This window comes from Panthera pardus, unplaced genomic scaffold (genome assembly GCF_024362965.1).
Source record: "Panthera pardus isolate Hobbes unplaced genomic scaffold, ASM2436296v1 HiC_scaffold_12, whole genome shotgun sequence".
Taxonomy (NCBI): domain Eukaryota; kingdom Metazoa; phylum Chordata; class Mammalia; order Carnivora; family Felidae; genus Panthera; species Panthera pardus.
Window position 1 is genome coordinate 114,231,769 of NW_026526677.1, and position 288,358 is coordinate 114,520,126.

A 288,358-nucleotide genomic window follows, 5' to 3' on the forward strand; every position below is an offset into this window, starting at 1 on the left:
ATAAGAATCCCACTGCTTAATTAGCATTTGAGGGCCATAATCTAAGCCTCACAGTTTAAATAATAAAATTTCACATCTCAGGCAGATACGCAGTTTGGAAAACCTCTCCAAAAACTTTGATCGGAGCCTGTGTTTAATATTGACAGCAGAAAAGACAGATGCTTCCATCAGTAACTACAGAATTATTTCTGCATAGACATCTTTCAAATGTAATGAAACTGGTCATATTTACTCTCTAATGAACCGGCTCTGAAGTATTACCTATATTATTTAAAAGAACCATAATCCTTGAAAAGAAGGCACTTTCCAGAACGTTTCAAAAGGGTATTTTATGGGACTTGTAATAATGGATGAGGGAAAACATATCTTCAGAATGTTTTCACCCTTTGGTTTGAGCCAGAGACCACTAAAATCAAGCTCTGTGACGTGCCTCCAACACGGACACACATAAGGGACGCACGTCTTTTCTGGAGCAGATTAGTGATGACGTTTCTCTGCAAGGGCAGGTCAGATAATGTAAAGCAGCTACTGCGTGTACAATTAGAAAGATAGCAGACGTTCTCCTAAAAAATGTGTAAACGCCCAAAATTCAAGTCACGGGACAGGAAGAAACAATATCCTTGCCGGTTAACTTGGCTTGTACAAGTGACTTGTCTGGATATGTGGCTCAGGATGACAAGTTACCGACAACTGCTGGAGGTCCACGGGTGCTTCCCCCACACGTGCATTCCTCCCGAGAAGCTACACCGATCCACCCTGCACCCTCACCTTGACCAGATGCCACCGCCTCTGACCCAAATCAGCACGACCAGCTAGAAAAGCCAGAGGCGGTGCGAGTGATAAGCAAACCGGCACGGCTCTGAAGGGACTCTGTGATCATTTAGCCCATTCGGTCGCTTTGCACTGGCACTTAAGCCATCTTAAGCGAACATTTACTCTAATCATAATTTTCCTCTAAAGTTGTTTTGGGAAGACAATTTCACATCTCCTCCGCACTTAGCAGAGGAATTCATCAGCATGCTTCAACTTGGATCATCATGAGAAATAGTTAATGGTTCTCAAATAAGAGTAATGCTGTAACTGGGCTGGTTCCTTCTCAGCGTCCCCTGGAACGGCAGACTAGTGACGTGCGTGTCTCCCCTGGACAGGGGACGGGCTGCCCTCTCTGCTGGCTCTTGGGGACCCCATTCCATCAAGACTTCCCTAACACAGCCACCCTAATAATGTCCTCTTTTCAACTTCTGGGGTATTTATTACAGTATCAGGAGCTGCAAACGTTTGCCTACAAAAAATCGAACATTTGATTTCATAACAATTTTTCCTTATAAAACCTTCCAAACTGTTACTTAATATGTTAGTTTCTTATCATTTCCTTAAGGTCAAGGGCTGTCTGATGCTCCTCTGGTAGTCTCTTCGGAGCCTGGCGGAGTTCTGTGCACAATATTAACACTTGTCGGTTGCCTGCCTAAGGGATTCTGAGGGTGTGATTCTCTTCTTTCTGTTGGGTGCCGTGAGTCTTGACTACTCATTTTACCAGCGGCCGTGAACCCTGGAGCCATAGTTTCACTTAGCACCCAAGCAGTGTGGAAGAGAGTCACAGGTGAGAATCCAGGACAGGGGAGGTCAGGGAAAACAGTCTCTTCAGTGTTTAGGTTCTAAAGGTACTTCTGTTTCAAACACCTCCGGCAGAATCTCCTCTTGCATAGCACACGATGGTGACGAATTCCACACGTTCACGTGGCCAGTGAAGTACAACACAATGTCGTGGCAGCAGCGTGCGCGCGCGCGCGCGCGTGTGCGTGTGTGTGTGTGTGAGACTAGGTGTACCACAGAGTATCTGCAGGGAGTGCTGGAAGCAGGCCTACGGGTTTTCACGAGCTGAATATAAGGACAGAATGTTTTGGATGTGAGTATGTATATGTTTTTCTCAAATTGTGTTTCTAACATTTTTTTGGACAATCTTTATGTATTGGCAGAGTAACTTTTCCACAAAAATCAGAGGCAAATTAAAGAAATAATTTTTGTTTTTAAAACCGTATCAGAGGGGCCCCGGGGTGGCTCAAGCAGTGAAGCGTCTGACTCTGGGTTTTGGCTCAGGTTATGATCTCGCGGTTCACGGGTTCCAGCCTTGCATCCGGCTCTGAGCTGACGGCGAGGAGCCTGCTTGGGAGTCTCTCTCTCCTCTCTCTCTCCTCCTCCCCCACTCTCTCGCTCTCTCTTTCTCAAAATAAATCAACTTAAAAAAAACTATATAAGAAAAAGAATGAAGTGAAATAACTACATCACGTAGCTGTCACACAGCTGACACACAGAGCAGAAGTGAGATTTGAGATGCTGAGTGCAAGTAACGATCGAGACTTTTACAACAAGCTAATTCTGGTTTTTTCCGATCAAAGCAACATTTTGTAAGTAAACTCTGCTTTCACTTGTTCCTATCCCTTTTGCCTACAGACATGATCCAATATCTTCATCGCTGAAAAGCCCAACCCAATCAAAGTATAAATAAATGATTATAAAGTTTTTATACCAATTAGATCTTCAACGAGAAAAACACAGAAGCAGTGGATCACCTAAGCAAACCTGGAATTTAGAATTAAGTTAAAAATGTAAAGTTTATGCCTAGATAAAAATCTTTCCACCTCTTTACAAAAAAGGTAATTGTTCTACTATTAGTCGAGCAAATTTACACAACCTGAGGAATCTTGGGTTCTCCTGAAATGTGAAAAGAGACCTGGGGTAAATGTCACAGGAGACCTGGGTTGGGTGTGACAGGAAATCTAGGACAAGTGTGAAAAGAGACCTGGGGCCAACATGACAGGAGACCTGAGGTGAGTGTGACAAGAGACCTGGGGTGAGTGTGACAGGAGACCTGGGGTAAAGGTGACAGGAGACTGGTGGTAAATGTGAAATGAGACCTGTGCTAAATGTGACATGAGACTTGGGTGAGTGGACAGGAGACCGAGGTATCTGTGACAGGAACCTGGGGTAAGTGTGACAGGAGATCTGGGGTAAATGTGAGAGGACGCCTGGGATAAGTGTGACAGGAGGCCTGGGGTAAGTGTGACCCAAGACCGGGGATAAGTGTGAAAGGAGACCTAGGGTAAGTGTGACAGGAGCCTGGGGTAAGTAAGTGTGATAGGAGACCTGAGGTAAACCGACATCAGACCTGGGATGAATGTGAAAGGAGACCTGAGGTAAAAGTGACATCAGACCTGGGGAGAATGTGACAGGAGACCTGGGGTAAATATGACAGGAGACCTGTAGTAAGTGTGAGAGGAACCTGGGGTAAGTGTGACAGGAGACCTGAGGTAAATTTGAGAGGACACTTGGGGTAAATATGACAGGAAATCTGGGGTAAATGTGAAAGGAGACCTGGGGTAAAGGTGACAGGAGACTTGTGGTAAATGTGAAATGACATCTGTGCTAAATGTGACATGAGACCTGGGTGAGTGGACAGGAGACCTAGGTATCTGTGACAGGAACCTGGGGTAAGTGTGACAGGAGATCTGAGGTAAATGTGAGAGGACACCTGGCATAAATGTGACAGGAGGCCTGGGTTAAGTGTGGCAGGAGACCTGGGTAAGTGTGACAGGAGGCCTTAAGTGTGACAGAAGACCTGGGGTAAGTGTGACCCAAGACCTGGGATAAGTGTGAAAGGAGACCTAGGGTAAGTGTGACAGGAACCTGGGGTAAGTGTGATAGGAGACCTGAGGTAAAAGCGACATCAGACCTGGGGTGAATGTGACAGGAGACCTGGGGTAAATACGACAAGAGACCTGTGGTAAACGGGACAGGAGCCCTGGGTAGGTGTGATAGGAGACCTGAGGTAAAAGTGACATCAAGCCTATGGTGAATGTGACAGGAGATCTGCGATAAGTGTGACAGGAGACATGGGGTAATATGACAGGAGACCTGAGGTAAAAGTGACATCACACCTGGGGTGAATGTGACAGGAGACCTGCGGTAAGTATGAGAGGAACCTTGGGTAAGTGTGAAGGAGCCCTGAGGTAAAAGGGTAGTACACCTGGGATGTGGTGACAGGAGACCTGAAATAAATTTGAGAGGACACCTGGGGTAAATATGACAGGAAATCTGGGGTAAATGTGAAAGGAGACCTGGGGTAATTGTGACAGGAGACCTGGGGTAAAGGTGACATGAGACTGGTGGTAAATGTGAAATGAGACCTGTGCTAAATGTGACATGAGACGTGGGTAAGTGGACAGGAGACCGAGGTATCTGTGACAGGAACCTGGGGTAAGTGTGACAGGAGATCTGAGGTAAATGTGAGAGGACGCCTGGGATAAGTGTGACAGGAGGCCTGGGTTAAGTGTGATAGGAAACTGATGTGATAGGCGGCTTGGGGAAAGTGTGACAGCAGACCTGGGGTGAGGTGACAGGGGACTTAAGGCAAGTGTGACAGGAGATCTGAGGTAAATGTGACAGGAGGCCTGGGGTAAGTGTGACAGGAGATCTGAGGTAAATGTGAGAGGACGCCTGGGATAAGTGTGACAGGAGACCTGGGGTAAGTGTGACAGGAGACCTGGGGTAAGCACGACGGGAACCTGGGGAGAACGTGGCAGAAGATCGGGGATAAGTCAGCCGCTAAGCAGGCGTGGAGCGAGTAATCCGCTGGATGGGGAAGGAAGCACAGTCAGATGAGAACCGGGAACTGGGTGCTAAAGAGAGTCAGGGAGATGTAACCACGTCCCAACCTGGAGGAGAAGGGAGAGGCCGGAAAAGGGGTTCGAAGCGGTGCTGTTCTCACACACTTTGGTGGCTGGCGTCAACAGGACCCAGCAGACGCCAGGCGAGCCCAGCACCGTTAAACAATGCACGCTGGTAACCAGAGATCTACCTACTGTAATCTAGCAACATTACCTCACTAGATCTTTATAGATAAGCTTTGTTGTTTCCAGATATGGATTAAGCACATCTTCATACTGACAAAGGGCTCCACCAAGGCAAAGATGTTTGAAAAGACAAAACAGGAACTCTTCTCTATCAGCTTGGCTAAATATTTCATATTTTTCTGAGTCTTCCACTAGTAAAACCTATGGAAAATGATAAAATTCATCTTAATCTAACATGATTTAAGGCTCTAATTTTTGTTTTCAAAAGTTTCCATTTATGAACTTACAAATAATCCTAGGCCTGTGTTAACAACCAATCCTGAACAACCAGAAAGAGTCATCGGTGAGACCTGCACTCATTTTCCCTCCACGTTACCATTAGGCACTGATGCTCAGTTAAAGGAATAAATCTAAATCTTCTCCTCTTCCCCTTTATACCTTTGTTCTAATTTATATCTTTAGTAATGGTTTTAGCACTACTGCAATTTTAGTGCTGAGTCACCTTAAATCTTATTTGGAAACAAGGAACCATAGATAAATGGAGAAACTTCTCCATCCCAGAAGGTCTGCAGCCTTTGCTTCAGTCCGGAAGCTGGCCCTCATTTTCTAAGCCCTACCCCTGCACTTCTGGATGACCACTTTCCTTACCACCCCTGCCCCGGCCCACCCCCATTACTCCATTTTGAACATTCCAGGTAAGTGGACCATCATAACCACCTCTTTTCCTGCTGTCCCCTAATAATATCATCCTACACACCACCCGTCTATACTGACTCTTGCTCTCTGGAGACTTCACCACCTCTTTCAGAAAACAGCACAACAGGGTCGGACGCGGGAGGGTTTCTTATACCATTGGCCACTCCACACAACTGATCAACTCGACTGCGGTAGATACGAACAAGGTGACGAATGTAAACCATAACACACGTTTCTTTTATTGAGTTGTTTATACTCCACCTGCTTGTAAAAAGAATGTGAAGTAGCTAACAGTAAAATACCGACACAGTACAAAAAGTTAAAAGGCAAAAACCTGTAACCAAGAAACAAAGTGGGAAAGAAAATACATACAACAAGGAGTTGGAATGCTGTAAAAATTGTACATAACACTAACACTACCAAACAGGTAAAGGAGGGAAATAGGAGTTATACAAAATCACCGTCTAGGAGCAAGAAGTGCACTTAAATTAGGAAACCGGATCAAGCTTCACATTTGATTTACCCCAATCTCAAATGAATATTCATCACAAGGTCAGCATAAAAGAGGCACTTAAAATAAACTCTGTGGTGTTGCCAGTGTGCAGGTTACTTACAACGAGTTTATGAAAGCCAAAGTCACACGCAGTAAAAGGTGAGGGGAAGTGGTTTACAGTTTATTACTCCCTGGGTGTGCCACACATACGGCTTGGCCCATCTCCCCTCCTTGCCTGCTTCTCTCCTTCTCTCTCTCTCTCTCTCTCTCTCTCTCTAAGGAAATGATGTGATATTGAAGCCTGAGTTTGTAGCTACCTAAAGATCTGGCCTAACACAAGAGCGACTAAAGCTCTCAGGAATGACGAATGAACGCATTCCTCGCATGAGCACTCTGGTTACTGAACTGATTAGGCTGCGCAGTGTAAAAATGACAGAAATGAAAATATTTGGGGAATAAATGTGGAAGCGGGACCCACCTGCGGCTGATCTCCCCGTGTGCTTCCACATGGGGCCCTCAGGGAGGAGGTGTGCAATGTGGTTAAGGAGCCAGACTTGTGAGCCGCCTGCGGAAGGTGGTTATCGGCAGGCCTCGGTGAGGCGGTGTGACGGGCTCGGTGCTGCTGCATGGCGGAGGGCCCTTTTCAGTTCAGGCTAAGGCTGGAGGTTATTTATTGATTTATTTTTTCAGCCAGAAAGCAACCAAGTTAACACCTTGCTTGTCGCCACAGGGCGGCAAAGAACACGAGAGCGAAACGCAGAGGCAACTGGAAGAAAAACAGTGTGGGTACTTCCTGAATTCAAGGGCTACGCACGGAAGTAAAGAAGACCAGCAGCAGAGGGGAGCCCGGGGGGCTCAGGCGGTCGAGTGTCCGACTTCCTTCCGTCCGACGGTCATGATCTCACGGTCCGTGAGTTTGAGCCCCGCGTTGGGCTCTGAGCTGTCAGCACACAGCTCAGAGCCTGGAACCTGCTTCAGATTCTGCGTCTCCCACTCTCTCTGCCCCTCTGCCACTCATGCTCCCTCTCTCTCTCTCTCAAAAATGAATAAATTCTAAAAAAAAATTAAAAAAAGAAAACCAGACGACAAGCAGCAGAGCAGAGAAGGCGCATCCGTCTCTCGAAAAGTCCGTTGCCAATGCTCTCAGTAGAAGTGAGGGTGAGCTCTCTGAAATTAGGGGACAGGGCCTTGTGATAGAGAGGTACATGTGCCAGCAGAGATCGGGGACAGATAAGAAGAGATGACATAGTGCCCCAAAAGGAAGAAGACCCAGACTAGACGAGATACTTTGTAGCGGTTAATTTCCAGTCCTTGGTAAGGAAGAGTAGAAATTATCAGATCCCCAAGGTACAGTGCTTATCTTGTGTTATACATACCACCTAACTACAGAGCAACTATATATAGTCTCCTCAGTTGTGTGTTTGGACATCTTCAATGAGTAATTTGATTGTCTTCTTCAACTAAGGGTTCTTTCAGGTGTTTTGTTGGTGTAGAAGAACGCAGAGACTGGCTGGATGCCTCCCGGTCTCCTACAGACAAGATGTCTATGTCCAGAATGGTGTGTCAGGGGCTTCCCTAGGTCATTCCCATCTGGATTTACAATAAATTCAACTTATACATCTCCTTATTCAACTTACACATAGCGACATCTCCTAAATGTAGAATAATAGTAATTAGTGGCTAGTCATTACTATTACTGAAAGCTTACTAAATACTAGGCATTGGGCTAAACACTTTAAGTGCATTATCTCACATATTTTTTTTTTTTTTTTGAGAGAGAGAGATACAGTCGAGTGGGAGAGGGGCAGACAGATGGAGACAGAGAATCTCAAGCAGGCTCCGAGCTGTCAGCACAGAGCTCGAATCCATGAACTGTGAGATCATGACCTTAACCGACTGAGCAACACGGGGCCCCTCACATGATTCTTGCATCATTCTTATTTTATAGATGAACAAATGAGGCTAAGTACCCTAGTTATTAAGTGGCTGAGCCTGTATTTGAATCTATGTCTATTTGATACCAAAGCTTTATTTTTTTTTTAATAATCTCTACACCCAATGTGGGGCTTGAACTCATAATCCTGAGATCAAGAGTTGCCCGCTCCATCGACTGGGCCAGCCAGGAGCCCCTGAAGGCCCTAATTTTTTTTTTAATGTTTATTTATTTTTGAGAGAGAGAAAGACAGAGTGCAAGCAGGGGAGGGGCAGAGAGAGAGGGAGACACAGAATCTGAGCTGTCAGCACAGACACTGGCGCGGGGCTCGAACTCCCGGACCACGAGATCAAGACCTGAGCTGAAGTCAGCAGCTTAACCGACTGAGCCACCCAGGCGCCCCTGAAAGCCCTAATTTTTGTCCATTTGGTAAATAGTTTATCTCCATAATTTAATGATAATAAGGGGCGCCTGGGTGGCTCAGTCAATTGAGTGTCCGATTCTTGATTTCGGCCCAGGTCATGATCTTGATTTTGGATTAGGTCATGAGATGGGGCCCTGTGTTGGATTCTGTGCTGAACATGGAGCCTGCTTGAGATGCTCTCTCTCTCCCTCTGCCTCTCTCCCAGTTGCTTGTGCTCTCTCTATAAATAAAATAATGATGATAATAATGCATTTCGTTTTAACATGTCACACTTTTTAAAAGTGTATTTAAATGCTCTCTCAACTCATATCTCAACAGTTTCAACAAGATAGAATGGGAATTTTAATCTCTATGTTGTACAGATAAGATCTTGGGGCTCAAGATATTGAATGATTTGCTTAGTTACTTATAAATAATAACTCAGGAATTAGCTAAATAATCTATGTCTTCTGATTCAATACACCTCTTGCTAAAAAAAAAATTAGGTAATCGAATGGTTTTTTAAGAAGTTTATTTATTTTGAGAGAGAGAGAGAGAGAGAGAGAGAGAGAGCGTGAGTAGGGGAGGGATGGGGGCAGGTGGGAGAGAGAGAACCCCAAGTAGGTTCCAGACTGTCAGTGTGGAGCTCGACGTGGGGCTCGAACCCACAAACCACAAGATCATGACCTGAGTCGAAACCAAGAGTTGGACGCTTAACTGACTGAGCCACCCAGGCACCCCTAAAATGGCTTTTTTGATCTCAGCTGTGAGACAGAACGATTCTTTTACAACAGGGATATTTTTAAATAGTCATTTGATATGTTAAGAGCCCCATATCGAAGAAAAATAGCCATGAGTTAAGCAGGTCAGGGCTTCTCGGCCTTAGCACTATTGAAATTTTGGGGCAGAGAACTCTGTTGTGGGGGGCTGTCCTGCCCACAGCATGATGTTTAGCAACATCTCTGGCCTCTATGCATGACTGTTAGTAGCATCTGGTTGAGAACTACTGAAATACACAGATAATTCAGTTGATAGTAAAAGTCCCATCCAAGAAAAAAATCTACCAATGTAACTGATATTACTGATCATTAATAATTGATAAAAGGTGTTTTAGGTATTTTACATAGGTAAAAGTTTTTGACATTAAGCATTTCCTGAAATAAAATTCTATTATGAAATTTTAAAAATCTATACTTACTTTTCGTAATTCATCAGATATAGGAAAGGGATCGCAAAAAGAATCTAAACACTTAATGATGTGTCCATCATCGCGTACAATATCTTCATCATATAACCGATGAAAAAATGACATTGAAAGCTGTGTACAAGGAACATTTGTGGCTTCAATTTTTTTCACTTCAGATCCTGAAAAAAATTTTATAGAATATAAACATTAACTTATTATTCTCAATTATTTCCAAAACAAATATTACAATGCAGGGATTCTAAGTAGTCAAATAGGGCATATATTTTGGTATATTTAAAGGACACATTAGGGATCTTATTAAATTCTTAGTTTGCCGTTTGTTCATTTTTATTAATCACTAAAAGTCTGTAACAAAATTTCACCATTTCAGCCCTAGAGTATGTAAATTAGAAAATGTCTGAAAATGAAATCATTTTTCGTGTAGTAGGGGATTCTTACATCAGTTTTAATCCACGTATCAGAATCGCCTATAAAAGCATTGGAACTGCTTTGTGTGACTTTGGATTTATATTGTGCTCAATGCTTTATAATTTGTATTACAAAAACTTTAATTAATGTTAAGTAATGGCTGTTTGTAAAGTCCTGAGGATGTCTTGAAATTTCTTCTCTCCAATAAGCAATTTCTCCCTTGTGATCTCATTTACAGTGTTTATGACCCAAAACCAGCTTTTCCAAGTCAAGGTAAGTTTCAAACCAGGCCCTAATCAAGTTATGACAAGTTTGGAATTAGAGAAATTTGTGACCATGATGTTTTGTCTATTTTCGTCTTGTAGCTCGAGTTTTTCCCCCGCATACCTTCCCCACCCCAAACTTACTTCCTAAATGTGTCCTTTAGGAATGGATTTTCCGTTACTAAAGGTTCTTCTCAATTACAGAAAGACACAAAGACTAAAATGAATATTTATTATTGCCTCAGTTTCTTTCCATTTCTCTCTCATGCACTCATATCCACACACACACTCAGATATAAAGAGGTGGTGGTCTTCTTTGTTCAAAGTTCTCCCTAGAACAGCACACCGAGGTGTGGGGGCCCTTGGTGTGACCTCTCCCTGATACGCTTGTTCGGTATTTACGCCGGAAGCAGCTCGAGCTTGAGAAGAGTGAGGCTGGTGATGATCTGCGCTTTTCCTTCTGGTTGCCCACCTGGAGTCCTGAGAGCACCTGCTACTTGTTCTGGGCTCGAGCTGGCCTTGTGTGGACGCGCAATGGGCGTCTGGAGACAGGAACTGTGTATGCTTCAGTAATTTCAAAAACTACACTTCTAGGAAAAGCTCCTTTTGTTTCAGGGGAAAAAATCCTGTGGGGGATTAAAGGGACAAGAAGACCACAGAAAGTGACAGAAGAGTTGTGAACACTACAAGAACAAAGAACTAGAGCAGTATGGAGCCAGAGGGTCTTCAAAGACGGGTTGGTGGCCACAGGATGAGGGACTGACACTGGGCAATGTGCCATTCTTTAAAAAAATTTTTTTCTTAATGTTTCTTCATTTTTGAAAGACAGAGACCGAGCACAAGCAGGGGTGGGGCAGGGAAAGAGGGGGACACAGAATCTGAAGCAGGTTCCAGGCTCCGAGCTGTCAGCACAGAGCCCGATGCGGGGCTCGAACCCACAAACCATGAGATCATGACCTGAACCAAAGTCAGATGCTCTACTGACTGAGCCACCCAGGCCCCCCGGCAACATGCCATCCTAATAAATGACTCTAGCTCTGATTTAGGGAGTGGCAGGAGGGTTGGGTTGGTAAGATAAGGTAATTAAATTCAAACCACGTACTCCGAGGCATAGAAATAGCATTTGCGAGGGACTGAACTGTGTCCCTCCAAAATTAATATATTGAAATACCACAATGTAATGGTATTTCGAGATGGGGCCTTTGAGAAGTAATTAGGGTTAGATGAGGTCATGGGTGGGGTTAGGACTTCTGTCAAATCAATTCTGAAAGGACACAATTCAGTCCAAAGCATTCTGCCCCTGGTACCCACACCCCCAATTCATGTCCTTCTCACATGCAAAACGTGTTTATTCTATCCTAACAGCCCCAAAAGTCTTAGCTCATTCCTGCATCAATGCTAAAATCTAAAGTCCAAAATCTCACCTACATATCACCTAAATCAGATATGGGTAAGAGGGAGGTACACCTCATCCTGGGGCAAAATTCCTCTCCATCTATGACCCTGTGAATCCAGACAAGTGACATGCTTCCAAATACAATGGTGAGACAGGCAGAGGAGAGACATCTTCATTCCAAAAGGGAGAAACAGAAAACAAGGGGTGATGGTCCCAAGCAAGCCTAAACTTGGCAAGGCAAATTTCATTAGACTTTAAGCCTCAAGAATAATCATCTTTGGTTCAATGTTCTGTCTTCCAGACCCGCTGGGGCGGTGGCCCAGCCTCTGAGGTTCTCCCCCAAAAGGCACAGTGTGTTCCTGAAACCGAGGGTGGCCCCGATTATCTCTGAACTGCCTTTTAGTCCTTCTCTTCTCCTGCGGAACGGCCATGTGTCAGCCAAATGGCTCTATCGTCTGGTCCTGTGGGATCTAAGAGGTCTGACAGCCTTCATTTTGTCTCGTTTCTGTCCCCTTTAGTTCAAACCAGCAGTGTCTTTGCCAACACAATCCCCACTGTAACTCTGGCTTCTGTTGAAATGGCTGATTAAGTCCATGAATTACACACATGCTCTCTTTATCAAATGGTTGCCCAGCCATATTTGTTCTCTTCAAAAGAATCTCATTTTTTACAATATGAAAAGGCTGAGAATTTGCCAAATCTTCAAGCTCTGGTTCCTTAACGAATCCTTCTTCAATCTGTCTTTTTCCTTTCCTACTTTATTACAAACGTTCGGGAAGAACCAAGCTGCTCCTACAATAGTTTGTTTAGACACGTCCCAGCTAAATATATAATTTCATCACTTGCAAATTCTACCTTCCCCAAAACACCAGAACATAGTTCAGCCAAGTTCTCAGGCATTTTATGGATTGTCTTTCCTCCACTTTCTGATAACAAGGTCCTCATTTCTGTGTGAGACCTCACTAGAATCAAGCTTAACATCCGTGTATCTGGGCTAGCATGCACCTCAAAACTCTTCCACCAACACCCGTGATGCAGTTTCACAGCCACTTCTAACCTTTTTAGGTATGTTACAGAAACATTCCACTTCTCGGGACCAAAATCTGTCAGTCTGCTTAGGCGGCTATCACAGAATACCAGACTGGGTGGTTTAAACAACAGACATTTATGTCTCACAGCTCTGCAGGCTGGGAAGCCCAAAAACCAAGGCACCAGCTGATTTGGCTCCCGGTAAAGGCTCTCTTCCTGACTTGCAGACGGCTGCCTTCTTGGCTGTCAGCACATGGCAGAGAGCTCTGGGATCTCTTTCTCTTGATGTAAGGGCATTCATCCCATCAGAAGGGCTGCTTGAGATGTAGTCTAAACCTAATTAGCTCCCAAAGGCCTCATCTTTAAAAAAAAATTTTTTTTTTAATATGTATTTAGTTTTGAGAGGGAGAGACACAGAGTGCAAGCAGGGGAGGGGTAGAGAGAGAGGGAGACACAGAATCTGGAGCAGGCTGCAGGCTCCGAGCTGTGAGCACAGAGCCCGACATGGGGCTCAAACCCACGAACCGTGAGATCATGACTTGAGCCGAAGTTGGACGCTCAAGCGACTGAGTCACCCAGGCGCCCCAGGCCTCATCTTCAAATACAATAACATTGGGGGTTAAAGCATCAACATAAGAACTTGGCGGGGGGCGGGGGGCCACAATTGAGTCCATAGCACATGCTATCTGTTAGGCAGAAATATGGTAAAATCATGTCTCCACCATTTATAAGACATGTGATGCACTGCTATGATCACATACAAAGTTAAGAATGTATTTTTTCCCCTCGATATTAGCATAATACACAGGTGTCTATTTATTTGGTGTCCAAATTGGTGTTTTCTGACAGCTTCATTAATGCTGAAATGGCAGAGACAGGATAGTGTAGTGGTCAAGACCTTGAATTCTGGAGTCCGGCCAGCTGTGCAAAACTGCAAATTATTTAGCTCATGAATCTGACTCTTCATTTGGGACATAGGGACATATAATAATACCTCTCTGAGTTGGTCTGAGAATTAAAGGAGGTAATGGGGGCATGTGGGTGGCTCAGTCAAGCATACCGCTTTGGCTCAGGTCATGATTTCGTGGCTTGTGAGTTCAAGCCCCACATCAGGCTTGCTGCTGTCAGCGCAGAGCCCCTTCGGATCCTCTGTTCCTCTCTCTTTGCCGTCTTTCTTGTGCTCTCTCAAAAATGAATTGAAAAAAAAAAAAGCCATTTAAAGGATGTAATGAATATAATGCCCTTAACTAAGCACATAGGAAGCATCCATTATATGTCACCCCAAAAAGGGCACAGTGTGTCTGTATGAGGAGGGCTGCAGCATCTGGGAGACAGGGTCCGCGGCAGAAAGCCCTGGCAGTCCAGGCCCAGGCGAGGGCAGCAGTGAGGGGGATCCTTCACCACACTCTTCACCACTGGTTCACTTGCTACAAGAATGTCTTTTCTCTCATTTTCAAAAGCTGTTTATTTTAACAGCTGGCCCTCAGAGGAAAATTGGAGAGAAGACGGCTGATACATCAGAAACAGAAAAGCTGGTAGGAGATACAAAACAAGCTAACGGAAGAGTACAGCAATCCTCTAGAAACTTCTACTTCTGAAGGAGAGTGCTACCAATTTTTCAGAGTACTTCTAATTGATTCTGCCAGGCACATGTGGAATTTTAGAACCTCTCTTTTTGCAATGTGTTTTTTAAAAATCAGAAAAAAGTCAGTACTGTTTCTCAGTACGGGGGAAGATTGAACTTTTTTCAACGAACCTTATTTTTGTAAAAGAATTGACTGAAGTTACTGTAAAAGTTTCATAAACTCTTTGCTACGTGCCTGTGATTATTTCCTTCTGAAGATTTTGAACCTGTAAGTACATTTGCTCGGAGAGTCAGTCTAACTCTGAAAGTATTCTGAAGATCACCCTGTACCAGCTTTTTGCTCTATAAATTTTACAGTGGTTTTTAGCCAAAAGCAATAAAACGTGACCTACTAATTCTAACGTCACAAATCTCGTTCTTGAGTAATACTTTCGGCAGTCATTTTTGTGTAAGAGTACTAGAATTCCATGAACATGCAATGTAGGAATTTACCAAAACAACCCCATCTAATTTAAAATCCACTTACATTTTTCTTAAGCACAAACCCACATTACTAACCGGATTTTCCTCCTAAGTGGAAGAATGACTGGTTCTATTGTTAAGACACTTCAAACTAACATTTAAAATATAGTGGTCATGTTTTTGTTTTCAAACCACTCTTCTATTAACTCTCTGGTTTACTCCTTAACCTGAGAGTTATTTAAGAGATTTGAGTGCTGTTGTTTGGGTAATTTTGCTTAAAGATTCCTACCTATGTTTCAAGGTACTATGAAATTATTACATAGATAAAATTTTCTTTTTGAGATTTTAAGACTCTCTTCCATGACTTTATATGTTATTTTACGAACATTCCATGAATGGCCACTTCCTTGGTCAGAAATCCGCTGCCCCGCCCTGAATGCTTTTGCTCAAACACCCTCACATCAGCAGAACTCTACCTGACACTCTCCTCCTTTTGTTCCTACTGCTATGGTAGCACATTATTGCACTATTTTTTTTTTAATGTTTTTATTTTTGAGAGAGACAGAGAGAGAACACGTGTGTGAGCGGCAGAGGGGTAGAGAGAGAGGGAGACAGAATCTGAAGCAGACTCCGTGCTGTCAGCGCAAAGCCAGATGTGGGGCTCGAACCCACATCCTGTGAGATCATGACCTGAGCTGAAGTCGAACGCTCACCCGACTCAGCCTCCCCAGGCACCCCTTGCACTATTTTTTTTTTTTTTTTTACATATCAACCAGTTTCTTGAGCATCATTTTCTTGTGTTCACCTCACTGTTCCCTGCATCGAGCAGAGTCCATGGGAGACACACAATAAATACTTTCCCAATGAATGAAAAGAGAACTGGTGCTCCTGTGCCGTGCCAGGACAGGAGCAGTGGGCCCCCAGGAGAAAGACGCAGGGCAGGCCTGGCAGAGCTCATCATGTTTGACCTTGATGTTATCAAACAGGTGAGTCATTATTCACAATGTGTATTTTAATAATGAAAATTCCAAAGGCAAAATTTTGTTATAATAATAAAATCATCATCTGAAAAGATAAAAATATGTTTTATTTACCTAATGTAATCCATTGTCCAGAAGAATCTGAAAGTAACTTCAAATTAGGAATAACATTTGGGTCTTTGAAAAAAGCCTAAAATACAAATTTGAGGGGAATAAGTTAGAAACTGTATTACAAACAATATCAAGAATTAGTTTCTAAAACAACTGTAGTAAACTCTTACTTGATCGGGGAAGGACAATTTTATTTTATTTTTATTATTTTTTTAATGTCTATTTTTGAGAGAGAGAGAGAGAGAGAGAGAGAGAGCGAGAGAGCATGAGCAGGGGAGGGGCAGAGAGAGGGAGACACAGAATCTGAAGCTGGTTCCAGGTTCCGAGATGTCAGCACAGAGACTGACGTGGGGCTCGAACTCATGAACCGTGAGATCATGACCTGAACCAAAGTTGGACGCTCAATGCACTGAGCCACCCAGGCGCCCCTCATGAGTATTTGTGATCTAAGGGTAGTAAGAACACACTGAACAGATGTAAGCAAAGAAAGAGCTTAAATCAGTCCTATTTTTTACCATGCATTCTGGCAGCAGCGTGGAAAATGAGCTGAAGGGTTATTAAGAGAACAGGTCGAAGGGAAGGTACTGTTGTAATCCAGGAAGATCTGATGTTCACATCAGTCAAGATGATAGCAAGGGGGAGGTAGAGAAGTGAATGGACTCAATGACTGTTTAGGAGGACAAAGGACAAAGGGCGAGGGAGGAACCATAGATGATGCATGAGAAACTGGACAGAATGAATGTCATTTCATGAGAAAGGGAACAGTGAAGAGGACCAGGTGTGCAGGGTGAAGATTAATATGTTCCGCAAGTATTTCTGAATACCTACAGTATGACACACACAAGTTCCTGTGCCACGGAGTTTACATTCTAGTGGTGGAAGATAAACACCTCACAGGTATCATCTATGCCCAATCACAAAAAAGAAAAAAATAAGTTTTCCCCAAAACTACTACTCAGGAAAAAAAAAAAGGCAAGTTGATAACTTTATAAATTCAAGCTAAAGAGTGTTTGTGCAATTATCTTTATTTAATATTTTACTTTCTTTTAAAGTTTATTTCATCTATTTTGAGAGAAAGAGAGAGCATGGGAGGGGCAGAGGAAGGACAGAGAGAATCCCAAGCACGTTCTGCACCGTGTGCATGGAGCCCGAAGTGGGGCTCGAACCTACGAACAGTGAGATCATGACCCAATCTGAAATCAAGAGTCAGGAGCTTAACTGAGTGGCCCAAGTGCCCCACAATTATCTTAATTTATATAATATACACTTTGAAAAGAAATACAAGCTGGAATTAACCTCAGTTAATACTGATTTTGAATGCCTTTTAGATGTCTTCTGCAAAAATCAGTACAAGGAGAAATTTAATTCAGATTTAGTAATTATCCCTGGGGGGAGGGAGTATCAACTTACATTTTATATGCCATTATGAATGGAAGCAGGCTAAGTGACCTGCAGTGAAGTGACCTAGAGCCAGTGGAAATAAGTCTTCATAAAGGCCCCTCACGTAAAGCAACACGAGAATCATTATGCTGTTGGGGTTAATTATGCACCGAAAGAATAATAATAGTAATTTCAAAAAAGCCCTGTCCTAATATACGCACATGGTATTTTGGGCATGTTATAGAATTTCCAGTGGGGCATTAGAAGGACTTCTCTGTATCTCAACTTTAGGAAAGCTGATGTGCTTTGGGAAAATATTACATGATTCCCAAACAAGTTACAGGATAACAAAGATACGAATATCAAAATGCATGTAAAGATTAAACTTCCTTGTTTCAGAAACTGTGAGCGTTAAAAAAGTATTTCTAAATTGATATATTATTTTATATAACATAGAATGTTAAATGTATGTCTATTCTATGCCACACATGAAATCTAGCAGATTGCTGGTTTCTGCTCCAGTATCCATTCTCTTCTTCTTCCTTAAGGAATCCAATTTTATTTGGGATGGCAATGTGCTCAGCTAAAAGTCTGCACCGCCTAGTCTCTGTGTTATGAGGTCATGAGGTGTGAGCAGAGATGTTGGCAGGCCTTTAGAAAGCTCTATAAATTGCTTCTTTCCCCCCTATCCTCAGTCCCATGGTGAGGATGCCAACACTGTATACTGAGCCCAGAGCTCTCTCCTGACAAAGCAAGATCTCAGATTCAACAATCTAGGATCCCACTACTTGCAAGCACTTCAAGTTCAACATGCCTAAAGATGAACTCATTCTCCTTCTTCTTTTGCATTTTCCAGGGCTTTAACGGCATCATCTACCACTCCAGTCAACCAACTCAGACCTTCGCTCATCCTACACTCCCCTTCTGCCTTATTCTCAGTATCTTATTAGTCCTGGAGTACTGCCTTTCTCTGAAACGTCCGTCCAGGCCTCCTGGTGCTGCTGCCCTAATTCAGGGTGTCCTATGACAGCGGTTTTGTCTGGTGTCACCGATTCCAGACTCAGTCCTAACAATCTATGCTCCACATTTCTGCCAGGGTGACCTCGGTAGTTTAAAGTTTACGATCTTCTTGAAAAACTTTCAGTGACTCTTCACTAGCTAGATAAAGCCCAAACTCTTCTGGGAGGCACACAAGGTGCAAAATATGGTCCCACCCATCTAACACTATCCCCCGACTTTGTCTACCTGACAAACTCCTGCTCACGTTTCAGTGCCCATCTCAAGTGGCTGGCCTTTTGTAAACCTCCTCTGACCCCTCAGCCAAAAAAAAAAAAAAAAAAAAAAAAAAAAAAAGCCAAACAAAAAAAAAAGGCGGGAAGTTCCCTGCATCAAGCCAGGCGGGCGCGTGCAGTTCTGTGCGAAGCCCCGGCCCAGTCCCCCGCCTGGCCGGCCGCAGGCAGGTACCAGGAGGACCCTCACCCGCGCAGCGGCCCTCCATCAGCGGCCGCGGGGCCGCAGGACGCACAGCGTCACAGACCGCAGACGTCAACGCCGTCCAGCTAGCGAGGGAAAAACCGGATTTCAAATAACGTGACTGAATTTTAAGGAATGCACCAGAACTTGTTCTCTTATGTGTCCCCCTCTTTCCAAGCTGCCCCTTCCAGCAGGTCACTGCGGAGAGCCGGCCGGCTGAGTGCTCCCCCCGGAACCCCCTGTGAGCACGTGCCGGGGAGCAGTCACAGGAGCGCTCTGACTCCGGGAGCCCACAGAAGTACCCAGAAGTCCTCTGAAGCCAAGTCAGGGTACACGGAGGACCCTGCGGCGGCGGGGGGGCGGGGGGGGGGGTGTGGGCGGCCGGGGCCCTGGGAGACCGCAGGGACACGGGGGGGCGGGGCACCGGGGGGGGGGCCAGGGCACGGGGACGGGGCCGGGACACCGGGGGGTGTGGGTCCGGGGCACTGGGGGACCGCAGGGACACGGGGGGCGGGGCACCGGGGGAGGCCAGGGCACGGGGACGGGGCCGGGACACCGGGGGGGGGGGGGGTGGGGGGGGGGCCGGGGCACTGGGGGACCGCAGGGACACGGGGGGCGGGGCACTGGGGGATGCCGGGGGGGGGGGGGCCGGGACACCCGGGGGTGGGCCGGAACGCCGGGGACCGTAGGGACAAGTCCCGGCTGGCGCGCGTCCCCACGCCGCCGCGCACGCAGACCCCAGCCCGGGCGGGGCCGCAGCTCAGTCGGCGGACACCCGGGCGCCTCCCCCTCCCGCGCACCAACCATGACGAAGTCGTCCTTGCGATAGGCCTGGAACGTCTGGTCGAAGCCGAACGCCTGAGCCGCGACTCTGCCCAGCATGGACCTGCGGCGGGGGCGGGAGGAAGGTCAGCGCGGGCCCGGCGGCAGGGCGCGCTCGCGGCCGGCCCGCCCCGCCCTCGCCCTCTCACCACTGGCGGAGCCGGCTGGTGGTCTCCTGGGTGCTCAGACACTGGAAGGTTCTCTGAGGCAGGAATCTGAAGTAGTAGCTGCCCGAATCCCTCGGCTCCCCGGCCGCCATCGCGCTCCTCGCTCGGCTTTAGTGCGTACCGTTTCTATGGAGACGCGGAGGCGGCGGGGGCGGGGGGTCAGCCCGGCGCTGCGGGGGCGCGGCGACGCTGTTCTTCCGGGGACGGAAGCCAGGCTCGTGGCGGGGGCGGGGCGAAGTGAGGCGTTGGTTGGGGAGGAGCCACGCGAGTAGTCAAGTCTGTGATTGGGTCGGGGCTCTGCGGTTGGTGGGAGCGGGGCGAGGTGGGGCGGGGAAGGGGCCACGCGGAGGAGGCCCGGGACCAGGCACTGCGGCGAGGCCCGTCTCGCGGCGGGGGCGGGGCGAAGCGGGGCGGGAGCGCGGCGAAGTGGGACAGCGGCGGAGCTGAGCGGAGGAGTACAGGCTCTGTTTGGCGGCGGGACTATACGGTTGCTGGGGGCCAACAGTCCAGGCTCACGGCGGGTGCGGGGCGGGTGCGGGGTCAAGCGAAGGGGGCAGAGGGCGGGGCTAAGTGGGGTGGGGGCGGGGCCACTCGGAGGGGGCGGGATGGAGCGGAGTCGCGTGGGGGAGGCTGGGGACCGGGCTAGGTGGGGTGGAGGCGGAGCCGCGCGCAGGGGTAGGGGACGGGCTGCCGGCTGGAGGGACAGGGAAGGGGACCCGTCTCCGCCGTCCGCATCCCTGGGGAAAGGGGTGGCGCCCAGAGGAAGTGCAGGTGCGTGCGTACGGCAATTGACCCCTAATCCTGATTCCTCAGCACACGTTAATTTCCTAATCTCAAACTTGCTAGCTTGGATTTATGGTTATCTAAGTTTCATGACTCAAACATTTATGAAGACATTATTTTCAATTAATTAGGCTTCTTTTGGAAGACACATGTCTATATGACTACTTGGAAAACTATTCTCTCTTACCATCTGCTTTTTATTTTTACATCTGAAGGCTAAAAGATTTTCTTTATAGAAACATAGACTTTTAAATTTTTATTATATTTTTAATATCTTTTTAAAAATTTTATTTATTTTGAGAGAGCGAGTTAGCAGGGGAGGGGCAGATGGAGAGAGGGACAGAGGATCCGAAGCAGGCTCTGTGCTGATGGCAAGCTGGATGTGGTGTTCGAACTCACAAACCAGGGGATCATGACCTGAGCTGAAGTCAGATGCTCAACTGACGGAGCCACCCAGGCACCCTGAAAGACTCAGATTTAACATGATAAATGTCTAATGAAGAAAGTAGAATAATAAAAACCAAAAGATTAAACTAAAATATGCTAAAAATAGAATTTAAAAGATAAGTATTTTGTGTACAGTTTTCCTGAAAAGTACTTTATTGAGTAACATTAAGTATTAGGAGTGGGAACATGACACTCCTAATTTAAAGTTTCCTTAGTTTTTACGTTTGGCAACATAGGCGATCAATTTTCTTTGAATAAATATACTGACATTTCGTTGCACTCACAAAACATCAAGTTTGAATTGGCGTGCCAGAATTTATTTTTATTTATTTTTAATGTTTATTTATTTTGAGAGAGAGAGAGGGAGAGTGCGAGTAGGGGAGGGGCAGAGAGAGGGAGAGAGAGATCCCAAGCAGGCTCCACAGTATCAGTGCAGAGCCCAGTATGAAGCTTGAACTCATGAAGCGTGAGATCATGACCTGAGCCGAAATCAAGAGTTGGACCCTTAACCGACTGAGGCATACGGGTGCCCCTTTTCATTATTAAAAAAAAAATTTTTTTAAGACGTACTTTTAAGTAATCTCTACATCCTACAAGGGGCTCAAACTTACAACCCCAAGATCTAGAGTCTTAACGCTTTACCATCTGAGCCAGCCAGGTGCCCCAGAGCACATACTTCCTATATTCTGGTGAAAACTAACTTTTGTGTCTATAGTTTTCATTGTTTTGTTTCATCTAATAGCAGTGAACCTGGATTTGCAATGGCTCAACCTAATGGTTTTTCAACTTTAGGAGGATGTGGAAGCAATATGCATTTAGTAGGAACTGTACTTGGAATTTTGATTTTTGATCTTTTCCTGGGCTAGCAGTGTGTGCTCTGATCCTCTTATGCTGCTGGGCAGAGGCTGCACCCGCAGCTATATCAGCCCCATAATCATGAGGGCAAAACACCCATGGACTCACAACCATTCTGTGCACATGCAACCACTCCGTTTTTCACTTTCAGTACGGTGTTCAATGAGTTGTATGAGATATTCAACAGTTTATTATAAAGTAGGCTTTGTGTTGGATGCTTTTGCCCAAATGTAGGCTAATGTGTGTTCTGAGCATTGTTTAGATATGCTAGCCTAAGCTATGATATTCGGTAGGTTACATGGTTGTTTGTTTGTTTGTTTGTTTGTTTGTTGAGGCAGAGAGAGCTGGGGAGGGGCAGAGGGAAGAGAAGAGAGAATCTCAAGCAGGCTGCACACCCAGCAAGGAATCCAAATTAGGGCTTAATCACAGGAACCTGAGGTCGTGACCTGAGCCAAAATCAAGAGTCAGATGTTCAACCGACCAAGCCACCCAGGCACCCCGGGGTTAAGAGCATTAAATGTATTTTTGACTCATGGTATTTTCAATTTACCATGGGTCTAATGGGATGTAATCCTGTTGTGAGTAGAGAAGATATGCTCTATTTTTCATTGTTGATTAGTTTTCTATCGCATCACTATGCCACAGCTGATCCTTTTGGGTTGTGTATAGTTTGAGGCTGTGCTGAAAGCAGCTTTGGACATTTTGGAGCATGGCTTTTGATCAATTCACAGTTATTTCTTTTGGAAATATACACAGCATGGGAAGTGCTTGGGTATCAGTCATTGGGTATTAGTAGGTCTTGTTTTACTAGATACTGCCAAATCTTGTGAAGTATATGGGGCGCCTGGGTGGCTCAGTCGGTTGAGCCTCCGACTTCGGCTCAGGTCATGATCTCACGGTTCGTGAGTTCGAGCCCCGCATCGGGCTCTGTGCCAACAGCTCAGCGCCTGGAGCCTGCTTCGGATTCTGTGTTTCCCTCTCTCTCTGACCCTCCCCTGTTCATGCTCTGTCTGTCTCTGTCTCAAAAATAAATAAACATTAAAAATAAAAAACAAAAAAAGTATATCAATTTATACTCCAACCAGCTTACATGAAATTTCCAGTTGTTCCACATTCTTGCCAATACATGGTATCATCAGTTTTGTTTTTTTTTAATTTTAGGCTTTCTGATGAAGTTATATTTCTCATTGTGATTTTTAATTTGCATTTCTCATTGTGATTTTTAATTTGCATTTCCTTGATAGTTGTCAAGCAATTTTTATATGTGTTTTGGCCATTCGGGTATCTTCTTTAGTGAAGTGCCACTTTAAGTGTTTGTCCCTGAAGAGTTGTGTATTTAGTTTTGGAAAATGGTTATTTACCCTGGATATAAGTCCATGCTAAATACATGCATTGCAAATATTTTCCTTTTTTTTTTAAATTTATTGATTTGTTTTGAGAGAGAGAGGACTGGAGTAGGGGAGGGGCAGAGAGGGAGAGAGAGGATCCCAAGCAGGCTCCACGCTGTCAGCACAAAGCCTACCATGGGGCTCAAATCCACGAATACTGAGATCATGACCTGAGCCAAGATCAAGAGTCAGACGCTCAATCAAGTGAGTCATGCAGGTGCCCCACAATTATTTTCCTTTTTGTGTATAGATTGCTTGTAGCTTTGATACTCACAAATTCTTAATTTTAATAAAGTCCAATTTTTCTTTTTTGTACCATTTTTTTCAAAAAATTTTTTTAATGTTTATCTTTGAGAGGGAGAGTGTGTGTGTGAGAGAGAGAGAGACAGAACTTGAGCAGGGGAGGAGCAGAGAGAGAGGGAGATACAGAATCTGAAGCAGGTTCCAGGCTCTGAGCTGTCAGCACAGAGCCTGATGAGGGGCTCAAACCGATGAACGGTGAGATCATGACCTAAACTGAAGTTGGATGCTTAACTGACTGAATCACCCAGGTGCCCCTCAAAAAATTTTTTTAAGTAGGCTCCACACCCAGCATGGAGCCCAACACAAAGCTTGAACTCATGACTCTGAGATCATGACCTAAGCTGAGATCAAGAGTCAGATGCTTAACTGACTTAGCCACCCACGTGCCCCTCAATATATTTTTTTAAAGCTCATTTAATTTTTTCCATATGGTTTCCCAATCTTACATATATTTTTGTAAGTTTTTATTTAAATTCCAGCTAGTTAGCCTACAGTGTGATATTAGTTTCAGGTGTACAATATAGTGATTCGACACTTACGTATAGCACCCCAGTGATCATCACAAGTACATGCTGTAATCCCCGTCACCTGTTTCCCTCTGATGACCATCAGTGTGTCCTCTATAGTTAAGAGTCAGGTTCTTGGTTTGCCTCTCTCTCTCCCTCTTTTTTCCCCCAATGATCATTTGTTTTGTTTCTTAAATTCCACATATGAGTGAAATCATATGTGGCATTTGTCTTTCTTTGACTTATTTCACTTAGAATAATACTCTCTAGCTCCATCCATGTCATGGCAAATGTCAAGATTTCCTTCTGTTTATTTTTTTAAATTAATTAATTTATTTTGAAAGCGTGCATGCTAGCAGGGTAGGGGCAGAGAAAGGGACAGAGAGACAATCTCATGCAGGATCCATGCTGTCAGCGCAGAGCCCAATTCGAGTCTTGATCCCATGAACTGTGAGATCATGACCTGAGCCAAAATCAAGAGTCAGATGCTTAACTGACTGAGCCACCCAGGCCCCCCTTCTTACGTTTTTATACTCCATCATATACAGGTCCCAAATCTGTTGTTTCCCCAGACCCAGGATTAGGGTTTGGTTTTACAGCTAGAGGGTTTTACATACCATCCAGGTCTCATCTGAATACAGCTCAAAAATGAGTAGGAAAAACACAGCGTCCATGAAATCGGGCAGAAAAAAAAAAAAAAAAATAGAGTCAGGCCACTGAACGGTTTGAAGGCCGGGACAGGAAATATGGACATTGTTTGGAGGTGAGGTTAGAAGGGTAGGGAGAATACTTGATGGTAATTGAAGGACTAACATGATCAAAACTGCATTGAGGCAAATGGCTAAACATGTTGGGGGAAAAATCAAATCTCTACCTCATACTGTACAACGATTTCCAGGTGGATTAAAGATATATCTATATATGTATAATGAAACCATAAAATTACTATAAAAATATATAAATATTTATAAAATCTTGGGGTTTTCCTTTAAAGCAGGATACCAGAGGAGTAACCTGGAGGCATTCTTTTTAAACATGGTAAGAAAGAAAGAGAAAGACTGACAGATTTAGATGAAAAGGTTAGAAACATATGCACATGTAAAACACCATAACCAAAAAAGAAACTCAAATGATAGTTGGAAAAAAATCTATTTGTAAATAAATCAAATAGATAAGGATTGCTATCCTGAATATATAAATGGCTCATAAAGGTGAGTTTGAAAATAGAAAATTGGGTAAAGTATTTGAATAACCAATGCCTGAAAGAAAAAATATTAAGTAACCAAGCAAATGGGAAAAAAAAAACCCCAATATTTCTAATAATAATAGAAAAGTGTAAGTTAAAACAAGATGTCCTGCTTCTTCACTTACCAGCCTGGCGACGTATGCTAGGCACTGTGGTTGCCGACCCCAAGCCTGCCCAGCCTCCTCCCTGCTAACAGGTTCATAGTGACATTTTCAGATTGGGTAGAGGTCCAATGTCCTCAGCCCCACTCCCTCATTTAGGGGTAAACATGAGGCCGGTTTCCGCTGTCAAAACAGAAGGTTAAGTCAGCTGGAAGCCTGCTGGGGAAGACTGTCCTCCCTGGACTCAGCGTTGCTGGCCATCCCATGAGATTTCTCTAGTATGTTCACGTCTAATATGTTCCACTTGATGAAAACTCTTCACCACGACTTTGTCCATCAGCTCTAAACTCTACAGTCTACCTGCCTCATATCTGAACAAGCAAAATCGAAGCAATCAGGATCCCGTCATTTTCACACCATCAGCCTCTGTGACCAGCCTCTGTGACTCGCCCCCGTCCCGCACCCTGTCAAACGCCAAACCTTCGCCTGGATTCTGTCCCCTCTACTTCCTCAAGGACTTCCATCCTGCATTTCTTTCTTTCTCTCTACTTGATTCTACATGATCTTCTCCAGCTGATCATTCACACACATATCCACTGTTATCTCCCACCCAAAAAGCAAAGCAAGCAAAAACCCATAAAATCTTTTTTGGAGATTCCTGTCCCCTTCTGGCTGACCCCGGCGCTTGGCTTCCCTTCAGAGCAGAGCACCTGCTGGACTGGCCTGTAGTCACTGTCCTCGTTCAGACTTCTGTCTGCTAAGACTGCTTCTGTCAAGGTCATTCGTGACCGCCAAAGTTTTTAAATCTTATGGTTTCTTCTTCATCCTCCTCTTTGTCACTCTTTTAGGAATTGTGTAAAAGTTCCTCTCCTTATAAGGACATCAGTTCTTTTGGCTTAGAGCCTCACCCGTATGACTTCATTTAACTTGAATTACTTGCTTAAAGGCTTTATCTCCAAAAACAATCACGTTGGGGGTTGGGCTTTGACAAATGAATTTTGGAGGGGGACACACAATTTCAAACAAAACGGTTATCTTAGTTTTAAATACCCTCTACATGCCAGTTTTGTTTTTTTTTTAAGATTTTATTTTTAAGGAATCTGTACACCCAACGTGGGGCTCGAACTTACAATCCTGAGGTCAAGAGCTGTCTGCTCTGCTGACTGAGCTAGCTGGAGGCTCCCCTCGCCAATTGTTTTTTAATCCCTGGCTCTGACCTGTGTCTGAAATCTCCAAATGCCCCCTTAACATCCCCCAGTGGATCTGAGGAACACCCCGTGTAACACGGCCCAACCAGGCGCCTCCCACTGCTGCCCTACCACTTTCTAGTGTTTCCGAGCCTAATCAACAGCCTCTCCCTCTGTTTTGTAATTTCAGTCCCAAATATCAGAATTACCTTAGATTCTCACCTTTCCCTTATCTTCCACAGCGATCTACCAACGACTTTATCAACTCTATTTGTAAGACATATTCCCAACCTGTCCACTGCTCTCTCACACCCCAGTGCAGCCCTTCATTCTCTCACCTGAACCGTAAATCTTCTCCTGATTGACCTGATTCTACTTTGGCTTCATTATAATCCATTCTGACTTCGGCTGCGTGCCCTTGTTAAAGGATCTTGTCACCCCTCTGCTTAAACAGAGGCCCAGAACTAAATGTGAAACCGAGGTAGACCCATGGTTTGAACTTCCCCAGGGATGATGCACGGAGGGAGAATGAACACATGAGAAGTGCTCAGCACCACCGGTCACTGGGAAGCTCCACCTAAAACCTAGGGAGATCTTGTTCCTCTGCCCCAAACCAGCAAGCTCCCATCACGGCTCACGGGCACTAACCGGTGCTAACCAGTTCTCCGCCTGCTCTTCGTGATGGGCCATTCTCATAGCAGCTGCATGACCTTGTTGGATGACCCGGTCACTTCCCTGGCTAAAGCCCTTCCCTAAAGCCCTAACGTAAGGGTGCGGGGTTCCGTGGAGAAAGGGCGGCCCTTCAACAGGTGCAGCCGGGACACGACACAATCCGAACAAAGGGATTCAGCCACACCTTGCCCCACACACAGAACTACCTCACAGTGGGGCTTGGCCCTAAATGTGAACCCACAATCACAAACTCCTGAAGGAAAACATGGGAGGAAATCTTGTTGCCTCGGGGTAGGTAAAGATTTCTTAGATAAGACACAAAAAGTGTGAACCTTAAAAAAATGGAGAAGTTGGACAGAACAAAAAACTTCTTGGTCTCAAAAGACATCACACAAAGACTTGTACTTGAGTGTTCATGGCATTTTTATCCATAACGGCTCCCAACAGGAAAGGCCATCCGTGTCCACCCGCTGGTAGACGCATCAGTTGTGGCCCGTCCCACAGCGAGTGGCCCTCGGCAGCAGCCATGCACCCCTAGGCAAGTGAAAGATGTGCCCAGCAAGGAAACCACATACTGAGTAGAGGGCTGGCTCCCTGGCCCTGTGCTCCGAAGGCCCCCCCCCCCGGTGCTCAGCTTAACACTCTGCTGTGAAGCCTTAAAACTCTTCTTTTTAAAGTTTATTTTTACTAGTCTCTACACCCAGCGTGGGGCTCAAACTCATGACCCTGAGATCAAGAGCCACGTGCTCCACTGACTGGGCCGGTCAGGTGCCTGAAGCCTTAAAATTCATAATAATTGCTAAACTATGGGCCCCACATTTTTATTCTGCACTGGCCGGGCCCTGCAAATTAAGTAGTTGTCTTCACTGTGTGACTCCACTGATCTGACCTTCTCCAGAAGTTAAAATTCTAGTGACAGCAGGTTGGAGGGGATTGGCTAGAGGGGCAGGAGGAAACTTTTTTGAGTGTTGAGAGTTTTACATCATAGATCATGGTGTTGATTATAGAAGTGTGCATGTTTTTAAAAATTAAATTATGGACTTAAAGTTGGAGGGTTTTACAGTGTATGAATGCTACTTTAGTAAAGATGACACATATGCATTTCATATAAAATAAAGTCCAGTGGGTTTGGAGGAGAACTCCAGACCCCTCTGCCCTCTGCTGGGGGCACCCAGGCCATCCTAATCTCTTGGCCTCGTCTGCCTTCTGGGCTCAGTACTCGGTGGCTCCAGCCTTCTCTCTGTTTCTTACATGGGGCGAGCTTATTTCTGCCTTAGGCTTTTGCGCTGACTTTCTATTTGCAATATTCTCACCATCATTGCGTGGCTGCCACTGGTAGTTCGATCTCAACCCAAGACTCTCTTCGACCATCTAACTGAGGGTTGTCTCAGACATGCAATCACATCACCTTATTTTATTTATGAATTTTTTAAAGTAGCCTCTAGCCCAACGTGGGGCTTGAACTCACAACCCCTGGGATCAAGAGTGGGATGCTCTACCCACTGAGCCAGCCAGGCGCCCCGCATATCACCTTATTTTAATTATTTGCACGGCACCTGTTAGCCCTGTGGTCTCATTCTCTGCTCATTTTTTGCTTACTTTCTCCTGCAGCAGCCTGCCGTCTCCTTGAGACTGTGAGCCCACTCTGCGATACTCAGCACCTGATCCTCGGTGCCTCAGACAACACCTGACACGGGGTACCTGCCCTGTGACTATTTGCTGGACGAATGAACGTCTGGTTAAACAGTATTTACTGATCTGGAAAGAGCTTCTGGATATATTGTTAGGCAAAAAAGAGGAGCTAAGAAAAGTTATGTAATGATGATCCCGTTATTTGTAAAACTCATAATAAGGAAAAAGACTAGAATATACTGCAAGTTGTGGTTCAGCTGCTCATTAAATGCAAATCTTCTCTGGAAGAGGTAGCCTTTTCTGGTGGACTGTTTCTTCTGGGGGCCGTGGTGGGGGCCAAGGGGGGGGGGGTCGGCCGAGGGGGTCTACTGGAGGCCTGGGGTCTGCCAAGGGCCACGGGGTCTGCTGAGGGTCCAAGGGGGTCTGCGGAGGGCTGAGGGGGTCTGCAGAACTGTCCCCACAAGTGATATTTGGGATTGGATTCTGAGGGTGGCAGTTTCCTCATTTGTTGCCTGTGTTTCTAGCTTTTAATCTCAGTTGCTTGGAAACCTCCACCCTCCACTTCCTTTCCCTCTGACTTCTGCCAATAGCATTACCTATGGCTCCCACAAACTGCCATACAACCCACCCTCCATCCCAGCTTCCCAACCCACATGGGCCTTCAATCCTAAACAAAGTTCACCTACCAGAGGATCTTTTCAAACCCTGCCTAAAAGAGTGAAAGAGATCCCCTAAATTGGGGTCATTTTGAAACAGAACTGGTGGCCAGGGTGTGAGTTGCATGGTCCCTTTCCAAGTCCAAGATGAAGTGTCTCCGCACTCAGGTGGTTGCAAACTTGTAGAGATTTCATCGGACACTCTCTCTCCCTAGTGTTCTTGTTGTACCACGATTATGGAGACGTTAGTTTAATGAGCACCCTGGATCGTAACCTGTGCTTACGTATTCCCATCTCCAATCTAGACAGACTCCCCAGAGCCTAGGCCTACAGAAAGCGTCGCCGCTCATTTGGTCCAGAGAGGGCAGCTAACAGAAGACGCACCGCACCCGTTGAGATCAAGGTTTAAGAGGGCACTCACATACTTTCTAGACCTGACCTTGCCCTTATTCCAGGTCTGGGCTGAAACACTCCCAGTTCATGGCTCCGTGATCTCTCAACACCTGCACCCAGGAGCTGGCCGGTACCTGCAAGATTTGCAGGCTGCTGAAGAGGATGTGCAGGTGGCAGGACGATGCCAGGATGAAATGGTGATCACGTGATGAGAGAATGATAATAAAATACAACTGGCCCTTGAACAACGTGGCACTTAGGGGTGCCAGTGCCCCGCGCACTCAAAAATCCCCTTATAACGTTTGACTCCCCCACAACTTAACTACTAACAGTGTACTGTTGACTGGAAGCCTTACCAGTAACATAAACAGCCGATTAACGCATACTTTGTATATTATATCTGTTCTATTCCTTATTCTTAGGGTAAAGTCAGCTGCAGAGAAGAAAACGTTATTCAGAAAATCAAAAGGAACAGAAAATACATTCACAGCACTTACTGTACTGGCCGTAATCACGTAGAAGCGGACCCACACCGTTCACATCTGTGTTGTTCAAGGGCCGACCGCGACAGCTACTATTGTTGCACATGTGCTGTTTTACCAGGCAGCGTCCCAAACATTTTCCGTGGTTTGTCGCTTAATTCTCTTAGGTGAGTTAATACCCATAAGTTGGTACCACTAACAGTGCAAGGTGTTGCTATCTCGGCTTCTCCTTCCAACGCATACACACTGCCTTCCCGTAAAACGAAGACACTGTGTCAGCCAGTCCTTCACAGCAGCCCAGTCCCGGTCTCACCACTTCCTGGCTGCACTCGGCCAGCTGAACTTGCCCTTGCCTCACACGCTGTTAATCTGAGATGGGTAAACACATCAGCTGGGAAAAACATTAGATTGTCTTTTAATAATTTTTTTTTTTTAGAGAGAGAGAGAGAGAGAGCACAGAGCCATGCACACACTATTGGGGAGGAGCAGAGGGAGAGAGAGAATCCCAACCAGGCTCCACGCCCAGCGCAGAGCCTGACATGCGGCTCTAGCCCACAACCCTGGTATCATGACCCGAGCCAAAATCAAGAGTCAGATCTCAACCGACTGAGCCACCTGGGCGCCCCCTAGATGCTTTAGACATCAACTCAGTTCAAGTACTTAGTGTATTTGTAAGAGTGCTTAGAAGCTGAAAGAGGTCATGTGAAAACTCATTCACCTCCAGAATGGCCTGGAACTTTTCACAACTGCGCAATGGGTTAACCAGGAAAATACTGATTCTACCCTACCTGGGAGAGAATTGGGTCCATTTCCACTCTGGACCTTAAACTTGGCTGTCAGCCCATGCCCCACACCCTGGCCAGCTTATGTCAGCAAAACAAAGGACAGATCTGTCCCAGACCTCTGCTTGTGATCCATGGATCAGTTAACACCTGTCTCCCAGGTTTTATATTCTTGGTGCCTTACACTGGTTTTTGCATATGTTTCTAGGCTATTCAATTTGTAGTTCACCCTGGCTTCTTGAAGGTTAGTTTCCTGTTCTTTTAATTTGGGCTTTGTGACCCTGTGGTGTTGTGAGCGATCCATTTCTGCAGCCTGGGTAGCAGGGTAGGAATTCATACAATTGGAAAATTAACTCTGTGCTAGGAGAGAGGTGGGTTATCTATGGGGTTTCTTAAATTTAAGATGAAATTTTGAATGCTTCAAAAAAGATTGCTATGGAAAAGAGTCGGCATTTTAAAAGCATGTTCCCGAACCGCTTGTACCTAATGCTTTCTTTGATTATGTCTGGTGGTAATTTGCAGCTGTTTTCTGTTCTGTTTCCTAAGTAAACCTTCCATGACTTTGTCCGAGCTACTCATGAAAAATGTTGAATGCAACAGGCCCAGATACAAAGTCCTTCCATTAGAGATGGGAAAATGAATGTATGGTTACTTAACCGCATTATACTTTATGAGAACATCATAAAATACTTTGTCCACTGAGTTTTGGAAAGTGAGATCTGGGGGCGCCTTGGTGGCTCAGTCGGTTAAGCGTCCGACTTCGGCTCAGGTCATGATCTCGCGGTCCATGAGTTCGAGCCCCGTGTCGGGCTCTGTGCTGACAGCTCGGAGCCTGGAGCCTGTTTTGGATTCTGTGTCTCCCTCTCTCTCTGGCCCTCCCCCGTTCATGCTCTGTCTTTCTGTGTCTCAAAAATAAAATAAACGTTAAAAAAAAGAAAAGGAAAGGAAAGTGAGATCTGCTGGGTCTCTGGCAATCTCTGGGTGCCTCAGTGATTTCAGGGTGTCTTCCATGAACCCTGAACCTTGGGGAAGTGTGTGGGGCTGCTGGGGATGGGGGAGGAGGAGTGTGGCTTTCCTTTCCTACCGTAGTTAGACCAGCACCACTCTGATCTGTTTGAGAAATTCAAGTGCTGGAGAAGATTCTACTTGTAAAGAGGATTCTTTGGCTTTGAAATATTTGAAATCCCTCTTTTTTCCCCTCAAAGTAATGACTAATTCCTTTATGCCACCAGTTCCTTCTGGGTCTGTGTTGGCTCATCTCTCATTACAATCCAGGTATGGGTGTCTGGTCTATTGTCTAGACACATTTCTAGGCTTTTAAGGACTAATGGCGGTGACAATATGGGTCAAAGGAAAATTTATTCCAAATTTTAAGATGTAGTAAAGTAGTTAAGAGTGTAGGTTCTGGGGTCAGATCTCCTGGTTAGAATTCCAGCTTATCATACCCTCTGTGTGGCTTTGGGTGACTTTCTTGAATTCTCTGTGCTTCACTGTTCCCATCTGTTAAAAGGGGGAGGAATTATCATACCTACATTATACGCTTTTGAGGGCCTTAGATGAGATCATCATGTGCTGTGTCTGTCAGAATGCCTGGAGTGTGACAAGTGCTCAATAACTTGTCATTAAATTATCATCAACGTCAACTGACATCACTTATAAAGGTCAAGGAACTGTCATTACAGCACCTTGTTCAAAAGCTGCTGTGACTGCACAACACTGTTTACTCCTGAAAAGTTATCTAGAGTTCCTTAGCTGAGCACGGCTTGACAGAGCACAGTCCTCCATACAAGATCAGGGATCTTTGCTAGGTGCTCTCCTGCCTCTCTATCGATGCGTACGTGCATCTGCTGCCGGATCATAGGTGTTAACCCAACGATCACTTAAATTATTTTTGTTTGACTGCTTTAATCTTAAAAGAGTCTTATCAAGGGGCGCCTGGATGGCTCAGTCGGTTGGTTAGGCGTCTGACTTCAGCTCAGGTCATGATCTCACAGTTCGTGAGTTCGGGCCTTTGCGCTGATGGTGCAGAGCCTGCTTGGGATTCTCTCTCCCTCTCTCTCTCTGCCCCTCCCCAACTTGTGCATGTGCTCTCTCTCTAAGTGAATAAAAAAAAGTTGTATCAAAATATGTCATTAATAGAAAATTTGAATTTTACCTTTAAATATATTCTGGAAATTGTGGGACAGGAAAATGATCACTCTTTTTGAAAGTAGGAAATTCTTGAGGCACCTGGGTGGTTCAGTTGGTTGAGCATCTGACTCTCGGTTTCGGCCCAGGTCATGATCTCACAGTTCATGAGATAGAGCCCCGTGTCTGGCTTGTGCTAACAGCCAGAGCCTGCTTGGGATTCTCTCTCTTTCCCTCTCTCCCTCTCTCTCTCTCTCTGCCCCACCTCCCCGCCATGTTCTCTTTCTCTCTCTCTCAAAAATAAATTAAAAAATTTTTAAAAAGTGGGAAATTCTCAAAGTAGTATACCCTAATAGAAACATTAAAAAGTATGCTAAGTTTATCTTAGCAAGAGTGTGGACACAATATGTAGATTTTAACATTGTGTTAGCATTTCAAATTCATAATAAAATAGACTCTAGAGAGTCTAGCTGGACATAGCACACTGCTGCCTTCCAAACATCCGAAATGAGGTGTTTGAATGCTCTATTCCTTATAATGATTCTTGTTTTTGTTTTTATCTTCTTTAGAAATTTCTAAAAAGTGTTTATGTTTTATCTGATGTTTATTTAGGAACCAAAGCTGAAAGATGAAGGTCCATGAGCCCTTGGACAATCAGTCCGTGTCAGTGAAAGCTCCCCATAGGAGAGGAACACCAAGCAGACGTTTCTGGGAAGAGGTTACCTTCTGTTTATAGCTGACTTACAAACATGACTCAAATGATTAAAAAACCTGCCAATTAAATCCCATGTAATTTCTAGCTTGTTTGTCATGGAAATAAACTGGAAAGTGAGGAGATAGTTTTATTTAAGAAGCTGCTTTCGTTTTCTCCCATTTAATGTGATGCTTCTGGCTCATGATTCACTTGGACGAAAGGTCCCCTTGACTTCGCAGCCAGGCGCACCTTCCAAGTCCCTTCATGTAATGTCCCGATAGCATCTCGGCAGCTTTGATGATATTTTTGCCTTCTCAATCCATTTGGTAAAAAGCCATGTGAAAACCTTACTTACTTCAGGTAATACTCACATTTGGAAAACAGGCTAAATAAATGGAGTATTTTGCACTGGGGTAGATCAACTAGATTCTCTTAGAAATGCAGTATCTACTTGCTAAGCCTGTGGCTTTAATAGTTTTGTTTTGTGTGTGTGTGTGTGTGTGTGTGTGTTTCCCTCGAGCCAAGGAGAAAACAATTCTACTTCTCTATGTTGATAAAATAGATTCTGTGGTAGTTTTTTTTTAAGATTATTTATTTTGAGAGAGAGCGAGAGAGAGACAGAGCGCACACACTAGTGGGGAAAGAGCAGAGATGAAGAGAGAGAGGCCCAAGCAGGCTCCACGCTGTCAGCACAGAGCCTAATGCAGGGCTCGATCCCACAAAGCCTCAAGATCATGACCTGAGCTGAAATCAAGAGTCAGATGCTTAAGCTACTGAGCCACCCAAGTGCCCCACAATTCAGTGGTTTTTAATACATTCACAGAATTGTTCATCCACCACCACTGTTTAATTTTAGAATATTTTAATAATTCCATAAAATAACTCCACACCTAGCCGCAGAAACTATTTTTCCCTCCAGCAGGCTTCAGCGACTCATACTAACTGCACTAAGTTATTTTCTGCTCCTGTGGATTTGCCTATTGTGGACATTTCTTATGGATGAATTCATATGATATGTGGCCTTTTGTGACTGGCTCCTTATACTCAGCATATGTTTTCTGTCTTTCTTTTAAAAAAAAAAAAATTTTAATGTTTACTTGTGGGAGAGAGACAGAGAGAGAGAGAGAGCAAGCAAGAAGCAGAGAGACGGAGACACAGAATCTGAAGCAGGCTCCAGGCACTGAGCTGGCAGCACAGAGTCTGACCTGGGGCTCGAACTCACAAACTGCGAGATCATGACCTGAGCCCAAGTCAGAACTTAACCAACTGAGACACCCAGGCGCCCAGTATCATGTTTTCAAGATTCATCTATGTTGTAGCTTTTATCAAAACTCCATTCTTTCTTATTGCTAAATAATATTCCATTACGTAGATATACCACATTTTATTTATCCATTCTTCAGTTGATGGACTCAGTTGATGGACATTTGAGTCCATCAACTCTTTTTAGCTATTATGAAAAATGCTGATATGAACATTGTATGCAAGTTTTGGCGTGGACATATTTTCAATTTTCTTGGGTATATATCTAGAAGTGGTATCACTGCTTTTTCTTTTTTAACTTTCATTTAATTAGGTCTTTTTTTTTTTTGAATGGGAATTTTATTTTTTTAACTTCTTTTTTTAATCTTTATTTATTTTTGAGAAAGAGGGAGAGACAGAGTGCAAGTGGGGGAGGAGCAGAGAGAGCGGGAGACACAGAATCCTAAGCGGGCCCCAGGCTTCAAGCTGTCTGTACAGAGCCCAATTTAGGGCTTGAACTCACGAACCGTGAGATCATGACCTGAGCCGAAGTCAGAGGCTTAACCGACTGACCCACCCAGGTGCCCCTCATTTAATTAACTCTGAAATGTAATGTCTTCATTTTTGTTCACATTTTTAGTTCCTTTATTAATCACCTATTTATTTACATCATTTATTTACAAATTATGATTTCCAAATATAATTGTCATTTATGTAATCTAATTTTTCACAATTACTTTTCATTTAAACTCTACCAAAATTATATATAAAAATCTACAACTTATTGTAGAAAAATCTACAATTTATTATGAGATAGTGGTGCCAATCTCCACTCCTTCTCACCAGAGATGACCACTTTTTATGCTTTCAACTTTCCCTTTCATATTTAATTCCATATTTCCAAACAAAATGCCTATACTCTCATTCTTGACAGTTCATTTTAATATGTGGTGTGTTAAACTCCTCTGTGACGTTCCTCATAGCACTCATCACCCTTCTCCCCACATTTCCCTTCCTTTCAGCCTCCTAAAATACTCATCAATATATTGTAATTTTTTTTTAAGTTTATTTATTTTGAGAGTAGGGAGGGGCAGAGGAGGGAGACAGAGAATCCCAAGCAGGCTCTGCACTGTCAGCACAGAGTCCAACATGGGGCTCGAACTCACGAACTGTGAAATCATGACCTGAGCTAAAATCAAGAGTCGGACGCTTAACTGACTGAGCCACCCAGGTGCCCTCAATATATTTTATTTTTTGTTATGTTAATATTTACTGTGTGTATTATTATGGCTATATAAATATATGTTTGCTGTTGTCATTTAGTATACTATGAATATACTTTCTTTCTTGTTCAACTTTTTATTTTGGTAGTTATTAAAAATTACGAATTTGTTTAGATTTTAATGTACTTTATTGCTAGTTCTTACTCTGCCAGAGTGCTAAGAAATAGCACTCAAACACAGTAGGTTTTCTGTCATTTTCATCTTTTTTGTGGCCATCCCTTCTGCACTGGTCTGACCAGTTGCTTCCTAGGCCTGGTGCATAGCTGGAATCTTCCTTTACCATCGTCCCGGGGATTTTTTTTTAGCTTTTTCCTGTGTTGACACTGGGTCCTCTAAGAGCCAGATGCCAAGATAGGGTTCAATGAATGAAAATTCTATTGGGAAATTCTTGTGAGCAAAAAACGGAGAGGGAACTGGGAGAGAGTGGCTGAGCGACCCATCAGAGCACGAGGCAAGTGTGACCCTGAGGGGAGGATGGTGGGGTGGAGGTGTCTAAGACCTTGTGGGCTCTAAGGAAAGTTAAGCGTGTCTTCCTGTGGCCCATCGGTAGAGTCGCGCGTATCCCAGGAATCGGCTTGCCTTAGGAGCACAGTCATTTGCTGGGACCAGCGCACAGGAAGTGTGGGCTGTGCTGGAGGACGGAGCACAGCTCTAAGGGCCTGTGGTCAGTCACGCTCCTATAGCTGTAGGCGCACACTCGTGGCACCACAGCTGCCTTGTTTCTTAGATTTCGTATCTTTGTTTTCTCAGTTTACTCCTTTCCTTTGGAAGATCACGTCTCCTGGTTAATCTTCAGATCACTATGTCCTATGCTCCTTCAATATTTGGTTATTCCCCTTTCGGGGTGCATTCACTGACATGGCACTGAGGGACTGAGGGAATCTTTACAGCATGTATTTGTCGAGGATGCTGTCGGCTCTTTCTTCCCGGGGACCCGGTCATCTCATCATTCGGTGGGTTCCGGATCTGAAGAGTGGCTCAGGTCTGGGAACTGAGCCAGGCATTGTGACCTTTTATTGGGACCCCTGCCTTCAGCCTCCTGCTCTTCCATTCCTACCCTCGGATTGTAGATGTTCAGTAGTACTCTGAAGGGTGCCTGGCTACTTTGTCCCCGGGAACACCAGAGTTTTTTAATCATCTTGCTGCCGGTCAGGCTCTCCTGGCCGCATCTTTAACCTTTCTGGTTGTCATGGTAATCGTGGTCCTTGGCTTCTGGCAGTCAAGTGCTGCTGCCTGGTCCCTCTTATTCTGAGGGCCCATCATCGTGTGCATCTCCCATGAAGCAGGACCAGCGCTGAAGTTCTCGGTGACACCACTCCTCTGCATTAAGAGCTGGCACTTGCCCCGTGTGAGAAGACCCTACCGGGCCTCTCCGCCATGAGGCCCTAGGCAACCCCAGTGCTGCTTCCGTGTCCTCTCCCACTGGGCAGGCGGAGGACTATGGTCAAACCCCAGCTCAATGCAGCCAGGGCAGTGCTGGTCCTGAAAGATGGGCAGGAACCACCTGTATGGTCACAGAGGCCCTGGGGCACTGAGGTGAGTGGTGGCTCCCTTCTGCAGCCCAGGGCTGATGGCAGGAGGCTGGCACTGAGCAGGGAATCTGTTGAACCCTAGTTCTTGAGGATGTCTACGCAGGTGTCCCTGTGCCATGTGTCTGAGCTCTGACCACTCCTACCCGAGCATCTAATTGTCTCTGCAGCTACTCTGTGTGATAAGCTCTGTGACTGTCCCTCGGCTGTGTTGTCTCTTCCATTGCAGGGAGATGAGGGTCTCTTTATAACCACCACAGGCATATACTGGCTCTTGGTTCGCTTTTGCTACTTGTCAACTTCCCTCAGTTTCCCATTATTCTTTGCAAAGGCAATTCACTTCACAATGACCAGCCATGACCTTGCAGGCATGGACGCTCCTGTTTTTGAAAGGTCTGAATGACTGGATTGGCCTGTTCTTCTTTTTCCTTAGAAAAGGCTTGCATATCTTCTTTTTTTTTAAGTTTTATTTCTTTATTAAACATTTTTTTTTTTAAGTTTATTTGTTTTTGAGAGAGACAGAGACAGAATGCGAGTGGGTCAGGGGCAGAGAGAGAGGGACACACAGAATCTGAAGCAGGCTCCAGACTGCAAGCCATCAGCACAGAGCCCAATGTGGGGCTTGAACCCACGAGATGTGAGATCATGACCTGAGCCGAAGTCGGATACTTAACCAACTGAGCCACCCAGGTGCCCCCACATCTTTTTTTTTTCTTTTCTCTTTTTAAGGAGGCTTTCACACCCAGCTCGGAGCCCAAGGCAGGGCTTGAATTCACAACCCTGAGATTAAGGCCTGAGCTGAGATCAAGAGTTGGACACTTGACCTACAGAACTGCTCAGGCTCACCTTGCACAGGTTCTAAGAGTCATCTTTGTGGTTAAAATTTTTGTCATTCATGTAAACGGTATCTTTGCTTTAAAAAAATTACATTTTACATTTCTTGCTGGCGAATGTCATGCCTTTCAGAATTGTCCTATCTCGAGACTGGGAGAACAAACATTGTTAAAATATCTATCCTCCCCAAAGCAATCTATACATTTAATGCAATCCCTATCAAAATAACACCAGCATTTTCCACAGGTATAGAACAAATAATCTTAAAATTCATATGAACCACAAAAGATCAGGAATAGCCAAAACAATCCTGAAAAAGAAAAACGAAACTGGAGGTGTCACAATTCCGGATTTCAAGCTATATTATGAAGCCCTAGTCATCAAGACAGTATGGTACTGGCACAAAAACAGACACGCAGATCAATGGAACAGAATAGAAAACCCAGAAATGGATCCACAACTATATAGTCAACTCATCTTTGACAAGGTAGGAAAGAATATCCATTGAAAAAGAGACAATCTCTTCAGCAAATGGTGCTGGGAAAACTGGACAGCGATGTGCAGAATGAAACTGGACCACGTTCTTACACCGACACAAAAATAAACTCAACATGGATGAAAGACCTAAATGTGAGACGGGAAACCATAAAACTCCTAGAGGAGAACACAGGCAGCAACCTCTTTGACCTCGGCCACAGCAACTTCTTACTAGACAGATCGCCTAAGGCAAGGGAAACAAAAGCAAACATAAACTGCTGCGACTTCCTCAAGATGAAAAGCTTCCGGACACAGAAGGAAACAATCAACAAAACTAAAAAGCAACCTATGGAATGGGAGAAGATATTTGGAAATGACAAATATGATAAAGGGTTAGTATCCAAAATCTATAAAGAACTTATTAAACTCAACAGCCAAAAAAACAAATAATCCAGTGAAGAAATGGGCCAAAGACATGAATAGACACTTCTCCAAAGAAGACATCCAGATGTCTAACAGACACATGAAAAGATGCTCAATATCACTCATCATCAGGGAAATACTAACCAAAACCACAGTGAGATACCACCTCACACCTGTCAGAATGGCTCACATTAACAACTCAGGCAACAACAGGTGTTGGCGATGATGTGGAGAAAGGGGAGCCCTCTTGCACTGTTGGTGGGAATGCAAACTGGTGCAGTCACTCTGGAAAACAGTATGGAGGTTACTCAAAAAATTAAAAATAGAACTACCCTACGACCCAGCAATTGCACTACTGAGTGTTTACCCAAAGGACCCAAAAATGGTGATTTGAAGGGGCACATGTACCCCAATGTTTATAGCAGCACTATCAACAATAGCTGAAGTATGGAAAGAGCCCAAATGTCCATCAACTGATGAATGGATACAGAAGATGTGGTATATATATAAAATGGGATATTACTCGGCGATCAAAAAGAATGAAATCTTGCCATTTGCAGCAATGTGGTTGAAACTAGAATGTATTATGCTAAGCAAAATAAGTCTGAGAAAGACAAATACATGATTTCACTCATATGTGGAATTTAAGAAACACAACAGATGAACATAGAAGGGAAGGAAAAACCAGATGAAAACAGAGAGAGAGACACAAACCATAAGAGACTTTTAAGTAAAGAGAACAAACTGACGGTTGCTAGAGGGAGGTGAGTGGGGGGATGGGCTAGATGGGCGACGGGCATGAAGGAGGGGCACCTGTTGGGATGAGCACTGGGTGTTGGATGGAAGTGATGAATCACTGATTTCTACTCCTGAAACCAATACTACACTGTATGCTCGCCAACTAGAATTTAAATAAAAACAAAAACAAAAATAAAAACAAAAAAGGATTGTCCTATCTTGAAGCATAGGGGCCTGCAAGGGCTGAGGCTGCCCTCAGGGACCGAGCGTGACCCGCGGGGGTGTCTCTGGGCCCGAAAACATTGACACCAGCTGGCCCAAGATGCCTCGGCCGAAGGGGTCTTGTCAGAGCGTCACAGTGACCACCAACTGCCCTTTGGCAGGTTAAACAAAGTTCTCCTTTCGTTGCTTACATGTTTCGGCTTTGGTCAGAGAAGGGGTCGCCCAGCTCTATGGTAGGGGATGCGGGATGTGGGGTCTAACTGCTTCTTAAACAGACTTTTAACTAACCCTGTTTCAACCTCACTTTACTCCCCCTCCAGTTCCAGAGTTACCTGTTGTCCTCTAGACCGGCTTCCCGGTGCTTGTGCAGGCCGAGCGGCTGTCAGGGCCTCCCGCCGGCCCAGGGTCTAGCCTCCTGGGCCACTGGGTCCGTTAGCAATTGACCACCGCTTCCCGGCCTTCAGAGGGTCGCTGCTGTCCCCCTCGGGGTGTCTGGCTCGTCACCCTCTCCTGGGTCCCGTCCTGTAAGTCGGGCTCAGGAAGGAGCAGAGGTGAGAGTGTGCCCCGTGGCTCTCCTCCTCGGGAACCCCCTCCGCGGTCCGACTCGGGGATTTATGGGTGCGTGTTGACACTCGCCGTTTCTGATGCCTGAGCTCACCCCTCCTTCCTTCTCCCGCCTGGCTGGTCTAATGCTCCTTCAGGCCCCTCTTCCGGAGCCACAGCTGAGGGGAGTTAGAACCCGGGTCACTCCTGGGGGAGCATTTGTCACACTTTGCTGCAATCGCTCGTTTCCCAGCCCTTCGTTTGTTGTACTCTTCGGGCTCTTCGTTTGTTGTACATGTTCCCTCTTGAGTCTGACGTCCCAGGCAGAGAGAGAGGATTTGAGAGGTATTCAGTATAATTGTATTGCCTGAATACGTACAGAAGGAAACCACATCGCTTTGAACCAATTTCCAATAAACGCGATAACTTTTCTGTGGATAAATACGTTTTTCTTTTCTTTCTTTGCTGGAATTTAGAAACCAAAAGGCAAAATACTAGTTTAATTTCCATGAACATTAGAATCCTAGATGTCAACGTTTTAACCAATGTTAAATCCAACGCCTGGATTTCATTGCTGACCCGAGGCGTTTGGAGTAGATGATGTGTAAAGTTCTTTCGTACTTTGAAGTTCTCCGGACGTGATCGGCAGTGGTTGTGACAGTGTTGTGTTTGGGCTCAGAAATATTGCTTTAGACGCCTTAGAAGATGCCTTCGTGATCAGCACACTCAGCCTCTGGCGTGGAAATTCTGGTTCACGGGTGGTAACTCAGCCTCACAGGAAAACCGGAGGGTAAGACTTTGCGGGCCGCTTTCTCCGCTCCTGTGTTCACTTTGACCAGGGGAGACAATCTCATGTGCTTTTAAGTTTTTTGGACCTTATCTGATAAAAAAAAGGTAATAAATGCACACAAAACAGATAGTATGAGAAATATGTAAAAAGTTATTACGTTAAATAAAAATCCCCTGAAATCCTGCTACCACTACTGCAAACCCTCGGTTGCATGAATTTTCTGGCTTTCTCCATGTTGGCCTGTCCTGTCCCCTCCCAGGGTTCAGACACGGCACACTTACTCCACACCCTCTCCTCCTACTTCGTAACGGGTCACTGCTATTTCTCTACTCCATTAGGTATTCTTTAAAAACACGATTTTAATGGTTGCATGATAGTTATCATATGAATGTATGTAATTTATCAATTTTCCTATCATCACATAGAGCGTTTTATTACATTTTCCTATTATAACAATAAGCTTTACTACATATATACATCTTGTCATCCTTGAGGAAATTCAAGGATCTAACTCTGAAGAATAAAAGTAGAGAGGTTTGTAGTAGACACTTGTTTGAGATAATACATGCAAAATGCATATAAATTAGAAAATATATTTACTTGGTTTGATTATTAGTATTAGTACATGGGGCATTTTGTTTCATTTCTATTGTTTGTATTATTAAACTAACTCAACTTACTATTTGAGAAAAAGTTAGATCATAATCTACTTTCAGAATGAATTATGTCATGAACCATAGTCTGTAACAATAAATTAAAATAAATAAATGTCAGCGATGACTGATTTTTTTCTTTTGAAATTTTTATTTAAATTCTAGCTAACATAGAGTGCAATGTCGGTTTCAGGGGTAGAATTCAGTGATTCATCACTTCCATACAACACCCAGTGCTCATCCTAACCAGTGCCCTCCTTAATGCCCATCACCCATCTATCTAGCCCATCCCCCACCCACTTCCCCTCCAGCGATCCTGTTTGTTCTCCATCATTAAGAGTCTCTTATGGTTTGCTTCCCTGTTTTTATCTTATTTGTCTTTCCCTTCCCCTATGATCATCTGTTTTGTTTCTTAAATTCCACATATGAGTGAACCAGAATTTTTAGAGTGAAAGCTACTGGCATTGACTGTGACAGAAAGTTTTGTAACCACTAGAGGGCGGTATATCACACTAATTAAAAAAAGATCTCAAAGCCGTTTAATACTTCTTGACCTACTTTTACAACTGATCATGATAGACATGAAATTACACTTCAAAACATTCTTGGAGTGTTGTGACCTTGGGCATGTTACTCAACCTCACTTCACCTTAGTTCTTTCATCTGGGGCCTGGACCCGACAGCATGTACCTCACTGCATTGCTAGGACGGGACGAGGTCCTGCATACGCACGGTGTTGCACAAGGTCTGACATTATAAGCTTTCAAAGACTGTTAGCTGTTATTACAGGATACGGTTCTTTATTGCAAGACAAAGTCATTTTTCTTGGCATGCAGGCTTTTTGTTTTCTTTCAAGTAACCCATACCTAATGGATGTTTCCCCTCCCATGGCAGTAAAAGGGCTTAGGTTTTCATTTTGATGAGACGTGTGCCAGTGACAACAGAGGGCTTGTGAGCATGAGAATCTTGGGGAGGTGAGGGAAACCTCACTCTATAGGACACCACGGCCCCGGCACTCCAGGAGCCTCGAGCCGACATCAGTGTCCACATCCACGCAGGTGTCACCCTGGCTGTGCCTGGAGGGGCAGCACTGCCCGGCTGTCAAGCACCTTGCGGCTCTTCTACCGTGGCAACAGTGACATCGCTCTCCTTCCATATCCCCGGTGTTGGCTTGGCACGTGGCTTTCAAATGGATTGTCTAGATTATTAATTCCTGTGGGTGTGGACGTTACTCTGTATAATCCATATCAAAATGGCATCTATATATAAGTGCTTCATACATTTTTAAGAAACTACTAAGTGTATGTTTTAATGTTTTATATAATTACAGTGGTATTTGTTATGAACCAAAAATTGCAACATAAGGTACAGCCCAAGATTTTAAACATTTTTAGAGCTTTAAAAATTTTAACTTTTTGGGGCACCTGGCTGACTCAGTCAGTAGAGTGTGTGACTCTTGATCTTGGAGTCGTGAGTTCTGGCCCCACATTGGGTGCAGGGATTACAGAAGACTTGTAATAATAGTACAGAGTTCCTATATACCTGTTTCCAGCTTCCCCCAATGTTGACCTCTTACATAACCATGTCAGAGTTATCAAAACTTAGAAACAAACATTTTCGTAAGACTGTTAACTACACTACAGATTTTCTTGGGATTTCACCAGTTTTTCCACTACTGTCCTTACTCTGTTCCAGTGTCCGATGCAAGGGATCATATTATATTTTATGTCCTTTAGTATCTGCTCATCTGTGACAGTTCCTCTGTTACTCCTTTTCTTTCATGACCTTGACACTTTTAGAAAGTACCCGTCAGGCATTTTGTAGAATGTCTCTGAATTTGAGTTTGTGTGACGGTTTGTTTTCTCCTTGATTGAAGTTACACCTTTTTCAACACATTATGTCAGGGGTCACAACGTGATTTCAACGTTTTTTACTGGTAATTATGACCTTGATTACTTACAGTCAAGTGATATCTGCCAGGTGTCCCTACTGTAAAATGACTTTTTTCTCTTTGTAATTAATAGATATTTTGAGGGAGATACTTTGAGGCTATCCAAAGGTCTTATTTCTCCTTAAACGTTGAAGCTAATGTTAAGATTCATTTGTGGATCCTGTTTGCAACAATTGTGTGGCTTTCCTTTTTGTTTAATTAAAAAATTATCTTACTTCATTTTAATTTTTTTAAGTAGCTTCATGCCCAGCATGGAGCCCAATGTGGGGCTTGAACTCATGACCCAGAGGTCAAGATCCGAGATGAGATGAAGAGTCAGAGGCTGAACCAACTGAGTCACCCAGGTGTGCCACCAATTTTAAAGATGAATCTAAATTTCTCTTAACAGTTATTAGAAGTTCTGCCTTTCACAAATGTTTCCAAACTTTTCTTTTGATTTTTTGATATCCTTTGCCCAAAAGATTATTGTCTCTTGTAATGAGTCTTACAGGTATATTCACTGATAGAACTGGCATTTCCTTTGATTTCCTCTGAACTTATCTTCTCAATTTGAAAGAGGATCCTTTTCTTCCTGAAGGCTTAAAACTCAGTATATAGGCATTTTGCTTTCTTATATTTTAAAATGTTACATATATATAACCCTATCATCACTGCCGTCACTTTTAGCACGCAAAAGGCTATTCTCTTTCACTATAACTGATAACGAATCTTGATCTACTTTTGTCACTGTCAGTGAGCCCTCTCTGGATCTGCGAAAATTCTGGCACCTAAATCTGGAGGATTTAGGGCTGGTATTGCATAGGGACTCTGGTCACACCACAGTCTCACAGAAGGACGATGCTGTAACATACAAGCACTAGTAAAATAAATACCCTGTCCTGCTTTACAAGCTCACCAGATAAACTTGTTTGGCCCAGACTGACCAGATTTTAACAAATCTTTAAAACTATTTTCAACTATCCTTTGTTTGTAGAGACATCCTTTGGTATGCAGATAACAGGTACTAGGGTTGGGGATTATTAACCATGACACTGGCTTGGCACACAGCTTGCTGCTCAGTGTGGCTACAGCAGCACGTGACTATGCTTTCTTGCCTTTCTAATTAATGAAATAGAGTTTGAGGTGCTTGGAATGCTTCACAAAAAACACGGCACAACTCTTTGGCTTGCTTGCCCCACGGGAATGCCCTTTAAAAATAATATCCCAATTAGGGGCGCCTGGGTGGCTCATTTGGTGGAGCGTTCGACTTTAGCTCAGGTCACAATCTCATGGCTGTGGGTTTGAGCCCTGGGTTGGGCTCTGTGCTGACAGCTCGGAGCCTGGAGCCTGCTTCAGATTCTGTGTCTCCCTCTCTTTCTGCCCCTCCCCTGCTTGCACTCTGTCTGTCTCTCAAGAAATGAATAAAAATGTTAAAAAATTAAAAAAAAAATCCCAATTCACAAAATTGTATCTTGATAGCATAAAAAAATGCCCCAATTATTTGCTAGAAGTGACATGCAGCTTTCTATTTTTTAAAACCTGAGCCTGAAATTTTCTGTTGCCTTCCTGAAACCTATGCTTCTACCCCCAAAAACAGGAAAGTACAAAATGTTTTCTCTTTCAGTCATGTCTTCCCATTGATCTTCATTTTTCCTTTTCTTCTTCTTTTTCTTTTGTTAAATGCGTATTTATTTTTGAGACAGACAGAGTGCAAGCCGGGGAGGGGCAGAGAGAGAGGGAGACACAGAATCGGAAGCAGGCTCCAGGCGCTGAGCCATCAGCACAGAGCCTGACGCGGGGCCCGAACTCACCAACCGCGAGATCATGACCTGAGCTGAAGTCGGACGCTTACCTGATCGAGCCCCCCAGGCGCCCCAATCTTTGTTTTTTCATTTTTCTCTTCTCCCTTATTTCATCCAGTAGCCGCCATATGTAGCAGAAAGAACATGGGTGCTGCAGCCAGACAGACCTGGGTTTGAATCTCAATCTGCCACCGGCCAGCTGTGTGACTCTGGATGGGAGTAACGTCTCTGAGTCTCTGAACTCTAACCTGTAAAGGGAGAGGAGAATATGTGTTTTGGCTGCCTGCCTGGAGCAAATAACAATCCATGTACTGTAATGGTAGGTATTCCTGGATGCGCACCCTCGGCCAAAACCACTCCTGGGAAAGGAGTATTTCTCTAAATACGTGGACAGTCCTCTTAGATCTGGCTGAAGCATCCCTTGTCCCTGGGACTGAGTCCTGTCTTCTCTCTTCTGGAAACGCGAGGGAAGAAACGCACATAGGCATAGCCGCCCAAGCCCCGCGGCTGCCAACAGGCCCGCTTGTCAAACACCCACATGTGCAGTGAATCCTGCCGTATTCTCCCAGGACCACTCACCTCCACCTCGTGCTGTTTTCATCACTACCTTCACCCGAGGAGGTAAAATGCCCATTTTGGGAATGTCCATTTTATAACTTCATTAACAATACAGATTTGAGAGCACAGTTATAAATTCTAATTTATTTGCATCTGTATTTAGAGTTCTCTATTTGAACCTCTTCCTAGATCAATCCTGAATACAAGGAAGCTCTGAGGGCCGGAGCAGGGGCTCCGGGTGGGCTTGTTGAATGGAGTAACGACCAAAGGGCCGGGGCCTCCGGGTAGGGACCCAGGAAGGATGGTGTTTGCCACCTGCTCTCTGTCTCCTCCAGGCCCGGGAGGCTCTTCTCTCCTCTTCATTCTCTTAACAGCATTCTTTCGGTGAAGTCTGAAGGTTTTTTCAAAATGCAGAATGTCATTTGTGTCCCTGTGTTCACAGAGCTTGAAGTCACAGTGTCCTCACACTGATGTACCAACGCCCACTCACATGTGCATGTCTGGGCTGGGGACAACAAAGCCGCTGGGAGAGCAGGAAGGGGGGTGACCTTCTGGTTTCTCATTGTTGCTTCCACATCACTGTTTCTTAACCTTGTCTGCTTATTACAATTCTTTTGGGGAGATTTAAAAAAATGGAAATGCCCAAACCGCACCTTGTTTCCCGTGTAAGTTCAACGTGCAGCTAAGGTTATGTTCTAGACCCTTGTTTTCTAGATGTGGACCACGGACCAGACACATGCGACAAAAACCCCCCTTTCCTGCCCGCTGGCTGAGCTCTCCTCCCACTCCCACCAAGGCCCCCTTCACTTTACGTGGATATTTGCGCAAACGTCACCTTCTCCGAGACCTTCTCTGGCCACCCTACCTGTTGTCTGAAATCGCCCTGCCAGCACTGTGCCCCCTTACTGCGCTCGGGTTTTCATTCAGCATGCTTTATAACTGCTGGCATATTCTTATGTTGAAAATCTGTATTCCCTGCTAAAATGTAAATTCCATGAGACAAGAATATAATTACTTTTGTTTTTTATTGTGTTCCTAATATCTGGAGCAGCACCTAGCACATAGTAGGGGCTTGATAAAGGGAACGGTTGAATTATTTTCCCCTACGTTCGTTATGTTGATTTGCCTCTGGGTCCCCGCTTTAATTCCTAAGGCCACCGATGCGAATGACCACCTCTGACTGTCAGGAGCTCTCTATCCACAAGAGAGGTACGTCCACACAAGTAACTACAGTCAGGGAGGCACATAATTTATACCAGCGGTAGTAGAGAGGATTCTTAGGAAGCACTCGAGGAAGTCAACCTCAGCAGTGTTTGGGGGGACTCTGGTGGATGGCAGTGGGACAGGAAAGGCATGCTGAGCCCAGGGTGCGGTGCTGGCTGGGGGAACCGGTGCCCTGAGGGAAAGGTGGCAAACAGGCCGCCAGCTGGGCAGGAGGCCTCAGGGGGCGGAACCTTGCGCACATTCTCTCCAGGGGCCAAGGGCAAAGCTCTGAGGACCTGTAAGACAGGCCTGGTACGAGAGATTTTTACTCTGGCCATCTCACCATGCTCTACAAATGCCATGCTGTCAGCCTTACTGGTGTGAGAGGTCAGAAACTCAGCCTGAAGCAATCCAGAAGAGAGCCTGAAGTAGAAAGGTTGATTGAAAATAAAAAGACATATGCGATTATCATAATTCTATGAAAAAACTTTGATAGTCATATGAAGTTTCATGATCATACAAGGGGTTTCTCTGGTTTTCTTGTTTCTTTATTTAAATATTTATTTATTTATTTATTTTCAGAGAGAGAGCGCGTGAGCACGAGTCGGGGGAGGGGCAGAGAGAGAGTGTCAGAGAGAGATCCTTGCCCCTCTTTTGGTTTTCTTAACATCCCTTGGCAATGACTCCAAAGTACAGAGATCCTTCAAAGTCTTAAACAAATAGCTTTCCTATATATGTGGGATATTACTGACTGATCATAAACTTTTTAGGGATGCCTGGGTGGCTTAGTCGGTTAAGCATCTGACTCTTGACTTCAGCTCAGGTCATGATCTCACAGTTGGTGGGTTCAAGCCCCACATCGGCTCTGTGCTGACAGCTTGGAACCTGCTTGGGATTCTCTCTTTTGCTCTCTCTCTCTGCCCCTCCCCCACTCTCTCCCTCAAAATAAATAAATAGACTTAAAAAAATCATAAACTTTTTACACCACTGTACCAAAATTTAATAGAATTTATTAGGAATTTTAGAAAAACAAAGCTTCACAACTATAGCTAATACATAATTTTAATAACAAAATATCCTGTTGTATTTTTAAATATAATGAATTTATTTTCAGAAGCATGCCCATTAAAAACAATGAAGCACTTCCATTCACTAAAAATGTATCAATAAAATACATAATAAACTTGTAGCATAAATGTAAACTAGTCAATTTATCTCCATTACCCATGTTATGATTTACCTTTATTTTATGGTTATAGTATTTTAAATTATTAACAAATGCAGAAATCTAGGATATATTTACAGGAGATTATCAAAAATAATGATTCCATTTAATAGTTACTGTTATTCTTCATCAGTATTTTCTCTGCACTCTGGATCCAACATCAGGAGATAGACTGGTCCTTGGCTGGCTGTTCTGTAACATAATTTCAGAACACTATTTTACTGTAGTATTCATAGGCAGATTCACAGATTATGGATGTTAATAACACTAAATTCATAATTCAAATTCTCAAGTGCTACATATACATCAACCTCAACATAATGAGTACCACTTCACATAAAGCATCATACCAATGATAATAATTCATAATCTTCACCCTTTGCTATTGGAAAAGGTGATTAGCAGGTGCCTTTTATCATAATCTGGTGTGTAAATAGTCACAATTTAGCAATTTTATTTTCTAAGGGAAGCTCCAGCAACTCATGTAACACCCTAGGTGTAGTTTAGCAACATATATTGGGTTAAAGAAGTTGCTTGAGAGGGCATTAGGTAAAAATTCATTAAATTCATAAATTCATAAAATTTATTTAAAAAAAAGTAAATATTCCAAAATAAAAATTCTGCTTCTAAGAGTCATAGTTTTTACACTGAAAAGCCATGGCTGGTGTCTTCAGGACGCCCTGGGACAAGCCTCTGAGAGGACAGTGTTTGCATGTCGTCTCTATTAGAATGCAAGAGACTTGAAGGCAGGAAAGTGTTTTCCTCTTTCTAGTCCCAGCCCTCACACACAGGCACTGTGTGTCTGACACAGTGAAAACCCAGGCAATATCTGTTCAATGAAGAAAAAGAGGGTGCCCAGGGGGCTCAGTTGGTTAAGCGCCGACTTCAGCTCAGGTCATGATCTCACGGTTCGTGAGTCCCAGCTCTGTATCGGGCTCTGTGCTGATGGCTCAGAGCCTGGAGATTGCTTCAGATTCTGTGTCTCCCTCTCTCTCTGCCCCTCTCCTGCTCGTGCTCTCTGTCTCAAAAATAAACATTAAAAAAAAAATTAAAAAAAGAAAAGGAAAGAAAAAAAGGAGACCAGTATGATAACTTCTATGAAAAGAAAAAAATCAGGCTGCTATGGTTGCCAAAAAGAGGAAGTTCTAAACTTTGACAGGATAAAACTTGGGCTGAATAAGCCTTCCTAGAGGGAATGGCAGTGAAATGAAGCCTGAAAGAATGAGTAGGGGAGAAGTATGTAAGAGGACAAGTCCTGTGAGGCAGGAAGGCAGTGTGGGCCCTGGAAGGACAGGGAGCTCCAGGGAGACCTACCTGTCGCTCAAATGTATATAACTTACAAGCTGGGGAGCAACCAGAGGTGCAGATGGGAAGGTCGTGAATGCAGTTCTCTGGAGTTTTAATTCATCTTTTAGGTGACAGGTAAGTGTTGACACAGGAGAGTGATATGTTCATATTCTTGGTTTACAAAGATTACTCTGGGCTGATGGTGTGAAAGATACCCTGGACAGATCACATCTCTTCAGGTGAGACATGACACATTCTTCTTCTTCTTTTTTTTTTTTAAATGTTTTTTATTTATAGAATAAATTTAATGTTTACTCGATGTTTTTATTTATAGAAACCAATTTTTGATTAATTAATTAATATTTTTAAATTTACATCCAAGTTAGCTGGCATATAGTGCAACAATATTTCAGAAGTCGATTCCTGAATGCCCCTTACCCATTTAGCCCATCCCCCCCTCCCACAACCCCTCCAGTAACCCTGTTTGCTCTCCATATTTACAAGTCTCTTATGTTTTGCATCCCTTCCTGTTTTTATATGATTGCTTCCCTTCCCTTATGTTCATCTGTTTCGTATCTTAAAGTCCTCATATGAATTGAGACATATGATACTTGTCTTTCTTTGACTAATTTTGCTTAGCATAATACCCTCTAGTTCTACCCACGTAGTTGCAAATGGCAAGATTTCATTCTTTTTGATTGCCGAATAATACTCCATTGTATATATATATCACATCTTCTTTATCCGTTCATCCATCGATGGACATCTGGGCTCTTTCCATACTTTGGTTATTGTTTGAAACAGCACACCTGTATCCCTTGGATAAATACCTAGTAGTGCAATTTCTGGGTCATAGGGTAGTTCTATTTTTAATTTTTTGAGGAACCTCCATACTGTTTTCCAGAGTGGCTGTACCAGTTTGCATTCCCACCAGGAGTGCAAAAGAGATCCTCTTTCTCTACATCCTTGCCAACATCTGTTGTTGCCTGAGTTGTTAATGTTAACCATTCTGACAGGTGTGAGGTAGTATCTCATTGTGGTTTTAATTTGTATTTCCCTGATGATGAGTGAAGTTGAACATTTTTTCATGTGTTGGTTGGCCATCTGGATGTCTTCTTTGGAGAAGCGTCTATTCATGTCTTTTGCCCATTTGTTCACTGGATTATTTGTTTTTTGGGTGTTAAGTTTGATCAGTTATTTGTAGATTTTGGATACTAACCCTTTATATGATATGTCGTTTGCAAATATCTTCTCCTATTTCATTGGTTGCCTTTTAGTTTTGCTGATTGTTTCCTTCACTGTGCAGAAGGTTTTTATCTTGATGAGGTCCCAATACTTCATTTTTGCTTTTGTTTCCCTTGTCTCTGGAGATGTGTTAAGAAGTTGCTCTAGCCAAGGTCAAAGAGGTTTTTGCCTCCTTTCTTCTCTAGAATTTTGATGGCTTTCTGTGTTATGTTTAGGTCTTTCATCCATTTTGAGTTTCTTTTTGTGTATGGTGTAAGAAAGTGGTCCAGGTTCATTCTGAACTTCACCGTCCTGTTTTCTCGACACTATTTGCTGAAGAGATTGTCTATTTTTCATTGGATATTCTTCCCTGCTTTGTCAAAGATTAGTTGGCCATATGTTTGTGGGTCCATTTCTGGGTTCTCTATTCTGTTCCATTTATCTGAGTGTCTGTTTTTGTGCCAATATTATACTGTCTGGGTGATTACAGCTTCGTAATACATCTTGAAGTCCAGGATTGTGATGCCTCCAGCTTTGGTTTACCTTTTCAAGATTGCTTTGGCTATTCGGGGTCTTTCTGTACAAATTTTTTCCATACAAATTTTAGGACTGATTGTTCTAGCTCCGTGAAGAATGCTGGTATTATTTTGATACAGATTGCATTGAATACGTAGATTGCTTTGGGTAGTATCGACATTTTAACAATATTTGTTCTTCCAACCCAGAAGCATGGAATATTTTTCAATTTTTTGTCTTTTTCAATTTCGTTCATAAGCTTTATATAGTTTTCAGTGTGTAGATGTTTACCTCTTTGGTTAGGTTTATTCCTAGGTATTTTATGGTTCTTGGTACAATTCTAAATGGCATTAATTCCTTGATTTCTCTTTCCGTTGCTTCATTATTGGTGTATAGGAATGCAATTTATTTCTGTGCATTGATTTTATATCCTGTGAGTTTGCTGAATTCATGGATCAGTTGTAGCAGTTTTTTTTGTGGAATCTTTTGGGTTTTCCATATAGAGTATCATGTCATCTGTGAAGAGTGAAAGTTTGACCTCCTCCTGGCTGATCTGGATGCCTTTTATTCCTTTGTGTTGTCTGATTGCTGAGGCTAGGACTTCCAATACTATGTCGAATAACAGTGGCGAGAGTGGACATCCCTGTCTTGTTCCTGACCTTAGGGGGAAAGCTCTCGGTTTTTCCCTATTGAGGATGATATTAGTGATGTGTCTTTAATATATGACTTTTATGATCTTGAGGTATGATCTTTCTATCCCTACTTTCTTGAGGGTTTTTATCAAGAAAGGATGTTGTATTTTGTCAAATGCTTTCTCTGCATCTATTGAGAGAATCTTGTGGTTCTTATCCTTTCTTTTATTGATGTATCACAGTGGTTGTTTTGCAGATATTGAACCAGCCCTGCATCTCAGGTGTAAATCCCACTTGATTGTGGTGAATAATTCTTTTAATGTATTGTTGAATCTGGTCAGCTAGTATCTTGTTGAGGATTTTTGCATCCATGTTCATCAGGGAAATTCGTCTATAGTTCTCTTTTTTATTGGGGTCTTTGTCCTGTTTTGGAATCAGGGTAATGAAATGCTGGCCTTCTGAAGAAGGAATTTGGAAGTTTTCCTTCCATTTCTATTTTTTGGAGCAGCTTCAAGAGAATAGGTGTTAACTCTTTCTTAAATGTTTGGCAGAATTCCCCTGGAATGGCATCCAGCCCTGGACTCTTGTTTTTTGGGAGATTTTAATTACTAATTCGATTCCTCTACTGGCTATGGGCCTGTTCAAATTTTCTATTTATTCTTGTTTCAATTTTGGTAGTTTACATGTTTCTAGGAGTCTGTCCATTTCTTCCAGATTGCCCATTTTATTAGTGTATAATTGCTAATAATATTCTCTTATTGTTTTTATTTCTGCTGTGTTGGTTGTGATCTCCCCTCTTTCATTTGTGATTTTATTTATTTGGGTCCTTTCCTTTATCTTTTTGATCAAAATGGTTAGGTGTTTATCAATTTTGTCAATTCTTTCAAAGAACCAGCTCCTAGTTTCACTGATCTTTCCTACTGATTTTTTTTTTCTTTTCTTTGGTTTTGATAGCATTGATTTCTGCTCTAATCTTCATTATTTCCTGTCTTCTGTTGGTTTTGGGTTTTATTTGCTGTTCTTCTTCCAGCTCTTTAAGGTGTAAGGTTAGGTTGTGTATCTGGGACCTTTCCTCCTTCTTTAGGAAAGACTGGATTGCTATACACTTCCCTCTTATGACTGCCTTTGCTGTGTCCCAGAGGTTTTGGTGTTGTCATTTTCATTGGCTTCCATGTACTTTTTGATTTCCTCTTTAACTTCTTGGTTAGCCCATTCATTCCTTAGTAGGATGTTCTTTAGTCTCCAAGTATTTGTTATCTTTCCAAATTTTTTCTTGTGGTTGATTTCGAGTTTCATAGCATTGTGGTCTGAAAATATGCATGGTATGATCCATCTTTTTGTACTTGTTGAGGGCTGATTTGTGTCCCAGTGTCCAGATATTCTAGATATCTTCCTTGTGCACTGGAGAAGAATGTGTATTCTGCTGCTTTAGGATGAAATGTTCTGTATATATTTGTTAAATCCATCTGGTCTAGTGTATCATTCAAAGCAATTGTTTGCTTGTTGATTTTCTATTTAGATAACCTGTCCATTGCTCTAAGTGGGGTGTTGAAGTCCCCTACTATTATGGTATTATTATCAATGAGTTTCTTTATGTTTGTGATTGATTTATATATTTGGGTGTCCCACGTTTGGAGGATAAATGTTTACAAATGTTAGATCTTTTTGGTGGATAGACTCCTTAGTTATGATATAAAGCCCTTCTTCATCTCTTGTTACAGTCTTTATTTTAAAATCTAGATTGTCTGATATAAGTATGGCTACTCCAGCTTTCTTTGGCGACCATTAACATAATAGATGGTTCTCCACCCCCTTACTTTCAATCTGAAGGTGTCTTTAGGTCTAAAATATGTCTCTTATAAATAGCATATAGACGGATCTTGTTTTCTTATCCATTCTGTTACTCTATGTCTTTTGATTGGAGCGTTTAGTCCATTGACATTTAGAGTGAGTACTGAAAGGTATGAATTTATTGCCATTATGTTACTTGTAGAGTTGGAGTTTATGGTGGTGCTCTCTGGTCCTTTCAGTATTTGTTGCTTTGGGTTTTGTTTTGTTTTGGTTTTTTCTGCCTTTTCTCCCTTCAGAGAGTCCCCCTTAAAATTTCTTGCAGGGCTGGTTTAGTGGTCATGAACCTGCTCTAATTTTTGTTTGCCTGGAAACTTTGTATCTCTCCTTGTATTTTGAATGAAAGCCTTGCTGGATAAAAATTTCTTGGCTGCATATTTTTCCTATTCAGCACATTGAATATATCCTGCCACTCCTTTCTGGCCTGCCAAGTTTCTGTGGATAGGTGTGCTGCAAACCTGATATGTCTTCCCTTGTAGGTTAAGGACTTTTTTCCCCTTGCCGCTTTCATGATTGTTTCCTTGCCTGAGTATTTTGTGAATATGATTATGATATGCCTTGTTGATGACTGGTTTTTGTTGAATCTAATGGGAATTCTCTGTGCTTCCTGGATTTTGATGTCTGCGTCTTTCCCTAGGTTAAGAAACTTTTTCGCTATGGTTTGCTCCCATAAATCTTCTACCCCTTTTTCTCTCTTTTCATCTTCTGGGACCCCTATGGTTCTGATGATATTCCTTTTCAATCAGTCACTGAGTTCTCTGATTCTTATATCATGCTCTTTTTTTGCTTTGGTCTCCCTCTTTTTTTTCTGCTTCATTATTCTCCATAAGTCTGTACTCTATATCGCTGATTCGCTGCTCTGCTTCATCCATCCTTGCCGCCTGAAACATGATAAATTCTTAAACAAAGGCACTAACAGTAGGAATGAAGATAGTGGATGGATTTGAGGTGTATTATCAGGAGGACATATTGCCTGTGGGCATGGGAGAAGGAGAAGCCTGGATGAGATACACATTTCTGTCTGGGAAGTCTGGAGAATGGTGTCATCAACTGAAGTAAGAATTAAAAGAGGTAGAAGAGTTTTGGGGGGAAACTTGGGAAACTGAATCTTGGCTCTGCCACTGAATATTTGTGAGACTTGAGGAAATTCCTTGATGTCCTTCGCTTAGAATATTAAACAAGATAACGTGTGTGAAATAATTTGGGACAGTACTTTTCAGTGGTAGGAATCCCTAAGTGTGCTTCCATTCTTCTTTCTAAATATATCTCAACAAAATTTGGGTGCCATTAAAGAGTATTAATTGACATTTAGCATTCACCAAGGGGCTTTGCAAGAAAACAGTGGTATTTTATGGGGCATAAAATCTTGCTTCAGAATATTAAAAACGTTTCCAGTTCAAATACATCACCTAATTTTATTGTAGCCTGAAAAAGGTACATCATATATTTAAAAACCAGGTATAAAAAAATCATAAAGTCTCAACCAATATTTTCAAGTATGTAGTATGTGCTAGTTTCTATGAAGTAGACAGGTAAATGGAAAAACAGCCTCAAGAATATAGTTCCAAAGAAGATCACTCATGTAAAAAGACAACCCACAAAAATACCTATGGAGTAGAAGTATAAAACCAGTGGTACTACAGTAATTAAGTTCAGAGGAGAATGTGGTCATCATAAGCTGGATTGGTCATGGAGAGATTCATGGGGGAAGTGACATTAAGTTGGTGCTTAGATAGGTTGGATTAGGAAGGTAGAGCAAAAGTACAGCTGGTGCAGTTTGGAGCTGGGGTGAACATGAACAAACAATGAGAAGAACATGACAGCATACTGAGTACTGCAGACTTGAAGGACAACGCATTAAATTTCTTTGGCTGGAAGGAAGATTCATAGTGTAAAAAGAGAGGTAGGTGGGACTATGAATTGTTACAAATTGTTATGATTCCTATTATTTACAAGGAAGTTATGCTTTGCATGTGCATTTCACTTAAGTAGTTTCAGGAATGTTACCTTTTTCTGAAACGATGCAACCTTTTTTTTGAGACGATGTAAATGGATAAGATGATCACAATAGTGGCACTAATGATAATGCAACCCAATGGTGTCTAGCATGTGTTGTGTTATAGGCACTGTTCTAAATACTTTACACTGGTTCTTCTCTCTAGAAGCCCTCACAGGTACACTAGAGGATAGATGCCAGTACCATTAAGATGATTATGACTAATCAATCAGTGAAGGGATACAGGAAGGGATGGGCCAAATTTTGTTCCTCTGAAATCTTACAACAGCACTTGCTCTGAGTGGTGGAAGCTGACTAATCAATCAGTGAAGGGATACAGGAAGGGATGGGCCAAATTTTGTTCCTCTGAAATCTTACAACAGCACTTGCTCTGAGTGGTGGAAGCTGACTGCCTGCCACCTGAGAGAACCTGCTCAAAATTATTTCTTTTGCTCATGTTACAAGTGTCTAAAATCCCACTTTTAGAAATTCACTATACTTCTTCCCAGAAATTGTTTTTAAATGATTTAAATGGTTTTAAGTCTTTTAAAATACTTTTTAGAAATGAGGGGCACCTGGGTGGCTCAGTCAGTTAAGCCTCTGACTTTGGCTCAGGTCATGATCTCATGGTTCATGAGTTTGAGCCCCACATTGGGCTCTGTGCTGATAGCTCAGAGCCTGGAGCCTGCTTCGGATTCTGTGTCTCCCTCTCTCTGCCCTTCCCCTGCTTGTGCTCTCTCTCTCTCCTTCTCAAAGAATAAACATTAAAATTTTTCAAAAAATAATTTTTAAAAATGAAAAATTATCTTTTAAAATTCAAGCCAAGTATCTCAACAGGAGTGAATATGCCAGTCCATTTCTTTTCCTAAGAGGAAAAACCCAAAGCAACACCACCAAACACTGTGGGAGAAGAAAACACAAGGAGTGACAGAATGGGGGGAAACACAAAAAACAGTAATAAAACACACATGTGGGGGGTGCAGCATGGTGGATTAATATATAAACTTCACTCTTGTTGTGAAGTTTCCAGAGAGATACATAATTTTTGAGAATTATAGAAATTATAGAAGAAAATAGATCAGGAGTCAAAGTGACAGTTGCCAAAAGACTCCTGTACAACGGTCACTGCATCAACAATGCCACACCAAAAAGGCTGTTTCTGAGAACCATTTGCAGAGACCGAAATAAGAAGCTTCATGAAGGCAGGGGCAGCCTCTTTCTTCTTCTTTACTACCACACTCAGGACACAGCAAAAATCTAAAATGTGGGCAGGAAATGTGTAACTTTGTTTATGTAAGAGCAAATAATAAGAAATGAAGTATACTTGTGTCGTTGTACTTTTTCCTGTCAAGATTACAGAACTGAGGGTATGTGATGAAAAACAATTGAGCAAGCATCCAATGAATTCTCTAAGAAAACACTTTTTTTTTTTTAGAAAAAATTTTAATGTTTATTTATTTTTGAGAGAGAAAGAGACAGAGTGTGAATGATGGAGGGGTAGACAGAAGGGAGACACAGAATCTGAAGCAGGCTCCAGGCTCTGAGCTGTCAGCAGAGGGCTCGATGCGGGACTCGAACCCACGATCTGGGAGATCATGACCTGAACCAAAGTTGGACGCTTAACAGACTGAGCTGCCCAGGCACCCCTCTAACAATGCATTTCTTTGTCGAACACCTAAGTTGAGGATAGTAAGAGTCCAGGTGCCTCACACAGTCTTAATTCATATTATGGTAATTTGTATACACTATCCATGTGTGTTCTTTCTCCCTGTTAGACTGAAAATTCCTTAATGCACTAAATTGCCACTTATATGTGTATCTTTACCAGAATCCAGTGTCAAGGCAAAAAACAAAAACAAAATTCCAAATAATGATGTCTAGTTTTGAACTTTGAAAACACAAAAGGGAGATGGGCAAGGGTGGGATCATTACCAAGGTAAAATAACCAATAATTTTCCACTTAGGCTACATACCCATATACTACAGATCAGTAGTGCAATGATATCAGTTTCTGTTCCCATGGATGATGAAATACTTTGGATGGAAAAAACTTTATATTTTGATTTTTTTTTAATTTTTAAAAAAATGTTTATTTGTTTTTGAGAGAGACAGAGAAAGAGAGTAAGTGCAAGTAGGAGAAGGCAGAGAGAGGGAGACACAGGATCCAAAGCAGGCTCCAGAGCTCTACGTGGGGCCAGAACTCTTGAAATCATGACCTGAGCTGAAGCCGGATGCCTAAGTGATTGAGCCACCCAGGCATCCTATATATTTTGATTGTTTTAAATGAGAGGATATTTGCTGATTCTAACAAAACGTCTCATCATTGAAAGTTGACTGGGAGAAAAACTCCCTAAAAGCCAATATCAAGAAAAATTAATTTCAATACAGGATTCTTACACACAAAATCATGACATTTCCTAAAATGAGAAAAATAAAATCTTCTTAAAGTACTTACCAGAAATGGTATTATTCGTAAGGTATTTTTGATGGATGGATTTTTGCAAATGGTTTCTTGTACATCTGAAATAATTATACCATGACACAAAAATAATTCAGTTACGTATGCTGACAGAGAAGAATCAAATGTTAAGTTCTGGTGTCAAATACTCAATGTGGGGAACAGACTTTCTTCTTTGGTCACCAGAAACAGTCTTTAGACTTGTATTAGGTTAGGAAATAGAAGTAATTTGATGAAAAACAATTATATAAAATTAATGTTGATAAAAAGAAATTCCTAATACTTTGACTATTCTATAACAATCTTCCTTCAAATGCTGGGTTTTCTTGTCTTTTTTTTCTTCCTTTTTAAAAAATACAGTACTTTTATTACTTTTTAAAGTTTATTTATTTATTTTGAGAGAGCGAGAGAGAGCAATCAAGAGAGAGAGTGAGCCAGGGCATGAACGAGGGAGGGGCAGAGAGAGAGAGAGAGAGAGAGAGAGAGAGAATCCCAAGCAGGCTCAGTGCTGTCAGTGCAGAGCTTGATGTGGGGCTGGAACCCATGAACCATGAGATCATGGCCTAAGCCGAAGTCGGACACTCAACTGACTGAGCCACCCAGGAGCCCCTTTTCTTTTGTAAAACAAAAGGGAAATTTGATTCTTTGATATCTCAGGAAAGAAGAGATGTTTATTTAGCTATTAAGGCATAAAAGTTGAATAATTTGTCAACTCATGCCTTTTCAGTGCTTAAGCTTTGGTCCATATAAAAGCAAGGGTCTGGGCAAAAGAAAAAAAAAACAACCTTCAAGCAGAATCCTTTATGTGAAGCATTTAAGTATGTCGAAGTATCTAATAGGAAAAAACCCTCTAAAAAAACTGACCTGAGTTTTTTACTCTTGATCTTCATAATTGGACATCTTACAGCCTTAGTTATATATTGCTTCTAGGGTTGTAGCTCCCTGCTTTTTATTAATATATTATTATTATTTAAAGTTTATTTATTTTTGAGAGAGAGAGAGAGAGGGAGAACTTGTGCATGAGCAGGGGAGATGCAGAGAGAGAGGGAGAGAGAGAATCCCAAGCAGGCTCCACACTGTCAGTGTGGAGCCCAATGTGGGGCTCAATCTCATGAACCTCGAGATCATGACCTGAGCCAAAACCAAGAGTTGCCCACCAGGCACTCTTATTAATATTTTATTTTTAAATTTTAATTTTGAAATTAACACAAAAAACATATAGAGCATATATACATATTGCAATTAATTATAATGAAGCTAATGTCTATGTAATGACCTAGACTGAGAAATGTGCACATTATCACTATTTTAGGAACTTCCCAGAGCTCCCATCTCCATGTCTCTCTGGGGACTGCACTTCCTTTCCTTGCCCACAGAGGTGACCGATTACATGGGCTTTGTGTCTGCATAATTATAGCACATGAGTATACATGCATATCATATTGCTTGTTTTACCTGTTTCTGAACTTCAAATAAGTAAAACTGACCTGATTTTCATTCTGAATTTTTATTATTTTTTAAATTTAAATTTTGATTCATTTACAGTGCAATGTAGTTTCCTGGGGTAGAATTCAATGATTCATCACTTACATATAGCACCCAGTGCTCATCACAAGTGCCCTCCTTAATACTCATCACCCATCTAGCCCATCCCCCACCCACCTCCCCTCCATCAGCCCTCAGTTTGTTCTCCATATTTAAGGGTCTCTGGTGATTTGTTTCCCTCTCTTCTCTCCCCTCCACCTTCCCATATGTTCATGTTTTGTTTCTTAAATTCCACATACGACTGAAATCATATGCTGTTTATCTTTCTCTGATTGACTTATTTCACTTAGCATAATACATTCTAGTTCCATCCACATCATTGCAAATGGCAAGAGTTAATTCTCTTTGATGCCTGAGTATTATTCCATTGAATATATACACCCATCTTCTTTATTCATTCATCAGTTGATGGACACTTGGGCTCTCTCCATAGTTCGGTTATTGTAGATAATGCTGCTATAAACATCAGGGTGCATGTACACCTTCAAATCTATATTTTTGTATCCTTTGGGTGAATACCTAATAGTGCAATTGCTGGATCGTAGGGTAGTTTTATTTTTAGTTTCTTGAGGAATCGTCATACTGTTTTTCACAGTGGCCACACCAGTTTGCATTCCCACCAGCAGTGCAAGAGTGTTTCCCTTTCTCCGCATCCTTTCCAACATGTGTTGTTTCTTGTGTTGTTAATTTAGGCATTCTGACCGGTGTGAGATGGTATCTCATTGTGGTTTTGATTTGTATTTCCTTGATGATGAGTGATGTTGAATATTATTTCATGTCTGTTAGCCTTCTGGATGTCCCCTTTGAAAAATGTCTATTCATGTCTTCTGCCCATTTCTTAACTAGGTTGTTAGTTTTTTGGGTGTTGAGTTTGAGAAATTCTTTATAGATTTTGGATACTAACACTTTATCATATACCTCATTTGCAAGTATCTTCTCTTATCCTGTAGGGTGCCTTTTGGTTTTGCTAATTGTTTCCTTCGCTGTGTGGAAGTTTTTATCTTGATGAAGTCCAATAGTTCATGTTTGCTTTTGTTTCCCCTGCCTTCAGCAATGTTGTCTAGTGAGAAGGTGCCCCAGCTGAGGTCAAAGAGGTTGCTGCCTGTGTCCTTCTCTAGGATTTTGATGGTTTCCTGCCTTCCATTTAGGGCTTTCGTCCATTTTGAATTTATTTTTGTATATGATGTAAGAAAGTGGTCCAGTTCATTCTGCATGTTGCTGTCCAGTTTTCCCAACACTATTTGCTGAAAATATTGTCTATATTTCACTGGATATTCTTTCCTGCTTTGTCAAAGATGAGTTGACCATACAGTTGTGGGTCCATTTCTGGGTTTTCTCTTCTGTTCCACTGATTTATGTGTCTGTTTTTATGCCAGTACCATACTGTCTTGATGACTACAGCTTTGTAATACAGCTTGAAATCAGGAATCGTGATGCCTCCAGTTTTTCTTTTTCAGGATTGCTTTGGCTATCCAGGATCTTTTGCGGTTCCATACGAATTTTAGGATTGTTAGTTCTAGCTCTGTGAAAAATACTGGTGGTATTTTAATGGGAACTGCATTAAATACACAGATTGCTTTGGGTAGTATAGACATTTTAACAATGCTTGTTCTTCCAATCCATGCGCATGAAATGCGTTTCCATTTCTTTGTGTCCACTTCAATTTCTTTCATACACTTTCTATAGTTTTCAGAGTATAGATCTTTTACTTCTGTTTTTATTTAATGTTTTATTTTTATTAAAAAATTTTTTTTAATGTCTATTTTTGAGACACAAAGACATAGCATGAGCAGGGGAGGGGCAGAGAGACAGGGAGACACAGAATCCGAAGCAGGCTCCAGGCGCTGAGCTGTCAGCACAGAGACGGATGTGGGGCTTGAGCCCATGAACAGTGAGATCGTGACCTTAGCCGAAGATGGATGCTTAACTGACTGAACCACGGACACTTAACCGACTGAGCCACCCAGGCGCCTCTTTATCTTCTACTGCTTTAGTTAGGTTTATCTGTAGGTATCTTATTGTTTTTGGTGCAATTGCAAATGGGATCAATTCCTTGATTACTTTTTCTGCTGCTTCATTATTGGTGAGAAATGCAAGAGATTTCTGCACACTGATTTTATATCCTGTGACTTTGCTGAACTTATATGTTAATTCTAGCACCTTTTTGGTGGAGTCTCTTGGGTTTTCCACACAGAGTATCATGTCATCTGCAAATAGTGAGTTTGACTTTTTCCATGCTGATTAGCATGCTTTTTCTTTTTGTTGTCAGATTGCTGAGGCTAAGACTTCCAGTACTATGTTAAATAGTAATGGTGAGAGTGGACATCCTTGTCTTATTCCTGATCATAGGGGAAAGGCTCTCAGTTTTATCCCATTAAGGAGATTAGCTGTGGGTCTTTTGTATATGGTTTTTATGATCTTGAGGTCCACCTATCCCTCCTTTTTGAGGATTTTTATCAGGAATGGATGCTGTATTTTGTCAAATGCTCTTTCTGCAACTATTGATGGGATCATATGGTTCTTATCCTTTCTTTTATTATAGTCATGTATCACATTGATTGATTTGCAAATATTGAACCAGTGCTGTAGCCAAGGAATAAATTCCACTTGCTCATGGTGAATAATTCTTTTAATGTACTGACTTTGGTTTGCTAATATATTGTTGAGAACTTTTGCATTCATGTTCATCAGGGATACTGGCCTGTAATTCTTTTTAGTGAGGTCCTTGGTTTTGGAATCCCCAAGGTAATGCTGACTTCATAGAATGAGTTTCAAAGTTTTCCTTTTCAATTTCTTTGCTGGTTATGGGTCTGTTCAAATTTTGTATTTCTTCCTGTTTCAGTTTTGATAGTTTGTGAGTTTCTAGGAATTTGTCCATTTCTTCCTGATTGCTCAGTTGGTTGGCATATAAATTTTCGTAGTATTCTCTTATGATTGTATTTCTGTGGTGTTGGTGGTCATCTCTCCTCTTTCATTTGTGATTTTATCTATTTGGATCCTTTCTCTTTTCTTTTTGATAAGTCTTGCTAGTGGTTTACCAATTTTGTTAATTCTTTCAAAGAACCAGCTCTTAGTTTCATTGATCTGTTCTACTCTTTTTTGTTTGTTTGTGTGTCATTTATTTCTGCTCTAATCTTTATTAGTTCCCTTTTTCTGCTGGCTTTTGGCTTTATTTGCCTTTCCTTTTCTATCTCCTTTAGGTGTAAGTTTAGGTTGTGTATTTTGGACCTTTCTAGCTTCTTGAGATAGGCCTGGATTGCAATATACTTCCCTCTTAGGACTGCCTTTGCTACATTACAAAGGTTTTGGACTGTTGTGTTTTCATTTTCATTTTCTTCCATGTATTTTTTAAATTTCTTCTTTAATTTCCTGGTTAACCCATTCATTCTTTAGTGGGATGTTCTTTAACCTCCATGGGTTTGAGGGCTTTCCAACCTTTTTCTTGTGCAACTTCTTGTGCAACTTCTTGTTTCTTGTGAAACTTCAAGTTTCACATTGTTGTGATCTGAAAATATGTATGGTAAAATCGCCATCTTTTTGTACTTGTTGAGGGCTGATTTGTCACCCAGTGTGTGATCTGTTCTGGAGAATGTCCCATGTGCCCTCGAAAAGAATGTATATTCTGCTGTTTTATGATGAAATGTTCTGAATATTTTTGTTAAGTCCATCTTGTCCAGGGTGTCATTCAAAGCCATTGTTTCCTTGTTGAGTGTCTGCTTAGATGATCTGTCCATTGCTGTGAGTGGGGTATTAAAGCCTCCTACTATTATTAATGGTTTTTTTTTAAAGCTTTATTTCCGAGGTGCTGACCTCTGAAACGTCACACTTGGCACACTGTTGTTTATAAAAACCTAGTGGTATTGAAACCCTCTCCTTTTTCCCCCATCAATGGTTCTGGGGAACATTTTCTTGTCCAGTCCCCAGAGAGTGTTTTCACTCTTTCTATTTGCTTTTGGGGCAAGTGTTTTCCTGCAAAAACCCGAGGCACTGCTCTCTCTCTCTCTCTCTCCTCTCGGCAAAAAAGACTGCCTCCCCTCTGAAGCACCCTGACTCTTCTCGCCCCCCAGTTCACCTCTCAGCACCATGCATCTGCTGCGTTCTCTCCCTCAAACTATGCAGATCATTGTGTGAATCCTCAGATCGATTTCCTAGGTGTTCACAATGGTTTGATGTTGATCTAGCCGAGTTTGAGGGACAAGTCCAGGGTCTCCTCACTCATTTGTCATCTTAACTCCTCCTGACTTGTTGTGCTTGTGCTGTGATTTGCCTTATTTTGCCCCAAATTATATTGTTTAGAATCATCTATGATGATGTGTGTAGCTGCAGTTTGTTCATTTTCCTTGCTGAACAGCGGCACATGGATATTCCACATTTAGGTGTTTTCAGTTTGGGGCTTTTAAAAACAATGATGATCTCTGTATACTTCTGCATGTCTCCTGATGCACACGTGCAGGCTTCTCTCGAGGGCATGTATCTGGAAGGGAAATTACTGGCTTGTAGGGTCTGTTCATGTTCAACCTATCCGATGATGGCAGGACATTTCCTCAAGAGACTGCACCCACTCACACCCCAAAGGCACTGCGGGAGGGGCTCCCACCGCTGCACACCATTACCAATGCCTGGCATCCCCCACTGTTAAACCTGTGTCTTTCTGAGGAATATGTAACTGTATTCCATTGCTTTAAAAAAAAAAGTGATTATTTATTTTGAGAGAGATGGGAGAGAGGTGGGGGAGGGGCAGAGAGAGAGAGAGAGTGAGCCTCTCTATGCTCCATGCCCAGCACAGAGTCCAACATACGACCCTGGGATCGTGACCTGAGTGGAAATCAAGAGCCGGAGGCTCAACCCCAACTGAGCCACCCAGGCACCCCTATTTATGTACTGTGAATATGAGTCCTTCTTCTTTTTTTTAAAGTTTATTCATTTATTTTGACAGAGACAGAGACAGTGTGAGTGGGGGAGGGGGAGAGAGGGAAAGAGCGAATCCCAAGCAGGCTCCACACTGACAGCACAGAGCCCAACTGACTGAGCCACCCAGGTGCCCCAATATGAGTCCTTCTTGTACGTGTTCTAAATATGCTCTCACATCATGCCTTTTTCCTTGTTTTAATCATGTTTTGATACAAAGACAAGTTTATAATTTTGATATAGTAAAATTCATTATTTTTCTCCTCTTTCGATCATGTTCCATGTGCTCTAAGAACTATTTCCTTACCCTGAGGTTAGAAAATATTTTTATATAATCTCTCAGAAGCTTTATATATTTTATTTCATATTTAATCTTTAATCACAGTAATTTGGCACTAAATTTTATATATGATATTTGATAGGAGTTCACTTTAATCTCTACCTGGTATCCCTTTTTTCCAATATGTAGCAATAGCTTGTCTGAACATGACCCCATCAGTTGTGGCTTTTCTGTTGGTGTGCTGCCTGGGACCCCAGGACAGGCGTTGACACCTTGTGAGGGCAGCATGTAGCATCCAGCTGCCTGGGACTCTCCTCCAGCAGAAAGAGGCTGCAGCATGTGTACCTGCCTCCCTTCCCCCTAGAACCTTTAATACGTTAGTCACAGCCACTTAAAGCATCTGCACGAGAGTTCCAGTGTGTGAGTCACCTCTGGGTCTGTGTCTGCTGCCTGCTTTGTCCCTTGACAGCATCTTTCCTCACTTTTTTGGTGTTTGTTAATTTTTGACTGAATGCTAAACTTTATGTTTACAATGGTGGTTAGTGAGGCAAATAGGACTTATGCCAGGAAATGGGGATGCCTATTCTGCTAGGCAACTGGGGCGTGTGTGTGGTTAATCACCAGGAATTGAGTTTTTGGTTTTGTTTTTGTTTTTGAGAGACACAGAAAGGGCACAAGTGAGCGAGGGCAGAGACAGAAAGAGAGAATCCCAGGAGGGGCACAGGGAGAGAGAGTGAGGGAGAAAGAGAGAAAGAAGTGGGGCTTGAGCTCATCCAATGCAGAGCTTGAACTCATGAACTGTAAGATCATGAACTGAGCCAAAGTCAGATGCTTAATGATGCAGCTACTCAGGAGCCCGAGATTTTTTTTTTTTTTTTTTTTTTTTTTTTTTTAAGTAGGCTCTGCACCTAACATGGGGCTTCAACTCTGACCTGAGATCAACAGTCCCCTGCTCCACTGAGCCAGCAGGTGCCCCTGGGTTTGGGCTTTGTTGTTGCTTTGTTGTTTGTGCCTTTAGTCCCTCACTGGTTTACATTACTCCTGTGTTGTTCTATGTTTCTGCAGGGTCATGGAGGTTTTTTCTTCAATGTTCCTACTCCACTCTTAGTGTCTGGCCTTCCTGTGTGCCTGCACAACCCAGCCAGGCTCTCTGTAGGCTCCTGCCTCTCCTCTGGCAGAGTTCTAGTGCTTGCTACTTTGTTCTTTTTGGTCTCATTGTGGGGGAGCAGGGAAGTTTTCTGTCCTCACAGTTGTCAACTTTGCTTTGTATCTCCGACAAGTTTTGTGCCAGAGAATTTTGTGACCCTCATGCAATAGTGGGAGACTTCTGCTGACCTTGGGGGAAAGTTCTGTTTTTCCCCGTTGAGGATGATATTAGCTGTGGGTCTTTCATATATGGGCTTTATAAGCTTGAGGTATGATCCTTCCATCCCTATATTCTTGAGGGTTTTTATCAAGAAAGTATTTTGTATTTTGGGGGCACCTGGGTGGCTCAGTCGGTTGAGCGTCCGACTTCGGCTCAGGTCATGATCTCGCGTTCTGTGAGTTTGAGCCCTGCGTCGGGCTCTGTGATGATAGCTCAGAGCCTGGAGCCTGCTTCAGATTCTGTGTCTCCCTCTCTCTCTGCCCCTCCCCCACTCACGCTCTGTCTCTCTCTCAGAAATAAACATTAAAAAAATTTTAAAAAGAAACCATGCTGTATTTTGTCAAATGCTTTCTCTGCATCTATTGAGAGAATATTGTGCTTCTTATCCTTTCTTTTATTAATGTCATGTATCACCATGATTTATTTGTGGACATTGAACCAGCTCTGCATCACAGGAATAAATCCCACTTGATTGTGATGAATAATTCTTTAAATGTATTATTGGATCTGGTTTGCTAGTATCTTGTTGAGAATTTTTGCATCCATGGTCATCAGGGAAATCGGTCTGTAGCTCTCCTTTTTAGTGGGGTCTTTGTTTTGGAATCAGGGTAATGAAGTGCTGGCCTCGCAGAATGAGTTTGGAAATTTTCCTTCCATTTCTATTTTTTGGAACAGCTTCAAGAGAATAGGTGTTAACTCTTCTTTAAATGTTTGGTAGAATTCCCCTGGAAAGCCGTCCAGGCTAGGACTCTTGTTTTTTGGGAGACTTTTGATTACTAATTCAATTTCTTTGCTGGTTATGAGTCTGTTCAAATTTTCTATTTCTTCCTGTTTTAGTTTTGGTAGTTGATATGTTTCCAGAAATTTGTCCATTTCTTACAGATTGCCTAATTTGTTGGCATATCATTGCTCATAATATTCTCTTATTAATGTTTGTATTTCTGCTGTGTTGGTTGTGATCTCCCCTCTTTCATTTGTGATTTTATTTATTTGAGTCCTTTCCTTTTTCTTTTTGATCAAAATGGTTAGGTGTTTATCAATTTTGTTAATTCTTTCAAAGAACCAGCTCCTGATTTCATTGATCTGTTCTTCTGTTTTTATGATTTCAATATCATTGAATTTTGCTCTAATCTTTATTATTTCCCTTTTTCTGCTGGTGTTGGGCTTTGTCTGCTCTTCTTTGTCTAGCTGTTTTAGGTGTAAGGTTAGGTTGTGTATCTGAGACCTTTCTTCCTTCTTTAGGAAGGCCTGGGTTGCTATATACTTCCCTGTTATGACAGCCTTTGCTGTGTCCCAGAGGTTTGGGACTGTCGTGGTTTCATTTTCATTGGCTTCTATGTACTTTTTAATTTCCTTTTTAATTTCTTGGTTAATCCCTGAATTAAAACTTTGGTCATCATGATCTTTTTTATGTAATTTAATATTTTCTATTTTGTCTCATAATAAGACACCAAAACCAATTTGCCTGTGGTTAGAATTTGTTTGGTACACATTTTCTATCTTCTTTATTTTCAGCTTTAAGAGTTCAGATTAAGAGTTCCCTTATTGGGTGCCTGGGTGGCTCAGTCGGTTGAGCATCCAACCCTTGACTTTGCCTCAGGCCATGATCTCATCGTTTGTGGGATCAAGCCCCGAGTTGGGCTCCACACTGACAGTGCAGAGCCTCCTTGAGATTTTCTCTCTCTCTCTCTCTCTCTTTCTCTGCCCCACGTGCACATGTTCTCTCTCTCAAAATAAATAAATAAACTTAAAAAAAAAAGAGTTCACTTATTGTGATGAGCACTGAGTAATGTATACAATGGTCGAATTAGTATGTTGTACACCTGGAACTAATATAACACTGTATGTAACTATATATGAATGGAAAAAAGTTAATCTGCACCAAATTCCTTAAGAAGAATCCCAGTGCAATTTAACACCATTTATGTTCTCCCAACTTATGCATTACTTTTAAAAGGCATTTTAAAAGATGTTTATTTTGAGACAGAGAGCAAGCACATGAGTGGGAGAGGGGCAGGGAGAAAGGGAGAGAGAGATTCCCGATGTGGGGCTCGATCTCACGAACCGTGAAATCATGACCTGAGCCAAAACAGAGTGGGACACTTAACTGACTGAGCCACACAGGTTCTCCCTTTAGTAGGCATTTTAATGGTAATGTTTTTCTCTTTGGAACACACACTACTTTATTACATTTAGTATTTTATCCAATGTTTTTTCAAATTTACACTCTCAGACTGTCCATCTGAAATTACTTTTGGTCTGCTAAAGTGCATTCTTTAGCATTTCCTTTAGTATGAGGCTGCTATTAACGAAACATAGGGCAAGGGCTACAACCTACGCAGACACACACACAGACACAGAGAGGTGAACAAAGCCTGCCTGTTTTCCTCCCTCACTGGCTCAATGGTGAAGTTCAAGATGTACATGCTTTTCCACCCGTGTGTGTGTATGTGTGTGTGTCTGTGGGGTGTAGCTCTTTGGGAGGCCCAACTTTATGGAGGGAGGATTTTCTGTGAGACTACCCATCTTGAGGATTCTTATTTTTAATTATTAAGTTAAAATAAATTTTAAATTACAATTATCTAAGTACGAAGTGTAACATTTCTCACAAAAGGTGATCTTCCACACTTACAGGACAGCCTCTCATTGAGACGACTGAGGGACTGTAGGATCTTCTGTTCATCAGCTGACAGTGCACAGATGTTGAACGGCGGGGTCTTATTTGAAGTCAGATTTGGTTTCTGTAGCTGCTTGCTATTTATGACAGTGAGAATTTCATCCTCAGGCACTGAAGCTTTCACTAGGTTTTCAGCCATCAAAAACTCAGAAGTACTATCTGAAACTACAGAAACTTTACATTAATTACTCTTCGATCCTTTTTTCTCTTTGGGATTTTCTCTTACACCTACTTAACGGACATGTGCTTGTATGTATTCACTTCACAAAAAGAAACCCTCTAAATCTTCTGTTACTTCGCATTTTATTTATCAAGATTATTCGTATCTAGCATGTTCCCATCCCTAATTAAAACACAGAAAGTCAAAGTGATGGCGAGGCAATAAACATTCCTGGAATGTTATCTGAGCTAAAGGAAAAATGCAGCATGTTTAGATTGATTATTCCTGTGTTGTGTTTTTGTTATTCATTGGTAGTACAAAGAGACGATGAAATAGATTGTCTTTTTTTTTTTTTTTTTTTTTTTGAGCGTGAGAAAGAGAAAGAGAGGGTACACACCTGGGAGGGGTAAGGGCAGAGAGACAGGGAGAGAGAATCCCAAGCAGGCTCCGAGCTGTCAGTGCAGAGACCGACATGGGACTCAAACTCAGGAACTGTGAGATCATGACCTAAGCTGAAACCAAGAGACCTACACTTAACTCACTGAGCCACCCAGGCACTTCTAGATTGTCTTTATAATAACAATTAAGATAAAAAAGAGTAAAAGAAAAGAAAAGTAAGGAAAAGTTAGAAAGTGAGCTAATGAGCTGAACTGAACTGACAGCTTAGAAAAAAGACCCAATCAGATCGAAGAACTTAACTTATCAAAGAAGCATCAGAGTCTTGAGAGAAGGGAGAGATAACTCAAGAAATTAGTTTGTTGCTTTTACAAGAATCAATTTGCAGTTTTCTATTACATCATATGTTTAAACAAAATCAAAGGAAATTAAAGAATTTAATTTAATGAATCACACCACTAAAGCAATCTGGAGGAGAAAGAAATAAACACTTCTGAATTTCTGTATGGGAAAGGTTCTTTGATCTTAAAAGTAATGGAAAAATCACTAAGAAAAGACTAAAACATGTTTATTTAAAGGCCAGTCTTCCCTAATAGACTTTAAATTTTTGAAGGGCAAGACTTTTATATATTTTGTTCATTACAGTGTATCCAATCTTTACTTGTATGCAGGAAATTAGCTGTCATCTGTTGTGAAAAATGCAAAGGAAGACTTCTATATGTAAACATATAAGTGGAATAAAATGCAAATAATAAAGTAGTAAAAACATCTGCAACTAATATGAAGAAAATAACTCCTGACATTTAAGGAATTTGCAGGAATCACTAAGGAAATACCTGAGCTCCGGTACCTACAGGAAATAAGAGTATAAAGGACCAAATCACCACAAGTTAACACACATACAAAACAATGAAGCATGTTATTAATAAAAGGAATACAAATCAACAATAAAACACAATTTCTTTGCCTATCATGTAAGCAAATCATAGAAATAACTGCACCTCAAGTTGGTTCACACCCCAGAAAAGTTTTAAATGATGTTTTTCAGGAAAGTATTTTAGGGATATATATGTACAGCTATAACAATGCTTATTCCCTCTGATCCAGTATTCATGTAATACAGAGTTTCACTCAACAAGTATTTATTGGATGTCAATGACATGGCAAATAGTGTAATTTAATTCTGGGAATCTCCATCTCATGGAAATGGTTGAAAAGTGAGGAAGAAGCTTCATGTAGAAAGATGTCCAATACATCATCATCATCAACATCATCATTATTATTAATTACTATTATTATTCTTTCTTTTTTTTTTAAAGAAAGGCAACTGCCACTTGCAGCGCCTCATGTGGATGTGTCTGGAGTCTTGGAAGCTAGACTACCCTACGTTTTCCTACAAATGGACCTTGAGAGCTAGTTTGGAGGTTCTAGCAGGGGAGCGCAGCTAATCGTATACCCTTGATGGAAGAACGGTCCTCCTCTATAGGGGAATGTTGTCCTCTTCGACCGAGCGCTCAGCTTTGGAAGGGACGCACATGGACCGGTGAGGGAGGAAGAGGACACCCGCCTAGCCAGCCAGATCAGCCAAATCAACCCTGGTGATCGATGGGGTGACAGATGTCGCAGCCAGATCGTCCTCACATCCATCCAATACATTATTATTTAGAATAAAAAACCTGGCAACAGCCTGAATGTGCAGGGCAAGGGGGGGCTCAGCCCCCACATGGTGGTTCACTGCTCAGGTATGTGTGCACTTAGGAAAATACACGTAACAAAATATGAAATCATGGGGAACAAAGCTCAGAGAGAAATTTTAAACCGAAACATACCTTCTTCAACATCAGAAGTACCCCTTGTTGTTTGTTTTGGCTCCCTTGAACTTAGCTGGACACTTTGTCCAAAATTCTATAAAAATATAACATGAAATCAGAACATAATTCCATATTAAAAATTCATTATTATACATTAAACAAACCCATATTCACTCTATAAGTTTTTGGTTATCACTGCTCATGTAACCTGTAGGTTTTTTTTTTTTTTTAATCAGAAATCAAGAATTACTGGAATAAGTCCTTTCTAGGGTAACTGAATATTAAAAAAATATATATTTTATGTCAATTTTGAAAAAATTTCAGGTTGCTGTGTTGTCGTGGATGCTTGGAAGAGGGAAGTAAGGTGCTGCCTAAAGGAACAGCAAACATTTCCCTTGAGGCTTCTAACCTCCGTTTGTCGTTGCAAGGGCGGGGCGGCCGCAGGTGACTGATGTCTGGGACAGGTGTCCGGCTCGGAACGGCCATGCGGGAGCTCTCACAGCACTGGCCGCTGGTGCACCGCTTGGCTCTCCGGCCCGGAAGGACCCCAAAATGCCCTGCAGTGGGCAGGGACTGCCTCTCACACAGGACAGGGCCTGGCTGCCACTCCCCACCCCGGGCCTGTGCTCGGCCCGATCCAAACAGCCGCTGGCGCAGGTTTGCGCAAGAGCCCTCCTTTCATGGCCTGGGCGGCCTCGCCTGGCCTCCACCGCAGATGGGAGGCTCACTGGACTGACCCAGTCCTGGCACCAAGTGGCATCTCTGCCTTTCCTAGCTTTCACTGGTCTCTTTCAGGTGCTTTCCATGTGGAAGTGGTGGGCTGGGCAGATCCAGTTGGATAAAGCACATTTCCCAGTACATGGTGACTGGTTGTGGGGGTGTGGTGGGCACTGCTGGGTGACTGAACCCCTGTGTAGTAGAATCCTTAGTTAGAAAGCAAAACAAAGAAACAAAAATCAAAACAAAACAAAAGGGATGAGAAAGTTAAACTTCAAAACTTGATTTTGATTCACCTATTCTAACGCTAAGACTGTGGAGGATGTTTAAACAGCCGTGTGAATGGAAGATGTGTGTAAAGATGGGAGTGAGGCTTCTGGAAAGAAAAGCAAAAACAGACTCTAAAAACAGTAAGACCGGGTGCAGAGGGAGAACACATGGGACAGACTAAGACCCAGAAAAATAAAAAGAATTTGGAGAGGGCACTAATCACAAGCACTTAAAACTTGGTTTGTTTTTTGGTTAAAACAAGTACATATTGCTTTAGAACTTAAAATATATTAATAAAAATAAAGAAAAAATTGTTCACTTGACAGATTTTGAGATGTTTGATGAGAACAAAGTGGAGGTTAAAAAGGAAGGACTTAGGAGGCATTATTGTATTTGTAATCAGTAAGTTATGTCTGTGAGTGAGCACTATGTTATGAAGCAGTAAGAATATGTCGGTAGTGGGGCAGCTTTATTCACACGATACATACAACTACATGACTTTTGTCTTGCCATTAAGAATATTTCGTGGTTTTCTTCATATTAAAAATCTTATCCATATAAAAAATTAATAGTTCTTATGATATACAAACAATAGAATCCTCAACTCATAACTCAGATATAAATTCTTCATAAGGCAATCTATTCCAGTTCTATTAAAAAATCAAAAGAAGTGGTATTTAAAGTAGAAATTCCAAGTGAAATGCGATTTACTCACCCATCTAGATGTTTTAATATTTTAAATTCAATCCTTGGATCAGTAAGACCTCTAGACCTCTGTTTACTTTGCTCTCACAGAATTACCTCCACTAATTTTAAAATTACTGTTATTAACCTTTTGACTTTTACTGAAGATCTCTATCTCAAACAGCCATAGGAAACTCCTTATTCATTCATTGTTGACTGTTTATAGGAATAGATCTGTTATGAACTCAACATGCCCTACAGAAAAGCCTCAGTGGGAAGTGTCTCTTAATGTACTGAACCCCCAACAGCATCGTTATCAGTAATTCCTGAGAACTGTACACCTCCCTCACCCTATTTTCCTTTTGCCATGTCTTCCAGGAAGCTCAGATCCAAAGAGGATATTTAAGCACACGAAACTAGATTAGTCTTCAGGATTAACATACATACTTCCTCTATCCAGGGCTCTAACTTCCTTTTCTTTTTTAATGTATATTTAAAAACTTTGTTGTAAATAAACATGTTGGTAATCCAGAGGTGACTATAAATAACAAAATGAAAGAGTAATGGTGTTTTGTTGGGGCACCTGGGTGGCTCAGTCGGTTGAGCTGAGCGTCTGACTTCAGCTCAGGTCATGAGCTTGCTGTCCATGAGTTCGAGCCCCGAGTCGGGCTCTGTGCTGACAGCTCAGAGCCTGGAGCCTGTTTCAGATTCTGTGTCTCCCTCTCTCTCTGCCCCTCCCCCACTCACACTCTGTCTCTCTCTCTCTCTCTGCCCCTCCCCTACTCATGCTCTGTCTCTCTCTCTCTCTGTCAATAATAAACAAACACTAAAAAAAAGAGAAACAATTAAAAAAAAAAGAATAATGGTGATTTGTTAAAGTTGGTTTCAAAGCTTCATTAGGAATTGATCATATAGGCAAATTAGAGTATAGCAAATAAGTCTAGTACAGTAAGTTCCTAGAATAGATTCCCAGGCTGTCTCATAATGACTTTGGCTATACTTATATTTACGTAGTGGTCCACAGTTTATAGCAAAAGCACAGTCCTTTGAGAACATTGTTTTCCAAGCAATTTTTCACCACAGAATTGAGATTTTTACTAATTCTGTACTCACATTCATTTGCTCATTGTACTTCTGTCCCACAGATCCAGAATTTTGTCTTTTCTGTTCTAAAAGACGTCTCTGCTTATTTTCAACAATTCGTTTTCTTCTTAAAACAGTAGTATCTTAAAACAAATGCCAGCAAAATGTCAAAATTTACGAGTACATAGTATATATGCACAAATGTCTGAGTTACCTTCAAACATCACAGAAAACCTCAAGTTTCATACATGCAGTCAGAAACCTCTTATTGAGGGGCACCTGGGTGGCTCAGTTGGTGGAGTGTCTTACTCCGGCCCAGATCACGATCCTGCGCTTTGTGGGTTCGAGTCCCGCGTCGGGCTCTGTGCTGACAGCCCAGAGCCTGGAGCCTGCTTCAGATTCTGTGTCTCCCTCTCTCTATGCCCCTCTCCCACTCTGCCTATCTCCCAAAAATAAATAAACATTAAAAAAATATTTAAAAATCAAAACTCTTATTGAGCTTGTTATATGTACCATGCACGACACAATTACAATAATGAATTAAACAAAATCTCCGCTTCTGAGTTTATGGCTTAGACCAGTGACCTCTGAGGTGTGGTGCTAGAATGCCAGGGGGATATGCAAAACAGATCACTGCTGTGTAGGAAGAACCTACTAGAATTTCTATTTATTTATTTAAAATATTTATTTTAAATTAATGTTTATTTATTTTTTATTTTAAATGTTATTTAATTTTAGTTTATTTATTTTAAATGTTTATCTTGAAAATGTTTATTTATTTTAAATGTTTAATTAATTAATTAATTAATTATGCTTATTTATTTTAAGAGACAGAGTGTGAGCAGGGCAGGGGCAGAGAGAGAGGGAGACACAGAATCTGAAGCAGGCTCCAGGCTCTGGGCTGTCAGCACAGAGCCCAGCGTAGGCATTGAACCCATGAGCTGTGAAATCCTGACCTGAGCCAAAGTCGGATGCTTAACTGAGGCTCTCACGTGCCCCTAAAATTCCAATTTAAATTTATAATCTAAAAATTAGAAGTTCAACTTTACTACGGTAACATACAGTTGACACTGGTGCCCTTGTCAGTTTGCACGGTTTGTAGACGGTCATATACTGCATATAGTAAAACAAAGCTCTCCTGGAAGGACAGTACAGGTTCTCCATGTGACAGGTTGGCACTGGTATCATTAATTAGTGCTCCCTCACTTCCTGTAGTGTAACTAAACTGTAATGTGTGCCCTGGTAGGCGGATTTGTTGCTATCTCACAGCGTCCGAATGAGTCCTCACAAAATGGGAAAGAGTCTAAAAAAGACTTTTGTAGGCTTCCATCATATGTGAGGCAGGCAAACCAAGAAACAGACTAATATTAATGGAGTATTTATAATTGCCCAGGCATTGTTCTAAGGGCCGTAGGCACTATTATCATCACTATTTTTACAGAAAAATTAGGCACAGGAAAGGAAAAGTAGCTTTCCTAAGGTCACAAAGTCAGTAAAGTGCAAAGCTGGAATTTACCCCCAAGCAGTCTCTAAAATCTAAATTCTAGCTCTTACCTTCTACGCTAGCAACTTTCATTCTGATTTGACTGTGTCTCACAGAAAGATACTTTGCATTGTGATCCAGGATGTTCTACGAAACATAGTTACCTTTATAATATATGATGCCCTCTGGTAGTTTCTATCCTAGAACATTATGATTTTAAAATTATATTTCATTAAAAAAATCCTGATCACAACTCAATGAGTTCATAATCCACTAATAAGTCACATCCTATAGTTTAAAAATTTCTGTTATTATTTTTATTCCCACCCACATGGCTAAGCTAAATGCTAATATGCTAAGCTAGGTATGCTAAATGTTATAGTTTTTAGTGAGATCATCTGGGCATCAATACGAGTTTCTATACTGTTTTCTATGCTTGGAAGTGTCTTTCACTAAATCTTGAAAAGTCCCTATCTTTTTTAGGAGTTTTAAAAATGTTTTAAATGAGGGGTGCCTGCGTAGCTCAGTGGGTTAAGCATCCAACTCTTGATATGGGTTCAGGTCATGATCTTACAGTCGTGGGATTGAGTCCCACATCAGGCTCCACACTGAGCGTGGAGCCTACTTGGGATTCTCTCTCTTTTCCTCTCCCCTCTCCCTTGCCTGCGCTCACTCTCTCTTAAATAAAAATGAAAATAAAATAAGATAAAATGAAAATACTTGAAATGAAAATTTCCTTGGCCACATGACTGCAGTGTTAAGAATTCTTCTCTTCCTTCAAGCCTGTTTGTAAATCTTTTGGAGTCAAGATCTGCCCACACTTTTGTACTTTGTTGATTTGTAGCATAATTATTTGTTTTTGAGCTTTATTATTCTTTGTGTAGGTGTTCAGTTTTATTGATTGTAAATTATTGATCCCAGGGACAGATGAGAACCTTGGGATATTTGCAAAAAAATATAGTTTGCACTGGCATCTCTGGCCAAATTTCTAGTCTCATATGAAAATTCTAGACGTTAGTTTTACCACCAAAACTCAAAGCTACTAAGCTTTAATTATTACATATTTAATATGTATAGTATTCTTACGTATAAACACAAGGAAAAATTCTGCAGATATCCAAAGAATGACAGCTTTGGAAGAGATCTTAGAAATTAACAGGTCAACCGTTCACTCAGATCTCACTCACAGGTAGACGAAGCTCGAATGGCTTAGTGAAGGGGAGCCCCCACCTCTTGCGTTGTTGGTGGTTTTAGCTCAAACTTGTCCTTACACCGAACTGAAAGTATCCTTGCAATTTTCACCCTTCATTCAGTTAGGTTTTCTCTTTCTTTCCTGTAATACACCTTCAAATATTTGTACACAGCTACAATGTCTTTTAAACTTGTGTTCTTTTATTGGTCTTCAGACCCACCCCCTACTTCCGGAGGGGTCACCCCGGTTTGTTTGTATAGCCACCGAAATATACAGACAATATATGAAATAGAGCGCAGTAGTACTTCCAAAGATCTGTTTATTATTTCCTAAAATTATATTACATTTTTAACAGCTAGAGCAAACTCTTTTTGGGTGGGGACTTTTTTTCTTTTTAAAAAAACAGTGTCAAGACAGAGATATTTTTCTTGGAACTGTAAAAAAAAAACTAATTAACTACATACAGGGAAGCTACAAAGGAAAAGACCACATTTAACTGAAATTATATTCATCAAGAAGAAGGAAAGGACGTGTCACAAGCTGGCAGAAAATAGATATCATGCATAAAATGACACAGAATCCTGGAGTATATGCAGAACTCTATCACTAAGGAAAAACCCAAGGAGCAGATATCTCTCAGAAGAGGAAAGGCAGACGGTACACAAACATAGGACAGCGTTCCCTTCATTCGTAACCAGGGCAATGCAAGTTGTTCTAAGTAGACATTATTTCTCACCCACAAGACTGAAAACAGTAACATGTCTGACTGTCAGTTTTGATGAGCATATATGGCTCCAGAAGATAATTTGGCACCTAGTTAAGTTAAAAATACACAACCCTATGACCCAGCAATGTGTGTACCAGCAGGCATACCTAACTACTCCCAGAAGCATTATTGATTCAAGCAAGAAACTGGAAGCAACCCCAAAGCCCAATGACAGAAGAATGAAAAACCTTTGTGCATTCATATAATGAAATGTAATACAGTAATGAACATGAATGAAGTACACCTAAACTAATAATAATGGATCTAAAAAATAAAACTGAAAATAGCAAATCACAGAATCAGATGAAATGGCTTCATTTACATAAATTACAGAACTAGGCAAAAAATATGTTGAGATAAATTTACAAGCAGTAAAATGATAAAGACAAGCATGGAACAGGGGCACTTGGGTGGCTCAGTCGGCTAAGCATCCAGTCATCATCAGGTCATCAGGTCATGATCTCACCATTCGTGAGTTCGAACACCGCATTGGGCTCTGTTGCTGACAGATCAGAGCCTGGAACCCACTTCAGATTCTGTGCCTCCCCCTCTCTCTGCCCCTTCCCCCCTCGCACTCTGTCTCTCTGTCTCTCTCAAAAATAAACAAACATTAAAAAAAAAAAAGCATGGAACAATTAACACCATCCTATATAGTGGTCTAGTCTGTAATAGATGAAGGAGATACAGCTGGGGAGGAGCATATGAGATCTCAGCAATACCAGTAAGTTTCTTTTTCTTTCTTTTTTAATGTTTATTCATTTTTGAGAGGGAGACAGAGAGCATGAGTGGGTGAGGGGCAGAGAAAGAGAGAGAAAGACACAGAACTTGAAGCAGGCTCCAGGCTCTGAGCTGTCAGCACAGAGCCCGACGTGGGTATTGAACCCATGAACTGTGAGATCATGACCTGAGCCGAAGTCAGACACTCAACCAACTGAGCCACCCAGGAGCCCCAGTAAGTTTCTGTTTCTAAAACTGGGTAGTGGGTACAGAGTTCTTTTTTTTATTATTAGTCTTTACTTTGTACTGTATATTTCTTTTTTTTTATACATTTCTCTTCTAAGATATATTTCACAATAAGAAAAACTGTAAAAATTGCCACGACTTTATAGTTATATTTGCCAAACTGAACTTTATTACTCTGATTTACCACTTCAGTTAGAAAAGATGATTTGATTAAATATATGATATGAAAAAGTCCAATTGAAGTTGAAGTATATTTGTATTAGCAAAAGAAATAGATTACAATGTCAATGGGAAAAGGGAACTGTTGTTAGATTCTTTACTTTTGTTATAAATGTTATAATGACCATAAAAAATTTTATTATCAATGATAAGTAATAGTAATCTGAAGACCATTCCAATCAAGTCAATCACCCTAATTCAGTGGTTATTCTTAGCCTCACTCATGCTGAGATAACCAGAAATGTTTCCTGCTGTGATTAAATATAAAGTAGATAATATCACCTGCGATGTAAACTAGCTAAAAATATTTAACTTGAATCTACCAAGGCTTAAGATGTAAATTCCAGTTCCAGGAAATGAAGGAGATAGAGGAACAGATAAATGACACTAAAGAAAGTAATTAAGGATTGTTTTTCTATGTATTGGGTCTTAAGTGTTTTCCCTTAAAATTTTTTGATGTTCCCTGTTAAGGTCCTATACTTCTTTTATGACATTTATTTTTAAAACTTTCTATCCTTTATTAGTGTTATAAAATATACCTTGCTTAAATTTTCTGTTTGTTGTTGAAGTAAGAAATAAAAATAAGATGTAGATTCCTGGAAAAAAAAGAAAAAAAGAAAAGATGATTTAAATCTTAACTCCATCCTCTGTTTTATTAATAACTTTCTTATGCCTTCTACAAATTGTATATAGATCAATGTACTTTTAAAAAATGTAGGGGCGCCTGGGTGGCTCAGTCGGTTAAGCGTCCGACTTCGGCTCAGGTCATGATCTCGCGGTATGTGAGTTCGAGCCCTGCGTCGGGCTCTGTGCTGACTGCTCAGAGCCTGGAGGCTGTTTCAGATTCTGTGTCTCCCTCTCTCTCTGACCCTCCCCCGTTCGTGCTCTGTCTCTCTCTGTCTCAAAAATAAATAAACGTTAAAAAAATTAAAAAAAATAAAATAAAATAAAAAATGTACAGGGGTGCCTGGGTGGCTCAGTTAGTTGGGCCTCCGACTTTGGCTCAGGTCACAATCTCACGGTTCGGTTCATGGGTTTGAGCCCCGCGTCAGGCTCTGTGCTGACAGCTCGTAGACTGGAGCCTAATTCACTTTCTGTGTCTCCCTCTCTCTCTGCCCCTCCCCAGCTTGTACTCTCTCTCTCTCTCTCTCCCTCTTTCAAAAATAAACAAACATTAAAAAAATTTTTTTTAACATACATCACTGAAAAATCTGTGGATATTCAATTCTAAAAAATCAGGTAAGTTAACTTCTATTTTCTGAGACTTCTGGGGAAGGTGGCAGAGCAGGATGACCCCAAGCTCACCTTGCTAGTCCCCTGGATACAACTAGAGAACACCCACATCAGCATCAATAACCCAGAAAATGACCTTAAGGCTGGCAGAATTGTCTCCACAGTTGAACGTTGAGAATCAGCCACAAGGAAGAGGGCAGGAGAGGCAGAGGTGCCGTCAGGAGCTAAATGGAACCCTGAGGCGCCCCTGGGAGGGAGAGACTCATGGGAGAGAAACAGAGATGCATTGGGACCCTGCATGGGCAAGATGACTCCCTATACTGTTTGACTTTGAAAACCAGAGGGGGCCGAATTTTATGAGTTCTTACAATCAGTGGGCTCAGAGAGTTGGGAAGGTGGGAGGAAACGGAGTCTGCACCCTTAAAGAGACAGCACAGGTAGCAATTTGAAAAACACCTCGGGCACACAGGATGGAGATGTGTTTAGTCATCTCAGGGCAAGTGCTGAGGGGCAGGGATCATTCCCAGTATCCCTCCAGGGGGGAGGGAGTGATTCCCTCCAGGAGTCCCCTGCTTCCCCCTCCCCATGCCCCCAGCAAAACACATGGCCACCTGAGGGGACCAGCACAGGGCCTACATTCACTACCTGACTTGCTCACAGCTCTGCCAGCCAGGCCTTGATTCTAGGTCTCCTCCCTCAGCAGACTCCACAAACCTTCCTAACCCCGTGTCCTGCCCTGTGTGCTGCTGGGGATCCAGTCCCCGCAGCCCGGCCTGCCTCTGTCCTGGCAGCTACAGGTCCCCTTCTACACAGCACTAATGCAAACCTTGCTAATACTGCCTGCCCTGCCTCCGTGTTCCCCTGGGGTCCAGAGCTCATCCAAACCGGGGCTGCAAGCCTGGAGGGGCGCAAGCAGCCCCGACAAGGGCCAGTGCCACTCCAAAATGAGTCCTGCCCCAGGGGGAGGGGAAGACAACCACACACACGGGTCCCAACTGGCTGCGGTAGTGGGGGGGGGGGGGCAGACATCTGGTCTGACGGCAGGCCCTGCTCACCAACAAACTTCTCAGGGAGCAATAAGCACAAGGCCGGTGCTACTGCATCTCTGGCAAACCCCTGCTCTGACTCAACTCAAACCCAAGGTGGCCCCAGACTGGCCCACAAACAGCCCAGGGACAAAACCCTGCCCACAACAGGCAAAGACACCCTGTGCGGACAACTGGACTTAAGGCAGAGGGAGCTCAGCCACCACAGGAGGGTGCACATCACATACAGGACATGCCCCTGAAGGGCCAGGTTCTGGGGAACAGGGGACAGCACGGCAGGACATGGAAAGTTCTCTCCTTCATAAGGACACTACTTTCAAGAGCAGGAGATGGAGCTGACTTTCCTAACACACAGAAACAGACACACAGACAAGATGAGGAGACAGAGGAATATGTTCTAAGTGGAAGAGCAGGAAAAATTCACAGTACGAGAGCTAAGCAAAACAGAGATAAGTAATTTTTCTGATAGATAATTTAAAGTAATGGTCATAAAGATACTCATGAGACTCAAGCAAAGAGTGGAAGACTTTGATAAGACCCTTAACAAAGAGATAGAAAACAAAAAAGAGCCAATCCATGAAGAACTGAATAAATGAAATTAAAAACACACTGGATGGAAGGAATAGTAGAGGAAGCAGAAGAATGAATCAGCAGCCTGAAGGACAGAGGAATGGAAAGCAGTGAAAGTGAACAAGAGACAGAGAGAAGGAAAAATAATAATAAATGAAAATAGACTCAGGGAACTCAGTGACACCATCAAGCATAGTAACATTTGCATTATAGGGATCTCAGGAGGAGAAGAGAAAGAAAAGGGGATGGAAAATTTGTTTGAAGAATATAGTAGCTGAAAATTTCCCGAAGCTGGGAAAGGAAAAACAAATCCAGATCCGGGAGGCAAAGAGAGCCCCCAACAAAACCAACCCAAGGAGGTCCACACCAAGACACATAGTAATTAAAATGGCAAAAAGTAGAGTCAGAGAATTTTAAAACCAGCAAGAGAAAAGAAGACAGTTACATACAAGGGAAATCCCAAAGGGCTATCAGCTGATTTTTCAGCAGAAACTTGGCAGGCCAGAAAGTAGTGAAAGGATATATTCAGAGTGCTGAAAGGAAAAACCTGCAACCAACAATACTCTATCCAGGAAGGCTATCATTCAGAATAGAAGGAGAGATAAAGAGTTTTCCAGACAAACAAAAGTTAAAGGACTTAATTACCATGAAACCAGCCCTACAAGAAAATGTTACAGGGACTCTTTGAACAGAAAGGAAATACCATAAGTAGGAGTAAATAAAATAGGAAGCACAAAAGCAGTAAAAGTAAGTATATCTGTAAAAAATCAGTCATGGGATTCATAAAATAAAAGGATGTAAAGTATGACACCATATACCTAAAATGTGGAGGGCAGAGGAGTGAAAAAAATGGGTTGAAACTTAAGTGACAATCAACTCAATATAGACTGCTATATGCAGAATTTGTTAGATACGAACCTAATGGTAACCATAAATTATAAACCAGTTACAGATACACCAAGAATTAAGAGAAAGGAATCCAAGTATATTGCTAAAAAAAGCCAGCAAACTGTGGGTGAAGACAGCAAGAAAGGAACGCAGAAGAACTGCAAAAAACCCATAAAAAACTTAACAAAATGGCAGTAACTACATACCTATCAATAATTACTTTGAGTGTAAATGGACTAAATGCTCCAATCAAAATAAACAGGGAGACAGAGTGGATAAAAAAAAAAAAAAACAAAAAACAAGACTCATCTATATGCCTGCTAGATATATCTATATCTATATGCCTGCAAGATACTCCTTTCAGACCTAAAGACATCTGCGGATTGAAAGTGAAGGGATGGAAGACATTTACCATACAAATGAAAGTAAAAAGAAAGCCGAGAGTAGCAATACTTACATGGACAAACTGGACTTTAAAACAAAGGTTGTAACAAGAGACAAAGAATGACACTGTATAATCATAAAGGAAACAATCCAACAAGAAGATATAACAATTGTAAATATGTATGCATCCAACATGGAAGCACCCCAATACATAAAACAGTTAATAACAAACATAAAGGAACCAATCGATAGTAATACAATAATCATAGGACTTTAAAACCTCACTTACACCAAACAGAAAATCACAAGGAAACAGTGGCTTTGAATGATACATGGGATCAGATGAATTTAACAGTGTATTCAGAAAATTTCATCCTAAAACAGAATACACATTTTTTTCAAGTCCACATGGAACGTTCTCAGTGTAGATAACCTACTGGGCCATAAAACAAGACTCAACAAATTAAAAAAGACTGAAATCATACCATGTATCTTTTCTGACCACAACCCTAGGAAATTAGAAATCAATCAGAAGAAGAACTCTGGAAAGAACACAAATACTAAACAATGAATGGGTGAACCAAGAAATCAAAGAGGAAATAAAAATTACAGGGAGACCAATGAAAATGAAAACACAACTATCTAAAATCTTTGGGATGCAGCAGAAGTGGTTTTAAGGGGGAAGTTTATAGTAGTACAGGCCTACCTCAAGAAGCGAGAAAAATCTCAAATAAACAACCTAACCTTACACCTATAGGAGCTAGAAAAAGAACAAACAAAACCCCCAAACAGCAGAAAGAAGGAAATAATGAAGATTAGAGCAGAAATAAATGGCATATAAACAATAAAAACAATAGGACAGAGCAATGAAGCCAGGATCTGGTTCTTTGAAAAAAATCAATAAAATTGATAAACTTCTAGCCAGGCTCATAAATAAAAAGGAAAAGAAGGTTCAAATAAACCAAAGTCAGAAATGGACAAGGAGAAATAACTACAGAAACCACAGAAATACAAATGATTGTAAAATAGTATGAAAAATTATTATGTCAATAAATTGGACAACCTAAAAGAAAAGGATAAACTCCTAGAAACATATAACCTACCAAAGTTGAAGCAGGAAAAAATAGAAAGTTTGAACAGACACATTATCAGCAATGAAATGGTATCAGTAATCAGAAAACTTCCAACAAACAAAATAGCTGGACTAGATAGCTTCATAGGTGAATTCTTCTAAACATTTAAAGAAGAGTTAATAACTATTCTTCTCAAACTATTCCAAAATATAGAAGAGGAAGGAAAACTTCCAAATTCATTCTATGAGGCCAGCATTACCCTGAAACCAATACCAGAGAAAGGTACTGAAAAAATAAAGAGAACTATAAGCCAATATCTCTGATGAACACAGATTCGAAATTCCTCAACAAAATATTAGCAAACTGAATCCAACAATACATTAAAAAAATCACTCACCGGGATCGAGTGGGATTTATTCCCAGGATGCAAGGGTGGTTCAATATTCGCAAATCAATCACTGTGATACATCACCATCAACAAGAGAAAGGATAGAAACTAATAAAGGCCATGTATGAACAACCCACAGCAACATCATACACAAGGACAAAAACCAGATTTTCCTGAGGTCAGGTACAAGAAAAGCGATGGAAAATGGACAGCCTTCCACAGAGTACTGGAAGCCCTAGTCACAGCAATTAGACAACAAAAAGAAATAAAAGGCATCCAAATCAGTAAGGAAGGAGTAGTATTTTCAGTATTTGCAGATGACATATTATATACATAGAAAGTCATAAAGACTCCACCAAAAAACTAGTCCTGATAAATTATTTCTGTAAGGTCACGGGATACAAAATTAATATGCAGAAGTCTGTTGCATTTCTATACACTAATAATGAAGCAGCACTTAACGTGATTAACACTGAGTAATGTATGGAATGGCTGAATCACTATACAGTACACTTGAAACTAACATAACACTGTATGTTAACTATACTGGAATTCAAGTAAAAAATACAATAAAAATTAGTTTTTGATTTTCCAGCTTCATTGACATGGCATTGATATATAAATTATGTAAATTTAAGGCATACAATTTGATGATTGCATACACACATATACTGCAAAATGATTACCACAATAAGGTTAGTTGAAAGTTCCATAGAATTATGCCTTTTAAGGCATTTTATTTATTTTTTAAAAGTTTATTTATTTTTTGAGAGAGAGAGAGAGAGAGAGAGAGAGAGAGGGAGGGAGGGAGGGAGGGAGGGATGGGAGATAGGGGGAGAAAGAGAATCCCAAGCAGGCTCCGTGCTGTCAGTGCAGAGCCTGACACAGGGCTTGAACCCAGGAACTGTGAGGTCATGACCTGAGCCCAAATTAAGAGTCTAAAGTTTAACTGACTGAGCCACCCAGGCCCCTGAGTTGTGTTTTTTTTTTTTTTTTTAAACAAGCACAATAGCTAAGTAGTTAAGAGCATAGATGCTAGAGACAGAATGCCTCCATTTTAATCCTGACTATGCCATTTAGCCTAGCAATGTCCCTTACACAAGTTATTAGCCCTCTGCCTCAGTTTCCTCTTTTATAAAATGGAAGTTATATTATTTACCTCATAGAGTTATTGTGAGAATTAAATTTGTCTCCATATGTAAAGTGCCTGGAATAGTGACCAGCACACTATCTAATCCTTACCTAGAATAATTTGCTTCAGGGTCTCTGATTAAATTTCTGATCTCAGGGTGCCTGGGTAGCTGTCAGGTGAGCATCCGACTTCGGCTCAGGTCATGATCTCATGTTTTGTGAGTTCGAGCCCCACATCAGGCACTGTGCTGACAGCTCAGAGTCTGGAGCCTCCTTCGGATTCTGTGTCTCCCTCTCTCTGATCACGCTCTGTCTCTCTCTCTCAAAAATAAACATTAAAAAAAAAAATTTCTGATCTCATCATGGGCGCCTGAGTGGCTCAGTTGGTTAAGTGTCCGACTTTGGCTTAGGTCATGATCTTACGGGTTGTGAGTTTGAGCCCTGTGTCGGGCTCTGTGCTGACAGCTCAGAGCCTGGAGCCCACTTTGGATTCTTTGTTTTCCTCTCTCTCTCTCTGCCCCGTCGCCACTTGCACTCTGTCTTTCTCTCTGTCTCAAAAATAAATAAACATTAAAAAAAAACTTCTGATCTCATGAAAACTAGATGTACTGTAAGGTAAGAACACTAGGGCTGTAATACAAAATCCTGCCTCTGCTTTAATCTAGCTATGTTATCTCAGGCTATAATTTCACTTATAATGTGTATCAATGTCCTTATCCATAAAATGTAGGAGTTAAACTCAATTGTATCTTTGGTTCTTTTTAGTAATCACATTTCTTATTCTTTGAAGATATTCTTGATACTACCTGGAAAAGGAAAAAAAAATGCATCCTGTTTGAAATCATATTTCACAGGATTTATATGCTGACATCATTTGGCTTTTGAAGAAATGCAAGTAAAACTGCTTGTAGAAATGTGTACAAATTGTGGGTATACAGATCCCATATAAACACCCAGATTGCACAGCCATCCGAATCAAAAAGAAGTAAAACCAGCACTGAGAAAGCGTCCCTCTTTCCCTGTTTTCACATACCGCCCCCCACCAGAGATTTGCTTGTTCTTGATAGAAGATGAATATAAACCTGATAGAAATGGAATGTGTGTTTTTGTGACTGGCTTCTTTTGCACAGTATTATGGCGTGAGACTCATCTATGTTACTGTTTCCTAGCAGTGGCTCCCCGATTTTCATTCATTGTGGTGTTTCATGGAATGAGTGATGTGATTTCATTTTCTTTCTGTATCAGTGTTAAAGGACTTCTGAGGTAATTTCAGGTCCTGGCTATACAGCTCGTGGACATGTCTTTTTCTGTCAGACTGGAATTGTGGGGTTATAGGACATGCCCATCACAGTTGACCCTTGAACAACTCAGACCTCTGTGTGGCCAAAACTCTGCAATGTTTGGCTCCCTCACAACTGAACGAAGAGCCTACTGCTAACAAAGAAGTCTCATTGATAACAGAAACACTAGATGAACACGTATCTTGTAAGTCATACATATTATATGCTGTATTCTCACAGTAAAGTCAACTACAGAAAAGAAAACGATACGAAAATCATAAGAGAAAATACATTTACAGTCCTGTGCTGCAGACATCCGCTTGTAAGTGGGCCGGTGCAGTTCAAATCTGTGTTGTTCAAGGTTAATTGAATTTAACTTTAGCAGATATGAGAGTTTCTAGGTGTGTCACATCTTTGTCAACACTTAGTATTGGATCTTTTTAATTTCAGCCATGCTGCTGTACGTAGTTGTATCTAATTGTTTTAATGTGGATTTTCCTGAGGACTGAGCCTGAGATCTTATCATGTTTATTGACCTTTTGGCTATCCTCCTATATGAAAAACATATTATTACTATTAATTATTATTATTATTATTTTGAGAGAGAGAGAGACGTAATATCCCAAGCAGGCTCCACACCCAGCACTGAGCCTGGCACAGGGCTCAATCTCACAACCACAAGATCACGACCCGAGCCAAAATCAAGAGTCAGCTGCTTAACCAAGCCACCCAGGTGCCCCTGAAAATCTTATTTAAATATTTTGTTTTAAAAAATGGGTGTGCTGGTCTTTCTGATGTACCACCTAGTTTACAGTCCCATTGTTCAGTCAAATACTATTGTAGGTGTTGCTGTGCAGGTATTCTATAGATGGTTTTAGGTCAATCAATTTGCTTTAAGTAAGGGGGATTACCTTGGATAATCTGTGTGCGTCTGATTCAATCAGTTCAAAGGTCTTAAAAAGCAGGACTGAGGCTTCCTTGAGAGAATACAAAGTTCAGCCTTTGGACCACAACTTTCAGTGCATCCCTGTGAGCTCTGGCTTGCCCGTCCTCTTGGCCTGCCCTAAAAATGTCAAACTTGCCAGCTCTCATACTCATGGAAGCCACTCCCTTGCAATAAAGGTGAATACATCTCACTGGACCTGCTTCTTTGGTTGAACCCTGACTGATACAGTTGGGTTGTCTTTTTCTTATCACCTATAAGAATTCTTCATATATTCTGGATATGAGCTCTTTCTTGGTATTAGGCACTGCCAACATCTCTCTGTGGTTTACCTTTCCATTATCTTACCGGTGCTTTTGGATGAAAAAAATTTGTAATTTTAACGTACAATTTGTCAATCTTCCCCTTAATGGTGTTTTTTATGTTCACATAAATCTTTGCCCACCCTAAAGTCATAAACATATTCCCTACGTTATTTCCTGTTTCACTTTCCTTATTTATATCTATAGTCCATCTGGGATTGTGTGTATGGTGTGAGGTATGGGTCATTTTGCTAATTCCATACAGTAAAGGGTTCACTTGAAATGTTTAATATTTAGATAGTTTGGACAAACCACGTATTTAGCATTGTTAGTACTGGATTTTCTGAGTATGATTACATACGAAAAACACACAACAGTTTGAGTATTTGTATCTCTTTAAAAACAGGCCTGCCTGATAAAAAATTTTTTTAAAAAGGAGTACCTGGCTGACTCAGTCAATAGGGCATGTGACTTGATCTCCAGGTCAAGAAAAATTAAAAAGAAATATTAAAAGCAGGACTAAAAATGGGGTGCCTGGGTGGCTCAGTTGGTTAAGTGTCTGACTTCAGCTCAGGTCATGATCTCACGGTTCGTGGGTTCAAGCTACGCGTCAGACTCTGTGCTGACAGTTCGCAGCCTGGAGCCTGTTTCAGATTCTGTGTCTCCCTCTCTCTCTGCCCCTCACCTTCTTACACTCTGTCTCTCTCTCTCTCTCTCTCTCTCTGTCAAAAATAAATAAACATTAAAAAATATTAAAAAAAAAAAAGCAGGACTAAAACTGTTAAAATTCATTATATTTTCCAGTGTTCCTGCTCAACTACCCTGAAGAACTACCTCTACGATTAAATGTTAGAAACATATTGGCTTCTCCAGATGAACATACATTATATTCATTCATCTGAGAATGAGAACATCATTTTAATATGCTACTCTTCCATGCTTAAGTTGTTGGGAAATTATGTTTCCTTATATTTTTCCTGATCAGCTCAGGCTCTGAAAGATGATGTTTGCTTAATACCTACATTTATTATACAGTTTTAGTACAAAATGCCCGGGACTTGGAGCCACAGGTATTTGGAGTGAAATGCTAACTTTGGTATTTATTAGCTTTTGACCTTGGGCAATTCAATTTCCTTTTTGCAAAATGGGGTTTTAAAAAATACTTATTTATCAGGCTTATTGTGAGGCTTAAATGAGGCATGAAGTGTACACTTAGCACTATAACTGGCACAGAGTAGGAACTCAAAAAAGTAACCATTATAATTAATTTATCATTACTTTAGAAAATCCAATAAATATAAAGCTTTCATCTTTTCTGGGGGGGAGAAGTAGGGTGAAAACTAAAGTCACGTTGTATAATGACTAGATAAAAAGAGAATAAAATCTTTAGTGAGGAAAATAACTTAAAACAATGTAGGTTTTTGCCAAGAACCAGACTCTGAACTACACAGAACACACTGGGGGTCACCAGAGGGGAAGTGAGGGTGAGGGTTGGGGCAACAGGGGATGGGAATGAAGGAGGGCACTTGTCCTAATGAGAAGAAAATAAAATGAAAAAAACAATTTAGGTTTTTATAGATAACTACTGAAGATTTTTAGATTGGAGTCTTTGCATTTAGCTGATATGACTTGTGTCCATCAATTTAAGAAAAATTTGGGTGATGACCAAGCACCATGTAATGAATTACAATAAAAGCCCTCTGTCCTTAAAATCTCACAGTCTAATTATAGAAGAGTTTGAATATTAAAATTTAAACTGACTCCCTCTTTACATCATCTTAGTATTTAGTCATACCTTTGGGAAAAGGAAAGAATTGCTTTTCTGACTTTTTCCCAAGTCTTATCTATTTCTCAATAGGCAACTGATTACTACTGGTAGGCAAATTTATGGGCTTCTAGTCCATTCCTCCAGAGGAAAATAGCTTCACCAGGAGTTAACCAGCTACTAAGGGTGATGGCATTTTATAGGGAACTGATTTTCAAAAATGTATAAAGGAATGCTATCATTCCCCCATATGTAACCCAGCATACATGACATCTAAAAGTAGAGCAGCCGCTCTTTTGGAAAGGGAGTGGGAAGGTCAAACGCCACCTATGATTAGCTTGTAACTATTCAATTTAACATTTTAAAGAAAAATGAAAGAAAGTATCACAACCACATTTATTTACCTATTTACAATATTTTTCACTGTGCTTATTTTGACAGAAATTTTGACTATAATACTGGGGTAATGTAATGACAGAAAGATATGGGATAAAAATTGGACCGTGTTCTTTGTTTTCCCTCCTTTAAACTAACAAGAAAAGTCACAGAAAAAAACGGAGGCTGGGAAAAGTTTCTAATTTTAGTTGAGCAAAGGTTGGGTCATTCTCTTAAAAGCTTCAGCTAGATAGACAAGGATAGAATATTAAGGGAGATTAGTAATTTGTATTTACTTTTAAACATTTTTCTTAAAAATGTTTATTTTTGAGAGAGACAGCATGAGTAGGGGAGGGGCAGAGAGAGAGAGAGGGAGACACAGAATCTGAAATAGGCTCCAGGCTCCGAGATGTCACCACAGAGCCCGCCATGGGGCTTGAACCCACAGACCGTGAGATTATGACCTGAGCTGAAGTCAGATGCTTAACCGACTGAACCACCCAGGTGCCTCATGAGATTAGTTATTTTTATAAGGCTAAGTTATTATTTAATATTATATCTACAGGGTGTACACAGCCATACCTCAGTGAGAAAAATTTCACATGAATTTAAAAGCTGAACGCTTTATCTATAAAAATATCTAAGTTTTTTTCTTACCAGCAGCCTTTTCATTTTGACCTAGGATATTATTTCGTCTTTTCCACAAGGGAACAGATTCTTCTTTAGTAGTTCTAAGAGTCACAGTGTGATGACTTTCTTCATAAACAGGACATCTGTGAGTGCAGTGAAACACCCCACCTTGCTGGGCAACCGTTTGCATGCCATTTGAAAGATGTATTTTTGCTAAAGTTCGGCACTCAGGAGAACAGTATGGCAGAGAAGGCATCGTAGTGGCTAATTCAGAGCAAACATCTGAGGGCGGAAAACTACTTTCTTGATTCCATTCATTTAACCTGTGTTCTGTTGGAAGCACAGGTTGTGAATTAAAATAGTTTTGTGTCATGACGTTTTGAGAATTTTCAAGCGTTACTGATGGACACTGAGACACCTGTGTATCTTTACCACCCCTCATATGCGACGGAGACTTAGGGGGAGGATGAGGCACAGTCAGTCTACCCCGAGCTGGTAAAAATGCGTCGGCTTTGCTTGTGGACTGTGGCCGAACGACAGTGCCTTTTCTGCTGGTACACGCAGAGTGTGCCTGGGCTTGAGCACATCTTGTTCTCCTCACGACTTTTGCGCCACCTCTTCGTGGGTGAGCTTTCTGAGCTTTAGAATTACCACTAGGTGTAGGGGCTTGGCTTTCCTCTTTTTCTGAGGCTGGCCACGCTTGTTTAGCAACATCATAACCTGAAGGTATGAGACAGCTCCGAGGCGCACGGTCTGTCCCAGGTTCTCCTAAAGCAGCGGCCTTTTCAGAGATAGAGCCCTCCGTGGGCTTTGTTCCCTCAGCAGAATTCACAGGACAGGCAGGAGCGTTAATGATGTTGCTGGCAGCACCACTTTTAGTCTGAACGTGGAATGGTTGAGACCACTGTTGAGATAGTTCTGTTCTCTTCTTCAATGAATGAGTATCCGCAGCAGTTTTTTCTGTATCTCCGGTTTCATCAAACCACCTCAGTTTTTTAATAGGCTTTGGAATTTCTGTACCTTTTTCTTTTGTTAATTCAATACTATCTCTGATAGCTGCTGCTCTTTGATTTCCGAACTTAAAGCTTCGGTTTATAACTAGTGCCTTAAAACAATCGTGTTCGTATTTAGATTCTTTTTTTAAAATACTTTTAAGAAACCTTACACCGTTTCTCTCATGAATGTTGTATTTCATTTTCTTGTGCTGACCGACTAAGTCACAGTTAGAGATTACGTTAGACACTGATGTTGTTTCCGCTATTTTTTGTTTTCTATCTTTTGAATCAGAGTTGTGAGGTATATAGGCAACTTGAAAATCATCTGAAAATAAAGGCCAGTCTTCCTTATTACAATTAAAATATTTTATCTTCTCATCTGTTACATTTTTCAATTCTCCTAACTTATCAGAACACTGCACTGCGTCGATTTCTTTTATATGTAGGCTGCTGTTTGGTAGGGGCCTAGCTGATTGCGTATTAGGCAAAAACAAAGGTGTCGCTGTGGGGACAAATGAAGTAGGAACTGAAGTAGTTCTATTTTCCTGTATTAATTCGGAATTTTTCCCTTGCTCTGTAGATGCAGCCGTTTCCTGTGTTAGGGAGTCTGGAGTGGTGCGGTTAGAGAACCTGCTGAACTTAAATGCCGGGCTCTCAGTAACAGAGGGTCTCTCTCTTCCGAACACTCCAGAAGAGGATTGAGTTGTTCTCACAGCGCTGGTTTTGGAGACCTCTTCGTTTTTTCCATCTTGTACACATACGGGAGGACTATACACAAAGGTTACTGAATTATTAGCAGTATTTGCGACTCTTTCCACAGGTGGATTTTGTTCTGTACCGTTAAAACGTTCACGAGAAGATAGAACGTGAGGTTTACTTAAAATATCTGAGAAAGGAGTGACAGTCCGAGTATCTGGATCATGTACATTTATGAGCCAATTATTTATATGTTGAGTTTTAGAGAGTGACAGTTTATCTTCATCAAAGCAGCTTAGATCTGTTGATTGTAGATTTACTGATTTGAGAGAAACAGAATTTTGCTGGTTTGATGCGGAAAGCTCCTTGTTAATTGTTAAATATATCTCTTCATGTTCCCCAGCCTCGAGACTGTCTATACTTGAGAGGGTTTCAGAGTTTGTTATTTGATTAACTTCATCACAAAATTTCTGAAAGAAAAAAAAACCCATTGTTCCATAGCTTAGAACTTTTCAAATGCCAAAATTAATGATTCAACACCCCACTGTTACTTAGACCTATTGTCCTTGGCATATAAAATAATGACTACAGACACTGTAAGTATATAAATAGTCTATATCCCTGGAGTAGTCCTCAGAGTGAAAAAGAGGGAGCCAACAAAGACTTACGATAAAGTGTGTTTGCTTTAATTTCTACGCCTGAACTAACTACCTAATTATTCTAGTCACAGTTCTAGCTTAGAAAATAATTTTGCTATTGCTATTCCATTTGGAGTAGTGCGTTTCTTGAAAGTTTCGTAACAGCAACTGAAAATTCTGAAAAACAGTTATTTACAAATGGTATTTTTTCCCCTGAAACCTTCACTGGATTTGCATGAGATCCCTAAAGTTCTGTGACCCTAACGTGAGCTTCCTGTAGGTAGGGCTACATCTTTGTAGAACAGTTAATCTTGTGGCCTATACAGTCGAGTTCTCCACTCCGGCTGCATAGTGCAATCACATAAGGAGCTTCGTAGAAATAACTAGGCCTGGGTCCTGCTGCTTTAAGACTGGTATGGGGCTCATGTATTGATATTTTTGTTTTAAAGTTCCCCAGGTAATTCTAATGTGGATGTAGAATTGAGAATTCTGGATTTTATTGACTCCTTTTCTGAGACTTAAAACAGTAATAATTTCTATGAATTTCATAGACATTCTCATCACTATTTCAATGGAATTTAATGGAACTTATCAGTCTTTAATAAATTTCATGATTACTTCAAAGTATGGTATATGTTTAAAGATATTTCTAATTTCTCACATATACCTAGAATGTACTGATCTGTATCACATATCAATAAATATATTCAAGAGGATTTTAGATTATAAATCCTAGTCAAAAAGTTAAATGGACTCAAAAGGAAATTATTGTCCTCAAAGATTTTTCATGAATTTTAGAAAATTTAAATATTCTGATCCTAAACAAAAATATACTATTTTTCTAGCCCATTAAATAAATGAAGAAACCCAGGAAACTGAATACAGAATAAAAATATTTTAGTTTGTATAGTTGATGCTTATTGATATATTATCATGAAGTAAGTTTTGAAAAAGATTCATGAGAGTCTGATATTCCTAGCGTTTACCACCTACTTCTCACATCCTTCAGGACTATGGGGTCTTTTTAAAGCGATGGTCGGTCACTAGCCTAATCGGGAGAACAAAACAGAGCTTAGGTCCTTCACTGCCTGTTTCTGCAGATGAGCTGTTTTAATAGATAATGATAAGGAAACCCAGGAGGGCTTCCTTTGAGTTTACATGTAATAAGATGTAGAAATCTGGGTTTGAGGGTCTTTCTAGATGTATGTGTGATATTCATGGCTCTAAGATTTCTGTTGTCATAGGTCTCTGATGGCCTCATATCCCAAAGCACCTGGAAAGAAGTTTAGTGATTTCTGATTTCACTAAACTACTTTTTTCCCCCAGATTTTTTCTCATACCTAAGAAATGAAACCTATGATCAGCTTCAACTTCTGCTTGTAAGTTACTGATGTAACTGTACTAATTTATTGTTGTCTTTCAGTATTTTTGTGTTTTAGTTTTAAAATCAACCTTATTGAGGTAAACTTATCTACTAAATGCATTTTAAATGTATATAGTTTGATGGATTTTAACGAACTATTCACCCAGACCCACCATATCTAACAGTGAAAGTCCGTACCTGTCCACCACTACCCACCATTAATCTGCTGTCACTACAGAACTGAGTTCTCATCTGGTATCATTTTCCTTCTGCCTGAAAAACTTCCAGTGGCATTTCTTCTAGCTCAGATGCTGGTATAGCACAGTGGTGTTCAGCTTGTTTAAGATGCCTATTTTGCCTTTGTTCTAGAAGGATATTGTTAGCTGGATATGGGATTCTAGGTTGGAAGTTTTCTGTTCTTTCTCAGAACTTTAAAAATGCTTTGCTGCCTTCTGTCCTACAGTTAATGTGGTCTGTCTTGTCTTTGTTCACCCACATGTGTAGGTGGATCTTTTTCTCTCTCTAGGTAAATTTTTCAAAATAATTTTTTAAATGGGTACAGTTGACACATACAATGTTACATTAGTTTCAGGTGTACAACACAGTCCACAAATCTGTATGTGATGCCGTGCTCACCACCAGTGTGGCCGCCCCAGTCCCCACACACAGCTATCACACCACTGACTACATTCCCTGTGTTGTGTAGCTGCACTGAATGTTGATGCGCCTTTGCAGGGTGTGTGTGAGTGTGTACACGTGTGCATACTTCTCCTTTGGGGAGCTTGCTGAGCTATTTGGATCTGAGGATTTACAGTTTTGCCAACTTTGAGACATTTTCAGCCATTATTTGTTTTAATACTCTGGGATTTTAATTAAATGTATGTTAGACTGCTTGATGTCATCTCAAGATTCTGTTCATTTTTTTCCCGTCTTTTTTCTTACAATGCTTCGATATGGATCATTTCTACTGCCATGTATTCAAGGCCACTGATTTTTTTTTTTTTTTTTTGTCTGTAATGCTTGCACTGTTAAATCCACCCAGTGAAATTTTCATTTCAAATATTTTTCAGATCTAGAAGGTCTATTTGGTTCTTTAAAAAATATCTTTTTCCAACAGAATCATTTTTACTTTAATTCCCTAAAAATATTTACAAAAACGGTTTTAAATTCCCTGCCTGTTAATCTTTCATCTCTGCCCTCTGTGTAACTGATTATACTGACTAATTTCTCTCCTGGTTATGGGCCCTATTTTTTTTTTTTTTTTTTTTTACGTGTCTGGTAAGTTTTGATGGAATATTGGGCATCATGGACCTTATGTTGTCTGACTAGATTTTAGTCTTTAAGAGACAGAGAGTGGGTTAGCTGTGGATTTTTTTGAGGCTCATCCAGAGAATATGTCCAGATAAAAAGCCTAAGTGAGTATAGGGCTCCTCTCATTTGTTCACCTGTTTTTGAGATCACAACTGATAGTGCCTGTTGGTTAATGTCTAGACACAGCTGTTTCAGATACTTTATTCAGAATTATGGTTGTTTACAGCAGGAAGGCATTTCATCATAGCCAGAAGTCTCCTGCTTTGCTGTTTTTCAGCTTTGTCACAATTGGTTAGTTATTGGATAAATCAGGCCAAGGTTATGAATTTAATCTTGATACCAGCCTATTAAGAATCTCATAAAGGTGTGTAGTTACTCATGAAAAATAAAGTGCGCAAACATTTCAAGAAAATGAGCTGAAACTCATACTCATTTGTGGGGAAAGAAAACAAAGTGAATGCCTGATCAGAGAGCTAGAACAGAAATGCCATTTCTAGCTAATTGCGACATATTTTCATTAAGAACCTAATGTCCACATGTATTATAAATTTTAAGGATGCTTTTTATAATCCAGTGTCTAACAATGATACTTATGTTATATTTTACTTAAAATAGCTTTCATTTTTGATCAGAAAATAACATTCATAAAGCATATTTTTCCAAATATGAGAGATGGCAAAAGAATAGAGAAAGCAGAGTGAAAAGTGAGCAAAAGGTAGAAAAATCTAAAAAATTATTTCTGTAGTATCTGTGATGAATTTGTGTTGATTCATCCACGTGCTATCCTCGGTGAATGGCATACTTTTCTTTAGTGTAGAATATGCAGAGATGGGACAGAATTATTACTAGATATTAAAATATTAACATTTATAGTTTCATACTTGCAAACTGCTTAGATGCTGATCTTCTAGGAGTTTCTGAGTTTCTTCCAGTGTAAGCTGGAACGCATCTTTGTTAGTAGCCAAGTTTGCCCTGTTGTTTTCCTTCATTTCTTTATCACAATTGATTTTGGATAAGAGATGTTTCTGATGCTTGTGACCATTTTTTGACAATGATGAAGGCAAGGCATTATCTATAGCTCTGTGAACCATACACAAAAAATATTTAGTACATTTAAATAAAGTTAGTTTCTCTCTATATATAAATGACACATTTATGTTTGGTGTGTGTGTGTGTGTGTGTGTGTGTGTTCAGATAATCACATGTAAGGATACTGGAAGGGGAATTTAAGGCAGTCAACAGAATAAAATGGGTGTGGGATTATAGTGCCAATAAAGTACTCCACCTTGACGTGGGAATACCCCATTATTCACGGCTTTGATTATTAAATGCTATTCCTCTATTGTTTGGGATAGAGGTAGAAGGAATTCCTATAGATATGTAGAGTCAGTCCTTAGTTCTTTAAGAGCATTCCTATCTGGATAAGAATATGATGTATTACCCTTAGTTCTGAGTCGATGTGATAGCTGGTAGGTATTCCTATAACCCAAATAAAGTTGGTTGAGGATTCGAGCAGACAGAAAATATGAAAATTGCCTGTCAGGGGAGGCAGGAATTTCCATCCTACTTTACTAGGCTTGGGAGCCTGGGTCTTACTTAAGGGAGGACAGTATACACACTTGTTTACAAATGTAAACATGGTTTTCACGCCACAGAAAGGGTATCTTTAGTACAGGGTCTACTTCTAGTGTGCGAGTGCACCCACAAATTATTAGTGGGTGACATCACCTTCTATGAAAATTCTGCATCTTCTGGAAACTTACAGCATGTTCAATTTCAGCATATGCACACAGTGAAAAGCAAAGAACAAAGGAGCAGTGTTTCAGGGGGATGGGGAGGAAGTATATCAAAGAGGTGACTGCTGCTGCATTATAGCCAGTGGAATGGACCCCAAGGGCTTTATTCCCAATTCACTTGCATTATTCCCCATTGAGGATAAAAATGTTTGGAGGACACACGGCCACATGTACCATATACCTATCTCCAATACGCATATATGTCTTTATTTGGACAAATGGAATAGTCAGGGCCTAGATTCCTGACTACCCTCTTGTGACCACAGGGAGGGTATTTAATGCAAGCCCCTGAGCACTGGGAGTATGTTTCTCTCTCTTCCTTGTAGGCTTCCTACTCTTACAGATTCCTTCCCCTTCAGTCACCCTTCCCAAACAGAATGTTGCTAAATCTACAAAATATCTGATAAACTCAATTTATTTACCTTTAAAGTTGACGTCTCTCAACTTTTTCTTCTCTATTTCTTTCTTCTCTATTCCACTTGCTTCTCTTCTCTTCTCTACTTTCTTCCCCCAGGGAGGAGGGTTGAGGGGATGAACAGGAATAAAAGGAGATGGGGAGGCAGGAAGAGAGGGAGAGTAAAGCACGGGGGGAAAGGAGGAAGAAACAGGACAGGCTGGAAAGGGAAAATTTAAACATGTTGGAGGCAAATATGGTGAGGGAGCTGAATGCAGAGGTGAAGAAAAAAGAGGGGTGGATGAAGGGGGTAAGGATGGAGAAGTGGGAGAGGAGAGGAAGGGAGAGGACAGAATGGATGGAGAGGATGTGGAAGTGGAAGGTGATGGAGACAAAGAGGAGCAGGGAGAGTGACAGGGAGGCAGATGGCAGGGGACTGAGGCCAGAGGATGGTCTACAAAGGCCTGGGACAGATCTGACAATGTTGTGGTTTGTGGAACAGACCGCTGGGCTGACCGGAAAGGATCTAAGATAGTGGGATGTGCAGGCACCAGACTGGTATCAGGGAGAGCGGGGGCTGGCTGATGAGGGAGGTGACCGGGTAAACAGGAAGGCTTCAAAGCAGGGAGAGCTTCCATGGGGACTGGGGATACAACCAGTCGAGCTGGAAGGGAACGACGAACAAGGGCAGGCATTAGAGTGGCTGGAGTACAATGCTGTGGGGGGCAATGTCTGGGTCTGAAAGTTTTGTAGAATAACTGGCCCTGTGAGTCAGGATCAGGGATGACCACAGAACTTCGGGGTGGGTGGGGCACACGGTCAGGTTGGCCAGAAGGCATTGGGGCTGGTAGACGGGGGAAGCTGCTAGAAAAGCTGGTGGTTACTGGGGCTGGGGGGTGAGGAAGATACGTGACCGGGGAGGACAGTATTGGGGCTGGTAAAAAGGTCTTTGGAGGAACAGAGGGGACAGCCAGGCGGACAGGCAGGGCTTGGGGCTGGTGGGGGGTAGAAACAGTGGGACAGCTAGGGAGGATCTGGGAACGGTGGGATAGCAGTGGGGCCCGCACAGGAGACAGCTGAAGAGGTAAGCAGGGATAAGGTGTGGGAACAGCTGGACAGGCAGGAATGGATCTGCACAGGTGGAAAAGCATTTGGACAGGCAGGTAGAGAGACAGCCTCATTAAGATGTTTTTTGTTGTTGACGTTCATTAGGCTGTCTCTAGGCTCTTGATTCGTATCATATTTTGGTCCTGAGGGTCCATGCATGACACTCTTCTCATCACCCAGCGCCCTCGCACATGTGGGGACAGCTGTGTGTAGTTTATTCACGACCCCTTTTCTCTTTCCTCGAAAGAGTACTTTCACCTCTTGGAGGCCTGACAGTCAACTGGATAATGAACATGGGCTAGAAAAATCTGATTTACATTACTGGTATGGAAGGAAAACAGAGGTCCAGTGGACCACGGCTGGGCTGTGGCCAGATTTCTCAGGGTTGCATGTGGCTCAGGATCACCTGTCTCACCACAAATACATGGATATTGGAGATAGATATCTAATATCATCATTTTAAAGTATAAAACTTTAATTTGGGGGAAATACAGCTTCTTTTACCTTATATCTACCAGAAGGGTGAAGTAAGTTATCCTTGTGATAAAGATTTGCTCATGATGGAAGGCTGATTACTTGTATTTTTAATGTTAGTTCCTTATTAATATTCTTATATCTCATTACTTCCTGAGCAACTTCTATTTTCATATGGATATATTTCTCTGATTGTTCTTGATGCTTCAGCATTGAATGCCCTCCAGTTTTTCATACAATTTTTTTCCTTTAGATTATCACATTACCAACATCCTACTGTTATTATCTGCCACTAATATTTTCCACATTAGAACAATTGTGTTTGAGTACCAATAGAATCAGTTTCCTTGGATGCTCCCTACTTCTTGGCATTACTTTATTCCTTAACACATTTTAGGTTTATATTCCACATGCAATGTATTTTTGATGTGACAATATTTGTAGCTTAACCATATTTTCAATAAATAGTACAAATAAGTATTTCTACTAATACCTGATCCTCAATATTCTGATATTTCATATTTGTATAGCACTTTATAATTTACAAAACATTTTCATACATTTTAATACCGTTATCTATGGAGAAAAATTCACCTTTTTAATAAGTAAGCCATAGTGCTCTCTCTGTAAATTTGTTATATACAAATTATAAAATTTCTCTGTATACATTTGTTGTTTTCTAAATACGTAACATTTATGTGTGTGTGTGAGTGCATATATATATATATATATGTATGTATATATACATACATGAGTATAGATGTCATGAAGTCATGGTCAAAAGAATATATTACAATAGCATATGAAAATGATATACTCTAATTTAGAATGGAGAGCACGTCTCATAAAACAAAGATGATGTGTGCTATTTCATGGTCCTAGCCCAGATTGGGTGTAGTGATAGCTACGTTTGCTACAGGGAAATCAAAGTTATTCTGATACTTCATCTCTTCTAAGACTCTAAAGAACTGTACACTGTTGAGCAAAAAAGGTCTAGCCTTTCATTTCTAGTACTAAAGAGCCTTTTTTATTGAAAATATCTGATATCACAAAGGATAACAACTGATACGTGGAAAGAGAAAGCTGTGAGTAAGGAAAACCTGTATACAAAAATGCGTATTACTTTTATACTAAACGATTGGGATTTTTTATTACTCTAAATTCCTCCCGGACCCTAAAAGCTCCTGTAAATGTCTGTCATCTTCCCCTTCCTGCCGAGTACTCTGAAAGTCTATTGCTGTCCCTGCCTCGACTCCCACTTGTCCTTCAGCCGCTGCCAGCTGGCCTCCACCTCAGCTGCTCGGGGCCCAGCTCTCGCTCGTGATTGACGAACTGACCGAATAGCTGCAAACACGGACACTTCCCGACTGGAATCCCCTGGTCTTCATGCCATTGCTCTCCTGGTTACTTCCCTACGTCCCCGGGTGTTCCTTCTCACGTTCCCTCTTGAGCTCCTCTCTTTGCTTGTCCTTTATACACTGGATTATTTTATAGTAAACTTTAAAGAATTTATTTCAACTTCATTTACTTATATTTCTTGGAATGGGAATATGTATATTATTCACCAATAAATGCTTACTGCTTTAAATTTACAATTACCTTATTTGCAGAAACTTAAAAATTATTCCAATTAAATGAAAAAAAAGTACAAAAAAATTTCTTTTGTTCTTACAATTCAAAATATATTTTAGAATAGCATTTTTACAGCAGCCAAAACTTGTAACCAAAACTTGTCAGCGGCTGTTTCCTAAGCTTAAAGCATTCTGACTTCATATCTTGATTATCAACAGCGGGGGAAGAAAGACCATAGCTTTTACACTGCACCTAGCACAGTCTCCCTTCTGGGCACTCACAGCTTGATCCTGGATTATTATTTTACTGTTCAAACACAGCCAATTGCTCAAACTTTCAAGAAAGTTTAGGTGCACCTGGGTGGCTCAGTCCATTAAGCATCCCACTCTTGAGTTCAGCTCAGGTCATATTCTCATGGCTTGCAAGATCGAGCCACAAGGTGGGCTCTGTGCTGACTGTGGAGCCTGCTTATGATTCTCTCTGTCCCTCCCCTGCTCACTCTCACTCTCTTTTTCTACCCAGAAAAAAAATTTTTTTAAATAAATAAAGTTTAAAAGGACTTTTGGTACATATTACTGGTAATGCTTGCTAAGATTTAAGAACCCCCAAAATGGGAATCAGAAAATGACCCACAATTTAAAAAAATACCCTAAGGGACTGACTACTACACAGCGCAATCTGGTGTTCAATATCAATAGTGTTTTTGAATTAGATAGTATTTTTCACAAACCACCTCATTAAGTATCTGGTAAACACTTTGCCATTACAGTAAGTGTTGGGAGAATAAGTTCCAAAGAGAATTAATCTGATTTGTTTAACCTAACACTGTAAGACAAAATCTCCAGCATAACCAAGACTAGGAATGTATGCTGTGGGTCTGCACGCCCTTAGGGATGCTCATCTAGACTGGTACTTTGCTTCTAAAATCCAGAGAATGGCTAAACACTGAAATGGACTCTTGCTTTAAAAGCGATCTGTTGGGGTGCCAGGGAGGCTCAGTCGGTTAAGGGTCCGACTTTGGCTCAGGTCATGATCTCGCAGTCCATGAGTTTGAGCCCCGTGTCGGGCTCTGTGCTGAAAGCTTGGAGCTAGAACTTGCTTCAGACTCTGTGTCTAGCTCTCTCTCTCTGCCCCTCCCCCGCTCATGCTCTGTCTCTCTCAAAATAATAAACATAAAAAAAATGATTTGTTAAATGTGTTTGTAAACTAATTTTAATTTATAAAGTTTTGATGTAAAAGCTAATGTATTGAAATCCAGTAAAGTTCTGAAACTTAATTTAAATTAAAAAACAACTATGCATTTTGGTGAGTTTTTACAAGCTGTACTCTTGACAGAAAGAATCACTTTTTTTATCTTGCTGGGATTTTTGAGAGTCACATGACCCACTTCCTTGCTTCTCCGTCCCTACCCTGCGTACAATCCAGAGGACTGGTTGGATACACCACAGCTAGCTGACATCAAGCTACAGCTCTGGGTTTCCCTGAGTGTGGTAACTCGTGTACCTGGACATGTGTCTCACATGGACCTCGGTGGCATTGCTGCTCTGGAGCCATCGCCAGAAATACTGGTTCCTGTTTGGAAGATGGGGTTTCTGCCAGGGTGGCTCTACACCCACCCACTGGGACCTTGTTTCCTTACAGCCGAGATGTCACTTGAGGGGCGAGGGGCATAGCAAAGACTGACCGCTTTGTGCTGAGCCACGAGGACTCCTCCTATTGAAACAGAATCTTGTCCGTTGCCATGAAGTGCGCTCTGTCCTCTAAGTGAAGCCAAACTCGGCTTGCTGTAGCTGTGGGAGTCCGATGGCCTAGCTGAACTCACGAGCCACGTCTTTAATTCCATCCATTTGTTGGCAACGATCACATCTATATTTGTGGCTGAGATTTCTATCCATGAGAAACTGGCTTGGGAATATCCTACATGTGTCCCGACAGTTTGCTATCCTCTTGCCAGTTGCTCTGTCCCTTAAGCCTCTCCTTCCTTAACACTCCTTTTGATAAATGGTGTCACTACCTCGTAACTGACCAATCTCCATCCCTTTCACTCCTCCTGAACCCCTGGTTCCAGTTCGATTCCACCTCCTAAACAGCTCTCACGAGGTCTTCATTTTCACTAAATATCACTTGACCTGATTTTCCCACCATTAGCCTTACCCTACTTTTGTCCATTCTGACAGTCATTCTGAAGTATACACGTGGAATGTTTCATTCAGTAATTGTTTTTAGGACAGACTCTTTAACAAGGCCCTTGATGAGTTAACTTGTGGCTTCCTTTCAGCCAGCCTATCTGCCCCAACTCCTCTCTGTGTGCACACCGGACGGGCCGAACTGCGCTCAGTCCCGTAACAAAACATGCTCTTTCATGGCATCATGCCCTTCCACACATGACTTGTTCCCTCGTCTGTGGTTCCCTCCCAATGTTTGCCTTTCCTGAATACCCTCCTCGTCAATTAAGCTTCAGATCAAGCTCATACTCTCTGAGGAGTGTTCACGTATGTCTCTCCACTCCAAGTATTTACTGAACGCCTCCAACATGCACAGCACTGAGCCAGGAACACCACCGGCACAGCACCTGCACGTGTGACATCTAGCCTTTATCACATCCGGTTGGGGAGACACTAGTACATGTAACAAGCAACAATATACATAATCATGACTTTCAAATGTATTTCTATAGCTTGATCTCTCATTTCATTTTAGGTCAAATTGTTTTTATACATTTCTACTTGGATATTTATCCCCTCAATTCAGAAGCCTCAAATGAAATTTATTTAGTTATTTAAAACATTTTTAAAAAAATGTTTATTTTTGACAGACAGAGTACACGTGGGTGAAGGGCAGAGAAATAGAGGGAGATGGAATCCGAAGCAGGATACAGGCTCTGAGCTGTCAGCACAGAGCCCGACGTGGGGCTCGAACTCATGAACCGCAAGATCGTGACCTGAACTTAAGTCGGAGGCTTAACCGACTGAGCCATGCAGGCGCCCCTAGAAGCCTCAAATGAAATTCAGCAATATCTCACCAAACCAGTACTATTTCATTTTGTTTCTTTTTAAAGTCACCAAATTACCTCAAAATTTCAGTTCCTTTTGATTTCGTTTTTTTCATTTTCTTTATTCCCTCATACACTCATAATCTAATTTCTATTATCTATTTCTATGAAATGTCTTTTCCTTCTTTGTTTTCAACTTTCTTTTAACAAAAGTCCTTTTAAATTCATGGCTGTGCCTCCTGATTTTCCTGCCACTAATCACTCTGTGCTCCAATTTGTATATGTCTAGTTGATCAACATTCTTAAACTCTTATTTCTTTATGTCACTTCTCTGTTTTGTGAAAAGGCATTTTCATTTCTTCTTCTCTCATCCTTTCCTTCTAATCACTCAAAATATTTATATTCTTTAACAGATCTATCATTTCCTCGCTATACAAAATTGTACTAGTCCAGCATTGGCAGTGACGACCTCTCCTTGGGATCATCCCATTAATTTCGTCTTGTGCCCTTTGCCTTCAATGTCTCTCCATCCTTTTCATTCTCCAACACTCATACCAGTTATCTTTCTAAAACAACAGAGGATGAGATCACTCCCTGATCGATCACCTGCATGGGTTCTCTACTAGTTATAGAACAAACCTCAAACTTCCTAGCCAGAAATAAAAACATTTCACATTCAATTTCAGTCCATTTTCTGGACCATCTCCTGTCCTTCCGGCAACACACCCTACAGTCCCGTCTCTCTGAGCGAGTCCTATTTCCTCCTACCACACTGCAGGCCTGAACAGGCCTACACTCGGCCTCTGCTTCTTCATGAGACAACGTGCACCCATCCTTTAGGACTTCTTTCCAACTTCAAGATTCATACGTTGCCACTTGGCTAATATTCCCGTAACAGCTCCCCTTACACAGTGTTACGTGTGTGTTCTAACGTTAACTGCAAACCTTTCCCGAGAGGAGAACCACATCTCACTCATAGTGTAACCCATGCTAATCCTCGTCTAGCTCAAAGTAGGTACATAAGATGCTCCACATGCTTGCCCTCCTCTGTCTTTCTAGACCACGTTCTGTTACTCATCAGTCTGTGGGACCTGACTGGGCCCTACATCTTTTCTGGCTATCGTTCTATCACTCTTTTCCTTTTGAAGACAAACTACGGTTCTTATCTTTACTTTCTTGCTCTCCGTGTCTTTTCAACTTCTAGTAATCTCTTTCCTTTGCCTATCACTTCACTGAAACTACTCTGACAGAGTCACCACTGTGACTTTTTTATTGTGAAATATAGTAGACGCACTGCTTCTTTTTAAAAAAAATTTTTTTAACATTTTTTATTTATTTTTGAGACAGGGAGAGACAGAGCATGAACAGGGGAGGGTCTGAGAGAGGGAGACACAGAATCTGAAACAGGCTCCAGGCTCTGAGCTGTCTGCACAGAGCCCGACGCGGGGCTCGAACTCACGGACCGCGAGATCATGACCTAAGCCAAAGTCGGCGGCTTAACCGAATGAGCCACCCAGGCGCCCCTAGACGCACTGCTTCTATAGTGGACACTGTCATTTCCCCTCCAGATTCACTTTCTGGGCTTCTCCACTTCTCTCTGCTTGGCAGATACTAAATGATCCTTTGCCTTCTGATTTATGGCTCAGTTTGGTTGATGGGAAGCACAAGAGACAGGACGACAGAGGGAAGAGGCGCTTGAGAACTGTCCTTTTAGCCTGACCTCTGCCCCTGGCAATGCTCCCCTATCCGGGACCACGGGCTGGCTAGCAGCCCTCTTCCACAGCAGCTGCAGAGCTTCCGGTTCAGCTCCGAGGTGGTCACGGTCATGCTGATCCTATTCTCAGTACCTGGGGCACTTCATCATTCTTTGTTGGCTTTGCACTTCCTTTATCCACCTCTTTTCTGTCACCCCTTTTTTATGTGCCACCTGTTTCATGTCAGGGTAACAAGTTTTTATGTCACTAACTCACTGGAAGCCATTTGAACTCTGCTTGCTTTTTTTCCAGGAAACTCCACACTTCTTTAGTTTGCATGATCCCACCCTGTCCCGTCCTACGTCAACCTTCTGTTCCTATTTGTGGGCCTGTTTTCTACATCCTTAAATGTTGCTATTCTTCAGGGCTCTGCCCTACACCTGCCATCACGGTACACACTCTCCATGGCTGCGTCTCATCCGTGAGCTGTGTTGAATCAACTTAAGCCTATATCTTTCTCTCGAGCTATGAACTCATATAATTTCAATGACATATATTGGAATAGCCTCCTGTTTTGTCCTCTTCTAACCCATTATCCACATGTGTAGATTGGAATGATAAATGATAAAAGAGAAAAGCTGATCTTACCCCCCTTCTACTTAAGATCCTTCACTGACTCGTCTCGAACTCTCAGGATAAAGTGTGCACTCCTTAGTGCACAGACGCATTTACCCCTCCAATCCCCTGCCTGGACAGGCTACTGGGATTCTGTGCTCTGGCATTCCACGTGCTCTCCTTCCCAGAGCACATCACTCCTTCTACCACTCTTGTCCTGCACACACACTCATCCCTCTCTGTCCGGAGTACCAGGGCTCACTCATTTCATAATTAATCCCTAGTCTCTTCAAAGCTTTGTTGAAGAATCTTCTATTCCATGAGGTCTTTCCTCAACTACAGTGAAGACTGAGAAAATGAATTGGTCTTAGCTCTGATCAAGGGAACTACTGGCCACAGATATTCTAAAAATGGAAGTACTTTAGTAAATAACATTATGTACAGCAAAATATAAACATTAATTAATGTCTCCATTGTAAATGTCTTTATATAAATAAATATTACATATTATTATCATTACTCTTGGGGTACTAGTCTATACTTTTTGAAGTATTACACTTCTCTCCTAGATTGTACACTAGGAATTGTATTTTACCACGTTCTTCTTCCCCATATCCCCTTTACAAAGCCTGACTAATGTTATGCAAGTGGTAGCTTTAATAAACATTTATAATAAATAAATGGAGACATAAAAGATGTCACAGGGCACTGTGTGATTGGTTGATTGACTCTATTGCTTCTAATAATTCATTTAAGCTCCTGGAGAGGAACCATAAGCCATTGCCTTTTTCAAGACACCCAGGAAAGATTCTCTGTGAGGAAACACCCATTTTTCCCATACAGTTACTCCTTTTATCTAAAAATATATCACTACAATTCAACACTATTTTTTCCTTGCAGTGAAGATAAATAATGAACATCAATATTTTAAAATGGTTTGAATGATAGTTTCCATAGAAATTTATTCAACATAGGCAGCACTGTAATACCAAGACAATAAATTAGAATTTTGCCTTATTCTGGAAGCAATTTATATTCTACTCTACCTTAATTTAATCTGTGAAAATAAAACATTAAACTCTACAAGGGTGAGGAGTAACTGATGAAATGGCCTACAAACTCAGTAATAGAAAGCTATTTAATTATTACATATTAATAATTATACATAATAATAATACATTACTTACCTCCAATTTACTGTTGGTCTATGGGAAGAGGGAAGGTTTACTTCTGATTTTAAGTTGGATTCCTGAATTTGTTTGAGGGCTTCTTCCAAAGGAGGAACTGGTTTTTGAAAAGCTAAGAGAATAAAGAAAAATCAAATAGTATAGAATCACTTCATCTTCTATTCTAACTGGTCAATAATAAATACTACTTTATTTTTATTTATTTATTTATTTATTTATTTATTTATTTATTTATTTATTAAAGCAACTCTTCCTTTTATTTTTTATTTATTTATTTTTAACGTTTTTATTTATTTTTGAGACAGAGAGAGACAGAGCATGAATGGGGGAGGGTCAGAAAGAGGGAGACACAGAATCTGAAACAGGCTCCAGGCTCCGAGCTGTCAGCACGGAGCCCAACACGGGGCTCGAACTCATGAACTGTGAGATCATGACATGAGCTGAAGCCGGCCGCTCAACCGACTGAGCCACCCAGGCGCCCCAATAAATACTACTTTAAAACTTTTGAAAAAAGAAAATATTTTTTAGAATAGTGTAAATATTTTAAATTTAGATATTTAATTACCCAAAGAGAAACTGTGACCTCAAAATTCACGTCACCAATTTTAAGAATATTTATCTGGAAAAAAAACTGAGAAATGTTCAGGCCCTTCATCCCGGCATGCAAACCACACTGTATTTGATCTCATGACTCCATAAATTTCTGACAAAATTTATTAATATTCTTATGAAGAAAAGGGGAAGGTATAAAAACACCAGCTGATGTTTACTGAGCACTTACCATTACAGACATTATTTTTGAGCATGTTGTAACAAATGTAATCCTCACTACAGCCTGTGAGGCAGATGCTCTTTGAATCTCCATTTTGCAATGGAGGAAACTGAGGCATAGAGAAGGTAAGTATCTTGTTCGAGGTCATAGACCACGTGGACGTTCGTTGACATGCTACACAGTACAACCTCATACCCAACTCTACTTTGCGTGCGTAGTAGCCACTTTGTAAAGCCCTTTTGCTGGGCACATTGGTCTCAACGTACTCAACCTCTTCTACTTCTCGAAATACCCTTTCACTTATGTGGTCAAGTTGAAACTCAGCTGTCTTAAATGGAAACTCACCTGCTTAAATGGAGGCATTATTTTGCATTATTTTGCATCACATACTACAGAAAATTCAAGGCCTGGAGGTAGGGTAGCTGACTTTCTAGGTCTCTACAGACACCTCCAAACTGTCTTTCCTCCTTCTCCTTTAAAAACCCTGTATGTTTTCAGGCTTTTTCATTATTGCAATCTTTGTTATTTACCTTAAAATTCTAAAGCAAAGCCAGTACATTATTATGTATGCTTTAGTTCATAGACGGAACTCTAGAGACAGTCCATTTCCCTAATTAAGAGGTGATGGCATAATATTCTGATGAATACAGCTGTATGACAGGGCTTGCAGGATATTCTAATCATAAAGGACCAATCCTTTTGAGGCAGATATTGTCAAGTGTTATATATCAACTGGTTTTCTAATTGGTATACTCAATGTCTAACATGGGTTTTTGTTGGTGAAAAGAACAGCCTGGTGAATATCTTGTTGAATGTTAAAAATGGGATTTCTTTGTTGAAATTAAAGGTATTCAAGACAAGTGCATTTTCATAAATATATTTTAATCACTCCCTACCTTTACATGAACAGGGAATAAGAATGCAGGGAGGTCTATATCCTTTACCCTATCGATGATCTCTGAGTCTTGATGTCTACTCAGGCTTGTGTCTGACCGTTAATACAGGAACATTTCTCAATGTCCAATGCCAGATGGCACAGTTCTGTCTCTGGAATGTGGCTGTGTGTATCTCGGCAGACCTCTCATAGAAGGTATAGTTAGAGTACCTACAAGGACAGAAAGCTGGGACTTTATTCAGCTCACTGAACAAGCTGTATGAATGTTCTGTGTCTAGTCATACAAGATTAGAGTCTGAGACTTGCTTTTATTAACCTTCACCACTTGATGCCTATCAAAGAGAGCCTAAACACTAATTTTAATGCTAACTCAGGTCAACAAAGACATTACATCGAAGAGACAGATGTACCTGTATGTTCACCCCAGCATTATTTACAACAGCCAGGAAATGGGAGCAACCTGTGTCCACTGATAGATGAATGGATAAAGAAGATATGGTATACTGGGGCTCCTGAGTGGCTCAGTTGGTTAAATGTCCGACTTCGGCTCAGGTCATGATCTTACAGTTCGGTGAGTTTGAGTCCCGCATTGGGCTCTGTGCTGACAGCTAGGAGTCTGGAGCCTGCTTCGGATTCTGTGTCTCCCTCTCTGTGCCCCTGCCCCACTCATGCTCTATCTCTCAAAAATAAATAAATGTTAAAAAAAATTCAAGAAAAAAGAAGATGTGGTATATATACATTATGGAATATTATTTAGCCATCAAAAAAGAATGAAATCTTTCCATTTGAGACAATGTAATGGACCTAGAGAGCATTATGCTAAGCGAAATAAGTCAGTGGACAAATACTGTATGATGTCACTTACATGTGGAATCTAAACAGAACAAACCAAATGAACAAAACAAACAGACTCACAGAGAGAGGAAACAAACTGTTACTAGGGAGGGCAAAGGTTGAGGGGCTGGTGAAGTGTGAGATAGGTTGGGGGGTTGGATTAAGAGGTATAGACATCCAGTTATGAAATAAGTAAGTCATGAGGATGTTATGTACAGCACAGGGAGAATAGTCAGTGACGCTGTAATAATTTTGTGTGGTGACAGATGGAACTAGACTTATTGTCAGGATCATTTAATAACGTATAAAAATAAAGAATCATAAAGATGCATGCCTGAAATGAATAGGATATTATATGTCAGTTATACTTCAGAAAATGAAAACTACCTTAGATCAGTGTACGACCACCCATGACTGCTTCTTGTTGCTGTTAATTTAACGACTCCTGGTTACCACCCCTCATGCGCTGGGGATACTGGAAGCCTGTTATTTTTCAAGTCTTACTGCAGACCACAGCTGCATTCCTTCATTTAGCCCAGGAGCTCTGGTTTTTCCAGTTCTTCTACCCTAATATGCTCACTCCAACGGTTTTCTGACCTCATTCAAACCCCCAGCCTGCTGCCCTTCTTTGTAGCACGGGGAAGAGCCAACCACCAGGCTTCCTGGTGAGCTTGCGGTTAGCCTTCAGGGTTTGGGAATAAAGTGAACTAACAGTCAATTAAGTAGTAGTCTTTCATAGCTTTGTTCTTGCTCTTCACTGATAGCACTGGCTTTTCTTAAAATTTTATTTTGACAGGGGCGCCTGGGTGGCTCAGTCGGTTAAGCGTCCAGCTTCGGCTCAGGTCATGATCTCGAGGTCCGTGAGTTCGAGCCCCGCATCGGGCTCTGTGCTAACCGCTCAGAGCCTGGAGCCTGTTTCAGATTCTGTGTCTCCCTCTTTCTCTGACCCTCCCCCGTTCATGATCTGTCTCTCTCTGTCTCAAAAATAAATAAACGTTAAAAAAACTTTTTTTAAAAAAATTTATTTTGACATTTTGCATAGATGACATATTCATACTCAGAAGTGAAAAATATACATGATATATTTGGAAGTCTTGCTCTCCTTGGTCACTTGTATATTCTTTCACTGTTTCTTTATGCAAATACAAGCAAATGTAAATAGAGTAAAACTTTGGATTGCGGGGAACTTGTTCTGTGAGTGTTCCGCAAGATGAGGAGATTTCTCTAATAAATTTTAACTAGATAAATGAGTGGCTTGCACTTGTTGCAACTCGTTGCAAGATAAAGGAGTGATGCCAAATGTCACATGATCACAACTGAGCCAATGGTTCTTGAAATTCACTTTGGCATACGAGTGCTTTGGTTTATAAGCATGTGTCCGGAACAAATTCTGCTCACAAACCAAGGTTTTACATATATATTTTAATTTTGACAACTACTTCTCAAAATCCATTTTTTGGTTTTTCTTGCTCTACCTACAGTATACACTGGTATGTGTTAAGATTCTATTTTAGGCCCTACCCTCAATCTATGGTCTATATCCTGTTGTTTAGTTTACCTTTCCCATGGCTTCATTTATCAACTATATATCCATTCATTAGTGACTCTTAAATATATACATCTCTATTCTGTATCTTGTTCTTAAGTTTCAGACCCACATTTCTAGTTGCTGATTTGATTTCTCCATTTGGACAAGCCAAAGGAGGCTCAAAATCAATACATTTAAAACTTAATGATCATTCACACTTGTAATCTGATTCATCCATAACCCTGATTAATATGATCATCTACCAAAATCATTAATTCTGTAAAAATGTCTAAAAACTTGTGAGGCTCTCTGCAAAATCCCTAGGGCACTGTTCTCTACCTGGACCCTTGGCACTTTCCATTGATCGTAACTGAAATCTACTGATTACATCTCCTGAATATATTACCACTTGTCTCCACATCCAGTACAGTGTTTTAATTTAGCAGCTGGACCTCTCTTGCCACAAATAACGAAATAGTCTCATACTAGTCTATCTACTTCAGTGTCTTTACTGGAACCCAACATCCATGTTGTAACTGTAATTATCTTTCTAACAAACAAATCTAATTATAGTAGAGACCCCAAGTTTCCCACACAATATCCATTTTCCCTTTCTTCCTTGGCAACAGACCCTACATTAATAGTTAGAGAGTAGCAATAGAGCCTTAAAAAAATTTTTTTTTCATTTTTCAGTACCCCCTGCACATGAAATTGCCAATTATAAATTACACTAAGCAGACAAATGGCTATTTCTAGGAACATAATTTAAAAGGAGCTCAGAGGTACAACCTTTTTTCCTTTACAATTCTTCCTTCTTCATGCCTACAACATGGCATGATGGCTGGAGATCTGGCAGGTGCAATGTGACCATGAGGGTGAAGATATAAATCACAAACTAAGAATAGTTGAGCTGAGAGACAGAGGCATTGGGGTTCCCAGTGACACTGCACAGTCCCCAAATGAGCTGTGACTGCCTACCTCAGGACTTCATATTATCAGAGGGAGAAATAAACCCTGCCATATTTAAGCTGTTATTATTTTTAATGGTGTTACCACCTGCCCTTACTCACTGTGACAGACACAGTAATGGCTTCATTTTCAATTAAAAACCCTTTTTTTTAATTTAAAAAAAAAATTTTTTTTTTTTTAACATTTATTTATTTTTGAGACAGAGAGAGACAGAGCATGAACGGGGAAGGGTCAGAGAGAGGGAGACACAGAATCTGAAACAGGCTCCAGGCTCTGAGCTTTCAGCACAGAGCCTGATGCGGGGCTCGAACCCACGGACCGTGAGATCATGACCTGAGCTGAAGTCGGACACTTAACCGACTGAGCCATCCATGCGCCCCTTCAATTAAAAACCTTTAAGTGGATTGCATTTTGGAGAAAGACAAAATTCCTAGCATGATATGCAAAGCTCTTTGGGTCCTGGTTCTAACTTAGTTTTTTAGACTTACATTCATTTTTCTTCACTTTTTCCCCACCCTATGCTTCAGGATACACCAAAATACATAATTTATTTACGAAAGCTTTTCCTTCCATTGGGGATTAAAAAATTTTTTTCTCTATGCATGGCAAAATGCTCATTCTTCAAGATTCAAATTAAGTCATTTTTTCAGGGATAATGTCCTTGATGTCCCTGTACAGCTGTAGTTTTCTTCCTTCTGTGTTCACACAGAGCTTCACATATTTTGTTACCACAGCAATCATCAGTTTATTTATTGACATTGTTTACATTATTCTCACCTCCAAAATAAGCTGTGAGATCTTTAATGGTAGAGTAGGACTAGATTTCTCTCTGTCTCAGCCCAGGGCTAAGTACAATGTAGTACAACGTATGTTTGTTGAACATAAAGGTTCTGCCTGTCCTTTTCTTTTTGAAGCTTTGACATTTTATTCTTAATTCTGTGTTGCTATTTAAGGTATAAAAAATGTAGATGTGATACCAAAGAATCAACCATACTCATATTTAGATTCTTAATAGGTTCCAGGTCTCAGATTGTTGGATTGTATCACTTTGTACACTTTATTTTTATTTAAATGTTTCTCAAACAGGAATTTGAACCAAAATGTGAATAAAATACCAGAATGAATGTGACACTAATTTACTGAACCCAAATGTTAAATTTTCTTTTTACTAAATCAGTTTTAAAAAGACAAAGCATTGTGAGCCAGGATATAGTAGAATCAAACTTGCAAGCTTTCAAAATTTACTAATAGAGCCAACAAAATATTCTCCAAGTTAAAGCTAAATCAAATTACAATTTTTCACTTGGTTAAAACCTTATTACTCAAAGGCATATTTTTTTAGTTTGAATTTATACTTCCTTTTTTTTTTTTTTAATTTTCTTTTTTAATGTTTATTTTTGAGGGGGAGAAAGAGGGCAAGCAGGGGAGGGACAGAGAGAGAGAAAGACGCAGAATCTGAAGCAGGCTCCAGGCTCTGAGCTGTCAGCACAGAGCCCAACACAGGGCTTGAACTCAAAAACTGTGAGATCATGCATGATCTGAGTCAGAGTTGGACGCTCAACTGACTGAGCCACCCATGTGTCCCTATATTTTCTTTCTTAATTTATCATTTTACTGCCTACTCAATATTGAATATTGAATATTAGATATAACTTTCATTTTTGTTCTCAAATTGTTCTAGAGATTAAGGTACCTGCTCTCCTCCGTTGTGAAAGAGGAATATGGGCACGTTGGAATTTTTCAGTGACTTCTTCAAACTTCTCTTTTCTTTGTTGAAGTATTTGTTCTCTGATTTGTTGTTCTCTTTCTTCTTGTTCTTTTCGTTTCTCTTCAAAAGCTCTACATTTAAAACACAAAGTAGATAACTGAATTAGGGATTAAATTTTAAAAATCTCAATACAGAAAATAGCTTCAAACTAGTGATTTATTATACAGTGATGTTTTCATATTTCAAAAGTCTACTTACTTAGAAACAAATTAAAAAAAAAAGGCCCTTAGCTAAGAATTTTAATATCTTTATATGTGGTAATTCCAGAACCTTATCCAGGCCTGGCAGGCCTACATACATGTTTCCACCTCCCAAAGCCTGCTGTGGAAGCATTCTTTACTATTTTCTGGAATGTGAAGAGCTAATTCATTGGTGAAAGAATCAGTCTTACAAATTATGGGGCAGTCAGGACAATGCTGTATATTTCTTTTTGTCTTTTAGACCAAAAGTTTAAAATTGGCTGTCATGATAAGTCTGAAGTATGCTAAAAATCCATGCAATTTACGTAAAAATCTTGATTTCCACCTCCTCTGGAAAATATGTAAGATTTGTCAAGTATGAACTCCTATTCACACATTCCCTATTTTTCTTAACTTTCCTATTTCATTTATTTCTGATTGCACCTGGGTACTTGAGTTTATATTCTCTAGTTTCATCTGTTTCAAAAAATTAATTTTGCTTGTGAAAAATATGTGTGTGTTTCAATAATTATTTGCTAGACAATGAAAAAAATGGAAAAGGAGGCTTGCAATTCACTGGTTGAGAAACTGCCAAGTGGTTCTCCTCTTCAGAAAGCATGGGGCTGAGAGGTGGTAGGTAAGAAGTCTTTAAGATTTTTAGTTCCATGCATTACTATTAACCATCCTTCCAAAGGCCTTCACTGGCTGGAGCATTATTCTATTCTAAATAACTCAGATTTAGGGAAGTACACTTCCGGGAAGTAGGGATACGTATATTTAAGTGGTCTTACCCCAGTGGTAGGTAGGAGATAGTGGGTTTGACGCAACAATTACAACACTGTATTGTGAACTTCATAACATGCAGACATAAAGAAGTCCATGAGCAAAAGGATGCCAACATGGGGGTGGGACTAATAGAATCATAAAGTTGAAGGATCCTTATATTTATGTGAAATGGTCCAGTTATAACTCTAAATAGTTAAGAATGAATATTATAATGCCTAGAGGAGCCACTAAAAAAAAAGTAAAATTGAAAATTTTTTGACTAACTCAAAGGGAGGCAGGAAAGGAAGAAGAAACAAGAGGAAAAAAAATAGAATTGATAGAAAACATAGTTAAATGAGAGACCTACATCAAACTGCTTTAAGAATTATTAGATGTAAAAAGACTAAACACAAGGCAGAGTCTTGTTTTTGGGAGACAGTTCTCTGTAAATATTTCGTATTTCTGCACAGCCCAGGTTCTCTGAATGAAGACATTCACAGCCAACTTGAGAGTGTGCGTGTAGACAGTGTAGTATAGTAAAGCAAAGAAAGGTCTCCCTTCCTGGAGACATGGGGTAGCGAAGATAAAGATCTCTCTCTTCTCCAAAGAGTGCTTACACTCCAGATCAAACATAAGGTTTCCTTCTCTCTGAAGAGGGGGATAGCAGCGGCCATGTAGTTTCCACGTGTCGTGGTTCTTAGTCTGTAATGAACTAGTTCCTACTCTGTGCAGGAGCCATCTGGCCCTCACAGCATTGCCCTTTGGGGAGTAGACTTTAGGAAACTGACATAAGACATTGCTTTGGCTACGCTTTTTCCACGAGTGATACACAGTTTGTTTTCTTTCAGCCTGCCACAATACATACGAAATAGTGGTAAGCTAAAAAAATTAGCTTGCTTGTCAAAACCTCAGATCCTATACAGTTCTTCACAGTTTCTGATTTAGCACTTGCTAGACTGAATATAACCAAGACACAAGAGGATTTCCACAAACACAGACAGGTTGAAAGCAAAAGGATGAAACAGTAGAAGACATTTACTAAATTAATAGCAGACAAAGTAGGCATTAAGACAGGGAGTATTACCAGAGATGAAAACAGTATTTCATAATGATAGAAGGGTCAGTTCATCAGGACTACATAAAAATCATAAATATGTATGTACCTAATAAGAGACCTTCAAAATACATGAAGCAAAGAACTAAAGGGAGAAACTGATGAATCTATGATTGTAGTTGCATATTGCAACATACCTCTCAATAATTGATAGAACAGTCACAAAAAAAATATCAGTAAGAATACAGATTTGAACAACACTATCAACTACCTTGACCTTGTTGATATTTACAGAACAACTATTTAGGCCCAACAATTGCAATACATATTCTTTTTGAGTGCAACATAAGAAATCTTTACATTGGCCCATAAAACAAATGCCAATGAATTTCATAAGATTTAAATCTTAGAGTATGTTCTCCAATTAAAAAATAGATTTATATTAGAAATCAATTATGGTATCTAGAAAAGCTCAATAATTGGAAATTAAAATAAAACAAGAACATACTTCCAAATAAGCTATAGGTCAAAAAAAAAAGAAATCAAAAGGGAAGTAGCAAAACAAAATGAACAAAATGAAAATGCAGCATACCAAATTTATTGAGTGCAGTTGTTCAGAGGGAAATTTATCTTATTATTTTTTTAATGTTTATTTAATTTTGAAAGAGAGGGAGCAGAGGATCCTAGGCAGACTCTGCATTGACAGCAGCAAGCCCGATGTGGGGCTTGAACTCATGAACCGTGAGACCGTGGTCTGGGCCTAAGTCGAATGTCTAATCAACTGAGCGACGCAGGCGCCCCCGGAGGGAAATTTATAACTTTAAATGCCTACAGTGGAAAAAGATAAAAACTTTAAATCAGTGATTTTAGTTCCCACCTTAAGAAGATGGAAGACGTGCAACTTTATTCTTTGGTAAGAAGAAAGGAATGAATAAAAGAAGAAAGCAATGAAACACTAAACTAAAAAATAGAGACCACACAGACTAAAGTTGTGTTTGAAAACTTTAGTAAAATTAATAAACTCCTACCAAGAATGATGAATGAAAAAAAAAAAAAAGAGTGAAGAAAAAAAAGTAAACAAAATGATCACTCTCATGAATGAAAGATAGGCTATCACTACCAATACCACAGACATTAAAAGAATAATATGACCAACTTTCTGCTAATAAATTCAACAACTTAGATAAAATGGATCAATTTCTTGAAAGAATCAACTTAGCAAAACTGACAAAAAAATACAAAAACTTTATTAATAAATTTAATTTATAATTAGTAAGCTTCCTACAAAGAAAACTCCCTGTTCAGATTTTTTATTACTTTTTGTCAAACATTTAAAGGAGAAATAACAATCATAGAACCTTTTTCCAAGTATAGAAGTAGAGGAAACACTTTCTCAACATATTTTATTTATTAAAAAAATTTTTTTTAATGTTTATTTATTTTTGAGAGAGACACAGTGCAAGTGGGAGAGGGGCAGAGAGAAAGGGAGACACAGAATCCGAAGCAGACTCCAGGCTCTGAGCTGCCAGCACAGAGCCCTATGTGGGCTCAAACCCACATGAGATCATGACCTGGGCTGAAGTCAGACACTTATCCAACTGAGCCAGCCAGGCGTTCCCCCCACCACCCACAACATATTTTATAAAGCCTGTATAACCTTGATCTCCAAACCTCACAAAGATATTACAAGAAATTTACAGACCAAACTGTACACAAAAATCCTTCACAAAATATTAGTAAATAAAATCCACCAGTTTATTAAGAAAACTCCCACATCACCAAATGAGAGTTACCCTTAGAAGGCAAGGCTGACTTGATATCTCAAAATTAACCAGTAAAAGAAAAATAAGTAAAAAATAAAAAGGGGTGACTGGATGGCTTAGTCAGTTGAGCATCCGTCCGACTCTTGATTTTGGCTCAGGTCATGATCTCAGGTTTGTGGGATCAAACCCTGCATCAGGCTCTGCTGGGCACAGAGCCTGCTTGAGACACACTCTCTCTCTCTCTCTTCCCCCTGTCTCCATCTGCCCCTCTCCCCTGCTCACGTGCTCTAAAACAAACAAATAAATAAATGTCAAAGTTAATCAGTAAAATTAACCACACTGACCAAATAAAGGAGAACAGCTGTATGACAATATTGAATACATGTTCATGATAAGAACTCTCAGCACACCAGGAATGAAAGGAAACCTCCCCAATCTGATAAAGGGCAATTATCAAAAATCCCTAGTTAGCAGCACAGTTAACTGTAAAATAGTTAATACTTCCCTCTCCAAAGGGACAAAAGGCAAAAAATCTCATTATATTGCCTCTATTCCCCATTACACTGGAGCTCCTAAAAAGTTCAATAAGGCCAACATAAAAACAAAAGGCACATCAATTGGAAAGATGAAGTTAATTCCCTTTATTTCAGATGACATGATTATACAAACAGAATATGTTAAGGAATTTAAAAATAACTCCTAGAACTAATGAGTGAATTTAACAAGTTCTCAGAATACAAGGTCAATGTAGAAAAATCAATGATATTTCTACATATAACAATGGAAAATGAAATTTAAATCCATTTAAAACAGCATCATAGAATTTGAAATACTTAGGAATTATGTAACAAAAAACCATGTAAGAACTTCACTTTGAAAACAGAAAATACTGCTAAAAGAAATTATACAAACAACAACAAAAAGAAAAAAACAGGAGAGAGGAAAGGAGAAATATACTGTGTTCATGGATTTCATGTATTACAAGACTCAATATTGTTATATCAATTCTTTCTAAATTGATCTGTATGTTCATCATGGTATGTTCAAAACCATGCAGGTTATTTATATGGAAAAGCAAAAAATACCAAGAAGAGACAAAACAATCTTGAATTAAAACAAAACTGGAAGGTGTGGCGCCTGGGTGGCTCAGTTAGTTGAGCTTTGGTTCAGGTCATGATCTCAAAGTTCATGACTTCAAGCCCTGCATTTGGGCTCTGTGCTGACAGCTCGGAGCCTGCTTCGGATTCTGTGTCTCCCCCTCTCTCTGCCCTTCCCCTGCTCACAATCTCTCTCTCAAAAAATTAGTAAACACCAAACAAACAAGCAAACAAATCTGGAGGGTGTGCACTGCCTTATTTCACCATGAAACAGTGGTTCTCAACTGGGGGCAATTTTGCCCCTTCCCTCTCAGTAAATATTTGGCAATGTCTGAAAACATTTTTAATTGTGCCACCACTGGGCATACTATTGGTACCTAGTAGGTAGAGGCCAGGATACCTCCCATAATACATCTCATCCAAAATGTCAGCAGCGTTGTTGAAAATCTCTGCCATAATGCCACAATAAGCGAGGCAGTGTAGTCCTGGTGTAAGGATAAACAGACCAATGGAATACAATATGGAATACAGAAATAAACCCCCACATACATGGCCAATTCATTTTTTTTTAATATTGTTTTTTTTTTTTTTTAATGTTTATTTTTGAGACAGAGAGAGACACAGCATGAGCAGAAAGGGGCAGAGAGAGAGGGAGACACAGAATGTGAAGCAGGCTCCAGGCTCTGAGCTGTCAGCACAGAGCCCGACGCGGGGCTCGAACTCACGAACCACGAGATCATGACCTGAGCCGAAGTCGGATGCTTAACCGACTGAGCCACCCAGGCACCCCACGGCCAATTCATTTTTTAAAAAGGTGGCACGGCCACTAAACATAGAAAGGAATCATTTTTCAACAGATGCTGCTAGAACAACTGGACCAACTCATAAGAATAAAGCCCAGCCTTACATAAGAGCACAGATGCAGACTCTGATATGGATGGTAAGCCTAAAAGCCAAAACCAGAAACTTTCCAGAAGGAAACAAGCAGACACTCTTCATAACCTTGGAATAGACAAAATGTCTTCCGGAGTACACAAGAAGCTTTATCTATAGGGGCTCCTGCGTGGCTAAGTCACTTCAGCAACCGACTCTTGATTTTGGACAGGTCATATCTCACGGTTTGTGACTTTGAGCCCCATGTCAGGCTCTGTGCTGACAGTATGGAGCCTGCTTGGGATTCTCTCTCCCTCTCTCTCTGCCCCTCCCCTACTTGCACTGTCTCTGCTAAATAAACTTTTTTAAAAAGATGTTTATTGGGGCACCTGGGTGGCTCAGTCGGTTGAACATCTGACTTTGGCTCAGGTCATGATCTCGCTGTCTGTGAGTTCAAGCCCTGTGTCGGGCTCTGGGCTGACAGCTCGGAGCCTGGAGACTGTTTCAGATTCTGTGTCTCCCTCTCTCTCTGACCCTACCCCACTCATGCTCTGTCTCTCTCTGTCAAAAATAAATAAACATTAAAAAAAATTTTTTTTAAAGATGTTTATTTATTTTGGAGAGGGAGTGAGCACAAGCAGGGGAGGGGTAGAGAAAGAGGGAGACACAGAATCTGAAGCAGGCTCCAGACTCTGAGTTGTCACCACAGAGCCTGACATGGGGCTTGAACCCACTGAGAGATCATGACCTGAGCCGAAGTCAGATGCTTAACTGACTGAGCCACCCAGGTGCCTCAAGCTTTTTTTTTTTTTTAATCACTACATATAGAACAAAAAACTGATAAACTATACTTCATCAAAACTTAAAACTGCTTTATGAAAGATTTTATGAAGTAAATAAAAAGGCAGGCCATAGACCGGAAAAAAATACTTGCAATATATATCTCTGACAAAGGAACTATATCCAGAATATATAAAAAAATCTTACAACTCAAAAAGAAGACAAATAATCCAATTAAAAATGGACAAAATGGGGCGCCTGGGTGGCTCAGTTGGTTAGTGTCTGACTTCGGCTCAGGTCATGATCTCACGGTTCATGAGTTCGAGCCCTGCCGCAGGCTCTGTGCTGACAGCTCAGAGCCTGGAGCCTGCTTCAGATTCTGTGTCCGTCACTTTCTGCCCCTCCCCTAGTCATGCTCTGTCTCTGTTTCTGTCTCTCTCTCAAAAATAAATAAACGTTAAAAAAATTTTTTTTTAAACGGACAAAATATTTAACAGAGATGTCACCAAAATCACATAAAAATAGGTAAGCAGGGGAGGCCAAATTACAACTACTTCATATCTACTATACAGCTAAAATTAAAAAGACTGACATTGCTGGTGGGTGTGTAAAATGGTTAGTCCTTTCAGAAAACTTTGTGACAGTTTCATATATGGATAAACACAAATGTACCCTAGGATTTAGTAATTCTACTTCTACTCAGGGGAAATGAAACATATGTGCAGAACAAGATGTCTTATAGTAACTGATTCTCTCATGTTTTACAACTTCAGCTTGAATTATCTTTCAGTTGGCAGCTTTATTAATAGCCTCAATTATAACAACCTAATGTCCATCAATAGGAGAATCGATAAACAAATTATGATATATCCTTACAATGCAAAACCACTCAGCACTAAAAAAGGGATAAACTAGTGATATATGCAAAGACATCGGTAAATCTCAACATTAAGTAAAAGAAACCATTAACAAAAGTGCAAGGACTGGCACAACTAATTCTGATGACAGAAATCAGAACAGTGGTTGTTGAGGGGTGGAGACTGATGATAATGGATTTGAAAGTATATGCAAGGGAATGACAGGGACAAACCAGGGAGTGAGAAGCTCAGTTTGAATAGAAGTGAGAACTCAAGTGATAAGAATAACAAAGAAAGGGTGATAAGATAGATGGACTGGGGTGGGGTCTTACAATTGCTAAACTCAGGGTACAAGAGGAAGTGACACGGAGAGGCAGGTGGTACAGATCATAGATTGAGATTCCAGGAACTGAAATTTTGGAGGTGGAGAAATAATTGGTGGTAGCTGAGGTGAGATGCCATTGAATGGGTGAAGTTCAAGAAAATGATAGGTCACTATGTTGAATGGGTGATCTATGAAGATACTGAAATTACAAAGAATGATCACTGGAATAGTGGTTGAGAGGGCGGGCCTACGCCGGCCGACTCCATCTTGTTCTGTGTCCTTCACCTTGACCACGCCTCCTCTCCTTGAGTAACCTCCCGCTCACCTGCCTAACAGGACTCCGACCCGACCCTTCCCCAGCCAATGGGCTGAGGCCACAGCCATTACCTCACCAACTGCCCGTAGGCCCCAGTAAAACCTTTGTCCTTTTGAAACTCCCTCTCTCTCCCCAGCATCTCACCGCTGCGTAGTGCAGGTAGGGGACTGAGCTCGGGCTAGCTCGAATAAAGGCTCTTTGCTTTTGCATCAGACTCGGCTCCCTGGTGGTCTTTGGGGATCACGAATTCTGGGCAGAACAGTGTAAGGAGGCAAGAAGAGCCAGGTGCTAAAACTTTCAAGCAATGACACAGAGGATCTATAGAGCATCATAGTAATAGTGACATTATTACGACAGGTAATAGTGTAAGACAGGTAAGACAGGTAATAGTGAGCAGTACAGTTAGATAGCATGTGCTTTAAAAGATCTTGGGGACCAGGGCACCCTGTACCCACTCTGGCCCATATCCACATTAGCTATGGCTATTCCAGCAGGGTAGTCACAGCATAGATTGCCCTGGGATCCCCAGCCCATGCCAGACATAGCTCCAGTCACCAGGCACGCACAGTCTACACAAGGAACAATGACACACAAGACCATTCCATCATGTTTAGGAGAATTATCTGTTCCACCTGATTCATAGAAACAAACACAGAAAGTCAAGCAAAATTAAGACAAAGGAATATGCTCCAAGTGAAATAAGACAAAACCTCAGAAAAAGAACTAAATGAGGAGAGAAAAAAATCTACCTGATAAAGAGTTTAAAGTAATGGTCTTCAAGACACTCACCAAACTGGAGAAGAGTGGTTGAACTAAGTGAGAACTTTAATAGAGAGAGAAAACATTAAAAAAGAACCAATCAAGATTTGAAGCATACAATAACTGAAATGGAAAATACACTAGAAGGAATCAACAGGAGATTAGAAGATGCAGAAGAATGGATCAGCAATCTGGAAGACAGGGTAATGGAAAAAAAACCCTCCTAAGCTCGACAGCAAAAAGAGGAAAAACAAAAAGATTGGTTAAAGGATCTCTTGGACAACATCAAACAGACAAATATTTGCATCACAGGGATCTCAGAAGGAGAAGAGAGAGAGAAAGGAACAGAAAGCATATTGGAACAAATAATAGCTGAAAACTTCCCTAACCTGGGGAAGGAAACAGACATCCAGGTTTGGGAAGCACAGAGAGTTCCAAACAAGATGGACCCATGAAATTCTCTCTACACTGACACATAATAATTAAAACACCAAAGATGAAAAACCAAGGAAGAATTTTAAAAGCAACAAAGATGGGAGCACCTGGGTGGCTCAGTTGGTTGAACATCCGACTTTCGCTCAGGTCATGATCTCACAGCTCATGAGTTCGGGCCCTGTGTCAGGCTCTGTGCTGCCTGCTTTGGATTCTGTGTCTCCCTTTCTCTCTGCCCCTCCCCGGCTCATGCTCTGTCTCTCTCTCTCTCTCAAAAACAAATAAACATGAAAAAAAAAAAGAAAAAAAAAGCAGCAAAAATGAAGCAACTAATTATGTATGAGGGAAATGCCACAAGGCCATCGGCTGATTTGTTTCAACAGAAACTTTGTAGGCCAGAAGGCAGTGACATGATATATTCAAAGCGCTAAAAGGAAAAACCCTAGAACTAAGAATATTCTGCTTAGCAAGGCTATCACTCGGAACAGAACGAGAGATAAAGAGTTTCCCAGACAAACAAAAATTAAAGGAGTTAATTTACTACGAAACCAGCCTTACAATAAATGTTAAAGGAACTTCTTTTAGGGTAAATGAAAAGGCCATAATTAGAAAATTATAAAAAGAAAAAATACCATGAGTAAAAGCAAATATACACTAAAGGTATAAGAGCAATCATTTGTAAAGCCAAAAAGTTAAAAGACAAAAGCAGTAAAATCAATTTTATCTAAAAAATTAATTAAGGGGAACTCAAAAAACATAAAGATATAAAATATGACAATATATACATAAAATACAGAAGAGGAAGTAAAACTGAAGTTCTTTTAGAATGTGATGCTATATTCTTAGGATATAATATATGAGTCTCATGATAACCACAAAGCAAAAAACTATAATAGATACAAAAAGGAAAGAGAAAGAAAGCCAAGTCTAACACTAAATACAGTCATGAATTACAAGGAAAGAAAGCAAAAGAAGAAAGGGACAGAGAACTATAAAAACAACCAGAAAACTATGAACAAGATGGCAATAAGTACATATCTATCAATAATTACTTTAAATGTAAATGGTCTAAATGCTCCAGTGAAAAGACATGGGAGGGTCTCCATGGGGAGGAAGAGGATTGAGGACCAAGGGTCTGCTGCCTCCCCTTTGTGCTGTGGGACCAGTTCTTTCACGGGGGGGGGGGGGGGCGGGGGGGGGGGGAGGGGGGGGGCGGAGGGGCAGGGAGGTTTTATCAGGGGTGGATACCCATCCCCCTCTCCCAACAGTGTCAAGGACATGTGATGAGCTATGGGTGTAGCTCCAAGGACTGGAGACCTCAAGTGCTCTGGGAGGACAGACAGACATACCTCCTCATCCCCAGCTGAGGAAGACACATTTTCATTCAAGGGCTCAGAGTGGGCCGTGGCCAGCTTGGCTTCAGCAGCGGGAGGAGCACAGTGTGACATCAGTGCAGTGGAAGACACAGCTCTGTCCTGCTGTGGCCACCCGGCCACCCGGGAGGAGCCTTGTAACAAGAGTCAATGTGGGCGCCTGGGAGGGCGGTGGGGCAGGAGGACCCGAAACTCACCACACCCAACAGATACACCTTGGTAAAAGCCACATGGGTCGGCAAACCCCGAAAACAACCCAAAGAGTGGCCAGTCTCTCCACAGTTAACAGTAGAGGGGAGGCCACATCAAGATGGGTGGGAGGGCGGAGATGTGGCCAGGAACCAAACTTCCAGTGAGATTAACCACGAACGAACGGGAGGGTCACCACAGGCATGAAGAAGGCATGGAACTGGACCCCCCATCAGGCTCCCCAGACACAGGGGCCCTGCACCGGGAGGACAGATCCCTAGAACATTTGGCTCTGAAAGCCAGTGGAGCCAAACTTCTTGAGATTTTACAATCATAGGCTTAACTCTGGGTACTTTAAAATCTGTAAGCTTGGCTCCGGGAGAGGGAGAGGGTGAGGGCTACAGGAAACGGAGTCCCTGCCCTTAAAGAGACAGCTAACAAACCACCGCTGTGAGCTTTTGAGCTAAGGCATAGAAACAGCAGTTCGCAAAGTGCCTGGAGCACACAGGAAGAAGATTTAGTTACTAACCCCAGAAATTTGCTGGAGGGCCAGGGATCTTTAGGAGGCTTCTCACTTCTCCAAGAACAAACGATCTGGTACAAATCTGGACAGTGACATGCAGAAGAATGAACCTGGACCACTTTCTTACACCATACGCAAAAATAAACCCTAAATGATTTAAAAACCTAAATGTCAGACTCCAAACCATGAAACTCCTAGAAGAAAACAAAAGATATCCAAATAATCTCTTGGACATCAACCATAGATGTCCTCAGGCAAGAAAAACAAAAGCAAAAATGAACTATTGGGACTACCCCAAAATAAAAATCTTTCGCACAGCAAAGAAAACCACTGACAGAATGAAAAGGCAATGGAAGAAGACATTTGCAAAATGATATATCTGATAAGGGCTTAATATCTAATATAAATAAAAAAATTTATACCACTCAACACCAGAAAACCGAACAATCCCATTAAAGATGGTTAGAGGACCTGAATACACATTTTCCCAAAGAAGATACACAGATGGCCAATAGGTACATGAAAAGATGGCTGTCACTCATCATCAGGGTAATGAAAATCAAAACCAAGTGAGGTATCACCTCACATCTACCGGAATGGCTGTTATTAGAAAGGTAAGAAATAATAAGTATTGTTGAGGATGTGGAGAAAAAGGAACTCATGTGCACTGTTGGAGAAATGCAAACTGGTAGAGCCACTGTGGAAAACAGTAGGAAGGCTCCTCAAAAAACTAAAAAGAGAAATATCACATGATCCAGTAATCCCATTATTGGGTTTTTACTCAAAGAAAACAAAACATGAATTCAAAACGATATATGCACCCCTATGCTTATTGCAGGATTATTTACAATTGTCAAGATATGGAAGCAATCTAAGTGTCCATCAATAGAGGAATAAAAAAGATGTAAATATATACATATGTACACACACACACACACACACACACACACACACACAGGGATATTACTTAACCATAAAAGGGAATGAGATCTTGCCATATGAGACAACACAGATGGACCTAGAGGGCATTATGTTCAGTGAAGTAAGTCAGACAGACAAAGACAAATACCATAAGATTTCACCTAGAAGATCTAAAAAGCAAAAGAAACAAAGTAGAAACAGATCCACAAGTAGAAAAAACTGGTGCATGCCAGAGGGGAGAGGCATGGGGGAAGGGGCAAAATGGGTGGAGGGGAGTGGGAGATTCAGGGGGATGAAAGGCACAGCATAGGGAACACAGTCAATGATATTGTGACGGTGTTGTATGGGGATAGATACACTTATGGGGAGCATAAGGTACAGAGAGGGCCAATCACATTGTACACCTAAAACTAATGTAACAATATATGTCGACTCTATTCCAGTTAAAAAAAAGGGTGCCTGGGTGGCTCCGTCAGTTAAGTGTCTGACTTGATTTTGGCTCAGGTCATGATCTCACCCTTAGCGAGGCAGAGCCCCGTGCAGGGCTCTGCGCTGAGTGTGGAGCCTGCTTGGGATTCTCTCTCCTTCTCTCTGTTCCTCCCCTACTCATGTGCAAGTGCATGTGCACACTGTCTCTCAAAATAAATAAACTTAAAAAAAGTTAAAAAAATAAAAGAGCTAAGGGATTTTAAAGAAAAGTGCAATGGTTAGAAGAGACAATGAAAAGCAATAGTGACTCTTCAGGCCTCATCCTGTGTGTCTATCAAGTATCTACTATAGTGTCTTAACACACTTCCCACAATATCACCTACTCCTTCCCTCCTACATTCTTTATCATAAACAAAAATAGAAGCTGTAAGCAGAGAATTTGTTCCATACCTAAAAATTACTTGTATCCATATTTACCTCAATTTGAGTTCTAACAAATTTCTAATACAATCACATGTCTTCAACTCCTTTGTCTTACTTTTCCTTTTGGTTAAACATTCCCATGTCTGCTCTCTTCCAAAAGGCACCGACTATACTTATGGGTAATTGCTTATGTAACTGACTTTTGTCTTTGGGACAGGGGATACAATCAGGATTGTAGGGACTGATGTAGAAAGTAAGTTTGGGAGAAGGCTTCTGGCAAAGCAAAGTTCATCACTGCACATAAGATGGACTGTGAAAAGGGAATAGGACACCACTCATTTATCACGGCCGGGCAGTGCATCAGAATTTCATGTGTACGGTCTTGCTTTAGCCCACAATTCTGGGAGTTGAATATTTTACAAATGAAAGAAATGAGTCTTAGAAAGGGTAAGTAATTTTTTCAAGGTCACATAATCACTAAATAGAACAAACAGGGAGTCTAAGCTAGGCAGTCTGACTCTTCCTGGTTTTTAATCACTTTCCTAGAGACCATATAACAGACTTTCTATAACTTTTCTCAAGGCACCTCTATTCTCAACATCGACACATACACAACTTTGCCTTCCCATGGAATCCTAAGCTTAACTTACCATAGTGTTTATCTTACTAAATAGTAATTATCTGTTTACTTTTCTGTATTGCTTATTAGACTTTAAGTATCACAAGACAGATAATGTGTCAGCACATAACACAGTGCTTGAAACATAATAGGAACTACATAGAATTGCTGAATAAAAGAATTAATTGTATTTTAACTATCTTCCCCATCAGATGCTGTTTATTGAGTGTGGGGACTGAAATTTTAATTTCTGGAATTTTGGTGCCTAACACCAAGCCTTGAACCTGAAAGATGTTTAATACATAATTGCTGAATGAATGCTTGTTCATATGTCAACTTCAAATATAATCAGAGCACTTCTAAAAGCGGTTATTTATTATTTTGATTTAATAATTTATCTGCTGGGAATATAACGGTAAGCAAAAATAGATGTGATCTGTGCAGTTTTTTTTTTTTAAATTTTAAACAGTGAAAGCACATGAGTGGTGGAGAGATGCGGAGGGAGAGAAAAAGAGAGGGAGAGAGAATCTTAAGCAGGCTCCACACTCAGCATGGAGCCTGATGCAGGGCTCGATGCCACAACTCTGGGATCATGACCTAAGCCGAATCAAGAGCTGGACTCTCAACAGAGTGAGCCACCCAGGTGTCTCTATGCAGTTATTTATAATCTAATGAAGCAAGCTAACAAAAGCAAGTATACAAAGAATTACTGATTGTCATAAGTGCTGTGAAGTAAAGAAACTCTAGTCCAAGACAGAGAACTTATTTTATTTTTAGTTTTTTTAATGTTTATTTTTGAGAGAGAGAGAGACAGACAGACAGAGCATGAATGGGGGAGGGGCAAAGAGAGAGAGGGAGACACAGAATCCAAAGCAGGCTCCAGGCTTTGAGTTGTCAGCACAGTGGGGCTCGCAGGGCTTGAACTCACGAACCATGAGATCATGACCTGAGCCGAAGTCGGATGCTTAACTGACTGAACCACCCAGGTGCCCCTAAGGGAACTCACTTTAAATGAGGTGAAACAGGGAATATTTCTCTGGAAACATAACATTTAAGCTAAAAATTCAGAATACGGCCAGTCATGAAAAGAAGTGAGTGGAGAAAAGTGCTCTAGGTAGAAGGAAGAGCATGCCAAAACAGTAAGTTGGAAGAAAGAGAAAATAAGACAATAATACCAGTTCAGCCAAGTTTGGCTGTGAGGAACGATGAATTTCTAAAGCTAACAGGTGATGCTTTTTTTTGCTATAATCAGGGAGCAATTCTGACAGCAAGTTACCATCACTAGTATTTAATACTGTTCTCTGGGCTCAAATGCATATACAAAGTAATAATAATTTCACACAGTACTTTCTAGGACCATAGGAAATAATGTGTGTTCCAGACTGAATAAAATTAAACCAGGGATGGAATGTGATCAAGGACAGAAGTTTCTACTCCTGAACTCAGTGATGGGTTCAACAAAAAGTTTTGTTTTTAAATTTTTATTTAATTTATTTTTTCAATTTACATCCAAGTTAGTTAGCATATAGTGCAACAATGATTTCAGGAGTAGATTCCTTAATGCCCCTTACCCATTTAGCCCATCCCCCCTCCCAAAATCCCTCCAGTAACCCTCTGTTTGTTCTCCATATTTAAGAGTCTCTTATGTTTTTGTCTCCCTCCCTGTTTTTTTTTTATTATTATTTTTGCTTCCCTTCCCTTATGTCCATCTGTTTTGTATCTTAAAGTCCTTATATGAGTGAAGTCATGATATTTGTCTTTCTCTAATTTCGCTTAGCATAATACCCTCTAGTTCCATCCAAGTAGTTGCAAATGGCAAGATTTCATTCTTTTTGATTGCCAAGTAATACTCCATTGTATATATTTACACCACATCTTCTTTATCCATCGATGGACATTTGGGCTCTTTCCATACTTTGGCTATTGTTGATAGTGCTGCTATAAACATTGGGGTGCATGTGCCCCTTTGAAACAGGGATAAATACCCTTGGATAAATACCTAGTAGTGCAATTGCTGGGTCGTAGGGTAGTTTTACTTTTAATCTTCTGAGGAACCTCCATACTGTTTTCCAGAGTGGCTGCACCAGTTTGCATTCCCACCAGCAGAGCAAGAGAGATTCTTTCTCTGCATGTTCGCCAACATCTGTTGTTGCTTGAGTTGTTAAGGATAGCCATTCTGACAGGTGTGAGGTGGTATTTCACTGTGGTTTTGATTTGTATTTCCCTGATGATGAGTGATGATGAGCATTTTTTCATATGTTGGTTTGCCATCTGGATGTCTTCTTTGGAGAAGTGTCTATTCAGGTCTTTTGCCCATTTGTTCACTGGATTATTTGTTTTTTGGGTGTTGAGTTTGATCAGGTCTTTATAGATTTTGGATACTAACCCTTTATCTGAGATGGCACTTGCAAATATCTCCTCTCATTCTGTCGGTTGCCTTTTAGTTTTGCTGATTTTTCCTTGGCTGTGCAGAAGCTTTTTATTTTGATGAGGTCCCAGTAGTTCATTTTTGCTTTTGTTTCCTTTGCCTCTGGAGACGTGTTAAGAAGTTGCTGTGGCCAAGGTCAAAGAGGTTTTTGCCTGCTTTCTCCTCGAGGATTTTGATGACCTCCTGTCTCACTTAGGTCTTTCATCCATTTTGAGTTTCTTTTTGTGTACGGTGTAAGAAAGTGGTCCAGGCTCATTCTTCTGCATGTTGCTGTCCAGTTTTCCCAGCACCACTTGCTGAAGAGACTGTCTTTATTCCACTGAATATTCTTTCCTGCTTTGTCAAAGTTAGTTGGCCATATGTTTGTGGGTCCATTTCTGCGTTCTCTATTCTGTTCCATTGATCTGAGTGTCTGTTCTTGTGCCAGTACCATACTGTCTTGATGATTACAGCTTTGTAATACAGCTTGAAGTCCGTAGACAGAAAGTTTTATTTATTTTTTTAATTTTTTTTTAACGTTTATTTATTTTTGAGACAGAGAGAGACAGAGCATGAATGGGGGAGGGGCAGAGAGAGAGGGAGACACAGAATCTGAAACAGGCTCCGGGCTCTGAGCGGTCAGCACAGAGCCCGACACGGGGCTCGAACTCACGGGCCGCGAGATCATGACCTGAGCCGAAGTCGGACGCTTAACCGACCAAGCCACCCAGGCGCCCCTACAGAAAGTTTTAATAAGCAATCATAGAGGTGACTGATGTAGTTCTTTCCCTCATCACTGACTCCTCTTCATGCAGTTATGTACCAGGCATTGTGGTAAGTACTCTGGGAACAGATGGGGCTTGTGATAAAAACAAGACACCTGCTCTTGCCACTGTAGAAGGCAGAGCTGGAAGAGCATGGTGCTGCGTCCCATTAACCCTGGAATCAGTCTTTTTTTAAGGTAATCATCACTTTTTATGTCTTTTCAATTTATTTATTTAACTCCAAGTTAGTTAACATACACTGTAGTATTGGTTTCACGAGAACCCATTGATTCATCACTTACATATGACACCCAGTGCCCATCCCGACAAGTGCCCTCCTTAAGGCTGATCATTCATTTAGCCCATCCCCCACCCACCTCCCTCTAGCAACCCTCAGTTTGTTCTCTGTATTTAAGAGTCTCTTATAGTTTGCCCCTCTCTGCTTTTATCTTATTTTTGCTTCCCTTCCCCTATGTTCATCTGTTGTGTTTCTTAAATTCCACATGAGTGAAATCATATGATATTTATCCTGAATGACTTATTTCACTTAGCATAATATACTCTATTTCCATACACGTTGAGGAAACAGAGAGCTTTCCCCCTAAGGTCAGGAACATGACAGGGATGTCCACTCTTATCACTGTTATTCAGCATAGTTCTGGAAGTCCTAGCTTCAGCAATAAGATAACTAAAAGAAATAAAAGGCATACAAATTGGCAAGGAAGAAGTCAAACTTTCACTATTGGCAGATGATATGATACTCGACATGGAAAACCTAAAAGACTCCACGAAAAATCTGCTAGAACTGATACATGAATTCAGCAAAGTCACAGGATATAAAATCACTGTACAGAAATCAGTTGCATATCTATACACCAATAATGAAACAGCAGAGAAATCAAGGAATCAATCCCATTTACAATTGCACCAAAAACCCTAAAATACCTAGGAATAAAGCTAACCAAAGAGATAAAAGATCTACATGCTGAAAACTATGCTGAAAACTACACAAAGCTTGTGAACAAAATTGAAGACACAAAAAATGGAAAAACATTCCATGCTCATGGATTGGAAGAACAAACATGGTTAAAATGTTGATACTGCTCACAAAACCTACACATTCAGTGCAACCCCTTGATGTTAGCCTTTTTCACGGAAGAAACATGGCCTGTCTTAGCAACTTAAAAAAATTCATTTACTGATTTGTGCTTGGAAAACATAAACTGGGGCACCTGGGTGGCTCAGTCAGTTAAGCATCTGACTTCAGCGCAGGTCATGATCTCACAGCTAATGAGTGCGAGCCCCATATCAGGCTCTGTGCTGACAGCTCAGGGCCTAGAGCCTGCTTCAGATTCTGTGTCTCCCTCTCTCTCTGCCCCTCCCCTGCTCATGCTCTGTCTCTCTCTCAAAAAAATAAACACTAAAAAAAAAAAAAAGAAAAGAAAACCACAAACTGTATATATTGAAGGTGTACAATATAATGTCTATATGTGTAAACACTGTGAAATGATTGTCCAAACCAAAGCTGTGGACATATCCCTCTCCTCCTATAGTTATCTTTTGCTTTTTGCTGATGAGCAAACTGGAGGTGTACTCATTTAGCAAATTTCAACTATACCATACACTATTAATTACAGTCACCATGCTGTACATGAGATTTCTAGAACTTATTCACAGCTCAAAGTTTGTTCTTTTTGATCAATAGCTCTCCTTTTCCCCCACCCCTCTCTGCAGTTCAACCTTTTTTGGATTCCACATATAAGTGAGATCATGCGGTCTTTGTCTGTGTCTGACTCATTCCACTTAGCATAATGTCCTCCAGGTTCATTCATGTTGTCACAAATGGCAGGGTATCCTCCTCTTTTTAAGACTGAAGTAATATTCCATGGTGTTTGTATCTCTCACATTTTCTTTGTATATTCGCCAGCTGATGGACATTTAGATTATTTTCCTATCTTGGCTACTAGAATAATGCATTTCAGCAAATTCTGAAGGGTCTATTTAACGTGTACAGTTCTGCCTCATGAAACACGTAGACCACCTTGGCTCAATGTGAGCCCCGCATCACATGATGGTCGCATGTCAGATTGTTTGTTCTGTTTTTCCAGGAATCTACAACTATGGAGTAGTATTTTCTTCTGCTGAAAATATTCTTAAAAAGTGAAGAAATAACCGTCATGGCAACAACTTTAACAAGAGAACCTAAGCATAGTATTAAGAGCACCTGAGGTCACAGGAGACACAGGCAGAACTGGAAAGCTGGCCTTTTGTAATGTATTTTTTTCTGGATGGAACTGTATTTAAGATTTAAATAGGTACAATATTCTAGAGATATGATCTTTTTTTTTTAGTTTAAAAGTTTAAAAACTATATTTTGAAATAATTAGAAATCAAATTTAAAAATAGAACAAAACAGCACTCCAATTAAAAAACTATAACTGGATAAAGAGTAGTTTTCAGGAATAAAGCATAAGATTTTAAATACATGATAATGCCAATAGCTTATAAGAAATAACACTAAATACAAGAATATACTGTCACATTTCGCTGCTTGTCAAAGAAACACGTGTCACAGTTAATCCTTTACTTGTTAACACTTAAAATTATTTGAGACCCCAAAAACCTGTATTGAAAAATCATATTTCCAACTGATTGACTTTCCCTTGACTGGAAAAGAAAATAAATGGAAAGTTTCAAACAGCCATGAAGACACCAGTGCAGGAAAAAACACCCAAACAACAAAGATCTATACTCTGATTTCCCACACATGACTAGTAACGCACGGACTGCAAAAGGAAACCATAACAGCACCTCACTTCTTTCAAAGACTGAGATGTCAGCCAGAAAAACCGTGCCAATATCAATTAACTAAAGTTCATAAGTTTTAATCATTAGAGAGTCTCCTAGGTCCTTATTCACATATATTCTTATCTCAGATTCAGTTCTAATGAAAATCTTCTATTTACTAGGTCATAATGTGTTAGAAATATAAAAGAAGCAAGGCTAAGGGGTTAGTTTTAAAAAGAGAAATACTAACATCAAAAAGAAACAAATTCTGCTTCAGGTAAGATGGAAGTACACATACTTCTTGCCATTTCTCTCACTAAGTACAAATAAAAATCCTAGACATTACATATATTTAAAAAAAGAATAAAAAAGTAAAAGGTGGAAAGAAGGAAGCAGAGCAACCATGGACCCCGGGACCTGAGGAACAACACGATGGTAAGTTTCCTGGTTTTTCTTTTGGCTTCAAATATCCCATACTTGGAGTGGAAGAATCAGGCAATGTGTATATGTCAACAGGTTTAGACAAAATAAACAAATAAACTAGCCAAACGAAGCTTGCTCTCTCTAGCCCCAGGAGAGGAAAAGCCAACCCAGCAAGACAGAAAACTTTTATTCAACAGCCCACCACTCTAACCAAATACTACCGAAGAAACACTGTGGCTCTGCTCCCACCCTTGCCAGCAAAGGCTGCTGGGGGGCCTGGATTTCCACGCTTGCCAGGCAGTAACAGGGCACCCCCAGCCCTCCTGCTGGAATAACGTCAGAGAAGCTGAACTGAACGCCGGGCTTTCATCCCTACATGGTGGTAATGAGGCCCTCCTCATCACCTGGTATTAGCAGAAAAGAGGTCCGGAGTCTGGCAGGATGAGTCTCTGCCCATCTCTGCCCAACTGGGTAGTGTCTGAGGAAGACTTTCTCCATCAACATCTAGCAGTAATGAGGCCACACACACTGCGGTGTCAATGGAAATGCCCACGCCCCCTGAAGTAATAAGGGGCCCCTCCCCTAACCTGGTGTCCACAGAGACCGAGGGGTGAACTAGACCGCCACCTCCATCTGTCAGTAATGAGGCAACGTCCACCCCCATAGCCTTCCCCAGCTGGTATGGTGCCAGAGCCAGCTAAAGGTGACACTTTAGAAAGTTCCAGAGTCTCATAACATAATACAAAAATGTCCAGGTTTTAATAGAAAACCACTTATTCCAAGAACCAGGAAGATCTCAAACTGAGTGAAAAAAAAAAAAGACAACAGATATCAACACCAAAATGACAGAGATGTCAGAATTATCTGACAAAGATTTTACAGCAGCCATGATTGATAAAAGTGCTCAATCAGCAATTATGAACATGATTGCAAATGAAAAAAATAGCCTCAAGAATAGATGATTACAGAATCACTATGAAGAACCAAGTGAAAATTTTAGAACTGAAAAATACAATAACTGAAATAAAAAACTCAGATTGATTAAAGAAAAGATGTCAGTTGTCTCCACACCACATAGATGTAAAGGCATAATGCAATTCTTATTAAAAAACTCATCAATGTTTTTTGCAGATACAGATAAGATTATTCTAAATTTTATATATAAAGGCAAAGGAATTAGAATACCTAAAATAATTCCGAGAAAGAATCAAGTGGGAGGAATCAGTCTATGTGATTTGAAGACCTACCTTATTACACAAGAATAATTATATAACTACATAATCACAATAAAAACTGAAGTATTGGTGGAAGTTTAACAAAACAGATTAACAGAAGAGAGAACCCACATATAGACCCACACGAATACCCTCAACTGAATTCTGATGAGGGGGTCCTAAGTCTCACACCTTATACAAAAGTTAACTCAAAATGAATCATGGGGGGAGGGTGCATGGGTGGCTCATTTGGTTAAGTGTCTGATTCTTGATTTTGGCTCAGGTCATGATCTCACGGTTTGTGGGTTCTAGCCCTGTGTCGGGCTCTGTGCTGATTGAATGGGCCTGCTTGGGATTCTCTCCTCTCTCTTTCTCTCAAAATAAATAAACTTAAAAAAAAATTTTTTTAAATGAATCATGGACTTAACTATAAAACATTAAAATAGAAGCGTTTAGGAAAAAGAAAATTTTTAGGATCTAGGTCGTTAAGCACAGAGTTCTTAGACTTGACATCAAAGCACAATCTATAAAAAGAAAAGTGGATAAACTGGACTTCGTAGAAATAATAACTTGTGCTCTGGGAAGGACCGAACTAAGATGAAAAGCTAAGCTCCAGAGGAGCACATGCCTGACAAAGTATCTAGAATGTATACAGTTCTCTGACATTCAACAGTAAAACAGCAAGTAATCTAATTAGAAAATGTACAAAAGACATTAAGAGAAACTTCATTAAAGAGGATAGATAGCAAATACGCACATGAAAAGATATTGTCATCATTAGCCATTAGGGAAATGAAAATTAATACAATGAGCTATTACTACACACCCATAAAAATGGATAAAATAAAAACTATTAACAACACCGGTGCCAGCTGGTGAGGATGTGAAACACTGATCAATCTTACAGTGGTGATGGATACAGTCACTCTGAAAAACAGTTTGGCAATTTTTTAAAAACACGAATATGCAACCACCGTATGATCCAGCAATTGTACTTTCAGTCATTTATCCAAAGAAATAAAAATTTCTGTTCACACAAAACATATACACGAGTATTTACAGCAGCTTTATTTGTCATAACCCAAACTGGAAATCACCCAGATGTCCTTCAGGTTAACCCCCCTTTGGTGCACCACCCACATCATGGGGAACACTCAGCAATAAAAACAGTGAACCGCTGGTGCACACAACAACCTGGACGGATCCCAGAGTGTTGCACCCAGGGAAAAAAGTCCATCACTAAAGGTTACACACAGTATGACGGCATTTATAGAGCGCTCTAGAAATGCAAAACCTGAGATGAAATGAGAACAGATTAGTGATCTCCAGAGGGTGGGAGTGGGAGGGAAGTGGGTGTCACTATAAAAGGCAACGTCAGGAATCTCTGCGACGATGTTCTGTATCTTGCCTGCCTAAGTGTCATCATTCTGGTTTTGAGGTTGAACTATAGTTTTGTAAAATGTTACCATTGGGGAAAACTAAGTAAAGGGTATTATGGGATTTCTATTATTTTTTTTACAACAGCATGTGAATCTACAACTATCTTAAAATAAAGACTTCAATTTAAAAAAGAGAAATTTCAGCCAATAGAGAGAAAATCTTTAATAGATAAACTCACCAAGCTTACCTGTCAGGCTACTATTATAAACTAAATAAAGGTTAACAGCTCAAGGCAAAACAGCAATACAACAGGAAATATTTGATGCTTATCATAATAATCCTAGGGCATAAAGGAAAAATCAAAAATTTGTCATAATTTGTATAAAAGATCACAGAAATTTAGAAAGACTGGTATTAAAAACGTTAAGGTTTACAAAATCCATAAGTATCCCATTTTGACAATGCTCCTTATGCACCACCCATGACTTGAGACCCCCCCAGTGACCCTCCCCCCCCTTCTTGCCAGGTCAGTGTAACAACTCTCTACTTGTTCTTTTGTTCTTGTCTCCAGGTGCTTTCATTTCATCCTCTAGTCCTTGGCTGTAATCAACTAAAATGTAAATGCAGTCATGACACTCTGGTCTTCCTCCTTCAACAGCATCTCCGAGTACTAAGGACAGGGTTTAATTGCTTTAGATCAGCACACAAGTGGTTTTATGAAATATCTCCTTACCCACTCTATAGCTTCATCTCCTATGCTCTTCCACATTTTCCCGTGTGTAAATCACATAACGTTTCTCTCTTATATTCCATAACATTAAACCTCTCCACATATTGTCCTCTTTGAGTTAAATTCCCTTCCTGCTCCGGCCGCCTGGATAACTCCTGGTCATCTAACAAGACTTCCGGGAGTTCTTTGTTCCGGACTATGTGAATGTGCTTCCATAGTACGTCACAGTATTCATCGCATAGCATCGCCAGCCTTTATTCCTTCACTATTAGTAAGTTGAGGGCAGGAATCATGCATTTACTTTTTTATTCTTCAGTATATGAAATCTTTAAGTCTCCCAGCAAATATTACTTTAGTGAATAAATGGCTGCCTTCTAGATTATTTTTAAATGTTCAAAAATCACTTGTAAATGTCTTAAATTCCTTGAATTTTTCTTTTAATATATTATGGATAATATAACCATGGATATTCACACATACTGATATCTAAACCTACTTGAATCTATTTATATTTTTTAGCTTACGATATATATCCACATGTAGAGGTTTGATAAACATGACTTACTATGTAAAGTATAATTTCTTCTTATTTATTCTAAGGGTATATATTTCCGGCTTCATGGGAAACTTCAAACTTCATCATTTTCCCAAACAGATAATGCAGTTACCCCATATTTCATGTTCACCAGGTAATTCATTACATGATTCTCTAGCTAATTTTCTTCTGCCTTTAGGATATTTAAGAAATCTGTCTTACAAATTTTAGCGACTCTTCCAAAGTATTTGTCCTTCATTTATTACCTGGTAGTCTTTGTTCTCTTTATTTGGGAAAATTTCCCCATTCTGTCCTTTTTTCTCTTTTTCTGCCAGTTAGTTACATAGGAATTTTGTCTGATAATCTGATCTTTTAAGTCTATATGCTTACATTAGTATTTTAAAACTATTTGGAGGTTGAGTTGGGTCCAAGATAGCAGCACAGCAAGTCCTGAACCATGTCCTCCCCTGGACACAAATCTACAACTATGTATGGAATAATTCCCACGGAAAGGGACCTGAAAATGGAATGAACAGAGCCTCCACAACAAAGGATAAAAGGGCAACATCAGTAAGAGAGGGAGGCAGAAACATGAACTTGTTAGGGGAAAACAACACCCCAGCTGCTATGGGTCACAATCAGAAGGGATATAAAAGGTATGCAATGTTTGCTGGAGGAGTAAGAGATTCCAACTCCATATCCCAAACCTTAGATCCTGCACAGGAGAGAGGAGCCCCCAAAACAGTGAACAGGGATTATGTCAGGAAAACTATAAAACCATAGGGAACAGAAAACTCACTCTAACAGGCTTTGGCACAGACTCAAACACTAGTCTGAACTGCACACAGACAATACGGAAAGGAGACCCATTCGTTCACCTTAAAAAGTCTGTGGGAGGGACTGGAAACAGCAGGGACTTTCCCCTGGGGAAAGAGACAATGGCAGAAGCCACTCAGTTTACCTTCCTAATTCTAGTACCAGGGAGCACCCTTGTGGAATTCTTCCTCTAATCTGTTAGCACCAATGCCTATGCCCTTGAGAGCTGTGCCCACCAACGTGCTGCACAGTCAGGAATGTGCTTTGCAACTGGGGTCGGGAGCCACCCCTACCTGCCAACCCATGACAGCAGTCACAGGGGCTTCCTGCAGTGAGACTGAGTCCCGGCCCCACCCATTAGCACGCACAGCTATGGCCTCACTGTAGTAAGAGGGTGCACACAGCCCACAAAGAAGACCATCCTTGAGTGCCATGCTCTGGTGACCAGAGGATACTGCACTCTTGAGCCTCGTAAGACATCTCTTACATAAGGTTACCCCTTCCAGACTGGGAGAGGTGGCTGTCTTACCTAAATATATAGAAACAAACACAGAGCATCAAGAAAAAGGAGAAGAAAAACAAATACGTTCCAAAAGAAAGAACAAGATAATACCACAGAAAAAACTAAATGAGGAGCGCCTGGGTGGCTCAGTTGGTTAAGTGTCCGACTTCGGCTCAGGTCATGATCTCGCGGTTTGTGAGTTTGAGCCCCACATCAGGATCTGTGCTGATAGCTCAGGGCCTGGAGCCTGCTTCAGATTCTCTGTCTCCCTCTCTCTCTGTCCCTCCCCCGCTTGTGCTCTTTCTGTCTCTCAAAAATGAATAAATGTAAAAAAAAAATTAAAAAAAGGAAAAAACTAAATGAAATGGTGATAAGTAATCTGCCAAATAAAGAGTTTAAAGTAATAGTTATAAAGTTCACCGAACTTCAGAGAAAAATGGATGAACAGGGAGAGAACCTCAACAAAGAGACAGAAACAAAAAGGTATGCAATGTTTGCTGGAGGAATAAGAGATTCTGAACTGAACTTGTAACAGAAGTTGTAACTGAACAGAAAGTTGTAAGTGAACTGAAAAATTCACTAGAAGGGTTCAACAGCAGCCTGAATGAGGTCGAACAAATCGGCAAGTTGGAAAACAAAGCAATGAAATTCACAGAGACTGAGCAGCAAATGTAAAAATGAATTAAGAACAGTGACGATACCCTAAGGGACCTTTGGGACAATTATCAAGCAGAATAATGTTCGCATTATAGAGATCCCAGAAGAAGAAGACAGAGGAAAGAGCCAGAAAAATTATGTGAGAAATAATGGTTGAAAACTTCTTCAATCAGGGGAAGGAATCAGACATCTAAGTCCAGGAAGCCCAGAGAGTTCCAAATAAGATGAACACAAAGAAATCCACACTGAGACATATTATAATCAAAATGATAAAAGTTAAGGATAAAGAGAGAATCCTAAAAGCAGCAAGAGAAAAACAACTTGTTACATACAAGGGGAAACCCCAAAAACTCACAGCAGAATTTCCAGCAGAAACATTATGGGCCAGAAGGGTGTGGCATGACATATTTAAGATGCTGAAAGAAAACAGAATCTTTCAATCAAGAATTCTCTACACAGTGAAGTTACCACTCAGGATTGAAGGACAGATTTGGAGTTAAAGGAGTTCATTGCCACCAAACCAGCTCTGTAAGAAGCATTAAAAGGTCTTCTTTCAGCTGAAAAGAAATGGCACTAATTAATAAGAAAACACAGAAAAGTAAAAACCTTACTGGAAAAGGTAATATATAACAAAGGTAGTAGATCACTTATAAAGCTAGCATGAAGGTTAAAAGACAAAAGTAGTTAAAATTATTAAAAGTACAATAATTAATTAAAGGAAACAGGACAAAAAGATGTAAAATGTGTTATTGAAAATATAAAAGCTGGGGGGGGGTGTTGTAAAAAGGTAAAGTTTTGGAATATGCTTCAAATTAAGTTGCTATCAACTTAAAACAGACTTATTTACATACGATATTTTATGTGAATCTGACAGCAATCACAAGGAAAAAACTTATAACAAATACACAAAAGAAAATAAGAAAGGAATCTAAACATGACACTACAGAAAGCCAGATCACAAAAGACAAGAGAAGAAAGAAACAAGAAAGAACAATAAAATTGCCATAAAACAATGAGCAAAATGGCAATAAGTGTATACTTACCAATAATTATTTTAAAAGTAAATGGCCTAAATTCACCAATCAAAAGACAGTGACTGAAGAGATTAAAAAAAAAAAAAAAAAAAAGAAAAAAGAAAAACAAGACCTATCTACATGCTGCCTACAAGAGACTAACTTCAGAAATAAGCATGCATGGACTGAAAGAAAGGGATGGAAAAGATATTCCATGCAAATTAAAATGAAAAGATGGAGGAGCTATACTCATATCAGACAAAAGAGACTTGAAAACAAAGACTGTAATTTAAGGCAAAAAGGGTACTGTATAATGACAAAAGGGTCAATCCAGCAAGAAAACATAAAATTTATAAATACATAGGAACCCAATGTACAAGCACCAAAATATATAAAGCAAATTTTAACAGACCTAAAGAGAGAAAATGAAAGCAATACAATAATAGTAGGAAACTTCAATACCCACTTTCATTAATCAATAGATCATTCAGAAAAAAAAATCAATATGGAAACATCAGCCTTAAAAAACACATTAGACGACACAGACTTAATAAATATACACAGAACATTCAATCCAAAAGTTGCAGCATACACATTCTTCTCAAGTGCCCATTAAACATCCTCTTGAATAGATCATGCATTGGACAACAAAACAAGTCTCAATGAATTCAAGAAGACTGAAATCATATCAAGCATCTTTTCCAGCCACAATAGTATAAAACTAGAAATTCATTACAAGAAGATAAATGGGAAAACTATAAATATGTGGAGTTTAACAATATGTTACTGAGCAGCTGTGTAAGAGAAGAAATCAAGGAAGAAATTAAAAAAAAAATCTAGAGACAAATGAAAAAAGAAATATGACATACCGAAATCTATATATAGCAAAAGCGGTTCTAAGCGGTAAGTTCATAACAATACAGGTCTACCTCAAAAAACAATAAAAATGTCAATCTAACTTTACACCTACAGGAACTAGAAAAAGAACAAACAAAGCCCCAAACTAGAAGAAGGAAAATAATAAAGATCAGAGGAGAAAGAAATGCAGAGAGACTAAAAGGACAATAGAAAAGATCACTGAAACTAAGAGCTGGTTCTCTGAAAAGATAAAATCAACAAATCCTTAGCTAGACTAACCAAGAACAGAAGAGAGAGGACTCAAACAAATACAATCAGAAATGAAAGAGGAGAAATTACAACTGATATCACAGATATACAAAGGATCATACCAGATTACTAGGAGCAATTATACATCAACAAATTGGAAAAGATAGAAGAAATGAAAAAATTCTTAGGAACACACAATCTTCCAAGACTGAATCATGAAGAAACAGAAAATCAGAACAGACCAATTATTAGTAAGGAGAATGAATCAGTAATCAAAAATCCCCCAAAAAACAAAAGTCCAGGACCAGATGGCTTTACTGGCATTGTCTACCAAACATTCAAAGAAGATTTAATACCTATACTTCTCACACTTTTCCAAAAAACAGAAGAGGAAGGAAAGCTTCCAAACAAATTCTACAAGGTCAGCATTACCCCGAGAGCAAAACTACACAAGAACATCACAAAAAAAGGAAATTACAGGCCAACATCCTTGATGAACACAGATGTAAAAATCAACAAATATTAGCAAACCAATTCCAACAATACGTTAAAAGGATCATAAACCACGGCCGCCTGGGTGACTCAGTTGGTTAAGAGTCCAACTCTTGATTTCAGCTCAAGTCATGATCTAATGGTTCATGAGATTAAGCCCCACACTGGGCTCTGCGCTGACAGTGCAAAGCCTGGTTGGGATTCTCTCTCTGCCCCTCTAGTGTCTTTCTCTCTCTCTCTCTCTCTCTCTCAAAATAAATAAGTTAACTTTAAAAAAGAAAAAGAAAAAAAAAAAAGAGTCATACACCAGAATCAACTGGGATATATTCCAGGGATGCAAGCTTGGTTCAACATCCGCAAATCAATTAAAATGATTCACTATATTAACAAAATGAAAGATAAAAATTATATGAACATCTCAATAGATGCAGAAAAAGCATGACAAAAGTCAACATCTATTTATGATAAAAACACTCAACGAAGTGGGTAGAAAAGAATGTACCTAAACATAATAAAGGCCATATATGACAATCCCACCGTTAACATCATAATGGTGATCCTCTAAGAACAGGGATGGGATGGGCAAGGATGCTCACTCGTGGCACTAGTATTCAATAGAGTACTGGAAGTCCCAGACATGGCAATTAGGCAAGGAAAAAAAAAGTCATTCAAATCGGAAAGACAGAAACAAAACTGTCACTATTGGCAGATGACATGATATTATATACAGAAAACCCTAAAGAATCCACCAAAAGACTGCTAGAATGAATCTATAAATTCAGTAAAGTTGCAGATACAAAATCAATATTCAGAAATCCATTTCATTTCTATGCACTAATAATGAGAATCAAGAAAACAATCCCATTTATAATTCCATCAAAAAGAATAAGATATCTGGCAATAAATGTAACCAAGAAGATGGAAGACCTCTACACTGAAAACTGGAAGACGCTGGTGAAAGAAACTTAAGAAGATGCAAATAAGGGGCCCCTGGGTGGCTCAGTCGGTTGAGGTTGAGCGTCCGACTTCAGCTCAGGTCATGATCTTGTGGTTCGTGACTTCATGTCCCACATAGGGCTCACTGCTGTCAGCCTGTCAGTGCAGAGCCCACTTTGGATCCTCTGCCCCCTCTCTTTGCCCCTCGCTTGCTTGCTCCCCCCCACAATAAATAATTAAAAAAAAAAAAGAAGATGCAAACAAACAGAAAGATGTTCTGTGCTCATGGATTGGGAGAATTAATATTGTTAGACTGTCCATACCACACAAGGCAATCTAAAGATTCAATGCAATCCCTGTCAAAATACCAATGGCATATTTTATAAAACCAGAATAATTCTACAATTTATATGGAGCCACAAAAGATCTCAGAGAGCCAAAACAATCTTGAGAAAGAACAGAGCTGGAGGTATCACACTTCTTGATCTCAAACTATGCTGCAAACCTAGACTAATCAAAACAGTATGATATTGGTATAAAAATAAACACACAGATCCATGGAACCAAAGTCAGCAAATGACAAATTTCATATGATTTCACTCATATGTTTAGGAAACACAATAGAAGAAGATAGGAGAATGGGAAGGAAAAATAAGATAAAAACAAGAGGGAGGCAAACCATAAGAGACTTAAATACAGAGAACAAACTGACGGTTGCTGGAGGGGAGGTGGATGGGGGGATGGGCTAAATGGGTGATGGGCATTAAGAAGGGCACTTGTTGGGATGAGCGCTGGGTGTCATATGTAAGTGATGAATCACTGGGTTCTACTCCTGAATCAATACTACACTGTATGTTAACTAACTTGGAGTTTAACAAACAAATTTAAAAAAAATACAAACCAAACAAAATTAAAACAAACTTAAAGAAAACCACAACTATCTGAGGCTCCTTTTGGACTCTTCTTAACATCTGTTTCAATTTCTTACCCTTATGAAGTCACATTAAATCAGATCGTCATTTCTAAAGTTTAATAATAGAATAAACAAAATTTTTTTTCTTCTGATATAATGTTTAATCATTTGTACTCAACCAGTTATGCTTGTTCAGTAAATAGATGCCTTTTTAGTTATAGATAAAAGATAGTTCCAAAATTGAAATTTTTAAAAATGTAGGAAATAGTTAATTTCTGTGTGTGTGTGTGTGTGTGTGTGTGTGTGTGTGTGTGTGTATCTTAAGATTACTTGGTCTACATAGTAGCATAAGAGAAAACTATGTGAGGATGTGCTCCAGCAAACTGTTATAAAACAAAACAAAAGGGATGCTATGGGAAATAAGAAACTGTGTCTCCAAATCCCAAGAGCAAAAAGGGGAAGTCCCAGAATGCCATAAGGAAGGCCTTATGCATTAGGCCTACAGATAGCCAGTACATATGGGGACAGTATCTACAGAAGGTAGGAGGTCTTGGAGTAAAAGAAAGGGGACTCCGTTCTACAGATACTGAATAAAAGAATGGAAAACTTGAGAATGTGATAAAAACATTTAAGAAAAATACTGGCAGATAGAAAAGGAAAGCAGTAGTAAATAACAAGAAAATTAAATGTGTGTGATTTTAAGCAATGAATGGGAATAAATAAAGAAAAATTGATGCTACGGACACTTTCTTTGAATACTACTGGGAACACAGCACTGACAATGTCAAAGTATAACTTACCTAAGAGTGGAAGGAGAACAGCTCTGCTTGTAGGAAAAAATGGTTTTTAGACAGAAACTGTGACCATGATGGGAGCAGACAGCATAAACTTACATGAAGTAAAACATAAATAGATAACAGCAAGGCCCAAAAGGCCATTATAATAGACACATTTTGAAATTCAGGAGTGCACAAATAACTTGGCCCCCTTTATAAAAAATGAAATGATTTGGGGCACCTGGGTGGCTCAGTCGTTTAAGTGTCCAACTTTGGCTCAGGTCATGATCTCACAGTTCGTGTGCTGACAGCTCAGAGCCTAGAGCCTGTTTCAGATTCTGTGTCTCCCTCTCTCTGCCCCTCCCCTGTTCATGCTCTGTCTGTCTCAAAAATGAATAAACATTAAAAAAAATAACAAAATTTTTAAAAATTTTAAAAAATGAAATGATTAGTGTTTAAAAGGAAATTTTTACATGTCTTTACACAGCACTGTAAGGTAACAAAAATAAAGCATAATTAAATTATATTGGAAAATGTCCTCTTAGAATTTTAAACCAAAATTTCTCTTCTTTCTACATCAGAACTGTTTTTTTGATGAGAAAAGTATTTGATGAGAGAAAACAGGAAGTCACTTTGTGCTATTTTACAAAGCAACTCAATTATTAGAAAACACACAATTGACAGATATTATTAATCAACAAACTAAATAAGGAAGAAGCAGTACTGGTCAGACACTGTGATACGTATTTTTCCACATGTTTTCAACTGTTCCTCTCCTAACATTACCTTTTTGCTCTACATAACAATCCCTTGAGTTACATGTTATTGATTCCACTCATAAAAACAAGAAACTGAGGCTGAGAGATTAAATACCTTGCTCTAATTCATGGAACGAGGATTTAAACCTAGATATTTGATCTAGCCCATGACTGTTTCAACATATGACTATTCATCTTTATTGGACACCTGGCATGTGCCTTTTATAGGTCCCCAGAGCCAAAAGGTAGGGGAACCACAGTAAGACAAATATACAAAACAAAACTTCATTAAATAACTTTATACCAGATAATGAAAGAGTTAATCTAAAGAGAAATACCATGCCAGAAAAAAATTACAGGTAAACAATTTTGTATTCCCCAAATGGGATTTGCAACACATGCCCAATGATGCAGTTGATAAACGCTAGGGATTTGCTGCTACTGACGTATTGTGGAAATATAGACAAGGTAGCAAAAACATTATTACCAATCTGTCTGAAAAACCAAAATCTAGTAATTCAAAGAAACCTTGAAAAATGTGAAGCAGTGACTGGATGGTTTACACTTTGACTTTATTAGGCTTCTAGTTTACACTAAAAAACTGCATTTTTTTTTTAAGGAAGTCATTTATAATATTCTTTGTATCATATTTCCACAATTATTTATATTTTCCCCCATTTTTCTGATTGGATGAATGAAGACAGCCATATAAAAAATTATATAGAAGTGAATAACAAAATCAAGTTACATTCCATTAGAGACTAAGGCTCTAATTGGTCATCTTTTAATTTGTCATGAAATGATACGGAAGACAAAGAGAACAGTACATTTTGCAGTCATATGACACTGTTATAGGAAGTTCTATGACAAGAAAAGACTGCTATGGTCACAGTCAGTGGAATTAGACAACATACCAACATCTTTGTGCTTTAGGCAAAAAAACGGTAAGAAAATTTATGAAGGGACAAAAATCTTGATCAGTGTTTTACAGACAATGTCACGACTTCAGTTCATAAAATGCTACAAAGTAGAGAAACTATTAATTTATAATGACTTTGATTTTCTACAATTCTGAAGAAAATATGATTACTTACTTTTTTCTCCGGTTTGATTCCACAAAATATTTACGAGCTCGATTTCGACATATTTTTTGTTGCTGCAGTAATATCTGGCGCTCTTCTTCCAAATTTTTCTCTAGATGGATTTTCATATCTCTAATGATAGCACAAAGTTAAGGACAATGGCTCATGTCTTCAGTGGATGAGTGCCAGTGCTATCTGATAGATGTAATCACAGCCTCATATTAACGATGCAATGATTTTTTGCGGAACAATTAATATGTGTATACATTAGTGTTAGTATATGGCCAGCAAATGTTTTACGTAAAAAAGATTCCGAATTAGTATTAGAACTGAAGACACATCTCACTTTCCCTGGGGAAAAAACTGTACTTTTAGGTATTATGAATTCAGATAATGAGACTGCATAGCTTTACATTCATTACGAACCTCCACAAAACCAGCTAAATGCAAAGCTGGATTGGATTTCTCATTCTTTGTTGTTCTCTATAGCTCCCTGTCACATTTGCAATAAATTCTCTATCTCTAGACCCACTATATAAAGCATTTTATAATCCAGTCTGTTTGTTCAGCTTCAATTTTCAACGTTTCCCTGCATGAATCCTATGTGCAGACACATGAAGACACTGACGGAACAGACCGGGCGCTTCATACCATTACCACCGCCCAGCACCTCCTTGGCTAACTCCCCACATCTGCCTGGGGCCACCACACACAGTTCCTCTCCTATTTTCTAGCCACTGGAGAACTTGACATCTTCCTGAGTACATGTTACAAATATCTGTCTCTACATTTCTAGAACTGCAATGCATGGCATGGTGCTTAGAATATAGTAATGGTTTAATAAAACCTCACTGAACCATTTCCTCAGAGAAAATTCTCCACAGACATACAGGACAAGATTATATGTATATATATATGTACATATATATATACATATACACACACATATATATATATATATATACATATACACACATATATATGTATATATATGTGTGTATATGTATATACACATATATATACGCATATATATATACATATATATTATAGTTTTTAGTGTTGTAGTGTAGTGTAGACAGCGTAGATATTAATCATGTACTATAGTGGAAGTATTTTCCCCAGTTCATTGTACGGACACAATTTCTCCTTACACTAAAGTTTTAAACTAATGAGTCATCTTTGAAGTAGCTTTTCTTTAAAATGTCTTTCCTTTCCAAAGGTAAACGTCCTATACCTTCAAACACATGAAAAAAACGGGAGATTCTATTTTCTGTCTGTATTCTTTTACAACTTTATGCTTCTATTTTATTAACTTAAGTTTATTTCAGAAGGTAGTACCCAGCGTGACACAAGGTAGAGATGGCGAATTTAGATTACTCTTTTCAGAGGTCTGAATACAGAGACTGAGAAGATACTAGAATAAAGTTAAAAGGGTTCTTAGGATCAAGGGGTTTGGCTCTTAGGTAATTTGAAGGACAGTCAAGACCTGAGTGTGTTCATAAAGCTGCAGGGAAAGAATGGCATCACCGGTTGAAGGTAAATTGTAAGAGCGGCGGGATAACTTACACTCCAGGGGTGCTGAGGGGAAGGAAAGCTATGCAAATAAGGGCACAGGCGAACAGACTCGCCTTCCACGTGACATCCCATCAGTGAGCCTGAACCAAGGTTGGGGGCAGGGGGTGGTGCTAGGGAGTGCGGGAATTTGCGGTGTGTGTGAGGAGGGACCTGAGGGCCTTCGTGGCGCGACCGTCTTAGGAAGCGGAAGGACCGTCTGCCGGGAGCTGGAGGCGTGGACCTGGCGCGGGCGTGAAGAGGACAACAGAGGCCCCTGTTCTTGTTCAGGTGAAGCTGGAAACTGGTAGTCTGTGCGGCGGCAGTCTGGATTGTTCTGTGATTCTTCTCTGACGGCATGTTTTTTACTCGAGGGAAGGAACAGAGACGTCGGACTGTAGTAGCTAAGGGGTGGTTGAGGCCGAGGAACAGGGCTGCCGAGAACCACGGATGTTGGGGAGAGAGTGAGTGTGTGCAGGTAATCGAGAGTAGGGTATGAGACTGGGCGGGGAAGAAAGAGCCAGGCGGCTGCAGCAGTATTTCCAGCGCCGTAGGGGCGCCTGGGGGGCTCAGCTCAAGATCTCACAGCTCGTGAGTTCGAGCCCAGCGTCGCGCGCTGCGCTGGCAGCTCAGAGCCTGGAACCTGCTTCAGATTCTGGGGCTGCCTCTCTGCCCCTCCCCCACTCATACTCTGTCTGTGTTTGTGTGTGTGTGTGTGTGTGAGAGAGAGAGAGAGAGAGAGACAGACAGACAGACAGACAGACAGAGACAGACCGACCGACCCGGACGTTGGACCAACTGGAACAGGAGACACGCCGTTCCCCGCTCGCTTGCGGACGGTCCCCACCGCCGCCAACGCGCCCTTCGCGGACACAGGGGCTAATTCTGACTGTGCTGCCGTGCTCCGCAGGAGTCAAATCGGCCCACGGATTCGGACAACAAAACGCTCACAATTTTCGACCGAAGGTGGGCTGCACCGAGTCCCGGGGAAGAGAGGCCACGTCCCGGCTCCGCGCCTCCGTCCGCGGGGCCCCGCACAGCTTCCTCCGGCGGGCTGAGCCGGTCGGAGCCGGGTGGGGTCGGAGCCGGGTGGGGGCGTCCCGCGCGCAGCTTCATTCGCGGGGCCGCGGACCCGCCGCCCCGCCGCCGTCACCCCAGCCGCCCATCTCCGTCACCTCCACGCACGGCCGTCACCCCCGCCGCCCCACCGCCGTCACCCCAGCCGCCCATCCCCATCACCTCCACGCACCGCCGTCACCCCAGCCGCCCATCCCCGTCACCTCCACGCACCGCCGTCACCCTGCTCACCCTTGCCCGTCCCCTCCCGCGCGCACCCCAGTCACCTCCGCGCACCCGGCCCCCGCCGCCGCCTCCTGGAAGGATACAGGTCTGCGCCAGGCCGGCGGCACTCGCGGCCCGAGCGGGGGCAAAGGGGGTCTCCGTCGCGGGCGTCCGAACACTCGGTGCCGCGCGCCGCAACCGCGCTCCGGGCTCCAGGCCTCCAGGCCAGCATCCTTCACCTCAGCGCCGCCGTCCGGCCCGCCGCCGGCGCCTCCCTCATGGCAGCCCCGGCCCCGTCGTCCTCCTCGGCCCCCCTACCCCCCCCCCCCCCACTCCGTCTCTCAGGCCTCGCGTCACGGGCGCGGGAGGCTTGGCCGCGGCAGCCCCGGTTCCCGTGCAGCAGCGACGGTAGCTGTGGCGGCGGCGACCTTGCCGGGCACCGGCAGACGGGGCGGCAGCAGCCCAGCCGACGCCGCCGCCATCTTGGCAACCAACGGACGCCGCGTCCTTGGCGACCGAAACCACGGCGCGCCGGGCAGCCAATAGGCGCCGGGGGGCGGGGCTCCGGCCTCTCCCAGAGCCGAGTCTGCGCAGCAGCCCCTCGCTGCGCGGTGCCTGAGCGCCGGGTTCAGTCTTACCCCCGCCTTCGCGGGGCGTGGTCGCGGGAGTGCTGACAGCGGGGTGGGGTTTGCCGTGCGGCTCTTTCCCGGCGGCGTGGCCGGGGTTGTGTTGCAACCGCCGACTCCGGTGGGGTTCCAGCTGGGAGTCTTCTGGGAGTCAGCATCCCTGACAAGGTTTGCTGACGTGGAAATTTCCTTGCCCCGAATCCCCGCGCCGCTCCGGGATGCTCGGCCAGTCCCTCCGCAGTCTCTTTCTTGTCTGCCAGCTCCCCGCTGGAAAGGTCTGCCTTTCAGAGGCTCCGGACGCTGCCTGTCTCGCTGCCAGACGCTGGGAGCCGACCACCCCAGTGTGGCCTGGACACAGATCCCCGGGAGGATGTGCCTACGGTGGTCACCACGCTGACATTGCTGCAGGGGGCGTGGAGAACAGAATGGAGTTCAGGGCCATTAATGTAATGGCTTTGCTAGTGAAGTTTTGAAAAAAGGCTGCAACTTTTTGTTGGAGCTCATTAGAAAAGTACATATAAATGCTGTTTCAGCCAGGGTTCTTTTTTTTTTTTCCCTCCGGTGGAAAAACTCCCAGACTGGAAGCAGAATGTACAAACCAAATAAAAATCATCCACCATTAAAATGCCTCTGCCTTTGTGAATCAGTTTGTTCATTTTTGGAGTTCAAATATAAACTTTTCCAGTTGAAACTAAAACAGTTTTTGCCAAGCTGGATGCAGTGAGTCAAATTGAAATGTCATCTGGTGACTGAGATTTTAAAGTGCCACAACATATCCAGCTTTGACTTAAAACACAGAACACATAAGCTCCCTTCAGGACCATGCCTAGAGGACAGAATGTATAATGTTGACAAAGAGAGGCTAACTGTGCATACATGGATCATTAGCTATCTTGGCAAGTTTTAGACCAGCCTAGCCAGGGCGCTGACCTATCACCACAAGTCTGTCTCTCTAGGGCCTACTTGAAAGAGAGGAAGAAAAGCGGGCAGGGCACACACAGTGCAAACAACAGAAGATTGTGGTTGCTGTTGTGGGACTAAGTACTCTTGTGGAGTATTTAGGCATGCTTAGACTTCTCGGAAGTCTAACTTTTGTTATTAGTCTGGCACTTTTGTGCTTTGTTGCATGGTTTATTAGCATTAAGAAGCAAGGCTTGGTTTCTCAATTGCCTGGAAATGCTTGTTTATATAATCATTCTTTGTTCAAATGTTGCTTTACAATGATGACCAAGAAGAAAAGAAAATTTAAACAGCGTTGTTAGTTGTTTTTTTTGTTTTTTTTTTTTTTGTTTTTTAAGAGAGAGAGAGAGAGAGGCAGGTACAAGCAGGGGAGAGTCAGAGAGGGGAGACACAGAATCTGAATCAGGCTTCAGGCTCAGAACTGTTAGCACATAGCCCGTCACCGGGCTCCTGAACCGTGAGATCATGACCTGAGCTGAAGTAGGACACTTAACTGACTGGGCTACCCAGGCGCCCTAGTTATTTTTGTTTTTTTTTAATCATAGGATTTTTTTTAACCTTTAAATTATTTCTTCAAAATATTAGGTTTCTGTGTTTATTTGACTTTTATACTCCTAGATTCTAAAGAAAGAGCCTTTATGATTAGATATTTGGATAATAGAAAGATAATTTGAGGCATTTATCAACTTTATCTCTTGGCAGAAAGTCAAGTATGATTCAAGCAATAAAAAAGAATATTACACTAAAATCTCTATATTTTGTCAGAAGACATCTGAATTGAATATAATGCTTAATTCTTTTGCACTTTAAAACCATGATATATTCTATATAATAATATACTTCATTCTTTTATTAAGGAAATATACATTGAACACTTACTATGTGCCAAGCACATTCTAGGTGCTGGGAATACAGTGGTGAACAAAACTTCAAAGTCCCTATGCTCATGAAGCTTGTATTTATTTTTCTTCCCCTCCCCCCACCAAATATATTAGGGAGTGAAAAGCACTATAAGCAGAGATGGAGTAGTGTAGGGGACAGAGACTGACCCAGCTGTATTTTGGGTAGGGTGCTCAGGGAAAGCCTCAGAAGAAGGGAAACTAGGGCAGCGGTCTGAACGAAGAACGGAGGTTACCATTCAGATGTCTGGATGAAGAATGTCAGAGGCAGAGGGTGCTGTAGATACAGAAAGCTCTGCGAGAAGACCTATATTTGACATATTTGTAGACCAGAGAGAAGACACTGTGTCTAGAAGAGGGTGAGGCAGGGGAAGTGCGCGAGGACATGAAATTGTAGAAATGCCTTGTGGATGTACTTCAGCCTTACAAGGGATTTAGACAGTATTCAAGGAATCAGTATAATATCCAACTTCAAATGAAGAGGGACCCATTGGAGAGTTTTGAGTATGAGAAAAATATGATGTAAGTCACTCTTTAGAAAGGATAACTCTAGGGGCACCTAGGTGGCTAAGTCAGTTGAGCTCCATACTCTTGATTTTGGCTCAGGTCATGAACCCAGGGTTGTGTGATCAAGCCCCATGTCCGGCTCCGAGATGAGCATGGAGCCTGCTTGGGATTCTCTCTCTCTCCCTCTGCCTCTTTCTCCACTCACTCATGCTCTCTCTTTCTCAAATTTAAAAGAGAGAGAGAGAGAGAAATATATCACTCTAGTTGCTATAGGGAAACCTAGACTCTAGTTGATAAGGCTAGAAATGAGGAGGTTAGTTTGAATGTCATTACAGTAGGTCAGGGGAGAGATTAGATGGTGGTGATTGAAGTGGTAAAAAGTGTTCATAATTTTAATGTTTTTATTTATTTTTATTTTTTTGACACAGAGAGACAGAACATGAGCAGGGGAGGGACAGAGAGAGAGGGAGACACAGAATTGGAAGCAGGCTCAAGGCTCTGAGCTGTCAGCACAGAGCCCAATGCGGGGCTCGGGCTCACAGACCACGAGATCATGACCTGAGCCGAAGTCAGACGCTCAACGGACTGAGCCACCCAGGCGCCCCAAAAAGTGTTCAGAATTTTCAACCTTGACCCGATAAGATGTTTTGATGAATGGTTGTGGCAAGTGAGTGAAATGGTTGTGAGTGAAAAAAAAGTCAAATGTGACTCTGTGATTTGGGCCTGAACCAAGTGGATGAAAGGTATTGCCAGTTACTAAGATGGGGAGGAGCAAGTTGAAGGGGGAGGAATAAGACTTGGGCTTCAGACATGAGCTGATTAGGACACGTCTAGTAGACACCCCACTTCATTCACACGTCTCATAAGTTGTTAATGATGTTCTATCTACGAAAGAAACCAATAATAATGCCTTTATGGTTGCAAAGCATGTTCACATAGCTTATCTAATTTGAATACCATAAAAACCTTGTGAATTATGCAAAGCAGCCTGAGATGGACAATCTTCGAGCTTCCACTTTCATCTTGACTGAGGCTATTTTTTGCATCTTCTGCTGAAGTATTTTCTTGCTCTGGTAAGAATTTCCTGGATTTGTCTCTGGGAAAGGTGTGAAAGAACGAAGAATTTTAACATCTGGCTGATATAAAATTACTGAAGTTCTGCTATAGGTGTCACAATTTTGTAAGATTTCAACTAGAAATTTAGGATTAGAGGTAACTTCTCATCTACTCCTAATATAGATGATAAAGGTCATCAATATTGTCAGCAATGTTAGAACTGCAATATAGATCAAGTCAAATAATAGTAATAATAGTAATACCTAACATTTGGATGTTTGTTTTTGTCATGCATTGTGGTAAGTGCTTATGTATAAAAATCATCGAATCCACACAGTCGTCCTCATTCTACAAAGGAAGTAATCAAACTATAGTGATATTAGGTCCCAGAGCAAAGGAGTGGTGCAGTCAAGGTTCAAACCCAGGCAGATTGGTCCCAGAGCCGGCTTGCCCAAACTCCTCAGGAGAGTAGGAGGTAAGTGGTTGGGTTAAACAGTGGTGGTGAGGAAGTGAAGTCAGAGAATACATAACTGGTTTAAGATATTATTTCATTAATTAATATTTTAGTGCCTGTGGTCCCAGTCACTATATTAGTGCCATTAAAACCATGGCGTGGTCCCCATCTGGTACTTCTGAGGCTGGCAAATGAAATGGAGAAAATAATACCTTGAATAGGAAGCAAGACTCAGGAAAGTTTTGGATTATTTTATTTTATTTTAGCATAATGAATACTATACTCTTCAGTATAGAAACATGTCTCTTCTATACTGAAGAGAAGGAACTGTTGTAAGGGAGTGTTTGAAGAGTCATTACAGACATTGATCTATCAGCTTTGAGAGAGTGATCATTTTCAATAACAATAGTTCCCTTATGTTAATAATTTTTGAAGTTTTAGTAATACAGATGTAAAACATACAAATCAGAGTTCTAAAATTTGGTAATGATAGGATTCATGTGACCATGATTGGTGGCTAAATTCAAAATAGGTAGAAGCATATTTTACATCTGAATTAGCTTCCCTGCATGTCCACATTGGTTGCATTTCTGCTTGGTGTTTCGTAAAAAGTTTCTTTTTTTTCTTTTTTTAACATTTATTGATTTTTGAGAGAGAGAGAGAGAGAGAGAGCACAAGTGGGGGAAGGGAGAGAGAGAGGGAGACACAGAATCTGAAGCAAGCTCCGTGCTCTGAGCTGTCAGCACAGAGCCTGATGTGGGGCTCGAACTCACAGAGTGCGAGATCATGACCTGAGCCGAAGTCCAACACTTAAGGACTGAGCCACCCAGATGCCCCAAAACAGTTTCAATATAACATTCTTTCTACTCCATCATTCATTTCTACTTCCTTACTGTTTTTATGCAAACTGGTTTACAGTTATTGAGGGATAGTTTATCATTAGATGACTTTATAAATTCACGTTTCATCCATTTATTTATTTATCTAGTTATTGCCTGTATTCTAAAAGCAGGCATGTAGTGATAAAAAAAGGTTTGCATAACTTAAAAAGGACAGGATCTCTAGAGGCTACTTTGTTTTTCATATGAAGGGTGTTGTTTCAAACGAGGGCATGGAACCAGTAAGTTTTGGCTTCTGTTTTTGTTGTACACTTTCCAGAAGTTTTTAACTGAAGACTCTATGCACTGTAGTTCTTTCCACAGAGAGCTGACTGGTATTTGAAGAAGTTTTTCATTTCTTCAAGAAGAATATGATGTATCTTCCTCAAGCTTCACTTCTATTCTTAAATACATTTATTTTTATTTGTGGAGAAGTTATACAAGGTAACTGTGTACATCATTCTACGGTAAGAATTTCAGCAATATTATTTGACCTAGGAAGTATGACTATATAGTTTTCAAGATACATATTTAAAATTTGAAAAGATTAATTGTACCATCCAATATAATTATGGAAAACTTAAAGTATTTAGAAATGCTGAGATTCTGCTTAAATATTATTTTTAAACTTAGGAAACCATAACTGAGGATTGACACTTAACATATTTCTCGTGAAAAAAATTTTAAAGAAATTACAGGCCTAACTTAAAAACCAGCTGGCAACTTTCTGGTTAACTTTGATAATGAAATACCTGGTAGGTAATAAAAAATTTATTTTGTTATTTAAAAAAATAAATATTTTATAAACGTTTATATTTCAAACACAGTCTTGTGCTTCCTTTTCCAGGAAACTAGAAAATTTCATTTAAAACAATGTGAAAGTGACAGCTAATAAAGTATATGCAATACTCTGAGTAGATGGTGATTTGAATCTCTACATATTTAAATATTGGTTTATGATTTTAAAATGTTCTACAATGTATTACCGTGATACCAATCCCAAATTCCAAAGTTCCAAGGTTTCATAAAGATAAATTTTAGGAAAGCTACGGAAATAATAATAATATAGTTCTCTAAAATACTCAAAATTTAAAAACCTTATTTTAGATCTGGAAAAATGTAGTTGTTGTCAGGTTTTTGAAAACATCTAGGATGCCTATTATTACAAGAGTAGAAGGGAAAGAATAAGAAGTTAAAAGTAGGTCCATGTAACAAAATATAAGCATCTTTAGGTGGCAAATATCTTTCATACTATGATTAGCTTTTCACCTTTCTCTCAATATCCAGGTCAAAGGAAGATAAAGCTTGTTACTATTTTCTTTTAAAAACAGTTATTTAAGTCTGTATAACTTCCACCAAAGAATGTTTTATGTAGAAAAACCAGCATTCACTAATAAGAATAAATACCTTTGGAACGGCGGCTGGTAGCTGGCTTTTCAAGATGACATCTGTTGTTGATTTTGCAAAGGAAAATCCCAGGCTTTTTTTCTGTTCTGATATCTTTCAAATCAATGAGTACTTTACCTTTCAAATCTGTAAATACTTTAGCTTACATAAAAGTGACAAGCCTCCCACACATCCACCTCTACCCCTAATTCCTGATAATTGCTGGCAGAAAGTCCATTTGGCATAGAAATGTAATCTATGGAGAATAATCAGGGAACCTTCTTAGTTCTGTTCAAGGAACTTCAGATTCCCAGATGTTTGGCAGAAGGCTGGCTCAGCGCTGTATCAGATGTGGAAACATGCCAAAGTTAAGGATAAAGGCCATGGAGTCACGGTTATAGAAAGTAGACCCTAAGTATATCCTTTTGGTATTTGGAAGAAAAGGGGAGAGCAAAACTATTGAATTAATGTATACTTTTTATTGATCCTTAAAATTTACCCATAAGGTTTATTTGTAGACTTCTAACCAGTTCATTATGTTCTTGTCTAGTGATCATCCTTGTGTATGTCCTGAGATTTCACCTTTTCCATGTACTCTTCTTATATTTATTATGTATAGGTCACATAACATACTTCATATATTCTTTTCTCATTTCTATTTTTTTAATGTCAAGGATTCTCCAGGAGTCAACACTGTAGAAGATGTATCTAATGCAAAAGATGAGAGTAAAAGTAATGATACTGTTTATAAGGAAGACTGTGAAGAGTTGTGTGATGTTAAAATTAAAATTACACGAGAAGAAAAACATTTCATGTGTAGTAAGTAATAAAAATAATCACAATTATAAGGGTATATGATTTATTACTTCTAAGGTATGGAATACATAGAAAGAAATACGCCTTAGCTTTGTTTGGGTCATTTTATATGTATCTTGATCCTTCTAGGTCAGAGGTTTTCTGTGTTTGGCACACAGTAGGTGCTTAGTAAGTGTTTGGTAAATGAATGAATGAATCCTTCCATGTAGCCCTTTCAGCTGGCAGCAGAGGAGAGGGGCGAGCCAGACGGCACTGAGAGTTCCGTTTTATCAGTTCACCAGAGGCTATTCTCAAACTTCCATCTGAGCCATTACGAAATTTCACCTTAGTTTTGAGGGAGAAATTCATTAATACTGAATGAATACTACATTAGGCATATTACAAATTCATAGCCAATTTATGTAGCAAAATGTAAAAATAAACTTTCAAAGTCTTGATTTTTGTTTGCAACTGTTGAGTGACAGTGTGGGAATTTTCATGGCCTGTTATATGCACATGGGGGTGGGATGAAGAAGGAGAATCAGAAAGGGAGGGAGTGGTGATCTGGTCTAGGTCTTAAAGGATGTAAATCCTAGGCCAGAAAGCATAAAAAGCCCACTTCAATGTGTTCAATTCTATGTGCAATGCAAGCATCTCCTATTTCTCAAACCGGTGAGTTGCACTTAGGTCCATAAAGACAGACACCTAAATCCAGGAAGGCTCTAATGGAAAGCAAGAGACTGAAAGTAGAAACGAGAGATGAGCCTGGATGGGGTGCATTTTAAGATACCAAGGATTATTAATGTGAAAATTAGGAATGTAGAAGTAAAGTCACCTCTTAAAGAATAATGTGTGCAATAATGTGTACATGCTTTTGCTGTAAAGGGCAAAATTTGTATGAGGCCGGGGAATACATGGTAGTCAACGATTACTTCCCGATTTTGAGAGTTGTGTTGTACGTAATGTCTTTGGTGTAAGAAATACAGACTGAAATATCCAGGGACATCATGGCAGCCTGGTGTCAAATGATTTAGGAAAGTTATTTAAACTGTTCTTGCAACTATTCTCTGAGTGAGATTCCTTTGACATAAAAAAAAAACAACCTTCTAAAAAAAGGAAAATATATAGTAAAAGTTCAATCAGAAACCAACCAATCAAAACTCTAAGATTTATCATTTATAGGGGCGCCTGGGTGGCTAAGTCGGTTGAGTGTCCGACTTCGGCTCAGGTCATGATCTTGTGGTCAGTGAGTTTGAGCCCCACATCGGGCTCCGTGCTGCCAGCTTGGAGCCTGGAGCCTGCTTCAGATTCTGTGTCTCCCTCTCTCTCTGCCCCTCCCCCACTCATGCTCTGTCTCTCTCTGTCTCTCAAAAATGAATAAACATTGGGGCGCCTGGGTGGCGCAGTCGGTTAAGCATCCGACTTCAGCCAGGTCACGATCTCGCGGTCCGTGAGTTCGAGCCCCGCGTCGGGCTCTGGGCTGATGGCTTGGAGCCTGGAGCCTGTTTCCGATTCTGTGTCTCCCTCTCTCTCTGCCCCTCCCCCACTCATGCTCTGTCTCTCTCTGTCTCTCAAAAATGAATAAACATTAAAAAAATTAAAAAAAAAGATTTATCATTTATATTTGTTTGCCATTTGTTTATATAAAAATACATAGCGTCAATAGAACAAAAGAAATATTTATTTTGAAAATTAACTTGCATGATATAGATTATTGCCTTTTCCTTTCTTATATGATAAGGATTGAGGACTCCCAGACCTCCTCCTTCCATATCTCTCATCTTATTTTTTTTATAAAGTTTATTCATTTATTATTTCTCAGAGAGAGAGAGCCCACGAGCTGGGGATCGGCAGAGAGAGAGGGAGACACAGAATCTGAAGTGGGTTCCAGGCTCTGAGCTGTCAGCACAGAGCCCTACGTTGGGCTTGAACTCACTAACCACAAGATCATGACCTGAGCTGAAGTCAGTCGTTTAACTGCCTGAGCCTCAAAGGTGCCCCTGTATCTCTCATTTCATAAAGTGAAAGTTAATATTCAAAATGCTGTCTCTCTGTTACATCAGATTCACTTATTTGGGGGTAATCTAAACTATTAGAAAGCATAGTTTCATTAACCAGTGTGGATACAATTATTTTCTTGGGTGATCCTGAGTTAAACAAAAGTTATACTAACTGGAGTATTTAGATAGATGGAGATATATTGTGTCTTATGTTTATCCAAAATCACTTAAGCTCATTATTTTTCACCGTATTTTCTCTAACAATATTTAGCAAACACTTTTTATTATGATTTAAGGAAATTTGCAAAATTCTATTGTTTCCTACACACGAAGTACCAAAAAACTGCTAAGAAACATGATGGATGAGCAACAAACCTCCTTGGATTATTTATCCAGTCAGGTACGGACCTTTTCCTCTTGTGTTGTTATTGCACAGATACAGCGATACAATTAGAGGTACAACTGTTTAATTTTTTAATGCATTTGTGTCTAGACATGTGTTTACTGCCTGCTCAATTAGAGGCATCCCAGGAAGCCTCAGGCAAACATTAAAAAACACAAACAAACATAAAAAAATGGACCTTCACTCCAGGGGTGCGCAGTCAAGGGGACAGGAAGACGCGCTGAAAGCCTGTTGTGAACGCTGTCAGCGTTTTGCGGAAGAGAACTCCGAGGTCCGCGCTAGGGGATAGCTTTCCAGGTGCTAGAGCCGGAGGTTTGAGTCTCCGAAGACGCACACCTGCTTCGGAAGCCGCAGAGACGGCTCAGAAAGCAGAGTCTCTTCTGCTCGGGGTTGCTGTTTGCAGCGGTGCGGGCAGGCGGCAGGTGTACAGGGGCAGCCAGTAGTGTGTGATCGGGGAGGGGAAGGACCCACTTGGGGACCGGTCTGGAGGTGAGCGAGGGTGGGAGACCGGCGGGGGAGCCGCCCACCTACGCAGGTGTGAGCCACCTGCGGGGTACACAGCGCCCCCCACTCACCCCCCCCCCCCCCCCCCCGGCCAGGTGCCTTCGCGTCCACGAGGGGCCTGCTAGATCACCTGGGCAGGTGTGAGCCACTTGCGGGGTACACGGCGCCCCCCACTACCCCCACCCCCCGCCAGGTGCCTTCGCGTCCACGAAGGGCCTGCTAGATCACCTGGGCAGGTGTGAGCCACTTGCGGGGTACACGGCGCCCCCCACTACCCCCACCCCCCGCCAGGTGCCTTCGCGTCCACGAGGGGCCTGCAAGCCCACCTGGGCAGGTGTGAGCTACTTGCGGGGTACACGGCGCCCCCCACTACCCCCACCCCCCGCCAGGTGCCTTCGCGTCCACGAGGGGCCTGCAAGCCCACCTGGGCAGGTGTGAGCTACTTGCGGGGTACACGGCGCCCCCCACTACCCCCACCCCCCGCCAGGTGCCTTCGCGTCCACGAGGGGCCTGCTAGATCACCTGGGCAGGTGTGAGCCACCTGCGGGGTACACAGCGTCCCCCCCCCCGCCAGGTGCCTTCGCGTCCATGAATGGCCTGCAAGCCCACCTGGGCAGGGGTGAGCCACTTGTGGGGTACACGGCGCCCACCGGACAGGTGCCTTGGCGGCCTTGCTGCGGCGCTGGGGGCGTCAGGGTGGGGCGGCGGACACTGTTATACACCGCTGAGCTGCTTTGTAAGAGGCCGAGGGACGCCAGCTACAGAATTCAGAGGAAGGAGTTTTGTTCAAATATAAACGTGCTGAAAGGTGCGCCTGTTTGTTCAGGTTAACGAGCTCATGAATCGAGTTCTCCTTCTGACGACAGAAGTTCTCCGAAAACAGCTGGACCCTCTTCCTCACAGGCCAGTGCAGTCACATGGTGAGAACTTTTCTATTTCTGCCTCTTCCTACTTGACTTTTATTGCGTAAAATTTTCCTGGGCGGGTTGGTGCATTGAGAGGTTTTGTTTATAAAATACAGCTCCTTATTATCTAACAGACTGGAGGGGTAATACGTTCCCTGAGGCCGCCGTCCGCCCAGACAAATGTACTTTCCTGAATCGGGAAACTTTTCCAGGTGCCCCAAAGCCGTGGCTGTTCACAGATAACCAGAGTCCACCGCAGATGGAACACTTTTATGTAACTAGTTTCTGGGCTGTCCTTTACATTTTAGTCATAATTAGTCTTCAGTCAGAAGAAAAGAAAGTTTTCAGAGTTCTTTCTGCCTGCAAACAGTTTTTTTGAATTGTCTGAAATATTTCAAATTGGGACATAAAGTTTGAAATAAAAAAGGAACTTAAGACAGAAATAAACTGGAATTTAGAACCTTTTGTATTCAAATGCAGTGTAGTAATTCCTAGAGGCTTGTGTTTCTAAGAAAAATAGCCCATCACTCTTACAATTATGAATTCATACCAGAGTTCCAAGTAAATAACTATTATTGAGGGCCTACTGTATGATTTTTTTGCTTACAAAGGGAAGAAAATAAACAATTACTGAGAGTCTCCTAAGTGTCAGGTACTAAGGCATTTCCGCATGGTATTTTATTTTACATTTTTATTTTAGTTCATGTAGTTAAGAGCGTGGACTCTGAGGTCAGACCACCTGTTTTCAAATCACTGAGGCCTGTTTCCTCGATCGTTTCCTCATCAGCAAACTGCAGTACGTACCTCACAGTTGTTGTGGGGATTGCATGGCTAAGTACACGAAAAGCTCTTCGAATACTGCCTGAATGACAGTAAGACAATAGAAGGGTTTGCTGTGGTGATGAGGACCATCAGAGGAGGAATATGCAGCCCAGAAAAATCTAAATAATGCGTTCATACTTACGTGATTGGTGATGGCAGAGTGGAGATTCCAGCCCAGATCGGTCCTTCGTTGTGAACGTCTAGCACAGCTCTGAGCATAAGGTTGTGTGAGAATGTCTTAGCAATTCAGAACACAAGCAACGGATCTATATCTTCCAGCAATAAGGGGGAAGCAAACAATTTTTTACAGCGAATTTTCTGTAGGTGACATTTTCTGCATACGTATTGTGTGCCGGGCACTATGCTAAGTGCTCTCCCTATGCCTTGTATGTAAATTGCCAGAATAACACTACAAAGTAGACAGTACTATTAAAAGGACAGAAGAAAAGCGGGCAGGTAAGTTCGCTAAGGGTTCTCGGCTGCCGAGGAGAAGAGCTAGGGCGGTAAGCAGGCTTTTGGCTCTGGAGTCTCAGGCTTTCGTGTGTTTGTTTCACCAGGTGATTAACAATATAAGGGTTGATTTTATTTTATTACTATAGAAGATAATACACAGTAAAATGTCTTAGAATAAATGTAACACCCTTACCCACAGAATGTGCTTCCAGTCCCCTGGGAAGCGGGATGCTTTGGACAAGGCAATTCTGGGGCGCTACACTTTTAACTATAGGCGGCAGTGCAGGCTCTGGCCGCAGGCATAATTTCCTCTTGGGGAGGAGTGATTTCCTTGTCCTCTCCCTTGGCTCTTTGTAACAGTGGTCCCCAGCAAGAGTCTCTGCAGTCTCCAGTAGTCAAGGATGTGTCAGTAGTAGTTAATCAACTTATTCATTTGGGTTTCTCCTTCCCATTCACACAGACTTCCTTTACACATTATGTCCCCAAGATAAGCCTAGATTCCTGAAAGGGAATTACTTATTGGGTGAGAATGCATGATTATAAATTTTTTTTTTAATGATTATAAATTATATTAAATAAATGTGGGTCCCAAATGAAAATTTTAAGTAGTATGGAGGGCTAATCACTAACAGCGATGTTATTAGTGAAGGTTTATTCCAACATAAATTCTTTAGTCTCATTTCTTACATGTATTTTCTCCTGATTTCTAAAATCGAGATCATTTTTTTATTTCTAAGAAGTTAAAATCATATCACAATGGAATTTATATTCATAATTTCAGATAGCACTGTCAGATCTCTACAGCAAAATGATTAAGTCTTAAGTGTACACTTGAAAATATCCTAAATAACTAATTTTACTTTTCTAGGTTTAGATTGTACTGATATTAAAGACACCATTGGCTCTGTCACCAAAACACCAAGTGGTTTATATATAATCTACCCGGAAGGATCTAGTTACCCATTTGAGGTAAAGTCTTCCCTTATTATGTGGAATAGGATAAGCAACCTATCTATTTAATTAATATTAAAATTTTAATTCTTCTCATATTTTATTTTTCCTTGAAATTTTTAAAATAAGTGGGTAGAAGTTCCAGTTTCCCAATTTTGATTTTCTGAAATTCTTTGCCCAAACCACAAGCCAGTAAAAGAACCTGAGATTCTTTCGCTTTTCCACGTGAGGTGTCATGTTTACACTCCGCAGTAGGTACATTTCGTGCAGGATCTTATATACAATCTAAATATGCAGTAGAAACGCTCGCTTTAATTAGCTTGTGGATATTAGAAAGCAGTGTGGTGCTGTGCCTTGGAGCTTGCCAAACATACTTAGATTTCCCTTCCTGTATGTGGTTATACTTTCTTTGGGTGATAAACGATTTTTATGTGGTTATATAAGAAATTAATAAATAAGAAACCGCTTTCACTACACTATGAGACAGACCGAGAAGCTAATCCATTTTTAAATTGAACAAAATACATTACCCTCATGTCTAGGATTTCTGGAAGAAACTTCTATCCGAAATTATCTATTATTGGCAGGATATATATAATATCATATAATACTAACATAGTAATATATATGGTAATGTATAAGTTATTTACACATATTTTTTTCTGCTTGCTTTTTTGTGCATAAGAAAGTTTATGATGCTAATCTCACACCTTATTGATAATCTTCATTACACAGTAGTTTTTTTTCTGAATAGATACTACAAGTTCCTCATCTTGAAATTACCAACATTATTCACTAATTTTTTTTTTTTTTTTTTACTAACCTTGCTTTTTGACATCCATTGACCAGATGTTAAAAAATTGGGATTTAGGAGGGAAATAATTCAAAAATTATCTAACTTGCAGGGCGCCTGGGTGGCTTAGTCGGTTAGGTGTCCGACTCTTGATTCTGGCTCAGGTCAGCACCTCACAGTTCGTGGGATCCAGCCCTGAGTCGGACTTTGTGCCGACAGTGCAGAGCCTGCTTGGGATTCTCTTTCTCTCTCTGTCTCTCCACCCTTCTCAAATAATAAAATAAACTGAAAACTTAAAAAATTAACTGGGGCGCCTGGGTGGCTCAGTCGGTTAAGCATCCGACTTCGGCTCAGGTCATGATCTCACGGTTCCTGGGTTTGAGCCCCACGTCTGGAACCTGCTTCAGATTCAGAGTGTCTCCCTCTCTCTCTGCCCCTCCCCACTCACACTCTGTCTCTCCTTCAAAAATAAATAAGCGTTAAAAAAAAAAAAAATTACCTAACTTGCTTCACCTACAGATTCAAAACTGAGCCTGAACCCACATGGAGAGGGAAGACTTTTAATTTTGTGAAGAGTGGGAAGCGTTATTACCTTTTGTAATCATGGGAAGGTGTTGATTCCCTAACTTCCTCCACACTGCCGTTCTCTGTGAGCAGGAAGTTTCTAATGGGGACAACTGTATCTGATTTTCTGCGTCCTTACCATTGTCCTCTTAGGGGGATTTTACAGAGCACTGACAGATGCACCCAGGATCACAGGCTGTGGTGAGGCACAGATCACACCTTCCTGTCTGAAGATCCCACCTGGACATAGGCCGTTCATGCCTCTGGGGAAAAGAGGGATCAAAGACAGGCCCACACGCCTATGTGGTTAAAACTTAAAAAACATCACTGTTTTAATACGAAGGAGTTAGATTCCTCATTCTGCTACAGGTTGGCAGGGTCACCACTCAACTGAAAACTATCTGTGGACGTGAGGAATAAGAGGGTGACCTCAAATGCCACCAACACTGCATCTGTAACGGAATGACTGACACAGGAGACTGTAATTAGGTTGGCCTCAAGTTTGCCTTTTAATAAAGTGTCCTTTCTAGGGGCGCCTGGGTGGCGCAGTCGGTTAAGCGTCCGACTTCAGCCAGGTCACGATCTCGCGGTCCGTGAGTTCGAGCCCCGCGTCAGGCTCTGGGCTGATGGCTCGGAGCCTGGAGCCTGTTTCCGATTCTGTGTCTCCCTCTCTCTCTGCCCCTCCCCCGTTCATGCTCTGTCTCTCTCTGTCCCAAAAATAAATAAAAAACGTTGAAAAAAAAAATTAAAAAAAAAATAAATAAAGTGTCCTTTCTAGAGATTTAAAAATGTCTGAATATATTAATAGCACACAATTGCATTGAAACTTTTAGGGCGACGGTCTTCTCTTTCTCTAGGCTTGAGGGTGAAGCATAAGTTTTCCATCAATGAGTGAAAATGATGGTATGTGATTTTTGTCTTTTCTGGGCCTGTTTTAGGTGATGTGTGACATGGATTATAGAGGAGGTGGATGGACTGTGATACAGAAAAGGGTTGACGGGATCACGGATTTCCAGAGGCTGTGGTGTGATTATCTGGACGGATTTGGTGACCTTTTAGGTCATAGTTCATTTCTCCTTTTTCTTTTTCTTTCTTTTCTTTTCTTTTCTTTTTTTTTTTTTTTGGCATGACACTGATAGTTTATCTGTTGGTCAAAATCATTAGTAAAAATAGCAAATCCTTGTGACTATCAAAATAGGACTTACTTTCTCTTCATGTCGTGTTATTTTAGAACATGTGGGTTTTCAGTTGGGCTATGGAAATCGTTATCTTTGGATACCTGCTGAAATGGGGTTGAGTGAAAATTCTAAAATGGGTATCTATTAGGTATTTACTGTGCACCCAGCAGAATTCTGGTAGATACTCAACAACCTTTTGTAGAAAGGAACACTGAATGGCAGGCAGGGTTGTCATGAACCTTGAAATTCTTGAGGTGTGTGCTGGGTCTACACCAATGGAGAATCGAGGTACATGGTGTACAGATTCAAATTATATGACTTGGGAGGAGTGTATAAAAATATCAGTAAGAATCAATGCCCCAAAATTTGAAAACTGTAAACCTCAAGAGAATTGTAAAATCTGTTTACATTATTGCTGCAAGACAGTATTTCTTTTGCCAGCAAACAGAAATTCTAGTATTTGTGAACACTGCAGAATTTTACCTTTGTTGGAATTTTTGCAGATGATTTTGATCACTTTTATGCTGTTATTTTAAGTTGCTGTTGTTTTAATTTAAAAGCCTTAACATCCCATAATAAGGTCATCCAAAGATTCAGTAAGTGGTGGTATTGTGTTGCCAAAAACCCCACTGCATGCTAGTGATTGTAGAAAGGATGTGAAATGTAATTATGTATTATGTATTATGAATAAAGCTGAATAGCTGCCATGTTATGGAGTGCAGCTAATACATTGTGTTTTCTTAGCATGACCCCTAATTTTCTGGTAAGTGCTACCTCCTGATTCAAGTAGTCCTAGATCTACAGGCTCCAAATTGTCATCTTCCTCACTTTATGCTTATTTCTATGGGGAAATTAACTGAATTTTGAGAAAAATGTCTTCAGGCAGGTACAATTCATGGGAACAGACTGCCTTGTACTTTGTATATTTTAAAAAATAAACTTGGGATTAAGGAAAATATACTGTTAAGCCAAATTAGGGGCTAGGTAGAGGGGCAGGATGGCAAGGACACTTACATTGGAGTGTCTTGGGCTGGGGACACTAAACAGACCCACCTTTCTTTCTATATACCTCCTTTCTTCCTGCGCTTCCTTAGGGTATTTTTCAGTTCCAAGTGGGGTGCAGTTAGTGCCTCTAGTAAGCCCTGGAGAGGGACATGGTATCTTAGCTAGAATTTTAACAATGTGAATGCTGTCACACTATCCCCCAACTCTCTCAAGTTTTTTTGGACTAGACCCTTCCTTCCTTCAGGAATTTAATGATTCAAGTACAGGAATATATTCCAGAATAGAGGCTATGCCAGGCTGGGTGAGGGTGGGATGGGGGGTGGGAGTAGGGTCGAAAACCATTAGCTAGAACAGCAAGAAGAATGCCGTCCAAACACCACATTTACTAATTCATCCTGGATCTACAAACACCATTTCATTTTCATTCATTACATTACATTACATTACATTTTTATACATGGTTAACAGACAAAGTGCATTGTAATGAAGAAATATTCACAGAGCATCATTCTAAAAGACAGAAAAAATAATTGCAAGTGAGCATTTTCAGGAAATGTTTCTTTAGAACCTGCCACTTTGGAGGTTAAAACTCTTAGCATTTTTGAGTACACATCATTTTGTTACCTGCCACAGTATTTCAACAGGTTTTTGTTGACATGCCTTAAGGTAGATCTTGAATTTTTGGTCAATTGTTAAATGACTTTTTGAATTTAATTTGGTGAGATAAAAATGAAACAGTCTAGTTATTCCCAGTCTAGTGAAATAGGAAGATTTTATATATATATATATATATATACATATATATACATATAAGATTTTATATATATATACATATATACATATATATACATATATATACATACATATATACATATATATACATATATATACACATATACATTTATATATATTTATATATATATTTATATAATGTATTTGTGTGTGTATTTTTTTTTTTTGTAAATTAGACAAACACTGATAATTTGAATTTGAGCTAGGGCTATCTAGTCTCTCAAATAATTTATGTGAGTCATTTCAGTATTAAAAACTAACACCAAACCCTCAATAATAAGGAGTTATTATAAGTTGTATTAAAATATATTGAAAAAAACATTTCTTTTTAAACAGGTGAATTTTGGCTAGGACTAAAAAAGATTTTTTATATAGTAAATCAGAAAAACACCAGTTTTATGCTGCATGTTGCACTGGAATCTGAAGACGACACATTTGCTTACGCATCATATGACAACTTTTGGCTAGAAGATGAAACAAGTTTTTTTAAGATGCACTTAGGACGGTATTCAGGAAATGCTGGTAAGTTTTTTCTTCCCCCCAGTGATGCAGGATACTTAAATATAGCTAACTTGATATTAGGTGAAGGTAAAAGTAATGTTATTTCGCTTGGTCTATGCCAGATAACTGATAACAGAGTAGATTCGGGATGAGAAAACTGAGTTTTGAAACCCTGCTATGATCATCGACCCACCTTGTGTCTTTGAAGAGCTTATATTCTTTAAAACTATTTTCCATGTATCATGGCAGCTGATTCTTTAGAAGGAGAGTCTGTGGGGCAGGCTGGGAAGGAATTATTGACGTTTTCATGTTCTGAGAGGCCGGCATTGCATTTAGGAATCACAGAATGTCAGAGCCCATCTCCTTCAGTGTACAGGTAAGGAACCTGAAACATTAGGGACTTGCCCCAGCTCATCACACCTGAGCCAGGGCAAGAAGCCAGGTTGATAGAGCCACTAGTTTGGTGGGCTTTTTTCCCCACTATACCTTGGTGCATGTACTCATTTCCAAATAAATTTAATTTTTAAGAACTTCAAAATACTTCATGTTAAATTTATAATTTGATGCTGAAATTTTAAATTTGAGTTAATACTAAATTCAACTCTCCTGTTGTTGCTCATCATGATACTTGTTAATTATGTATATTTAGTGTTAGAAATCCAAAAGTGAGTGAGATATGTTCCCACTTCTTTAACTGATTATAATATAGAAGGGAGATAAACCCAGAAATGTGGAATACTGAATACTGATAGAGCTTTGGACATTTAGGAGAGGGAGACAATGATCTCCACTGATCGCATCTGGAAAATCTTTATGGAAGGGTGGTTTCCGGCAAGGAGTTAATGTTAGATCCAACGTGGGAAGGTTTTTAAAAGTACAAACTACTGCAGAATCCAATTCAGTAAGTTTGGGCCCAGGTATTTGTATTCAAAGATGGACGTATTGGCAACCTTATAGTTGAGAACCACTAATGTGTGCTTGCAGGAAGGGATAGGCTTTTGGCAAATGAATGTTGGCAAAGAAAGCAGCTGAGTCAAGGCACAGTGGGAGGAAAATTTCTGAGAGTGAAGAGTTGTCTGGTACAGTTGTCCACCTTGGGATGTTAGGTGAAAAGTCTGAAATTCAAATCTTGATAGATAAGGAAAATTTTCAAGAGTTACAATATGCAATTTTTAATGCTGCCTCTCTAAAAGTGTAAAGAACTATCTAAATATGGAAGCTACTGTGTTAGTAAAAGTGTGTGTGGGGTTTCTCTATTGGACGGAGATCTAGTTAGAAGACTCAGTGTGTCATTACACAAGTGTTTCATTACAGAATCCTCAAATTTTGCTATGCCCTACTCTGCATTTTCCCAATGAGGTTGTAAACTAACTTTCAACAGTTGATCACACAGTACAATCAAAATAAAGAAAAAGATGCCAATGGGACATGGAGATAGAAACACAGATGAAACCAGGGTTAAGTGTGATCAGGTGCATGGTAGAGATGAGCTACAAATTGGATTTTTAGCTCAAAGCAAAACCATAAATATGAAATTCTAACATTTGAGCAAACAGTTCTCCCAGGAGAAGGACAAATATTCCTGATTCTAAAACTGGCAAAGATTTATTTGGGTTCCCAGAGAAAACAAAGGGACATGTTCTGTAACTACACTTTCACGGAAAACATGATACTGAGTTTTAATGGGCTATTTCTTAAAAACAGGCCTATGCATTATATTTTAAAAACTGTTTATAAATATAATCCAGTGGGGAGCTCCTATCACATTTCCCTTCTGATGGGTGGACTTTGTTCAGGGAAAGTGTCTGTGGAGCGACCGTACAACTTAGGCAATGCTCCTTAAATGCTGTCTCATCTGAAATCTGAGAGGCATTGCACTGTGTGGGTGTTGAAAATCACACTCTCCCTGCAAATACCTGCAATGTGGGCATTTTGTTTCCTGTGAGGTGCGGGGTAAGAGGCTTTAATATTCAGCACAGCTGGCGAACAGGATGGGCCACTACCCCGTATCAAGTTCTCCAGGCTCCTCAAAGACCTATCTCAAGAGATGCCAAACATTTGGAACATGATGAAACAAATGTGGGCTTTGGATTCTTCAAAGATTTTGCACAGCTCTACTTTAAGTTAGTGTTTTCAAAAGATGAGCACAGTTTACTGCAAGTGAAATCTAGGTGTCATGGGACCAATTAGAACCTTCTGTTTATATAGTTTGATTCAAACAAAACATGGCTTCTGCCCCTGCTACTTACTTACATGGGCTGCCTTGACCAAGATACTTACTCTTTCAGGTTTTGGCGAGTATCAGGGAAACCATACACGCAGAACCCAGTGTGGACCTTTTAGGAATGGTAGTACTTGAGCTACTCTCCATGTGTCATGTGGAGAGCCATTCTGGGCTCACCTCAGGAAGGTAGCTGATTATATGCTTGAGGTAACTGCGTATGTGATATAAACCTGGGGGCCCCTGAATAAAACCAAACAACTTGTGCAGCTACAAATGTAAGCCTCTTAATGTAGCAGATTCCCTTTCATCCCTGCCTCTTTATTTAAAGTGATGGAGGATGGAGGTGGCATGAAAACTTACTATGTATTATTATTACGTAGAAATTATTCTTTTCCCTAAATTACCAATTACCACATTACCCTTCCCCAAAGTATGACAGTTTTGTACAGCACCATTTTTGGCCTAAATTACCTGATTCCGTCTACAGAGCCAAATTTCCATTGTGGATTGTGATTTGGTACCAAATATCCACTTAAAGATGCCTATCATGGGGGCGCCTGGGTGGCGCAGTCGGTTAAGCGTCCGACTTCAGCCAGGTCACGATCTCGCGGTCCGTGAGTTCGAGCCCCGCGTCAGGCTCTGGGCTGATGGCTCGGAGCCTGGAGCCTGTTTCCGATTCTGTGTCTCCCTCTCTCTCTGCCCCTCCCCCGTTCATACTCTGTCTCTCTCTGTCCCAAAAAAAAAAAAAAAAAAAAAAAAAACGTTGGGAAAAAAAAAAAAAAAAAGATGCCTATCATGTTGAGGAATTCATTACCAGATTTTGGTATATTGCAATCTGGGGGAGAGATTTTGTTTGTTTTCATATTTTTTATTTTTTTTTAATTTTATTTAAATCCAAGCTGGTAATGGCTTCAGGAGTAAAATTTAGTGATTCATCACTTCCATACAACACCCAGTGCTCAGCCTAACTGGAGGGGAGACTTTCATATGATAGCTAGTAGAAAATAATGTAAACCTTAGTTCTAGATGCCATGCTTTGTAACGATAGTCTGGTAGAGGCCAATTAAAATGACAAAAAGTACCTTCAAATTTGGTCATTTAAAAAACCTGTTTTGCCCAGGTGATGGATTCCGGGGCTTCAGAAAAGAAGATAACCAAAATGCAATGCCTTTCAGCACATCGGATGTCGATAATGACGGCTGTCACCCTGCATGCCTGGTCAGTGGTCAGTCTGTGAAAAGCTGTAGTCGCCTCAGTAACAACACTGGCTGGTGGTTCAGCCAGTGTGGTCTGGCAAATCTAAACGGCATTCATCGCTTCCCTGGAAAATTGGTCTCAACCGGGATTCAGTGGGGCACATGGACCAGAAACAATTCCCCTGTCAGGATTAAGTCTGTTTCAATGAAAATTAGAAGAGCGTACAATCCATATTTTAAGTAATCTCCTTCTAAATTGTAATGTGTGGTCCACAGGTTTTTTTGGTAACATACAAAAGATTTTCTATAGTTTCTCTTTTTACTGAGTGTTTCAAACATTTTAGCCAAAATTTAACTATAGATGGCATCTAGGTGTTAAGAGTTCAGTTTGAAATCTTTAATTTTATACAGTTTTACAGAAGAAAACCTGACTTAGTGTATGCTCTTACTACTAACTATATTAACAATATGTAATAAAGTTTAAGTGAACTGCACCTTGTCTTCCTGGAATTTGTTGTCTTCTCCAAGAACTGTCCTTTTCTTCTTCTTCTTCTTCTTTTTTTAATGTTTATTTTTGAGAGAGAGACAGAGTGCAAGTTGGGGAGGGGCAGAGAGAGGGAGAGACAGAATCCAAAGCAGGCTCCAGGCTCCCAGCTCTGAGCGGTCAGCACAGAGCCCAATGCGGGGCTTGAACTCATGAACCAGGAGATCATGACCTGAGCTGAAGTCGGATGATCAACAGACTGAGCCACCCAGGGACCCAAGAATTGTCCTTTTCTTTAAAGCATACGTATTATAGTAGATGGTTAGGAAAACTGAAGAGAGCATTATGCTTGTTTCCATATTCATTGGAAATGGCTAACTATGTAATCTACGCATAATTTCTATTAAAGACAATGACAAGGAATAACTTTGTGCAGATTAATATACACATAGTTTAAAAACTTTACTATTTCCGGGTAGTTCCACAATATTTTACAGGTAATAAGAGTTTCCTGCACAAATAAAGTCCTTTTCCCCCCACATTTTATCATTGTTAATAATTTTATTCTTGTTTGTAATAAATTTACTGTACGTTCATATCCTGATCAGTTGCGTTCTAAAACACATTTATATCTTAACTTTCTTAAGCCAGTAGGAATGGTAGGACCTTGATTAAGCGAAGGACAGCAGAGAAAAGAGCCATGACTCAGTGGTCTAGAGGTAGCTCTTGGAACAAGCTTGTCCCCTCTCCTTTTTCCACTAAGCTGGAAAGAGTTGGAGGCCTAAGTATTCTGTGGGAAAACACAGCACCGAACATCTGGGCCAAGTTCAGTTATTGACAAAAAAGACGAGGGAAACAAGAATTAGTATTGGACAGAAAAGTACTTTGTCAAGAGTTAGGGTGGCATGGTGAGCTGGGAAGGGGACTGGAGTAAAAATACATGTGAGGATCTAGCTATCTAGGTGAGATATCAGCCCAGAATGGGGCTAAGCTTGTTTAGAACAGAGAATCCGAGCTGAGTTCAGGGACCGGCAAAAATGACGTGATCACCACTCAAGATCGCTTTCACTTTGATCTCCTCTCAAAGCTGTGAATAAATCATGCCCAGATACACACAGGACAAAGTCACAGATGGGTGGACATCGGTCCCCATGGCTTCTCACACATTTCACGGAGGCCCACTGAGTCTGTGTCCTGGCAGTGGAGTCAGATGTCTACCACGTGGAGGAGCCCAGAACTGTGTTTTTTTATACCTGCAGTGATATGAGCATCAGAAACAAATTTATCTACAAATTCAGGAACTAATTTTGCTACTTAGCAAGCCATGTCTTTAGTGTGGACTCTGGACCTTGGAGTTCTTGCCAATGGAGGGGGAGTCTCCGTTATTGCACAGCAAAGTCTAAGGGCTGCACATTTTTTTCCCACCGTGAAGGCTATGGAGATAGTGGGAACATCGCTGGTAAAAGCAGAATGGAAATAAATGTTGAGATGTTGAGGGAAAGAGATCCAGAGAGCAGCAAGAAGTTTTAATCTGTTTGGATTGGAGAGTAGTGAGATACAATTGACTTTGAATAGCTGAGGGACAGTGGCCACCAGGGTGCCTTGTGAGACGTTCTATCAAGAGGTCTCATACGCCATTGCAAAGGAGAAGGTATACTTTGGTTAATAATCCTGAGTTTAAGGTTCCCAGAAATGAAGCAACCTGACCTGTGATAGCAGTTAAGCGATGAAGACAACTGTTCTTGGGGCACCTGGTGGCTCAGTAGGTCGAGCATCTGACTCTTGGTTTCCGCTCAGGTCGTGATCTCACAGTTTGTGGGTTTGAGCCCCACATCAGGCTCCGTGCTTGCAAAACCTGTTTTGGATTCTGTCTCCCTCTCTCCGCCCTTCCCCTGCTCATTTTCTCTCTCTCTCAAAATAAATAAACTTAAAAAAAAAAAAGATAAATGTTCCTTTTTTTGCTATCTACTATCCCCAAAGCACATGCACAAGTGTGAGCAGTGGGCAGGAAAGGTTGCAGTCATGTGCCCAGGGTCTGGATGGCATCATTATAGATTCATTCTTCCTCAGTCTGACAACTGGCCCAGATAAATGGTCCCATGTAAAAATACAAATACTTAAAAAAAAAGGAATAAAAATAAAAATACATTATTTTTTGTCAACTTACACCTTACTTATTAGTAAACTGAAACAGTGTCCGGTTAAAAATCAAAAGAAAAATATATAGACCCTCCACGCTTCTCTTTATCCCAGCATATATTAGTTATAAATAGAAAAGGCTTGGCAGTCATAATGACTTTGAGAAGTACAGTACTTAGAAGCAGTCTAAAAACAAGTTATAATCTGTTTAAAAATAATTACAAATCATCCCTGAGGAACATAAATGCCTCTAAACAGGAACACAGTCTTGGTCTTTGACTGGAAGACTCAATGCAAAGGGTATGGACGGGGTGGTGGGTGTGGGAGCCAAGAGCAGCTGGGAACAGTAGGTGTGGAGCTCGTAGGTCAGGGGGTCACTGATGCGTGCTGCCTCCTGGTGGAGGCAGATTTACTGGGGAGAGTGTGCGGGCTGGAGGAGAGCCTGTGGATCCCAGTGAGCAGTGCTCTGGGAGGGCAGTCTCGTAACAGTGCAAGCTTCATGGTTGAGAAAGGGACATTTGGGAAAGGAGAGCCTCTGAAGCTCAGCGCATGTGCCAGCTACCCGCTCCTTCTGCTGAGCCGCCTGCTCCTTGGCAGGCCGCCTAAGGAGGGAGGCGGTGAGCCCCTGGGCCATTCACATCTGTCTCCCAAGTAATCCATACATTTAAAAGAAGGACACCAGGAGAGGTCAATGGGATTTGTTTTGTTTTGTTTCGTTTTAAAGAAAATCTGAAGTGCTTCTGGGAAGGTGATGAATGAGAACAGCTAAGTTTGAAAAAGAATTTGATGGGGCTTTGATGTATTGATTGTGAAAGGGCATTATAAATATATTAGTTATTGGGATACCTGGGTGGCTCATCAGTTAGGGTCCAACTCTTGTTCCAGCTCAGGTCACGATCTCACAGTTTGTGAGTTCAAGCCCCGCATCAGGCTCTGCACTGACAGCACGGAACCTGCTTGGGATTCTGTCTCCCTCTCTCTCTCTGCCCCTCCCCCATTCTCTCTCTCTCTCTTAAAATAAATAAAATAAACTTAAAAAAATAAATATATTACTTTATTACCATATGATAAATTACCACAAACTTAGTGGCTTTAAATGACACTTATTAGCTCTCAGTTCTGTACATCAGATGTCTGGCAAGAGGTGGGTTGGTTTTCTACTCAGGGTCTCATGAGCAGAAATCAAGATACCATCCAGGCTGAGGGCTCATCTGGGTTCAGGGACCTTCTCCAAGCTCATCGGTTGTTGGCAGAATTCATTTCCTTAGGTTGTAGGGTTGAGGTCCCTGCGGTCCATCTAGCTGGGAGCTGGGACCACCGTCAGCTTCCAGAGGCTGCCTGCTATTCCTCGCCATGTGGCCCCAGGATAGCTTGCAGGATGCACGCCTGTTTCCTTCCAGGCCAACCAGAACACATCTAACTCCTCCCGTGCAGTCAGCCAGTCCAGTCAGAGAAAACTCTCTGCTTTTAAAGGGCTCAGGTGACTAGGTCAGGCCCACCTGAATAATCTACCTAGCTTAAGGTTAACTGATTTTGAGCCTTCATCTTCTCCAAGGGGTCCATAAATGAGTGTTTAATTGAAACTTGGGAGAAGGTATAGGTCAGAAAGGCGGGGAATCTCGAGGGCTGTCTTTGAATTCTGCCCCCACAATAAAGTGACAGAAGTAAAACAGGTACAACAAGGAAACCAAAAGGTCACCAGAATAGGAATTCTATGATTATTAAAAATATATATAATGAAGGGTATGGGAAAAGAAGAGTTTCCTATCAGTGTGGGAAGAGACAGATTGATAAACGCTAATGGAGAGAAATGGCTAACGATTTGAAAATAAAAAGGAACATCATACTGTATAAAAATGAATTTGAGGTTGATTAAATATGTACATAAAAAAACAAAAATCATTAGGTATTAGGCAAACATACCAGTAAATCTTTTTTATTTCAAAGGCAGAAAGATTTCGCTTGATTACTTGAATATTCGAGGCTTCCACGTCTCCCAAACACCACAAGTAAAATTAGAAACAAGTGAAAAACTAGAAAAAGTATTTTGACACATGACCACTTAGAAAATTGTTTTTAAATGTTTCTTTACTTTTGAGAGAGAGGGAACGAGAACCAGCAGGGAGGGGCAGAGAGACAGGGAGACAGAGGATCCAAAGCAGGCTCTGCATTGGCAGTACAGGAACCGTGAGAGCATGACCTGAGCCGAAGTTGGACGCTGAACCGACTGAGCCACCCAGGCGCCCTGACAAACAACTACTTTAGCAAATTCTCCTCCCCATGCATGATGCATCCTAAAACAGAAGACGAGAACATCCCTGTAGAATAGACAAATACCGTAAAAAGCAATTCACAAAATAGAAATGGTCAATAAACATGAAATGATGTCATGAATCATCATGAAATTTAGGACCCAATACTGGACCTGTGGAGTCAGTGTTTACATGAGGTAACAGCTCAGTGTTTGTATGGAAGCTGGGAAATGGGCTACCCCGTGCTCTTTGTTGTAACGTAAAATGGCATAAGCTTGCTGAAGGGTAATTTGGTAATACTGGTCCAGAGCTGATGAATGGTCAGAAGGAAACCGCTTATCCCGTTTTACATAACAAATCCACATACTAATTAGGAATATTCAGTCATAGCGGACATTGAGTATTTACTCACTGATCCGGTTTAGTCTTTAGAACAATCCTGGTATTATTCTCGGCTTACTGATAAAGACAACTGACTCCCAACATACACCCACAGCTATGCTCCTTACGTGTAGGTGAATTGCATTGGAACACGGATCTTCTGTACCGTCCACCGTGCTAAAACAGCCAGGGGTGGTGCATACCGTGGAGGCTGACATATGTCTGGCCCTGCCCCCGTCGGCTTGTTGTACCCAGCGTGTTATCATGCTATTGTCAAGAATGAGCTTAGAGAGCCGTATGCTGATGTAAGTGGAGATATGGAGGTAGGAAAGAGAAAACAGAAACAAAGCTCTGTACTCCACTGAGATCTGCCCAAACTAGGTTTGCCATGGGGCTTATAACGGTTGCTTACTGTCTAAAGGACTTCAGATTTTCACAGGACCTGCGCCTTCATGTCAGATAAACAAGCATAACTAGAAAAGCTCTGAGAACCAGAAATGAGAAAAATTGGTAACACTGAAGCATGTAAAAGGCTATTTCCATTTCATGGTTCCTAGTATTATGCATTTAATACGTTCATTCTTTTTGTTTGCTGTAAAAGCAGAAATTAAGCAGCCAAATGCTTGCTACGTGGCACTTCAGAATTTAATGCATTAAACAGCTGGGAATAGAACTTGAGGCATTTTGTTTTCCATTACTGCCTGAAGCAGTTTGTACCTCAGCAAAGCTAGTCTTCTGAAACCAAAAGAAATGGTGTAACGAGAACTTTGATTTTCGTAAGTTAGACAAATTTCTGAGAAGCATATTTGGAAACGTATTTAATTTACATCTTTAACAATACTGTAATTTCACACTTGGATGGAAGTTTTATTACATAAAACTCCATAAACATCTTAGATTAAGACTCTTAAAACCTGCTAGATATTCAAGAAGGACACAGACTTACTGTCATAAATCAAAAGTGTGAAAGCAGCTGATAGTCTGAGAATCGACTATTTTATTCAGTGTTCTATCATCTGGACACAACACGTGAATTAAACCTGTGATCTGAAACAGACACATATTTCCTTGCACTGCAGCTGCCGTGCACATGAGCCCCCGTCCTGTCTCAGTTGGCTTATGAGCCCCGGCCAGGCGGTGCTGCCCCCCACCCCCCGGGTGTCCCGGGTGCTCTGGGCTCGGCTGCAGATGACGAGCAGCCAGATGACACCATGGCTGGGGCTGCATGCAGTTCCCAGGGGCTCAGCTGCAGGTGCACCGGCCTGACACAGCCGCCCCTGAGCGTACAGCGGAAGAAGTTTGGGCAGAAAAACGATTTGTGTCCTAAACAAAAGTATGAGGAAGAATGAAGTCAGCTCTGTTTAGCGTGCGGGTGTGTATTGTGTATGTGTTCTTTGTGTGTGTGTGTGTGCTGTGCACGCTGTGTGCACACACGTGTTTTGTGTGCACATGTGTGTTGTATGCATGCGCATGTGTATTGTGTGCGTGTTGTGTGTGCATGCGCATATGTATGCACTTGTGTGCATGCGTATTGTGTGTGTGCATTCACGCGCACATGTATGAGTGTGTTGTGTGTTGTGTGTGCATACCTGTGTGTGTTGTATGTGTGCACACGTGTATTGTGTGTGTCGTGTGTGTGTGTGTTAAACTACTTCACTGCTTTTCCATTCGCCCAGGTAGATGCAGACATCCTCCTGGGGACCAGGACTGACACCAGAGCCTCAAAGCTTTCTCTACCCAGATGTGATGGGAGGACGTTTTTCCTAACTTTGCAGCAATGTCTTGGAAGGTTGTGAGATTCTCCAACTTAGACCAATGGTCTAGGTGATAGATGATGTGGGCTGGGTACTTAGATTCAGAGCCTGGTGGCCTGGCCCTTACTTCCAGATGCACCAAGAAAGTTCTTGAGCCACATAAAGCCTCTCCTTCACCAATACAACTTCTGCACCCTTGCGTGTAGAATGCACCAGTTGTGGTTGCTTGAATTGGGCAACTGGCTTGAGTTTCCAGGTGCTCCTGGGGCAACATTCCCTTGGGCATTTCTTCTCCGGCACCCCTGCTGGGTATGCTGGCTCTGCCTTTGGTGGGGGGGGGACTACTCTCTGCTCACACTTGTTAACAGGATTTTGAGAGCCTCACTGAAATAGTTTCTGTCGCTGCTCCTCCTTTCCCTTTGATAAAAAGAACAGTCTGCAGCCTGGAATGATCGCTGGTACGAGTGTGTTAGATCGGAAACCAGAAGACTTAGCAGGCCTCTCAGCACAGGATCAGCGAGGGCAAAGGTTATAGTTAGCACGGAAGGAGAAAGAGTCTAAGCAAGCATTAGGAGCCCAAGAAACGTCCCCACGTAGCTCCCCAGTGCCCTTGTTATTTGTGCCAGGATGTACTATGTCTCCAGATTGAATTGGCAAGAGCTGTGTGATGATGGATCTCTGTTCTGGGAGAGGCACTTAGACGTTTCCATCAGGGTCTTTTATGTCTCTCTCGGTCACATAGCCAAGTCAGGCTGTTCGACTGGTTACACCGGGTATAAGCCATCAATAAACAAACTGGTCCTGCCCCACACCAGCAGACTGCGAACTTTAAACAGCACATCACAGATCATTAGCTCACTGCCCTTATCTCTAATAAATGTTGGTGCCAGAATCCCAGGCACCTCCAGAGATAAACCTCTGAACGAAGTCATGCCTTTCAAATTATATATTATGTGTTATTCTTTTCCCCTAAACCTTGGCTATCTATAGAATAGGGAAAAAGCCATTTTCCAAAGTAAGAACTGTCTCCCAATGAATATTGTTCTAAGTAGGTATTGTTTTGAACATTTCAGTTCACCAAATTTCCAGCGCAAGAATGCCCGTAATCGTGTACAAGTTTAACAATAGTTTTACCTCCTTCCAGCACTGAAAATATTTTGGGAAGAGGGGACTGCTTTTTGAAGAACTGAGATATAATTTATAAACCATAAGCCACTCTAAAAGTCTACAGTTTGGTGATTTTTAGTATATTCACGAGATTTTATAAATATTACCACTATGTTATTGCAGAAAATCTGTATCTCCCCAAAAGAAATCCCATAGCCATTAACAATCACCCCACCCCATTTGCCTCCTCCCCGTGCTCCCCCCCTCCCCCAGCAACTATAGATTTATGGTCTGTCTCTGTGGAACTAGCATGAACATTTCATGTGAACGCACTCATACACTATGTGACTTTTTGTGACTGGCTTCTTTCACATGGCGTCATGTTGTCAAGTTTCATCCCTGTTGTAGCAGGTGTCAGCACCTCATGCTCTTCTTTTTCTGAGCCATAATTTCACATCTACACAATTTACACACCCGACATTCTCTATTTACAGAGTACAATTCAATGACCTTTGGTATATTCAGAGTTGTCGACCCTTGCTACGATTTTAGAGTATTTTTACCTTATCTTTGAGTGTCTTCTATTTGGAGTTTCCTGAGCTTCTTGGATATCTAGATTAATGATTTCCATCAGATTTGGTAAGTTTTCAGCCACTATTTATTCACATATTTTCGAAGCTTCTTTCTCTCTCCCCTCTCCCTGGACTGCCATTTTGCATACATTGGTAGAGTTGATGATGCCCTATGAGACTCTGAGGCTCTATTCATGTTTCTTCATTCATTTTTCTTTCTGTCCTCAAACTGGGTAATCTCAATGGACCTGTATTTAGTTCTTCAATCGCTTCTTCTGCCTGCTCAGATCTGCTCCTGGGCTCCTTCACTTCACTTATTGTACTTCTCAGTCTCAGTGTTTATATTGGGTTCTTTTTTAAAAAAAATAATTTCTATTTCTTTGTTGATATTCTCTATTTGATGATGTATCATTCTTATACCTTGTTGATATTCTCTATTTGATGATATATCATTCTTACACTTTCCTGTAAGTCTTTATATATATATGGTCACTTTTAGTTCTTTGAATATACTTAAACAACAGGTTTAAGGTCTTTGTCTACGAAGTCCAGTATCTGGACTTTCTCAGGGACAGCTTCCTTTGACTGTTTTTTTTTTTTTTTTTTGTCCAGGATGTTGGCTGTGTTTTCTTGTTTCTTTGTGTGTCTTATAAATTTTGTTGGAAATTGAACATTTAAAATAATCTAATGTGGCAACTCTGGAATTCAGATTCTTTTTCACTCCCTAGGGCTTTTTGTTTTTGCTGCTTTTGTTGTTATTTGTTTAGTGAATGTTCCAAATTGATTTTGTGAAGTCCTTATTCCTCTTCATGTGTCCCCACTGAAGGGTTTGCTTGGTTAGCTTAGTGGTCAATTAATGATTTGGTGGAGATTTCCTTAAATGTCCAGAACCAATATGCCTCCCAGTCTGTTAAGTGGCTCTGTGTGTGTTTTGGGGACATGACTTCAAGATTCCATCAGGAAGTTGACAACTCTGGTTTAGCCTTCACTTTCTCCTTGTGTGGAACCTCAAAGTGAGCCAGAGGTGCGAGTTTAGGGCCTTCTTAGGTCTTTCCTGAGAATGTGCAGGGTCCTGTGGGGGCAGAACAGCTCTGTATATGCAAATAGCCTTCCAGATTTCCATTAATCTAGAAGAATCCCAGGAATATCCCCAAGCTTCATACTAAAAGTTATACAACTTTTTGGAGCCCCTATGGACATTTTATTTGCCAGCTTTTCCTTTTAAGTTTTTTGGTTAGTCTATTGTTTGGCCAACTCTTATCCATTGCTTTAGGCAGCTGCCATGTTACGTAATTGCCTCTAATTGTTTGCAGCAAAGGCCCCTGGGGAAAAGACTTCTTAGCAGTGGAAGGGTTCCAAGTAAGGTAAAATAAAGACAGTATTATGAGTGGCTTCTTCTGGGGAACCATCAGGCAGATAAAATCATGATAATTCTCCGTGAATGTGCTTTGAAGGAGCTCTGACCCCATTCTACCCTTTCCAGTGTATTTTAGGATGCTGATTTTTACTGTGATTACAGATTACTGTTTTTCAAAACTATGGCTGATCTGAGGAGAAGAATAGAAATAGATCAAATTTTAAAACCACAAATCTGACTGTTCTTACCAAGATTGAGCCATTTTTCTTGAATAAATTACTCCTAGATTGTTGCAAGCCTTTGGTTAATTTCTAAGGTTCTGTAACAGTTGGTTCTGACCATTTCCCCCCATTGTTCTCATTGCTTTTAAAGATTCTTGGAGGATTATAGAGAGGACTAATTTTGGAGATTATTTGTAGGACTCAGGTTCAAATAGAAGAATATCTTATAGATGTCTTTCACTAAATCTCCCGCTACATTTTATTGTTGATATTGGTAGTATCATAAACTATGTTAAAAATCAAATTAATCTTAAACCATATAGTGGTTACATTATAAATTAAAGTAAAATCATTACAAAATTAACTAGTCAAAATTATACTAGTACTTTCTTACTAAAAGTGGCCTGTGCCTATATACATAATCTTGTCATGGACTGGAGAATAAATCAAGGGTCGTCTCATTTAATTCTGGATTAAAAATCTTGTGGGAAAACACAAATGCTATGCTTCATACTAAAGGTTATGCTGATGTGAGATCTCAGTGGGCTTTATCTTTAAGTAACGGTCAACTTTTCCTACATGTTAAAATCCTAATCAAGTTTTATAGACTTCCTATTCTGACTAACTGCAAAATTGTGTACATCTAGTTTTTGGTTATTTATGATGCCTTGGCCATTAGAGAGAATCTATGAAAATTGAAATTATGCTCTCCATGAACTCCGATAAGCCAGGGGGTTCACAAATCTTTACCTTACTTCCGTGTGCTTCCACTGCCAAGATTCCAGGCCACTTTCCTTAAACTATTTCTGCTTCTATCTGCTTTCATTTCAATAAATTAGCCACTTTATTATAAGGAAATGACCCTCTTTATTTTCAAAAATACTCTTTTCTCTGAAGGGTACTTTGTTGGATTAAGGTAGTCATTCCAGCTTTTCCTTGACTAGTGTTGGAATGGACAAAGACATGCCATGCCTAAAAATATATATTTGTGTTTTTATGTTTAAAGTGTATTTAATTGAAAAAAAATGTGCATTTAACTGTAGGCAGCATATAGTTTAGTTCTGTTTTCTTAGCCAGTCTTAAAAATTTCTGCCTTTAAACTGGGGATTTTAAACCATAAACTTTTAATGTAATTATTGGTATGATTTAGTTGAAATCAACTACCTTACTCTTTGTTTCTATTTGTGTCATATGTTCTTTATTTTTCTACCTCCCTGTTTCTGGACTAATTGAACCTCTGTAATAATTCAATTTCATCTTCTTTTTCTTGGTTTATTACTGAACCATTTTTCTGATGTCACTGTAGTGATTGATTCCTCCTCCGCCTTTGAGAAAAAATTGACATATAACACTGTATAAATTTAAGGTGTACAGTGTGATGATTTGATACACACGTGTTGTAAATTTTTTTTAATGTTTATTTTTGACAGAGAGAGAGAGAGAGACAGAGCATGAGTGGGGGAGGGGCAGAGAGAGAGGGAGACACAGAATCCGAAGCAGGTTCCAGGCTCAGAGCTGTCACCACACAGCCCGACGTGGGGTTCGAACTCACAGACCACGAGATCATGACCTGAGCTAAAGTCGGACACTCAACTGACTGAGCCACCCAGGCGCCCCGGTACACACATGTATTGTGAAATTATCACCACCATAACACTAACACATCCTTTACCTCACTTTTTTGTTGTTGTGGTGGTGAGAACATTTAATATCTAGTCTCTTAGCAACTTTCAAGCATATAATACAGCATTGTTAACTATGGTCACCATGCTGTGTATTAGATCCCAGGATGTATTCATCTTATAACTGGAAGTGCACACCATTTGACCAATTCCTCATTTCCCCCACCTGGCAAACCATTAATCTACAATCTGTTTCTATGAATTTGTTTTTTTTTAAAGATTCCATATATAAGTGAGATCATAGAGTGTTTGTCTTTCTCTGACTTATTGCAGTTAGCATAAAGCCCTCCAAATTTACTCCTGTTCCTGCAAATTGGCAGGATTTCCTTCTTTTTTTAATTTAATTTTTAAAAACGTTTTATTTATTTTTGAGAGAGACAGAGCGCAAGCTGGGGAGGGGCAGAGAGAGAGGGAGACACAGAATCAGAAACAGGCCCCAGGCTCAGAGCTGTCAGCACAGAGCCTGACATGTGGCTCAAACCCACAAACTGTGAGATCATGACCTGAGCTGAAGTCAGATGCTCAACCGACGGAGCCACCCAGGTGCCCCGGATTTCCTTCTTTTTTTAAATGGCTGGATAATATTCCCTTGTATAATATACCATATTTTTTTTAGCCACTCATCTGTTGATGGACACTTAAGTTGCTGCAATGAGCACAGGAGTACAGATGTGTCTTTAAGACAATGATTTCACTTCCTCCAGATTGGAACTCAGAAGTGGAATTCCTGGATCATAGGGTATCTCTATTTTTAACTTTTTGAGGAACCTCCATATTGTTTTCTATCGTGGCTTCACCAAGTTACATTCCCACCACAGTGCAAGAAGGTTCCCTTTTCTCTACATCCTCACCAGTATCTGTTACTTTTTGTTTTGTTGATAATAGCCATTCTTAGCCATTGATTCTTGAGATTAAACATTCCTGGGACTTGCAGACAAAATCCCTGGTCCTCCATCATTGGTGGCACATGTCTCATTTCCTCAATCCAATCTTCTAAACAAGGCACTAAGCAGTTGTGAGCCCTGGAGCCTGTGCCTCATTGTGCTGAAGAAATAGCCACTCTAGTAGGATGTGGAGGAAATAGTTCTAATTCCTAGTTCTTCCCAGGCTTCCTTGAGTTCCTCTTCCTCTCTGTCTTTGTTATTCTTTCTGGGATTCTATTACATTGGCTCTGGACATGCACTCTTTTCCTGGACGCTAAATACACGTTGGCATCAGCTCCCTTCAGGCTGGGAAGAGACTTCCTACATGACCTTCTGACACATCTGCCTCTCGTTCTAAGGGAGGGGCTCATCCTGGGGGCGGGGTCAGCAGTCAGGCTTTTCTGAGCTGCCAGATGCCCTGTTGTTCTAATCCTTTCCAGGACTTAAACTTTGCGGGCAGGCAGCTTCTCCAGCTGTAGGCAGGGATCGGGGACGATGTACTTCCTTTTACTCCAACGTGGGATCTGGAGAATCTTTTTCAGAGGGATTTATCCATACTGTTTGCCAGGCATGATGCTAGACCTGAGATTCTGCCCATGCAAGAGAGTGCCTGGCTGTGGGAGAGGCATGTGTAAGCAGTTGAGGGAGTCTTGAGTGGAACTTACACAAACTGGGTGTTTGCAGTCTTAACCCTTCCCTGTCTGGTTCATAGTACCAGACCTGGCAGAGCTCCCTTTACGGCTTCTTGACAGGGTATGGTGGGGTATGGTACGGTGGTGGTATGGTGGGGAATGCAGAAGGGTCTTCTGGTGGCTGTGGTTCATAGTTTGCATAGGTGGTGTTCCAGTGGGTCCACAGTAGCTAATAGAGTGCAGGCTCCTATCCAGGGAAGGCTTCGAGTTGGGGTTTTTTTTTCCAAACAAGAATGTTAATCTGCCTGAATTTAGAAATGGTGACTTTTTTGTGACTAGCAAAATGTTTCTGTTTTAAATGGAAAGAACCATTTTTAAAAATTATTTATTTATTTTGAGACAGATATAGCATGAGAGAGAGAGGGAGACAGAGAATCCCAAGCAGGCCCCACACTGTCAGCATGGAGCTTGGTGTGGGGTTTGAACCCATGAAACCATTAGATCACGATCTGAGCTGAAACCAAGAGTCAACCAACTGAGCCACCCAGGTGCCCCTGAACCATTTCTTTTTTTTAAAGTAGGCTTCATGCCCAGCACAGGACCCAACACAAGGCTTGAACTCACGACCTTGAATTCAAGACCTGAGCTGAGATCCACAGTCAGATGCTTAAGTGACTGAGCCACCCAGGTGCCCCTGGAAAGAACCATTTTATTTCTTGCTAGAGAAAGGGCTCTCTCTAGACTTCCACACACCCCTCATTTGGCTGCTGCAATGATGGATGATTCCTCTTTGAATATGCAGTGTTTACAACTTTAGGAATTTAAATTGTTTAGGGATAAGCTGTAGTGGAGTGCTATCAGTGAGGGGTATAAAATCCTAGGGCTTCCAAATGACCTTTTCCTTGAAGTCGGGGAGAAGCTGTGAGTTAAGCCTCTTGTAAACCAGGCTGAGTGACATCGTAGGCACAGGCGGAAGATCAACTTATGCAGGGGATTGTCAACAGGGATCCTGACAAGTAATCATAGCTGTAGAAACTGGGAACCTTGGGGCGCCTGGGTGGCTCAGTTGGTTAAGCGGCCGACTTCGGCTCAGGTCATGATCTCGAGGTCCGTGAGTTCAAGCCCCACATCAGGCTCTTTGCTGACAGCTCAGAGCCTGGAGCCTGTTTCAGATTCTGTGTCTCCCTCTCTCTGACCCTCCCCCGTTCATGCTCTGTCTCTCTCTGTCTCAAAAATAAATAAACGTTAAAAAAAAAAAAAAAAACAAAAAACTGGGAACCTTGGGAGGCAAGGGAGGCAACTAAATTTGCAAACCTTGCTTAGAACTCCCTAGTGAAGGTTTGCATCCTAGAGGCCATGTCTCCAGAATTTACGGGTAGGGGATGTTAATGTCAGAAATGTGAGGCGTCAGGGTCCTTGGCATGTACTGAAAAGTCACCTCTGGTCACCAGCAAGAACAACAGCAGAGTAGAAAGGACTGAACTAGCAGCCACAGTTGGAGTTGAGTCTTGCTTGGCCTGAGAGTCAGCCATTCCTGGTGGCCCGGCCTTCTATTCCAGGAACTGTTGTCCACTATATTTAAGGGTTGATTCTCTTTGCTGAGAAACGAAGAATGGATTGCCCTAAATCTCTGTAAAGCCTGAAACATTGGGTCCCAAATTCTGCATGGATTTTTTCTGAAAGGGTCACAGCAGATTGGAAATGTCAATGGAAATCTTACAGAATCGTCCTGCTGTTTGGGGCTGCTTCCCGGCTTGCCAAGGACCAGGCCATTGTGCAAGCCTGCCGCCTTTGTTCTCCAAGGGCCACTCCCTCTTCCTCCCCTGGCAGGACGTCAGAACACGCTTAGCACAAACTTCGCTTCTGGACGTCAGCCACAGCTTGGCTCCTGCTCCCTCTAGTGGGGCCGCAGCGGACCTGACCGTCTGTTTCTCCAGAGCCTGTTCCGTGGCTCCTGTCTGTTCGTGGCTCCTGTCCGTAGGTGCTCTGGCCTGGGATTGCTTGGCAGGCTGCAGGATAGTTGTTTCCTCTCCTCCTGCAGCCTTGGCTTGTCTCGTGTCCTTCCTTGTCCCCATGCTCCCCCAGGCACTGGGTTAGGCAATAGAACGGAGGCTGAGTTTACAGCCTTAGAGAGAGTGTGAGATCGTAGGGTTGTTTCTAACACTTCTCTAGGCTTAATATGTCTTCACTCTCTGAGGGAGAGCTATTCACCAGTTGGGGTGGGGTCGCAGATGCCGTTAGACACTGTTAGATACTGTCAGGGTTTCACACACAAGAAGGGTAAAGGCAGTCTCCACCTGATTAAACTTAAAATATTTCTCTTATTTTCTAAGACTTATCTACATTCATCCGTGGCCAAACCAGGAAACTAAGTGGAGGTGTAGTATAAATCCTTACCCTGAATTTCTCCAAGACTTTAGAGATGCTTACATGGTTGAGGCATTGCTTTTGATTGACTCGTGATAGAACTGGAGAGCCAAAGGGGCTTGGGTTTGGATTTTTCTACCATATATTGTGCAGATTCTGCCAGTGGCCAAGGATATATACTCCATTAAATACTGAGGAACTGGGGAAATAACCAGGTGGGCTTATGGTAGAGCAGCCTTGGGTCAAACATCCACTTACAATTGACCCTGCAAGTGTCCATAGTGATAAGAAGACCACATAGCATTTTATTTTTCCAGGAATTAACCACCAAGACTAACAGCCAACAATCCCTGAGAGGTTTGGGTATTTTACTTTCTTCAATACTTTCTTCTTTGAGACTTTCAGCGCCCCCACCAGAGAAAGCTAGGAGGCTGGACCACCATGCCTACTCGTGATGTTAAGGTAGGATTCACCACCAGGCAAACCTCTCTTTCAGTGTTGACTTTGGATAGATTGGAAAACAGCACCTGGTCCTCAACATACCTTACTGTCTTATGCTGCTAAACAATCCTTGTAGTGAATGGTGTCCTCTAAAGTTGCGCACTGCACAATTTGGCTACCTATGTGTGCTGTTCCTGCCAGCCTCCCTCCTATTCAAAGGATTGGTCTGTGAGCTAACACAGTTCTAGGAATTAGGTGAAAGTCATGGCTTGTCTGCATTGGAGGCTTAATTAGACCCTTGTTTTCAAGACTCAGAATTTCTGTTACACAAACAGAGTTGAACATTACTGGCCTGCTCACCTGTCTTGATCTAAGTGATCTCGTGTTCAAATAACGATGAGCAGAGTCAGAAAAGGCTTGAGCTGTAGAGCTCTCTGATGAAGAGCTGTTATTGATTTTGTGGAATTCCGTGTCCCTGAAATGCGGGAAGCCATTTGGTTCCCAGTGTCTCTGGCCAGCATATCCACCCTGTGGAGAACCACCCCTCCAGGAATTTGCAGATGTTGGCCTGTGTCTTCCCTGCATCTCGATGCAGGGCAGCCTTCTGCATCCTGGACAGGATGCAAGTGAGGGTAGACAGTGATTGTCCAATTCACATGTTCTAAATGCACTCAGGATTTCTATGCTGTGAAGTCCTCAAGTGACAGAAATTACAATACGGAAGTCAGAACCTACCTGGGGCCGCCTCTGAGTTCAAATTTCTATCCATTAGTTGAGAATCAAGAAAGCAACTCCTGGCCGCTTCTGTTTGGACAGTTGAATCCTTAATCTGGAATCACATTTGCATCACTGAAGAAGCCCAAGGTGAGTCTGGTGCCTGTTTGGCCCAGCAGCTCCACATTCCCTGTCTAGTTCCAAAACTGCTCCCCCCGTTTGCCAGCTCCAGGCATCCACATTCCCTGTCCAGTCCCATACCTTCTCCCCCCGTTTGCCAGCTCCAGGCAGCAGCATCCTGCAAATGTTTCCCATCTCCGCCTGGGTCTCCCTCTGCTGCTGCCACGTGATGGGTGTCCAGATGTGCTGCCCAGATCCCTCTTCCAGTGGGGACTCAGCCCCATTGTGGGGACAGCAGTGCACAGACAGCTTCCCGTTGCCAGCTCCCTCGGGAGCTCAGCATCACCTTGCTCAGCAAGGTCACTGCTGGTTGGAGAACCTCACATCCACTGATAAGTAGCACAAGGCAAAAGGGCTTGGTGTTGCAGCCCAAGGTGGGACAACTGCGGTGTGCGATGTGCACTCTGCAATTGTTGGGCTTGCACTGCAGTTTCACTTCTCCTTCTGCCCAGTTCTGCTTCCTTTCGCTCCTTTTGTAAGGGCTAATTCCTAAAAAATGCAGTCTCAAAATTAGGTGATAAGATGGGGTTTTGGAGCTGGGACACTCCCTGCTGCACTGGTGATGAGAACCCCATCACTGCTGGTAGGAGAAGCACATAGAAACTTTCCCTGGTAGCCTCCTGTGGTGGTCTGTCTTTCCTTTGGTGGCCCCCTGTGGTGGTCTGTCAGTGGTGGTCTGTCATGGGAAAGGAAGCACCAGCAAGTGCAAGCATCACCTCCAAGTGAGATATGGAGGACGTAGAAGCAATAAGCATGAACGAATTGGATTGCTATTGCCACACATCTTCATGATTCAGAAAGATAATAAATAGGCAATTGAAATTGGGTATGAAAGCCAGAGGCCTATTTAATTGTATATAAAGAAATGTTAACCTGATGTTCATAGCAGCAGTATCAACAACAGCCAAACTATGCAAAGAGCCCAAATGTCCATCATCTGATGAAGGGATAGAGAAGATTATGTGTACACACACACACACACACACACACACACACACACACACACACAAATGGAATACTACTCAGCCATCTCGAAGAATGAAATCTTGCCATTTTCAGTGACATGGATGGAACTAGAGAGTATTCTGCTAAGTGAAATCAGAGAAAGACAAATCCCATATGCCATATGATCTCACTCACATGTGGAATTTAAGAAACAAAACACATGAACATAGGGGAGAAAAAGAAAGGCAAATCATGAAAGAGACTCTTAGCGATAGAGAACAAACTGCGGGTTGCTGGAGGGGAGGTGGGTAGGGGGATGGGAGACACAGGTGTTGGGGATTAAGGATTGCACCTGCTGTGATGGGCACCGGGTGAGGTGTGGAAGCGCTAAGTCACTATGTTGTACACCTGAAACTAATATTACACTGTATGTTAACTACTGGAATTTGAGTAAAAACTTGAAACTACAAAAAGAAAGAAAAAAAGAAATGTTTATTTCCTGCCACCAGGAAGGCAGAGAAAGATGATGAAGGCCAGCATCCAACTGCTGGAGTTGACAGCATGTCAAAAATGGTTAAAATGCCCAAACAAGACAGATCCATTGTGTCACATCTAGGGCCCTGGTTGGGAGAATCTGGGCCCCTAGCACCAAAGATGGGGATATCTGGGTAGATGACCCTAAATTTTGGCTCCTCAGCATTCCCTGAATGTGCAGAAATGGTCCATGCTTCCCGTTAACAGCTAGTGGTTTCTTGTGTGGAAAGACAATGGAGCATAGACATTCCTCCTGCAGAGTGACATGTGTCCCCTCTTCTTTTTTTTTTTTTTCTTTTTTAAAAAAAATGTTTTTAAATTTATTTCTGAGAGAGAGACAGAGTGTGAGTGGGGGAAGGGCAGAGAGAGAGGGAGACACAGAATCCGAAGCAGGCTCCAGGCTCCGAACTGTCAGCACAGAGCCCAACGTGGGCTTGAACTGACGAACTGTGAGATCATCACCTGAGCCGAGGTTGGACGCTTAACCGACTGAGCCACCCAGGTGCCCCTCGTCTGCTTTCTTAGTGTCCGTGCCTTTGCCAGAGAATACATCTCTAACCCCGGTGCCGACAAACTCAGCTGTACTGACACAGCAAAGTATCCTCTAGTCTGGAACTGAGGGTGACAACGAGCCACACCCCCGCATGCACATCAGTACTCTCATAAATCCTCTGTTCCCAGAGCATATTTTAGAATATACTTTAACTATGTTCCAGATTTATATGATGGTTCAATAGGTGTTCTCCTATGAGTTTTAAAATTTTAATAGGAAATATACATTCATTGAAAACAACAGCAAAAATGTTAGCCTTAATTTAAAACAAAATAAGCATTACATCATTAATGTTTAAAACTAACCTTAAAATATCCACCAGCAGATGGCAATATAATCTTAAATATTACTGGTAATAGGAGATTAAATAATTTATTAAAATAAATAAGTTTAACTAATTAATTAATGAAAATAAAGATGCATGGTTCTCCTGCACCAAGATTTTTTTCTTTTTAAAATGTCTATGTGAACGCCACAAAAAGTCATTAATTTTTTTAGGTTAAGTTTTAGAATTCCAGTAAAGTTGCAGTGTTATGTTAGTTTTAGGTGTACAATATGGTGATTCGACAACTGCGTGCATCATTACTTGGTGCTCATCAAGGTAAGTGTGCTCTTATTCCCCAGCCCCTCCCCCACCGCCCCCCTCCCCTCCACGCTCCCCTCCCCTCTGGTAGCTCTCAGTGCTCTCTCTGCCTGCAGTTAAGAGTCTGTTCTGTGGTTTTCTCTCTCACTTTTTTTTCCCCTTTCCTTGTTTGTTTTCTTTCTTAAATTCCAATATGAGTAAAATCATATAGTATTTGTCTTCTCTGACTGAAAAATTCATTAATTTTATGACTATAAAATATACATTATCATTAGAATGCAAGCTTAATTGTAAAACAAAATTATATGCTCGTTCTGAATTTATGATAATTCAGACATGGTCTATATGCAAGTATTATTGATTTCTAAGATTCAAAATACTCTCTTTTATTTTTATTTATTTTCTTTGAGAGAGAGGAAGAGACAGAATTCGTAGCAGGCTCCAGGCTCCAAGCTGTCAGCACAGAGCCTGATGTGGGGCTCAAACCCATGAACCAGCCCCGCGAACTGTGAGATCATGACCTGAGCCAAAGTTAGTCGCCTAACCAACTGAGCGATCCAGATGCCCCACAGAATATTCTCTTAAATGTCAGGTCCTGACTTGTTAGGAGAATCTTAAAATCATCTGCTTTTCCCAACCAATTAAACAATTCTTAGACACTTTCGCCAGCTGTAATTGTTGGCTCTGGGCCCTTTTATAACTTAAAGTGCTTACGTATGTGACACACAGAGTCTGTCACATTTTTCCATAACATATGATAAACTAAACGTGTACATAAATACAGAATGAAGTTAGTTAGCAAAAAGTTAGCTTACTATAATATTCTGGAATTTACCTTGAATTTCCTCAGTTAGATTTCTTTTTAATTTATAGGACAATTGGAAGTCCCACCCAGAATTACTAGGCAAGAAGAAAGAAAAAGCATTCAAATTGGAAAGGAAGAAATAAAACAGTCACTGCTTGCAGATTCCATACTGCCATATATTGAAAACCCTAAAGAAGTTGAAAGTAACAAATTCAGTAAAGTTGGAGATACAAACTCATATGCAAAAATCTGTTGCATTTACATTAATAATGAACTATCAGAAAGAGAAATTGAGAAAATAGTCCCATTTAAAGATGCACAGAAAAGAATAAAATACCTAGGCACAAATTTAATCAGGGAGGTGAAAGTTCTGTACATTGAAAGTTCCAAGACATTAATGAAAAAAATTGAAGATGACACAAATAAATGGAAAGATACTCCATGCTCATGAATTGGAAGAATTAATATTGTTAAAATGCCCATACTACTAAATGCCATATACAGATTCAATGCAATCCCCATCAAAATTCCAATGGCATTTTTCACAGAAGGAGAACACACAATCCTATAATTTGCATGGAACCACAAAAGACCCAGAATAATCAATGCAATCTTGAGACAGAAAAAAAAAAAAAAAGCTGGAGGCGTCATAGTCCCTGATTTCAAATTACTTTACACAGCTATAACAATTAAAACAGTAAGGTATTGGCATAAAAACAGACACACAGATCAGTGGAACAGAATACAGAGCCTAGAAATAAACCCACACATATATGGTCAATTAATTTATGACTAAGGAGCCATGAATATACAATGGAGAAAGGACAGTGTCTTAAATATTTGGTGTTAAAAAAACTGGACAGCCACATGCAAAGCAATAAAACTGGACCACAATCTTACCCCACACACAAACACTAACTCAAAATGTATTAAAGAATGTAATACCTGAATGAAGATAAATACCTATAATATTTGAATGTAAAACCTGAAACCATAAAACGCCTAGAAGAAAACATAGGAGGTAAGCTCCCTGACCTAAGTCTTGGTGATGGTTTTTTGAATCTGACACTAAAAGCAAAAGCAATAAAAGCAAAAATAAGCACTTGGGACTATATCAAATTAAAAAGCTTCTGCACAACAACAATAAAAATCAGTAAAAAGGTAATCTGTATGGGAGAAAATAAATGCAAATCACATATGAGACAATGGGGCCAATATCCAAAATATATATAGAACTCCACTCAATATCAAACAAAACAACCCCCCCAACAATCTGTTTAAAAAATAAGCAGAAGTCCTGAATAGACATTTTCCCAAAGATATACAGATGGCCAGTATGTACATGAGAAGATGCTCAACATCACTGATAATCAGGGAAATGCAAATAAAAACCATGAGATAACAATGAATAACACATCACACCTGCTAGAACTGCTATCATCAAAAAGACAAGAAATAACAAGTGTTGGTGAGAATACAGAGAAAAGAGAACCCTCTTGCACTGTTGCTGGGTGCAGACGTGTGGAAAACAGGATGGAGTTTCCTCAAAAATTTAAAAATAGAAATACCATATGATCCAGCAATTCCACCTTTGCTTATTTATTTGTCCAAAGAAAACAAAAACTAATTTGAAAAGATATATACACCCCTAAGTTCACTGCAGCATTACCTACAATAGCCAAGATACAGAAACAACCTAAGTGTCCATTGGTGGATGAATGGATAAAACAGATGTGGTATGCAGACACAGTGGAATATTATTCAGCCATAAAACATGAAATCTTGCCATTCGTGATAACATGAGTGGAACTTGAGGCATTATGCTAAATGAAGTAAGTCAGAGAGAGAAGGACATACTGTATTATCTCTCTTACATGTGGACTCTAAAACCAACCGACAAAGAAAAATACCAAACTTATAGATACAGAGAACAGATTGGTGCTTGTAGGAGGCTGGGGGGTGGGGAGGGGTGTTGGGAGAAATGGGTAAAGTTTGTTTTTTTTCAGTTTAAATAAATGGAATAATATTGTAAAAAAAAATAAAAGGATGTTAACTTTGAAAATTTTTTTGTAATATAGGGGACAGGAAAAAAACCGTATGTCTATCAATAGAGTACTGGTTAAATGAAATAAATACAGTATAATCTGTAAAAGGAATACTATGCAGCTAGAAAAAAGAATGAGGAGAGAGGTCCTACATATGTGATTTTTTTCTTTATTTTGAAATAGTTTCAAACTCAAGGGATAAGTGTAAAAATTAGTACAAGGAATTTCCTTTTACCTTTCACTAACTTCTCCAAATCTTGCCATTTTTTACCATAATTGCTTTATCATTCTCTCGAATCAGATTTTTCTTCAGGCTTACAGAGATATAAATGAACTATTACATCATGTAAGTTAACCAGATATAATTGTAAGTGAAAAAAAATCCCGTTAGTGAGCAGTACAATCCAATTTTTGGATACACATATGCACACAAAAAAACAAAAACTATCAAGGAAAAAATATCAAGGAGCCCATATTACTTTGGTGTATTTACAAAGAATCATGAACACCTGGAAATTCTTCGAGCTGTGAGTTATAGACTCTGCTTCCCGTTGGACTCACCCATGTCCAGGCCACGCCCACACAAATATGGTAAGAATCTGAGGGTATGATCAGGTATCAGTAAATTTTAAAACTTCCAGTGTGATTCCAGTGTGAAACTCTGGTTAACAGCCACTTGTTTGAATCAGTTCCTGTCACAGTTAAGCGTCCACATGAATCACCCGGATATAATATTAATACACACATACTCGTTCAGTAGGTCTGGGGTGGATTCTGAGCTCCCGCATTTGTAAGCAGCTCCCAGCTGCTGCTGCTGCTGCTGCTGCTGCTGCTGCTGCTGGTCTCGGACCAGACTTGGAAAAGCACTGGCTTAGTTTTTAAGGCGGTGGTTCTCCAAATGTAACGTGTTTCAAAAATCACCTGGGAAAGTTGGTAAAAACAGGCTCAGGCCCATTTTTACTGAAGTTTACTAAAGACCGGTCTACTTCAGTAAGTCTGGGCCATTCATTAGCTGTCTAGGTGAGGCCGACGGACACCAACATTTGAGAACGGCTGTTTTTCGACAACCAGAATGCCTGTAGCTGAGCAATCCTAAGATCATTACATGCACAATTAGTTTCTCTGATGGTAATGTGACACCTGGTTGCCAAGGTGACTGGCCTGGTTTGATGCCCTTCCCACTGGTTGCAATGCTGTAGAAATCCTACCCATCTTTCAGGGCCTACACGCATGACAATTTGTCTGCGAAGCGTGTCTAACCACCTCTACTGGATTGGGACTCTTGCATGGCTGTAAATACCTGCACTGACTCCTGTAGCACCTCGCCCCCCACTCCCATTAGTGTTAAAGCTAAAACCAGAGACTGCATTTCCCATTTTTGTATTTGCCTTCCTTTCCTCTGAACCCTCCCTTCAATGAGATGGATCTCTGTCCTCACCTTTGCCTACGTTGCAGCCCTTATTCGTTACTCGAGGCACGAGTATTCACGCCTTCATTAATGGGGTAAGTGAGCGAGGTGTTCCCGGGGGGCAGTGAGCTCTGGGTAGTGACTGCAGCTGGTTACATGTGCCGCATGGATGCAGGGATGCGGTCTTGCTCACACTACGTCCACCATACGCGGCACGCAGCACGTGTCCATATGTTGCTGTCAGTGAAAGACACAAGTGAAAGGGAACAAGAGTCAAGGCACAGAGAACTTTCATGGCGAGACAAGGATTTGAGAGTTGTTCAGTAAGCACTGTGATGCAACTTTTCAGCAGGGAAAATGTGTGATGATGATGAAGATTTTTAACACAGGGGCTGTGGCAAAAGCAGGGAGACGCTGGCCTGAAGAGGGGAGGGATCCTCCTGACAGTCCCATCAGGAGGATGTCATATAATCGAGCTTGGAGCAGATATTAAGGTATAAAACACAGGCTAATCATCATTTTATTGAGCATTTACTTTGTATTACTTATAATGCGAAGTACACACATGATCTTTTATCTTTATAAATGTGCCATGTGGTAGATATTCTCACTTTATAAATAGTGAAATCTAGGCTCAAAGACATTAAGCCCCTTGTCAAAAGTCGCACATGGGAGCCAGAACTTGAACCCAAGACGGTCCCGCTCCAAAATCTTACTGCAGTAATCGCAGTGATGTGGTGGGAACACACAGCAGGTTCTGGAGATACTTCTATTCTGGGGAGAACTGACCCACTGGAATTACCGATTCAGGTTTGGGGAGACCAGAATGAGGCAGGAAGAAACAACATTTTGTAGCATGCCCTAATGATACGCCTGATCACGCCATGTCATTATGTGGTGAAGGCTGAAGTGACGGTCTGCCTACTCAGCATCTTTGTTGCAAACTCTTAGGAGGAATGTCTCAGGAGAAGCACACAGAATCCCCTGGTTACCTATAATTCTGGCCCACATCTCCTCCTTTCCTTCTGGCTCTTGAAGTGCAATTTTCTGGTAGCTTGGGCATATTATAAAATAAAGGTGAGTGGCCAGGAAAAGACTTTCTGCTGATGTTTGGTGTGGGAGGTGGGTGCAGATGTCATCTTTTGTGGCTCAGTTTTCTGAGTCCATTAAATGCCCTGTTTTAAGAAAAGCATAGTAAATACTTGTGCCTACCAGTACATTTTCAAATCATGAAATTAGAGCTGCTCTTAAGATCAATCAATAATAGAGAATTTGTTCAGAATGCGAAAAACTGAAAAAGCTCTACTTAATACCCACACGGTCCAAATCCATTCAGTTCTATCACAGCGGGAGAAGGCATGACATAATTCCAGATACGAATGAAAGTGGATTGAATTTTCTGAAAACTATAATCTGGCTCTAATTTAAAAAATATTACCTGTCGGTGGGCTTTTAGTTTTTTAAGCTCCTAGGCAACAGTGGCACAAATGATTGTGTTGTTTTTTTTGACATCTACCTTACTTAGGCCCGTCAAACGGCTCCGGACATGGCAGTGCCCCAGTCTCCGCACAGCCCAAAACCTAAATTGAAAGGAAATGGTTACTGCTGGTCCAGGAGATTCTGGATCCTTTCCAATGTGCTTGATTTTGTCATCACTTTTATTTTTAAAAATTGTTTTCATTATTCTGAAAAAAAGATCTTAGAAAATATGTAAAAGCATAAAGAAAAAAGTCTCCTATAATCTCATCATTCGGTGCCAGCCGCTGGTAACCTGCTCTAACTCTGGAGTGCAAATATATGCATGCACTCACTCAACTTTGTGAGAGGACATCAAGTCCAGTCTTTCGTGGTCAGACTGTAGGAAAGTATTAAGAGATGCAGGAAAGGGGGCATGCTGAAGGGTGTGCTATGTGAGGCCAGGTGAGCCAATAGGAAATTGTATCGTTTCACTGGGAGGGCCTGAGGGATGGGTTTGCCATCAGTGGTGGGCCAGTCAGGGTGTTGACGTGGCCTCCCTGCAAGCCAGGACTGACAGTAGGGCCGGAGAGCTGGGCCTGCTCATGGCAGCAGGGATGAGGTCGTATGACCACTAGCTGTCGATGATGTTGAACTTCCAGAAGCCAGGGGCCACGATTACTTGTGAGGTCAGCAAGGTTGCAAAGGCAATCACCAACGCGGCTTGGCCTTGAGGGAACTGTGGTCCCCAGGGGCATATAGTTGTGCCCCACATGCTAAATGCAGAGAAAGGCAAGAATACACGGGCAGGAGACTGAGGTCTGCCCCCACCCCACTACCACCAATAACAGTATCTTCCTCTGCATTTGGACTCAATCTGGTTCTCACACCTGGAACCTGTTCACTGATGAGGTGGGCAGTGAACCATTGCCAGCTAAAATACTAGATACCCAGTTAAGTTCGAATTTCAGATAAACAACGAATGATGTTTTAATGTAAGTATATCCCAGGCAATACTTGGGACATACTTATGCTAAGTTTTTTTAAATTATGTATCTAAAACTCAAGTTTAATTAAGTTCTTATATTTTTATTACTTAATATGGCAATCCTAGTTCTGGAGAAAGGATCCTGATGCCATAAAGGATTTACACTATGATGATTCTTCTGATATTTCCTCAAAGGGACCTATGTCTATTTACTTGGGTGCTGGTGCACGGATGTTCTGAGGACTATTCGACATAGGACTTGAGTTGACGTTTATACTCATAGACCAGAAGTTTCTCTGTGGCTTCCTACTGGGTAATGAGTGAAGTAGTAGCCAGGTTTCAGCTTAGAGTGGGTCTACTGAGCCCAGGACTTGGGGGACTGGTGATCATTTCCTTGGCTCAGGAACACACAAAAGGGACTGACATACATAGCAGTTGGAGTAGCTAGCATAGTAGGCCTCGGCCTGTGGTGGGGGAGGCCTCTAAAAGTGCATGCATTCCTTCCTACCCTCTATGTTCTGCCAAGATAGTAATGAATTAAAAAAAAGTGTTATATCTCACATCTCAAGAGATGGGACAGACATTAGCCCCACCCTTAAGGATCATAAGGAAGCATGGGTGGTGGTCCCCATCACCCATCTGTTTATTTCACCTGTCTCTGTCCTGCAGAGAGATTACACAAGCTCTCCTAAGTATTAGCCTCTATTGAGGCTGCTGTGCTGGGTATGGATTCATTGGTAGAACATGTTAATAAGATCTCGGGCACATGGTATGCACACAGTGATTTGGCAAATACTTTCTTTTCTTCCTTTCTTTTTTTGTTAATGTTTTTATTTATTTTTGAGAGACAGAGAGAGACAGAGTGTGAGCAGGGAAGGGGCAGAGAGGGAGACACAGAATCTGAAGCAGGCTTCAGGCTCTGAGCTGTCAGCACAGAGCCCAACGTGAGCCTCAAACTCATGAACCATGAGATCATGACCTGAGCCAAAGTCGGACGCTCAACCAACTGAGCTCCCAGACGACCCTTGGCTAATACTTTCTTTGCTGCTCCAAGCAGAAAAAAAAAGTATTAGAAACTATTGGCATTCCCATGGAACAGGCAGAAATGCACATGACAGTTTTGCTCTAGGGCTCTCTGTCAAAATACAGTCAGAAGAGATCTGGACCATCTGAACATCCCACAGAACATCACATTGATGACCTCATCTTGATTAAGTCAGACAAACAAGACATGGCTAGCAGGAGACCATGGTAAGACACTTTCATTCCAGAGCATGGGAGACAAACCTTTCAAAGACTCAGGAACCTGCCACACAGGGAAATCTCTTAGAGTTCCAGTGGTCAGAGTCATGCTGGGACAGCTACTCGAGTGAAAGATAATTTGCTCCATCTTGCATCCTCTACTACAAAGAAAGAAGCACAGTATCTCTAAGGTCTCCCTGGGCTTTGAAAGCAGCACATTCTGTACCTAAGACTTGTATTCTAGACCATATGCTGCATCGTCCAGAAGGCTGACAGATTTGAGTAGCGCCCAGGCAGGAAGAGTTTCTGCATAAGGACTGGGCTGTAGTGCATTTAGCGCTTCCAGGCTATTTGGCTGACGGGATGATGTGGAGATGCCAGCTGTGGGCAGAGAGGTAGTGTGCAGTTTATGGCAAACCCCAGTGGGAGAATTAAACGCAAGCCCCTGGGTTTCCGTGGCAGAACCATGCCTTCTGTAGCAGAGATGTTTATGCCTTCCAAGAGACAGATCCTGGTGTGTTGTGTTACTAGACCTTGGCAAAGTAGAAACACTTGCCTGTTTTCACCAAATGACCATACTTCCAGAAGTAGCCATTATAATCTGATTCTCTTAGACGCAGCAAGTCGTAAGATTGATTTCCACCCTAAGATGGAAATGGCACGTCTGGGATTGAGCCTCAGCTGAACCAGAGCACATGAGTCAGTTGCAAGAGCAAGTAGTTTTTGGAGGTCACCGAGAGGACATGACCACCGGTTGACCTGGAAGCTGAACCTGGCAATCAGAGGATCCTCACCCCTGCTCCTATCCTTGGAATGTACATCCTGCCCACTGTTTCCACAGTGGGAGCCATTTTCAAGGACTCAGCTTTGAGATAGCAATGTGTTGAGATTTCTGGGACTGAATACATGACTGAACTCATTCAAGACCTCTATACAAACCATTAAGACGTGTAGGTGTGGAGAGTTACTCATTTTGCAGCTGCCCAAGACAAGTCTTGTATGCAAACTCCCTTGGTTGTTAAAACTGCCACTTATCAATCTGGAGTGGCCTGCCTCTTTCTTTGGTCTCTCCTTGCCCTCCAAGCATGGGGGCCAGTTTGCAAAACCAACAGTATCCCAGACCCCCTTGCCACTTTCAAGGTTGGTATTAGCATCATTCGTCAGCTTGCACCTATGGCCACCAGGGGAGTCACATACGCAAGCTAAAAGAGCTGGTTTATGGACTGGTTGGGTTGGTATGTGAGTGAGATCCAAAAATGAATACCTGGTACACTGTAGCCTTACTTAAGTGTGGGTCTGCAAGACCATGGTAGGGAAAATTTTCCTAATCGTGGAGTTTTGAGTATTGGACTTGATTGTTGCTATTGTGTAGAATAAGGGGCCTGAGGTGAGAAAAGGAGGGTATGTATGAGTGCGTGTGTGTGTGTGTGTGTGTGTGCATGCACACATGCATAAAAACACATACATCCTCTCAGGTAGTGGTGAGTGGTCTGGCTGGTTGGTCAGAAGCCAGAAAGGGAAACAGCTGAAAGACTGAACACAAGAAAGCTTGTGAGAGGCTTGTGAAGGGACGTGTGGGAGTAGAGCTGAAGTGTGAAGGGTTTTACATCACGGGTAATGTCCTCCAGAAAACAAGTGCCCACCGTGGAAAAGACACTGAATAACAACACAGATAAAATGTTTTGATCAGTCGACATTAGCTCGCCTTGCCATTTGGTCCCTCTGTACTGGAGTGGAGTGGTCATGATGGCGTGACTCCCATTTATCAGTTGCCCCATGAATAGAGCAAATGGTGGCAGCCATGGAGTTCCGTGGCTTAGATATTCCTTTAAGAAGAAACCTGCTGACCAGCTGTGAGGAGTGCAGGTAGCTGATGGTCTTCACTGGCAGCACCTTCTGGATGCATCACAGCATCTGGATGGCAACCACCCCCTCTTCCCAGGCAGCTCAGGCACTGGCTAAGCCCCGCGGGAGTAACAGTACCCTTTCTGCCCAACACGGGACTCTTCTACCAGCCATCTTTGCTCTAGAGCTCAAAGGGGGCCAAGCGAGAGTTTTGCAGAGGTGCACCTCCGGCTAGGGCCTCTCTGCTCAATCTGCCTGGCTTCTCCCTTTCTTTTCACGAGTCCAGATGCTAGCATCACAGTCTGCTCCTGCTCCCTTTTCCATTTATTTTTCATAGACGCCTCCACCACCTTCTCCTCCACCTCCTTCTGGGCATCTGCTTCCTAGAGGACCCAACAGATGCAGAGGCATTTCTGCTCTCCTTTGTCGTAATAATGAATGTACCTTTAATTTTCAAAGTATGTGTTTGAATAATTCTTTTCCCTGCTGTTTGCTTCTTGGTGTTGAATAGTTTATTATGTGGTACTCATCTCACCTGAATGTACTTGAGTGCTCACACAAATCATTCACAAAGATATATTTTAGTGTGTCAAGAATAAGGTCTTAGTATAACAATTCCACGAAGGAGTGGCTAATGATATAATCTGTACTAGTTAAATGTGCCTCCATCCCATGATGTATAGCACAGGTAGTACAGACAGATCTGTTGAGAAGCAATACTCCCACACCAAAGAAATAAAGTCACAAGATTTGTTATTTATAGATCTCAGATATGGGTGAGGGGAACTTCGGGAATGATCTGGGGGACAGCAGTCCTCTGTTCCAGGCCATGGGTCAGGAGATGGTAGAAAGCAGGGTAGCAAGTACCTCTTACTTATAAGGTGGTTGGGCAGAGGACACTACCTTTTCACAGGCTCAGTGCTAAGCAGTTATTTCAAAAGGTGCCCTGAAATCAGTAATCAAAAAACTCTTCCAACAAACAAAAGTCTAGGACCAGATAGATTTTACTAAACATTTAAAGAAGTTAATACTTATTTTTCTCAAACTCTTCTAGAAAGTAGAAGAGGGAGGAAAGCTTTCAAATTCATTCTACAAGGCCAGTAATACCCTGACTTCAAGATCAGATAGACATTACATAAAAAAGAAAACTATAGGCCAATACCCCTGATGAGCATAAATGCGAAACTCCTCAACAAAATATTAGCAAACTGAATCCAACAATACATTAAAAGAATCAGTCATCTCGATCAAGAGGGAGTTGTTCCAGGGTACAAGATGGTTCAATATTTGCAAACCAATCAACGTGATACATCACATTAACAAAATGAAGGATAAAAACCATATGATCATTTTGATAGATCCAGGAAAAGCATTTGACAAAATTCAACATCCATTTATGAAAGAAGTTCTCAACAAAGTGGGCTTAGAGGAAACAGATCTCAACATAATAAAGGCCATGTATCACAAACCCACAGCTAATATCATACTTAGTGGGAAAAAGCTGAGAGCTTTACCTCTGATACCACGATTAAGACAAGGATGTCTACTCTCACCACCTGTATTGAAGTCCTAGACTCAGCAATCAGACAAGCAAAAGAAATAAAAGGCAACAAAATTGGTTAGGAAGAATTTAAACTGTCACTATTGACAGATGACATGATAAAACACATAGAAAACCTAAAAAACACACTAAAAAACTATTAGAACTAATGAAATAATGCAGTAAAATTGCAGGATACAAAATTAACATAGAGAAATATGTTGAGTTTCAATATAATAATAACAAAGTAGCAGAAAGAGAAATTAAGAAAACAATCCCATAATTGTACCAAAAAGAATAAAATACCTAGGAATAAATTTAACCAAGAAGGTAAATGGTCTGTATTCTGAAAAATATAAAACTTTAATGAAAGAAATTAAAGATGAAAAAAATGGAGAGATATACCATTGCCATGCCCATGGAGTGGAAAAATTATTATTGTCAAAATGTCCATATTACCCCAAGCAATCTACAGATTCAATGCAGTCCCTGTCAAAATACCAACAGCATTTTTCACAGAGCTAGAAAAAATAATACTAAAATTTGTAAGGAACCATAAAAGACTTTGAATAGCCAAAGTAATCTTGAGAAAAATCTTGGGAGGTATCTCAGTCCCAAATTTCAAGCTATGAAAAGCTATAGTACGGTGCTGGCACAAACACAGATATATAGATCAATGGAACAAGATAGATAGCCCAGAAAGAACCCCATGCTTAGATGGTCAATTAATCTATGAAAAAGAAGGCAAGAATATCTAATGGGGAAAAGACAGTCTCTTCAACAAAATGTGTGGGAAAACTGGACAGCAGCATGCAAAAGAATGAAACTGGACCACCTTCTTACACCATACACAAAAATAAATTCAAAATGGATTAAAGACCTAAAGTTAGACCTGAGACCATAAATATCCCAGACAAGAACACAGGCAATAATTTCTTTGACATTGGCCAAAGAAACATATTTGTAGGTATGTCTCCTTTTTAAAAATTTTTAATGTTTTATTTTATTTTTGACAGAGAGAGACAGAGACAGAGCTCGAGTGGGGGAAGGGCAGAGTGTGAGGGAGACACAGCATCTGAAGCAGGCTCCAGGCTCTGAGCTGTCAGTATAGAGCCTGATGTGGGACTCGAACCCATGAGCTGTGAGATCACGACCTGAGCTGAAGTTGGATGCTTAACTGACCGAGCTACCCAGGCGCCCCTAAATATGTCTCTTAATGCAAGAGAAACAAAAGCAAAAATAATCTATTTGGATGACATGAATATAAAAACCCTTTGTACAGTGCAGGAAATCATCCACAAAACAAAAGAGCAACCTATTGAATGGGAGAAAATATTTGCAAACGATATATCTAATAAGGGGTTAATATCCAAAATATATAAAGAACTTCTACAAGTCAACATCAAAAAAACCCAGACAATCTTATTAAAAACTGGGCAGAGGACCTGAATAGACATTTTTCTAAACAAAATACACAGATGGGCAACAGACACATGAAAATATGCTCAGCATCACTCATCATCAGGGAAATGCAAATCAAAATCACAATGAGATAGCACCTGATTACCTGTCAGAATGGCTACAGCCCAAAAGACAAGAAACAACGAGTGCTGGCAAGGATGTGGAGAAAAAGGAACCTGTGCACTGTTGGCGGGAGTGTAAACGGGCAGAGCCACTGTGGAAAACGGTATGCAGTTTCCTTAAAAAATTAAAAAGAGAAGTACCATATTATCCAGTAATTCCACCACTGTGCATTTACCCAAAGAATATGAAGACATTAATTCAAAAAGATGCATGCACCCTTATGTTCACTGCAGCATTATTTACAACAGCCAAGACATGGAAGAGACCTAAGTGCCCACTGACAGATGAACGGATGAAGAAGATATGGTACACACACACACAGGAACACTACTCAGCCACAAAAAGAATGAGGTCTTGCCATTAGTGACAACACGGATGGACTTGGAAGGTATTATGCTAAGTGAGCTAAGTCAGAGAAAGCCAAATATCATATTATTTCACTTATATGTGGAATGTAAAAAACAGAAAATGAACAAGCAAACAAATAAACAAACAAACAAACAAACAAACAGAAATAGACCCATAAATACAGAGAACAAAGTGATGGTAGCCAGAGGGGAGAGGTAGGGGGATGGGCAGAATGGGTGGAGGGAAGGAGGAGACACAGGCTGCCAGTGATGGGAGAACAAGTCACCGGGATGAAACGTGACCTCACGGGGAGGACACCAGTGCTGTGTGGTAGTGGTCCGAGTAGCCTTATGTTAGTGACGGGCCGTGTGAGCAGGGCACAACGTGTGGAGCTGTGTGTGCCTGAAACTCGTGCGACATAACCCGACTGTGCCCCAGGAAGACAAAGAAACTGAAAAAGGCCCGGGAAAGCAAAGCAGGGACCGGTGGCAGGGACCCTCAGCTCGGCGGTCATGGATGTCCAGACTCGGGCACCAGCAGGTTGTCACACCATGATGCACACCTGGAGTTTTTCTCTGCACAGATGTGTCAGGTGGTAGAAATATCCAGTAACTGCAGAGCAACGCTGTGGAAACTTGACCTGCAGCTTGAATGTACTTGTAAAGGGTGGGCTGTATGTGCCTGGACGGTAGGTGTTCGGTACCTATTTGCTGAACGAACGAAGGGATAAAATAACTGGTGTATACCAGTTATCTACTAGCTGAACAGTTGTTTAGAAGTGTTAGTGTAGAATTGATTGACGTTATTTTAATTATTTTAGTGAAGTTATGTAGTAATTATAAACTATTATTAAAAATCATGGCAATTCTTGGCATAATTCTCTGAGCAGCCCTTTGCACACAAATCTGTGGTCTCTGGTTCCAATTACCACCTCTTTGGCATATTTTCAGGCCCCGTGGGGGTTTCCTATGACTTCCTGTTAGCGTGGGACCCAGGGTACCAAAGTGGCCTCACTGAGCTCCCGGCAGCCTGTGCGGCCTTTGCAAGCAGCCTCCTGTCCCCCAGGACCCTACTTCCAGCATGCCGACCATGTTCTGCTGCCTGCACGTGACTTCCTGCTGATCAGAACATTCCAGTGTGCCGGCTGTCAGTGAGCTGAGGTGGGATGTCCTGGTGGCAGGGTTCTGAGGCCTGTGCCAAAGAAACTTCAGGGAAGTTCGGTGGGAACGGGACGCTGTGGCGTCACATGTGGGTTCTTAGGGCGGACGACACGTGCCAGGGGTCACGCCCTGAAAGGGAACAAGAGAGAAGGCCACGCTGGGCCCGGGGAGAAGTGAGGCTTGCGTCCCACGTGCGCGAGGCCCAGGCCGGCGGGGCGTGGGCGCTGCTGGCACCAGTACCGTTGTCAGTGTGGCCCACTCAGCCATGGGCGGCAGGATGCCCGGGAGGGACAGGACTTGGGGCAAGCCAGTCCTTCAGGCCCTGCCTGGGCTGCGGAGAGCCGGGAGCCTGTCTGCAGACCACTCCTCACAGGTGGGGAGCAAGTCCTTTCTGGAAGGGAGGCTGGGTGGGCTTTCTTTGTGGCCGCAGCACCTGGTGTGTACAGGGCCTCTTCTCCTTTTTTTTTTTTTAAAGTAAAACCTGTTGTCTTATTGTATGTAAACTGTAAGCGTGCAATTTAATGTGCTTTGATATATGTAAGCAACCATGTAATAAAACTGTTCCAATTAAGGCAGAGGACACGCTCATCACCCAATATAAAATTCCCTCTTTTCCTCTTCCTGGTCCATCTTGTCTCTCTTGTGCACTGTGTCTTTAGTTGGATATGGTGTGTGTGTGTGTGTGTGTGTGTGTGTGTGTGTGTGTGTGTGTGTGTGATTTTAGAGACTGAGAGAGCAAGAGAGTGTATGTGAGCAGGGGAAGGGCATACAGAAAGAGAGAATCCCAAGCAGGCTCCACACTCAGCACAGAGCCTGAGGCAGGGCTCAATCCCATGACCCTGGGATCATGACCTGAGCTGAAACCAAGAGCTGGACATTCAATCAACTGAACTAGACAGGCGCCCCCCCATAGGCTGTTTTTGAAGTTCATACACATCTATGTTTTGGTAGTTTGGTCATTATTGCTGCTGGGCAGTTTTCCATGGAATGAATGCATTAAAATCTGTCCAACTCTACATCTGGTACAATATGTGAGTTGTTTCCTGGCTTTGTTCTGTTTTATTTTGTTTGACTCTTATGGAGAAAATAGTTATAAATAGACTTGAGATTTGTGTTTTTGTGGACAGATGTTTTCATTTCTCTTGGGTAAATGTGATACATACACACAATGGAATAGTATTCAGCCATAAAAAAGAAGAAAATCTTGTCATTTGGCAAAACCTGGATGGACCTTGAGGGCATCATACTGAGTGAAATAAGTCAGATAGAGAAAGACAAATACCACATGATCTTACTTATGTGTGGCCTCTAACTCAGAGACAAAGAGAACAGACTGGGAGTTGCTGGAGATGGGCTGGGGTGGGTGAGATGGGTGAAGGTCAAATGGTACAAAGGTTGGGGTAGAACACACTCCCTTTCCATAAGCTACTGATACAACATTTAATTGTCAGGATGAGGCCAGACGAGGAAGGATGTCCGATGTTGCGTGATGCTCACGTCCCTCCCTACACCCCCAATAAATATTCGTTTTACAAAAATAGCTACTGGCTCACAAACTATAGTTTGTTGAGCCTGGCTGCAGGCAACACATACATTTGATTAAAAAGTTAAATATTAATCTTCAAATCTAAGTTATAATATGTTGGTTTTATTTTTCCTCTTCGAACAATTTTAACTGACACACAACATAGAAAAAACTATGTAAACACCAACATAACTATTTCCCTTAAATCTCTCCCTGTAGCTCTGGTGCTTCACTCACCTGCTCTCTGGGGAGCAGGACAGCCCGCCCTTTTACCTCGTATGCTGATTCTGTACACAACGGGGTACGAATGAATAATCTGACTAAATCTATCCCTAAAGGTCTCTTGTTGCTATTTTCTCCCAAACAGCTGTGGGTCTTCAAATCACATGTTCACGGCATCTTTCAACCTCCCATTTCTGAATACAGGCAAAATCGTTGTGTCTGATCTGAGAATCGCGGCTCTGTGAGTCAACACTGCGTTCTAAAGGACTCATTCCACCCTTTCCAGGTCTTCTTCCACCATCTTTTCAAGCAGGCAGAAGTAATTTGAGGGAGGCACGTCCAGGCTGAGTGAGGTTTTGGCAGATGGGGGGAAAGGGAGGAGATTGGATTCCCTACCTTTTAATTTTTGTAACAAAGGAAACCTAGGCCCCGGGGGAGGTTAAGAAGTTTGCTCAAAGAAGATGAAGATGCTTCCTGATTTCTCCTGTTTTGTGTCTTGTTCCTATACTGAATTTATTATGTTTGGGTTCTAACTGATATATATCTATATTTTTAATTTTTTTTAATGTTTATTTATTTTGGTGAGAGAAAGAGACACACACAGAATGCGAGTGGGGGAGGGGCAGAGAGAGGGGGAGACACAGAATCCGAAGTGGGCTCCAGGCTCTGAGCTGTCAGCACAGAGCCTGACATGGGGCTCAAACCCACAAACTGTGAGATCGTGACCTGAGCTGAAGCTGGACACTCAACTGACTGAGCCACCCAGATGCCTATATGTGTATATATATATAGGCATAATATATGATAATATATAATATATATGTATGCATATATATATATTAATGGGAATGAGAAGCTGGAGGAAGAACATTTCTCTAAATGTTGGTGCACAGCTTCAGATATCTGTGGTTGGAGAAGTGCTTTACTGTGATGAAGGGGTAACGTGACCTGCCCGATACGAGTGCATTTGTGGCTAGTCCTCTGTTGTAGTATAAAGTTCATGCGTCCTCTCAGTTCCAAAATGCAGTGATCCAAAGACAGAAAGGACAAAAACATTTTAGTATTGTCTTAAAATAGAAGTTAATTTCATTCTTTTTTTGAAGCTTAAAATAGTATGTAATTACAGTCCAATCCATGCTAATTAAGAAACACTGGCCACAAGGATCTAGCTATCTACTACTAGCAAATTTAATAATAGAAGAGCAGAATTTTTGAGTAGAAGAGACTCCATAGATCATTTGTGTCAGGGGCTCTTATCCTTTTAGGATTATGGGTCACGCTATATACCTTATACTTTTGGATTCTATTCTCCAGGCGATATGTTCACATTTTTACAGTGTATGTGCGAGTCTTTGTCTATTTTACTCACCTTAGGGACAGCTGAACTTATTCATAGATCTCTCCCTTTGCTTCTAAGAACATCTGACACATTCATGATTTTGTAAAAAGTATTTGAAAGGCTTTTGAGAAGCAATTTATTGACATATGGGGGGGCCTGTCCTTAAACCATTCAAATAACTTTTAGGCTATAAATACAGAGAACAAACTGGTGGCTGCTGGAGCAGAGGGGGTGCAGGGTGGGCAAAATGGTGAAGGGTTTCGGGTGGGAGACACAGGCTTCCAGTTATGGAAGTAGATCATAGGAATAAGAGGCACAGCACGGGGGACACATTTCATATGGTAAGAGTTGGGATGGTCACAGGTGGGGACATGTGTAGCAAGCACAGCATGGTGGACGGACTGGCCAGGTCACTGCGTCATGCGCCTGAAACTGCCATGACATTATGGCAACTATACTCAAAAAACCCCCACGAAACAACCAAAGCCAAATAACTTCTCTCCTTCTTTACCAATATGTTATAAGAGAAAGAATGCAGTAATATGAGTCAGAATCAGCTGATCCTTCAAGTCACCCTGGGGGCCTCATCATCGTCATATGGGAGCATCACCCCAAACCCGCATCTGAATTTACACATGGAGCTGTCGGTAGTCTCTAACAACGTCCCTCCTCTGCCCCACAGGTTTGCCGGACACGAAATCTATCCACAGCTCAGACAACCAAACGAACCGTTGAAGCGTGTGTGGAACCGATTTGTCACGCTGCGTGTGCTTTGGAATTCTCATCAGGGCAGACTGTTTCCTCGCCTAAATTCCCGCACCTCCCGAGTGAGCGGCAGGTGTGGACGCAGATGCAGGCGGGTGGGCGCAGGATCTGCTCTTCACCATCACCCTGACCCCCACCCTGAACCTCCAGATCAGCTGACGCGGGGGCAGCAGGGGCTGTGGATCCAGCGGACCCTCGAAGGTGGAGAGTCAGGTGTCCCACGAGTGGGGAGGGTCCCGCAAGGAGGGCGCGCCCATGGGCGGAGACATAGGTGCACTGACGGGTGGCACCGTCTTCCTCCTGGAGTCCAGTTCCCCAGGACTTACCTGAATTCCAAAGACTGCTGGCCTCTGCTCTTTCTGCAGGCCGATCATAGCAACTGACGTCTCAAAACTGCCGCTTCTGTTTCACCCAAGGCCCCAGTTTTGTTCAGGAATTAGTGCAGGAGGATCGTGTCATTGGGATCTCTTCCAGGTCAGAAGCACCACAAGCATATACACCTGGAAATTACAGGGGCCACAATAAGTCCTTTATTTTCTTTATTGTATTTTTTTAAATTCTTTTTTTTAAGTTTATTTATTTGAGAGAGAGAGACCGTGCACGTGAGCAGGGGAGGGGCAGAGAGGGAGACAGAGAATCCCAAGCAGGCTCCACCCTGTCAGCACAGAGCCTGGCGTGGCGCTTGAACTCACAAACCATGATATCATGACCTCGGCCAAAATCAAGAGTGGGACGCTTGACGGACTGAGCCACCCAGGTGCCCCTCTGTATCCTATTCTTTATATACACCACAGAGAAATTAAGGTAGTGAAGGTTTTGAATTTTTGAGGCAAACATTACATTCTTGTGTCCTGGTCCTATCATTGGTTGTGAAAACTTCCATCACTGTGGGTTTCCTATTTGGGTAAATTTTGCATATGTTCTTTAAAAATATCAATTCCAGGGGCACCTGGGTGTCTCAGGGGGTTGAGTGTCCAACTTCAGCTCAGGTCATGATCTTATGGTTTGTGAGTTCAAGCCCAGCGCCAGGCTCTGGGTTGACAGCTTGGAGCCTGGAGCCTGCAGCCTGCTTTGGGTTCTGGGTCTCCCTCTCTCTCTGCCCCTCCCCAGTTCACACTCTGTCTTTCTCTCAAAAATAAACATTAAAAAAAGTAAAATATCAATTCCATTTCTTTTTCTGGCTTCATATCGAACAGTTTCACATTACATGGAACTCACTTGTGGAAAACACTAAAAACCACTGCTTTGTGCAACTAAAATTCACAATGGGACTAGTGATGCTTTTATCAGGTATTTTAGACATTATTCAAATGTCAAACTAAAAAATGACAAAGGACTGGCAAAGGTACACTAAAAATATAAATATTTATAGTCTCTTCTTTGTGTAGGCCCTAAGCTCTTTGGTCACATTCTATAATGTCATTTTTTTTTTTTTCAAATTATGTCACTTTTCTCTGATTCTCCCCTGCTCCTGGGAGGCAGGGGGTTCTCTGTCATCTCAACCCATGGTGCAGTCACTGCTCATAATAGGGAAGGAGGGAGGGAGGGATGGACAGATGGATGGGCGAATGGATGGATGGGTAAATGAATAAGAGAAATGAAGGGTGAGAAGGAAGAATTAATCTGCCTAACAAAATTAACTTTTGGAGAACTTTATTTTATCGATGTTTGCAAATACGTGGTGCCTTGAATATTGCAATTTCTCATGTTGACTATTTTAATAAATGATTTAAGAATCCTTAGATTGCAAGGTACAAAGACATGCTTGAATTGCCTTGAAGATAAGGATATTTGTTTTCAGAATATTAAGTGGAAAACTTTCAAATATCTAAAGGAGTTATAGTATCTTTTAACTTGAAATTTAGAAATACCCAAATAAATGAAGTCATAAAATATAGATGTTTTTATATATTTAACCAATTATTACCCCAAACCCATTATTATTGTTTATTTCAGAATTCTTGAGTTTCTGTTTCCTCATCTAGAGAATGTTCCTCATCTAGAGAATGCCAGTCTCAGTGAGGTTTAAATGAGAACTTTTACTTAAAAAAACAACTCAGTGACTAAGTGGTAAACTATAATATTAGTTTTCTTTTACATTCCTGGACTTCAAAAAATAAAAATAATTATGTTTTTTGCCTGTGCAAAATTATGTGATTTGACACTCACAAGAATAAATTATGTGAATGGATTGTGGAAATGTAAAAGCTTCATGAATACTTGAGTGGTACTCAAGGTAATAGTTAAGCAAACAGGACCCCGAAACTTCAGAAGTGATGCTCTTTTTTTTTTAAACTAAATCAAGGATATGAATTCATTTGAGTGCTCAAAAATGAGGATTAAACTCAGTTACATACAAACATAAAAATTAAATATATTCTACAATGAAATATTTAAAATAAGTCACTAATGAACTTAATTTAAAAATAGATGGAAAACTGTCATTAATGCTTGTAGGCATTTCCTTAGTCTTTGATTTCTTAATAGGAAGTTGTCTTTCATTGCTTAGTTCAGAACAAACAGAAAATTCCATTTCCAATAGTGAGTTTTTATAAATAGCTTTATAATTGTTTCCAGTTTATATTTTTAAAAAGGCCCACTAGAATAATGTGCATTATTTGTGTAATTATTTCATGTCTGTGGCATTTTTGTAAAGTGAAGAATACTTAACGAGCACCAAGGAGTGCCTAGAATAAAGATGGCAGAGCCAGAGATAATCTTTTGCTTTAGAGATCACCTTTTTCAAACTTTTCGAATCATCTCTCTGAAACAATTATAGCTGAGGTGTCTGAGAATCTAGGGCTGTTGAGTAATTACACAACCACAGAGCAGTTATGGAAACTGTAAACAGAACTCAGATGGTAGAATCCAGTTCTGAGGTCATCTTAAATCACGAAGAACTTGCAGTAATTTAAGCTCTGTGTCCTGGTCAGAGTCCTGGGCCAGCCCTGATGCTTCAACCCAGAGGGGACATGCCTCCATGCTCCTGGGCGGGTTCTATTCCCATGCTGCAAACGGTGGTGCCAGCCAGGTCTTCACGTACAACATTTGAGGACACAGCAATGAAAGGAAATTAGGTTTATATTCTTTAATTTGTAGGTATTGGAATATTTGCCTTCTTATGAGCAGAAGCATTGTCTACTGGACACCAAATAAACACAATCCCACATATTTTGTTCATTTATTTTTAGTGAGAAGATAATGTATCTGGCAGAATCCTAATAGTCAAGGGTTTCGTTCAATAAAGTGATGTGACTGTCTTTATCTTTTTATTTTGAATGTTTTATTATTTATTTATTTATTTATTTTGAGAGAGAGAGAGAAAGCGCACACGCACGAGCAGGGGAGGGGCAGAGAGAGGGAGAGGGTATCCCAAGCAGGCTCTGCACTGTCAGCGCAGAGCCCCACAAGGGGCTCGATCCCACGAACCGAACTGCGAGATCATGACCTGAGCTGAAGCCAAGAGTCAGACGCTCAACCAACTGAGCCACCCAGGCGCCCCTGATGTGACTCTCTTTAAAGATTGGTTAGCTCCTATTCACCCTTGGATATTTTCACAGGGAAAAAAAAAAGCTTTTGTTTGTTAAATGGAGTTAAATTGTCTTGTTGAGTATTTCCACTGATCAACTTAGTTTTTTTTTTTCCTGTTGTTTGTGAACAGAGTTACCATCCTGACATTACCTGGTCCAAACAATTAATTTATATGTGAAAATAAAATTAACCTTATTTATTTATTTATTTATTTATTTATTTATTTATTTATTTATTTAAGTTTTTTTTAATGTTTATTTATTTTTGAGAGAGAGAGTGACAGAGCATGAATGGGAGAGGGGCAGAGAGAGAGGGAGACACAGAATCCAAAGCAGGCTCCAGGCTCTGAGTTGTCAGCACAGAGTCCAATGTGGGGCTCGAGCCCACCAACCATAAGATCATGACCCGGTAACAATTTTTCCTAGATTCTGAATTCTGCTTTGTTGATTTGCATATTTATCTTCAGGCAAATTCCATACACTCTTGAGTCTGTGACTTTGTAATAAATTTTTAAATTTGGCACTGTAAAAAAATTTTTTTTGTTTTTCTTCACGTAAAACTTAATGCAAGTAAGTGTTAAAAATGTGGACAAGTAAAAAAAGTGTTAAAAAATTTTTAGTGTCTAAGTAGAGACTGGATGCTTATGGACTTTCACATGTCCCTATCACATTTTTAAAAAATTAATAATTTAGAGCATACTATTTAAATTTGTGTTTTAAAATGTAACACTCTCTCTTAAATATCTTTCTAAGCTAATTAAAAATTCTTCTACAATATTTAAACGCCAATATTAATGTACCAGCAATCTTTAAAGATTAAATCATTAGACACTTAGGTTTCTCCATCGTTTTAAAAGTAAACACTTCTCTGACAAATATCCAAGTTGCTACATGTTTGAAGATACATTCATGTTGATTTCCTCAGAATAAATTCCAAGAATGGATTTTCTGGGTCAAAAAGAATATGCTTTTTAGAAAGCTTTTGACTTATACGGTCAAACTCCCCTCCAGGAATGTTATAACACGAATCCTCTTTAAATAAAACCAGATGAAACATATCACTTTTATGTGGCTCTGATGGTGGTGTTGTTTAGTCAAAAACAGCAGCAGGAAGTTTCCACTGTTAGGAAAGGAAAGACAACCGCCACAGACCCAAGAGTGGAAAGGTTATTTTCGGAAGTAAGCCAAGATTTCTCTCGTGGCCCGGAGCAGGTGGGGGCGGAGGGTGGCCACAGGTGAGACGTTGCTTTTCCAAGATTCTCTCACAGCCCTGCTTCTCCCTCATCTTCAGTTCTTCAGTTCATGCTCCTTCAGTTCATCTTCTTCACTTCATACTCCTCGTCGCTCCTATTCAGATAGTCTCTGCTTTGGGAACGGCACCAGTGACACTGGCTGGTTACCCACTCAGGGTCTTTCCAACGTGAAGCTCATGACACTGTAAGATGATCTGGTACCTGGGGTTAGCACTAGGCATTTTACCACTGTCCCAGCAGCTGACCAATTACAGGATTCCTGACAGCATCTTGTATTTTGAAAGAATGAATTTTTAATCACCTAATATCAATTTCTCTTACCATCGTCAGGCCATCAGAGGAGACATTTTTCTTTTCCATTTAACTGGTAACTTCTCATCACAAACAAATCATCAATTTTAGAGAGTGATGTCATAAATACAGTAGTCTATTATTTAAGCCTCCTGTAATTCCCAAAGCAAGGTCCCTGGACCATCAGCAGCAGCATCTCCTGGGCACCTGCTAGGAATGTAAATTCTCAGGCCCCATCCCACTCCTAGTGAATCAGAAACTCTGGGCTTAGGGTTCATTGCTCTGTTGGAACAAGCCCTCCAGATAACCCTGATGATGCAGGCTGACATGGGAGAGCCACCTGGCAAATACAATACTCTGAAGTGAAGTCAGAATGAATTTGGAAGAATGTAATTTAGTAGTAGGGAAGACTTCTTCCTCATCTCTCCATGTATTTGAATTAGTTGTGATATCCAAAGCCTCACTGCTCACTAAAATATGTGTGGGATCAACCTTTTCTCCCTGGAACATAATAGGAACATTAGTACTTCTAAAATTACTGGAAAAGTCATGTTTCTTAGGAACATTGTGATGTTGTGCTCCTCACTGAGCTGAGGGCTGCTGAGAGGATGTTTTCTGTTACTTCTCTCCGTTTTCCCCAGGGGCTCAACGTATCCTCTCCACCAGATTTCTGGTTGCTCTGAGTACAAGTCTGACATCCTCACTCATTCAAATTTTTCACTCGCAACAACATACAGTACCATGAGAAACTTCCTCCGTTAGTGTTTTCTTGTAAGTGCTATCCAGTTAAGTCAGTGGAATGAGTTTTTGATTTATGAGAGAATCTTTGCTTGTGTTAAAAAACAAGGTTAAATACCTCTTGGAAAAGTGAAGTTACTGCTAACATTTATAAGGTGCTGTGTAGCTCACAGACTGTAAGGGAACAAAAGTCAATGTGTGTGAGACATAAGGTGTATTTGGATGCTGCTCTTTACTCCTGAATCAGGAGAAAGGGTCCCAGGAAAAATCAACTACCCAAGAGAACAAGGCCTTTTCTATCAGCCTATTTTCCTAAGTAGGACTCTTCTGGTGATCACAGAGGAAGACATAGAAGGCATAGGCTTCGGGCAGCAGAAACATGAAGGCCGGTTATGTGAGGCAGGTCCCAGACCCTGCTTGTTGCCTGAACGTCTCTGGGTATTGGGGGTGTTCTGACGCTGACCTCGTTCTTTCCAGCTGTGTGGTCAGAGCTGCTCTTCCTACACCTGGACCTGAGCACCGGGCAGTGGGGCTGTGGTTGCCAGAGGGACAGAAATGGGAAAACGCGAAGAAAAGTGAGAGACGCAGAAAAGATGGTTTACTGCTCATGCCTTCCCATGACATGTTGTTTCTCTGTTGTTTATAAATGAGATTAACAACTCAAGGTGAATGAAATAAAACAGAGTACAAAATCATGCTGTTTCATTTAACACACTATCATTTTACTTTTCTCATGGGGGAGCATATTGTCTCTTCATAAATGTGCACATTATCGAGCTAAATTTACCCATGATCACACACTATCAGCCTAAAATTGGTCTAAGTCTACTAAAGGGTGAATTAAACTATACAAAAGGTTTAATAAGAGGTTTAAATAAGAGGAACAAACTTATTTATTTTTGAGAGAGAGACAGAGAGACAAAGCTCAAGCAGGGGAGGGACAGAGAGGGAGACACAGAAACTGAAGCAGGCTCCAGGCTCTGAGCTGTCAGCACAGAGCCTGACGTGGGGCTTGAACCGCACACTATGAGATCGTGACCTGAGCCAAAGTTGGATGCTTAACCAACTGAGCCACCCAGGTGTACCTATGTATTGTACTTTATTTATCATAGACAAACATGGATTCCATTATTAGGGCTGGTTTTTGTAATCAGATTAGAGTGTGAAGTCATGCATTCAACAAAAATTTAACAAGTATGGATGTACAGAGAGAAAGAAGTGAATTTGAAACTAAGAATCCATTACAATACCTATTGTTTTACTGAAAAAAGAGAAGAATTTATTGTTTCCTTAGTTATGATTCTCAGACTTGGAGTCGATTTCACCAGTCAGGGAAGGACTGAACCCAAATGGTACGAGACACCGGCACTGGTAGCGGGTACGCGGAGAGAGCACAGGTCTGGTAACAGTGCTTTGCTCGTGGGCAACACTGATTTCATTGTAAACGTAATATACATTGTGTAAAATGATTGATATGATCTCACAGAAATCATATGATGCCAGGGGTACATAAAGCATTACACTTACAGGGATAGGAAACCACAGCTGAAAATAACGTTGAGAGAAACTCATATTCTGAGACTACATTAATGACACCATTTAAAACAGGTCTTGATACACTGATACTGGGACCTACTGGGTGGTATCAAATTAGAAATTCCCCATTAGTTTATTAAAGAGTCTCTATTTGCTGAAGAACTTCTCACTCATATTTAAAAGAAATTGTTTTAATGTTTTATTTATTTATTTATTTATTTATTTATTAAAAAAATTTTTTTTTAACGTTTATTTATTTTTGAGACAGAGAGAGACAGAGCATGAACAGGGGAGGGTCAGAGAGAGGGAGACACAGAATCCAAAACAGGCTCCAGGCTCTGAGCTGTCAGCACAGAGCCCCACGCGGGGCTCGAACTGACAGACCACGATATCATGACCTGATCCGAAGTGGGCCACTTAACCGACTGAGCCACCCAGGCGTCCCTGTTTGTTTTATTTTTGAGAGAGAGAGAGACAAAGCTCAAGCAGGGGAGGGGCAGAGAGAGAGGGAGACACAGAATCCAAAGCAGGCTCCAGGCTCTGAGTTGACAGCACAGAACCTGATGTGGGTCTTGAACCAACAAACTGTGGGATAATGACTACACTTAACCAACACTTAACTGACACTTAACCAACTGAGCCACCCAGGCGCCCCTACTCACTCATATTTTTTTTTTAAAATTATTTTTACTTGAGAGAGACAGAGAGAGAGAGACAGAGAGAGAGAGAGGGAAAGAGAAAGAATCCCAAGCAGGCTCCATGCTCAGAGCAGAGCCCAACTTGGGGCTCGATCCCATGACCCTGGGATCATGACCTGAGCTGAAATCAACCAAATGAGCCTGGACACAACCAAATGAGCCACCCAGGTACATTAAAAACATTTTTTTTCATATTTTTTGTGTGAAAATATGCAGACTGAGCTTCTTTTACATTATTGTCTCTGAATAGCAATCTGTAATAGTTATATAAAACTCTAGGATTGATTTGGTAATTATCTACTGCGGCTTGGCAGACCTGGGGTAAAGGGAAAGGAAACTAGTATTTATTGACCAAAAAAGCTTCCCAGTAAGGTTCTCACCACATTCAGCTCTTAAAGCAGTATTAGATCAATGTTTACTTGTGATGCAGGGAGTTGCCTAAGAGATTGCACTGAAGTTGTGAGACCGTCTACAGTAAGATGGGCACTGTTATTCCTCCTGAGAGATGAGTGCTAAGATGATCATTTTTATTCTAACGATTTCAATATGTGACCCTTTCTATGAAATAATTAATAATTTATGAATACATAGACTTAAAAATATTCCTGGAGGATAACACAGCTGTTACCTTTGGGGGCTGTCATGAGGGAAAGAGTGAGAGAGGGTGAGGTCATATGTCCAGGGTAATGTCTGGCATACAGTAGGGCTCCAAGAATTCTTTCCTTTTCTTTGCTCTGGGGGCAGAGACCCCTCCTTCCTTTGCCCTGGGGGCACGTACCACTCCTTCTCTGACTCCACTTTTGTACAAGTTTTCTATGAACACTTGTTCATTTATTGATTATTGAAAATATGTTTTAACAAGTTTTTCATTGCAAGTGTTCATTAGGAATTGGAAGAACTTGAAGTCATGCAGGGCCTGATGTAAAATGATTGCCAAGTGTAGTCTGACAACTGAGATGGTTTAGATATTTGCAGAACTATTTAGCATCTGAAGACTTGGCCAAAAACTAACGCCATAAGCTCACGGTATTTATGCAGTTGTATTAGTCATTGTGAGAATAAAGTGCCTTCTCCACCTCCCCCCCCCATGTTTAATACAGTCTCACGATCTTCTCTTCATATTTTCTACTGAGAAACTCAGCTAATCCACATCCACTAAAGACACGCAAACAGAAACACGTAACCAAATATACTTATGAATTGCATACATAAACTGGATATATACAAATTAAGTATACACTAATATATACACTAATTAAATAGTATTATATGTATAAACTCTAATATACCCTAAATAAACCAAATATATAACATCATAGTAAGCTACCTAAAGCAATCTCTACACTCATATCCATACCTGTATCAATAGCTCCATTATAACCGTGTTGACCAGGTGCTAGAATTCATGCTAGGTTTGTAAGAAGAATAAAATACAGTTTCTGCCATCATCAACATAATATTTTACATGGTGAAGCAGATAAAGAAATACGTATTATAGGGTTTACATTGACAAAACAGAACTCTAACGCAGAGAAATAATAGTGGCCGGAAGAGCCCGTCCGTGTGTGGGGTGTGTGGATGAGATCTTGTGCACAGGTGACAGTGCACCTGTACGATCAAGAGGAACTAGGAGGTGGCACAGCCGAGTGTGACTGCGGGCAGAGCCAAGCAGTTTGGGTTGGGCGGTTGTAACAGTAGAAGCTGAGTGTGAAGACGAACGGAGGAGCCGTCTACACTAAGCTGAGAGTGAAGATGAAGGGAGGAGAGGTCTACACTAAGCTGAGGGACTTTGGAACTTTATTCCAGAAGCAAATGAGCTGTAGGGAATATGAATGAGAGATGATCGCTTTTCTTTTGGAAATCTCAATTGGAAACTGGAAGAGACAGAAGCAAGCTGACTTCATTACAGGTAAGACGATTATGCACAGAAGTCCACACCAGTGTTTCTCAAACTATACTGTGTGCACAGCTGGCCTGGGGGTGTGGGCACAATATGGATCCTGATGAGTCTGTCTGGGAGGCTGGAGCCTTTCCCAGCTGTCCAGGCTTCGGGTCTGCAGACCCCCCTTGCAGTAGTGAGGCCCAGGAGAGACACTCATCCCGACAGGAAGGGTCTGAGCAGACAGCACATGGGGACAGGGGATAGCTGGGGAGGAGGGGAGAGGGCTGGGGGCCATAGCCTCTGGGGCAGCCGGGCAGGGGGTTACTGGCAGGCTCTGGGGAACATGGGACAGCTGAGGGAGGGCTGGGGGCCAGCAGCCTCTGGGGGCAGCCAGGGGGGCAGGTGGGTGGGCTGAGGGCCAGCAGGCTCTGGGCGGCAGGCTGCACAGGCAAAGGCAGCAGGGCATCTTTGAGGAAGAATTAATTTGGAAACAATTATCAAAATTCATGGTGGGAGCAGTTTCACATAACCAGTGACTCACAGTGATTTTGCCTGTCCTAAGATAGCATGGTGAAGACTAATAAATTCATTTCCCGAAACACATGAGTGTTCTGTGGGGTAGGGTACTGTCCCCAGTGACAGACTGTTACCAATCTTGTCCCACAGGCCTTGTGTTCTCAACGTTAGGCTTTGATCTGCTTTTTGTTGATAGCGATTTTCTCATCCTTTGAACAAAGTCTTCCCATGACCCTGTGCGCTCAGATGGCTCTCCACCAGCCGTCTCTCCTCCTCTCCACCCATCAAAATAAACCAAGATTTTAGCATCTCCTTCCAATTCCTCAGTCCCCTGTTGACATGGAGACACCCTGAACCGGCCAGCCCTCCCCCTACTGAGGGCGACCCCTCACGGGTGCTTCCCCCCTTCAGGGATTTGCCTTGTCCCTTTCTTTTATGTCAAATATCTCCCCACATAGAGACTCTTGCTGTCCCCACTTGAGCTCAAAAGTCTTTATAGTGATGTCCTGCTCCCTCCCTCCCCGAGGCGGTCTTGCTGTCCTGACACGCCCTCCCTCGCTGCCTCCACTAGACCCTGGTGCTGACTTCCACCCCTCCCCAAAATGGCTTCCCTGAAAGGACTCTTGCCTCATCACCCTCACCGATGATCTGTGAGACGGACACCTGGCATCCTGTTTTCCTCGAGCCTCATTCTCTCATCCTCAGGCCTCCTCTCCCCTGAGAGCCTCCTTCCCTTGGCTTCTGTGAGACCACTTTCTCCTGTTGCTCTTCTGACTCTGTGGAAGTCCCTCCTCAGACCCCTTCATTTCCCATTTAGTCTCTAAAATTTGCTTTTTCTATGCATAAAATGTATAATATGAGGATTACATTTATTCCAGGGTCCCCAGTAGTGATTGTGTGGGACATACACGGCAGAGCATTTTGACACAGTTTGGATTCAGCGACTAGTTGTGGTAAAGGTAATGTGAGTGGTGGGGATTCAGACTCTGGACTCAGACTTCCTATGTTCAAATCCCGTCTGTGTACTTTCCAGCTTTGTGACTTTGGGAAAATTCCATAAGCTCTCTGTTCATTTCCTCATTTGTAAGACGGAGACCACAGTAGTACCTCCTTCATAAAACTGTTAGGGTTCAATGATGTATGTGCTTGAGGAACTTAGTACAGTGCTCGGGAGTAATAAGTTCCAATTATTATTGTCTGTTAATAACAAATCTTATTATTCAATCTTGTCATAAAATGACCCTACACCAACTTTTACTTTCTACTTGTCATCTGATGACCCCAAGCCTTCCCAACCTTTTGTTTTTAATTTTAATTTTTTTCTTTGAGTAGCTTCAATTAATCTTTTAAAAAGGATTTAAGTACTGTGAGCCCATTTTTTACTGGTAGTCTGTACATCACTTGCTCAGGACCCCTTGTGCCCAGTGAAGCATTTCTGCATTTTCACATTTTGAAACCACTCAATGTGAGCGTGAGTGCAGGTGGTGACAGCCCTGGGGCTGGGAACCAGGAGCCCGAGATTCACTCATGTCCTGACTCCTCCACCTGCTCATCATGTGGCTTTGCTCAAAACCTAGCCCTCTGAACTTTAGTTTCTACAACTGAAAAAGGAAAATATCTGCTTAAAGTTTAATATGCATAGAAAAACATCCAAAAGTATGAATGGCAAAAATTTGTAGAGTACACATTTAGGAAGCACTCTGCAGATGTGAAATGTAGTCAAACTGCTTTATTTACAATCTTCCTCAGTGTTTCAGTGATGTAAATTGTGGTTATTGTCATAAAATGAGCTTATGTGCTGTCGGGCTTCAGGTCCTCCCTCCATCTGCACTCCCGGTTTCAAGTCTGTGATTGCCCAGCTGTATTCCAATGGTTTTGGGGTCTTTCATGTCAAGTTTCAAAACTTTTCAGATAAAATGATTTTACCTCCTATCTTAATGGCCCATTGAAAGAATATCAAAACAAACAGTAACTGTCCTTGGAGACATATGTAACAACAACAAAACAGCCAGGAGCTGCAAGTGTCGCCTCTTTAAGCAAAAACAAAACTATGTCTCTTCTCGGTTCTAGCAGAATACTTTAAAGTTGGAAGAAAAATTGACATGAAAAAGAAGACAGGCTAGTTGTTGATGCAAGAACATTTTTGATGAGCACACTGGCTGTAAGAGGACAATAGTGGCTGATGAGTTCCCACCTGGTGTCTAAGCCGACTGTAATTGCGTTGGCTCTAAGGATGTGCTTATGGTTGGCTCAAATTTGGATTGTACATGACTGCCACTTTTTTGTGTTATGCATAATCAAGTGAATGAACAAGGAAGAATATGAAATCCACTTAACACATGCAGTTTAACCAGGAGGAAGATGATTCTGCCAGCACTAAAATTTATCTCTAACGGGTTTTCAATCAGCTAAAGTGGGAAGCTAATAATTTTGTATCAATTTACACTCTTCTTCCATGAGAAATGAGTTTGGGGTGGCTGGAGACCCTCTAACTTAGCATCCACAACTTGCCTGTGCAGAAACTTATGCATATGTATTTCATGTTCAATTTTTTTGATGCAGGAAGAATGTCATGAACTTTAAATGGGTCACGGTTTTCTTCTGCTTTTTTTCCCCCTTGGCTTGTAATTTACTAAAATAGTAGGATGTTTTGCAAAGATCATGAAATAGAATTTTTTTGGTTTTAGTCACATATTTCTAGTGTCCTTTTTTTGCAGAAAATCTTAAGTGTTCTTTCCCCAGCTGGAAGTGATATCTCTCATATACTTTTATTTTTGGCATGTTTCACTTCCTGTTTTAGCTCATAGATACCTAAATGTGTTTTATTTTTCCTATTAGAATGTAAAACAGCCTTGAGAAAAGGTGCTTTATAGATCGCATTTCCAGTATCTTGAATGGGTACTTAAGAAAATAAAACATATAAGTAAATCAATAAACATCTACTTTGAGTAACAACAACAATAAAATCCATAGTCCCTAAAAGTAGACAGAGATGCAGTGGGAAACATTCCTGAGTTGAGTAAAACACCCAACTCTGCTGTCTTCTGTCTACTGAGGAGGCTATGAGGTGGTGACTTGAGGCAACTGTTCATTCTAAGTGTTTTCATCTGTAAAATGAGAATACGTCCATCTCACAGAACTGATGAGAGGCTCTAAGTTATGAAATATACGTAAAGGTGTTTTGTGAATTCCAAAGCGCTAAATGTAAGAAACCAAACCATATTTGCAGGGGAATCTGGGGTTTTTAAAAGCTAATTCTCACATTTAACTTGGTTTGCAGTCCTCAGGAGAAATTAATGAGCTGTACGTACGTTAAGTGTATGGAAGAATGTCTGCCTCATAGTATGTGCTCAGGACACATCTGCTGAACTGAGTTACTGTTAACCTCAATTACCCGAAGGGGTTCCCTTAGAGAGCGGAGGGGGTGGTGTGCCGACCTGGCACACAGGAATAGGAAACTAACAGTTAGCCCTGTGACTTGGTGATCGCTATTGGATTTGTACTCAGATTACGAGTCTACAGAGCTTTGGGTCCACGGCCGAAGAGAGCTGTTGTTTGAAAGAGCTGCTGAGGGTTTTACCTGGAGGAATCGGCAGGGACTCTTTCCTGAATTGCTCAACAGAAGTAGCACTTAGAAATTCCCTCTGAGATACCAGCTGCCAGAAATCTAAGAGCTGTCCAGAGGCAAGAAATACCTAAAATTTAGAGCGGTAAAGTGGTAAAGTGGATGTTGAAGCAGATGTCATTAGTGGTTTCTGCCAAAGGGAGGGGTAGCAGTTGCTAAGATCTATTTCTTTATTTATCTTATTCAAAACAGTTGATTGAATGCCTACTTCGTGACAGCCACTATTTAGACAGAGGGATTCAGGTGAAGGTGAGGAGGATGAAAATCCCTATCACAGATAATAAAACTTCTTAGCAGTAGCTGGGGGAAGGTACTCTCCCCAGAGCTGGTGTCAGTGGACAACTCACTGGTGGTAGCAGGTACACCCCAGGACCCGTGAGCAGCTGCCCTACAGAAGCGCCTAGGGACTGAAACCAGAAGTCTCCCCACCATCCTGATGTGAAACATCCTAACCGAGGGGGGCGGGGAATAATGATCATGGAGCTCTAAAAATAAACGTTTATTTTCCTAAAAGGGAAGTTATGGCTTGATCCCGTCAATTTACATTGATTAATGTCCCACATCTGGGTGCAGTTCTCTTTTACATTACAGATCACTTTCAAGCTTATACTGCAGCTAACTTTTCTTAAAGAGAAGGCAGACTAGAACTAAGCGTTGTTGCTGGAAAACCTGTAAATAAAGATACTCGTGCTTTAAGAAGACGTCTAAAATAGTCTCTCAAAAGTTGGGTGACTCATTAGCAACATTCTCTTCCCATGGCCTCCTGCCATATCATGTTGACCTGCAGTGGCCTCCCTTGTACTTTTAGACATCAGCATTTAGTATTTATTGTGGTACCTTGAAATGATGCCAAAAGATCAAAGAGGGCATGAAAATATTTATAGGATGGAAATGCATGCTATAGACTCTAGAGTATCACTCTAAGAACTTGAATATGTTTGGGAAAAATGAGAGAATTGAGGCTAACTAAAAAAAAAATAAGAGTTTTCCTTTAAAAATTTGTCATTCAGAATGGTTTACTTCCATTTTATGGACTTACTGGTTATAGCTTCAGATGAAAAGCAGGGACTCTGAGGTCAGCCTGCTTGGGTTTCAACGTCATTTTTGGTATTTACCTTATAGTTTGATCTGTTGTGAGAATCAAGTAAAATAATGCATGTAAAGCATTTGGTAGAGTGTCGTGCCTACATCCTAATAATCATATATAAATGCATATTTTTTGTGATGTTATCATTCCTAGTCATTTACATCTAAGCATACATTTGTTAATTCCCTACCAGATACTTCAGGGAACGGATCATTCAGGGTTATACTATCCTGCCCAGGGAACAATATTCTGCCAGTGATTGGCTGGTGGGGGGTGGTGGTGTTTAAAGGTTTGACCTCTTGCTCTCATTTTAGGACAGTTCTGAAAAGCCCTTCTAGGTTCAGAACAACCTGTCAGATTAGCTAAAGTCTCGTCTGTGACATGATTAACAATGGACCACCAGAAACCTAACCAAGTAAGATAACCTTAGGCAGCTGCTGTGCTGAATGTGGTATCTTTGCTAGAGCAGATTCACTGCTCTGCCTACATGGTGTGTGAGCCATTGATACAGTAAATGCATTCTGTTGCTTACTCATCAACAAGGAAGATTAGAAACAGATGGTGTCACAAGAGAGGGTTAGCAGTATATAATATCTTACCCAAGGCTACATTAATTCTACTATTAGTCATAATTTAGTCCAAAGAGACATGGATTATCTGGACATTCTGCAGAAGACCACTGCTTCCCTATATTAATAATGTTATGCTAATGGGATCAGATGAACAAGAATTGGCAAGTATTCTGAAAGCTTTGGAAAAATATTTCTGCTCCAGAAGGCAGGAAAAACCACACGTGTTTTTCTAGAGAAATTCAGGGACATGACACATTAGTAGAGTTTTTAGGGATCTAGTGGTCCAGGTTTACCTTCATGTGCCTTCCAGAATATGGGACAGTTATGTCACCTTGTACTTCCTACTTCCACAAAGTTTGGTAGGGCTCTTTGGATTTTGTAGTCAACACATTCTCCACTAGGTGTTACTTTAATGCTCAATGTATTTAGTGAAATGAAAGGATTCTCTCCCTGAGAGGGACTCAGGTCAAGGTCAAGAAAGGACACTGTAGCTGGTCTAGTTTGCAGTATGAGCAGTTCTGCTACTTGGGCTACATGACACAGCAGATCCCACACTTCCAGAGGTATCTGGTAAAGAAAGATGGTGTTTGGAGTTTCTGGAAGACCAAATAGAGAAACGCATGCAGACCTATACAGTTCTGGAGTAAGGACAAGCCTTATATAGCTCACAACTACCACACTCCATTCAAACAGCTCCTGGTTCCTGGGCTCTAAAACAAATTGAGCATCGCACCCTGGGGTGTAAGTGGCCATGAGTCCAGCAGTGCCCATCATGATTTGGATGCTGCCAGATACACCAAGTCATAAGATCAGGGGAATTGAGAAGCCTTCTGTGGTATGATGGCAGTGGTACATCTTAGGGCCTGTGCACAAGACACAGGTAGGCTTACATGAACAAGTGGCCCGGACACTGATCACGTACCACTACTGATGCTTTTTTTCAGCCTAAATTTATATATGGAGGGTGGGGGGAGGGTTCCCTGTGACAAGATGATGAAGGAAAAGAGGTGGAACCAGTGTCACTGAATGCCTGTGTAATTCTCACAAAAATTTATGTGATTAAAAACTACAAACTCAGAATAAAGGATGAGTGGCAACATATTTTATTTTTATATTTACTAAAAGTAATTGCAGTATAGAGCCTCATGTACTCAGATGCATCAAAGCTCGTGAATAGATAATAATGGTGATTTTCCGTAAAGTGGATGAATAGGACCTTAAAAAAATGGTTGCTGATTACCTGACTTGTGCCATATAAAATATATTTCCTGTTGCTAGGTGTCAGATGAGATAGACTATATGGCCAGCGATGTGTGCTATTTTAGGTGTTTGCCAATTATTTAAAAGCAGACTAGTAATGCAACTGAATTGGGATAGATGAAGGCAACACAAATCTGGATGTGGAAAAAAGGGACAAAGAGAATCATGATGTTTTAAATTCAGTTAATATAAACTCACAAGGAAGCTACATGTGGTAGGGGCTACAAAAAGATTACACAATGATTCCTGTCTCAATGATATGATAATCATTGTGTGCTTGACATCCTTATCTTAAAGTCTAGAAGTTATTTATAGCAGAGCACTTATCATGTAAATGGTTCCCTCTCACCTCTCCGTCTACAAATGCCAACTGTCCCTGCCGGTTGAGTCATTCACCTTATTTTCCAGAGTCTGTCCTTTTAGCTCTGGGAACTCCTATTTGTTCACTTTCTTCTGTTGGCTTAATTCAGGAAATCTGCAAACTGATAATTCTCCATCATACTCAGCTTCTCCTATTTGCTACAATAAATGCAAATAGATAATTAAGAATTGGCTCCCAAGCCAAGGACACAGTGCTCCCATCAGGTGTGAAACATGGCAAGACTTAACTTCCTGTGGAGCCTCCTGTAATCCTTATACTCCAGGATGTCAATTCATTTCTACTTTTTCCTTGGTACTGCCATTATTTTTTTCATGTTTCATGATGTTTTATTTAGAGAAGCAAGTGTGAAGAGTCAAAAGGCATCTGGTTCTCAAGCTTCTGGCAAAGGCTTGAGGCTGAAATGTAAATTCTGTACTTTGCTTGTGGGTCAGCCAACTCAGACTCTCCAGGCCCTCACGGGTTGGTCATTTAAAGGCCACATGCCATCTTGTGAGACTATCTATTTTCTGTCCAGTATGACTTTCTTCCCCCCTTTCTTGCTCCCATCTGAATCCCAAGGTCAGGGAGTGTGGCCTGGATCAGGGATGACCTTCCTATGATAGTCAGGTCTGGTAATGGTTTCCCTACTCTTTCAGATGAAAATAATAATTGGTGATTGTGACCTTTGTAAAGATAATGTTTCTGTTAGAGGGTAAGCCCCAAATCTTTTATTGCTAAGTGTTTTCACTCATGGTGTTCTTACCAGGAGCAGCTAATGGCCTGTCACCGACTGTCACTGTGGTCCCTTTCTAAATCCCTTGGTCTCCAGAAGCCATCATGAGTTATCTTCAGAAAATTGTAGGGATAAAAACCTTCCATGTGTAAAAATACTCACGGGAGGTGACACAGAAATGCAAACCACAATGGCAGGAATTCTAGGTTTTCAGCGTGCCCACAGCCAGACACAGCTTCAGAGTTACTCAAAACATTGATGAGAATGTATTTTAATACTCCAGGCTAACTACTGTAGGTAGATCTGGTCACCAAATAGCCAAGCAAAAGATGTAATAATTCTGCAAAACCTGCGTGTCTTTTGCATTCCTGCCTCTGCCCTATCCTCACCCCCTCCTCTTTTCCTTGTCACTTGTACTGAGGAGAATGTCAAGACAGGGAAATTAAGCTCAGGTATGAGGAAGTAGGGGCAAAACAGAATTTGGCCTTCTCTGGTGGCATGCTGCTCCTGAATCAAAGACCCTGCTGTCCACTTAGTCCTTTGGAACTCCTGTGGAGCCTTCACCGGGCTCACCCAACCATCACCAAAACTTAGAGGTCCATCTCCTACTGAACACTGGCCCCTTCCCTCCCTTGCTTCTCTCACTATTCTTTCAGTCTTTGCTGTCAACAACATTCTTTACAAAATGGTGTTTCCTAAATCTAGAATACCCTTCCTTCATCACTTGATTAGGGTTTCCTTCTCCCATGAGAGTAGCCACTCTTGGGGGCAGGGGCTGTGAATGAGTATGTCACTTCTTGCCTGAGTCTGTAAGAATGACTGGGTGCTTCCCAGCAGGTATTTGCAACAGGTCAGAGGCATAGGTGAGCACTGAGCAGTGTGGGAGGCTTAGGAGGTTACTGCCATTCTTTCGTGGAGGCTGGACCAATGAGCGGATGGACACGTTTCGAGGACAACAAGGAGCTCTGGGCAGGAATCTATCTAGTTTGGGGAAATGGCAGAAATAAAGTTGGAGTAGATTCTGTAATCATTTATGCCATGCCAAACACGTTTACTTTTTCCTAATTAAAACTCAGTGTTTGTCCATCATCTTTAACTGTGTTTCTCAATCTTGAGTAATACAGAAATTCATTTATAGGGAAATATTTTTCAATGACTTCCACTGTTGATTTAAATTATACGGTATTTCTTAAATATGTACACACATGAAATTATAATCCCTTCCTACTTGAGCTTTTTTAGGACTATCAAACACAAATTTACAAATTAAAACCAAACTACAAGTTTTATAAAAGTTAAATTAATGAGAGGAATTTAAAGCAGTAGGTGGTCATTGTAAAAGTAAATTGCTACTTTAAGCTTAATAGTAGAAAGATGTACTTGCTGGAATCTCTCTACGTATATATGTATTTATTCATTTTTTGAACCTCAACGGACCATTCTTTTATCATCACTATTGCTGGTGACATTAATATCCTTTTTAGCAAGGCTCTGGCTCCTGATACATTATTCTGTTGGGCCAATCAATGGAATATTATATACGTATAAAAACCAAGTAAGTAAGAAGAAAATTAAAAAAAAATTAATAACCATTTACAGAACATTTTTTCTGCATATTTAGCCATCAGTTATTTAGAACAAGTCAGGATCTTCCCAAGCAGCTGCTTTAAGAGATTATGCCACTCAGTGCTATAGAGCAGGTATATTTGTGTTCAGAAATCGCTACTACCACAAGCCACATGGCAGACTGAGTCCAAGACTTTCAACTGAATCACAGTAAAACCCTTGTCCATACCCTGTAACATGACTGGTACTTATTCATGAATAACATACTGAGTGTGCCAAGGTTTTTCCCTCATTAGATCCTAATAATTAGATAAATTACTATGGGGCACCTGGGTGGCTCAGTTGGTTATGTGTCTGACTTCTGATTTCGGCTCAGGTCATGATCTCACAGTTTGTGAGTTCGAGCCCCACATCAGGCTCGTGATGGGGCCACTGACCGTGTGGAGCCTACTTGGGATTCTCTCTCCCTCTCTCTCTCTGCCCCACCCCCACTTGCATGTACACACTCTCTCTCTCAAAATAAGTACACAAACAAAAAGATTAAATATATTACTATGACATACCATGACCATTTCCTGTTAAAATATCAACTTATTAAGGAGTTTAGTTAAAATGATTTTCAATACAAAGTATCTTAATGCAACAAGATCACTTCAGAAAGTAATAAAAAGTATAAATGTACAATGGCTTAAGTGGAAAAATTAGGTTAGTTTGTCAGTCTCTGTTTCTCCAGGTATATTTTAAGCATTTTGAGATTAGGGATAGTGATTTTCACCAATCTCGAATTCAAGCACTCAGCGAATACTTAGTGAAAGCCAATTATTCATCAAATTTATAATATAGAAATATCACCCTAAAACAAACTAGACACTTGGAAGAGGGTACAGTAGGAGGACCCTAAGTTCACCTCGTCCTGTGGATACGACTAGACGACACGCCCATCAGGGTGCATAACCTGGACGATAACCAAAGACCCGGCAGAGCAAATTCTACAACTAAAGGTAGAGAACGTTTGGTTTTGAAAGTGAGGGGGGCTGAATTTTGTGAGTTCTTACACCAGCAGGACTTAACATCTGGAACTTAAAAACCTCAGTGGGTTTGGCTCTGGGAGAACCCAGAGGGTCTTAGGAAGCTGATCCCCCATCCTTAGAGACAGCACAGCAAACAGTCTCTGGAGATACAGCATAGAAACCTCAGTTTGAAAAATGCCTGAGGCAGATGAGAGGGAGAGTGATTTACTCACTTCAGAGCACGTCTAGGAGAGACCCTCTGGGAGCAAGGGAGCTGGCAGGTGCCATTTCCCCCCCACCTCCCATCATAAACATGCAGCTACCTGCAGGAACCAGCAGCGCCAACGCTCACTACCTAACTTGATAACACCAAGCCCCAACCTCTGTGCTTCGGTGGATCTGCCCTTTCAGTCAGGCTTGTCTCGGTCCCAGGGCTGCAGGTCCTATCCTCCAGAAGACCTGCATAAACCTGGCCAAAGCACATCTCCTGACTGGTGCCTTTCGCAGGGCCTTGGTTCTGGCAGTAGCTGTGGTGGCAGGTCTCATTGCACAAGCAGACCAGAACACACCTTGTTAAAACACATCGCACCCAGCTGGGGACCAAACACTGCCCACAAAAGGCAAAGAAAGCCTCTAAAGACAGCTAGCCTGAAGGAAAAAAGAGGCCAGGACTCAACAGCAGAACACACGCAACACATATAGGAGACACTACCTGAAGCTCCAGGTTCTGGGGAACAAGGGACACTGCACTGCAGGGCACTACAGGCCTTCTTTTCCTAAGACCATTACTTTCAAGAGCAGGAAATTAGCTGACCTTAACACACAGAAACAGATACAGAAAGTTACACAAAATGAGGAGACAGAGGACTATGTCCCAAATGAAAGAACAGGACAAAACCACAGCAAGAGATCTAAGCACAACAGATGTAAGTAACGTGCCTGATAGAATTTAAAATAATGTTCATAAATATACTCACTGGACTGGAGAAAAAAGGGGAGGACATCAGTGAGACCCTTAACAGAGAGGTAAAAAAGAACCAATCAGAGATGAAGAACACAACACATGAAATTAAAAACACTTGATGGAATAAATAGCAGGCTAGAGGAAGCAGAGGAAATGTATTAATGACCTAGGAGACAGTAATGGCAAGTATTCAAGCTCAGCAGGTGAGAAAGAAAAAAATACGCAAACTGAGAACAGTTTCAGGGAACTCAGTGACTCCATCAAGCACAATAACACCCACATTACAGGGATCCCAGGAAAAGAAGAGAGAGAAAAGGGGGAAGAAAATGTATTTGAAGAAATAATAGCTGGAAACTTCTGTAATCTAGGGAAGGAAACAGATAAAGTGATAAGTGATAAAGAAAAGAATTTAACAGCAGCAAGAGACAAGAAGACCGATACATATAAGGGAAACCCCACACCATGCTATCAGTGGATTTTTCAGTAGAAACATCATAGGCCAGAAGGGAGTGGCAGGATATATTCAAAGTGTTGAAAGGGAAAAATCTACAGCCAAGAGTACTCTGTCCAGCAAGGCTATCATTCAGAATAGAAGGAGAGATAAAGAGTTTCCCAGACAAACAAATACTAAAGGAGTTTATGACCACTAACTAGCCCTACAAGAAATATGAAAGGGGATTCTTTGAGTGGAAAAGAAATACCATAAGTGAGAGTATGAAAAGTAGAAGCACAAAAGTATAAAAATAAGTATTCCTGAAAAAAATCAGAGGATCCATAAAATAAAAGGATGTAAAATATGACACCATATACCTAAATTGTGGGGGGGGGGGGTGGGGAATAATAAGTGGGTTAAACTTAAGTGACCATCAAATACAGTTTGCTATATGTAGAAGAAGTTATATACAAACCTGATGGTAACCACAAACCAAAAACCAGTAATAGATATGCAAAGAATAAAGAGAAAGGAATCCAAGTATACCACTAAAGGAAGCCAACAAACCATGAAAGAGAGCAAGACAAGACAGGGTCAGAGAAAAACTACAAAAACAACCATGAATATATAACAAAATGGCAATAAATATAGCTGTCAACAATTACTTCGAATGTAAATGGACTAAACACTCAAAAGACACAGGGTGACAGAGTGGATAAAAAAAAATAACACCCATCTATACGCTGCCTGCAAGAGATTCACTTCAGACCTAAAGACGCCTGCAGATTGGAAGTGAGGGGATGGAAAAAACATCTACCATGCAAATGGAAATGAAAAGAAAGCCAGGGTAGCAACACTTATATTGGGCAAGCTAGACATTAAAACAAAGACTGTAACAAGAGACAAAGAAGGACATTATATTTTAATGAAGGGGACAATCCAACAAGAAGATCTAATATATGTAAATATTTATGCACCTAACAGAAGCACCCAAATACATAAAATAGTCAATAACAAACATAAATGAAATATTTGATAGTTATGCCACTACAGTAGAGGATTTAGCACCCCATTTACATCAATGGACAGATCATCTGAACAGAAAATCAACAAAGAAACAACGGATTTGAAAGACACTCTGGACCAGATGGATTTAACAGATATATTCAGAACATTTCATCATAAGACAGCAGAATACACATTCTTTTCAAGTGCACGTGGAACATTCTCCAGAAAGATCACATATTAGGCCTCAAAACAAATCTCAACAAATTGAAAAAGATCAAAGTTATACCATACATCTTTTCTGACCATGATGATGTGAAACTAGAAATCAACCACAAGAAAAATCTGGAAAGAGCACAAATACATGGAGATTATAAACAGCATGCTATTGAACAATGAATGGTTCAACCAGGAAATCAAAGAAGAAATAGAAGATTACATGGAGACAAATGAAAATAAAAATACAATCATCTAAAACCTTTGGGATGCAGAAGTAGTTCTAAGAGGGAAGCATACAGGAATACAGACTTAGCTGAAAAAGCAAGAAAAGTCTCAAATAAACAACATAACCTTACACCTAAAGAAGCTAGAAAAAAGAACAAACAAAATGTAAAACCAGCAGAAGGAGGGAAATATTAAAAAAATTAGAGCAGAAATAAATGGAACAGAAACTTAAAAAAAATACAACATATCAATGAGAGCAGGAAACTGTTCTTTGAAAAGACTGACAAAATGAAGATGTATTCATTTTTGGTTCTTTCAGGTGCTCCAAGGATGTTAAGCTGGAGATATCCTACTCTGATCCCTATGACCCATGTATAGATCCATGTAGGAGTAGGAGAGACACCTGGCTTGACTTTGCTTAACAAATTTCAGCTCTTTGGAAGTGTAAATTTCCCTAAATGTACATATAATTTTTACTTTCCTTTCGCACATTAAGTTTTTGGGCACACTTTTTGAAAAGGAGACAGCTTATGTAGACTTAGAATTTGTTGCTGCAAATTTGTTGACAGAAAACAGAGGAAAAGTGCATTTATCAGAGGAGTACACATATAGTAGGAAGAGAAAAACATTTAAGAATGGAACTTGGGGAATTCCCCTTCATTCTTTAAACTTAAAAAAAATCGTATTTTTTTTTCAGTGAAGAAAATTTGGAAAATAGCAGAAGGTAGGAAAAATTACCTATATATCTACAACCTCAAACGCAACCATTTTAACGTGACTTTGTATAGGGGCACCTGGGTGGCTCAGTAGGTTAAGTGTCTCACTTTAGCTCAGGTCATGATCTCGCAGTTCCTGGGTTTGAGCCCCATGTCAGTCTCTGTGCTGACAGCTCAGAGCCTAGAGCCTGCTTCAGATTCTGTGTGTGTGTCTCTCTCTGTGCCCTTCCCCCTACCCCACTCATGCTCTGTCTCTTTCTCTCTCAAAAATAAATAACATTAAAACATTTTTAAGTAGCTTCTAGCATTTTCTTCTAGCACTTTCCCCCTACATTGAAAGATTTTTTTGATAATTAACTCCATATGGAGTGTGGGCAGTAATATGTAAGGGACAGATGGAGGAAGGGAAACCTCTGAAGACAACAGGGAGGTTGCGAGAGCAGAAGCAGGTAAAGAACTGGTAGAGAGTGTCACTGGAGAAGCTAAGGAAAAAATTTCGGCTGGTCAATACTGCCAGGACTGCTACTGAAAATGCTTTTATTGGATAAGTAGGAAGTCCTCAGTGATCTTAGGTAGAGCAATTTTATGTAAAAGATGACTGTAAGGCTCCATTTAGAGTCACTTAAATCTGCAGCCTATCTTCATTAAAATAAATATACCTTCAGCACGTACTGTTTTGTTCAGTCATAAAATGCACGAACATCCAAAGAGACTAAAGGCCTACTGAAGAACCCATAAACAAAAACTATAGAGAAGATGAATACATTACAAATCTTTGCCAGAAAAAAAACCAAAAACACCGCAAATAATACATAATACTAGTTAACCATTTCATGCCTACCATTGCCTCAATTTTTCTGGGTATTATTTTAAGTTTCTGTATATGTTCTCAAGGGAGAACACCATTTTGTGGACATAGTGGTTCTGAAGGAGAGCTCCGCAGATCCTTTGTTCATCATGTAAATCACACGAAACCAGGAATAATGTTTTTCATGGCAAATCAAACTGTCAGATTAAAAAAAAACACTAATGTATAATTTTAAAGTGCATTAACACATAGGAATTTTGTTACAAGGCACAGACTGATGAGCTTTTCGATTCCACTCTTCAAAGTGTGGAAAACTTTAATTTATTAATTTGATTAACATGTTCTCATCTCTTTGGGTTAAAAAAACCCTTGGTAACAAGCTAAGAACCTCAACTACAGGATTTCATTACCTCTTTGACTCTTGCTTTGAAGATATACTAATTGCTTCTTGTCCTTTTCTTGTTTAAAAAAGACCAAGGACACTTTTATAAGTGAGTGCATTTTACTCATTTTTTCATAATCCATATTTTATTATCATATGCACTGTGCAGATTTATTCCCCTGGCCATACTAGGGAGTATTCCAACCTCCATATCACTATGACCCCAACATCTCTCTCAGATGGAAAAAAGACAATTGGACAGGTTATTAATTGTGCATGACTCAGAAACAAAACAAAAACCAAAAGATGTTTGTGATGCTTGTTACTTTTCCCTAAATAACGTTTTCTTGGTACATACATTTTTCCAACTATTTGTTTTATTATATATTTTGAAAATACTTCAACCATTTGAAGCAAAATTGGAAAACATGTTGTTTTCTCAAATGTAGGTATGTGAGTCTAAGGTGCTTGGACTGGCTGGAGTGGAGGAAAAGCATAGATATGTAGTATGAACTTGCCTTTTCATGAAATTGATGACTTTTTTGCCTTGATGACACATTTATAATTTTGTCATTTATGTTATTTTTAGAAAACAATAGGAGCTGGAAAACTATTAAGAATATGGAGACTCATGACTAAGGTGGTGGTCTGTGGGCCTATCAAGGAAGATGATATCAGGGTATTTTGGGAATGCATCCCACTTGTCTAGCTTCAAGAAGGGTACAGAAGTAAAAGGTTATAATAGGGTTATAATAGGTTTTTTTTTTTTTCCTTCCCTTCCCTCCCCTCCCCTTCCCTTTCTTTTCCTTTCTTTCTGCCTTCAATAACTCAATCTTTAAAGAGTACTACCCTACTATCATTTGAGAGTTTTAGGTACATACATTATTTTATAAAAAACAAAAATAAATTTTAGAAATAAGTTCTCTAGAAGTTGAGGAAGGAGAGATCAGTGCATATGAGAGTGTTTCTCAAACTTCATTACGATGGCTTATCTTCACTTGGATCTAGATTCCAGAGGGATGAGTAGACGGATTGGTGAGAGGGAGGTAGGGCACACAGGCTGAAAACAGACTCTGCTGACTCACTGCTCCTCTCTCACCCATTGCTGCTGACCATGGGCAGCTGGTCGATGTCCTGTCATGTTAAAGTGGGCAGAGTGTTTTTCTGCCATCATCCCAAGCCCTGACTGTGGGTTTTTGTTCCAAGAAAGTGATGGGATTTTGAGTGTGGAAGTGACACAAGCCTATATATAAATGGAACAGTGTTAAAGAGGTGGAAGCCCATGCCATTGAAATTGCTTTTGCTCTTCGGGTATGTGCATTTTCACAAATGATGCTGACATCTATTACAAACATTTCTAAATACATATTTAAATATATTTTGTATAAATAGATATGGTCAAGACATTGTGGTTATCGAGACATATGTGAAAGTTATTATCTGGTGGCTGGTGATAATACTTACCAGTTTTTTTACCTCTCTGAAAGTTTCTATAAATCAAGGATGAAATTTTTAAAAACTACCAGGGAAAGTGATGTCAGCAAACAAGATGGAGTGGGTAACTCCAAAAGCCCATCCCTCATGGAAATAACAAAAAATAAAGCAAAAACTGTCAGAAGCAATTCTGTCAGAACTCTGGAAAACAGCCAAAGGTTGACAGAAAGCAAGCAAATGTGGTACAAAAAAGGTGGTGGTGGGGAGTGCAACTTACACATAAGGAAAACTTTGTGGAATTTTGCTTGCTCTTGCCTGACTTCCCTTCCTGGCCTAGTGATGATCTTGAAGATAGAAGCCTGAGTTCCCAGGGTAGACCCCGGTCTCTGGTTCTGGAAGGAGCAGAAAAGATAATATCCTCAAAGAACTGTGTTTTGTCTGTTTTGACCCATCTGGAGACTACCTGAAGGGCTGGTGTAGGGTGGTTGCTTCTGTTCCACCTGACTTCGAGCTCTGTCACAGTGAAAGAGTGGCTATGTAGAGGGCATTCCTTGGAAACACTGTAAGGCAAATGAACAATGTGCTACTTCTGGGGCAAGAGACTGCATTTGAGGCAAAACACACAAACAAACAAACCAAAACAAAACCCCTGACACTCCAACAGTCTAGAAAGAGAAACTGGGGAGAGAGTTTCTTTGGGAGATTAGGGTATTGCAAAGTGTCTGCATACACCAGGGAATCTAGAAAGCCATGTGCATGCCCAGGGCAGAATGCACGCCCAGAAAGACCAGAGAACACCTGGAGCTTTCATCTCTCACAAAGTGCAGGCTAATGCAGAGCTGTAAATAGCCTGGCTACGCACTAAACTTAGACAACTAATCTGCAAACATTGGGAGAGGCTCTTTTTTCTTTCATTTCCTTTCCTATCTCTTTCAGCCTTTACCTTTCCTTCCTGTCATTTAGGTATTCGAGACAACCTCTACAACACTAGCTGACTATAAGCCAAAAGAACAGAGAGACTTCTGAGACTACACCCAACAAAGAATACAGACTTTAAAAAAATAGTTTAGAAAAATAATAAACAAACCACTACAACCACAACAAGCAAAAATAAAATAAAATAAATTACCTGAGGAGGGGGAAGAATCTGATTTCTAGTTATCATAATATTCAAATATCCAGTTTTTCACAAAAATATGCGGTATGCAGAGAAAAGTAGAAAAGTATAGCCTATTCATGGAGGAAATCAACAGAGACTGTCCTTTAGGAAGCACAGACAGTGGACATATGAAGCAAAGATTTTAAACCAACTGACTTATTAGGCTAAAAGAGTTAAAGGAAACCATGGGCAAAGAGATAGAGGAAACCAGTAAAATGATGTCTCAACAAATAGAGAATATCAATAAAGATACAGAAAATATAAAAAGGACCCCAACAGAAATTCTGGACCTAAAAAGTACAGAAACATAAATGAAAAATTCAATAGTAGGTTTCAATAGCATATTTGAGTAGGTAGAAGAAAGAACCAACAAACTTGAAGACAGATCAACTAAAATTATCCAGGGTGGGGAGAAGAAAGAAGGAATGGAGAAAGATAGGCCTTTTGGATATCATCAAGCATGCAAACATACTCATCATAGGAGTCCCAAGAGACAGGACATAGAGAAGGGGACAGAAAGAATATCTGAAGTATAATGGTCCCTAACTCCCCCAATTTGAACAAAAATCTGCATATCCAAGAAGCTCAACAAACTCCAAGGAGGACAAACACAAGGATAACCATACTGAGACACATTAAAATCAAACTGCTGAAAGTCAAAGGCAGAGAGTCTTGAAAGCAATGAGATAAGAAAGGCATTATGTATGAGTGATTCTCAAGATTAACAGCTGATTTCTCAGCACAATCCATGGAATCTGAAGGCATGGAATGACATATATAAAGTGCTGAAAGAAAAAAAACCTGCAAACCAAAAATTGTATATCCAGCAAAACTATACTTGAAAAATGAAGGAGAAACTAGGACATTTCTCAATAAACAAAAGCTGAAGTGGTTCATCACTAGTAGACCTGCCCTATCGGAATACTAAAGGGAGTTCTTCAGATGAAAATGAACTTGAAGCCATACAAAGAAATAAGGAACACTGGTAAAATCAAATACATAGGTAAATACAAGAGACAGCATAACTGTTTTATTGTATTTTTGGTTTGTAACTCTGTTTTCCCCCTGTATGACTTAAAAGACAAATGCATAAGACATAAATTATCATCTATGCTAATGGTTACACGACATACAAAGATTAATTCATGATGACAATGCCATAAAGGGGTGGGATAGAGCTGTACAGAGCCAGAGTTATAGCAGCAGAGAATAACCAGTAAGAAAATAACTAGAAATTATATAGAAAATAAAATAATCAAAATGATACATTATGAAAAACAACTAAACACAAAAGAAGGCAATAATGAAGGAACTAAGGAACAAAAGATGAAATATAGAAAACAAACAGAAAAATGTCAGAAGTCCTTCCTTGGTAGTAACCACTTTAAATGTAAATGGACTAACTCCAATTAAAAGTCAAAGATTGGCAGAATGGGTTAAAAATATTATCCAGCTATATCCTATCCTGCCTTAGATCCAGCATTAATACCAAAGCCAGATGATGGCATCATTAGAAAAGAAAACTAGAGACCAACATTCCTTATGAACATATGGGTAAAAATCCTCAATAAAGTTGAATCAAGCAGCATGTTACAATCATTATACACTGTGACCAAATGAGATGTATTCAAAATTCAAGTGAGGCTCAATATATGAAAATCAATATATCACATTAATACAATTAAGAAAAAAAACACCACACGGTCACCTCAATTCATGTAAGAAAACATTTTACAAAATTCAGCAGCATTCCATGATAAAGATAGCTTGACCAACTTGGAGGAAGGAAAATTCCTCAATCTCACAAAGAGAATTTATGGAAAATCCACAGCTAACATACTGAATGGTTAGAGTCTGAAAGCAGTCCTCATAAGATGAGGAAGAAGACAAGAATGCCCATGTTTGCCACTTCAGCATGGCATTATACTGGACATTCTAGCCAGAGCAGTTAGGCAAGCAAAAGAAAAAAAGACCTACAAATCGGAGAGGAAGAAGTAAGGCTACCTTTCTCCACAGATGACATGATCTTATATATATAAAATCCTAAATACTCTACAAAATACAATTACAGCTAATAAACAAATTCTAAAAAACTGCAGATCAGTACACAAAAATCAGTTTTATTTCCATACACTAGCAACGAATTATCCAAAGACAAAATTAAGAAAACTTTCACTTACAATAGCATCCAAAATAAATAGGTATAAGTAAATATAATCAAGGTTAAAGACCTAAATAAATGGAGACAACTTATGTTAATGGATTGGAAGACTTAATATAATTAGAATAGCAGTATTACCCAATGTGATCTACAGATTCAATGTAATCTCTATCAGAATTCCAATAGCCTTTTTTTTCTCTCAAGAAATAGGAAAGCCAAATTTCAAATTCATATGGTATTGAAAGGAGCCAAAACAATTTTGAAAAAGAACAAAGTTGGAGGACTCCCACTACCTGATTTCAAAACTTAATAAAAAGCTACTGTAATCAAAACGGTGTGGTGCTGACATAAAGATAGACATGAAGATCTATGGAACGGGATAAAAAGCCCAGAGATTAATCTTCACATATACAGTTAATTGACTTGCAACAGTAGTGCCGAGACCACTGTAAAGGAAACGGATAGTTCCCTCAACAGATGACGCTGGGACAACCGGGTAGTCATGTGTTGAGGAATGAAGTTGCACCCCTACCTCATACTATACAAAATAAGTCAAAAGGGATAAACAACCTAAATGTAGGAGCTAATGTTATAAAACTCTTAGAAGAAGAGGTAAACTTCATGACCATGGATTTGGCAATGAATTCTTAGATAATTCAAAAGCATAAACAACAAAAGAAAAAGCAAATAAATTAAATGCCATGAAAATTAAAAACTTTTGTTTTTAATGCATGAAAGGGCATTATCAAGAAAGTGAAAAGATAACTTTGGGCAAAGAAGCCGAATAGACATATATCTAAAGAAAATACATGAATGGCCAACAAGTATATGACAAGATGCTTAACATCATTAGTCATTAGGTAAATGCAAACTAAAACCACAATGAAATATCACTTCACACCCACTGGGTTGGCTATACTACTACTACAAAAGATGAAATTAACAAATGTTGACAAGGATGTGGAGAAACTGGAACCTGTGCACACTGCTAGTAGGAATGTAAAATGGTGCGGCCACTGTGGAAAATCATTTAGTGGTTTCTGAAAAAGTTAAACATAGAATTACCATATGACACAGCAACGCCACCCTTAGGCATATTCACCACCCCAAAATTGAAAAGAGGTACTCAAACAAAATCTTGTACAGGAATCTTCACAGCAGTACTTTTCACAATAGCCAAGAGGTGGAAAGAATCAAAATGTCCATTAGTGGATGAATGGATAACCAACGTGGTATGTACATACAATGGGTTATTATTTGGCAATAAAAAAGAATGAAGTATCTGTATATGTTATGATGTAGGTGAATCTAAGAACCATCGTGCTTAAGTGAAAGAAGCCAGACACAGAAGGTCTTAGAATGCATGGCTCCATTTACATGAACTATCCAGAACAGGTAAATCCACAGAGACAATAAATAGGTTGATGGTTGCCAGGGGCTGGGGGAGGGGAAGAACAAGGAGTGCTTGCTTACTGGGTTCGGGGTTTTCTTTTTGGCTGATGAAATGTTTTGGAACTTGGAATGGGTAGGCACACAATGTTATGAATGCACTAAATGCCATTTCAAAATGGATTTTATGTTATGAAAATTTCACCTCAATAAAAAAGCACTGGACCCTGTGTTTCAGGCAAAATGAAAAAAGAAAATAGGGAAATTGAATTATTTTGATTAGCACTGTAATTAAAATTATGCTATTCAGATGAAGGGCACATGTGGTCATTCTGTTATTATTTCTTACGACTTTATTGAATGTCTAATTATCTCAAAAGTTTAATTAAAAAGACTGTTGGAGTTTGTTGAAAAGCTGAGAGATGGTTTTATACTTGGAGATATAACCAGTAGATACTCAGGACATAGTCCATTTATCTATTTTCTATTTGTTTAATGGGCACATACTACTCAATATATATTAGGCACAGTGCTAAGTGCTTTACAAATATTAACTCAGTGAATTGCTATTTCTAATAGCCACTTCCTGGAGCAGGTCCCCAGTGCCTGCAACAGCGCTCAGCAGTGGTAAGCTGGTAAGCGCTAAACTGACAAAGTGCTTAATGGTTAGATGACACTTTTTCCAAGTTGCTCTGTCTTTGACTCAGTATCTAAATTTCACGTCTAGATGACACTAGACTTGAAGGTATTTGTTGTCTTTGGCCTCTCCTGAAAGCGGAGCCTGAGACCAGAAGCTGGGAGCAGGTCCTCTGACTGGGAGGGGGCCCTTGAGCTAGGCAGAGAGGAAGACCCACATCATGAGGAGTCCCTGAAGTCGAGGCCGGAGCAGTTTTGCAAAAACGTCTGAGAAACATAGGGAATGCTGCCTGGGACTGTGCATCTAAAGGGCATTTCTCTGCCTGGTCCCATGCCCCGCTGGTTAGCGTGGCTCTGGACATCACTGCCCCACGCTCCTGGGCTGTGCTGTGCAGGGCTGAGCAAGCTCTTTGCCTCTGAAGAGGCCTTGGTGTGCACAAGTGGAGATGAGATGCCTTAGATGGGGTGCTGGCAGCTGGCCCAGACCGGTCATCCCAGCTGCAGCTGTGGGGACGAGACACAGGGCAGTGGCATCTGCTATACCTGATGGGTAGAGTTTTCAATTTAGTGAAGAGTTATTAAAGGATGATCGAAGGAAACACCATAAATTAAATGCACAAATATAGCTATTACAAACTGAGCCGTGAGATATCTAGAAGCCAGCGTTCATTTTCAGAGAAAAGATCACAGCCTCGGAGGGTCGAAATATTCATGGTGAGGGCCACCACATGTACGCACCATGTACCCATGGGTCATGAAACCTGCTGCTGTCAGCCACCTTCTCCCCTGCCCCCAGACTCAAGCTCACGGCTGACTCACGTGTCTGTGTTTATTGAAAGGCAGCTCAAACATTCCCATAAATGGTCTGTGCTTCTCGAGAAAAAGGCTTTTCTTTCACTATCATTGGTGGTGGTATTGTGATTGCTCAAAGTTTAATGGAAGGATTATGATGGTTTATACTCTGATATCATTACTGGGCTGTGACCCACCTGGAGTTTGTAACACCACATTCTCTCAGAAATCAGTCACAGGACATGGGATTATTGAAAGAAAATGAACACACGTCTTTATCAAAGGGCATATCGGTGCAGATGGAAAGCTGTCTCTATTTTTGAACGTGAGCCTTTTTCCCACTTATTTTTAATCACAGAGTACTTCTCCCTGAATATAAAAAGTAGAAAGTAATTAATTTTCCGTAGAAAACTCCCTAAAGATCTCTGTTGTCCTTTTTTTTTTTTTTTTTTACCTCCCAAATGACTGGACATAAGGGAGGAAGAGGTGATGGTTCTCCTGTGGGGGGTAAATGTCTCATGGTTCATGGGGGCGGGTGGGAAGTCGTCCCAGCTGGGGATAAAAATCATGGGGGTGAACTGGGGGTGGAATACGATCTAGCAACTCCGAAAGTGAAGTAATCTGGAATACGGCATGCTCATGGACGTGGGCAGGAAAGGGCATTTGGGTGTGCTGGGGTGTGTTACCTGGGGAGCCCCTGTACATTCTTTACCTCTGACTACAGAGCAGGAGCCTAGCCTGAGTGCAGGAGACGCCATTCTCCCAAAAGTAAGAACAGTGTTGATTTGCGATATTTCAAGTGGAGTGGATCCGTCCAGGCAAGTTGTGAGAGCAGCAAGCCAACTGATATTACCCCAATGGACTTTAGAACATTTTCTTGAATAATTATAGGAAAATTTGGCCTGTTAGGGCCACACAGACTCACAGGGACACAGAAGCATCCTAGTCTATCCTTAAAGGATTAAAAAAAGTGAGAGAAATCATCAGTTACCAATATACCAATATACCGAATCCAAAATAGTCAAGCTCATAGAGGCATAGGGGGTAGGTAAGGGATGAGGAGATGGTCGAAGGGTACCAATTTCAGTAATGCAAGATGAATAAGTTATGAAGATCTAATGCACAGCATGATGGCCACTGTTAACAATACTGGACACTTAAAACTTGCTAAGAGGCAGATGGCGCTTCCTTTTTTAAAAAAATTTTTTTATGTCTTTATTTTGAAAGAGAGAGAGAGAGGGAGGGAGGGAGGGACAGACAGCATGAGTGGGGAACAGGCAAAGAGAAGGAGCGAGAATCCCAAGCAGCCTCCACACTGTCAGCACAGAGCCCAATGGGGAGGCTCAGACCCACGAACTTTGAGATCATGACCTGGACCGAAGTCAGCCACTTAACCTACTGAGCCACCTAGGTGCCCCTGAAGTTAGTTCTGAAGGCCACAGTATCTACACTGTAATTGGGAAGCCATACACTATAACGTGGTGATTAATTCAAGTCACACGAAAAAACATTTATCAAGTGTCTGTGGTGTGAGATGCCCTGTGCTAAATGCTGTGAGCTAACAAGGTGGAAAGGCAGTGATTCATCTGCTAAGGCTGCTATGACAGAGGACCATGGACTGGGGGCTGAAGCAACAGAAATTACTTTCCCACAGTCTGGAGGCTGGAGATCTGAGATTGAGGTGTTTGCAGGACTCCTGGGGCCTGAAGGCAGGGTCTGTTCCAGGCCCCTCTCCTTGGCTTGCACATGGTAGTTTTCTCCATCATTTTCCACACCATCTTCCCTCTGTTCATGTCTGTCTAAATTTCCTCCTCTTATAAAGATATGAATCATACTGATGTGGCGCTGGGGTAAAGTAGCCCAAAGCCACTGGAGTGTCGGGAAGGACAGGCCTTGCGGGGTCTTTCTGATGATGCTAGTGATTCTGGTGTCTATCCTACCCCAAAGGGCAGCCATCAAATGGATTTAAGTGTATCATGCGGTGCCTGGGTGCATCCATGCACACGCTTCTGTCCTGGGTATGACAGGAACGGGTGTGATTTTTGGAAAGGTCACTCTGACCGCAGTGTGATGAATTTGTTGAGGGGAAGCTGAACTGCTTGTCAGAAGATGCACTGGAGTTACTGCAGTGGAGACGCATGGAGGCAGTGGTGGTGGGGCCCACGTGGCCTCCTGCTATGTCGCTGTGAGCATGTCTATTGCAGCGGCCCTGAGATCTGAATCATGGCCCTACTAACAGGCACAGGCACCAGGGTCCCCAGAGCAAAGGCCGTCTCCAGGTGTGGAGAAGGGAACGTAAAACAACAGCCTGTAATACACTGTTGGGTCAGAAAGCAAAGAAGTGCTCAAGAATTTACGGCGGTGCGTTAAAATGATCCAGAGGCCAAGGAGTTCCTCCTGGTGAGACGTGAGGCAATCTGAGCAACAAAATCATAACAGTGTAATGGATTATCCCACACTGAAGGCAGAACCAGAATCTGTGACTACAGCAATAGAGCTGTGTGTTCAGGGAAAACTCTTGCAGCTACTAAATGCAGAATGAGTGATAGAATTAGAAAATCATTATTTTGCAAAACGTATGTAATAATTAATTCAAACTAGATTTTTCAATGGACGCTAGATCCACTGCAATAATGGCACAATCAGTGTCAAACATCACCCCACAGATTACTTTTTAATTACAAACAGAAAGCGATTATTTTCACAGGAGTGTTGTGGTAATGCTAACCTCATCAAGTGATCAGATTTAGCATCATTAATATTGGAACAAAACTGACATTATATTTTCCCTGCAGTGATGTAAACATCTTTTGAGACACACAAAATCATCTAAACGACATTTTTTGCCAAAAATATTTAACTTGCATCTAAAAGTGAGGAAGCCATCAGACAAATCCTGATGGAGATATGTTTTGCAAGGCAAATTACCAGAACTCCTCAGAAATGCCAATGTCATGAAGAATTTAGAAAGTGTGTTTGGGGGGGGGGGTCCCATCTAGATTAAAGAAGACTAAGGGGGCATGACCATCAAACCAAATGCATAATCCACTGGCTGAATCCATGGGGAAAACAGGTATAAAGGACCCTTCTTCTCTAGGTAAAGGTTACACAAGTGCTTGTTGTATTATTTTTATCAAGTTTCCATTAGTTTCAAATTTAGGAAAGTAAAGAAACTAAAACAAAATCAAGGAAAAGGCAACAGCTAAAGTCCACACCTGCACCCATTATAGAATAGCATTTGTACCTCACAACCAAGGCACACACAGGATAAATGTATTATAAATGTTGTCCTAATTAGTATTAAGTGTGTTTCATTGTAAGATATAGCCTTTCCCCAAATTATTTTCCTATAGTCCCCTTCTTTTGATTTTGCTCCTCTTACTGTGCAATGCTCCACACTCCTAAATTTTCACTATAGCTTGAACACAAGTGTTTCTCTGATTGATGTCAGGCACTGTGCCAGGTGCTGAGACACAAAGATAAATCACATAAATGAAAAGTGTTTTGTGCCCCACAGGAATTTATAGGCTATGAAGGAAGAGAACAGAACACAGATAAACTACAATGCCTTCAGAACCTTAACACAAACTCATTCATTTACACTGATTCATTCTTATGAGCTTCAGTCTAAAACAGTGCCAACCATCATTACCAGCAGCCAATGCAGGTTATCTTGGATTCTTTTTTTTCTTTTTTTTTAAGATTTTGTTTTTAAGTATTCTCTACACCCAACGTGGGGCTTGAAACCATGACCCTGAGATCAAGAGTTGCACACTTCCCCCAAGTGAGCCAGCCAAGCGCCCCTATGACTTCTTACAACCAAGTCACAGGAAAGGAGAAAAAGTGTCAGCACCATTTAAAACTAAGGCTTAGGAAAACTTAAGACCAGAATGTGGTTGCAAGTCCTCTGACTTTGAGGGAGATGACAGTGGCCCGAGAAGGACACACAGGCAGGGCCGATGGGCCAGATGTGCTGGAGGAACACAGGAAGACACTCTCTGCTCTGCAGTTGGGCATCCTGACTCAGACCTTGATCTGTACCTGCAGAAATATACGCCGCTGCCTTTTCTAAGGTGACTACTCTTTCGCTCTCTCCTTCCTGCACCAACATTTAATTTTATAGTTAATTATGAAGTACTAAAATCACATGAAAAAGTCAAGAGAAAGTTTAACAGAAATTCATGACCACCACGTGGATTTTAGAAAGTATCACATGTCTATGTAATGAAATGATACAGAAGTGAAAGCCTTCTCATTCCCATGTTGTTCACTCTCTCCAGTCCCAGAGGCAACCCTGAAGTTAGTATGTATTTTCGCCTTCCATGTTTTTACTTTTTGGTATTATTTTTAATAAGGTTCATGTACATGCAATTAATATTGTTGCTTTCTGGGTCTTCCTAAGTCATTAGAATAAACACACATGATTTGTAGCCTACTGAACTTGTATTTTCTAACCTGATTTTATTCACTATTTTCAGTATTTATCTTGTCAAGATGTGTAAGTCTTCCTCACTCTTTTTACAGATGCATGGGTCTCAATTCTAATAAAAAGCCATGCTTTGTTCATTCCCTTGCTCTCTCTAGGTCTTGAGAGCGCTCTGTCCTTTTCTGCACCTTTCTCCCCGGTAGGGAGGCTGAGTTCTTCAAAACACACCACCTCTGCTCTTTGTCATCTGGTTGGATTCAGCAAATAGGAAGCGTCAGCTGGAGAGCAGTGTGTAGAAGCAGAATGAGATCATGGTATTTACTGTTTATTCCCTGGGAGGCCATGGGTTTGTTCAGGTGGTCTTCCCCACGGCTACGGCTCTCACCGGGCACTGGAGACATAACACAACACTCTTCTGCTCCTGCAGGCTGCTTAAGGTAACGGATTCCCATCATTGCCAGTCCCTGCTGTCTTATCACCTCATGTTACATTCTTAATCCTGCTCATGCCTTCATCAAGAGACTTTTCTTAAAATTCTTATCAATTATCCATTTGAGTGTGCCATTTACTTTTCTGCCATGACCCCAACTAATGAAGCTGGTAATAAACAAACATACATGAGCCAGTGGGTTTCCAATATGTCAGCAGTGACTAGCAGGCAGTACAGAAAACATCTCAGGTGCTAACGCAAATCTTTATCGTTACATAGGTGGGTATATATTGTGCAATGTGTGTATGTCTGTTTACATGAACCTATTTGCTTTTCTATATTGGCTTTCTATACTTCACTCTTTTTTTAAAATTTTATGTTTATTTATTTTCAGAGAGAGAGAGAGAGAGAGAGCGTGCATGTGTGCATGCGAGTGGGGGAAAGGCAGAGAGAGAGGGAGAGAGAATCCCACACAGGCTTTGGGCTGTCAGCACAGAGCCTGACACAGGACTTGATCCCACGAACTGTGAAATCATGACCTGAGCCGAAATCAAGAGTCAGACAGTTAACTAAGCCACCCAGGTGCCCCTACTCCATTCTTTAATATTATATTAGCAAGATGGATTTGAAAAAAATATACCATGGGCCCTAAAAGGTAGAAGTGATTAAATTATGCTGTATACCACATTCCTGAATGGAAATGCTAAATGTTATAAAAGACAACTCGTATATTAATTTATAATGTAATGCTTATAAAAATTCCATTAGAATAGTATTTTGAATAAAAAAAATTTAATGTTTATTTATTTTTGAGAGAGGTCTACCAGAGGCCCTACGCACAGGTGATGAACTCTAAGCACACTAGGAAAGCATCGACCATGTAGGCCTGGAACTATCAGTTTCAGTAAGAGTGGTCTAAGATCTCTGAAAATGTACATTTTGCACGTGTCTATACAAGTTATATTTCTGGATGTGGAGTTTTTGTGTCAAAGGGCATATACTTTTTAAAAAATACTGTCAAGGGGTTGGGAAGATGGCGGCGTAGGACGACGCTGGGCTCACCGCGCGTCCTGCTGATCACTTAGATTCCACCTACACTTGCCTAAATAACCCAGAAAACCGCCAGAAGACTAGCATAACGGAGTCTCCGGAGCCAAGCGCAGACGAGAGGCCCACGGAAGAGGGTAGGAAGGGCGGAGAGGTGGTGCGTGCTGCATGGACTGGCGGGAGGGAGCCAGGGCGGAGGGGCGGCCTGCCGTCCAAGCAGAGCCCCGAGTCTGGCTTGCAAAAGCGGAGGGGCCCGCTGGAGTGTGTTCCGACAGCAAGCGTGACTTAACATCTGGGAGGTCATAAGTTAACAGCTCTGCTCGGAAAGCGGGAAGGCTGGAGGGCAAAGGGAGGGAGAGTTGTTGAGCCCCGGAGGACAGAGCTCAGCTTGGCGGGGAACAAAGGCGCTCACCAGCGCCATCTCCCTCGCCCATCCCCCAGCCAAAATCCCAAAGGGAACCAGTTCCTGCCAGGGAACCTGCTCGCTCCGTGCAAACACCCAAGGCTGTGCTTCTGTGGAGCCAAACCTCCGGCAGCGGGTCTGACTCCCTCCCGCTGCCACAGGGCCCCTCCTGAAGCTGGTCACCTAAGTAGAAGCGAGCTAAGTCTGCCCCTCCTGCCCCCGTGCACCTTGCCTACCCACCCCAGCTAATACGCCAGATCCCCAGCACCACAAGCCTGGTAGTGTGCAAGTAGCCCAGACGGGCCACGCCACCCCACAGTGAATCCGGCCCCTAGGAGAGGGGAAGAGAAGGCACACACCAGTCTGACTGTGGCCCCAGCGGTGGGCTGGAGACAGACATCAGGTCGGACTGCGGCCCCGCCCACCAACTCCAGTTATACACCACAGCACAGGGGAAGTGCCCTGCAGGTCCGCACCACTCCAGGGACTATCCAAAATGATCAAACGGAAGAATTCCCCTCAAAAGAATCTTCAGGAAATAACAACAGCTAGTGAACTGATCAAAAAGGATTTAAATAATATAACAAAGTGAATTTAGAATAATACTCATAATTTAATCGCTGGGCTTGAAAACAGTATAGAGGACAGCAGAGAATCTCTTGCTACAGAGATCAAGGGACTAAGGAACAGTCAGGAGGAGCTGAAAAACGCTTTAAACGAGATGCAAAATAAAATGGAAACAACCACGGCTCGGACTGAAGAGGCAGAGGAGAGAATAGGTGAACCAGAAGATAAAATTATGGAAAAAGAGGAAGCTGAGAAAAAGAGAGATAAAAAAATCCAGGAGTATGAGGGGAAAATTAGAGAACTAAGTGATACACTAAAAAGAAATAATATACACATAATTGGTATCCCAGAGGAGGAAGAGAGAGGGAAAGGTGCTGAAGGTGTACTTGAAGAAATAATAGCTGAGAACTTCCCTGAACTGGGGAAGGAAAAAGGCATTGAAATCCAAGAGGCACAGAGAACTCCCTTCAGATGTAACTTGAATCAATCTTCTGCAAGACATATCATAGTGAAACTGGCAAAATACAAGGATAAAGAGAAAATTCTGAAAGCAGCAAGGGATAAACGTGCCCTCACATATAAAGGGAGACCTATAAGACTCGTGACTGATCTCTCTTTTGAAACTTGGCAGGCCAGAAAGGCTTGGCACGATATCTTCAGTGTGCTAAACAGAAAAAATACGCAGCCGAGGATCCTTTATCCAGCAAGTCTGTCATTTAGAATAGAAGGAGAGATAAAGGTCTTCCCAAACAAACAAAAACTGAAGGAATTCGTCACCACTAAACCAGCCCTACAAGAGATCCTAAGGGGGATCCTGTGAGACAAAGTACCAGAGACATCGCTACAAGCATAAAACATAAAGACATCACAATGACTCTAAACCCGTATCTTTCTATAATAACACTGAATGTAAATGGATTAAATGTGCCAACCAAAAGACATAGGGTATCAGAATGGATAAAAAAACAAGACCCATCATTTGCTGTCTACAAGAGACTCATTTTAGACCTGAGGACACCTTTAGATTGAGAGTGAGGGGATGGAGAACTATTTATCATGCTACTGGAAGCCAAAAGAAAGCTGGAGTAGCCATACTTATATCAGACAAACTAGACTTTAAATTAAAGGCTGTAACAAGAGATGAAGAAGGGCATTATATAATAATTACAGGGCCTATCCATCAGGAAGAGCTAACAATTATAAATGTCTATGCGCTGAATACCGGAGCCCCCAAATACATAAAACAATTACTCATAAACATAAGCAACCTTATTGATAAGAATGTGGTAATTGCAGGAGACTTTAACACTCCACTTACAGAAATGCATAGATCATCTAGACACACGGTCAATAAAGAAACAAGGGTCCTGAATGATACATTGGATCAGATGGACTTGACAGATATATTTAGAACTCTGCATCCCAAAGCAACAGAATATACTTTCTTCTCGAGAGCACATGGAACATTCTCCAAGATAGATCATATACTGGATCACAAAACAGCCCTTCATAAGTATACAAGAATTGAAATCATACCATGCATACTTTCAGACCACAATGCGATGAAGCTTGAAATCAACCACAGGTAAAAGTCTGGAACACCTCCCAAAGCATGGAGGTTAAAGAACACCCTACTAAAGAATGAGTGGGTCAACCAGGCAATTAGCGAAGAAATTAAAAAATATATGGAAACAGATGAAAATGAAAATACAACAATCCAAACGCTTTGGGATGCAGCAAAGGCAGTCCTGAGAGGAAAATACATTGCAATCCAGGCCTATCTCAAGAAACAAGAAAAATCCCAAATACAAAATCTAACAGCACACCTAAAGGAAATAGAAGCAGAACAGCAAAGGCAGCCTAAACCCAGCAGAAGAAGAGAAATAATAAAGATCAGAGCAGAAATAAACAATATAGAATCTAAAAAAACGGTAGAGCAGATCAACGAAACCAAGATTGGTTTTTTGAAAAAATAAACAAAATTGACAAACCTCTAGCCAGGCTTCTCAAAAAGAAAAGGGAGATGACCCAAATAGATAAAATCATGAATGAAAATGGAATTATTACAACCAATCCCTCAGAGATACAAACAATTATCAGGGAATACTATGAAAAATTATATGCCAACAAATTGGACAACCTGGAAGAAATGGACAAATTCCTAAACACCCACACTCTTCCAAAACTCAATCAGGAGGAAATAGAAAGCTTGAACAGACCCATAACCAGCGAAGAAATTGAATCGGTTATCAAAAATCTCCCAACAAATAAGAGTCCAGGACCAGATGGCTTCCCAGGGGAGTTCTACCAGACGTTTAAAGCAGAGATAATACCTATCCTTCTCAAGCTATTGCAAGAAATAGAAAGGGAAGGAAAACTTCCAGACTCATTTTATGAAGCCAGTATTACTTTGATTCCTAAACCAGACAGAGACCCAGTAAAAAAAAGAGAACTACAGGCCAATATCCCTGATGAATATGGATGCAAAAATTCTCAATAAGATACTAGCAAATTGAATTCAACAGCATATAAAAAGAATTATTCACCATGATCAAGTGGGATTCATTCCTGGGATGCAGGGCTGGTTCAACATTCGCAAATCAATCAACGTGATACATCACATTAATAAAAGAAAAGATAAGAACCATATGATCCTGTCAATCGATGCAGAAAAGGCCTTTGACAAAATTCAGCACCCTTTCTTAACAAAAACCCTTGAGAAAGTTGGGATAGAAGGAACATACTTAAACATCATAAAAGCCATTTATGAAAAGCCCACAGCTAACATCATCCTCAATGGGGAAAAACTGAGAGCTTTTTCCCTGAGATCAGGAACACGACAGGGATGCCCACTCTCACCGCTGTTGTTTAACATAGTGTTGGAAGTTCTAGCATCAGTAATCAGACAACAAAAGGAAATCAAATGCATCCAAATTGGCAAAGATGAAGTCAAGCTTTCACTTTTTGCAGATGACAGGATACTATACATGGAAAATCCGATAGACTCCACCAAAAGTCTGCTAGAACTGATACATGAATTCAGCAAAGTTGCAGGATACAAAATCAAGATACAGAAATCAGTTGCATTCTTATACACTAACAATGAAGCAACAGAAAGACAAATAAAGAAACTGATCCCATTCACAATTGCACCAAGAAGCATAAAATACGTAGGAATAAATCTAACCAAAGATGTAAAAGATCTGTATGCTGAAAACTATAGAAAGCTTATGAAGGTAATTGAAGAAGATATACAGAAATGGAAAGACATTCCCTGCTCATGGATTGGAAGAATAAATATTGTCAAAATGTCAATACTACCCAAAGCTATCTACACATTCAATGCAATCCCAATCAAAATTGCACCAGCATTCTTCTTGAAACTAGAACAAGCAACCCTAAAATTCATATGGAACCACAAAAGGCCCCGAATAGCCAAAGTAATTTTGAAGAAGACCAAAGCAGGAGGCATCACAATCCCAGACTTTAGACTCTACTACAAAGCTGTCATCATCAAGACAGCATGGTATTGGCACAAAAACAGACACATAGACCAATGGAATAGAATAGAAACCCCAGAACTAGGCCCACAAATGTATGGCCAACTAATCTTTGACAAAGTAGGAAAGAACATCCAATGGAAAAAAGACAGTCTCTTTAACAAATGGTGCTGGGAGAACTGGACAGCAGCATGCAGAAGATTGAAACTAGACCACTTTCTCACACCATTCACAAAAATAAACTCAAAATGGATAAAGGACCTGAATGTGAGACAGGAAACCATCCAAACCCTAGAGGAGAAAGCAGGAAAAGACCTCTCTGACCTCAGCCGTAGCAATTTCTTACTCGACACATCCCGAAAGGCAAGGGAATTAAAAGCAAAAATGAACTATTGGGACCTCATGAAGAGAAAAAGCTTCTGCACAGCAAAGGAAACAACCAACAAAACTAAAAGGCAATCAACGGAATGGGAAAAGATATTTACAAATGACATATCAGACAAAGGGCTAGTATCCAAAATCTATAAAGAGCTCACCAAAGTCCACACCTGAAAAACAAATAACCCAGTGAAGAAATGGGCAGAAAACATGAATAGACATTTCTCTAAAGAAGACATCCGGATGGCCAACAGGCACATGAAAAGATGCTCAACGTCGCTCCTTATCAGGGAAATACAAATCAAAAGCACACTCAGATATCACCTCACGCCAGTCAGAGTGACCAAAATAAACAAATCAGGAGACCATAGATGCTGGAGAGGATGTGGAGAAACGGGAACCCTCTTGCACTGTTGGTGGGAATGCAAACTGGGGCAGCCGCTCTGGAAAACAGTGTGGAGGTTCCTCAGAAAATTAAAAATAGACCTACCCTATGACCCAGCAATAGCACTGCTAGGAATTTACCCAAGGGATACAGGAGTACTAATGCATAAGGGCACTTGTACCCCAATGTTTACAGCAGCACTCTCAACAATAGCCAAATTATGGAAAGAGCCTAAATGTCCATCAACTGATGAATGGATAAAGAAATTGTGGTTTATATACATAATGGAGTACTACAGGGCAATGAGAAAGAACGAAATATGGCCCTTTGTAGCAACGTGGATGGAACTGGAGAGTGTGATGCTAAGTGAAATAAGCCATACAGAGAAAGACACCATATGTTTTCACTCTTATGTGGATCCTGAGAAACTTAACAGAAACCCATGGGGGAGGGTAAAGAATAAAAAAAAGAGGTTAGAGTGGGAGAGAGCCAAAGCATAAGAGACTCTTAAAAACTGAGAACTGAGGGTTGATGGGGGGTGGGAGGGAGGGGAGGGTGGGTGATGAGTATTGAGGAGGGCACCTTTTGGGATGAGCACTGGGTGTTGTATGGAAACAAATTTGACAATAAATTTCATATATTGAAAAAATAAATAAATAGAATAAAATAAAAAAAATTCTGTCAAAATGCCTTTAAATTTTTTTAATTAAAAAAAATCTTAATGCTTATTTGTGTGTGTGTGTGTGTGTGTGAGAGAGAGAGAGAGAGAGAGAGAGAGCATGAGGGGAGGGGACAGAGAGAGGGGGAGACACAGAATCTGAAGCAGGCTCCAGGGTCTGAGCTGTCAGCACAGAGCCTGACGTGGGACTTGGACTCACGAACCGTGAGATCATGACCTGAACTGAAATTGGACGATTAACCGACTGAACCACCCAGGAGACCCCAATATGCCTTTATAAAGTTAATCCAAGGGGCACCTGGCTGGTTCAGTCAGTGGAGTGTGTGACTCTTGATCTCAGAATACTCAGTTTAAGCACTGATTGGGTGTAGAGATTACTTAAAAAATAAACTTAAAAAATAAAAAGAAAAATAAATTTTTATTAAAAAAAGTTAATCCAGTTTAAACTCTAATCAATAATATATAAAAGGGGTAGTTTCTAGAAAACCTCCCCAATTCTAAGTATTTTGATTTCCTCTTTGCCTTCAACAAGACACGAAGTACCATATTATGACCTTTAAACTTTATTCTAAGATTCTGGGTAGTTTTATAACCTCTATTGTTCACTAGCATTGTGTGTGTGTGTGTGTGTGTGTGTGTGTGTGTGAATTTGTGTGAGGTCTGTATGTTAAGCTGATATGACTTTGTCATATTATACTTTCTAAAATTTTCTTTAAAAGCTAACCTCCGGAGTTTATGTGTCCTGCCCACAGGTGGAAGAGTCTGTCTCCACTACCTGGTCTCCTCTTAAAGCTGACTACAGGTAATTACACTATGTCAAATCACTGCTTAGATTTCAGAGCCCGAGCTGCAGCTTTGCCCAGAGGAAAGTGGTGTATTTCATAAATAAACAGATTAAAAGGAGGACTGTTATTCTAAAGCAAATATGCCAACTTTATGGTTGAAAAGTAATAAATTGAAATATGTCAAAGTCTAAGTTGACAATTTAAAAAGCCTATGCCCAGAATATTCCATCGCTACAAATCAGCTTTGTTCAGGGATTCAAGAGGAACCAGACTAAATTGAAAAACATGTTTCAGTCTTATTATCCTCCAGACTGATACATCCAGAAGTGGAACTGTGATCATATGGTGGGCCTATTTTTAGTTTTTTCAGGAGACCCTGTGCCGGGTTCCATAATGGCAGCACCAGTTAGGATACATGTTTGTTTTCCACTCATGTATTGGTTGCTGGATAAATGATCTTCCATGTGTTTTAGGAACCCAGATTCTTTCTGCCTGGTGGCTTCACCATCCCTAGGAACTCAAAGTCCTTTGTTGGATCCCTGTATCCATCCAGGAGATGAGGAAGAAGGTGCATGTTAAGGATCATTGAGAGGATTCTGACGCCAGGCTCAAAACTAATTTGCATTTATTTTGTCCTTATTCAATTGGCCAGAATCCAGTTGTTTGTTCCTGTCCTCTGCCTTGCAGTTTTCAGGGGCTGGAAAATACAGACAGTGCACTGCCCAAGGAAACAGAGACTTCCTTAACACTGCATCCTCAATGTCCAGAAGAGTGGTAAGTGTTAGAAGAAATGGAAATATTTGCTAAGTGAATGTTTTAATGAGTTGATGAGTGTGTGAATGAATGAATGAATGAGTCAATCAGTCTATGTCAGTACAGTAGGAAAAATCATGTCAAAGCAGGAAGTAGTAAGCAATGGAGGTCTTGGTGATATTAAAATCAATGCTGACAAGTTTAGAAGACAAAAGTTCTACAGCAGATGCTTCTTTGGTCATGTAGAGGAACATGAGAGAGTTTGAGAATCCACTTAAGTATATACCATTTTTGAGGACAAAGTCTCAGATAATATAATGAGGTTATGCATTCAATATTATATAGCATACAGAATTTTTAAAAACTGTCTTTTTATTGGAATGGGATATTGGGAAAATTCTTAGCCATAAAGTCATTGTTTTGTCTGTATTATTTAAAGCATTTTTACTTTAAAACTTTAAAAGTAAATACATTCTTTTATAAGATTACCCTTGTTTCTGAATTTTGAAAATTTATGGGATAGCTGTTTTGAAGGTATGTTTCTTTCAATTGATTTATAAATACTTTATTAGGGCACCTGGGTATCTCAGTCAGTTGAGTGTCCAACTATTGATTTTGGCTTAGGTCACGATCCTAGAAGTGTGGGATTGAACCCCGTATTGGGCTCTGTGCTGAGTGTGGAGCCTGCTTAAAATTCTCTCTTTCTCTCTCCCTCCGCTGCTGCCCTGCTTGCACTCTTACTCTCTCTCTCTCCAGTAAAAAATAAAAAAAATAAACAAACACTTTCTTATCTTTTATTGACTAGTGGACTCATTTAAAATTCATTATACCACACTCAAAGGTTGAAGCTGAGAGAAATCAAATTTCCTCTAACTTGGTATTTTGTAATAGGAGTTAGTATTTGATTGCTAAAGAAATGGGGAAGCAGAGAGAACCAGCCTCTGGAGTTAGAAGCCCAGACCGTACCACATCTCAGCCAGGGGTTCATGACTGTGTGTACCTGCTCCTGGCCCCTCCCCCCCTTTTTTTATCACTAGAATGAGGACGACACTCTCATGCTGGCCCTACATGAGGATTGAGTGGGATCAGAGATGCGAACAAGTTAGCAGTTTGCTGGTTGGCTAGTTGTGGGCTCTTGTGCCTTCTTCCCTCCCTACATGTGATGGTGTTCTTCAGAGAGAGAATGAGAGTGGGCCTTTGGAGATGGCTTAGCATTGGCTTCTATCAGGCAACAGGCGTGCAGGATGGGGAGCAACTTTCTGTTTAGTGGTCCTGATAGAGGGGTGATGGTGAGACTGTAGTCTCTTCCAGGTCCTGGGAAGACAGCACATGGGTTGGGCCAGCTCTCCAAATTCTCATGTAAATCACCCCCCCCCCCCCACCATGCAGTGTCTGCATCTCCTATTCCTACTTTCTTGTAAGTCAAGTAAGAATTCAGCACTGCAACACAATAAAGATTTTTATGATCTTGTTCTCTATTAAGTCATCTTCCCTGTGACAAATCAACAGCAATTTTACCTTCAAAAATCTTTTTAAGTTTATTTATTTATTTTGAGAGAGAGCACACATGTGAGTGGTGGGGGGCGGGGTAGAGAGAGAAGAGAGAGAATCTCAAGCAGGCTTGGCGCTGTCAGCACAGAACCCGATGTGAGGCTCGAACTTATGAACTGTGAGATCACGGCCTGGGCTGAAAGCCAGTCAGATGCTCAATCAGCTGAGCCACCAGGACCCACCTCAAAATTTTTCTTATTGAGTTTTTCTAAAGTACTCACGGAGTTGTTCAGAGAAACGATTTTCTTTTTACTCTGATAGTTCACCGTTTACCTAATATTTAACGAAATTATATGTTAATTACACAATGAGTACAACCTGCATAAATGCGTTTGGAAAGAAATAAGTCATTCTCGTTTGGCACAGGACTTGAGGGGGCTGCAGAGCAGGCATATGGGACGGATGTCCAACCGCCTCAGAGAGCACCCGTGAGCTTTACAGCAAGAGAGTAAGCTTGCGATTAGTCTACGGAGCGGGTGAAGTGGAGTTGATGAAAAGAGCATATCCAAACTGAACCACAGACTGCTACAGGTTTTCTCTCACAGAAAGTATGAAGTGAATATCAATATGAAATGTGGCTACTTCTATGCAGCGCTCAATGTTCAGAATAAAATTATACATCAACATCAGCTAGGCAGATGTTTTACTTTGTAAAGACATAATTTTCAATGCTTGAATATTTCAGTTTTCATCTGAATGTTCCTCTTTTTTTTTTTTTTTTTTTTTTGACCATGCCACTTCATTTTTGATGCTAAATAAATACTTGTTCGGTTTTCCAAAGTGAGCTCAGTGAAGTATTATTACGGTTTTGTGATCTTCAGTAGCTGTGTAACACGGGGTTTTATTCACAACACAACTAGCTTACGTGGTAAACAGAACAGATCTGTGTGGTGTGCTCCCACATGACGGCTGGACGACTTTCTCAGGTAAAACATGACTGACCGTGTACAAAGTAAGCAACACGAAAAAGTTTAGTGACAAAGAAAATTAGCCAAGGAGTTCAACCAGTTCAGACACACCCAAACGACACGGTGGCTCAGTAGGCTAAGCCTCTGACCCTTGGCTGCAGCTCAGGTCATGATTTCACAGTTCATGGGACTGAGTCTCATGTGGGGCTCTGTGCTGACAGCTCGGAACCTGCTTGGGATTCTCTCTCTCTCCATCTCTGCCCCTCCCCACTCACTCTCTTTCTCTCAAAAAATAAACTTAAAAAATAAAAGAATATATAGTACACTGCTTCCAGTAAATGAAAATACCTGTTTCTGCAGTGTGCTTCAGCCTCCTCTTCAGTATTGTCTAGCACCTTCCTCCTCAGGGCTCCTCTGTGCTGCTCAGTTAGAACATTCCCGACACCTTACTTGACATTGCCCACATCCAGGATAAGACAACAACACAGTCTGCACATTAGCTTGATTGTGCCACTTTCTTCTTACAGAGTGGCAGTTGCAGTTGGTAAGGACGAAACAAATGCAATTCCGTGCCACCAAATTGGAGATTATTGGAGTTTTCTAAAGCCTTCAGGCTTGGTGTAATTTCTGAGATAGGCTATGCCTGTATCTTCTAAATGGTACTTTTTTGGATTTTAGACAATGTGTAATTCAAAATAAATGACAACTTTTATTTAAAAAATAACGTGGGATATTAAAAAAACTGTTTTAATGTTTATTTTTTGAGTGAGAGGGAGAGAGAGAGCGTGAGCAGTGGTGGGGCAGGGAGAGAGGGAGACACAGAATCCAAAGCTGTCAGCACAGAGCCTGATGCGGGGCTCAAACCCACGAGCTGTGAGATCATGACCTGAGCCAAAGTTGGACGCTTAACTGACTGAGCCACCCAGGCGCCCCTAAAGTGAGATATTTAAAACATTTAGGCTTTGTCTAAGTAGTAGTTGTTGGAGCAGAATCCTTTGACCTAAAGATATTCCTTACGGTTTTGAGATGAAAGCTACATGTATACATAAAATAATCCAGGGAGCATAGGAGTGTATTTTAATTTGATGTGGGATGGGGAAGGCCTCTTGAGATAATAGGAAAACATAAAAAAAAAAGATATTTCAACTACATAAAATTAAACATCTCTGTATACAAAACCCAATATGGGCAATCAAAATGTGAGATACCAATTTGGAAAAGGACAAATTATAGCAAAAACTAAGGCAAATATATAATGTATCCTTACAGGTAAAGAAAAATATCTTTGAGTACTTCACTATAAGAATATTCTAATTCACTAAAAATCAAAACAATCATATTCAAAATAATGTTACCAAATTTTTATTTTTGGATTTGGTATAAAGCTTAAAAAATTATGATGCCCAGTGCCGTGAAGGTAAAGTAAGGTTTGTACTCTGTGAACTGCCTGGGTCAGAGTATATCAGTACCTGCTTTCTGCAGGGCAATATGGGGCAAGTTGCAGACATCTTAAAAATATTCATACCTTTCACCAAGTAATTCCATTTTTAGGAAACTGTGTTTAAGAAATTGGAATATATACAAGATTTAGTTAAGATGCTATTTACTTCAGCATTATTTATAATATAACATCATTTAAGTAACCTGGAATCTAACAAGAAGGTATGATAAGATTAATCATGATATATCTATATGATGGAATATTATGTCATGTACTTAACTAACTTAATAGATTAAAATATTCATGGCATATTTTGAACGAATACAAAGTTCAAAAAATATATGCAATACACTTCCATTTTATATGCTTATATAAAAGATTAGGGAAACACCGCAAAATATAACTAGTAATACTTTCAGGTATTGAGATGATGGATGAACTCATTTTATCTATATTTTTTTCTATAACATAATGTTGGTTAGGCTACACTTAACACATTCACTTCTATATTTACATGTTTTTTGTAATAATATAACTAATATAAGAATTTTATGAGGAATGCTTCTCAACTGCACTGGGCAGATTTTAACTTTAGACAGAAGGGGGAGGAGAAGGGAGGTGCAGCAGGAACAGATGAGAGAGGATGCAAAGGAAACTTTTCCTACCGGGCCCTGCTCACATTCCAGAGGCAGAAGATGTTAGTGAAAAAGAAACTAGAAGAAAAATATCTCATCACGTGGATTTGAAGGCCCACTTAAATGGATTGTTGAGATCTGTGATGGCTCACTGCATCACCTATAGCTAGATAGAAATGACTTATTTTTTGAATAAAAATGCAAAGAACCTTTTATTTTTGCTGTACTTCTGCAATGAAATGCAATGGAGAAATAAATACAATGACTGTTAAATGAGGGCTCATTCTACACTGTATACACTGCTTGTTAGCTAACCTGACAATAAATTAAAAAAAAAAAATAAAGAGGGCTCTGTTTTTTATCCTGATGTATTTTACATTCCTGTAATCTAAAAGATTCCATTCTAGGGGCGCCTGGGTGGCTTAGTCGGTTAAGCGTCTGACTTTGGCTCAGGTCATGATCTTGCGGTCCGTGAGTCCAAGCCCCACGTCGGGCTCTGTGCTGATAGCTCAGAGCCCAGAGCCTGTTTCAGATTCTGTGTCTCCCTCTCTCTCTGACCCTCTGCCGTTCATGCTCTCTCGCTGTCTCAAAAATAAATAAACGTTAAAAAAAAAAAAGACTCCATTCTACAGGTTAAGTTGTGGGCAGTGAGGAGTTGGCAGCAAATGCTAAATCAGCTGTAGGCAAGAGTATAATGGTGAAATGAAAGTATTCTTGGGGCCAGCAACTCCATCCCTTCTCTCTCTGCTTCAGGGAAATTGTTAGGTCACTTTTTGTTGACATGTGTCCTCTGAATTCAGTATGTTTTGAGAGTACTCGCCTTTCTCAAAGTTTAGAATGTCAGGCGTTTGTTTGATAGAACTTTTTGTTCTGATGTACAACTGCGGTTAGCAAGGAGGTAGCCAAAAGCTGAGTTTAGTCTCGAGTCAGAGGTCACAGAGATAGCACAACGCCGCATCTTTTTCCCCATGGATTGAGTCACATTGTTTTGCCATGAATATACTTGGAATAAAAGTTCTTGTTTTTTTCCTGTGTGAGCAGCCCATGAACTGTCACCTCCTTTCTTGTCTTCTCCAGGAGTAGAGCACAAGCACAATCATACTTCCCATAGTTAGAATAACTTCTGCGGATTTCTGTACCAGACTTACCTTTTCATATCTGTTTCTGTCTCTGATGCAGTTTCAGCTACATTGCATTTTGTGAACTCCAGGCACTTATTTGTATTATCTGGGTTCCTAGACCTTCAACATATTTTTAATGCTGGTAAACTGCTGATGGCCTGAGTACGGTCTTGTTCTCCTTGCTTCCAGACTTTTGCCCCTGGCCCACTGAGCTATTTGTGGTCCTTGTAACTGCCCCAGGGCCTCACCATCTTCCCCATGGCCAGATGGTTATGACCTACATTCCACAGGTCCCTTCTTTCTGCTCATCCTGTCTTAACACAGTTTGGGTTTTCAATTGTTTGGCAATTTATGTTTTACAGCTACCAGTGTGATTTGGTGATCTTTTTATGATGGTGTATGTAGATACAGTTCATTGGTTCGGAGTGCTGCAGACTAGCATTGCAGTGTCAGATTCCCCACATTCTTATCAGAGTGTCAGATTCCGCACATTCTTATCAACCCTGGTAATAAAGTCTTCTTAATTTTTAACAGTTGGATGATGGAAAAAAAAGCCTCTTTAAAACCTCCATATTTTGATTATTAGTGAAAGCGAGCATATTTTTGTCTGATGACTGACTCTTCACTTCTTTTTTGTGATGTTCCTGTTATTATTCCTTACTTATATTTTTAAAGTTATTTATGGGGCACCTGGGTGGCTCAGTCAGTTGTCTGACTTGATTTCAGCTCAGGGCATGATCTCACAGTTCATGGGATCAACCCCCGAGTCAGGCTCTGTGCTGACAGTGCAGAGCCTGCTTGGGATTCTCTCTCTCTATCTCTCTAAAAAAATAAATAAATGAATAAATAAATAAATAAATAAATAAAGTTATTTATGAAACTTTACATATTAGGGAATTCATTCATTCAGATATTTTAAACCCCTTTTTATTGTAAACAATAACACACAGAAAAATTCATACCAAGTTACTATTAAAGAAAACCCTGTATCTACACGGGTCAGAACATGTTTTTACTATTAAAAACTATTTCTTCCTGCTTTTTTACTTGTCTGAGGTAGAATGGTTAATTGAAATAAACTTGTTGGCTGGAACCAGAAGAAAAAGTCTCTTGTTCCTCTCCCCTCCTTTCTGGAAGTTTTATGTATTCCTGTAGGACTGATTATGGTTTTATTGATACAGTTTGTCAGACCTACAGAAACTACAGATGAACCTTAGAAGTTTAACACTTATGAGTGCTGTCACGATAGTGGATGGTTAATATTTTGTTTTCCCATCTCCTTCTCTCTGGAGATAGTACAGACCCTGGCCAGAGGACCAGGGTGATGAATCTGAGATAAGGGAGTATGAGGTCACTTTCTTTTTCCAGAAGACAGGGAGGCTGAGAACCTAAGAGAAACAAGTGTGGGGGGTGGAAGGGAGTGAGAGAAGGAATAATATTTGAGTCCATTTTCCAACTTTTATTCTGAGGTCATGTAGCAATTCTGTAGTTGGATGCCATGATAATATGGTGTTGTTAAAATGATTTCCTTTTATGTTTTAAGCTCAAGATGGGTTTTTGTGAAATCCAACAGAAAGCAACCTAATAAATGCAGAATCCCTGCCCAGTTTTGAGATAGATTATTTTATTTCTTTCCAATAAAGAGTTTGGATGTCAATTTCTAGGAAGGGCACTAACAAACCATCAAATAAGAAGCTATGTGCAGACACATTAATTGATGAGTTGCCAATACCCCTTGCTCCTTTTGTTTCCAGATTCCAGAGTTTAGTGAGGCTGGAGGATAGAATAATAGGAAGAATAAAAGGAAGGATGAGAATTGGGGAAGTTTGCCAAAAAACACTGGATAAAATGCATCATAGGGACTTAAGTTTCAGTTACTGTATCTTCTGCTCAAGACTTGCTAGTTAATTCTTTTTATGATCTGCCTCCTCACTTTTCAGTGTCTGATTCCTTTCAGTTATTTTAAAGATTAAAAAAATACACAGAATGTATAATTTCTAAATGAAGTGTTTATGAGTCTGTCCATTGTTTCTGGCTTCTCCTGCTCATGTCTCATGTTGTCCTATTCCCTTGCATGTTGGTGGTCTTGTATGACCAATTACCCAAGTATAAGTGTTCAGCTTCCTTGTAATACTTGGGCTGCAAATCTGGAGAAACGCTAGCTCTTCCTCTGAGGGTCCCTATGGAAAGAGGGGACAGTGGTGCTCCTCAGGCTTCGTGACAGGTGGGCCCCGGCTGCCTTAGTTGCTGTGTTCTAAGAAGCCACTCAAACCCCAGTTCTGCTCACGGCTGTCTGTTCCTTTGGGCAAGTGTTTTCAGGGCCAAAATAGTTTGGGGAACCATTCGTACCTTTTTTGGGTGGGTTCTCACCTGTTCCTACATTTTGGCCTGGTAATTTCCATACAAGTTATCATTCATCTGAACATCACACCTCACACACCTAGTGCTGATTTTCAGCTGTCCTCAGTGGAAAAGCTGGTTAAGTACCCAGTCCAACAGCCTGGCATTGGGAGTGCTTCCGCCCAGCACAGAGAGGACTCAGTGGGAATGAGACCCACTACAGATGAGCATGAGGGAACATTTAGGTGCAGGTGCACTGAGCCTGAACCACAGTGTTGGCTGTGCCCCCTATGCATTTATGAAAATGCACTGATCTGGGCATTACGAGGGATCAGTTTCATGGCAAGTGAATCATACGGCACTAAAGCTGTGTAAAGAAGGAAGGGTGGGGTGGATATCGAAGAAATAGAGAAATCTTAGGTAGATTGAAGGTTCTCAGGAAGGAGGCCCCTTCACGGGGAGTGAACACAACAGAAGAGAGGTGGTGAGCTGGCATGTCTGGACAGAGAGGATGCTGGAGATTGCTTCTCTCTCCAGCACAGGGGAGACTCAGATTCCCCAGCGCTCTCGTGCAGGACTCGACAGTAGCAGAGCGAGAACCCTCTGCTGAGGTCTGTGTGGGCCACACGGCAGAGGCCACAGTGCGGCCGGCTGGGGCCAGGCCAGGTGCAGAGAGCAAGGAGACCCAGATGGGGGTGGGGGTGACAGCCAGAACCAAGTGACGTGAGGACAGCACAGGCCACAGTGATGTCAGCCGAGCACTCCGGGAGTCGGGTGGTGAGGACAGAGGCCAGCGGACTCAGCTGCGGGTATGTGTCCTCCACATCCTCTCCATCTGGACCTCCGCCCAAGATGGCCTGGACCCCCTGCCCCCCCAACCCCCAGGCACGTGGGACTTTCCCTTTGCTTGCAGAATCCATCCTGTGAAGGAGGAAGACAAGCCTTCTGGGAGAAGAATGGCAGTCCTGACAGATAGAATGAACTCCGAATTAGCCGAATATTTTCCTCAAAGGCACTTTAAAATAACAAAAGACCATTTTCGGCTGGAAGAGAGATTTGTTTCTAATCAGTGGCATTTCCATGCTCTGCCCCATCCCCTCCCCAGCCGTGGCTTCTGTGGTACCTCTGAGATCTAGGGGGCGAATTCTGCCACGTGAGCACCACCAGCATCAGTCAGGACTGTCAGGAGTGGAAAGTGGTCTCCCACGGGAGCGGCGGCTGTCAGATGACATGCACTTGCCTGCAAATCAGCCTGCAGTGTCCTCCTTTTCCACAAGAAGGTCTCGAGGCGCGGTGTGCAGGAGCAGTGTGCTTGGTCTCTGCCAATCAGGTTTATACGTCATTTCTGCCTGGAAGACATCATCACACAAAACTGGTTACAATGGGGCAAGTTTTCAGTAGTGTGGGTACCACTTCTTTTTGTTGTTGTTTATTTACTTTTGAGAAAGAGAGAAAGAGCGCCAGCAGGGGAGGGGCAGAGAGAGAGGGAGACAGAATCTGAAGCAGGCTCCAGGCTCTGAGCTGTCAGCACAAAGCACGGCGCAGGACTTGAACTCATGAACTGGGAGGTCATGACCTCAGCCAAAGTCCCACGCTTAACCCACTGAGTCCCCCAGGGACCCCCTGGGGGTACCACTTCTGCCCCCTAGTTTCAGCCACGTTGGACGGCTCTGTCCCGGAAACGCCCCACATGATGCCTTCTCCAAGTCCCTTCCGCTCCATCTTCGCCCAAAGGCTGAGAAGCAAACCCGGCACTTTAAGTTTTTTCTAATTTTTATTTTGTGAGAGAGAGAGAGACAGACACACAGACAGACAGAAAGGGCGTAAGTAAGTGAGGGACAGAGAAAGAGAATCCCATCAGGAACAGAGGGAGGGAGGGAGAGAGGGAGAGAGAGAGAGAGAGAGAGAGGCGAGCGGGGCTCATCTGACTCGGGACTTGAACCCACCAACCCAGAGATCATGACCTGAGCCGAACCAGAGGGTTAACGGCTGCCCCCACGTGCCCGCACTTAAAGGACATACTCGCGCACTGTCGCACTCGGAGTACTTGCCTGCCAGCGCGGACGTGGCTGCCCAGGGTGAGAACCCAGGGGCACGCCGGGTCCGGATGCGGGTGCAAGTCCTCCCCCGGCTCCGCACGGTGCCTGCCGGCTCGGCTCTCCGGGTCATAGGCGGGTCACGCGCCGGCCCGCACAGCCTGCTGGGAAGACTGGCGGCGGCAGGCATGCGCACTGCTTCGCCCTGGGGGGGAGGGGGTATAATCTCCCGCACAAATACCCAGCTTCGGTTGTCGCCGCAGGAAGGCCCTTGAGGGCCGGGGTCGTGTGTCCCTTCCCCTGCTTGTTCGCTGGCTCTGCGGAGCGTGTCACCCCCGAGCTTGGCCGCTGGCATCGCCCGCCCGAAGGCTTCGGGCCTCCCTGCGGCCGGGCTGCGTCCAGCTGCGCACGCGCAGGACTTACTTTCCGGAAGCTTCTGTGTTCCCTGAGGTAAAACCGGTCACTGCGAGGACTGCTTCCAGCGCTGACTCCCGGCCTCCTCTTGTGTCCCTATTAGAGGGGGCAGGTATAGGCCGTCATCATCTGACATAAACACCGCGCTTCACCCCGGCTCGCAACACACTCTCTCCTGCTAGGCTTCATTTTCCTTCGCGTCATGGGTTCTCTCATGGATCATATTTTTATTTGTAACTTCATCTCCTTCCACGGGAAGGTAAGTTCCATGTGGGTAAAGTCCTATTTAAGAATGAATACGTTAATGAAAAAGCAGTCATTAATGGCACGCAGGGCTCTTGGGGGACTCAGTTGAGCATCCGAGTCAATTTCAGCTCAGGCCACGATCTCATGGTTGGTGGGTTTGAGCCCCAAGTCGGGGTCTACGTGGAGCCTGCTTGGGATTCTCCCTCTCTGCCCCTTTTACCTACTCACAATCTCCCCTCCCCCCCCCCCCCCCGCCCTTTAAAATAAATAAATAAATAAATAAGGCGTGAACTTATACCTGTATATCGAAAAATCATCTGGTATCAATATTTCTCTAGGTTGGTGGGAATATGGGTGTTATAAGGCTTTGTTTTCTAGCCTGTCTTTCCTAGCTTTCAAAATAATGTAACGTAGTTGTCTGTTAATTTTGCAAAATAAAAATTTTAAGCAAAAAAGAAAAGTCATCTGAATATATTAGCAACAGAAATGATGAGATATTTTAACATGCAACTTTATGCTATACGCTTCAAAGGTGCAACATATTTTCTAACTGAATTAATTCTAGTATTCTGTGAATTTGGACTGTGTCGGGGAGGCCATATGCATTATGGGCGTGTATTGAACCATTTTTGCTGAGTATATGGTGATCACGGGATTTCTGTTTGGAGCTCAGACACTGCTGCTGTAATTGTTGAAATCCATTATTAGTATCGTTTCCAGATTTCGCAGATAAAGTATATTTGAAATTTGAATTTCAGATAAACAACAAATATTTTCATGAGTATATCCCAAATATTGCATGGGTCATACTTATACAAAAAATATTCACTATTTCAAATTTGACTGGACATCTGTATTTTATCTGATGACGAAAATCACTGGCATGCATGTCCTGCCTGCCTGCCTCACAGTTTGGAATGTTGTCTACCTTTTGCGATCAAAGTCAGGCAACTCTAGCTGGGCCACCTCAGCCTGTGCTTTGCTGTTGATATATTTTACCACTAGAGGGATTATTTCCCCTTTGTTTTGGGCTATTTGTAGAAAGGTAAGAAAAGATAAGAAAGATGAAACGAGAGCCCTTTCTTTCCCCTGACTCCAGTAAAACAGAGGATCTGAACACTCATGCTTTGGCCAGAACTTCACTCTGTGAGGGAGCTTTGTATGATGAGCTGCTCCCTGTAGTGGAATCAGCCACCCATTTCGGTCTTTAAGTTGAGTCAGGAAGCAGCAGGTGGCCGGGAGCAGCGGGTGTCCACAGGGCTGCTCATGGGGGAACCTCTGTCGAGGGCTATGTTTGCTTCTCTGTTTAAATTATTCATTGGGCGGAGATAGTTTTGACATTTCCAGTGATCAGCATTACTGGGTTGAAGACTTGATTTTAAACCTGTGTGATTCATGTGGGCATCTAGCATCTAAACTCTTGGTTTTATATGGTTCAGGCCTTGGGTAATGTTGTCCACTGAGACCTGAGTAAAATAGTTTTTTGGCCATGAGCTACTTTATACAGTGGTGGCAATTGTTCTGTGTAAGAATGTACAAAAGTGTATAACTTTCTCTAAAAAGTTTAATTTCTTTTTTGCCTTAATATTCTTTACTTAGCAGACTGTATTTATACTCCCAATTTTAATCCCAGGCTAAAACACCATCAGTTGATGTGTGTGGGTTCCTTCATCTGACGAGGGGCCTTAGTTTACCCCCAGGACTTTAAGAGGCGGCTGCTGGATTAGAGCTGTGTGGCTCAGGAGGCAGAGTTGAAAATCTCTCAGTTATATGTATTGTTTTTTTGTTCTCCCATTTGGCCTATAAACTATGTCTAGTTTTGCTTTTCTAAAGATAAGTAGAGCTCTGTGAGGAAATTGCATTCTTAGAATTATCAGAGCAACGTGAAGAGCAAACATTTATAAAGAGAGTAAATATTAAAAGAACGGGTAGTGTGGTGTAGAGCTTAGATTAAATAGTATTTGGTTTGCTTTGTTCTCTTACCTTTCACATTTTGCTTACTCAGAGGCGCCGTATGAAACAGAAACATCCATTATTGTATACACTTTGGGTTAGCAAGAGAAAAAGTGTACTACTTGAAAAATATAAGTGCTCAGCCACTGTGTCCTCAAGGCTACTCCTCCCACCCCACTCAAATAGCAACAGTAATAGTAATAATAATCTTAGTTAATATTATTAATATTGATATTATTAATAGTTAATATTTTCAAGTAGTTACTATGTTCTAATCATTTTTATGCAACATTTTATTTATCCTTCCTGTTCATGGAGAATTGCCAATTGTGTTGTTAAACTTCTTTTACCAGATCATAAGGTACTTAAGGATGCTGACTGTCTTTGAATCCCTAGTACCTAGCTAGCATAGTGCCTGACTCAGTGTATTTCACAGTAAGGGGAGAATAAATAAATAAGTAAATGAAAAGACTACATACTTATTTAAAATTACTAGGGGAGAATAATATTTACTGGATAAGCCATAGTATTTAGTCAATTTTTAATCATATTTTAAAATTATTTATATATATTTTTTCTTTTAATATAGTATTTGATTCATATTAAAGAATAAATACAAAGGATAAAGCATGTGATTAACAGTTAATCACAATCAACAATCCAAATCAGGTCCTGTATCATTACCAATAACTCTTATGTACTTACATGTTCCTCCCTCATCCAGCCTCCTCTCCCCCCCATTGTGGGTAATGACTTCTGAAATTTTGGTTTATAATTCTATCACTTTCATTCCGTATATTTTTATTACATGCATATATGTGCTTAAATAATGTACTGTTTAGCTTTATTTGTTTTTGAGCTTTATAAAATGTGGTATCATACTATATGAAGCCTGGAGAAATGTGGTGTTTTTCACTCAACATCATGCTTCTAAGATTCCCCTATGTTGTTACATGCAGCTGTAGTTCATTCACTCTTACTATTGTATACTATTCCATTGTGCAAATAAACCACAACTTACTTATTTCTTCTCCTATCAACAGACTTTTGGGGTTTGGTTTTTCACCATTTTGCTAGTAAGAAGAATACTATCAATGTTCTTGGACAAGTCTTCTTGCATATGTGCTAGAATTTCCTTCAGGCATATACCTATAATTAGAATTACTAGGATGAAGTGTATGTGATTTTTCAACATTACAAGATAATACCAAATGCCTTAATAAGGTGATCACCTTATATCATTGGGTAAACCAGAACTAAGAATTCAAAATTAATCTAATTCAAAGTTCTTACCTTGTTTTCTATTCTGAACTTTGTCCCAGAAACCGTATATATTGTTAAAGAGAAAACTTTCATTAAAAAATCTGTTGCATTTCTATACACTAATAATGAAGCAGCAGAAAGGGAAATTAAGAAAATAATCTCTTACAGTTGCACCCAAACCAATAAAATATTTAGGAGTAAACTTAACCAAAGAAGTGAAGGACCTGTACTCTGAACACTACATAACACTTATGAAAGAAATTGAAAAGGACGCAAAGAAATGTAAAGACTTTCCATGCTTATGGATTGAAAGAACAAATACTGTTAAACTGTCAATACTACCCAAAGTATTTTACAGATTTAATGGAATCTCTATCAAAATACCAATGGCATTTTTCACAAAGTAGAACAAAAATCCTAAAATATGTATGGAGCCACAAGAGATCTCTGAATAGCCAAATCAAACTTGAAAAAGGAAAATAAAACTGGAGGTATCATAATTCCAGATTTCAGGTTGTATTGCAAAGCAGTCGTTATTAAAAGGGTATGGTAGCGGCATAAAAATACACACAGATCCATGGTGGAACGGAAAACCCAGAAATGAACCCACAAGTATAATGGTCAGTTAGTTTCTGACAAAGGAGGAATGAATATCCAAAGGTAAAAAGACAGTTTCTTCAACAAATTGTGCTGGGAAACCTGGACAGCAATATGCAAAAGAATGAAACTGGACAACTTTCTTTAAAAAAAATTTTTTTTAATGTTTATTTATTCTTGAAAGACAAAGAGAGACAGAGCATGAGCAGGGAGGGGTAGAGAGAGAGAGAAGGAGATACAGAATCTGAAGCAGGCTCCAGGCTCTGAGCTGTCAGCACAGAGCCTGATGCGAGGCTTGAACCCACAAGCTGTGAGATCATGACCTGAACTGAAATCGGGACGCTCAACCGACTGAGCCACCCATGTGCCCCTACTGGACAACTTTCTTACACTGTTTGCAAACATAAATTCAAAACGGATTATAGACCTAAATGTGAGACCTGGAGCCATAAAATTCCTAGCAGAGAGCATAGGCAAGTAAACTCACTGACATCACTTGTAGCAACTTTTTTCCATATATGTCTCCTGAGGCAACGGAAATAAAAGTAAAAATAAACTGTTGGGACTAACATCAAAATAAAAGTAATCTGCACAGTGAAGGAAACAATTAACAAACTAAAAGGCAACGTACTGAATGGGAGAAGATATTTGCAAATGGTAAATTCTAAAAGGGTTAGTATGCATAATATATAAAGATCTTACACAACTCAACACCCAAAAAGCAGATAATCCAATTAAAAATGGGCAGAAGACAGGAACAGACATTTCTCCAAAGAAGACATCCAGATGGCCAACAAATACATGAAAAGATGCTCAACATCACTCATCATCAGGGATATGCAAATCAAAACCACAATGAGATATCACCTCACACCAGTCAGAATGGCTAAAATTCACAACACAGGAAACAACAGGTGTTGTCAAGGACACGGAGAAAGGGGAGCCCTCTTGCATTGTTGGTGGAAATGCAAATTGGTACAGCCACTGTGGAAAACTGTATAGAGGTTTTGTAAAAAATTAAAAATAGAACCACCCTATGATCCAGGAATCACACTACTGGGTATTTACCTCACAAGTAAAAACACTGATTCAGAAGGATATATGTACTCCAGTGTTTACTGCAGCATTGTTTACAATAGCCAAATTATGGAAATAGCCCAAGTGTGTATCGATAGATGAATGGATAAAGAAGTGGACAGAATATTATTCAGCCATAAAAAGAATGAAATCTTGCCATTAGCAATGACATGGATGTAGCTAAAGAGTATAATATAATGCTGAATGAAATAAGTCAGTCAGAGAAAGACAAATACTGTATGATCTCATTCACACGTGGAATTTGAGGAACAAAACAAATGAGCAAAGGAAAAACAGAGAGGGAGGCAAACCAAGAAATAGACTACAGAAATAGAAATAACTACAGAGAACACTATGATGATTACCAGGGGGTGGGGGAATGGGGGAAATAGGTGATGGGGATTAAAGAATACACTTATGAAGAAAAACAAAACAAAACAAAAGACAACATTTTACTAATCTGAACTGAGTGTCCTGATGGTGGTATATGGTCTACAAAGGAAACTTACTAGGTAAGGTCATTGAGTGATGTCTTTGTAAACTAAAAGTCTAAACTCTGTGGTGGTTGCAAAAATACGGAATGTTATAATTAGAACAGTCCTGAAGACTCTTCAATTCCCAAGAGCTACTCATCATCTAAATCCCCTGAGAACAGAAGCATTATTCTGCAATAAAATGGCAACAGTATTTCCACTCCTGCTAATGTGAATGGCACCTTGATACACAGTAAACTGAATGTGTCTCCTTAGTTATTTCTAGGGCTTCCCTCACCCATAATTTACTGTTCTCAAGATTGTGGACTAGTCTATAGTTATAAAATTTTTTACTGTTTATTTTTGAGGGAGAGAGAGAGGCAGACTGCAAGCGGGGAAGGGACAGAGAGGGAGAGACGGAACCAGAAGTAGGCTCCAGGCTCCAAGCTGTCAGCACAGAACCTGACACAGGGCTTGAACCCACAAACTGTGATCATGACCTGTGCTGAAGTTGGACGCTTAACCAACTGAGACACCCAAGCACCCCAAACTAGTCTATAGTTATATTGTGAGGATTGGAAAAGAAATATCAGTTTAGTGAAATTGACTTCTAAAAGAATATCCACATACGCTCTGAGAAAAAAGTACTCATATAGTTAATCACACACATATGGTCATGTCTTTATCAGGCAACTGGACATACCTGCTGCATATTGGACATTTTTGACTAGAGAAGAATCTGTATATTAATCCAGTTTTCATCTGAACTAAAAGTACTATGATCCATTTGGTAGATTATTTCCCAATGGGTTCTAATTGTAATCCAGATTTTTAAATTGACTGTAGTGTTTAGATTCAGAAAAAAAAATGACATGGTGTAAATATTACCAGAAAACAGATCTTCTATGTAAGAAACCATTAGCACTCTGTTTGTACACAGATATTACTCCCTCAAGTGTTGTGTCTATGTTACTGAATTGATCAAATTATTGGTCTTTTGTTTGAAATTTGTCACTGAATTTCATATTCTCATCATTTGTAAAAGTTAAGAGGGCTAAACAAATGACAACAAACCTATTCTGGAAAATAATTTTATTAAGCACTATATATGTGTGTGTGTGTGTATATATATATATATATATATATATATGTATATATGTATATATATATATATGTATGTGTATATATATATATATATGTATGTATATATACATATATAGTGTTATTGAGCACATACCAGTGTGCCATGTTATGCACCAGATATTATGGATGCTAATGGCAGGGGATGCAGCTGGACCAATCCCTATGGAGCAGAGAGTGGAATTTATATTGTAATAATGAATTCTATTAAATGCCAAGTGAAAACTGTAATAATTTGGGGAAGAGAGACTCATCTTTTGAACAACTTATTTGTCTGTATTTATAAATATTATAAATAGAAGCTCCAGAGAGTCCTTTCATTTTGTAGTTTCTTGTTCTGAATAGCTAGATTTGCTAATATTAATGTGTTCAGATGCCGATTTCTAATTAGTAGAAACATTTTTTTTGGTTTGGCTCACACCTTATCTTTACTGTTTATGAAAGTGTCTAGCATGCAGTAACTGCCCAGTTACTATGCACTATCACCATTTAAAATAATAACTATAAAAAATATAAAATATATTAAACCAGTACAATGGTATTCAATATCTAGTGCCCAGAATTAATGGGAAAAATTAAACTATCTGAAAATATTGCTTAATAACCAAAATGTCTATCTAATAGAGTTTAATTTAATAATATCTTCATCATAGCCATACTCAAGGCATGCTCAATATTCCTAAAATAATCTTGCAAATGAGAATTATGAGAATCTAATGACATGAAAACTATGAGACACAAGATTCTTCACTTGAGTAGTTGTTGGGTTTTCCTTAAAACAGTTCCCTATATTTCCATAAACACACATACACACACACACACACACACACACTAAATCTTTGACCCAGATTTGAAAATTTGAAACTCACTGACATATACAGCATGCCTAATTTATTATTAATTTCTTAAAAGAGCAAAATAGATGACAAACTAGATGATAAATCTAATTATCTCTTATTTTTCCTCCTCTCCCTTCTCCACCTCCTCCTCCTCCTCCTTCTTTTTCTACTTCCTTCAAATGTTGGTTCCTATTTTTCTAGGGAAGTCATTAAGCCACAGATGAAATAGTCACTCATTCACAACATACAAATACTAGTAATCAGTAGAGATCATAACTCATGGTGAATCATGAAAATTACTGCCTATCATTTGTGAAGATCTTTGTAATTTGTAAAATGGTTTTTATATATATTATCTGACTCACCTCTTCCTATGTGCCTCTGTAACTATAAATTCACTCATGTGTAACAGATCATGAAACTGAGATTCATTTCAGTTATGACTTTCCAGTATTTCATGATGAATAACTTGGTATCACCCTTTCATAGTTAACTTACCTTAATATTGTTTCTTTCATTATTTGTATATGTATATATATATTATTTACTTAGTTTAATGACAGTATACATAGAAGATACATAAAAGTTTATATCCTATTTACTTATTGCAACATATATTTATATTGCTACTTAGGCTTTTCAGTTATCCTAAATATATAATGTTTTATTGAGAAGATGTGAATCAGGTACTCCATTCAAAAATATTTTTTAAGTCCTTATAATTTGCTGTGCACTAGGTACTGAGAATGTAGCACTGAACTGGCATTTTGTTACCATCAGAAACTTTAAAGAAGTTTTTAGATGTTGTTTTCTAAATGTGATAAATATGAAGAAAAAACACTGAATGCACTATTCATAATAGTAAGCCTGGGGCGCCTGGGTGGCTCATTTGATTAGGCGGCTGACTCTTGGTATTGGTTCAGATCATGTTCTTGCGGTTTGTGAGTTCAAGCCCTGCATCAGGCTCTGTGTTGACAGTGTGGAGCCTGCTTGGGATTCTCTCTCTCTCTCTCTCTCTCTCTCTCTCTCTCTCTCTCTCCCTCCCTCTCCCTCTCTCCCTCCCCCTCCCCCCTCCGCTGTCTGCTGCTATCTCTCAAAATAAATTTAAAAAACTTAAAAAAACTGGACTTTTGCCCAAGATAATTAGTAAGGGAGCTATTTTTTAAATGACTCTTGATATATAAATTGCTTCCAAATAGGTTGTAAAATTTACACAGTTACTGTGTATAATAATGCTTAATTTCTCCAAATTCTTATCATTTCACACATACACTCATGTATGTACAGTATTATATGTGCTAAATCAATTTTTGCTAAATTGATGTGATAAATGATAAGTAGTGTCTTACTATTAATTTATTCAATTTTTAAAATTTTGATAACTAATGAAAATATTTCACTCTATACTTTTTTATAAATTTATTTTTTCTCTTGCGTGAAACATCTGTTCATGTCTCAACCCATTTGGATTCTGAGGTATTACACTCTAAACAGAGGGGCCCCACTACATTTATGGAGAATCTATGTTTACTGATTTTACCACCTTTTCCACATCTTTAACTCACATATTAGCTATGCTTTAAATAAATAAATGTGCTAAATATTAAACATGGCATAGAAATATCTGTTCATATACATATTCAAATGCATCTTAACATGTTGACCCTTTGCCCTTTATTATTTCTTCTATTCAAGTGTTTATTAGCTTCTCTTAGTCATTTCCTATTCCTTTTGGTGCAGCAGTTTAATTTTCTCCTTCAAGAATCTGTGTGTGTCTTGCTGAGGTTTTGTTGTTTTTCTGTTACTAATGGTCCCTTATGGGGACCTTATGGTCCCATAATGGTCCCTTATGGTTTCCGGGCAGCCAGGGACAACATGTGGGAGACAGAGCTGCCTGCACCTTTTCTAACTGGCCACCTTATTTCTAGTTGGTTTTTAGTTTGATCATGGTGTTTTCAAAATAATATCATCAGAAATTAAGGGTTTTCTCCTACTTTTCAATATTTATAGGTGCTATTTTACTTTCCTCGCGTATTTGCTTCAGATAGACAAGATTTTGAATAGTGTGCAACAGCTTGTGATAATCCAGTCTTCGTGATAAAAATAATTTGGAAAGATGAATTAAAACACAAATTTCAATACTAGATGGCTTCTGACCCAATGAGGGCTGTAAGGGAAAAAATCCAGGTGAAGGGAGAGTCAGTGAACTGAGCTGATGTTCTTTCCTGAGTCACTTCATCCTCTGGGTTTGTGCTGACTGGTGGGATGGGGCAAGACACGGAACCCAGACTTTGCCTGGGAAGAGGAAAGCACTAGGTGCAGAGAAATCAGTGAATATTTTAGTTTAGATTTATGGGGCTGTAGAACAAAGTTGAAGACTCAGGGGCCACTAAGGCATAGCTGCTTTTTTGCCTAAAAACCTTTGCTGAATTTGAAATCGTATGTGGCAAGAAAAAACACGATGCATTTTCCTCTTGAGAGGTGTGGTCTATATTAACAAATGCTTTGAGAAGTCCCTCAGAAACAAGAGCTATTTAACTTTGCTATCCTGTAATTTTCCAAACTTACTTGCTTAAGGTGTTCTTTATTCATAACCAAAAACATTCTTATCAAACAGTTTGGGAAAATGCTGCATTAGAATATTATTCAGTACATGATGACAAATTCATATATGTGTCAACAGACCACAGCATCTCTGAATATAACTTCTAAGTTAAACTAAGTTATCAAGTTGTACATAAGTTTATTTTAACACTAGAGGAAGCACAAATAATTATGAGACTGAACTCACGACCGAAGCACAAATAATTAGATTCTCAAAAAATGCACTTTACTGAGTTTAATTTTGACAATAAAATAAGTACATATTTATATTTGTAATGATATCGAAGAACAGTATTTGATGCCTTTGCCCACATGATTTTAATTTGTATAAATTAAATTGATATGAATGAACTTCTTGGATAACACCCAGGGAAAAAAGCTATTAAGAATCACACATTTATTCAGAATATTTGCACAAAATATTGTACAATTGCATGGAGTTAATTTAATCAATTCTAATAAAATGAAATGTAGGTATATGAAAAAATATGAAGCAAAAACTAATGGTAGCAAAATAAATAGGAAATGAGTGAGATAAACTTGAAGTTAACTAATTTAAATAGAACCAAGCAATGTATTAAAATCAACTTCGGATCTATATGCCAATAATGAAGCAGCAGAAAGATGAATTAAGAAATAAGTCCCATTTACAATTGCATCAAAACCAATAAGATACCTAGGAATAAACCTAATCGAAGAGGTGAAAGATCTGTACTCTGAAAACTATAAAACACTGATGAAAGAAACTGAAGAGGACACAAAGAAATGGAAAGATATTCCATGCTTATGGATTGGAAGAACAAACATTATTGAAATGTCTGTACTACCCAAAGCAATCTATACATTTGATGTAATCCCTATCAAAATACCAACAGCATTTTTCACAGAGCTAGAACAATCCTAAAGTTTGTAGGGAACTACAAAGACCCCAAATAGCCAAAGCAATCTTGAAAAAGAAAAGCAAAGCTGGAGGTATCATCACAATTCCGGACTTCAAGTTATATTACAAAGCAGTAGTCATGAAGACAGTATGGCACTGGTACAAAAATAGACACATAAATCAATGAAACAGAATAGAAAACCTGAAATAAAGCACAATTATATGATCAATTAATCTTCAACAAAGCAGGAAAGAATCTCCAGTGGGAAAAAGACAGTCTTTTCAACAAATAGTGTTGGGAAACTGGACACCCATAGGCAAAAGAATGAAATGGACCACTTTCTTACAACGTACACAAAAATAAATTCAAAGTGGATTAAAAACCTAAACATAAAACTTGAAATGTTAAAAATCCTAGAAGAGAACATAGGCAGTAAACCTCTTTGACTTCAGCCTTAGCATCTAGTTATGTCTCCTGAGGTGAGGGAAATACAGGCAAAAATAAGCTATTGGGACTACAAAAAATAAAAATCTTCTGCACAGTGAAGGAAACAATCTGAATAGAAAAAGATATTTGCAAATGACATATCTGATAAAGAGAAAGTATCCAAAATCTATAAAGAACTTGTCAGACTTAGCACCCAAAAACAAAATAATGCAATTAAAAGTGCAGAAGACATGAATACATATTTTTCCAAAGAAGACATCCACATGACTAACAGACACATGAAAAGATCCTCAACATCATTCATCATCAGGGAAATATAAATTAAAACTACAATGGGATATCACCTCACACCTTCAGAATGGCAAAAATGAACAACACAAGAAACAACAGGTGTTGGTGAGGATGTGGAGGAAAAAAACCTCATCCACTGTTGATGGGAATGCCAACTAGTGCAGCCACTGTGGGAAATAGTATGGAGTTTTGTCAGAAAGTTTAAAGTAGAGCTACTCTACAAACCAGCAATCAGACTACTAGGTATTTACCCAGACAATGCAAAAATACAGATTTGAAGGGACACATGCACTCCAATGTGTATAGCAGTGCTATCAATAACAGCCAAATTATGGAAACAGCTTAAGTGTCCACCTACTGATGAATGGATAAAGGAGATGTGGTATATATATGATGGACTATTACCCAGCCATCAAAAAGGATGAAATCTTGGCATTTGCAATGACATGGATGGAGCTAGAAAGTATTATGCTGAGCTAAATAACGCAGAGAAAGACAAATACTATATGATGTCATTCATATGTGGAATTTAAGAAACAAAACGAACAAGCAAAGGGAATAAAAAAAGGGAGAGACAAGCCAGGAAATACACTCTTGACTACAGAGAACACACTAATGGTCACCACAGGGAGGTGCACTTGGGATGGGCATTAAGGAGTGCACTTGTGATGAGCACTGGCTGATGTATGGAAGTGTTGAATCACTATATTGTACACCTGGAACTAATATTACACCGTATATTAAATGGAATTTAAATAAAAACTAAAAAAACAGCTTTGGGGATACAAAGTAAATATACAAAAATAAATTGCATTTCTTATATACTAGCAAGGAACCATACAGAAAGGAAATTACAAAAACATTTTCATGCACAGTATCATCAGAAAGAATAAATTATTTAGGATAAATATAAATTATTTAGGATAAAAAAAGAAGTGGATGACCTATGTACTAAAAACTACAAAATATGGCTGAGAGAACTTAGGGCACATCTAATCACATTGGACTTTTTAAATAGAAATTTAGGAGGTGATCCTAAAAGTTATGTGGAAATTCAAAGAACTTATATTAGCCAGAACAATATAGAAAAGTAAAAAGTTGGAGGACTTATGCTCACCATACACTATACAATGTATGATGATATCAGTCATCAAGACTGTTGGTATTGATATCAGGATAGACATTTATGTCAATGGAATGGAAGAGAAAGTCCAGAACTAGCACTTATATTTATGGTTAGTTGATTTTCAACAAAGCTGTCAAGAAAATTCAATGGAAAGAGGATAGTCTTTTCAATGAATGTGACTTGAAAAATTGGGTATCTTGTGTTTAAAAAGAAAAAAAAAACTAGCTTCTATTCTTACTTTATGCCATATACAAAAATTAACTCCAAATTGATCATCGCCCAAAAGTAAAAATGAGAACAATAAAACTTCTAGAAGAAAACATAGGAGAAGTAAGGACACCTTGAGATAAGCAGAGATTTCTTAGGTATAACACCAAAAGCATGATACAAAAGGAAACAACCGATAAACTGGATCTTATCAAAGTGAAAACCTTACGGTCTTTAAGAGACAAAATTGGGGCGCCTGGGTGGCTCAGTCGGTTAAGCGGCCGACTTCGGCTCAGGTCATGATCTCGGGGTCCGTGAGTTCGAGCCCCGCGTCGGGCTCTGGGCTGACAGCTCAGAGCCTGGAGCCTGTTTCGGATTCTGTGTCTCCCTCTCTCTCTGCCCCTCCCCTGTTCATGCTCTGTCTCTCTCTGTCTTAAAAATGAATAAACATTAAAAAAAAAATTTTTTTAAGTTAAAAAAAAAAAGAGACAAAATTAAGAAAATGAAAAGAGAAGCTAAAAACTTGTTGAATATGTTTACAAATGATGTAGTTGATAAAGGGTTTATATTCATCATACGTAAAGAATGCTTGCAATTGAATAACACACAATCTAATTAAGTCAATTAGAAATTTGTATTAATTGGCAAAATATTTGAACAGCCATTTTACAAAGAAGACATACAAACTAATAAGCTCATTAAAAGATGTTAAATATCATTAGCCATTGGAAAATGCAAATTAAGACTACAACAAGGTATAGCTTCACATCCACGGGAATGGTTACAATTATGCTGACCAAACTCACAGCTGGAGCCCTCATACAATCCTGAGGAATGGAGTGGTACACCTGCTTTTGAAAACAGTCTGCAGTTTCTTTAAAAAGTTAAGATAATTTTACTATATGATTTAGCAATTCTAATCCTAGGTATCTGCACAAAACAAATAAAAATACGTGCTCCCCCGCAAATAGTTATTTGCCAATATCTATAGCAGTACTGTTTACCATTGTCCCAAACTGGAAACACCCACATATCCATCAGCTGCTGAATGGCATGTGATGTAGCCATAAAGGGCATACTACTTAGCAGTAAAAAGGAACAAATTACTGATACCTGCTACCACATGGCAAAACCTCAAGAATACTATTGCTAATTGAAAAAGCCAGACAGAAAAGACTATATATTGTGTGATTCTATTTAGGTCATATTTCCAGAAAAGTCACATCTATAAGCAATAGAAAGTGAATCAGTGGTTACCTACAAATGGGAGTAATGATTGGGAATGGGCACCTCGCAACACTGTGGAAGGGGGCCAGAGGGAGTGAGGAGATGTTCTGAGATCACTGGTGGTGTGGGTGCACAGCTTTGTGAATTTACTAAAAATTGCTGACCTCTACAATTGCAACAGATAAACTTACTGGTATGTAAGCTGCTCGATAAAGATGTTGAAACAACCACTACCACCACAAGAAAATAGACTGTAAGGCAAATATATTTTTGTAATAAAAACTGCAAATGTAAAGTATGAATCCTATAAATGGACTATTCAGTATTTCTGTAACCTTGGGCCAATCACTTCATCTGTTGGAAGCTCAGAGATCTTGTAGTTAAAAATTCTTATAAATGAAGAAACTAAATTTTAGTTTTATAGAGATCTGATGAAAACTCTCTATTCCATCCTGTTGGTCAATTTCTCTGTCCCTGTGCTGTTTTAACTACTATAGCATTCAAAGTGAGTCCTGTAGCTTTTTGAGCAAATTCCAGCAGATTGCATATATATAGCAGGATACATGCTAAAAATTAAAAGCAGCTTTGGGGCACCTGGGTGGCTCAGCTGGTTAAACGTCTGACTCTTGGTTTCAGCTCAGGTCATGATCTTAGGGTTCGTAAGTTTGAGTTCCACATCCAGTGCTGACAGTGTGGATCCTGCTTGAGATTCTTTCTCTCTCCCTCTCTCTCTGCTCCTCCTCTGCCATGTGTAGTCACCCTGTCTCTGTCTCTTAAAAAAAAAAAAATTTAAAAGCAGCTTAAACAACATATCCCTAAAAAATATATGCATGATAAAATGTTATTAAGAATAAAGACAAAGAATGAGTATCAGCCGTTTGGGGGAAGTGTTAAACTTGAGCGGGGAAGAGGTGGTATTCCTGGTGTTCATTACATCAATAAATAAATAAGCAAGCACATATACACAAAAAGAAACTAAGTTTCTTCTCTGAACTATAGCAAGTTGTGTAAAATGTTGTAGAGGTTATAATTTGTAAAGGAAATAAGCAACAGGCACAAATTATTTATAGCTGAATACTTACTAATGTTTAAGTATGGAAAATGATGGGTAGAATCTAGAGTTTACAAAGCACTTGCTATATTCTTAGATTCCTCTAATCACTAGAATGCAAGCAACCTACATACTAGAGTCTCAGCTTTCTTCGTACACAATTGGGATTCTAACACGTCAAGTGACTTCTCCAAAGTAATGCAACGAAAAAACAAGGAACTTGACTCAAACCCTCCCTGTAAGTTCCAGGTTCTTTTCACTGTCGCTGCCACCTCTCGAAATGCAGAGCGTGAAAGATGATTACACAGACATGTTATGTGAGAGTCAAAAACTGAAATGTTACAGTGGAATACACATCATTTTGGGCCCCCCTGCATGCAATACCTACACTGGTTCATACTTGAAGCATTCGGATGAGCTGAACCCGAGTGAAAATGTTTGTAACGGATTTTACTTGGAACGTGCTTTTCTGCCACTTCAGTTTTAAGTCTGAACTTTGCTATCAACAGAATGATCAGCTGCTTGATGACTGCCTTTCGATTGGCTCTTTATATAAAACATGAATTGGTGAAGGGGATATTTGGGGGCATTTTTCCCCCCAGGACATTTGGACTACTTTAGGGTGGGTGTTTTTCTTCCTCTGTTGGGAATAGGCAATTTGGCAGGATTCAGAGACCCTAACAGCAGCCCTGTGGGCCCTTGTGGTCAGTGGAGCTCTTGTGGTCAGTGGGCCCCCTGGTGGTTAGTGGGCTCCTGGTGGTCAGTGGGGCCCTTGCAGTCAGTGGGCCTATGAATGGAGGTCACTCCAGGCACTTGGCTTCCTTGCCAAGTTTATAATAATTGTTAATTTATGGAACATGTTCACACAAACTCTTCAATTATTCATACACCTTACGGTAGGGTTGGGCAGGGAGTAAATGACAAAATAGATTTTTTCTTTGCAAGTTATGATTGAGAGACTTTTCTAGGTACCAGAGCAATTCAGAAATAGATCTGCATTCATAGTTCAGTTGTGTTAAATTATTTAACAATAAAATAGCTTCACACCAGATTTAACTTAGAGAAGGAGATGCATTTCCTAAAGTCTTAACAATGATTTTTAATACTGGATATATGAATTTATTGTATGTATTCAAGTTTATAAATGTGATTTTCTGCTTCTCTCCTTTGCAAAAAAAGTGATATGGCTAAATTTATACCCCTTTCATATATTCTCCCTGCAAAGCTACTTTTAATTGGATACTATATACCGTAAATGATTGAAATATATTGTTTTTCTATTGTTGTAAGCTTAGTGGTTACTTTATAAATGTTTATTAACAAGTAGTATTGTTATTTCAGTGCAAATGACTTGAATTCATGTTCCACCCCAAAGTTCTCATTTACAAGTAAGGAAATTAAGGTTGAGAGGTTAAGAGATGTGCCCAATGCACAGAAGTCCATAGCTAGTGGGTGAGAGACAGGATTATAACCGAGGTCACAGACCCCATCCTGCGTTCTTCACACCCTAGCTTAATCCAGACTAAATATAAGACGTTCACAGCACAACGTGGTTGCTGTCCTATTATTCTGTCAGTATTGGTGAAAAACCTGGGCTGGGCATTCATAAACGAAAACACACATAGATTTTAAACATTTTATTTTAAATTAAAACCCTAAATGTGCATTTTTCACCAATCTTTTGATGTGGGAGCCAGATACGGGACTCTTGGTACAAGCTCATTAACTGGATTATTCACAATTTTTCTTGAATAAGTCATACCAATAAGACAGCATTTACTCTTCCAGCATCCATTTCTTTAGGGTGTTGGAGAACTTAAACACACAAAGTCATCTGAGTGCTGAATCTTTCCAGATTTTTCTCCTTCTCCCACCCCATTCTTTTAAATTGTTAGCCCCACACAGTAAGGCAAATTCTGCCTGCCTCCCTTCCTCCCTCCTCCCTCCCTCCCTCCCTCCCTCCCTTCCTTCCTTCCTTCCTTCGACTGCCTAGACTTGATGGAGTCCTTTCAAAACCTTCAGTTTGGTTCTTAAAAACAGCAGCTTTCTTTGTTTCCCTGCTCCCATTTCAACTATTTATATACTAGTTAATTAAATTACAGCATAGCAATAATAAGTGCAGCTGGCATGCACAAACTTGGGAAACAACGCTCAACCCTTGTAAACATGACTTAACTGTTGGGACCATTAATGCTGGAGCATCCTGGAGAGCTTCATGCTGACTCTGAGTGCTCAGTATGTGAAAGAACCAGGAGAATATGGAGCAAGGGAACCGAGACTCCCATTAAGAGCTTTTCCTGAACATTGTAATTATAGTGCCTATATCATGACTAAAATAGCTTATTTTTCTCCGATGGTAACATAACACGTTTTCCTAAGTTCTAGTTAACATACAGTGCACTGTTGGCTTCAGAAGTAGAATTCAGTGATTCGTCATTCACATGCAACACCCAGTGCTCATCACAAGCGCCGTCCTTAATGCCCAACACCCATCTAAGTGCATCCCCCACCTTCTTCCCTCCATCAGCCTTCAGTTTGTTCTCCATATTTAAGAGCCTCCAGTGGTTTGTTTCCCTCTCCCTTTCCACCCCCTTCCTATATCATCTGTTTTGTTTCTTAAATTCCACATATGAGTGAAATGATATATTTGTCTTTCTCTGATTGACTTATTTTGCTTAGTATAATACATTCTTCTAGCTCCATCCACATCTAGTAAATGGCAGGATTTCATTCTTTTTGATGTCTGGGTAATATTCCATCAGATATATACCACACCTTCTTTATCCATTTATCAGTTGATGGACACTGGAGCTCTTTCCATACTTTGGCTATTGTCAATAGTGATGCTATCAATGTTGGGGGGGGGGTGCACATGCCCCTTTGTGTCTGCATTTTTGTATCCTTTGTAAAAATACCTAGTAGTGCAATTGCCAGATTGTAGGATGATTATATTTTTGATTTTTTGTGGAACCTCCATACTGTTCTCCAGAGTGGCTGTACCAGTTTGCATTCCCACCAACAATGCAAGAGGGCTCCCCTTTCTCCGCGTCCTTGTCAACATCTGTTGTTAACATCCTGAGATGTTAATTTTAGCCATTCTGACAGGTATGTGGTGGTATCTCATTGTGGTTCTAATTTGTATTTCCCTGATGATGAATAATGTTGAACTTCTTTTCATGTGTCAGCCATCTGGATGTCTTCTTTGGAGAAATGTCTATTCATGTCTTCTGCCCATTTTTTCACTGGGTTCTTTGTTTTTTGGGTGTTGAGTTTGATAAGTTCTTTATATATTTTTGATACTAGCCTTTTATCAGATATGTCATTTGCAAATATCTTCTCCCATTCATCGGTTGCCTTTTAGTTTTGTTGGTTGTTTCCTTATCTCTGCAGAAGCTTTTTATCTTGATGAAGTCCCAACAGTTCATTTTTGCTTTTGTTTCCCTTGCCTTCAGCGTTGTGTCTAGTAAGAAGTTTCTCTGGCCGAGGTCAAAGAGGTTGCTGCCTGTGTCTCTTCTAGGATTTTGATGGTTTCCTGTCTCACAGTTAGGTCTTTCATCCATTTTGAATTAATTTTTGTGTATGGTGTAGGAAAGTGGTCCAGGTTCATTCTTCTGCATGTCTCCATCCTGTTTTCCCAACACCAGTTTTTGAAGATACTTTTTTTTCCCATTGGATATTCTTTCCTGCTGTGTCAAAGATTAGTTGACCAAATATTTGTGGGTCAATTTCTAGGTTTTCTGTTCTGTTCCATTGATCTGAGTGTCTGTTTTTGTGCCAGTACCATACTGTCTTGATGATTACAGCTTTGTAAATAGCTTGAAGTCTGAAATTGTGATGCCTCCAGTTTTGTTTTTCTTTTTCAGGATTCCTTTGGCTATTTGGGGTCTTTTGTGGTTCCATACAAATTTTAGGATTGTTCTAGCTCTGTGAAGAATACAGAACCTCTTTGATAGAGATTTCAGTAAATGTGTAGATTGCTTTGGGTAGGATAGATATTTTAACAATGGTTATTATTTCAGTCCATGAGCATGGAATGCTTTTCCATTTCTTTGTGTCTTTCTTAATTTCTCTCATAAGCCATCTATATTTTTCAGAATACAGATCTTTTACCTCTTTAATTAGGCTTATTTGTAGGTATTTTATTGTTTTTGGTGCAATTGCAAATGGGATCAATTCCTTGATTTCTTTTTCTGCTGCTATGTTATTGGTGTATAGAAATGCAACAGATTTCAGCTGGTTGATTTTATATCTCGCGACTTTGCTGAATTCATGTATTAGTTTTGGCAATTTTTTGGTGAAGTCTTTCAGGTTTTCTACATAGAGTATCATGTCATCTGCAAATAGTGAAAGTTTAACTTCTTCCTTGCTGATTTGCATGCCTTTTATTTCTTTTTGTTGTCTGATTGCTGAAGCACAGACTTCCGGTACTGTGTTAAATAGTAATGGTGAGAGTGGACATCCTGGTCATATTACTGACTGTAGGGGAAGGCTCTCAGTTTTTCCTCATTGAGGATAATATTAACTGTGGGCCTTTCATATATGGCCTCTGTGATGGTGAGGTATGTCCCTTCTATCCCTACTTTTGTTAGGTCATGTTTTCAAAAATATGAAGAAAAGTAATGTTGCCACTCTGAGATTATATCATCATTAATAATTCGTTGTAGTTCCCTCCAGTCTTTTTGTGGTCATGTACATTTTTATTTATAGACTTGGGATCATATTGGACATATAATTTCATTTGTATTTTTTAATCATTGATTTATAGTATGGGTATTTCCTACATTAACCATTTTTCAAGATGTACATTTATAGTGATTTCATAGGATTTCAATAAATTTCCTACCTGATTGCATATTATAGTATGTTTAATTATTTCTAAGCCCTTCCTTCAGTAATTTTAAAGAAGTAATGCCAGAAGGAATAAAAACATGGACATTATAATCAAACCCACTAATTAT

The 288,358-nt window shown here is 40.8% G+C and overlaps 3 protein-coding genes across 13 annotated transcripts in view; 1 reads left to right on the plus strand and 2 right to left on the minus strand.

Annotated features, from left to right (window-relative positions):
• CFAP300 (cilia and flagella associated protein 300) overlaps positions 1 to 20,066 on the minus strand; it is a 24,280-nt gene extending 4,214 nt beyond the window's left edge. Inside the window, exons 1-6 of one of the 2 annotated variants that reach the window (XM_053900585.1) lie at positions 19,641 to 20,066; positions 19,474 to 19,555; positions 15,820 to 15,895; positions 9,574 to 9,740; positions 6,518 to 6,604; positions 4,879 to 5,051 (exon numbers count right to left, since the gene is read on the minus strand). In XM_053900585.1, the coding sequence (XP_053756560.1) occupies positions 4,879 to 5,051; positions 6,518 to 6,604; positions 9,574 to 9,740; positions 15,820 to 15,895; positions 19,474 to 19,555; positions 19,641 to 19,750 (695 nt within the window). In that variant the 5' untranslated portion in view covers positions 19,751 to 20,066. The remainder of the gene's footprint in view (positions 1 to 4,878; positions 5,052 to 6,517; positions 6,605 to 9,573; positions 9,741 to 15,819; positions 15,896 to 19,473; positions 19,556 to 19,640) is intronic. The other variant, XM_019433686.2, reaches the window with a different exon arrangement.
• A 29,063-nt stretch (positions 20,067 to 49,129) lies between these two features.
• Positions 49,130 to 151,769, minus strand: CEP126 (centrosomal protein 126). 10 transcript variants are annotated; one of them, XM_053900587.1, is made up of 12 exons: positions 151,359 to 151,767; positions 148,435 to 148,554; positions 115,379 to 115,524; positions 108,688 to 108,799; positions 97,738 to 97,936; positions 91,881 to 94,014; positions 80,385 to 80,441; positions 75,253 to 75,365; positions 72,487 to 72,562; positions 70,057 to 70,266; positions 59,323 to 59,387; positions 49,130 to 49,556 (listed from the first exon to the last, which is right to left on the minus strand). In XM_053900587.1, the coding sequence occupies exons 1-12, from the start codon at positions 151,484 to 151,486 to the stop codon at positions 49,494 to 49,496; spliced, it is 3,423 nt and encodes a 1,140-aa protein (XP_053756562.1). In that variant the 5' UTR covers positions 151,487 to 151,767; the 3' UTR covers positions 49,130 to 49,493. The 10 variants fall into 10 exon arrangements, with proteins under 10 accessions (XP_053756562.1, XP_053756566.1, XP_053756564.1 ...); XM_053900586.1 differs by lacking the exon at positions 49,130 to 49,556 and adding an exon at positions 52,437 to 55,752; XM_053900591.1 differs by lacking the exon at positions 70,057 to 70,266 and having other exon boundaries at positions 151,359 to 151,768.
• Positions 151,770 to 156,948: 5,179 nt separating this feature from the next.
• Positions 156,949 to 173,600, plus strand: ANGPTL5 (angiopoietin like 5). Its single transcript, XM_019433689.2, has 8 exons — positions 156,949 to 157,101; positions 158,695 to 158,839; positions 161,112 to 161,215; positions 162,549 to 162,642; positions 164,771 to 164,871; positions 167,149 to 167,269; positions 169,522 to 169,707; positions 173,031 to 173,600. Exons 1-8 carry the CDS (start codon positions 157,006 to 157,008, stop codon positions 173,348 to 173,350), a joined length of 1,167 nt encoding a protein of 388 aa, XP_019289234.1. The 5' UTR covers positions 156,949 to 157,005; the 3' UTR covers positions 173,351 to 173,600.
• The last annotated feature ends 114,758 nt before the right edge of the window (positions 173,601 to 288,358 follow it).

Excerpts from the sequence above, each read along its gene's own strand:
- CEP126 (XM_053900586.1), bottom strand. The coding sequence starts at position 151,486 with ATGCTGGCCTGGAGGCCTGGAGCCCGGAGCGCGGTTGCGGCGCGCGGC. Across the intron at positions 148,555-151,358 it reads CGCCGGCCTGGCGCAGACCT|AGATATGAAAATCCATCTAG; the intron begins GTATCCTTCCAG and ends TGCTATCATTAG. Across the intron at positions 80,442-91,880 it reads TCAAAATGAAAAGGCTGCTG|GAATCTACATCTTATTTTTA; the intron begins GTAAGAAAAAAA and ends TTTTTTTTCCAG.
- ANGPTL5 (XM_019433689.2), top strand. The coding sequence starts at position 157,006 with ATGATGTATCTTCCTCAAGCTTCACTTCTATTCTTAAATACATTTATT. Across the intron at positions 158,840-161,111 it reads AGAAAAACATTTCATGTGTA|GAAATTTGCAAAATTCTATT; the intron begins GTAAGTAATAAA and ends TTATGATTTAAG. Across the intron at positions 164,872-167,148 it reads GATCTAGTTACCCATTTGAG|GTGATGTGTGACATGGATTA; the intron begins GTAAAGTCTTCC and ends GGCCTGTTTTAG.